This window comes from Cynocephalus volans, chromosome 8 (assembly GCF_027409185.1).
Source record: "Cynocephalus volans isolate mCynVol1 chromosome 8, mCynVol1.pri, whole genome shotgun sequence".
Taxonomy (NCBI): domain Eukaryota; kingdom Metazoa; phylum Chordata; class Mammalia; order Dermoptera; family Cynocephalidae; genus Cynocephalus; species Cynocephalus volans.
Genome location: NC_084467.1, coordinates 99,393,756 through 99,628,141, shown reverse-complemented (window position 1 = coordinate 99,628,141; position 234,386 = coordinate 99,393,756). Strand labels below are relative to the sequence as shown.

General features: G+C 41.1%; 7 protein-coding genes across 8 annotated transcripts; 3 read left to right on the top strand and 4 right to left on the bottom strand.

The window, feature by feature from the left end:
* Nucleotides 1-30,213: 30,213 nt before the first annotated feature.
* TAFA3 (TAFA chemokine like family member 3) lies at nucleotides 30,214-32,146 on the bottom strand. The gene is made up of 3 exons (XM_063105812.1): nucleotides 32,032-32,146; nucleotides 31,249-31,398; nucleotides 30,214-30,416 (listed from the first exon to the last, which is right to left on the bottom strand). The coding sequence occupies exons 1-3, from the start codon at nucleotides 32,144-32,146 to the stop codon at nucleotides 30,214-30,216; spliced, it is 468 nt and encodes a 155-aa protein (XP_062961882.1).
* A 5,446-nt stretch (nucleotides 32,147-37,592) lies between these two features.
* On the top strand, nucleotides 37,593-42,850 carry PPM1J (protein phosphatase, Mg2+/Mn2+ dependent 1J). The gene is made up of 10 exons (XM_063106720.1): nucleotides 37,593-37,918; nucleotides 39,254-39,368; nucleotides 39,869-40,156; nucleotides 40,447-40,559; nucleotides 40,840-40,924; nucleotides 41,518-41,636; nucleotides 41,841-41,904; nucleotides 42,059-42,166; nucleotides 42,307-42,458; nucleotides 42,607-42,850. Exons 1-10 carry the CDS (start codon nucleotides 37,593-37,595, stop codon nucleotides 42,752-42,754), a joined length of 1,518 nt encoding a protein of 505 aa, XP_062962790.1. The 3' UTR covers nucleotides 42,755-42,850.
* A 2,301-nt stretch (nucleotides 42,851-45,151) lies between these two features.
* On the top strand, nucleotides 45,152-51,704 carry RHOC (ras homolog family member C). The gene is made up of 5 exons (XM_063105009.1): nucleotides 45,152-45,453; nucleotides 49,003-49,160; nucleotides 49,702-49,822; nucleotides 50,132-50,262; nucleotides 51,081-51,704. Exons 2-5 carry the CDS (start codon nucleotides 49,005-49,007, stop codon nucleotides 51,252-51,254), a joined length of 582 nt encoding a protein of 193 aa, XP_062961079.1. The 5' UTR covers nucleotides 45,152-45,453; nucleotides 49,003-49,004; the 3' UTR covers nucleotides 51,255-51,704.
* Nucleotides 51,705-52,183: 479 nt separating this feature from the next.
* MOV10 (Mov10 RNA helicase) lies at nucleotides 52,184-73,406 on the bottom strand. Its single transcript, XM_063107142.1, has 20 exons — nucleotides 73,270-73,406; nucleotides 62,013-62,216; nucleotides 61,454-61,689; nucleotides 60,996-61,254; nucleotides 59,814-59,948; nucleotides 58,978-59,146; nucleotides 58,032-58,186; nucleotides 57,618-57,794; nucleotides 57,354-57,501; nucleotides 56,643-56,801; nucleotides 56,272-56,375; nucleotides 55,997-56,094; nucleotides 55,683-55,899; nucleotides 54,775-54,892; nucleotides 54,367-54,558; nucleotides 54,034-54,108; nucleotides 53,016-53,141; nucleotides 52,846-52,934; nucleotides 52,487-52,608; nucleotides 52,184-52,401 (listed from the first exon to the last, which is right to left on the bottom strand). The coding sequence occupies exons 1-20, from the start codon at nucleotides 73,404-73,406 to the stop codon at nucleotides 52,310-52,312; spliced, it is 3,012 nt and encodes a 1,003-aa protein (XP_062963212.1). The 3' UTR covers nucleotides 52,184-52,309.
* Nucleotides 73,407-77,568: 4,162 nt separating this feature from the next.
* Nucleotides 77,569-115,232, bottom strand: CAPZA1 (capping actin protein of muscle Z-line subunit alpha 1). Its single transcript, XM_063104814.1, has 10 exons — nucleotides 115,172-115,232; nucleotides 98,324-98,387; nucleotides 95,856-95,907; nucleotides 92,593-92,656; nucleotides 91,538-91,744; nucleotides 87,801-87,880; nucleotides 87,144-87,222; nucleotides 81,615-81,686; nucleotides 79,596-79,658; nucleotides 77,569-79,204 (listed from the first exon to the last, which is right to left on the bottom strand). Exons 1-10 carry the CDS (start codon nucleotides 115,208-115,210, stop codon nucleotides 79,064-79,066), a joined length of 861 nt encoding a protein of 286 aa, XP_062960884.1. The 5' UTR covers nucleotides 115,211-115,232; the 3' UTR covers nucleotides 77,569-79,063.
* Nucleotides 115,233-115,755: 523 nt separating this feature from the next.
* Nucleotides 115,756-181,158, top strand: ST7L (suppression of tumorigenicity 7 like). 2 transcript variants are annotated; one of them, XM_063104345.1, is made up of 14 exons: nucleotides 115,920-116,127; nucleotides 117,992-118,074; nucleotides 123,283-123,445; nucleotides 130,220-130,274; nucleotides 132,897-133,012; nucleotides 138,655-138,733; nucleotides 146,656-146,810; nucleotides 148,338-148,435; nucleotides 148,702-148,816; nucleotides 150,797-150,869; nucleotides 151,742-151,844; nucleotides 171,005-171,155; nucleotides 174,652-174,744; nucleotides 180,807-181,158. In XM_063104345.1, the coding sequence occupies exons 1-14, from the start codon at nucleotides 115,920-115,922 to the stop codon at nucleotides 180,983-180,985; spliced, it is 1,671 nt and encodes a 556-aa protein (XP_062960415.1). In that variant the 3' UTR covers nucleotides 180,986-181,158. The 2 variants fall into 2 exon arrangements, with proteins under 2 accessions (XP_062960417.1, XP_062960415.1); XM_063104347.1 differs by lacking the exons at nucleotides 115,920-116,127; nucleotides 117,992-118,074 and adding an exon at nucleotides 115,756-115,836.
* Nucleotides 181,159-199,646: 18,488 nt separating this feature from the next.
* WNT2B (Wnt family member 2B) lies at nucleotides 199,647-211,578 on the bottom strand. The gene is made up of 5 exons (XM_063106848.1): nucleotides 211,391-211,578; nucleotides 205,230-205,450; nucleotides 203,898-204,175; nucleotides 202,891-203,155; nucleotides 199,647-199,876 (listed from the first exon to the last, which is right to left on the bottom strand). The coding sequence occupies exons 1-5, from the start codon at nucleotides 211,576-211,578 to the stop codon at nucleotides 199,647-199,649; spliced, it is 1,182 nt and encodes a 393-aa protein (XP_062962918.1).
* Between the last annotated feature and the right edge of the window lie 22,808 nt (nucleotides 211,579-234,386).

The window sequence follows — 234,386 nt, the reverse complement described above, 5'->3', positions numbered from 1 at the left end:
AAAAACCAAATAACCCAAACATTTCTCAAAAGAAGACATATAAATAGCCAACCAGCATATGAACAAATGCTCAACATCATTAATCATCATGGAAATGAAAATCAAAACAACAATGAGATGCCGCCTCACTCTAGTTAGAATGGTTGTTATCAAAAAGGCAAAGGAAAACAAGTGTTGGCAAGGATGTGGAGAAAAGGGAACACTTGCACACTGTTGCTGGGAGTGTAAACTAATACAGCCATTATGGACAACAGTATGGAGGTTCTTCAAAAAATTAAACATAGAATTACCATATGATCCAGTAATCCCACTACTGGGTGTATACCCAAAGGAAATGGAGTCTGCATGTCGAAGAGATGTCTGCACCCTCATGTTTATTGCAGCAAAATTTAAAACAACCAAGATATGGAATCAACCTAAGTGTTCAACAACTGAAGAATGGATTAGAAACAATGTAGTATATATTCACAGTGGAATATTATTCAGCTATAAAAAAAATTAAATCCTGTCATTTGATGCAACATGGATGGACTTGGAAGACATTATGTTAAGTGAAGTAAGACAGGCACAGAAAGACAAATACCACATAATCTCACTCATGCAGAATCTAAAAAAAAAAAAAGTTGATATTATAGATGCAGAGAGTAGAACAGTGGTTACCAGAGTCTGGGGAAGGGATGGGGGAAGAGAAAATATGGAGAGGTTGGCCAACAGCTACAAAATTCAATTAGATAAAAGGAATAAGTTCTGGTGTTCTATTGCACAGTAGTGTGGCTTTTGTTAACAGTTAAGTTTTGTATATTACATAAGAGTTAAGAGGAGAGGCTTTCAAATATTTTCACCACAAAGAAAAGATAAATGCATGAGGTTATGGATACATTAACTACCCTGACTCAATCATTATACAACATACATTGTATCAAAATATCAGATTGTACCCCATAAGTATGTATAATTACAATGTGTCAATTAAAATAAGTAAGACTTTTAAAAAATTAATACTTACATCTGAATATAATATACCTCAATAGAATACAAATCCTTCAAAATATGCTTGCAGATGCCAGGAGGAGGGGAGAAGGAAAGTGTGAGGAAGTATTTAAGTGGACTAACATTACCATCTAATAAACCATAGGTACACAATAAATAGTAGCCATTATTTTACTTTCAGGAGTTCAAAGGGACCTGAGAAGTCATCCAAGTAGGCTCGGAAGAATTGCCCAACTGATCCACAGAATTGTGAGCAATCATAAATGTCTGTGTTAAGCCAATAAGCTTGGGGATGATTTGTCACACAGTAAAATGTAATACAAAATGTAGGGAACATCGTTCACTCTTGCCTCCTTAGCATCCATTTTTCTTTTATGCTTACAGCACCCAGTTTTCCTCCACCATTTTCAGTCGATGTGATTGTGGGAAAGTAGAGTCCACCCCATGTCCAGAGGAGAGCACTTGAACCAGGCCTGGCCAATCAGAGCCACACATCTGTGGCACACATCACTGATAAGCTAACCCAACTCCCATTCCCAACCCCCTTCTCCCTAACCCACTTCAGTGAGAGACTCAGGAAGAGCAAAATGTTTTTCCCAGTCCCCTTCAAGGGTAGGAGTGGCTTTGTGACCCAATATGGCCAGTAGGTTATAAACAGAAGTCTGTCAAGTACCTCTGGGAAAATTTTTTCTTTTCTTAGAAAGGAACAGCTGTTGCTAGTGCCATCCCTTCTCTTCTTACTGCCTAGAACCTGGCTGTGATTTTTAGAGCTGCAGCAGCTATTTTGTAACCATGAGGCAAAGACCAAAAACATTTTCAAGATGTTGATCCATTCCTGAACCACTAAATCATCAGCAGCAAATGCCTACCTATGGGCTTCCTGTTATGCAAGCTGTATTACATATATAAATATAAATATAAATATACTGTGTGTGTGTGTGTGTGTGTGTGTGTGTGTGTGTGTGTGTGTGTGTGTGTGTGTGTGTGTGTGTGTGTGTGTGTGTGGCTGGTCGCTGACCTTGGTGTTATAACACTGTACTCTAACCAACTAAGCTAACCAGCCAGGCTTAAATCTATATTTTTAAAACACTTCTTATTTTTGCGTTGGCAATCAAGTTGTTTGTTTCCTACCACAGAAAGCACTCTTAACAGAACATCTCGCTAGCTATAATAATTATCAAAACAGTAAAGAAAATATAAAGAAGAAAATAGAGTTCACTACAGATTACAAATGACTTTTATATTCTTCTTTGTAACTTTTACTATTTTTCAAGTGCCTTTTAGTAAGCATGCAATTACTTGGTAATCAGGTGAAAAAATGAAGATTGAAACAATGTGGTAGTGACAAACCAAACTTTCAAGACTCAAAGGATAGAAGCAGGCTTATCCACTATCAAGAGACAGACCCACATGTGACCTTTCGATGTTCAATTTCCTTATCTATAAAGTGGAGATAATATTTCTTAAGAATCTACTTCCTTATGGATAGTGTTAGAATTAAGATAGTATTTATAAATGTACCTAGTGCTAACTATTCATTTTTTGTGCTTCCTAATAAAGCAGGAGTTCAGATATAAGTGGCTAGGGTTTAGTGGGTTCAGGGAAGAAACACTAGGGTGAGAGCCTGCCCAGCTACCCTCAGGTTCCACCCCACACTGCCAGTGCTGAATGCATTCCATCTTGTGTGTTCTCTGTTGTCCTTGTTGGCAGGGGGAGGGTGGGGGTGGGGGGACAGCCCAGCCCAGCCCACTTTGCTGGTGTCTTTGAAAAGGGAAATCCCCATGCCAGCTCCACCTCTCGTCCTACTTTTCTCTAGGATCAGATTCCTTTGTTGTTGATCCTTAGTCTTTTTGACCTTCATGAGGCACATGTATCCTTGAGGTTATTTTACATAATTAGAGTAATTTCATTTTCTCCCACTATCCCTGAAGCATTTTTCCAATCCTCTGTAGCTCTCTGTCTGTCCATGTCTCTCTTCTATTCTCTCCTCTCTCCCTCTCTAGAGGCTAATTAGCATTCACACGCATGTTCTTCAGGTCATGTCTTTTAAGATTTAAAAATGTGAATGGCAAGTGAGGTTTCTGGTCTGAAGTTTCTTCTTTGAAGTCTTTTAACAAGTCACCAGGGATTAATGAAGGCATAGTGATGGGCCGAGAGCTGCTGCTGCTGCTGCTGCTGCTGCGAGGGAAGGGGTGCGGCACCCCCACATTCCCAGACAACCCTTGAGGAATTCCCTCTGAGATTTCCTCCCGTGCTTGTCTGGAGATTCTACAAGAAGGCAGGAGAATGCAGACTTCTTAACCCACAGAGAGACCAGGGCCCCACAGGCTCTGAAAGCTTCATTACACACAGCCACACTGCCCGTGCTCACCTCCCACACCGGGCACTTACCCTCCCCTCAAACACATACATGTCCTGTTCACACACTCACATAGAGGCCTGTGCTCACACTCAGCCCACGAACCAGAGAAACATGACAACAATAGCTATTTACTGTGTGCCTACTACATACGAAGATGTTACATGCATTGTTCTCAAATCACTAATTCTGTATTGCAGGAGTTATTAACTTCCTTTTCATGGATAAACTGGATCATAGATGTAAAGTCACTTGTCTATAGTCACAGAGTTGATAAGTGGCAGAACCAGATTTTAATCCCAAGTGAGTGTGGTCTTTCTGCGGTACCAAGCCGACTTCCGGTATACCAGGAAGCTGGGCCCTAAAACGATTAGTTAGTGTAAAGGACAATCCCAACCTGATGGATCTCGAGGGAAGAAGCTGTTTTCCTCTGTCAGACAATTTGATTTTCTGTAGAAAGGAAGTGTGGTACTTAAAAGAGCTTGATCAATGTTTTACTTCTTCTTCTTCCTCCCTTTCCTACTTGCAGGAATTGAGTTTTGATTGAAAAATAAGCTTTAACCACTCACTTCATTAGTCACTGGAAATTGTTTCAGTCAAATGGCAGAGAAAACATCCGAAGAGAAACAGGGAGCTGAGCCTCTTCCTCCAGCCTCTGCAGGCACTCCCTCCCATACCTGTGAGTGACCGTGGGGAGGGAAGAAAGAAGGCTGTTCTTCCTCCCAGGACTGTCACGTTCTGAGCAGGGGATGAACCCACACCTCCAAGAACACACCTAATGACCCAGAGAACACACAGGAACATGTACAGTAGCTATCAGGGCAGTCTGTGTTGGGCAGCATCAACCCAGGACATCAGCCTGAAGGGGGTGTGAGGGGAAGCGGGGGGGGGGGGGCAGGAGAAAGAGATGGGGCTGCTACAGAGGAGCCAGGGGAGGAAGGAGTGTTGGGCAGGTTGAGCCCTGCTGCATCTACATCTCTCCTAGTGAAATATTTGCCAGAGACTAATTTCTCCTCAAAGGAAACTCGGTTATCATACCCTCCATCTGTGTATTAATTTCAGAGCAATTTAGTTTTCCCTGTTCTGGGAAAGGAGGAAACACTGCAGAACAGCAATCCAAAGGTGGTATTTATTCTTTGGTGGGACAGCACGCTTCCTCCAGCCCACATCACCAACCCTACCCTCTCCCATTCCAGGAGATAAGAGCAGCAAATATTTATTTTATGTGCTCTACACAGACTCATGTATTTCTGGTAACATTACTACAATATACTATTATCCCCTTCTTCACCAATAAGGAAACTGAGACACAGTGAGGTTAAATAACTTGCCTAAAGACACTCAGCAGATAAGTAGTGGGACCTGGTTCTTTTGGAGGAGCCTCGGATATGCTTCCTCTCCATAGAAAAGTCACAGCAAAGCCCTCTCTGGAAGACCAAAGCATTAGCAGTTCCAGAAGCCCTTGGCAATGGCTGGGAAAGGCCTGGACTCAGGTTTGAGGTACACTGAGTAACAAGTGCAAGAGTAGACCTAGAGTCACCAACAGCTGTAAGGCACCAACCATGGGGCATCAGCCTAGAGGAGCCACAGGAACTATCCCCTAAGTGACTCACTTCTCAGACAAGAACTCCTAGTCCAAAACAGAAGTGACCTGCCTGAGGCTGCCTGACGTAGGGACAAGGCATGACTCCAGGTATCATGGCTATCAAGAGAGCCTGCTAGGGTCCTCACTGACTCTTGGTCTCTTTAACACTGCTCTCTGCTCCCTTCACTGTGCTTCTGCTAGGGAGTAGCTCTGCCAACGTGGGACAGCTGACCTTTCTACCCTCCAGTCTCCACTCTGGGGCACTTTGACTGCCCAGGAGGAGGAGGCCAGCTTGAGTCTGAGATATCAGGCAGGGAAGGATGTTGAGGGGGAGACAAACTATTGCCCAAGCTGAGCTGCTGAAAGACTTAGCCCAGAATGCCCTGGAAATCGGCAATCAGAGAGAAAGTCACATGCTGAGTAGGATGTCTTGGGTTCTTTGGTCCATGGAGACTCAATGTCCAGGTCTGTGGTTTTTACAAGGCTTAAGTCTGCAGCAATGCCCAAGGCCCTGTTGGCTGAGCACCAGGGTCTGGGTCCAGCCACTCAATAGCTATGCAGCTTGTGAGCAAGCTCTGTATCAATATTAGTCCATTTGTGTGTTGCTATAACAGAATACCTGAGACTGGGTAATTTATAAAGAACAGAGGTTTACTCGGCTTATGATTCTGGGACAGCTGCATCTGGTTCGGATCTCAGGCTGCTTCTACTCATGGTGGAAAGTGGCAGGCAGCCAACAGGTACAAGACCACATGGCAAGAGGAAGCAAGAGAGAGAAAGAGGGAGAAAAAGAGAGGAGGTGCCAGGGTCCTTTTATACAACCAGCTCTTGTGGGAACTAATAGAGTGAGAACTCAGTCACTACTTACTTCCCCTGCCCCTCCCCCAGGAGAGTATTAATCTATTTATGAGGGATCCACCCCTTATGACCCAAACAGCACCCAACACTGCCAAACTGGGGATCAGATTTCCACATGAGCTTTAGGGGGACAACATATCCAAACTCTATCAGTATCTTTATCTAAAAAATAGGATTATAATAACACTTTCCTCAAAGAAAATTATGTGGTGACATTCACACTTTGGCAAATCACGAGTTTTGCCAATCTTCTCCATCCCTTCTCCCATGTTGGTCCCCTCTCCCTTTCCCCATTTCTACTGGCCTGTCAACTAAGAGTCAGTCAAGTTGTGATCCTTAATTTACTTCAGTACTAAGGAGTTCCACCACCTTCTGCCCATCCTTCCTCCCGTTTATTTTTATAGAGCTTGAAAGAGACAGTGGACAAATACTTTGCAAACGTTAAACACATAACCAGACCTGTGCAAAGCCTTTACTACAAGGAGTGTCAGGAAATAGAAGAGTCCTCAAGTCTTTGCCTTCCCCACCAGAGGGCCTACTTGATCTGGGCTGCTGGTCTGCCTGGCACTTACTGCAGGCTCTCCAAGTCAACCATCCAAAATAAGGTATTCCCCAGTTCACCTGGCCTAGATGAGAACATCGTTGCAAACCCAGTTTTTAAATGAAGCACAGAGACTTCTGCTTCCTCCATGAAGGATTAATTGCTATGCCAACTTCCCTCATGACAAAGATAACTAGAAAAACAGGGAAAATATATGAAGTAGCTATTTTTAGACACTGGGTAACAGTCAGTGCAAGACAATTGCAAAAAGAATTTGACTCTATTTTTTGATGTTTGACTGCTGACAATTTTCAAGCCCCATCCCTTTCCTGTCTCCTTTTTTGGCCACATGCTTCCTCCCTTGGTGCCAGCAGGAGAAGTTTAAAACTTGGCCTACATTCAAGAACCCTCACCCTGGCCCCAGGCACTTTTAAAACCAAGGCCACTTCCTATGGTTTGAATGTGTCCCCCAAAGTTTATGAGTTGGAAATTTAATCCCCAATGTGTTGAGAGGTGGGAGAATGGATTAATGTCATTATTGAGAAAGTGGACTAGTTATTGTGAGAGTGGATTTGTTACAAAAGCTAGTTCAACCCCCTCTTGCTCACTCTTGCTGTCTCTTGCCCTTCCGCCTTACACCATGAGATGTCACAGCATGAAAGGCCTCAGTAGAGGCCAGCGCCATGGTCTTGAACTTCCCAGCCTCCATAACTGTGAGACAAATACATTTCTGTTCATTATGTATTACCTAGTCTGTAGTATTCTGTTACAGCAGCATAAAACAAACTAAGACACCATTCGCCCCTCCCTTTGTTCAAGTCATTCTACATGAATTTGGTGTGCTCTGCTCTCCCCAGAAAGTCCTGTTATGTGAACAACAAATGTTTTTATACTCTCTTGGTGCATGTGTAACATTATCAGTCTCAGCATCCAAACCAATCTTGTGTGGGGAATTGATCTGCCCCTATGGGGCAACCACAAAACAATAATGATCTTTGAAAGAAAGGAAACAAATGAGGTGAGACCTATGATTGCTCCAACTTACTGCCTGGACAGAATTTTCAGGCCACAGTGCAGGAGGAGAAACCCAAACAGAGCTCAGCAGTCCCACAAAATTAGAGATTAGAGTTTGGAGATGCTAAGGAAGCTAGAAATTGTAGAAGAAACACCAGAGTCAAAGGGCCCTGCACAGAAATTGAGCTCCAGAAATCTGCAATGGAGTCCCCTCAAGTGCTTGGCTAAATACCAATCTGTATATACGTGGGGTGAAACCCACTGAGGCTTAGCCTCCAGGAATTAAACTAACCTGCAAATACCTTACCAACCTGCCAGTAAAAGCCTAACAAATTTTAAAGGAGTAAAACAAAATACAGCAAGCTAGAAAAGTTCAACAAAATGCAGACACTCAACAACATAAAATTCGCAATGTCCAGCATCCAATCGGAATTTACTAGGTATACCAAGAAGCAGAAACACATGACTCATATCTGGAAGATAAAATCAGTCCATAAAAACAGACCCCAAAATGAAAGAAATGATGAATTTAGTGGACACAAGTGTTAAAATAGCTATTATAAGCATGTTTCTTATGCTCAATTAGGCCAGGAAGAACATGAAAAAGAGAGAAATGGAAAAATATAAAAAGTATTCAAATGAAATTTCTACATAGGAAAAATACAACAGCTGAGTTGAAAAAACACACTAGATGGGATTAACAGCAGATTTGACAGTACAAAAGAAAAAAATAAGAATAGGAACTATAAAAAATGAAGCAAAGAGAAAAAGAAAGACTGAAAAAAGATATTGTTCCTCAGTGACTTGTGGAACAATATCAAATTATCTTTTTTTTTTTTTTTTTTTTACCTATAATTTGACATGTACAACATGTATAGGATTCCCAGAAGAAAAAAAAAAAAGAGGAGGCAGAAAAAAATAATGGCTGATAATTTCTCAAATTTGACTAAAACTATAATCCTAATGATCCAAGAAGCTCAACAAACCCTAAGCAGAATAAACATAAAAAAGAAACAAACAAGAACCCACACCAAGACAAATAATAATCAAATGCTGAAAATTAGTGATAAAGAGAAAAATCTGAAAAGCAGCCACAGGTGAAAAAGACACTTTCCACACAGAAGAGCTAAGATAACAAAGACAAGAATAACAGCAGATTTCTCACTAAAAACTATGCAAGCCAGAAGGCTATATTATAACATCTATAAAGTACCAAAATAAGTAAAACAAAAAACACACAAGAATTCTACACCCAAGAAAAATGTTTCAAAAAGGAAGATAAAATAAAGACTTTTTCAGACAAAAAAAGTTGAGAGAACTCATTTTGAGAACTACACTAAAAAAACATTAAAAGAAACATTTCAGGCAGAAGAGATATAATGCCCAGGGAAATCTGGACGTGCACAAAGAAATAAAGAGCCCCAGAAATGGTTAACATGTTTTTAAATCAATTTAAAGGAAAGTTGACTGTTTAAGGCAAAAACTAATAACAATGTATTGTGGGTTTACAGTATATGTGTATGTAAATTATATGACAGCAATAACACAAAGAATGGGAAGGAAGAAATTGGACTATATTGTAGTAAGGATATTACACTGTACATAAAGTGGTATACTATCATGTAAAGGTAAATTACAATTAGTTAAAGATGTATATGGTAAATCTTAGATCAACTGCTTAAAAATAAAATTAAAAGGTATAGCTGTTAAGCTAGTTGTGGAAACAAAATGTAATCATACAAATAATTCATCACAAAGAAGGCAGGAAAGGGGAAAGAATAATAAACAGATAAGGCAAATAGAACACAAATAGTGAGATGTTAGACTTAAACTTAGCCATACCAATAATTATCTTAAATGTAAATACTCTAAACATTCCAATTAAAAGGAAGAAATTGTCGTACTAAATTTAAAAAAGCAAGATCCAACTATATGTTCTCTACAAAAATATCTTCTTCAAATATGAAGACTCAGTTAAGTTAAAAGTAAAAGGATGAGAAAAGATGTGTCATGCAAATGCTAACTGAAGGAAGCTGGAGTAGCTAAGTTAATGTCAGACAACGTGGATTTAAAACACAAATATTATGAGAAATAAAGAAAATTTCATAGTGAAAAAGGGGTCCATTTATTAAGAAAATATAGTAGTCTTAAAAGTATAATCAGGCTGGCTAGTTAGCTTACTTGGTTAGAGTGTAGTGCTGATAATACCAGGGTCAAAGGTCCAGATCCCTGTATTGGCCAGCCACAAAAATAAACAAACAAAAAAAGACTATATTCAACTAATAACAGAACTTCAAAATATACAAAGCAAAACCTGACAGAATAAAAAGGAGAAATAGACAAACCACCAGTACAAGCAGAGATGTCAACACTCCTTTCCCAGGAATTATAGTAAAAATAAATAAGCAGTCAAAATATAAAAGACTTGAGCAATGCTGCCAATGAACCTGATCTAACTAAATGTATAAAACACTCCACCCAACAACAGTAGAATACACATTTTTTCAAATGAATACTAAATATTTACCAAGATAGACCATATCCTGGGCCAAAAAATAAGTCACAATGTATTTGGAAGGATTAAAACCATACAGAGCATATTTTCTTGGCTACAATGTAATTAAACTCAGTAGCAGAAAGATATGTGGAAATCCCCAAACATTTGAAAATTAAGTAACACATTTTTTAATAACCTCTGGGTAAAAGAATAACTCAAGGGAAATTAAAAAATATTTTGAATTGGATGACAATAAAAACACAATGTATCAAAATCTGTGGGAAGCAGTTGAGATTCAAAGTAAATTAGGAGCATCGACTGCTTATAGTAAAAAAGAAAAAAGATCTCAAATCAGTGATCTAAGCTTCCGTCTTAAAAAACTAGAAAAAGAACTGCAAATTAAACCCAAAGTAAGAAATGGAAGAAAAAATAAAGATGAGCAAAATAAATTAATTTAAAAAGACAGTTGAGAAATCAATTACACAAAAGCTGATTCTTTGAGAAGATAAAATTGAAAAATTTCTTTCCAGACTGAATAGTAAAAGAGAAAAGACACATTTACCAACATTAAGAATGAAAGAGAGGACATCACTACAGATGACACAGATCTTAAAAGGATAATAAGAAAATATTCTGATCAAGTTTATACCAAAGAACTTGGATGAAATGGAAAAATTATTTTCAGAAGGGCAGGCCCGTGGCTCACTTGGGAGAGTGTGGTGCTGATGACACCAAGGCCACAGATTTGGATCCCAATATAGGGATGGCCGGTTGGCTCACTTGGAAGAGCGTGGTGCTGACAACACCAAGTCAAGGGTTAAGATCCCCTTACTGGTCATCTTTTTGAAAAAAAAAAAAAAAAAGAAAAATTCCTTTGAGAGACTGAAGCTCACTCAAGAAGAAATTTCCTGAATATTCATTATAATTATTAAAGAATTTGAATGTGTGGTTACAAACCTTCCCACAAAGAAAACTCCAAACCAGATGGCTTCACTAGTGAATTCTACCAATCACTGAAGAAAGAAATAATACAAATTCTACTTAAACTCTTCCAGAAAATAGAAGAGTGAGTACTCTCCAACTCATTCTATTAGGCCAGCATTACCTTGGTTTCAAAACAAAGACAAAAATATAAGAAAAGAAAATTTCAGATCAATATCCCTCATGAATATAGATGAAACAAATCCTTAGCAATTAGCAAGTCAACTCCAGCAATATAATAAGAAAATAATAAGGAAAATACATCATGCTCAAATGAGGCTTATCCAAGGAATGATGCAAGATTGGTTTAATATTCAAACATCAACATTCTTAACTTATCACATTGTTCAACTGAAAAAAGAAAACCATATGATCATCTCGATAGACTTAGAAAAAGCATTTGACAAAATTCAACATCCATTTATGATAAAATTTCTCAGCAAACTAGGAACAGAAGTGAACTTCCTCAATCTGATAAAGAATACTTATAAAAACCCTATAATTAATATCATATTTAATGGTAAAGACTATTTCCTCCTAAGATCAGGAACAAGAGCATCATCGACAGCTCTCACTACGTCTATTCAATATTCTACGAGAGGTCCCACTCAGTGAAATAAGGCAAGAAAAAGAATAAAAGGCTTCTAAACTGGAAAGGAAGAAGTAAAATTACCTTTATTCACAGACAACATGATCATTTCTGTAGAAAACCCAAATGAATCTTAGAAAAAGCTACTAGAACCAAGAAAGGTGTTCAGGAAGGTTAAGAGGTCAATATACACATACCAGTTGTATGTCTACATACCAGCGGCAACCGACTAGAAATAGAAATTTAAAATATAGTACCATTTATTATATTATCAAAAACATTGGGCCGGCCCATGGCTCACTTGGGAGAGTGCGGTGCTGATAACACAAAGGTCAAGGGTTCGGATCCCTATATAGGGATGGCCTGTTCGCTCACTTGGGAGAGCGTGGTGCTGACAACACCAAGTCAAGGGTTAAGATCCCCTTACCGGTCATCTTTAAAAACAAAACAGAACAAAACATGAAATGCTGAGGAATAAATTCAACAAAATATCTGCAAGACTTAAACCCAAATACTCAAAACTACAAAATATTACTTAGAAAATTTTGAGAAAACCTACATAAATATAGATATAGTCCATGTTCGTAAGTCAGAAGATGCAATATTGTTTAGGTCTTAGTTTCCCCCAATTAAAACTATAGATTTGATGCAAGCCCAGTCAAAACTCCAGCAACAGTTTTGTAGAAATTGATGAGCTCACTGTAAAACCGATGTAAAAAGACAAAGAACCTAGAATAATAAAAATGATTTTTAAAGAAAGCAAGATTAGAGAGCTTTAAGACTTACTACAAAGCTACAGTTATCAAGACAGTGTGGTATTGGGCCGAGCCCGTGGCGCACTCAGGAGAGTGCGGCGCTGGGAGCGCAGCGACGCTCCCGCCGCGGGTTCGGATCCTATATGGGACTGGCCGCTGCACTCACTGGCTGAGTGCCGGTCACGAAAAAGACAAAAAAAAAAAAGACAGTGTGGTATTGGTGTAAGGCTAAACATATAAGTCCATGGGATAGAATTAAGAGTCAGGAATTCAGAAACAGTTTACATGTGTGGTTCTAGTTCAGGCATTCTCATGAGATTGCAGTCAAGATGTTGGCTGGGGTCATCTGAATGCTTTACTAGGGCTGGAAGATCTACTCCCAAACTATCTTACTTACGTCTCTGGCAGGTAGATGTTGGCTGTTGATAGGAGGCTTCAGTTCCTCACCACATAAAACTCTCCATATAGTGGCCTGACTACCAGCTGGCTCCCTCCAGGTTGAGTGATCCAAGGAAGCAAGATGGAAGCCAGTGTTTTCATAACCTAGCATGGTCATATATACTCCCTGACTTCTGCAAAATTGTATTGATTGTACATGTCAACCAATGCAACCAATTTCATGGAAGGGGACTACACAGGGGCCTAAATACAGAAGGTATTCATTAGGTAGCATCATAAAGTCTAGCTACTGCAGGTAATTTAATGGGAAAATGGAAGTCTATGCAACAAATTGTGCTGGAACAATGGGATATATGTATGCAGAAAATAAATAAATAAATAAATAAATAAATAAATAAATAAATAAATAAATAAATAAATAAATAAATTTAAAAAAAGACCAAACAAACCCCTAACCTCACCTTACATCATATATAGAATTTAATTTGAAATAATTCATAGACCTAAACATATGAGCTCAAACTGTAAAACTTGTAAGGAGAAAATCTGTGCAAACTTGCTTAAGGCAAAAGATTTCTTAGGACCCAGAAATCACGAACTGTAAAAGAAAATAATCATTGGACTTCATCAAAACTAGAACTTTGCTCCTTAAAACACCCATGTTAAGAAAATGAATAAGGGTTGGCCAGTTATTCAGTTCATTAGAGTGCAGTGTTATAACACCAAGATGAAGGGCTCAGATCCACCTACCCGTAAGCCAACAACAACAACAAAAAACATGAATAAGATAAAGGACTTATATTCTAAATATTTAAAGAACCTTTACAGCTCAGTAATATAAAGCAAATAATCTGACAAAAGTGAATGAAATATTTGCACAGACATTGCACTAAAGAAGGAGCAGTACATGAATTTTAAAAATGAGCACGTGCTGGGGCCGGCCTGTGCTCACTTGGGAGAGCGCAGTGCTGATAACACCAAGGCCACGGGTTTGGATCCTATATAGGGATGGCCGGTTAGCTCACTTGGGAGAGCGTGGTGCTGACAACACCAAGTCAAGGGTTAAGATCCCCTTACCGGTCATCTTTATGAAAAAAGAAAGAAAGAAAGAAAGAAAAAATAAATAAAAAATAAATAAATAATAAATAAATAAATAAAATGAGCACGTGAAAAGGTGCTCAACATAGTGATTAGAGAAATGAAATTTTAAAATAATAAGATATCACTGGATACTCGCCAGAATAAAATTTAAAAGACTGACAATAGCAAATGTTGATAAATATGTGGAAATGACTGGAGCTTTCATATACCGCTGGTGGGAATGTAAAATGCTTCAATCACTTTACAAAACAGTTTGAAAGTTTCTTATAAAATTAAAAATACACTTTCTGATATGACCCAGCCACTCCATTTCTAGATATGTACCCAAGAGAAATAAAACAATATGTTCACACAGTCTTGTAGAAATATTCATAACAGTTTATCTCAAAATAGCCAAAACTGGGGGGGTGGGGGTGGGGGCCAAAACTGGGAAATAGTTTGTCTGTGGAGAAGAAAAAGGATGAACAAATTGCAATATCACTCAGCAATAAAAAGGAGTAAACTACGGATCCTTCCAACAATACAGATGATCCTCAACAACATTATGCCAAGTGAAATAAGTCAGACACAGAGTTCACAGTGTGCCATTCTATTTATATGAAATTCTAGAAAATACAACTATATACTCTATAGTGGCAGAAAGCGGTGCAGTGTTTGCCTGGAGCCCAGGTGTGTGGGGCGGGGCGGGGACTGAGAGTAGTCTGCGACCCGCACATAACTTTTGAGGAGACAGAAATGTTCTGTGTATTGACCATGGTAGTGGTGTATAAACGAGTCAAAACTCATCTAAATATCCACTTAAAATGGGTGCATTTTATTGCATGTAAACTATACTGCATAAAACAAACAAAAAAACACAGCCTTACCATTGAGCTTCAATTTAAACAATGTCTGCCCCTTTTCTACCTCTCCATTTTCACCCACAGGGTCCTGGACCTCCTGCTTGGAGACTTTCCCGGGTGCCCCCAGCATTTCCCCCGGGGGCCCTGCATTGAGAGGAATCCAAGGTTAACGCCTTTAGCCTGGGTGGACTCCAGGCCGCGGAGGCAGCGGAGGTGGCGGGGTTCGGTTATATCCGCAGGCCAGAGGAGGGGACGGGGATGGGGTGCGGACCTCGGCGGTCGCCCCTCGCGGGGTTTGGGGGTGGGGCACGAAGGGGTGCTCCGCGTCCAGTGGCCTGAGGTCCAGACCATCGAACGCAAAGGCGTCCCCCGTCCCCCAAGCTGCTCCAGCGCCCGCGCACGGCCGCGGAATGCGCCCGGAGGACCCGGAGCGCCGCGCGCACTCGGTGGGGACCCGGCCCTTCGGTCCTCCAGGCCACCGCCCTGCACCCGCGCCTGCACCGAGCGCAGGAACCGCCGCATCCCAGCCTGGATTAACCTGACGGGACGGGCGCGGTGACGTCGTGCACCGCGGGCCACCGGGCACGGGGAGAGGGCACGAGCCCGGCGGGCGAGAGCAGCCCACGGGGAGGGCCAGCGGTCGCCCCGGCCCGGGCTGGAAAGGAGAAGCCTCCGCCAGGCAATGGGGAGTTGGGGTCGGAGCGCGCACCCCACCCCTTACCCCGGGCCGCCTGGGGACGCGTCGAGTCCGGCTCACGGGCGTGGGGGCTCAGCCCTCAGCCCTCCGCGCTCCGCGGTGGAGTCGCCCAGGGAGCAGAAGCCCGAGCAGGAGCCGCGGGCTCTTCAGGGCCACCTCCCAGGGCCGGCCCCTCACTCGGGGCCCACGAGCCTCCCGGGAACCGCCGCGCCCCACTGTCGCCCACTGGGGAGCATGCTATGGACACTGGCCGCGACAGAGGACTCGCTCTCTCGGGGACATTGCCCACCCCCAAATCTCCTGCGGGCTCCGCGGCTCCCCAGGGGGCAAGAAGCGACCCTCCCCATCCCGCCGCCGGTCCCTGATGGTCCTCGGTAGATGCCGCTCGACTGATCAGAGGGAAGGAGAAGAGGGAAGTTTGCACCTGCCCGCTTCAAAGTAAAGCAGAGGGAGAAGAATCCCTGGAGTCACTGTGCGGGGTGGGGGTGGGGTGCGAGTGAGTGGGGGCAGTCCGGTGCAGGACCTGGCCTGGGAGAGCTGCCGCCTGCACTGCCCACCCCAGAGACAAACGTCCGTCCCCAAATCTTGCACACGTCCTTCAATCTCCCGATTCCACACACACCCCTGTACCCCTCCCCACCCTGGCCCCCACTCCACCTCCCTCTCTCACATCTTCTAACTGACTAATGTCTACAATTGTAACCAATTGTTTCTATGTAAACTTAATTAAAAGATTTTTCTGGAAAGATTATTGACGTTCAATAGGCTTACTAGCAGTTTACTTAATCTTAACTATCAACACCGAAAAGCAAACAGCGTTTGCACGCCTAGTACACTGGTAGCGGACTATCCAGCCAGCGCGTGTGCCGGGCCTAAGAGGGCCAGGAGAGACCTCCCAAGCTGGGAGCGACAGAGCGAGCCTCGACCCTCCAGCCTTGAAGACCGTCCCCCGACTCTCTCCCAAGGAGAAAAATTGCGCTCGGGCTTGGCTCTGTCATTGGCGAACGCTTAAGTATGCGGTGGCACGCGGGAGCCGCTCACGGTTGCTCCTGCTTTTTTGGCCAGTCAGCTCCGGGAGCTCTGAGGGTCCCAGAGCTGCCCCGACGAGCCCCGAGTCTTCCCGAGCCACATTTTCAGCGTCCGCTTCTTGAGATGCTCCATCACGTGCCCTCTCCTGGTTTGCCCAGGATCTACGTGGAGGATCTACCAATCTGCGTCTGGGAATCCATGTGCATAAAGAGAAGTTGAGAAACTTGATCCTGCCTCAGAGCGAAAGGAAAATTCCTGGGGGCCAAAGGGCGGGAATTATTTATGAACGGAAACTCCTTGCCTATCCCAGCAGTCTGTCCTTCCTGGGCAGTGTGGCCTCTATTTCCCGGAGTTCCTGAGCATCTGGTCCTCCAGAACTGCGACAGTCCATCTCCAAACCCCTCTTCCAGCCTTTCCTCACAGTTGGCTAAGATTTGAATGGTGGACCCTAAAAACGTCATTAACCAAAAGCATCACCAAGTGCTCAGTGTTTGCTTTTGTATGAACACAGCCATAAAAGGGACTCCAGTGGAGGGGTTACAGGCCCTGCAGAAGGCAGCCTGTTAGGTTACTGGGTCTCCCGTGTCCTTCAAACAGCCCATGGGCAGTCATCTGCCAAGTACGTGGGGTCAGCGCTGCCACTCGTGGCTAGGAGAGAAAAAAGCAAGCATCGATCAGGGAATGGAGAGAGAGCCCAGAGCTGGAAAACATCCTCACCTTCCTCCTATCCCTCCCTGCACCCCCTGGCAACCAATGCTTTTGGTTCAAGGGCTTATTTACCTGGAATATTGTCAAAACTTCTAACTGATTTCCCTGTCTGCAGTTTCACCCAGTCATCTGGCCTTTCAGCCCTGTCTGTAAGGTGGCAATCTACCCCTGCCCTTGCCCATAAGCCCTTGCAAGTTTCTCCAAGATAAAAATCTTCAGGATAAAAATCAAATTGCATGGCACCCAGCTTTTTTCTGAGCTCATCCTCAGCCAACCTTCAACCTCATCTCTCACCATCTCTCCTTACCCCTTATCTTCCAGCCATACATAGCTAAATACCTACTTGAATTCATCTGGAGTTTTCTTTGCAAATGCTTTCCCCTCAGCCTTTGCTCTCCTTTCCTCCAATACCCCTGACACCTATCACCTTCCCTAAGCATTAATTGTGAGGCGTTTAGACTCTGGCAGTTCTGTCCCCAAGGAGATTACCAGAACGCAGTCCATGTGTGATAAAACAACATGGGCTTTAGAGCTGAGCAGGCCTGGACTCAAACCCTGGTTCTTCTGCTTGTTGACTTTGTGATCTTTGGCAAATTATTTAACTCCCGAGTCTTAGATTCTTAGTCTGTAAAATGAGAATAGTAATATTTACCTTATGGAATTAGTGTGAGGATTTAATGAGACAATTCACATAAAAACTGTCTGCCCCTCAATCCTCACTTACCACATGTTTTTTCCTGGTCCTGGACTTCCAGCCAAGGGACAGCTATTGAAGGCCCTCAGACATTTTTTTCTCCCTGAGCATCTGCATCTGTAAACTTTTGCTAATAACACTTACCTCGCAGATTCTTGTGGGGATTAAATGATTCAAGGTATGTGTGACCATTTTATTGAATTACGATGACTCCGAAGGGCTCAACAGGAAATACTTTTATTCTTTATCACACCTTCACCTTTAACCCCAAAACATGGGCTCATTTTTGTGTTTCTCGATGAAATTTTGGGCAGTTTCTGTATATTTTTCAGTTGCTTTCAGATAATAAATAATCCTGATCACTTTCATGAATGGAAAGAGGGAAGAAAATAATTTGTTAATATTTACATTAATATGTTCATTAATGTAAGGAAAATACTTTTAACGACTACAGTTCTCATTTCTATAATTGGTCATGTGATCATAGCTGGTATTTTTAACTTCATTCTCTGCTATTCAGTCCATACTTCTTTTGCTTTCAGCAAACACCTCACCTAATATAGTCACTGAAAAATATCCATACTGTACTATGTTTTTTCCTATACATACCTATGATAAAGTTTAACTTCTAAATTAGACACAGTAAAAGATTAGCAACAATATCTAAAAATAAAATAGAACAATTATAACAATATACTGTAATAAAATTTATATAACTGTGGTTTCTCTCACTCTCAAAATACTGTAGTATTTTCAGACTGTGGTTAACCATGCAGAAGGGGGGCTACTGTATTACATATTTTACTTATGTATAATTAACCTAGGCAGATAAACTCTCTTCTAAACCAAAAAGGCCCAAAGCTATGGAACTACAAAGCAAAAACTTTCTTTAGTGGGTCACTAAGAGTAACAATGTGAGGAGCCAATCCCACTTCAACTCCTTGATTTTCAGACTCTTGAATCCTGACTGTGGGAAAAACAGCATTGCATATGACTCAGGGCATGTACAGCATCCTGTAGGATATTGTCCCAGCCCTGCCCAGTGTTAGCAGTCAGCTGGCATTGTGACTGAATCTACAAAAGATCATTCCACTGTTCTATTAGACCATTTACTCCAGGGTGATCAGGTACATTGTAAGACCTGTGAATTCTATGATCATGAGCCGACTGCCAAATTTTATTTGCTGTAAAATGAGTTCCTTGGTGAGAAGCTATGCTTAGTGGAATATTATAACAATGAACAAAATATTCTGTAAGTTGCTGGTTTTAGCAACAGCACATGGACAGGGAAGGAAAATCCATATCCAGAGTAAGAAGTGAGAAGCATTATGTTTTCCATGAAGTAAGTGTTCCAGTGTAATCAACCTGCCACCAAGTGGCTGGCTGTTCACCCCTGGGAATAGTGCCATATTGAGGGTTCAGTGTTGGTCTCTGCTGTTGGCAGATTGGGTACTCAGCAGTGGCTCTAGCCAGATCAGACATGATGAATGGAAGCCCATGTTACTGAGCCATACATAACTTCTATTCTTGCCACGATGTATATTTTGATCATGAGCCATTGGATAGAAAAAAGAGTAGCTAGAAAAAACAATTCGAGAAAGAATGTGGCATCTTGGTGTCCTGGTTATTAAGATCCTCTTCCACTGTGATTGCACTTTGGTGAGCATTCGCATAAGACATGAATATTTTCACACTTTGTGTCAGTTCATAATGGTTCATTGACACCTCTTCCCCAGACTCCCCATCACCATTTTTCCAAACATGTTTCTTCCAATACCCTGAATACCAAGTCAAACCTTTAGTCACAACACACACACACACACACACACACACACACACACACACACACACACACACACACCTTTTTTTTTTTTAAATAAAGATGATTTGTAAGGGGATCTTAACCCTTGACTTGGTGTTGTCAGCACCACTCTCTCCCAAGTGAGCAAACTGGCTATGCCTACATAGGGATCTGAACCCATGGCCTTGCTGTTATTAGCACCACACTCTCCTGAGTGAGCCACAGTCTGGCCCTACACACACACTTTTTTTTTAGTGTACATCTGTACCTCTGGTTATCTGTACTTCCAGGCAAAATGAGCCATCATGTGTACTGCTCAAAGTTCTGCATACTGGGGCGATTTTCCTCTACCACTATCTTTTAGGGTCCCCTCTGAATGAGGCAGTAGTGTGTCCTTCAGGTTGTACCTGAAATAATTCAAATCATGCAGAACTAACTCATAACATGCGGAACCATCCATAAACTAGGTTCAGACTTCTTTTATTACTCGGTCAACTGTGAGGCCATAGGTGTGGGTTGGATGGAGGAGGCAGTTTAGCAGGAAAAGAAGCCATGGGAATCTGAGGCACTTGTTCATGCAACTTGTTTTTGCCTCTAGAACCTGCTAAAGTCTAACCACGTATATGTACCACTTCCACCTGATGGTAGAATACTGCTGTAACCCAGCTATCCCACTGCTGGGAATATACCCGGAGGAATGGAAATCATCAAATCGAAGGTATACCTGTTCCCCAATGTTCATCGCAGCACTCTTTACAATAGCCAAGAGTTGGAACCAGCCCAAATGTCCATCATCAGATGAGTGGATACGGAAAATGTGGTACATCTACACAATGGAATAGTACTCAGCTATAAAAACGAATGAAATACTGCCATTTGCAACAACATGGATGGACCTTGAGAGAATTATATTAAGTGAAACAAGTCAGGCACAGAAAGAGAAATACCACATGCTCTCACTTATTGGTGGGAGCTAAAAATTAATATATAAATTCACACACACACACACACACAAAAAAACCCCGGGGGGGGGGGAGAAGATATAACAACCACAATTACTTGAAGTTGATATGACAAGCAAACAGAGGGGACATTGGTGGGGGGGAGGGGGGGAGGGAGGAGGGAGGGAGGTTTTGGTGATGGGGAGCAATAATCAGACACAATGTATATCGACAAAATAAAATTTAAAAAAAGAGAGAGACAAGATATATATATATATATATATATATATATATACACACACATATACCAAATAAATAAATAAATAAATAAAATTCTTATCTGTCAATAAATAAATAAATAAATAAATAAATAAATAAATATGGTTCCACAAAAAAAAAAAAAAAAAAAAAAAAGATTACTGCTGTAAAAGTCCATCTTTATGGCTTTGTTGCCAAATAATCCTGTTTGTGATGGGAAGCTCAAGTCATAGCTCGCTTGATCCATGGTCAAACATTCAGTCTATAGTAGGGATACCCCCAAAGCTAGAAGTTATTTCGCAAAAAGAAGTTATCTCTCAAAAGTTATCTGAAGAAAATGGCATAGTTTGATTCAAAATCCTAATGGATTGCTTTGTGATTCATCTTTAGAGGCTGCCAAAGGTTCTGTATACTGTCTGTGGCTCCACACAGTGCCAGACACTTCAAGCACCTTTGGATCTGACAGTTTGTGTGGTCCAAGGGGCAGATAAGTTTGCACAGCAACCTATACCTACTGCAGAGACTTTTCTCAAAACTGGCAGACATTTGAGTTATCTGATAAATTAATCAAAGCAGCATGTCCAAATGAAGTATATGTTACTTTCAAAATCCAAAGAGGCTCACCAAGCATTGCACTGTTTTCTTAGTGATAGGAGAAGCCAGAGATAGCAACTTGTTTTTCACCTTGGAAGTGATATTTTAACATGTCTCAGACTACTGGGCCCCAAGAAATTTTACCAGGATGGCAATCTCCTAAATTTCTTAGGGATTTATTTTCCGTAATCTGTCATGCATGTTTCTTACCAAAGTGCCTAGGGTACTTGCTACATCCTACTCACCAGGTCCATTTAGCACGATATTATCCATGCAGTCAATAAAGCCCTGAGAAAGGAGAATGAAAGCGTATTGCTGGCTCTACTAGTTGAAAGAAAACTGCTCCTGTGATCTTTCCTAACCGGTATAAGGAATTTTCCAGGTCAATAGCTGCATACCAGGTGCCAGGGGATGCCTTTGCTCTAGTAAAGAAACCACATGTGGAATAGAAGCTGAAATTGGAGTCATCTTGATTAAGTTTATGGTAATCCAACATCATTCTCCAAGATCCATTTGTATTTTGCAAGTTGAAATAAGCATATTTAAAGTGGATATGATAGGAATCGCCACTACTACATCCTTCAAGTTCTTATGGTGACACTAATCTCTGCAATCTCTCTAGAAATGAAATTTCTTTGGGCTCACTATTTTGGTAGGTACAGGCCCATTCTAGAGACTTCCACATGTCATTTATAATAGCCCTCACTGCATGGGTCAGTGAACCAATATGAGGTGGTTATGGGAGTGACTCTCCTCACTGTTATCTCTAATGATTCACTAGCAAAATGTACTTCCTGTTCCCAAAGCTTGGACTCTGATGGTTTAGAGGTATTGGGTTCTAAGAGAAGAATGTCTCCACCATGGGACACAACAATGTTTCTATTAAATTGGAAATAGAGACTGGATACTTCTGTTTTCAGAAATTTTGCCCATGAAGGTACAAGGAAATAAGGGTCTCTTTCAAGGAATCATAGAAACATATTGCTTCCATAGTCACATATTGAACTAGGAATTTAGTCTCAAGCTCATCATTTTCTTTCTCCAAGTTCTTGAGTACACTTAGAAGCAACCAACTAACACTTCTATACTCCTTATTTCCATTAAAATGTTCAGGGGCAGCAACTACATGGTCACCCAAAGCTTTGGCTCCTATAGGCATTTTTTATTACAGGTGACTACAGGTAATAATTAATGTATCTCTCTTGCCACTACATGCCATGGTTTACCAGTGTTACCTCCACCAGTGACAACAGGGTCATTAATGCCTTTAAAGCTAATCAGATCAGTTCAAGATTCCTATCCTTAAGGTTCTATTTCTCTGGAACCATTTCTAGTACCTGTTTGATGTTTGATATTGATACTAATGGTATTGGGCAGGGTTCCGTCAGGGAAGGAAAAACACTAGGAGTATTGCGTAATAAAAGATTTATTATAGGAATATGGCCTTACACAAGTTTTGGAAAAACTGGGGGAATAAGGGTCTGAATGGAGGAGTTGGAGGATTGAAGAAAAGCCACTGATCACACTTTTTTGAACTCAAGCATGTTGTCTGTTAGAGCAGAATCCTAGAGAGGAGAAGTTTATGAAAGTCTGTTGCCTCTGCATCTGGGGATTGGCCTAGAGTTTCTATTGGTCAGCAGGGCTGGGAGTTGCTAAGTAAAGGTGGATGTGAAGTGCGGGAGAATAAGCACAACCTGGAACGTGCCGATACTTCTACCCATGACAACCTTCAGAACATAATTCCTGCTGCTGCTGCTGCTGCTGCTGCACTTCTCTGCCTTCTGAATCACTCACAAGTTAATCTTTGGCCAACTCTAATCCAGAATCATGTAGGGAAGAGGATTCTGGAAAATGTAGTGCCAGCTCACTTAAATTAACACAGTACAAAACCACCACACGCCATTTATTAGCTTCTTGATATTGAGCAAATTATTTAAGCCTCTTTCCCTTTCAGAGTTTGGACATTGTCTTGAGGGACATTTTCTTGGGTTTCTGAAAGATGCCCTATTGCTGAGGATCTCCTACTTACAGGTCCCTCGATATGGGTGATGCCTTCTGCCACTGGCCACTTATGACTCCCTCTCAGCCTCATGGCTTCTGCTAGCCTTTTCCTAGCTGGAGTCACCTCTCTCTCCCAGCAGCCTTTTTGGGCAATCCACATCGGCACCGTGGAAACATGCAAACAGCCATGCTCTGGGGGTGTAACTAGCGCTCAAGGCAGTCCTCTGTACTCAATATTCAGGGCTGCAAGCCAGCCACAGCCTCTCGTCTTCAGATTATTTTTAGGCCTGAATCCCTCTGTCCTCCATAATCCAATTGATTCAAGTCAAGTTCTTGGAGTTCTCTGGAATCCCCTTCATAAGTGGGTTACAAATATGAAAGAATCAGCACCCTTGGCTTGGGGAGGAAGAAATGACAACTCTTTCCAGATAGATCATCATTACTGCCTGCCTTTCAACCTCAACTCTTTCTCATAGTCTGGAAGTGGGTAACAAGCTACTGCCCACCCTTTTTACAAGTCTGTAGATATATTTTAGTATCTTGATTTAAAATGTGGGGGTAGCTGAGAAGAGTTGACATCTATCTTTCTTTTCCTGATCTTTAGGCCTCTGTCCAAATTTTGAGATAGAGTCCTGTTTAATATACTGTTACCTAGTATGGTGCTTGGCACATGGTAGACATTCACTAATAGAAGAGATGGTGTTTGGACATTAACCAAGACCGTAGATCAATACAGCCTTTGAAAATGGTTGAAATCCTATTCCTCTAGGGCAGACTAAAGGAAAGTTTGTACCCTCGTGTGTGGATTGAAAGGCAGTTGCCCGAGTCTACATGTCTATTCCACATACAATGTTTACAGCCATCTGAGTCCTGTAGCTGCTGTGCCCATACACACACTTAGACCTAACTCAGTGACAAATCATACATTTAAGGAAACCAGAAACCAGCTTAGCTGCTCACTCTGGGGGAAGAGAGAAATGAGCCCTCCCCTGTTCTGGAGTCCCTTATCAGCAGTGGAGTGGGAATATGCAGTCGTGTGCTGGCCTATGTGCAGCTAATGTGCCCTGCTCTGGCATACAGGCTGGCATCTATCTTTATTAGTCAGTCTCTATATTGAACTGGCTTTTATGTATTTTGAGTGTTATGCTTTCGTGTGAGAATAGATGTACTCAAATCCACAGACACACAGAAAAACCAGCAGCACATATGCATGCACAATTAAATTTTTTTGGGGGGGACAGCTGGCTAGTACAGGGATCCAAACCCCTGACCTCGGTGTTATCAGCACTGCACTCTAACCAAGTGAGCTAACTGACCAGCCCCTACAATTACATCTTTACCCACGGGTGCACATGCAGTTATTCTCCTTAAGTTTAAAAGTAGAAGTTACATGAACTTGGAAAGTATGAATTGAACTGATCTGGAGTGTAACAGCATATTAGGGATCAGCCATTTGTTCCAAGTCTTTCTCTTGGTCTCTTAGTTTTGATTTATTTATTTTAAATGTCTTCATTTCTTTGGTTGTTAGATATCACAAATAGCACTTCTGGAAGGGATTAAAGGGGACACAGGCACAGTCGGAAAAAAAAAAAATCCTCGAACACAGGAATACAACGCAGACTCATCATTTTCCAGATTGTAAGGTTGTATTGAGAAAGTTTCAATAAAAACACTAGGGTAGGGGTTGGCGAAATTATTCTATAAAGGATCAGATAAATATTTTAGGCTTTGTGAACATTTGGTCTTTTTACAATGATTCAACTCTGCTGTTGTAGCACAAAAATAGCCATAGATAATAATACACAAATAAGCTTGGTTATGCTCCAATAAAACTTTATTTTTTAAACAAAGGTGGCAGGTCACATTTAGCCCATGAGTTTTAGTTTGCAGACCCCTGCGGTAGGGTGTAAAGAACCCAGAAGCCATCAAGGCTGACTTAAGATCTTCCAAAGATTGATAGGGGCTCCATTCAGTCTCCTCCAGAAAGAACAAAAATCGATTGCTTTGGATGTGGCATCTGTTCTAATTATTTTGTGCTGTGCTTCGGTGTTTTGATGTTCTTTTGAACGAGTGATATTAATCCCTCCTTTTTGCACCTACTTGCCTCTTTCTGTATAGATATCTCTAAATGCTTCCCGTCCTTCTTCATTCTGTCTCCTTGCACTCACAGGTTGGATGACTTTAGAACGTGACTCCTTCACATTCATTCTTGCTAAAATCCTGGCTTCTTTTCAGGCTCTTTATCTGTACTGGAATAAGATATCATGTGCAGCAGTAGAATGTAACACTTGTCTGGATGACTGGACAGGACATGCCACCAGCTTGCTGTGTGATTTTGGGCAAGTCACCTAACCTCTCTAAGCCTCCATTTCCTCATCTGTCAAATGAGGGAGTTGGCTAATTGGCCTCAAAAATCTCTTCTAGCTGTAAGCCTATGATTTTAAGAAGCTGCTGCCTCAAATCTAGGCAACTGTCTGGGGACATTAATTAGGATGTCACTCACAGACCTTAATGAAGCTGCCAGGAGGCCAACAGAAATTAGTCACGTGACCTCCTGTAGTTGGCAACCTTCCTAAGTCCTTCATGGCTTAGGAGGGCAGGGATACCAACTACTTCAGAGAATCCAAATCCCCATCCCAGTAAGAGTAGAAGGGAAAGACAAATGACTCCAGGAACCCTATACTTCAGGAAAGTTCACATTTCTAAACTGTCATTGTAATAGCTACGAAATGCTCACAAATATTGACTTAGTTGGAAACAGAACCCTAGGGAGCTACTGCTGGGAGGTGAGACACTTTCTCTTCTCCATCAGACCCTCCTATGTGGGGCTCTTCTAGCCGTATAAAGGATACCCCTCAAAGCCCACTGAATAAATATATAAATAGGTCAGGAGGAAATGGAGGCCCTGAGGAGTTAAGAAAATGAATCAGCAAAGTCCAGCAAGGTCAAAGGAAAGACATTTTCTCTATAAGCAGGGATGAGAGAGGTCAGGAAAGGTCAGGGCAGCTGGACTTTGGCTGAGGCAGGGGCTGACAGTAGTTGGCAGCTCAGGGGAGAGTTTGTACAGCATCATCCCCACTCTCTCAGGCTCAATCCCCAGCTCACAGCCCAGTGGCTCATGGATGCAACAGATGACTGGGGGTCTGGAGTCCTGTGCATCCATCCTGGACAGCCTTGAGGGTGGGGAGGGAGTGGAGAAGCCCACATTCTGGCCTCCAGGACAGCAGGCTCTTATGGTCTGTTTCTGCTAAAGTTGTCCCATTTGTGGCCTAAATAATTCACTCACCAATCTCTCAAGGAGCATTAGGAAAAAACCAAAACCTGACCCAGCCCTCATGCTCAGGTTCCCACTGCACAGAAGGCAGCCAGGAGGCTGGGAGGCAGGCCCAAGCTGCAGAGACAGCCTGCCTTCAAAGCTTCACTGGGGTCAGCAGCCTTCTGGAAAAGGCCCAGAGTTTGTTTTTGTACAGCCCTCAAGCAAAAAATGGTTTTAACATTTTTAAAAGGTTTTTAAGACAAAATGAAACAAAACCAACAAACCTCAACAATGAAACAAAGAAGAACACCCAACAGAGATTGTATGTGGTCTACAAAGCCTAAAATATTTCCTATCTGGCCCTTTTTAGAAAGTTTGCCAACCCCTGAATCCACCCCCGAGCCTCTATCTCCAGCCTTGAAGAAGGCAATGACAACTTTTGACCAACTTCTTGACTACCCCCCACCCCTGACTCCACTATATGCAAAGATTCAAAGTGGTCAGGGTTCCGATATCTATAGTCTAGTGAGAAGCTGGCATCATTGTTAGCCCAATGACCCCAAACAAAACAAAACAAAAAGAAAATAATAACCTGCAGTGGGATGAGGAAGGAGGGTCTCAAACAGTCTCTGTTCTAATGCAGGGGGAGGTTGGGAAGGAGGAAGGAACTGAGACTCATCCCCAAATCATCAATCATCTGATTTGCCTTCTCTGGGGGTCAGAATTCGGCACTGTCCAGTTTGGTCTCTACGGACATTCCTCTTCCTAAGGCCCTGGAGATCTGATCCCAGTAGTCATGGAGGATGCAATTTTCTTACTGATGAGATATCCAATAGCCCATGCCTCTGGGTCCGTGAAGACTGTGTGTCATCTCCAGGCCATCCAGGGTGCCAGCCTGACTGTGCTGACCCTCAATCTTGGACAGACGCTCCAGCCTGCCACTCCTCCTGCCCAGCAGGGACCTTGGAACAGAGAGGACTCTGACCGGCCCCAAATCCCACTAAGACTCTCTCCTGGAGCCTGAACCTCTGAGAGTTACAGCCTGAAGACTTCAGAAGAGATGGGTCAGAGCGGGCAATAGGGATGCCAGCTCAGAGCGCCGCAGCTGTAACTGGCTGAATGACCTTTGGGCTGTCATGGGGCCTCTTTGGAATTTTGGGGGGTAAAGGCAGAGTGGAGACCAAGTTGCCACATCCTGGCATGTGAGTAATCTGGATTATTTCAGATAGGAGAGCAGTGACCTTGGTAAAAGTCCTGCTCCAGCATTTCCTGAGAAAAATGTTGCTGCTATCCAGCCAGCTCTTTGCAGGTTTCAGTACTTGAGATAATATCAACATGGAAAGCCCAGGTTGAAATCCCAACATCCTGCCTTGTGGAAGGTGAGTAGTCTTAGAGATTTGGGAGCCCGAGCTGTAAATCAAGTCACCACACCTCTCTGGGACTCAGTTTCCTTATCTGTTAAAAGCAAACAATCAAAAACCTGAGGTGATAGAATGGGGGTGATTTTAAGGTCCTGTCCATCCCATACCCAATGAATGGTCCAAACCAGGCCATGCCTCTGCAGAAGCTTTGCTGAAAACTTGTTTGACCTCATCTTTGCTTTCCTTCCCCAAGTTAATTCGATCCCATCCAAAGGAGATTCCGGTGTCATAAAGGGAGAGTGTTTTTCTTCAAAATGTCAGCAGCTTGCCAGGGATTCAGGACTGATGTAAAGGAGGAAGGTGATGGGTCATGAATATGACCTCTCATCTTTGTGCCCCGTGGCCAGGGGGTGGCTGAAGAGCTGTGGGAGTCTCATTCCCAAACCCCCACCATGTCCACAGCATGTAGCCCAGAAGCCACAGTCTGGTACCACACACTTTAATCTAAATTATCTAAGTTGTCATCAATTCCCCAACTCAATTAGACATTTCCTAAGGGCAGGAATTGTGTCTTGACCTTCTTTTGTGTCCACAAGAGAGCCCAGCTCAACACTAGGTATGTGCTCGGACATCCATTCATATCTGCTGAGCAGTTTAATGGAAATGCCCCTGGAAAGCCTGATGTTGCATATGGCATGGAGTGTGGGTCCGGATAAGTGGATCTCCATATTTGCTGGCTGGCTGATGACTGGATAGCATTCTTCAGTCCATAGCTCAGTCGAGCTTGTCCTGTCTGGGCCATGACCCCAAGAGCTATCGTGTGACCTAGAAAGCAAGTCATGGGAGAGGTTAGAGAAGGGAATGCCTATCCCATTCCAGCATGCCAGAGACTCCCCAGGATATGCTGGTCACTTAGAGGTCATTGCTGCTGATCTCCTCCCCCTAAAGCAGTCCAGACTGGGGAAGTGAGGACCATGCAAACATAAATCAGGCAAGCCTCACCACTGTTTACTTCAGAGTAGCACCCAAATTGGAAGCACAGTGATCAGCCTTACAGGCTACACACACAAACCTACAACATGGTGACAAATGTAACAAGCTCTGTGGTAGGTCTCACTTTCTTCCAGTCTTAAATATACCCAGAACAGCTGTCTCCCTTCCATACCTACAGGTAGGATGCTCTACTTTATATCTGGCCAAACTTTTCCTTGCGGTAGCTCTTTTTGGTCTGTGCTCTATGAAAATGGTTGCCCTCTTTGAAACTTGAGGGCTGCCTTTCCTTCTCTAATTTTTCATTTGCTTATTTGCTGTGTGTGGTGGCAAGGAGGGAAGGCAGAAGGCAGAACTCTGGCTTGCCCCAAAGTGTCACTCATCTGTGCAGATGGTGATGACAGAGTGATGTGACTGGTTAACCATGACACATGTGGAACCACTAATGAGTTTGATAAAATTTTAATTACTCCTTGCTCTGTGGGGCAGGCAGCAAACCATGAAAATAATAATCCTCTTGGTTGCTGTCACTGAAGACAGAGTAATTTGACTAAAGCAAGGTAGGTATGAAGTGTAGGGGATTAATAATAGTGGGAGTGGGGCAGGGGTGGGGGCATGGTCCATGGCACAGGTGGGTAGGCAGAGTGGCTTCTGTACCTGGAATTCAGGTAGAAGCAGAAATTCCTCCCTGAATTATCTAGATAATTTCCTCAATTGTCCACTTTATCTTTATAGACCTGATGTTGTCTGGAGGCAAAGAGGAGGGAACCAAGGCACATGAAACATCAAGAATTTGAGCAAAGGATACACTGGATTTCAAATTCCTAACTCCAATCCTCAGGGTGAGGACAATCCTGCGACGATTGTCTGGGGATGCATTCTCCTGGCTCACAGATCTCACCTTGGGACACATTGGACTATGTCCCCTCCAAACTCCCTGAAGCTTGAGTTGTGTCTCCCAAGTTTTATGTATTAGAAACTTAGCCCCCACTGTGACTGTTAGCAGGGTGGGAAATCCTATTAAGGTAATTGAAAGATGGGGCCTTAAAGAGGTGATTAGTTTGTAGGGCCATGCCATAGTGAATGGACTAATAATGGTGGTCAGGGGTGTGGTTCTGAGGGCTTTAAAAGGACAGTGCATGAGGAACTATCTCTCTCTGCTCTCTCTACTCCACCATTTTTCCAATGTGATACCTTGCTGTCACTGTTGCCACCACCAAAGCCTTCACCAGCTGTGTTCCCTGGACTTTGGATTTCCCAGCCTCAGAAACTGTAAGCAATAAATTTTGTTTTCTTATAAATCACCCAGTTCCATAGTATTTTGTTATAAGCAACAGAAATGGACTAATACAGACACTGACATCCTAGACCCCTAGAGTTCCTGTGCCCCCTTTTCTATCCCAGGTGAACGCAGAAGAGGAGGGGTGAAATGAGGTGTCCACCTGGATACCTTGGTGGTTTTGACTTTGTGTCCACTGCTGCAGCTCCATCCTGACAGATCCGGGAGCACCTTACACTCCTCCCCCGGCAGGCAGGGCTCCATCTGACACCACCACCTCTGCAGGACGATGGAGGCTGTGGGAACAGGAGGCAGAAGCATAGCTCTAAGCTCTCTACGAGCTTAGCAGGCAGCCAAGAGAAGGTCTGCAAATAAGGTGCATATTTCCACACCCCTGGCTTTGAGCCCTGCATTTCTCTTGTCTTTGCCCCACTCCAGGCTGCCCAGAGAAGTAGTACTCAGGCTGAAGCCCGGGGACAAAACCCTATCAACTTTAAACCCACTGATCCTTGCATCTCACCAGATAGTGAGAAATGAAGGCAGGTGAAGTGGTCCCTAAGGCAGGCATGTCACTAGCAGAGAGGCACAATCTTCATCACATTCCCTTAGTGTGTGTGAGTGAGTGTGTGAGCTGCTTGGAGGGGTCTACAGACTGGGAGTGCACAGCTGGCATCTGTGTGAGCACAGTGGGCATGTTGATAGGGGTGCCATGTGAGCATGAGAACACCAGCGTGGGTCGGGGACAGGGAGTGGTGTGAAGCAATTCACATGTCCCCGTGAGGCGAGGGTAAAGGCAGGGCTGAGAATGACAGGAGGCATGTGGAAGATGCCGGGAAAGGAGCAGTAGGTGCAAGAGCCATGTCTGGAGGAGCAAGTGAGGGAATGCAGGTGCCAGGCAGTGGGTGCGGGTGTGGGAGGGGCTGCACATAACGAGAGCTTACCTTATCTATCACTTGGGGATGGTCACATCTGCCCTCCGCCCCCAAGCGTGCCCCACCATTTAAGACTCAGATCACGAAAGCCCTGAGATGGGTATGAAATTGTATCCCCAGCATATGGTGAGACCTGGACAGACCACCTTATGGCTCTGCTCAGGGCCTCCCCGCCGGGTCCTGGCCCCTCACTCACCGTCCACGCAGGAGGGCTTGGCCCGCGTGGTGCCAGCCACCTGGCCAGAAAAGCAGGAGCATTTGACAGTCTGAGAACGCTCCTCAATGCGGTTCCGGTTGCAGCAGCGGTGAGCAGCAATCACCTCGCAAGTGCCCTGCTTCATGAGGACTGGAAGGGCCAGCACAAGATCAGGCCCCCTCTCAGGCCCCCACCCTGCACGTTCCTACCCACCCTGGTTGTCCTGGAACCCCTCCTCTCTGCTTGGGGGAGGGCCATTCAAGTGATTTCCAATGGCAGGGGAGGAGGGAGTGGATGAAATCTTCCTGTTCTGCCTTCCTCCCCAGTGAGGCCACAGTCATCACCCTTTGGCAGAGCCGGCCCTTGCACAGAAGAAAGATGGAGTCCCACACCAGCCCCCACCTCCCCAGCTTCCTCAGGGTGAGGGCAAGGGCCCCAGGGCTTACAATGCGTGGGGAGGATCATCCGCTTACACGGGCTTTAGCCATCCCAGAAGGAAAACCACAGAATTAGGCCAGGAGGCTAGACTTAAGCTCCGGCCTGAGGGCCTCTCTTCCTGCAGAACACCTTCCAGCCAGGAAGGGAGGTGAGCAATGGGTCTGCCCAGGCCTTCTCGTCTCTGGGACAGTAGAGGTGGGCAGAGTTTCCTGGGTGAACAACATAGGAGGAGCCAAAAACCCTGGAATCTGTGGATTTTACTCCACCTAGGAGATCTGCCTGCTGTGTAACAGGGTAGGGTGTCCTGGGAAACCCCCTCCTCAGGCCCTGCCAACTCCCCCAAACCTGTCGTAGTAGGAGGCTGCAAGGAAGCTGAGGCCAAGAGGGTCCACAACCAGGCCAGGCACAGTACCAACAGCCAGCCACCTGTGCTCCGGTTCTGCGCAGCCCTCTCACTCATCCTGTGGACAGAAGCGCACACCCAGATTGGCTCCAGGCAGGAGCTCACCTGGTGCCCAGCCCCAGCACCTTCTCTGTGCCACACACTCTGGGAGGTACAAGGATGGTGGGATGTGTACCCAGGGAGCTTTCAGCCTGGCACAAAACCACCATAGGAAGTGATGAGTGCTACAGTGGCCTGAGCAGGAAGGGAGAGCCTGTGGAGGAGATGGCACTTAAGAGGGGGCCTTGGAGGATGAATTGGATATGGTCCCATGGAGTGCTGTGACATAGGAGTAACAATAATTCTGTCTCCTACTTTTTGAGCACTTGACCAAGCTCTTCACATGGATACTCTTGAATCCTTCACGAGTGTCCTACAAAGCAGGATTATGATTACGGATGAGCAAACCAAAGCTCAAAAAGCCTGGACACAGCCTAAACAACCATCAGTAAAGAACTGGCTAAATATGTTGTAGAGAACATGTACAAATGCAGTCCCATTCAGACAGCTGTAAAAAAAACAACGGGGAAATGCTTTGTGTACTGATGCATGCAATCATCTCCAATGATAAAAAACCGTAAAGGAGAAAAAAGCTAAGTGTAGGGTGGTGTGTACAAAATGTGTAAAAGGGAGGGATTATCTCTGTTGCTCAAATATGCATAAACTAGCACTGGAAAATGTACCACAAAACCCCTAATAACATTGTTTGCCACCAAGAAGGGAAATTGGTTGGCTGGGAGATGAAGGTAGAAGGAAGACTTATTTTTCTCCTGATTTCTTTTTTACTTTTTCAGTTTCAAACCATGGAAATACAGCAGCAATTCAACTTAAACAAAATTTAAATTTAAAAAGGAAAAAATGAAATGGAGGCTAATAGAAGTCAAACGACTTGCCCAAGGCCTGGCAGTATATGGAAGAGTCCAGAGCCCAGAGGCCTGCACTATGCCTGATGCATTGCCTGCTGCACCGCCTTGCTTCTCCTCTCTTCCCCTTTCCTTCTCCTCCTCCATCCTTGATGGTTTGGGCCTCCCAAATCTATCCCAGAAGGTGGGCTAGAAATGGTGGGAATCACAGGGAAGCAGAGGCACAGAACAGCTGAGAGCTGCCCCACGGGGCCACAGGGCTGCTAGCTCAGGGGTGGGCCTGGACCACTGCCTCTGCTGCTCTGCTAGCCCCTTGGTCACAGCCGGGCTCCCTCAGTGCCAGCACAGTTCTGGGAATACCACCCACACCAAATGCCAGGACCCAGCTGCTCCCTGGGATATGGTGCTTGAGCTCTGTCCACCCTCCTCTCCATCTTCAACTGTCTCCTCACTCACCTTTTTTAGACCTTTCAACTTCTGTCTGTTCATCTAGTGGCCTCAGACTCACTCCACCTAAACAAGTAGGGAAGATTCTTGGAGGGCTGCAAAGAACAGAGGGAGCTCTTGGCCCCGCAGGGGTGAAGGGGGACCTGGGAGAGGACATGGGGGTAGACTGGGCACTGAAATAGAGCCCAATTCCAAAGCTGTTCCCAGGTGCCAGGGCAGGCGACAGAGTCTCTCCCTCTGCACTGGGAATTTGCTGGGGCCCCGCAGACTCTGAGAACATGTAGGGTGGTGAGCCTGAGAAGAGTGGCCTGAGGGAGTTTCTGTGTCCCAGGAACGAAGCAGGGGTGGTGGTAGGGAGGTGTCTAAGAATCAGTACTGTCACCTCCCTGGTGAGGGTCAGGGAAGGAGCAGAACCTGACAGATCCCTTGCTGGAAGAGGCATCCAGGGCCCTGACTCCTCCTTGTCTCCACCTCCTGCCTCCATGGCACTGGCTTCCTGAACTCCCATGGAATGGGCTCAACTCCGCCACCCTCACCCCCATTCCCACTCCAGAGGGCCAGAATGGGCTTCTACAGGTCACTGAGCCTCAGAGGCCACAGCCCGCAACAGCTTTTCCATTTCTCCTTAAGGACCTCTCCTCCCTCAGCCTCAAGGGGGGGTGGAACTGAAACACAGGATGGTGGGGCCCACCCAGGAAGGCCAGAGCACCCTGTGTCCTAGCTCCCGGGATCGAGAGAAAGCCAAGAGGGGCTGTGTGGGCAGGTGGAGAAAGTGGCGCTGATACCCGAGGGATGGGTGTGCTCCCTGGGCAAAGAGCTTCCCACTCTTCCTGATGCCCCTCTTTTCTGAGAAGGTATCTCCTCTCCCTGCTCCCACTGGGAACCCTCATTTTCAACATTACAACCGCATTAAACTGTCTTCTCTCGGGTGATCCTATTTCTCTCTGAGTGCCACACCCTCTAATGAACTCACCCATCTCACCCATGAACCCCAAGGCCCCCAAAACGGAGGTGTTGGGGGTGGGGAAGGATTTGGGCCAGGATCTCTGGCATTCTGTTCCCTCCCTCAGAGAGAGCTGGAGAAAGAAGCATCTTGGATTTCTTCTTCAGCTTTCACGTTCCTGCCTCAGCTTTCTAGCCTGTTTTCCCCAAACCCCAGTCCAAGCTATGTTGAGGCTGAGTGGGTGGCCCGCACACCAGCAAGGGGCTGAGGATGTGAACCGCGAGAACCTTCAAGCTTCCCCCACCTCCTCCATCCCCCTTCCCCCAGCACCCACTCTGTCTTCCAAATTCTGAGCCCCCACACCTAGGACCTACCTGCCCCACGGCAGTGCCCACTGGTTCGACCTGCTACCCTGAGGTCCTCTGAGCCTCTGAGCCTGAGACCAAGACCCCGAAAGGTAGACTCCAGGCGGGAGCTGCCAGCTCGGGTGCTGTCTTGTCCGGAGCCCTGTCCCCCTCACCAAGTTGCTGCGCCCCCGGGACGGCGGGGCTCCACCGGCAATGGCGGGCCCGCTTCTGGGCACGGGGGAGCTCAGGGCCCGACCCCGCCAGCTCTTGCAGAGCTCAGGCGGGTTTCTTCCAAGGCTTCCGCCGGCAGCCGGGGAATGCGCCACCGCCGCCGCCTCCTGCTCGCCCGGGGCTGCCCCTGCTTCTCCAGCCCCGCGCGGGCGCTGCCGCCTCCTTCGGGACAGCGCGGGGCGCTCGGCCCGGCACGCCCAGGACGCAGCGGCCCCTGGTGGCTGAGGGCAAGAGGAGGGAAGGGAGGACATCCTCCTCCGCAGGTTCCGTCCGCCTGGTCATCTCCCTGGTGCAGGCCAGAGTACCTCCGAGGAAATCCTTCAAACCCCTGAAGGTCTGGTGGCACCTAGTACTGTGGCTCGTGGGAGGTGGGAGACCGGGGGAGGTGGCTGGCCTGGGAGTGAAGAGCGATTGCCCAGACCCTCATGGTTTTTTGAACTTTGAAGATTCTAGAACGGCACTGTCCAATACAGTAGCCACTAGCTGCATGTTGTTATTTAAGTTAAACCTAAATTAATTACATGAAATTTAAAATTCAGTTCCTCATTATCACTTACCATATGCTAAGGGCTCAATAGCCACATGAAGCTCACGACTAACTAACTGGACAGAGCAGATACAGAACATTCCCATTGCACAAAGTTCTGTTGCACAACACTCTTCTAGATTATTATTCAGGAGGCTATAGTAAATATCTCTACCCCAGGAGTGGTGCCCTCAGGGAAAGGGAGTAGGAGGGGTGAGGGGCCCCAGGCAGGAGGGCTAAAACAGGCTGGCTAATGGTCCCTGTGTGAATACCAACTTGGAAAACAAACTCTGAGATCCAAATTCTTCATCAGAAAAATTGTAATATAATTGCAATTGTATAATTCTTTACAGGGTTATATTGTGGATGTGAAACTATTAGGTAAATGGGAGGGAGAGGTGTTCTATGAATTTGTGTCTTAATGAAAGGGACACTCCTTTTTATTTAAGGGGGCTTTGGGGTTGGCATAATGTAGAGACAAGAGGCAAGAAACCTAGTACTAGGCCCTGAGCCACTGCATGTGGCCTGGGATAAAGGAGCGTGTCTTGAGGCTGTCCAGTCCCCCTCGCTGATTCAGGCCTCACGTTCTCCCAAGTTTGCTTCTTTCCACTCCACCCCCCTTTCCCTCTCACTTTCTGCTGCCTCAGGGATGAGTAGAAGTGATAACTTTCTCACCAGGGTTGGGCAGTCTGAAGACACAGGAGGTTTGATGGCACCAGGAATAGGAGGTGAGAGGTTCAGAGAGAGTAGTCCTTAGGATTTGGGTATGGCTGGGAGGCTGTTCTGGAGCCTAAGGGAGCCGTGGACTTCCCTGCTAAACAGCTGGTGCTAGAGCTGGGGGGAGGTCTCTGGGCCCTGGCTCTGTGGCCCACTTGCAGCCACACCATGGTGGATGCTGTGAAGAGAGGGAATAGGAGCTGTGTGACACCGAGAAGAGGTAAATAAACTGTCCCCAAAACACTGAATAATAAAAATAACCAGGAATTATATTTTTTCCCTCTGTTTTTGGCTTGCTACTGCTGTTATGCCTTTTATCTGATAGTTGGTTCCAGTTTTCTCAGACAGGAGGGAAACACTCATATGTAACCTGTTCTTTGTCCCTGCCTGCCTTTGCTGCTCTATGTGCCTTTGAGTCTGATTTTTTGTTGTTGTTGTTTTCTCATGTGACTTCTTTTTCTCTGGCTCTCTCTGCCCAAAGCTCAGGCATAATATTAGCAAGTCTACAAACCTGAATGACCATTGTGGGATTTTTACTTGGAAGCTGCCAGGAAAGCCACCCCTCCTTGGGACACAGTTTAGCCTGGGGAACAGGAGGGGACATGGTCAGGAAGTACCCTCTGACAGAGACCAGAGGTGGAGTCCCAACCACGAACTGGGTGCCAGTGGTACCTGAAAGCTCTCATTAGGACCAACTAGCACTAGGGCCACAAGGCCCTTGCACCCATTTGTACCGTGGGTGGGTTGGTGGTGTCCTGGAGATCTAGTGATCAACCCTCTGATACCAGCTTTAGGGACAGAGCTCAGGTCAATACCACCCTCTCCAAGAGGGGAGAAGGCAGAAAGAAGAGGCAACCCACCAGGGGCTGGGCCCCGTCCTAGTCTTCCATCGAACAGACTTTTCCTCCTCTTGGGCAAACATTTAGCCTGGCCTCTGTCTCCCCCTGGAGGGAGCCACAGAGCTTACTCAGCATCCCCGGACTGCTCACAGCCTCTGCCCCAGGAGGAGGAGGGTGGGAGGGGAGGAGCTCCCACTCCTCTCTCTGCCATTCATCTCCTTCTTAACCCTTCCTCCCTGATGTGGAGAAATCAGCTTCTTAAGACAGAAGCGGGCTTGGTCGTCAAGAGGTTGACATGGGTGTGAATTTCTCACTGCCTGTGTGACCTCTTGGAGCAACCCGTGTAAATGACAGGAACGTCCAGTCCTGTCTCATCCGTAAAATGAGTAGCATAAAATCCACCCTGAGGGGTTGGTGTGAGGTATAGATGTCCTAACGTATGGAACGTGCTGTGTAGAGGGCAGGCAGCAGCGAGCACCGCCCACCCCGGGCCGAGGGGCGGAGCCAGCTCGGGGGCGGGGCCACGGCCGAGGGCGGGGCAGGGAGGCAGCATGTTAAGCCGGGTGCGCTCGGCAGTGGCGCACCTGGTGAGCTCCGGGGGCGCACCGACCCCGCGCCCCAAATCCCCGGACCTATCCAACGCGACATCGGCGCCGCCCGCCGCCGCTCCAGAAACGCCCAGGAGCCCTCCGACGAAGGCTGGGAGCGGGAGCGGGACGCTCGCGAAGACTGTAGAGGCTCGGGCGAGCTTCTCTAGACCGACCTTTCTGCAGCTGAGCCCCGGGGGGCTGCGACGCGCGGACGACCACTCGGGACGGGCTGTGCAAAGCCCGCCGGACACGGGCCGCCGCCTGCCCTGGAGCACGGGCTACGCCGAGTGAGCGTCCCCGGGGCACCCAAACCAGGATGGGACTCCCACCCGCTCCCCAGCTCGGCATCCTAGTCGCTGGGATGCGTCCCCCACGCCGCGCTCGGTGCCAAGAGCTCCCTTTCCGCAGGACCTTTGCTATCCTCTGGGCTTCGGGCCGCACCCCCTCCCAGCCCTCTCTCCAGTCGGGTGCAGCCCGAATCACCTTTTCCAGGACCTTTCAGCTCATTGACGACCCTCACCCACGCCGCCTCAGGACCCCGGTCCCTCCCAGAGCCCGGAGGGCCCCGCGGGGGATGAGTTGGCCAGTGCTCTCAGTCGCGGCCCGGCAGTTTAAGGCTAAGGGAGGAGGGGTTTCAAGAAGAAGCGGGGTTCATTCCAGTAGGGGGGACGGCGGTTGGGAAGACTCACTCGCCGGCTTCCCGGCCCCGGCGCCCCCGTTCCCTGTCCCTCTTACCGTTCCCTTCCCCCTCCACACCCAGAAATAGCCGGCGACACCAGGAGGCCTCCGGCTTCTCCAGGGGAGGGGGAGGGGGCCTCCTGAGGCAGCAGGAGGGTCCCTTTTGGACTCCCCGCGGCCGGCCGACTCGCGCTGGCCGGGCAAGGAAGCGGGCCCCTCAGCCGGAGCGGCCGGAGCAGCTGGCTTGCTTCCAGGCTGAGTGTATTTTTAATGCATTTGCCGGGAAAGCGGAGCATCAAGGGAGATGGGGGTGCTTGGGTTGTTGAGGGAGGTGGCGGGGGGACCCGTGCCCCCCCCCGCCCGCCACCTCCTTTCGCTTCCTATGTGGGAGGAGTTTGTGGTCATATGGCTTCTGTCCAGTCCAGGTGGGCCTCCACTCCTGCTCTATTTCAATTCCTCTTTCCTGATCTGGGCGGGAGCGCTTCCTTACTGCCAAAGCAGCAGAAACTTTCTTTCGCTGAATGGTTTTTACAGATAAGAGTGGGTTTTCCCATGGGGGTGGGGTGCTGGGGATAAGGCACTGGGAGAGTTGATGGGTTGGGGGTAGGATGCAGGATCTTGGCTAGTCAGGAAGTAAAACTTCCTGCCGGCATCTAACGCCTACCTCAGCAGCACCACTAGGGATGCCACCTTTGCCAGGGATAGGGGAACTGAGGCAGGCAGGTGCTGCAGCCGGCTTTCCTATGAGGTGGTAGGGCCTGCTGCCCAGACAGTACTCCTTGCACCTTGCCCGCCCTCCCTTCTCCTCCCTCTGGCCTGAATCCCAGGCGGCTGTGACCTTTCTTAGCTTGGCCAGCAGGCAGGAGAGGGTGTATGTCTAAGGTGGGGGTTATTCCAGGTCCTGGTCTGGTAGCCAACCTGATGTGATCACTCTGGCCTGGCAGGGTCATCAATGCCGGTAAGAGCCGACACAATGAGGACCAAGCTTGCTGTGAAGTGGTGTATGTGGAAGGTCGGAGAAGTGTTACAGGGGCACCTAGGGAGCCTAGCCGAGGCCAGGTAAGCCCCCAGCCCCTTTCCTAGCCTCCAGAGACAGAGTGACACTTCTCCCCAGGGATTCCAGGCATCTGGTTTTAAATCTGAGACATGTGAAAGACCTGCCTCCTAACTCACTGGCTTTCTGCCTTCTGACACAGAACCCTTACCTGGCACTGCTCAGTTAGATTCTACCGTGTCAGTATGAATGTTTACTTTTCCACTTAAAGTATAGATACCCACGTATTTATGGATGATTTGGTTAATTACCAGTGCTGATTTTTTGTATCTTTTATTCTCTGAGTTTGGCTTTTTTGAGGCTTTCTCTTGACACACATCGAAGGTCCTACGTCAATAAGTGAATAAATCTCAGTTCCTTTTAATACCAAGCTGATTTCTCTCTGATGTTTATATGGATGCCCAGAGTCTTGTTAGTCTCCCTGCTTAAGACACACACACACACACACACACACACACACTCACACACACTCACACACACTCACCTCCAACTTTTCCTCCCCCAGGGACTCTGCTTCTACTACTGGGGCCTATTTGATGGGCATGCAGGGGGCGGAGCTGCTGAAATGGCCTCACGGCTCCTCCATCGCCACATTCGTGAGCAGCTAAAGGACCTGGTAGAGATACTTCAGGACCCCTCACCACCTCCCCTCTGCCTCCCGTCCACCCCTGGGAGCCCAAGTGCCTCCGATCCTTCTCACTTGGTTTGTCCTCAGTCTTGCTGGTCTTCGCAGAAGGAAGTGACCCATGAGAGCCTGGTAGTGGGGGCCATTGAGAATGCCTTCCAGGTCATGGTGAGTGGGTAGCCTGGGCCAGGTGCCTTCTAGACAAACACTCTGATTAACTCTGTGTGGGAGTCAGGTGGCCTGAGGAGGTGACCCTGACAACCCACAACACCTTTGAGAGCCTGAGCAGAGCTTGGTTCAGAGGGGAGGGAGAAGGAGCAGTTCCACCCATGTCTTTCCTCCTCTCCAGTGTGGCCTAGCTGGGCCAGTTGATATCTGCAAGTGGAAGTGGGAGGGTGGCTAGGTGCCTGAAACCTCTTCTTCTTCCACTCCGCCTTTACCCCTTCCCTATGAGGCAGGATGAGCAGATGGCTCGGGAGCGGCGTGGCCACCAAGTGGAGGGGGGCTGCTGTGCACTGGTTGTGGTCTACCTGCTAGGCAAGGTGTATGTGGCCAATGCAGGCGACAGCAGGTATGGGGGAGGGGGGATTTGAAAGTGGCCTGTGGGGGCCACACTGTCTGGGATGGATGAACAGAAGAGAATGAGGCAGTGGGGGCTAAAAATCAGACTGGAGGGGGGTCAGAAGGAATCATAAACATAAGGAAAGGCCTGAAATATCCATGAGGGGAAGAAAGATGGGGGTCTGGGTGAGGCATCCTAAGGGTCATTATGGGAAGGGCCTGGCCTTTCTGGAATTCTCCATGAGGGGGCTGAGGAAAGCCAGACTCAAATCATTTCTTTTTCTGGGCAGGGCCATCATTGTCCGGAATGGTGAAATCATTCCAATGTCCCGGGAGTTTACCCCAGAGACCGAGCGCCAGCGTCTTCAGCTGCTTGTAAGTGGGAACCAAACTGCCTACTTCCATAATTTGTTGGGTCTTGTGCCTCTACACCGTATCTGCTTGAGAACTCTCACACCCTCACTCCCCCACCACACACACAGAAATCTTACTGGCTTACTGGGAGCTTATGGGAAAGCAGCTGTGTGGACTATGGAGTGCAGGGCTGGGCTGGTGGGAAGATGCAGCAGGAAGGAGCCTGGGCTGGTCCTGTACTCCCACTCCTCCCCCCCACCAAGGAAGTAGAGTCAGAGGTGGGAAAGGGAACAATAAAGGTCCCTGAAAGGCAGTATGCTTAGTGGTTTACCACATGGGCTCTGGAGTTGGGCTGCCTGGGGTTAATTTGCGTACTTTGCTAATTGCATGATCTTTGACAATTCCCTTAACCTCTCTGCACATCAGTAGTTCCTGCCTTAGGGAAGGTTGTTGTGAGGAGTAAGTGAGTTACTATATGTTAACATTTAGAAAGTGTGGCACATGGTAAACTCTATGTAAGAGTCTGCTACAATTAACATAGTCTGTATACCAGGGTGTGCTGTGAACATAATGCACCCTGGCCCTCTGCTCTGTCTGGCCATTCCCAACCCCAGGGCTTCCTGAAACCAGAGCTGCTGGGCAGTGAATTCACCCACCTTGAGTTCCCCCGCAGAGTTCTGCCCAAGGAGCTGGGGCAGAGGATGCTGTACCGGGACCAGAACATGACTGGCTGGTAACTCTTCCCTCCGAGCTGGGGCCTGTTCCCATGGCAACGCAACCAGTCCCTTGCCAGCAGCAGGGTGGAAGCTGGAGGCTGGGCCAGGCTGGTAGTTGGGGGGATGTGGCCCTTCTAAGGGGTTTGTGTAAAGGTGTGTGGCTCCTAGGGGAGAGGGGCTCTGATGCCTGGGTGATGCCTCCTCTACTCCCCCTTCTTCAGGGCCTACAAAAAGATCGAGCTGGAGGATCTCAGGTTTCCTCTGGTCTGTGGGGAGGGCAAAAAGGTAAACTCCATGGTAGAGGTGAGAGAGGGCAGGAGGACCCACCACAACTTGTCTAGGGAGGTGGAGGTTCTCTGAGGGTAGGGGTGGGACAGGGGACTACGGTTTCAGAGTCTGGGAGAAGACTATGGCAGTACCCCCTCCTCATTTCTTTCAGGCTCGGGTGATGGCCACCATTGGGGTGACCCGGGGCTTGGGAGACCACAGCCTTAAAGTCTGCAGTTCCACGCTGCCCATCAAGCCCTTCCTCTCCTGCTTCCCTGAGGTGAGCCATATGGGGTTTTCCTTAACCACACCTTACCTCCTCTGGAGGTCTCAGGCTGGCTTTCATCCAGAGTCCCTTTACACCCCGATTCCTGTGTACCAACTCCACACCTCAGACCTCTCCACCCTCTTTCCCGCCAGGTACGAGTATATGACCTGACACAGTATGAGCACTGCCCGGATGATGTACTAGTCCTGGGAACAGATGGCCTGTGGGATGTCACCAATGACTGTGAGGTAGCTGCCACTGTGGACAGGGTGCTGTCGGCCTATGAGCCCAATGACCCTAGCAGGTAGGGGTTGCATGGCATGGTTGTGAGGGGAAGGCACTGGTGAAGGAAGGGCAAAGGGAAGCAGTGCTTGGGGACACACATGTGGACCTTTGTATCTATCTTACCATGTACATGTTGCTACATGAATATGCATGTGTGCTTCTGGCAGGTATACAGCTCTGGCCCAAGCCCTGGTCCTGGGGGCCCGGGGCACCCCCCGGGACCGTGGCTGGCGTCTCCCCAACAACAAGCTGGGTTCCGGGGATGACATCTCGGTCTTCGTCATCCCTCTGGGAGGGCCAGGCAGTTACTCCTGAGGGGCTCAGCCCCATCCCTCCTACCACCATCTCAGCCTCTCCATACTTATCTCTCGCCCAGCCCAAATTCTGAAGTTGTCTCCCTGACCCTTCTTTAGTGACAGTTTAACTGAAAAAGGGATGTCAGCTAGATCCAGAATTATAGCTATTGGCAAATAAACCAGGTGGATAAAGATGTGTGTCTTTATTTGCTTTGACTAGAAACTGGGAGGTAAAGAAAAGCTCTGTGGGGTGGTGGAAAAAAACCCAGGACAGTCGTAAAACTAATATTCCCCAGGTTCTTTCTCCCACCCTCCACTCTTCCCACACACTCATCATGAAAGTTCTTATCCACTTCTGTGGCTTCATCCATCTGCTGATACCTTCCAGGTCAGTGTTCCCAGCCCAGACCTTTCCTGAGCTTTAGATCCACACATCCCAGTTTTCTCCTGGGCATCTCCTAGATAGCCTACTGGCACTTCAGCTCAGCATACCTCAAATGGAATTCACCATTTCCCCCCATAAACATGTTGCTTCTCCTGATTCATCCTTCCAATGGTCACCAGCTCAGATTCTCAAGTTAGAGATCCTGGAGTCGATCATCCTTGGTTATCATTTCTTCCTCATCAAGCTAATCAATCACTATGTATTGTTGATTATATATTTTTTTAAAAGTTTCATATTTGTCCATTTATCACCACTGTCACTACCTTAGTTCTTTGCTACATTGGCCTCGTAACTCCTCTCCTAAATGATCGCAACTCATCTTCTAACTATGTTTCCAGGCCACTCCCCTGCTTCCCGCTAATGTACTAGGACAGAGTAGCCAAGGTGACCTTTCCACGATGTGAATTCTAGTTGGTTATTCCTAGAGAGAACACTTCAAGGGCTCCTTGCTGCACCTAGAACAAAATTGACATTCAACTTCAGAGCGTGGCATAGGACGACCTTCATGATCTGCCTGCGGCTTTCTCTAGCCTCATCTTCCACCCCCTTCCTCCCTACCCACAAGGTGCCCATAACTCTGTGGGCCTGTAGTAGCCCCAATTTAATAATTAAAATCTACACATCACCTTATCTTGAACTCTCCACCTGTTCTTCAGGGTGGGGTATCCCACAGCCCATGTATGCCCCCATGACAGCAATTCCTCCTATATCATACCTTGTTTATATCAGGAGTCAGTAGGGAGCAGTATTTAAGAGCAGGGGCTCTAGAATCCAGCTGTTTGGGTTCCAGTGCCAGACCCAACACTAGCTCTAACCTCTCTCTGAGCCTCAATTTGGTTCTCAGTGAAATAGAGATAATAACAGTACTACCTCATAAGGATGTTGTAAGGACTAAAGTAGTTAACGTATATGGCCAGGTCCATGTAATAAGGGTTCAATAAATGTTAGCTATCTTGAAGTTGTCTGTATTCCTCATTTAGAGTGTAAGTTGTTGGAAGGCAGAAATTGATCTCCAGCACATAGTCTGTTCATTGAGTGAATTAAGAGACCTGGGGATCAAGCGACCCTGGATCTCACTTTGCTCATTTATCAAGTATGTAGGTTGAACTTCAGATCTTCAAAATCTGTATGACTTCTAACATTCATTCATTCAGCAAGTATTTGTTGAAAACCTATTCGTGCCACACAGTGCTAGACAGTGGGGAAAGGAAAAGTTGGAGGAGCATGAGACGCAGTAGGGAGAAGCACCAGCTTTGGATCCACACTGGCCTGTCTGAATTCTTGCTCTGCCACTTAGAAATCACAAACATTTGCGCAAGCCACTTGATTTCTCTGGGCCTCCGGTTCCTTACAGACAAAAGGGGATGGGTATACTTACTCCAGAGATCAGTGATGAGCTATGTAGTGAGAGTGTGCTGAGCACAAGCCAATAAAATGTCGGTAGACTTCCTCATTCTGCATCCATCCATCCACCTTTCCGGCCGCCTTACACATGTAAGTAAAATGCCCTATGCACCAAGCCGGACGAAATGTCCCTAACGGCACAGAAATAATACAATAGGCGTTGGAACTGCATTCCCAGCTGGGGATCCGGCAGCATTTCCGGGAGAGCCCTTTGACGAGTAGGTAGGAATTGGACTCATGGAAATTCCAGGGAGGGAATTGCGAGGTGGAATGGAGGTCTGGGTCTCAAAGGTTCTGAAAGGTTTTAAAGGTTGGGCTCCACTTGCTCCGCAATGATTCTCGGAGCGGAGGGTGGGGTGGGCATCTTCTGCACCCGCCCTGCCCCCTCGGGCGCCCCGGGGGCCGCCCTTTCCCAGTCCCGCCTCCTGCTAGGTCCCAGCCGGGGCAGGAGAGGGTGGCTGGTTGGCCACAGGAGGGCAGCAGCGGCCCTTCCTGACCCCACCCAGAGCGCCTCTCAACTTTCCCGACGCCGGTCCGCCCCTCAGGGCTGGAAGGCGGGGCAGAGGCTGGGTCCTCGAGGGGTCCCGCCTGCTACTCATTCCCCCTCCTCCGCAGTCCAGGCGTCTCCCGGTGACTCTTCCCCACCCTAGGATCCCGCGTCCCCGACCCCCGGCCCGCGGCCGCGACGACCCACAGCGGCCCTGGGTTAGGGACAGGGGCGGGCCGAGCCGAGGGCCGCCCCCGGGCCGACCCATCCTCTGCCGGGCCCGCCCCTCCCGCCGCGGCGCTGGAGGAGGGCGGGGCGGGGCCCCTCGGGTCAGTCTCAGCCTCGGGCACTGTCCGCGCAACTGGAGGCGGCGGAGCGGAAGGTACCTTGGGCCAGGGCTGGGGGCGGCGGGGCATCCGGGGAACTCTTCCTCGGGAGAGCACTTTTCCCCCTCGCTCGGAGCGCGGCCGGGGCAGGAGGCTCTGGCCCAAGCGTGGGCCGCCTTCGCTCCCGGTGATCTGCGTCCCGGCTCTGCGGGGGTCCCGCCGGGTCGGCCCCCTCCAGGGCTGCAGCCAGGGGCCCCAGGAACTGCCGGCCAGGGGCTCTCGCCTTCGGCTTGGACCCTCGTCCCTTCCCCTCCCGGCTGCCTGGAACCTGCCCCGCCGGGCGAGGGGTCAACTTGGATCTCCACGAGGGAGCCCCAACCCAGACGCTCTAGCTCCTAGGCCGGGCGGCCAAATGCGAACCTGGAGTGGGGTGGGGTGGGGTGGAAATTCCCCCAGGCCGGGATGGTGGAATGGCGGGAATAGGGGCGGGGTGTGACCATTGGGGGCTGCCACTGCTCGGTGGAGTCCGGAAGCCGCCCTAGACTGTTCCTGGATCCTGCTTGTGGTCGGGGAAAGGGAGATCGGGAAGGATCCAGCTCGTGTCTGCGTGTGTGTGTGCGCGTGTGCATGTGTGTGCGCGCGTGTGTAAGAATCTCCCCTCTCCTGAACCAGGCTAAAAAATTAGCCCGGGGAGGTTGGGCTGGGGGACTCCAGTCCAGTCTTGTCCTCACTTGATTCTTTTTCTTTTTAATCATTTTTGTTTAAGGATATCTTAGGACTCACTTCTGATTTTAAAGTTGAGGACAAGATGTTTCCTGAATACATATTTCTTCCCTCAACCACCTCAGGGGAGGTGGGCAAGGTACAGCCTGCCTCCATGGGTCATCTGGGAAATCAAAAGAATGATTGAGGAGAGGACTGGTGTGTGTATCCACACTGTTTAGTCTCAGGGAAGGCCCCAGAAGTTTCAGGCTCCATTCCAGCTCTCTGTGGAGTTTGCTTGCCCCTCTTAGGGTCAGTGGGACAGTTCCTCTGGGGCTGCCTCTCACAGGGAACTGTTGTCCATGCCATCTTGGCCTTGGGCCTAGTGTCCCAGCCTGGCCTGGGCTGCCTGCTCTTCTGGCCCAATCAGAGCCTGGAGGAAAAGTCTTCTAATTGAAGTTGGGGCTCCATGTCACTTAAAGTATGTCCCTGATTGGAGTTCTAGCCTCTGCCTCCCACCATCTGGAGCCACCTAAACCGCCCTGCTGGGAAACGGCAGTGGCATACTCATGCCTAAGTGACTGGAATTCACCCCAGTTGTGATTGTCCCATATCAACACTACCCATTGCAGGTTGGGGCCACCCCAGCCTGTCTTTAAACAGCTGGGCCAGTTGAACTAATGGGAATGTATGGGGGCATTGGAAGAAATACTGGTGTCAGTCACCTGGGTTGAATTACCAAGGAACCCTGTTTTTGGAGGATGTTTCCATTTTTGGAAGCCATCTGCTGGCAGGGTAAATGACTTCTTGCCTACCTTTTGGGGTATCAGGGAGAGCCCCTTTTGTGGTGGGGAGAGTGTGGCCATGTACTCTGAACTCCTATAAATTCTCTCTGACTCATGTCCACTTCCCTCACATCCCAGTTTTGTGAATGTGTGTGTGGATGGGAAGGAGGCGCCACCCCGGATCCCGCTGTAAAAGAGAACTAGACTTGCTAGTATTTGCTTCCTAAAAGGCAGACCAAGGCAGGGGTGTGAGGTGGTGATGGTATGTGGGGAGTAGATTTCAGCCCAGTTTGACAGGATGTGGGACTGAGAGAAAAAGCAAGGTTTGGGCAGAGATCATGTTACCATCCCCTTCTTACTTAACTGCTCCCTGCTTGGTTGGTGCTGGGACTGGCTCTCATTTGTCTCGTCTTTTGGGGCTCCTCCCAGCCCAGGCTCTGGCCCCCTCCCCCTTCCCCCAGCCTCAACATCATCTCAGCTCCAGAGCCCGCCCTCTCTTCCTCCCAGGCTGTAGGCCTGGGAACTTGAGCTGCTGGAGGTGCACTCCCCTCCGCAGGGAAAGAGGAAGTGAGGGAAGCTGGGAAGGTGTGATGACCTGGGCAGATGCTGATGTGTTCATGTGTGTTGGGGGTGGGGAACACATGGAAACCCCAGGAAGCTGACTCCTTGTCCTGAGTCACAGGGAGGGGTGGGCAGGGCCTTTTGGTGAGCTGGACAGAGGGAGGAGGAAGGGGCCGTTCTAGAGAGTGGGTGGAGGTGATTCCCTAGTGGATTACTGTCAGTTGTTCTGCTATGGTGAATGTGTGGCTCCCTACAGTGTGGTCATTGTCCCTTGCTGGAGGGTGAGTGACCCAGTGTTGCTGCCAGGCCCAGGAGGAAGGGGGAAAGAAGGCAGACTGCCCGAATGCAAGCTGTGGGCACTGCCGGGACTGAGCCTCCTTTGTGTGACTCGGGGCTTTGGGGGGGCGGGTGGGGCAGGCAGGGCCAGGGAAGCCGGCTGGCTGCTGCCACTGTCTTCTGTCTGGGTTTCCCTGCTCTGTGCTCCTTCCCACCTTTGGGGTGATGTGTAGAAAAGGTACAGCCCTGATCCAAGTGCTGTCCCTGCCATTCACTTGCCACAACTCTGAGTACATGTCTTAACCTCACTGAGGCTTAATTTCCTAGTTTGTCAAAGTGGGAAGTGCACCATCTACCTTCCAGGTGTCTGGGGAGCAAGGGAGATAATTTTGTCAAAATGCCCAACAGAGTGCACACACCTAGAGGCCCTATAAATATTCTTTCCCTTACCCACCAACCACCTGATGATAGCTGGTTCTGCTAGTCTGTGGTCTGGGAGAAGGACTCCTCATTTGTCCTTGGCTGGGCATGACTTGTGCTGAGTGACACTCTGTTCTAGATTGGACCTTAGTGATGGTTAAACTTTATTTACTTGTTTATTAAAAAAATTTTTTTCTTTTTTGGGCGGCTGGCTGGTCAGGGATCTATGCTGTAACCAACTGAGCTAACCAGCCAGCCCTGGTTAAACTTAAACCCTGGTAACAAATGAAGTCTGACCTAAAACCCAGTATGTAAAGTAGATAAAAGCTGGCTTTTCTGGATGCGTCCCTGGTCCTTGAGCACCTCTCTAGGTGGCAAGTGGATGAAATCAAAACTCATGTTTTCTAGCTCCCAAAGGGGTTCTTTTTCGACCTCTCACTGTTTTCTTTTCTTTTTTTTCTAAAAGATGACTCATAAGGGGATCTTAACCCTTGACTTGGTGTTGTCAGCACCACGCTCTCCCAAGTGAGCTAACCGGCCATCCCTATATAGGGATCCGAACCCGTGGCCTTGGTGTTATCAGCACCACACTCTCCTGAGTGAGCCACGGGCCAGCCCTTCACTGTTGTTTTCTAACCCATCTGAGTAGACCTGTCCCTGACCCAGAGATTTGGAATTTCAAGCTGTTACCTTCACGATTAGCTCTTGGCAAGAACATACCTGAGCAAGCCCCCTTTCCTTCTTTCCCTCCCTTTGCTGGATGCCTCAGTTTCCAAGAAGGTTTTGGGGGCCCTAGAGAAGTGTTTTTGGACTTACTGGCTTTTACTCAAATCCCTACTGCCTCCTGCCTGCTGGTCACAGCCATGGCTGCAATCCGAAAGAAGCTGGTGATTGTGGGGGATGGTGCCTGTGGGAAGACCTGCCTCCTCATCGTCTTCAGCAAGGATCAGTTTCCAGAGGTCTACGTCCCTACTGTCTTTGAGAACTATATTGCAGACATTGAGGTGGATGGCAAGCAGGTAAAGGCAAAGAGCCCTTTCCCATCTGGCTTGGAACCCCTCCCTGGTCACTTAGGGACCTAATATGTCCTTCCTTACCACCCACCCACATCCTTGCTTCATTTTCCCTGCTGGAACCAGTAAGTTAGAAAGTGAAACTGCAGTCTTACAAAACCTGGATATACCTTCTGGTGTTTTACCACATAGTGGCCCTATAATGTGGACCAAGTACCTTTACCTCTGGGTTTTACCACCTCCCCTCCTCCCAGCTACAAAATGAGGATGCTAGTAAGACCTCCTCCAAAGGGTTGTTGTGAGAATTAAATAAAATGATGGTGCTCATATTAGCAACTCATATACTACCCAAAGACCAAACACATCTTAGGTTTTTAAAAAAACATTCATGTAACTTATGTTGTGTGACTGATTAATACAATGCCTGGCACATAGCTCGTGTTTAATAGATGTTCAGTGAGCCCAAAGGACTAGTGGTTCCAGAGAGGACCTCTGGGTGGTGGGGTAGGGGCCCTTGGGCTAGCTACTCACTGGCCCTGTGCGTCAGGTGGAGCTGGCTCTGTGGGACACAGCAGGGCAGGAAGACTATGATCGCCTGCGACCTCTCTCCTACCCGGACACTGATGTCATTCTGATGTGCTTCTCCATTGACAGCCCCGACAGCCTGGGTGAGGGCATTGGAGGGAGGGGGATCAAGAACGCCTTGGAATCAGCCAGAGGTAGCTCGTGCCTTGGCCTGTCATCAGCCATCTTCAGAGGCTTTGGGGTGGGAGGGTTGGGGTGGCACACTTGGGCCCTGTTGGTCTCCTTTACTGTAGTAATTCTGACCCTTGGGGAGGCTGTACTGTGAGGAGGGGGTTTGAGCTGTGAAAAGGACTGTTACACGTCTTCAGCTCTGCTGTGGGAAAAGCAGGCCCCTGGGGGGAGTTTCTAGCCTAAGCAGAGGCACTGACACTTGTTGGGACATGTCTGTGCAGAAAACATTCCTGAGAAGTGGACCCCAGAGGTGAAGCACTTCTGCCCCAACGTGCCCATTATCCTAGTGGGGAACAAGAAGGACCTGCGGCAAGATGAACATACCAGGAGAGAGCTGGCCAAGATGAAGCAGGTGGGTGGGGTTGCAGGCTGAGAAAGAAGGGAGCCTTCTCTCCAGCTGATTGTCCTGTGGTAGTGGTGATGGTGGTGTCCACCTCCTACCCCCAAGTTTCCGCACCCTGGTGAGGGAGAACCAGAAGGGGCCCTTGGTATCTGATGAGATTATCAGAGAATGAAGTGATTTGTCTAGGGTCACTTGGCATTTTCATTTATTCCTGTTTATTGTCCATTTTGTGCTTGGAATTGGGGCTATTAAGTTGAATAAGAAAATCCCTGTCTTTAGGGAGATAGCTAATGTTTCAGTTGGGGTCTGAAGGTGGTGCCATCAGAGCCCACCTGGGAAGGTGTGGGCATTGTAAGTGGGAGAAAGGCCCAAAGGGTGAGGGAGCTGGCTTATTCAGAGACCTGGTTAAGTGGCTCTCTAGCCAGTGTACTAGACTTTACTAATACACTACAGCACTAGAGTGTGTTAAAGCTGCCAGGATGTGGACAGATGTCACGTCTGCATGTTAGAAAAATTATTTTGGTAGCTGTAAAGGAAGACTGGAGACAGTGAGTGGAGGCAGGTCAGTTAGGAGGAAGTGGACACTCATTCAGGGAAGAGAAACTGGGGTGTAGGGTTGGATAGGAGAGGAGGGAATAGATTGGAGAGAATTTCGAATGTAAACATAAGTTGTGGTCCCCTGGCCTGAAAGCTGTCCAGGTTAACTGGGGCCTGAGTGCTTTGTGGGGTCAGGACTGAAGGAGGTATTTGTTCTAGTTATTGATGAGGTGGTGAGAGGTACACCTAGCCAGCAGCTTCCTTTGACTCCTCGTCTTCTGTATTCCCAGGAGCCTGTGCGGTCTGAGGAAGGCCGGGACATGGCGAACCGGATCAGTGCCTTTGGTTACCTTGAGTGCTCAGCCAAGACCAAGGAGGGGGTGCGGGAGGTATTTGAGATGGCTACACGGGCTGGCCTCCAGGTCCGTAAGAATAAACGCCGGAGGGGCTGCCCTATTCTCTGAGATCCCCAAGGCCTCCGCTACTTGCCCCCTCCCTTCACAGGGGTGCAGAAATTACCCACCCCCCAACCTCACAGTCTTAGGACTCCACGCTGAAGGCTCCCTTTTTCAGTTCCCTCCTGCCCAGGACTGCATTGTTTCCCCAGCCCCCAGGTGGTGGTGGTAGGCCTGCCCTCCTTTCCAGTCCTCTGGGAACCCAGGCCTATGCCCTGCCCTTCCAGAGCAGAGCCCCTCCCCCTGCTGCCCTGGTCCAGGGGCGGGGACTCTTGCTCTCTTTGGCCTTCCCCAGAGGATGGTCACACACCAGCACTTTATACACTTCTGGCTCACAGAATGACTGGGGTAAGGGACCTAGAGTCCCGGGCCCCTGGGTTTCTGCTTTGGGCTGGGGCCTTGTCTCTGACTGCACTTGGTGGGGGGCATGAATAAAGGCCACAGGTTCCAATGCGTGTATAGTAACTTCCTGTTTTTCTCTCCTGGTCCCCATCTTGGCTGAAAGCTTTAAGACCCATCTCTCCATTTCTAAGTTGCCTGCCAGGCTAGCCCCCGGTCTGTAAAGGCAGGGTGGAGTCTAAAAGATGAGGTCATGCCTGGCTCTGGGCCTAGGAGGCGGGTGAGGGGGAGTGGTCTGCAGCAGGGGCTAAACTTAGAAACCTGTGGGTGGCTTCCCTGCCACCTCCCACTGGGTTTCTGTCCCTGGAGGTGGGGGCTGGGTTCTTCTCAAACTGGGAGGAGATGTGGCCCTAGGTAGGGTGTGACAACCCACGCCTCTGCAGGGTCAGCTTTGGGGCTCAGGAAGCTGGGGCATTGCTAAAGAGAAATGGAGTTCTGCATAGAACGTGGTTTTGTTTTCAGAGTTTTTCTTCCTTCCCCTTCCCCCAATTGTTAGCAGCTTGATGTGTCATTCAGGGGAGGGGGTGGAATGGCTTGGGTTGTAAACTCCCTCCCCCAGCCTTCCTATCCCTTGGAGGGGCAGGCAGGCTGGGTTCTGGTTCAGGGTTGGTGGGCGGGTGGGCAGTTAAGGCTTGGCGGGTGTGAGAAGGCTGGCCGCTGTGTCTTCAGAGCTCATTCCTCCACTCTGGCTCCACTTGCAGAGACAGGCCCTCTTCACACTCCTGCTCCTGGGGGAGGCAGTCGTGATTGTGGGGCTCTAGAAAGAATGAAGGTGCACTTGGTCTTTCTTACCTCCTCCTTCAGCACTGCCCCCTACCTGGCCCATCCCGGCCCAGCCATACCTGAGGTAGAGGGGCTGAGCTTGCTCAGACCTTGGAGTAAGTTCTGTCCCTGCTGCATGTCCAGTTTGGCAGGGAAGGGGCATCCAGTATACCCCCCATTTTCTTTACAAAACTCCAGGAATCTGTGGGATAGAGAGGAGTAGCAGGCTGGAGGCTAACTAAGCTTCCGTCCTGTCACATGCAAGCTACAGTTGCTTAACCTCTGACTGTCAGGTTAACTTATATGTACAATGGGGGTGTTGTGAAGATGAACAGATCCGAGGATTAACTGAGCCACAGGCAGGTGCTTAATAAAGATACACCTGTCCTAGGCTTGGGGTGGTGGCCACCAAGAGGGATTATGGGGTGGGAATGCTCACACTTTCCAGTCAGGATCATGGCCCAGGAGAAGGGGGTTGCCCACTATGATGAGCAAAGCCTTGGCCCGGGTCACAGCCACGTTGAACCTCTGGAAGGAAGAAGTGGTGGGGTTATGGGAGGGAAGGGCCCTAAGGAAGGAAGAATTCCTACCACCCACCAGCCCTCAGACCTTGGGGTTCTTAAGGAAACCCAGGTTAAAGTCCAGATCGAGCTGCACAAAACTCTGGCTGCTCCGCACGGTGGAGATGAGGATGACACTGCGTTCTTGGCCTTGGAATTCTTCCACGGAGCCTACCTGGAGCGGGGAGAAGCAGGGCCTGAGGCCAGGGTGGTGGTGGGGTGTGTGTGTATGACACAGGAGAGCCACAGGGATAAGCCCTGCCCCAGGGAGCTTGAACTCCAAGGAAGGTACAGAGAACTGGGCAACTGCAGGTTAGTGGAGGTAGTGAGTGTTGCTACAGAGGGTCAGGAAAAAAGGACGGGAGTGGAAGCTGAAACCTGAAGGATGAATGTAGTTAAGGGGGTGGGGCCCAGAAAGTGTTCTAAGCAAAGAAAACAGCATTGTAAAGGACCCGGTAACTGAGAGCAGTGTGTCTCAAACTTCCCTGAAGATAATCACTAGATACTTGTCAGGAATATACAACCCTGGGCCCTAACCCAGACTTCCTGATCAGAATTTTCAAGGAGAGGCCTCTTAATCTAAAAGCACTGGTTTTCAACCCTGGCGGCACATTTGAATCACATGAGCAGTTGTAAAAAAATACCAAAGCCCTGGCTTTGCCCCCCAGGTAGCTGTGTTAATTAGTTGGGTGGGGCTCTAGCACTTGGTAGCATTAAAAACGCTTCAGGTGATTTTTATCTGCAGCCTGTGGTGATGACAATATCACATGACAGCCCTGGAGTTTGGACTTTATCCTTAGGGCAGAAGCCTCAACCCTGCCTGATCAAAAGAATGAGCTGGGGTTGCTTGTTAAACATGCAGGCTTCCTGATCCCATCCCAGACCTACAAGTTGGGATCTCCAGGAGTGAGAGACTTGGAGAGCCCAGTTCTCTGTCAAGGCAGCAGGGTGGGACAGGTACATGCACTGGACTGGAGTAGCAGGGCAGGAGCCTGAGGAGGTCTCTAGAAGTGGGGAAGTGAGGGGTACACAGAAAGGCAGGGAACAAAAATGGAACAGTGTGTTACCTTTAAGTCCTTGATGTCATCCAGTCCCCGAAGCTCCCTATCAAGTTTGGTGATGCAATAACGGATTTTTTCCACCTGGAAGGAGGCCACACGTGCCTTTTTCTCATGCCATTACACAATGCAAGAGGGAGCCAAGCAGGAGGCCAGGGAGCCAGGGGCGGGGACGTGGGCAGAGAGGGAGGGGTAGCAGACCTCTGTGCTCTTCTGAGATATGGGGCCCACAGAGGCCTGAGCTCCTGGAACCTCTGCTAAGTGGTCTGGTTATTAAGGAGATACCATGGGGTGTGGGGGGATGGGGAGTTTCCCACCCTTGCTGGGAACTCAGGACCTGACCTGCTTCCGGTATGGGGAGATGACGCCCACGCTTCGGGGGCTCAGGCGGGCTTTGCCCTTCTTGGAGGAGGGGGCCAGGAGCAGCTTCAGGTAGGAAGTCACTGTGGCGGCCTCTTCAGGGTTGAAGAAGGATGGGCTATTGCCCTCACGCTCATCCTTGCCCATTACGCCGTGAAAGATGATGGGAAAGCCCTGGACACAGGGTCGGGGAAACCCTCAGCTGGACCTCCCTGCCTCCCTTCCCTCCCACCCCCAAACCCTTCCAGGGAATAATGAATCCCGGGCCAAGGTGATAAAGGGAGGGGCCCATGGCTTCTACTCAGAGCCTCCTCTTGCCCTGCACCTTCAGTTGGAAGGAAGTTGGGGAACGGGGGTGGAAGCTTGAGCTGCTGCTCTGCTCATCCTCACCGGTCGAGGCAGACCCTCCCAGCGGCAGAAGCGCTCTCGATCCACAACGTCAGCACAGGCGTGCAGCTCCCCTTCATAATATAGACGGTTAGGAATGTCCAGGATGGTGGGATGAGACCTGGGCGGCAGGATGAGGAAGGAAGGAACAAGACCCTGGGCCAGATTGCTCTTGCCCTGCCCTCACGGACCCCGGCTCTACCTGCTCTGGGCCCACACTCATTATCCTGCTTTCCTGCTCCCTGGATAGGACAGGACACAATCATCTATGTTGTCTGCTGCCAAGCACTGTAAACCTCAGAAAGCAAATGTGGTTCTAATACAGGGCTTTCATGGAGCAAATTTTTTTAAAAAACCAAAAAACACGGGAGCCATTCTCAGGCTTCAGTTTTGCCAAGGAAGGATAGTACAAAAACAAATTATCACCATCTACTATCAGTTATTTGATAAGACAACGTGTTAAATTTAAAAATATAAGAAGTAATGACACAATAGCTAACATTTATTGAACTTTTACTGACCGCCTGGAAGTCATCTAAGCATTTTAGATGTCTGAACTCATTTACTAAAAACATATAGCTCTTTAATTTGAATAACAATAGGTTTGTGAAAAATTGTATTCTATTTTTCTCATTTCTCCTTGCATTGCCTGGAGATTTCATCTGGTACCCACACCAGGCACATCCTAATGCCTGGGAACCACTGACCACCCCCTAATAGATAAGTCCAGAGTGAAACCACTTGTAAGTCACACAAACAACAGGTAGCAGTGATGGGGCTAAAAGGAGACCCCTTACCTTCCAGTTTATAGTCTTTCTGCATCACAGTCTCTGAGCAACACAGCCTCAAGGTGGGGTTGCATGGAGGGTGTGAAGGCATGGGATAGCAGAGAGGTGAGGATGCGGGAATACCTGTAGTTTCGTAGCAGCTTGGTAATGAACTGGGGGTCATAGCCATCAGGACCCTTCTTGTACAGGGTGTTGTAGGTGAGCAGCCTCTCCAGCAGTGAGTACCCCAGCCCATGCTTCTGGGTCAGTGGGGAACGTAGCACAGGCCCCAGCTGCCGAGGATCTCCTGCCAGCACTAGCTGTCCTCCTGGATTGCCTGTTTCCTTGACTTCCATCAGGCCTGGGAGGCAGGGGTGGCATAGGGAGAAAGGTAAGCGGTGGCGCCTCGCCGGTCCCACACACGGTAGCACACCTGAAGCCCACCCCAAACCCCTCACCTGCTATGGCCACCAGACTCTCAGGCTCCATGCAGTGGCCAGCCTCATCAATGAAGATGTGTGTGAAGTGATCGATGGGAAACTGGGCCGAGACCAACCTGGGAGGTGTCAGGCCAGGTAGGGGTCACACCCAGGAACCTAACTGTCAAACCTAAATGCTCACCCAAGCTGGACCCTCCCCTCGCCCCCCAGGAACCTTTCTTCCCCATCTCCCCAGCCTGCTACCCCTTTACTTACGCTTACGATTAAGAGACACACACATACACACTCCCCACCTGCTGGCAGTGATGAGGGTGGTAATTAAGACACGATATTCCTGCAGCTTCTTCTTGGCGGGAAACATGTACTCCCCCTTCTTTGCATCCCAGTTACAGCAGGGCTGTGGATTGTGAAGGAACAGGAGCAATCGGCTTGGCTCCATCCATTCTCACCCTCACTCTGGCTCTGGACCCCCCAAACAACTTTATACACTTCTCTCATTTTACAGACAAGGAAACTGAGGACCAGAGAGGGGCCCGTCTTGGTCCACCCAGTGTTACACAGCAAGTATCAGAATCCAGGTCTCCTAGTTTCCCGGCCCCAGTGTCTGCCCTGAGAGCCTCCCTGACGTCTGCCATCCCCTGGCCCTCTGCACTTCCCTAGATACCTTGATGTCCTCAGGCACCATGCGGATATCCCTGCTGGGGGCCAGGAGGCGGTAGATGGAGCTGGGCAGGTGGACCCGGAGCCTCTGACAGAGAAGATCAGCCCCTGAGTTGGATGGAGCGCAGGCCAGGATGTGGGCTTTGGGCAAGTGCTTCACCACCTGAGATGCAGATTAACATATTGTGGCAATCAGCTTCCTGAGACTCGGTGGTGACTCAGGCTGGGGCAAAGTGGCGTTTACCTCCCATAGCTAAGGGATATGTTAGATAGTAACATAAAAGGCAAGTTCTGCTCCCCAGGCTGCTAGTCCAAATAGCACTCTGATGCTGGACAACTGCTGCAGTAAATATACAAGTCTATGACGACTGGAATGTGGATGCTGACTCTGAGCTGTGTGGTGCCCAAACTGCACAACAGCCACACTGACCCTAACTCCCTACCTCCCCTCCACCTTTTGTTTTTTTTTTTTTGTTTTGGCAGCTGGCCGATCCGGGTATCCAAACCCTTGACCTTGGTGTTATAACACTAAGTTATAACCAGCTGAGGTCTAACCAACTGAGCTAACCAACCAGCTGTCCCCTACCTCCTCTTCTGATGGGTGCTCAGAGTAGGAACATTCAGGGAGGTGGAGGGAACAAGAACCTGGGGACAACTGCTTGGTGTCAGGGGAGTCAGAGTGCAGGCCCCAAGTCGGTGTGTGCTCAGGCCCTACCTGCTTAATGGCTTCCACTAATGTGACCGTCTTGCCAGTGCCTGGAGGCCCAAAGATGATGTAGGGGGCTGGACGGGTGGTGCCCATAACAATGTGCTTCATGGCCTGCAGCTGTTCTGGGTTTGACTCCAGACTCCTGTCATACAGCCTGGCAGAGGTCAGGGAACACAAACTTGACATCATCCAGTGTCCCAGAGGCCTCCGACTTCATCCCCTATACCCACATTCCAAGCAACCCTACAGCCCCTCTGCCCATAGTCTCACTTGAGCTGCACATCAGAGGGCAGCAGCGGGACCCCACGGGAGGCCACGGGAAAGAGCATGGGCCACAGAAGCCAGCGCTCCGTCAGCTCCAGGGCACGGTGCTGGACTCGCAGGGGCTGGCGGTTGAAGGTAAAGTTCACTTTGAAGGTCAGCCCATCCACAAAGCGGCTCAAGAGGCTTTGGGCAGCAAGAGAGAGGGGGAAGAGCTCCAGTTAGAGGGGACGGGCGATAAAAAGCCAGGACCTTCTCCACCTACCACTGATCCACGCCCTCTTTCCAAGACCTCCATGCAAGCTGTCTAGGAGAGGAACCCCCAGAAGAAAAGCTGGGGTCCCACTCATCTCAGGGAGAAATAGCCCTCTTCTTCTGGCCTCAGAGACCATTCCAGAAGCTCAGGGTTCCCCCAGCACCCACCTCATGGAAAAGCTCAGCTTGACACGATCTAATTCCACCTTGTGCACAAAGCCCTTGTAGGTGATGGGGTCCTCCTGGTGTGTCTCAGAGGATAAAAGGGCAAACAGGTGGTCACCCCGTAGCACCGAGGGGCGGCTCTCAGTCACTCCGGGAACCTACAGGATGTGAACACAAGTAAGCTTCTATCCCAGGGGTGGTCATCAGAGGGCCCAAACCCCAGGCTCTCCAGACCTACTGGGGATAAAGACTGAGGCTCCAGACTTCAAACCCAAGACTCAGGGAGCTATGCTATCCCTGTACCCCTTTTTCCTCTCCCACCAGACAGGGTGAGTCAGGGGAAGAGGAAGGAGATAAAACTCCCCAAGCTGCACAGAGATGCCAAGCCTAGGAATGTAGAACCTCTAGTGCATGATTCCAGGACTTGGCAGTCAGTTTCCCATCCATCCAGCTGCCCCACTGGCCAGCTCAGTTCCACTCTGCCTTTAAAATCTTGTTCAAAACTTATTTATTGCAGTAATCTTCCCTGATCATCCTCACCCTCTCTCTTCCCATCTGTGCTCTGTGCAGAAAGCCATTCTCGTGTAATTCTGGGCTTCTGTGTACACATTAAAAATCTGAGAGCTAGAAAGGGTTCTAAGAATTACCCAGTCCAGCTCTGTGCTTTTCAGATATAGCAACTAAGCCTCACAGAAAGCAAGGGACTTGCCCAAGGTCACACAGCTGGTGGTACCAAAGTCTGGACTAAAACTCAGATGTTCTCATTGCCCCTATTGACAGCTCTTTTTGGGCACAGGAAGGCCTCCCTGCTCCTTGCTGAGCCATCTGGGGTGGCTCCATTCTTCACCCTTCTCTTGTTTTGCCCTGCTGTCAGTAACAGTGTTCTGCCCACAGTGCATGGATTGGCTGACTTGAGCCCACCCTCCCCACCCTAGACCCGAGCCCTGACCTCCAGTGTGAGCAGCCTGGGGTTCTGATCTACGGGGTCCCAGGTCATGGGCACTGACTCCAGGTCATAGTGCCGGATGTCATGCTCCATCTGTAGCTCTTCCAGGTGCAGCAGCAGCCGGAACTTCACCTCATAGTTCCTCCACTTAAGGGCTGTCTCCAGCTGGGCCCTGGCAGTGATGGTTGGGGGTGGTGGTGGGGAAGGAGCAGGAACAGGATAGGTCAGGTGGATCCTCCTTGCCCAGGAGCATCCACCCTCTCCCATCCGAAGCTCTGGAACTATGAAAGCATCAGGAAAATCAGGGGAGACTAGAAGGGCAGAGAAATGGATGGGGGTCAGAGGTCTCGAAGAAGGAAGCCTGGCTCTTGCTTCCTCGAATGCTCCTGTCCCCCACCTCAAACCAGACTCAGCATTTGCATAGTGGATCTTATGGCCAAAACATTCTCCCTCCAAATCTTCCCATGACTCATACCCTCACCTCATTCAAATGTAATTCTCTGTTCAAATGTCACATCTTCAAAGAGGCCAGGACTAAATGCCCTCTGCAAAATAGCACCAACCCATCCCCTTAATTTTAGTTTAGTGTTAGTTTGATTCTTCACAGCGCTCATCACTACATGAAACTATAAGATGAATGCTCCCTGTCCCCCACTAGAATGGGCAAGGCCCTGCTTTGACTACTTCACCCTGAATGGTGCCTGGCACTCAGCGTGCTCAGGAAAGGGATGAAGGAACAGAGCCTAGAAGGCTGAAGACAGGTATCAGAGCAATGAAGAAAGCAGCAGGGAGGAGACTCAGGGCGAGGAAGAGTGTGAGTGCAAAGGGGCAGTACATACTTGATTTCAGCGACCTCCTTTGGGGCAGTGAAGATACTTGATCCCTGAAGAAGCATGGGGAGCAGCTGCCTGAGGCGGGGGGGTGGGTAGTATGTCCCCAGCGCCATACTGAGCTCCAGGTCATAGCCCTTAGCGCTGTAGGTGTGGGGGAAGAGAAGCGATCACAAACACAGAAACCCCTTACCTTCAAAGACTCTGAGAATGCTCCTCTGTGGAGGGTGCACAAAGCCCTTCCACAACACTATTGCTGAAAGGGGGTCAGCAGCCTCTGCCCGAGGACACGAAGCTCACCAGCTCATGTGGCTGCTTGCTCCAAGGCTGGACCATTCCCATTTCTGCAAAGCAGGATGCTTGAAAATGTTTAAAAAATATTATATAAGTAATACATGTTCATTAGAGAAAAAAATCAGGTAATAGGTAATAAATAAACAAACCATATTCTCACCATCCAGGGACAAGCAACGTTAACTTTTTGATATGTAGCCCTCCAGATGTTTTCTTTGTAAATCTGTTATACATACTGTATATATTGTTAACAAAAACAGCACAATGGTTTAACTGTGAAGGTCCTATTACGTAGTTTGCTTTTATAACTCAATATTTTGTGAACATCTAGCTATGTCAAAGAGATGTCTACGTGTATCATATAATTCCATTCATATGAAGTATATGAAATGTCCAGCACAGGGAAGTCTATTGAGACAGAAAGTGGAGGAGTGGGCTTAGGGCTGAGGGGTGAGGAGGTGGGGCGGATAAGAGGGTGATAGCTAAAGGGTCTCTTTTGGGGATAATAAAATGTTCTAAAACTGATTGTGGTGATGGTTGCATACATCTGTCAATATACTAAAAATCACTGAATTGTACACTTCAAATGGGTGAATTGTAAAGTATGTGAGTATCTCAACAAAGCTATTAAAAAAGAGAGAGATGTCTATAATGGGCTGCCTGATAATTCATCACAGTGAAAACACTTAAAATGTTCTTCCACAGTCCTCATATCTGCTGTTCATCTGCCACTTTCTTCCTAGACAGAGAGGTCTCCAAGACCCAGAGGAATGAAGAACCCACAGTTAGGAAAGGGAGCTCTGGCTCCCAGCTTTGTGTTCTCCCCAAGGGCTAGCACAGTCATGGCTGGAATACACCCCTACTCCCTATCTGAACTAGGTTGGAGGAAAGAGTTACCGATCAGGTCTCTCTCCTTCTTCTATCCGATTGGTTACCACAGGGTTTCCAGTGATCCGGGTCCGCTTGAAGGGAGTTGTGGGCTTCAGCTGAGCAGCCAGGGGGCTATGGGCGACGGCAGCCAAGAAGCGGGCAATGTAGAAAGTGCCAGCTCCTTCTGAACCTGACTCTCCAGGTCCCAGAAGCTCCCAGAGCACTGTGGCTGGGAAGTAGCCCACAAAGCTGGTCTTACAGTGGACATGGAGCTCATAGCATTCACCTGGAAGAGGATGGCCAAGTGAGTGGGGGTGGAGTGGCGACCCTGCCAACAGCATCCTAACCCTGGACACTCCCCCAGACAGCCCTGCCCCAAGGCAGGAGCCCACTGGACAGCAACAGCATGCTTCCCAAAGCACCAGGCCTCCCCATTGCAAGCCCCGGTCCACCAGAGTCTCCTCTTCTTTTGGAAATCCACTCACCGGGGCCCAGTGGGCAGGGCAGCTCCTGGTCTCCATTGTAGAAGGCAAACTGGGGTGTCCGGCAGAGTGGGAAGAGGTGAGTGAGGGTGACAGGCTGGGTTCCTCCATTCCGAAGTCTCAGGGTCAGCACCTCCTTGCGGTTCAAATCCAGGCGGATGAGGAGCTGTCCATCTCGGGCTTCATGGGGCCCCTGAACTTCCACGTCCACCCCATGTTTCCCGTGAAGATACTCAGCCCTGGGGAGTGTGGGAGTCAAAAAGGGGGCTGGGGTGGGAGGGGCCTAGGTTGCCCTGGGGAAAGTTTTAGGCTTGGGAGGCTGGCAAAGTGCCAGCTGTGCTCAGGAAATACACCCCTGCTCTCAGACTAATTCCCTGCCCCTCCCCCATTCCTTGAAGGAGGGGGCCTTACCCCAACCTGAGGCAACATGATGTCTTTCTTCAGCCAGACAGCCCCCTTCCCCATGTCCTGCCCAGCCCCCCTTACACACACACACACACACACACACACACACACACACACACACACACACACACACACACGCACACACACACGCACACACCTGTCATAAAAGATCTTGGCTAGCAGTGACTTGTGGTGTTTGCTGATATCTGACCCCAGCTTCATTCTCCTCTTTTCTGGGAACCGCACGTCGGCCCAGCGGTCGAGTCTGAAGAACCTGACCCGAGTCTTGGTGACGTAGGCCAGATTTGCAATCTTCATTCCATACAGCATGGAGGAGAAGCCGGGGGCGGGGGTCCCAAAGCTGCCAGAAGCAGAGGAGACTGGGAAGTGAGGGGAGGCAGGGCCAGTGGGACGCAGGGCGGCTTGTGGGGGAGGGAGCCTGAGGGTCACTCTGTTCTGGACACATCAGCCCTGCTACAGAGCAAGGACAGGGCCCGGAGACAGAGATTCAGGCTGGGGATCGGAGGAATTTTTCATGTTTGAAGGGAAGGCAATGGGACTTCCCAAGGCAAAGTATGATTGTTTTAAATAGCACATTGGATCGTGCGTTTCTGAGGAGAAAAGCTCAATCATGGACTATTGATTGGAAGGAATGAGGGAAGAGAGAAAAAGAAAGAATTTCTTTTTTGTAAAACTATTTGGGACAGAAAAAAATTACAAACAACCCAGCAGAAAGAGCTAAGACTAAGGGGACGCCAAATAGGTTGATTCAGAGGTGGATGGGGGGTGGGGGGGTCCAGCCTGTTGGTGAGGACCGAGAGAGGGGATCAGAGACAGTACAGATGTCCAGAGTGTGTGGACAAGGTGGCTGATCAGACAGCGGTTTCCACCCGAAGTCAAAGGGTGCAGGAAGGGAAAGGATCCTCTCCAGAGATCAAATAGCCTGGCTTTGTGCCTAGAGAAGGTGAAGACAGGGAAAACTGGTCAGAAGGACAATAACCTCAAGGTTCAGCACCTGGAATTCAGTTTAGTCAATTCAACAAACACTTACAGAGGCCTGTTATGTGCCAGACACTGGGCTAGATGCTGGGGGTTCAAAGACGCAAGATACCCAGGCCCTGCCTCGAGCACACAAATTGAACACATAAATTCCAGCACAGGGCTGGAGTGCAGCCACCAAGGTTCCCAGGGCAGCTCACCTGGCCAAGGAGGGGCACTGAGACCAGCCTGGGGACAGGGCAGTGTCCAGTCCCTGAAGGCTTCCCCAGGTGACAGCGTCAGAATCGAGTCCTGAGGATGAATGGCAGTACCCAGGCACAAGAGGGAGTGCCAGGTGTGAGTGAAAGTGGGGTTATGCAAGAACACATGTAGGTAGAGGGGGCTGCCTGCTAGACCACTTTAGCTGGGTCAGCTTAGGTCACGTCACCTCTCAGAGCCTCGCTTTCCTGCTCTATAAAACGGGTATAGCAAGACTTACCTTGCAGGGTTGCTGTGAGGCTTACACGAAATACTGACACTGCAGTGAACCACTTAGCCCAGTGCTTGGCACATAAGAGACCTCAGTAAGGGTGATCAATGATTAGTATCACATAGTTTGGTTGTGCTAAGTGAAAAGTGCAAGGAAGGGAGTGGCAGGAGGCAGCAGAGGTGGGCAGGGACCAGATCATGCAGTTTTGCATGCCAGGCCAAAGAGCCTAGACTTGACCCTGAACACCAGCAGTCCTTCTTCCCACTTTACTGGTACCCAGGAGTCTGAGGATATTCCCACGTGTGACGTACTTCATAGACACATTCAAGATCTGGACAACTGACACCCTCCCTCAGTATTTTATAGGAAATGAAAGCAAATCTTTGTTCATAAAAACTATGGCAACCCCTATTTAACTCTTAAGGATAAATCAGTATGGTCACTCACTAGGGTCTATGATAAGGTCATTGATGGTTATTGAACATTTTCCTGGTGCCCCCTGCCTGCAACTCTGCCCCTCTTCTTCACCCCAAGCAAACAAGAGCAGTACTGTTCAGAAAATTTTGAATTGGCTATAATTTGTTTTAAAAAGATAATAAATCATTTGAAGGCATAATAGAAAATGCTCAGTGAATGTTAGCTACTATTATTAGTATTTGTATTAGTAGTAACAGTAGTACTAATAGTAGCAGTAGTAGTAGGAGTAGTAACAACTTACTTTCAGCCCATGTCAGAGGCTACACTGTGGTTACAGAACCACCGCAGCTGGTGGGTTTTAAGCAGGGGAGTGGCAAGATCATATTTGCATTTCAGATCACTCTGGCATCGGGATTGGAGGATGGATTTGCTGGAGGCAAGACTGTAGGCAGGGAGACCAGTTAGAAGAAGGCCATTGCAATTATCCAGTTAAAAGATAACAAAGGCCTGAAAAGGCAGTGATAGAGACAGAAAGAAGAGGGGCCAGAGCTGATAATATTTGGAATGTAAAATTAGCAGAATTTGATGATTGACAGGATGGGGAATGGAGGCTGGGAAGATGAAGGAGTCTAGGATACCCAAATCAATGGCTTGGCTTAGGGGACTATCCCTAAGATAGGAGGTAAAGACAGGAGGAGGAGGAGGAGGAGGAGGTTCGAGGGACTGACCATGACATTTGGATTTGGACATACTCAGTTTGAGATTCTTGTGGTCCAGAGGCAGCTGGCTCCATGAGTCAGAAGCTGAGAGCTCAGGCCAGTCCACAGCCTGATATTAGGAAGTCCTCAGGTAGTAGTTACAATCAAGGAAGTGTTTGGAATCTCCCCAGGGAGTGTGAGTAGTCTGAGAACAGCCAAGACTAGGCCAACCCAGGGAGGAAGGGAAAACCCTCAAGAGAGAGAGGAAAATCAAAAGAAGTCTCAACATCAGTTATTACTGCTGAGGAGTCCAGGACTGAAACCAGGAAGTCATCAGCAACTTTTACCAGGGGCCCTTAGTCCCTCAGTCACTAAATCCCATGAATTGGGGCACAAACTCAAATGCCTAAAGAAGCCAGGTTCCACATGTATCTTGATACTTGCAGACCTCTCAGACACCTGTTCAGTCCCATTTTGGGGTCATTAGTGTAAAACTGACTATACATCCCTCACAGCTGTACTATAAGAAAACAGCGCAGGCTCCATGAAAAGTAGCTCTGGGCTCCCAACTCAGTGCTGGGGAGAAAAAGGGGACCAAACAAACTGGCAGGTGCACGCCCTGTTTAAAGGGGGCAACATCCTCATCTCCAGCCAAATATTGCCAACAGCAAATGTAGGTCTACTATGGCCAGATCTTCTGGCTTTTAAGAGAAGACAAAAATCAAAATCTTAATGTCAAACCTCCTATTTTTGGAAACTTTTGCATGGGCACATGGGAAGGCAGAACTCATCTTTGTAAGTTTTGCAATTCTGCTGTGGATATTATCACCTAAATATTTCTCAAATTATTCTCCATGTCTGTTACCACAACCCACGTTCACCTATCCCCGGTCTAAGGTGACAGCCACACAACTTTTTTTCTTTGAAAATCAAAAATTTATTACATTCTTATTGGAAAAAAGCCCCAATCCTTGTATTATACACCTAGTCACCTAGATTTCTAGGGGAAACTTTCTCACCAAAACTGGAAACCTGCAGCTATAAAGGAAAAAAACAAACATTTTTGACTATTAAAAAATACTTTCTACTGCAAAAGGTAATATAAACAAATTCAACAAACAAATACCAGAGAAATACTGGTAATGCAGATGACAAGAAAAGGGTTAATTTTTATAATATACAATTTTTAAAAATAATTGACAAGAGGACCAGCCAGTTAGCTCAGTTGGTTAGAGTGTGGTGTTATATATAACACCAAGGTCAAGGATTTGGATCCCTGTACCGGCCAGCAACCCCCCCCCCCAAAGTAAATATCTACAAGAAAAGGTGAACAATTCAACAGAATAACTGAATATTCAATTTAAAGAGCAAATCTAGATAACCAAGAGTATGAAAAACTACTCCAAATATAGAGAAATGCAAATTAAAGTTAAAATGTTCTCATGTTATTCCCATCAGACTGACAAAAATGAAAAATATTCTAACATGTATTGCTGTTATGGATATGTGGAAAAGTGAACTCTCATATGCTGTTGGTAGAAAAGTGAAGTATTACACCCTTCTTGGAAAACAATCTGGAACATCTACGAACATGTAAAATACAGGTATCCTTTAAAATGCAGAAATCCCATTCCTGGGATTGTATCCCATGGGAAGAAATGTACCAATGTATAGGGGTATCTCAAAAAGTTCATGGAAAAATGTGTTAAAAGACAATACGAATCTTTCCATGAACTTTTTGAAGACCCTTTGTATAAAGACATATGTACAAGGACGCTTACTGCAGAGCCATTCAATGGCCAAGAATTGGAAATAAAACAAATGACTACCTACAGAGTCATGGCTGAATAAATTGAAATACCCATACCATGAAATATTAAAAAGAATGCATCACACACACTCAAATGGCTAAAATTTAAAAGGCTGACAACACCAAACATTGACAAGGATACAGAACAACCAGAACTCTCATTCATTGTTGGTTGGCATGTAAAATGGTACAATCATTTTAAGAAAAGGTCTGATCATTTCTTGTAAAACTGAACATGGCCCAGTAACTCCACTCCTAGGTTATCTCCAAGAGAAATGAAAATATATGTCCACAAAATGACTTGTACAAAATATTTGCAGCAGCTTTATTCAAAATAGCCCCAAACTGAAAACAATGTCCATAAACAGGGGAATGGATACACAAACTGTGTTTTGTATTCATACAACGAAATAGTACTCAAGGAACTACTGATACACACAACTATGAGGATGAATCTCAGAAACATTATGTGAGTGATAGATGCCTTACACGAAAGAGTGCGCACTAATCCATTAGATAAAGTTCTAGAACAGGCACTATCATAAAAAACCAGGTAGCCTCTGGGTGGGTAAGGGTGAGGACTGACTAGGAAAGGGCATGAGGGACCCTTCTGGGTGTGATGTAATGTTCTATATGTCAATAGGGGTTTGCACACAGGTACATGCATTTGTTAACACATAGAATGGTATACTTAAAATTTGTCCACTTCCCTGTATATAAATTTTACTAAGGGCTGGCCCGTGGCTCACTTGGTAGAGCGTGGTGCTGACAACACCAAGTCAAGGGTTAAGATCCCCTTACCGGTCATCCCTTTTGAAAATAAAATAAAATAAATTTTACTAAAAAAAGAAAAATCAAATTTTGAATTCTAGTTAATGATAATCATGCTTAAGTGTTAAAGGTGAAGTGCACTGATGATAATCTGTAACTCACTTTGAAATACCTCAGAAAAATTAACATGGCTTGCTAGATGGATAGAGGGATGGATCAATGGGCAGATATGTGTAAAATGCTAATTAAGAAATCTAGGTAAAAAAAAAAAAGAAATCTAGGTTAGGGTACAGGGGTGTTCATTGTACAATTATTTCAACTTTTACATTTGAAATTTGTCACAGTAAAACGTTGGGGGGGAAAACACCCAACAATGCATTAGAGGTATATACCAGATAATTAGGACTGATTTGATTTCCATGATGTAGTTAAGTAAGAAAATCGGGATGTGGAAAATGTACATAATATGATCCTTTTTTAAAATAAAACAACGACCAAAAAAATACTCTGGTCAATATCATGAGTTACTGCAGAACGTGTAAATGGAGGTGGGGCACCGATATGGAGAGGTGTCCACAGTAGAAAGGATATATGATAATAATCCCAAGTGTGCAAACTTAAACAGGTGTGATGTAAGTATGTTTGAGTAAAGAGATAAATGAAAGGGTGGCCACCGAACATATTAAAAACATTTACACAAGTATCTAACAAAACATTAAAGCTTTACTCCCTCACTCCCAACTACCCGCTTAATTGAGACACGTCAAACCCGCTGTTTGAGGTATATTTCTTCTGACTTTTTTCTTTGCATATATAAACATATATTTTAAGCTCACAAAAAATGAGATTATATATGCTGTGCATACTATTCTGCAGTAGGCTTTTTTCACCACCATGGATGCTGTTCCATGACTATGCTCTATGGAGCAACCTTGCTCTTTTTTTTTTTTTTTCCGTCTTTTTGTGACTGGCCGTACCGCGCTCAGCCAGTGAGTGCACCGGCCATCCTTATATAGGATCCGAACCCGCGGCGGGAGCACTGCTGCGCTCCCAGCGCCGCACTCTCCCGAGTGCGCCACGGGGTCGGCCCAACCTTGCTCTTTTGAATGGCTGCCAGGGATAGCACGGTATGAATGTATCCTGGTGTGTTTATTTCTCCAGTGATACAGTTAAGCTGCTTACAATTTTTGGCTATTTGAAATGTTACAATAACCATCTTTACAGAAAAACCCTTTTAGGCAAGTCCGATGGGAAAAATTCCTTGAAGTAGAACTTCTGGGTCAAAGAGAAGGAACTTCACAACTTTATAAGTTCTGCCAAATTGTCCTCTAAACAAATTTATGCTTTCATTAACAAGAGTTTCAGAATGCCCCTTCCCCAGACTCTAACATCAGAAGTTCTTAATCTTTAAAATTTTTTACAATCTGACAAAGTATCTTATTTAAATTTGTATCTCCCTCATCACTAATATAATCAAGGATCTCTCCTTCTGCTTATTAGTAATTTGTATTTCTTCTGTGAACTGCTTGACATAGTATTTGCTCATTTTTCTTGGCCCAGTTGCCTGTTCTCCCTACCTCTGGCTTCATACCCCTTCCTTGGTCCATCCTAAATTGGCAGGATTACCATCAAATGCAAATCTGATCATGTCCCCCCAGTTTATGACTTCACAGCCTACAAGATTAAGTCTAACTCTTTAATATGGCACACTCAGATCCTGCACAGTAAGAACAATAATGTAAACAAAATAATCGCATTGTCAACAACAGAAAACATTTATTGAGCACTTACTGTGTGCTGTTCTAAATACCTACATGTATCATCTCATTTAACCCTCATAACAACCCTTTGAGGTAGTAAATATTATCATCCCGTTTTAAAGAAGAAACTGAAGTACAGATCTTCACCCACCAATGGGCCTCTAGTCAACCCCTCCTTAATGATACTTCAGCCACTCCCAGCTACTTGTTGTATCACTGTGCTTCTCTGCAGACTTTCCTGCCATTGTGGACATCCCTAGTGCATTGCTCTGCCCTTGGCCCCTATTGTTTGTTTGGTGAATAATGACCAGTCTTTCTAGACCCAGGTCAGAAAAGGCCAAAAGCTAGAGGAATGGTACTTCAGAACATAATATCAGATTTGGAAGTTATCTTTTTTTTTTTAAAAAGATGACCGGTAAGGGGATCTTAACCCTTGACTTGGTGTTGTCAGCACCACGCTCAACCAGTGAGCAAACCGGCCATCCCTATATAGGGATCTGCACCCATGGCCTTGGTGTTATCAGCACCACACTCTCCCGAGTGAGCCAGTTATCTTAAAGTAACATCTGGGCTGGCCACTTAGTTCAGTTGGTTACAGCGTGGTGTTCTAACACCAAAGTCAAGGGTTTGGATTCCCATACCAGCCAGCTGCCAAAAAAAAAAAAAAGGGAATGGCTTAGTTCCATGTTTTACAAACTGTAGGCTGCAACCCTCAATAGTGGGTCAAGATCAGGATTTTTATAAAATAGAATAAAAAATATCAGAGGGGAGGCAGGCTATGTATTGTTTCAAGGAGATGTATTGTTTTGTGAAAGTTGTGTACACTAGGCCCCAAAGTAAAATGTATTTTTTATTGTGGATAGAGGTCCAATCACTAAACCACTGCCATGCCCGAAGCCAGAATGATCTTTCTAAAACTTTATCAGTTTCCTACTTTGAAACCTTCTGTGCTTTCCTATCTCTGTTAAGATTTAAAAGCAAACGAACAAAGAACCTCACAATACCTCTCCATGGTCACAAGATCCTGCCTGATTCACCCTCTGCCTCCCGTTGGCCTCAGGTCACCAGGTTGTCCCGAGGTCACCCCAAGTCTTTGAGGGTGCTGCTCCCTCTGCCTGGCAAGTCCTCCCCTTGCCCCTTACATCTGCTAACTGCCATTAATCCTCCAAGATTCTGCTCAAATTATCTCTTTCTCCCAGGTACTTCTGACTCCTAGACTAGGTTTAGGTCTCTAGATTACACTCAGCGCATAGTGGACATTTTCTTACAAGCACTCGTCACAACAGTCATTAAATCATTATTTGTTTAATTATTGCCTCCTTTCTTAGTCCATTAGGTTCCTTCTGCGTATCTCCAGCAACTCACACTTTTGCTTTGCTCATAGGAGGCACTCGCCAATATTTGTTGAATAAAAGAATGTGTCTTTAGCCCTAAGCAAGAAATCATGCTCACTCAGAAACCTTTCGTGACACCAGTCCTTACTCCATACAACAGACTCCTAATCATAGTTGTAATAACAAGAGCTACCACTTACAAGCCCTGTGCAATATGCTAGCTACACAGTGCAAAGGCTTTGCCTACAATAGCTCATTTTGGCCTCACACAACCTGGAGAGAAAGGCATTGTTTTACATACTCTTACAATTGGAGAAATGGAAAATTTAGACGGTTGTTCAAAGTCAAATGCAACCACTAAGTGGCAGAGCCAGGGTTTGAGCTCCAGCTATCTAAACACCATACTAGCACCTGTAGTACTGTATTGCATTTGTCTATACATTAGCCGCTCCCTGATAGATAACACTCTTTGGAGGCACAGACACATAGTAGAGCCTTATTAAATACAATTTGCTAAATGAATAAAGAGAGATGAGAAAAGGCCAGAGTTGAGAGCACAGCATTTCATAACATCATAAAATAAGCTAGTTGGTAGGGACTTATCTCTCCCAGTGTAGGAATCTCCCTAGAATTCCTGATGTGGGTGACTTGCTACGCCCCTCGCTATAGCCCATTCTCTTGTTGGCCTACTCGCCTTTCTAATTAATTAGATTCTGCAAGCATTTATTGAGCATCTACTACATAGAAAGCTCTATGCTGGGAACTGAGGGCAGATGCAAATATTAAAAGTAGAGGGTTTGAGAGTCTGGTGCAGGAGACAGCCATGTACTACTAGCTCTGAAAAGACAGGCAGAGTGCCATCTGGTTATAACCAGGCTCTACCCAAGGAAGGAAGAATGAGCTTTTAGAGCCCAGAGGAAGAAGCAATTAATTCCTACTGTGAAGATGAGGGTTGATTTCCCAGCATTCCAGCCTGCCTTTAAAGGATGCATAGGAAAGTTCTCTCTAATCTGAATAGAAATCTCAGAATTTCTTGTTGACAGAACCCACTTTTGTGTTCTGGAATGACATGGAAGTATAATCTTCTTTACCATAATAGTCTTTAAAATATTCAAGGATAACTACCTTGTCCCCTCCAATTTTTCTCTTTTCAAAGCAAACATTTCTCAGTTCCTTTGACTGGGTCTCATGATAGACTATGAACCCACGTAGAGGCCTTTCCTCCACCTCCATGTACTAAAATTTTATCTATCCTTCAAGGCCAAGGTCATGCCGCCATCTCCATCACATTCCATAATAATTACAGGGGAGCGGTAACTTATTTGCACAAAAAACAAAGCCATACAGGAAAAATTACTTTGAAAATCCCTAAATTCAACCATAATATATAGTATACATGGTTTTCTAGGCAATCCAACGTAGTTTTCCCCAGTACTGAAACATATTGTATATCTGACTTAGATCTAACAAAAGACTCTCCTTGAACCAAATTTTAGTTAGGTTCCTCTGAGCTCTCTTCTTGACTAGGTCTTAACCTTGGCTCCACACACACCCGTCTTAGGCCTGCCTCACTCAGTTTTAGCAAGAATTATGCTAAGTCCATTTAGTAAGAATCTCCCCACCCTTGGATATATGATCATTCTTGATATCTGATTAACTTTATCTCCCACCTTTGATGTGTAAGTATGCCTTTAACAAGAATCCTGCTAGGTCAGTTTATCAAGAATCCCCCCACTCTTGATGTCTCCTCTCTGTGAATTTTAAACACTGACCCGCTCATTCTGCTCATAAATCCCCAGCTGTCTTTGTTGTATTTAGAGTTGAGTTCAGTCTCTCTCCCTACTGCAATAACCCTGTTACTATAGTCTTGAATAAAGTGTTCTTTACCGGTTTAACGAGTGTCATAATTGCTCTTTACTTTCCTTCAACATTTTTCCTTCTATCTCTACTATAATCCTCCTTTTATTTTACCATGTATTGTACGTAGTATATTGTACAAATGTATGCACACTATGGCCTCTTGCTCCCCTGGGACTGTGTCTTTCTCACCTTTATAGTTCCTATAGTGCCTAGCACAGTGTGGGGGTATGAAATAGGTCCTCATCATTTTTGCCTCTTCTTCAGCTGTTATTCAAGCCTGTCAATGTCTCAAAATGTGATACCCATTACTGAAAACAATATCCCAGCTATGATCTGGTTAATATGGAGTCACTACCTCTTCTCCCGACCCCAAACCACACTTCTAATTAACCCAGTCTAAGACTTCTTTGGCTGTTTTAGCAGCCATATCTCTCCCATACTGGCCTTTTGATCTTTTCCAGGATGTCTGATATGAAGCCCAAATTCTCACTAACACGCATTTATTTGTACAAGTCTTTACATTTTCCCAATTAAATTGTTTCTTGGTTTTCCGCCCAAAGCAGTAGCCTGTTGATAGAGGTGTTTTCGAAGCAAAATTCTGTGGTTTGACAGAAGTCTCTGATTTCACTTGGGTGGTAAAAGGAGACGAAATAGCCTTCAGCCACAGGGTGAAAGGGGGCCTCCAGGAGGCTGTCCCTGGCCGTGGGTCTCCATGGAGAAGCCACAGGTGCTAATGGAGGTTTGGTACGTCCGTAGTTTGTGCCCTTTTCTTCTATCTAGAGCTCCCTGAGATTCTCCCTCCTATGCTGGGCCTCTTCAGCTCTCCTAGACAGTGGACCCCCAAGCCAGGAGTCCCTCAGTAAGGGGGCGGAGGTCCCCGTAAAGCCCGCGCCAGGGCTCGCAGGCCAGCAGGCAGCCTCCCCGTCCTCCCCCGATGCCAGGGCCCCTTCTGGACACTCCCCTCCCCCACCGCGAGCGCTGTCCCCCAGCCCCCGCGAGCAGCGCGTGGGCAAAGGACCCCGCTCCCGGCCGCCGGGGTAGCTGGCAGCCCGGTAGGCTCTCCGCGAGGAATCGGCGCACGGGCCCGGCCCGGACAGAACGGGCGGGATGCGGGCGGCGCCGGCGGGGCGTGGGCACTGCGCGGGAGGGGAGGTCTGCGCCGCCCCAGGACTGGCCTGAGCCGCTGGGGAAGCTGCGTTCCTCTGCGTCCCGGGGCGGGAAGGGTGGCCCCGGCGCAGGGGTCGCGGCGGAGAGCTGGGCCCGCGACTGGCGGGCCGGGAGTGGGCCGGCGCGTACCTGATCTTGAAGTCGCGGTTATAAATGGTCCGCAGCCGCTCGCGATCTGTCTCCATGTCCAGTCCCCGAACGACCAGGAAACTCTCGAAGCATTGGCCCGTCTCCCGGAGCTGCCGGCAGCTGAACTTACTGGGCATCGCGGCGGCGGCTGCGGCCCAGGCAGGAGGGTCCGTGGAAATGAAACTGAAAGTCGCTGCTGCGGCTGTAAGTTGGCGGTCCTGAGATGAGGGTGCAGTACGGGGGAAGCCCCCTAACTCTGACCCCTGATTCTGCAAGATCCCTTCTGCCCACCAGGTTTCCCTCCTCTGGTCTTCTCCTACCTGAGCCTCCCCTTCGGCCTCTTCTTCCTATCCCCTCCCCCTCTTCGCATTAACTCTTTCCTAAGGAGTCTGACCCCTCCCTCAGGGCCCTCCCCTTACCCCAAGCTCCCTCCCCTGGCTTCTAGCCAGTATCAGAACTTGGTTACCGCCTGGGGCCCCCTGAACAGCCCAGGAGGACCTCCGCGCCTCAGTGAGGGCTACTCCTACGCCCACCCTCGAGCCTCGAGACTTATTGAAAAGCGGGAGAGCAAAGGGCAGGGACTGGGATTTGGGTCGGCTGCAGCTGGACTAGGGCTGCTCATCCAGCACCTCCCCCAGACTGCCAGGGACAGAAACCAGTACGGAAGCCGGCGGCACGCCCCCCTCCCCCATTTCCCTTCTCGGGCTTCCAGACGCAGGGAGGAAGGCATAAGAGTCAAAGAAGTTTGGGGGAAAGAACCAAGTGTCTCTGAGATAAAGGTGGTGTACGTGTGGGAGGGAGGGACAAGGGGCTCTGCCAGGACGAACAGTCATTTTCTCTGCCACACAGGCTTCATTATGTGGTGATCCCTGCCCTTGAGCCACAAACTTGGACACTTAATTGCAACTCCAGTCTGTATTGCTCATTAATTTTTCACTAGTATATAAGTAAGGGTGGCCTTAGTCATAAAAATATTAGCTTCTTGAGAGCAAGGGACTGTTATGTTAGGCAGTACATGGTTAATAGCGACAGCATCAGTACCAGGAAGAGAAGTAAAAGACCCAGTGTGCTTCAGAAGAGACTGTTTAGACAAACTAAAAGGAGTTACCTCAGGGCTACCACAAAAACAAATATGAAATAAGCCTTTGCATCCATTTATCCTCCATAATGGAATAACAAAACACACACTAGAATGGGACAAAGATAATAAGTTATATAAAAATTTTTTAAAAATCAAATATAACAGAGTTCCAAATATATCAAAGCTAGTATTGTTCTCGAAAGTAGTTACCCGTAGGAGGCCACACAATCTAAGGAACTGTGGAATATCAAGAACCGGGTCATGGCCAGCTGGCTACCCTTGTACCTTCTCTCAGGCCAACAACCAACTAAAGCCAGGAATAACAGCCTTTAGCAACAGGAAATGCAGCGTCAGTGGGAACCAAAGCTACAGGGATGGGGATAATAGAGCAGGGGAAAACGTTATGTCTTAGAAATAGTTTATGCAAAGTAGAGGAAAAAAACTAGGAAACTAGGCAAACATTTTACCTTTTTTCTTCCCCACTTACCTGATGAGAACTCAGGGGTATAGAAAGGGTGAACTTCTCAAAATTGCTTTGCTACTTACCATCTCAAAAACCTACTATCTGCCATACCCAAACCAAATGTCTGGCTCCTTTCTGACCAGCAAATCTAACTCCAGGTTATTCCTGAACACATAACCTCCCCACTTCTCTGGTCAGGCCTATCTTCTGGACGTCCTCAAACTATATACAAACAGCTGTAGTACAGTAAAATCTTGGGTAAAAATGTTATGCGATGTGGCTTTGGTTAAAATGAAACTTCTCTAAACCAGTTTCATCTGGAATAATCTACTTCACATGGATGGGGTTGTCATTGTTATTTTTACGCATCCTGTTCTAAATGTCTAGAATAGTCTTCCTTCCCCTTTTACATCCAGCTCAGGACTCACTTCCTTGAAGCCTCCTTTAAACCCATCTGCACTTATAAGAACCTGACTTCAAAGTAATAAGGTTGATTTTAGTATGGATCCAAATGGCACTGAAGGTAGTCTGAAAGGTAATAGTGTTGTTGAAATAAACCAATGTAACTAACTACTTAGCCAAGATACTACTTTGTATAACATTAGGTTTGTATTTTATTAACTCTCATTACTCCAGTTACTTGAGTTCTACAATTCAGCATTTAAATGTTCTCTAACATTATGTATTCCACTTATACTCTACTCCCTAAGGCAACTGGAAACAATCCTTAAACTGAAATACTGAAATTGGTCTACCACATACCAAAGGAGATACTGTGGCACTTACAGTTGATACTCATTATTCACAGGTTCTCATTTGCAAATTCACCTACTCCCTAAAATTTATTTGTAACACCCAAATCAATACATGCAGTGCTTTTGTGCTCATTCATGGATATGCAGAGTAGTGAAAAATTTGAGTTGCCCAATGTGCATGTTCCCAGCTGAGGTCAAACACAGCGATGTTCTGCCTTCTTGTTTCAGCCCTCATATTATAAACATGTGTGCTTTGTGTGGTCTATGCCACGTTTTTTGCACGTTTGTGCTTTTTGCTGGTGATTTCACTGCGAACAATGTTCCCCAAATGTAGTGAGGAAGTGCTACCTACCTAAGCACAAGAATGCTTTACATAGAAAATTCATTAGGTGGGCCGGCCTGTGGCTTACTTGGGAGAGTGTGGTGCTGATAACACCAAGGCCACGGGTTCGGATCCCATATAGGGATGGCCGGTTTGCTCACTGGGTGAGCGTGGTGCTGACAACACCAAGTCAAGGGTTAAGATCCCCTTACCGGTCATCTTAAAAAAAAAAGAAGGAATTCGTTAGGTAACCGTCATTCAGGTATGAGTTATAGTATTCAGTGTTCCCAGTGACTTTACAGAATATAAATACTCTGAATAAAGAAAATCAACTGTATGTCCTTATACATGACAGAATGCTTTTTGATACTTTGGATTTGAAAAGGTGTGAGATTAGTTTCTGTCCTCAGAGGGCTTGTATCTATATGTTTATATATACGCTATCCAAAGGAGAATTTAAGTTACGTAAACTTAAACTACAGGACCATCCAGTTTTCTGTATTTACTAACCTTCCTTTCTTTGATTTTTCCACGTCGTTGGTAGCTGAACAACTAGAAGGCAGTCAAGAACATTTGGTTCACGTGGTAGTTCTATATAAAATTGTAAATTCATAAATTGGCATTAAGATATGAATCCATCTTTGAGTTTGGAAAGAATGTGCCAAGGTTTGCCAATTATCTAATGAACCTAGATGGGCATCAAAGTTCTAGATTATAAAACAGAGGTCAGGCACTGGAACTAGGCAACAAACGGAAGGATAACCACTGAGGCTCAGATGAAACAAAGTCTTCAGCAGTCATTTCAAACTCAAATATATGAGTGAGGCCCCACAAAACACTCCTTTCTATCTGACTGGGAAACCTTTGCCCTAATAATTCATAGACTGATTATAGCAGTGTGTGATAAAATTGAATATATTCTGCTGAGGGAGGTTAAAAGTCAGGGGGTCTCTGTAGGACTTGGCAAGGAAAGTTAACTTCCTCCCAACTATGTAAGTAACCAAGGGCTTTAAATAGTCGTGAAAATAAGAGTTTTTAAAAGTCAGCCTGGGCTGATGAAATCAGTGGGATAGCCTGGGGGTTAGGCTGACAGAGTTAATAAGTTAAAGGCAAGAATGTTTGAATTTATTTGCATTACAAGTACGATGGAGTACAGCTAAGTGTCCCTCAAAAAGGTAGGAATTTGAACTGGCCTTGGATAGAGGGTGAAGCGCAAAAAGCCTTTCCCACACATCTGTAGCTAAGCCAGCTAAAGAGAAGAAAAGCAGCCAAGTTAAGCCAATGTAAAATATTACCAAGTTCAAGGTGCAGGATCCTTTCATTTCTACTTCCTGACTAGTGATTACAACCATACTTGGGCCTTGCTTCTGAATTACAGATAGAGAAGATAACTAGATTTTCCTTTCTGACATTAACGGAAATCCCCAGACAAAACCTTTGAATCACTGGTAGCCTTTGCACGAAGAGCATGTATGATCCACACAGACAGTGCTCACATGCACACACAAAAAGCTATACTTCGGAAGTCTTTGGATATTCACAGTCTATAATAGTTGAAGGTAGAAACCAATTTCAGAAACCGTAAACATTCACAATAAATAAGATCAGATTACAGCTGAATACCTTACCTTGAGAACAAAGGCTGAAGAGATGGATCAAAAAGGAGAGACTCAGACAATTTTAGAACAAAACAGGTATATTTCTATTGGACTACCTGGTACAGAAGATAGTGTGGTATGGATGGATAGTATGAATGACAAATAATACAAATATATTTTATTTGAAATAAACAAAAATGCTTACATAGCTCAATGGGTCACTTGAAAACAAACTCTTGCTTGACTGTATTACTGAGCAAAAACAAAGCCGAAGCACAAACACCCTTCTGTTTTTAACATGTATTTGGAGATAGGTAGGAAGACACTACTTGGTTTTTTAAAAAACTGACCTTCCCTTAAGGCCTGGTCATAGAAGTGTAAACAATGTAAATGAATCCACCATTACCAGTTGTCATATCATATCTATGTCACCTGTGGATTCTGAGATCACACATACCTGCCAATATACCTGGGAAGGGTTGCTGTATCACAGTTACATTTGAGTTCTTGGCAGGCAGGACTGAGGAAGAGTAATTTGGAACAAGTTTTACATCCTATTTAGAAGAAATCACTAGTATTCCCTTAAATAACAGGTTACAATAGAAAGATACTGCCTGAAAGTTATCCTTTTCACTTTGGTTCATTTTTAGTTTTTGTTTGTGATTTACGCAGTTATTTGATTCATTTGCTTATAGTACAATCCTGCCATGAAGTATTAAAGCACAAGATACCTATCATTCCTTCAACATCTGCAGTTTTCAAGTTTTATACTCTACTACATCCACAGTATATCAGCAGTTCTTGAATGTGTAAAAAACACATAAATGGGTAAAACTCTTCTAAAAATGCAGATGTCTATAACTACAATGGTACTGGATGAGAAGGAGACAATGAGAGAAGAGAAGAAAAAGCAAGCACGTTCATGTGCAGGGAATATGGTTCAAGTCTTTGGATTTAAAAACAAGTTCCCCCGAGAAGCTGGGTATAATAGAGTTCCCCAGAAAACTTCCTTTGTTCCCGCAAAAGGACCTCAAAAGTCCCAATCCAAATTTTTGAAAACTACAGTTCTGAGAGGCTATAAGTGATGATCAAAGCAGTTGGAGGGAGAAGGATAAATGTGTCTTCCATTTAGCTATAGTTTGTAGCATAGCCTCTCTTTAGCTGTTGATGGATCAGTAAAAACCACTGAAGTACCAGAAGTACTTCTGAAGGATAGGGGTGTAAAAGTACTGAACATATTACCTGTCTAAATCAGTAACAGAGCTTCATTGCTAGGAAAATTTTCTAAACATTAAAATGACTCCAGGATAGCTCTCTCTCTCCAACATTAAATGTAGCGGAATTAAAAAAGAAAATTTACAAGTAGATATGGTGATAACAGAAAATTACAAGGCAGAGAACACAAAAGAATCAAGACAACGCTATAGGTTCAACAGTATTCCATGAGGCTAGAAAACCTTTTAAATTTGAAAGCCCTAGCAAAATATCATTCTTGTTTATAAATCACTTATTTATCATATTATCACACGTTGAATCCTTTTCTTTCCACATACTGAAGAATTCTACATCCAGCCTTTAAGCGTTCTGCATTTCTTTGCCAATCTTGTAGCTCAGTATCTTGTTCCAGTCGATTTTGGTGCGGGTAACTGGAAGCTGCCTGCGCAAGGCCTTGAATGTGGTGTCTGACATTGTTTGATAGTTTTCACTAATTGCTGTCTGCAACAGATAATTGAGGATGAGTTGCTTGAACAGAAATGGGGTTGGTCGTGAACAGGAAAATGACTCTGTAGTCAAAGGGCATGTTTAAAGTCCCCCATGAAGGAGGACAGACAGGTCATACTATTTCTACAGAGCTCTAATTCTCCAATCTCTAAAGTGAGTAAAGAAGCTCACCTGTATTATTTCTAAAACTAGAGCTACAGTCCCTTCCAATCCCAAAACCCTGACTGTAAGCAGAACAACAAGTTGCAAGGTCTGCAAAGTCTCCATGTTTAGTAGTACTAAAGAATATTTTCATGCTAAAGGACACAGAGAGGCCTAACAAAATATGTTAATAGCAAAATAATAAGATAGTAGACCTAGAAAAGTTACTTCCAAATCTTCTTACCTGATACTCATTTTCTGCATTCTCTATGATTTTAATAAACTCCTTGGCAGTTTGGACTTCATTCTAATGGAGGAAGGAAGAGGGGTAAATAAGAATTTTTTAAAAATGTGTAAGCAGTGAATAAAAAGATACTGAAAAGTAAGTTCATCTTAACTAACGTTTGTATAACAATTCCTAGCTTACCAAGTGTTCCCATGCACACTACTTCCTTTGATCCTCATAAAAACTCTGTTAAGTAGATACATTATAATCATCTTCATTTTGCAGATGAGAAAATAGAACCCCTTAAGTGACGACCAAAACTATACAGCTTTTGAATGATAAATATGGGACCCCAATCTAGGTATCAGACAAAAAATCCCATGCTCTTTCCAATTCTACCACAGTAGGCCCCAAACAGCATGTCTTAAAATCTTGATGCTTGAAAATATTTCTGGTTTTAGATGATATGAAAAGAAAAACAACAAAAAGCAAAAAACAACCAAACCCAAGATGAAATGAATAATGCGAATAATAAATACCAGGCATATCAGCCATATTCATAAGCTCATATACTCCTTTATTTGCCACTTACAATGTTAAACCAGCCAATCACATTTTGTATTACATGATTCAGGTACAAAATGAGATGAATCTCTCTTTCTCTCACCATGAAGTACAAGAGAATTATTTCTTAGCAATAAGTCTAGAGACAAAAAAAAAAAAAAAAAAAAAAAAAAAGAGGGAGGGGGGCAGAGGGGAGAAGAAGGAAAGAAAGACAGCATAGAAAATCTGATGACTAAAGACCGGGAACAGGCATTTCACCAAAGAGGAGATACAGGATGGCAACTAAGCACATGAAAAGATGTTAGCCATTTCGCGGTGATGCAAATGAAAATCATAGTGAGATGTCATGACATACTGAAAAAAAAGCACAACAAAGTTAAAGGGAAAACGTTAATTTTAATCCCTAGAGTGCAGTCCCAACACAGACAGTGAAGAACTCAAAACTATCTTCTATTTTCATAATAACACGAAAACAAAGTTATCTGCTATCTTCACTCTCACTCTTATGTGTGTAAAATGCAGTTTCATAGAAGCTACACGACATGCAATGACTTCATTTTGTAGGCTAACGGAATGTATGAAGTGGATATGAGAATCCAGCTGTCTTTTAGTAAGCCACACATTACACAATTAGTGAAGATGTAAATTAATGCCATTCTTCTAAATTTTTTTTGGTGTGGAAAATAGTTATTTTTCAGAAAAACGTTATTTAAATAGTTAACTAATGGCTTTATTATCATTATTTTTAATTAACAAATAAATATTTCTAACAATTAGTTTTAATTTTTAATAAGGTAAACATTGATATAACATATAAACAAAAGCTCTTTGTGGGTATTCAATAACTTCTAAGACTATAAAGAAATAAAGAGACTATGAAAGAAAGAATGCAAGAACAAATTATGTCCCTTCTTTCAAGGTACAGAACATAGTACAGAACACAATACTTTTAATACTTCTAAAAATGTTGTTTCTTTAATGATATGAATTCAGCCCTATAGGATTTAGTTTGGCAAACTTTCCTTGCTTCTGGTATTTATTGATAGAAGGTATTGCTGTCCTTGAACAAATCTCACAATTGAGAAAGAGGAAGAGAGGGAGAAGGGAGGGAGGTTTTGGTGATGGGGAGCAATAATCAGCCACAATGTATATCGACAAAATAAAATAAATAAATAAATAAATAAATAAATAAATAAATAAATAAAATAAAATTAAAAAAAAAAAAAAAGAAAGAAAGAAGAAGAGCAAGAAAAAGGAAGTTTCTCTGAAGCCATAATCACTATTTGTCAAAGACTGTAAACTATTACAGCTGGTTGGTAGGAAGAGATACTAATTGAAAGTAGATGCCAAAATCAAAGCATTGAAAGCAAAAGGAATTTATATTGGCAGAATCAGCATACAGGCTCAAAACTAATTTTTTTTTAAAGAAAAACAAGGCACAAATGAGACAAACATTAAATATTCCATACTCACCGAAACAGTGATTGAATCTTGTACATCTTTATGACTAACCAACTGAACATTGCCATCTTCATAATAATGAACCTGTGGTGAAACAATGTTTGAGCAAGTTTGTGTAACGTTCATATAGAAACCAACTGCTTAGAGCACAATTCCATGCTTCAAGCCATCCTTAAGTTGGTAAGCCATCTTTACCAACTCTGAACAGATAATTGATATAACCAATAGTAATTCACAATTAAAATTCACAGAACACTAAAGCTTAAGAATTCTCTCTTTCCTTAGAAGGGAAAACGGATTATTATTTAAGCTCAGCAAACATTTATTATGTGCTTATTACCTTCCAGGCACTGTGGTAGGCATTATGAATACAAAGATGCATAAGACCCCACTCTTTTTTTTTTTTTTTTTTTTTGGCAGTTGGCCAGTACAGGGATCAGAACCCATGACCTTGGTGTTATAAGGCTGTGCTCTAACCAACTGAGCTAACCATCCAGCCCCAAAACCCCACTCCTGACAGTATTAAAATAATTAAAATAAAATCATTTAAACATTAGTTTTTCACTGTGAAAACCAAGGTTTTTTTTTTTTTTTTTAAAGATGACTGGTAAGGGGATCTTAACCCTTGACTTGGTGTTGTCAGCACTATGCTCACCCAGTGAGCTAACCAGCTATCCCTATATAGGGATCCGAACCCATGGCCTTGGTGTTATCAGCACCACACTTTCCCAAGTGAGCTACGGGCCGGCCCTAAAACCAAGGAGTTTTAATGGATCCTAATACCTGATACCTCTCCATATATATTATCATCAATATTGGTAAGAGATCTGACCAAGTGCAGGAAAAGCTTAATTGAGGGTTAAAAACAGGACTGAAAAGAAATATTTTACTGGTAAATTAGACAACAAAAATAAGTAAGATAAAAGCAGTTCTGAAGAGGTAAGGTAAAGTGAAGTGCTACAATTATGAAAACAGTTAGCAAGAAGGAGGAGTACCCAAGGGACAGACTAAGAAATCAGTGACAATGTGTAAGGCTCAGGAAGTTTTGGTCACTTGCAAGACAGGTTCAGTCACCTTAATTTAACATGCCTACAAACTGGCCACATAGAATAGGATAAGGATATCCTTTTACTAAGTGCATCTGAACAGGGTCTTGAAAACAGTAATTGTCATTTAAGTGGACAAAATAGAGAAGGGTATCTACAAGGGGATAAAAAAAGTATAAGAGAATGGGGTACAACTGGCTTAATTTAGGAAAGAACAAAGAACTTGCATTTGAATATGTGTGAAAGGGAGTGTGGCAGGAGACACTGTAATAAAGTTGAAGACACTGAAGAGCAAAGTACCTTATAAACCACATTAAGAATTCAGACTTTATCCTATTATAGGTGATGGGAACTCAGGGAGAGGAAATGTTTTAGAAAGATTACACTTGTGTTATGAAAAAAATAAAATGGAGAGCTAAAACCGGGGGCATAATGCTAGAACAGTAGCCCAAGTAATGCCATTTCCTTCATCTAGTGCTATGGTCTGAATGCTGGTGTCCTTCCAAAATTCTTATGTTGGAATCTAATACCCAATGTGATAGTATTAAGAGGTGGGGCCGTTGGGAAGTGATTACGTCATGAGAGCACCATTCTCATGAATGGGATTAGTGCCCTTCGGCTCAAGTGAGCACGCTTGGGCCGAGCCCGTGGCGCACTTGGGAGAGTGCGGCGCTGGGAGCGCAGCGACGCTCCCGCCGCGGGTTCGGATCCTATATAGGACTGGCCGGTGCACTCACTGGCTGAGTGCCGGTCACGACAAAGACAAAAAAAAAAAAAAAAAAAAAAGTGAGCACGCTTGCCCTCTTTCCATCATATGAGGCCACAGCGTTCACCCCTTCTGCCATGTGAAGATGCAGCAAGAAGGCACAAGAACAGGCCTTCACCAGACACCAAATCTGCTGGCACCTTGATCTTAGACTTCTTAGCCTCCAGAAGTGTGATCAATAAATTTCTGCTGTTTTTAAATTACCAATCTAAGGTATTTTGTTATAGCAGCCTAAATAGACTAAGACATCTAGTCTATACTACCAGAAGATATTTGAACAGAAAAGAACACTTTTAGAGAAAAAGCAGAAGCGGAGAAGAGAAAAGCAGTAGCTTCGCTACTACAGCTATTATTTATTAAGTTCTTACTGTGCATTATAGGTACTACATAAAACACTTTACTTATTACTTCTACCGCCTCATTTTAACTGTTACAAGAACTCTGTGCAATACGAACTACTATTAACCATATTTTATAGCTGAAGGAACTGAGGCTTGAGGCAGTTTAATCACTTACCCATGTTCACATACCTAGTAAGAGGAGGTTAGGATTTGAATTAGGTTAAATTCTAGAGTTAAAACCTTATCCAACATGCACAATACCTCCCAATGCTATACGCTTTGTCAAAAAATTAAAAATCCATCAATGTGGGGTAGAAATAAAGTGTCTCACTAGGGGCTTACTCTTTTGGGATATCATTAGAAGGGGACAGATAAATAACAGCCAAGCTTCATCTAGTCAGAAATCTTGATCCTATTCGCAATAAAAGAACTTCCCTGGGCAACATGAACCCACTACATATCCTTGTTAAAGGGACAAAAATAGATTTTCTTTTTCATTTTTTTTTTAAAGATGACTGGTAAGGGGATATTAACCCCTGACTTGGTGTTGTCAGCACCACGCTCTCCCAAGTGAGCCACGGGCCGGCCCTAAAAAATAGGTGTCTTTAGTGGGAACAAATGGCTGGCTCTGTCCAGACGGGCAAGAGAAGCGAGAATTTCCATACCCACTCCCAACCCTGAAATTTCACCTTTTGGCTTTCTAAAAAGAGGTTAAAGAGGAAAAGACAATTTAAGAATGCACTGGAAAAGCAAGGAGATGATAAGTGCTTGTAATACTTAAATGTGAAAATCAGAACAGCAAAGATATGGGCAAAAAAGACTGGCCTAGGGCAGGCCAGCTAGCTCAGTTGGTTAGAGCACGGTGTTACAACACCAAAGTCAAGGGTTTGGATTCCCATACCAGCCAGCTGCCAAAAACAAACCTGGCTAAATAATAACATAAAAATGCTAAAATCCCAATAGAGAAGGACACTCAAGGATATTCAAATACAAGCAGATAACACTCTAACAATAATTTTTTTTTTCCTTCGTCTAGCCGCTGGCTGGTACAGAGAACAGAACCCTTGACCTTGGTGTCACAAGGCCATGCTCTAACCAACTGAGCTAACTAGCCGGCCCGCAACACTAGTTTTGTTTGACTGATCATTTTTCAACTAAAAAATTAGAAGTTCAGGGGCCAAAAAGAACACTGGGTAGGGAAATGAGTACAAACGGGATGTAGGATATCAAAAAAAAAAATTGGAGATCTGGCTGGAGAAACAATAAATACGTGTATTTCTCAGAACCCATCTGAAGAAAGGAGTTATGCAGGGTACATTCTTTTTTGTCCAAGAATAAAGACTATGCAATTATTTTGAATTTCCGTCATGTTTCTTAAGAAATAGGAGGATATGAATAAGAATATAGGGTAAGGCCATAAGCCCCACTGTTTGTGAGCTCAATTGAAAATTCTACAAATACAATTTTATTACCTAATAAACTAATGATATCATCATAGAAATTAAGCTTAAACTCTATCCATTCCAAAACAAAACCTTTTCTAGGTCTCATCTGCTAACATGAAAATGGTTCTGTTAACTAATACAAATTTCAACGTGACTGTTATTGACATACATCCTCAGAAATTGTTGCCTTCCCAGAACTATCCTTTTGCCTATAGAACAGCCTAAAAGGCTAAATATCTTACTGATTTTTCCAAATAATTCTCACTCTTTGATTTTTAAAATATATGTAAATGAAGTAAGCCTTCTCCTAAAGTGTGATCAGATAATCTGTGCTTACAAAGGAATAAATGAGCATCTGTGCACTGGTCCCTGTTTTAAAAGTCCTATCAGAATTTATCACCCTTTGTGATGTGTTTTTACTTTATAGGTTTGCACTGGCAAAGCTAAAATACAAATAAATATTTCCATCTAGAATAAAAATAAATTTACTTACAAAAATTTATAGTAAGCTGCCAAGTTAATGCTGATGCTATAGTTATAAGAGGTCTAGAGTACTAGGCTACTAATTGATTTGGTTAACAGACACAGAATAATATGCTGTCTTATGTTGGGCTCTGCCAGAAGCAAACCCAAAGATAAAGATTTGAGAGAAAGTAGCTTTGAGGGAGGTAATCTCAGGAAATCTCAGGAAGTAGGGGACTGAGGAAGTGAGACACAGAAGGGAAGGAAGCTTTTTAAAAATAATTAATTATTAATTAATTAATTTATTTTTGGCAGCTGGCCGGTGAGAAGGAAGCTTTACAGGTATGTTAATGGGAAGGTTACAACTGTGGGCACTGAGCAATGGAAGACCAAACAGAACATGCTTCAGAGTTGTCTCAACTGAAGGGTGAGAATGATGGCATATTCATCTATCAACTCTTACATATCACTGAGGGCTGCTCCCAGAGCTGTGAACTCAACACTTCCAGCCTGTCTCACCTGAGTTGGACATGCTCCTATGGCCAGGAGCTGCTTGTAGCAGGAAGCTGAAGATATATATAAAAAGAGTGGGTGCAGAAAGCATCTCTATATATGCTTTTGATTAAATTATACCATTAAAAAAGACATCTGTTGCTAACTATTAGTAAAGCAAGACTTAATACAATATAGGTACAATTAGGAACTGATCTTCTCACTTATCTGTAACTGTTTAATCTGACCTTAGAGTCAGTCAGGCTTAAATCACCCTGAATTTACAAAGTCAAACCTCTGCTAGAATATTAGAATTCAATCCAGGCAGGCATCAAATGAATTAACAGATACCAGTATTAGAAATCTGCTTTGCTTAGCTATTTATATTCCATAACATGATGACACTAGGCAATTCTATTTCCCTCTGCTTAATTTAGTTTAATTCAATTTAGTTTTATTTATTTTAAAACTTTCTATCAAAAAACCAACAACAAAACCCCTCACTGATATAGCTTTCTTCAGAACTAAGATATATCCTAGATACTATATAGTAACTTTTTTCTTTTTGAATTTGTACACATAAAATGCTGGTTTATTTTTGACAAAAAAATTTTTTTGCACTTTATTTTTTATTGAAACATAATTGATTGTACACATCTGTGGTACTGCAACATCTTAACATTTTTTTATTTTATTCCTTCCTAAAATTGCTGTTTGATAATTCCTGGAAAGATCTTATGTTATCTTCGGAAGAAAAAAAATAAGCAAGCAGTACTCTCCACACGACTATTCTTAATCAACCTAGAATAGTGTTCTCTCTATTTAACTACCTCCCCAGGAAAAAGGCTTCTATTCACTGCCATCAATCTCCCTTTGCATCTACATATAGCTGGTCCTTATTTCTAACACCAGAACAAAATACCAACTTGCATGTTTGTTTTAAAGATGTTAAATTTTAGCCACAGTCTATAAACATGTTGGAATCTCACCTGAATCTTAAGGACTCCAACCACCTGGGCTGTAGGTGGTGTGATGGTGAACTTCCATTCTGATCTCCAACGACCATTCCTATTAAAATACACACAATGCTGCAGAATTAGCAGTAAGCACAAGAAAGAAGTGATGTGCCACTGAGGCAGAAAAATTGAGAAAGAGGGGGAAAAAACCCGTCATTTCCAGTTTGACAAATCCAAGGCTCTGACTTTTCAAATATAATTTTGAATCTAAGTGCCCTGACCATAAAAACCTTTTCTAAGTTATTTTGACTTCCATTTTTCCCTTTGAAGTAGAAAAACATGCCTATTCTGTTCAGGGGAGGCTCTTCCAAAAACAGATAAATAGGCTGCTGAGTCATGCAATTAGCTCAAATATTAGTAATCCTAGCCCAAGTAAAACTCAGACTTTCACCTAGGCATTTTATTAATCACTTGTTCTCATTCAATACAAGAGTATTTTAAAAAAAGATATGATTATAAAATCTTAGAAGAAATTTAAATAATATTTAAATTCCTCATTATAGGTGGCAAACTGAAATCTCTAAATCAAATAATTTATTCCAATATAGTTGGAACAAAAACTAAGTCTGAACAGCTGGTTTCTTTCCTATATAAATTAGATGCAAACAGAAGAGAATATCTGTTTCTTACCAGAAGTTTTTAGGCTGAAACTGGTGGCTTTCAATACATGCAATAATAGTCTGTTGCCCATCTATAGTTTTAGCATAAACCTATTGTTGGAAAAAAAAAAAGTTAGACTCCAAAAACATATTTAATTTAAATGACAACACTGTACAAAAGCAATGTACCAAATCCTTGGGGGAGACAAAGAATCAGACAGAACAAGTTTATGACACAATAGAATTCATGGGCCAGAAACACAAAGCAGAACATGTTAGGTTCTAGCAGGTATAATGAATACAGAGGGAAATACTGTTCTTGTTTTAGAGTACAACACTTAGGCTGGGTCTTACAAGACAGATGAATTCTGATTAGCAGAGACTAAAAATAAAGATAGTAACAGCTCAGGCAGGACTTGTTAAGTGAAATCGAGGACTTGTTCAGTGAATGGCAATTAGTTCTATCAGGTTAGAGAGTGTGTGTAAAGTGTTCTAGTGGGAGACAAAACCAGATAGTAGATTTAGGTCATTTAGTAGCAGACGAAAGGTAAGATGTTTAGACTTTATTCTACAGGCAATGCAGAGACAGCAAAACAACATGACCAGAACTATTATTTTGGGAGAATAATTATTTTTGGTGTACAGGGCAAAATGGAAGAAAAGCTGGAAGTGGGTTAGAAAGCCCCAGTATTAATCTAGGCTATAAACTAGGGTGGTATCAATGGAAATGGAAAAGACGTGTCACATATAAAATGCAGAAGTACAATCAAAAGTCTAGCAATATATTGCAAATGAAAGGCAAAGGAAAGAAGGAGCCAAAGTTCTTGCACATTTGGATGACTAGAAAGATCATTAACAAATTGGGAAATCCAGATGGAAAGATGTCTAGCTATTAGTTAGAAACACCAACTGTTCCTTAGTATGGGAAAGGTGAATGGAAATGTGATCACCAAGAGAAAGCAAAAAAAAAAAAAAAAAAAAACCAAAAAACTTATAGTGTTTTATAGTCCACAAAATGTGTTTTTACATATATTTTCCTTTTGCTCTATTACATCTGCTGAAACACACTGTTATCACCTACAGATGATAAAGCTGAAATTCACAGAGCTTCTTGTCTAAGGTCACTGAGAAAGTAAGTGGTGAAGATACAATTCAAACCCATTGTTTTTGTGATACCAAAGTCTGTGTTACTTTCCGTACATTAGATGAACTATGAACTTTCAAGAGAAATACAGCTTCGGGGAATGCCTACATTTATAAAGGCAGGGGAGAAGAAATGAAATGAGTATAGATGGAGTAAGAATAATTACAAGGTGCTGACATAGGAGCCTAAGCAAAAGATAATTTCTACAAGTAGTTCACTGGCCTCAGTGTGAAATGCCATACAAAAGTCAAGGACCAAGAAAAGGACACTGAATCTGGTAATTCAGAAACCATCAGTAACCTCAGAGAGAAGTTTCTGTAAAATGGGGACTAAAAAAAAATCAAAGAGTTCAGAAGTGGGTGGGTAAATGAGGAAATGTCACTAGTAGGGGAAGAATGCTTGTTGGTTTGGTGGTGAAGCAGAAAGATGAAGGAATGGAGAAAGTGGAGAAGAGGGAGAAAGTGTGAGGTGGAAAGAGGGGATGAAGAAAGAAATAACTTACAGAAATTATTATTACTGAGGGAAAGTTTTTTTCCACTTAAGGACAGGAGAAATAAGACTATTTCTAGAGAAATGTATCAGAAGAGAAAACAAAGTCACAAGACGACATTTTGAAGACATAGACAGTAAGAAATCAAGAATAAGGACCCTTCTTCCTCAGATTCAAGTACAATGGAAGAAAGAGAAGATTTCTGAATGTGGAAAAAAGAGAAGTAAAAAGATTTCATGTCAGCTCAATTCTAATAAAATGTGGGATATTAGATGCCTGTCTGAGGACAACAGGAAATGTTTGGAACACACTGTATAAAAAATGTGATAGGGAATAGTGAGATGAAATTACGGACGACTAAACAGGACAGCTGAGGATATCGGACACTTGTGTACAGTAGACACCATTAGAACAATTCTATGATTTTTTTGTAGCTCATTGATAGTTAAAAGAAATGAAAAAAGGTCATACTAGGGTTATCTGGTGTTGGAGCTCTCCAAATTAAAAATGGGCAGTGACAAACTCTGAATTGGTAACAAATAATAAGTTGAAAGTATATTTAGGACTGAATAGTCAATTTCTAAAAGTGAATGTGTCATGTCTCCCTTGGCAATACTAGGTTCCAAAAAGGAATTCTGTGCTTACCCACCATATTGGGTTTTCTCCATCATTTAAAAAAAATCAAACATATAATAATAATATCTAACATTTATGCAGAGCTTACATTGTGCCAGGCACTGTTCCAAGTACTTTATACATATTATTAACTCATTTAATCCTCAAAATAACTCTATGAGGTAAGAACTATTATTTCCATTTTACAGATGAAGAAATTGAGGCACAGAAATGTGAAGTAATTTACCTAAGGTCACATAACTGGTTAAGTGGCAGGGCTAGGATCCAAACTAGTTAGTAAGGCTTCAATGTAAGTGCTCTTAGCTAATACTCTATATTGCCATTTAACTCATCATCATTACCTATCTAAAATACTCCAGTTAATAACAATGTATTGTATACTTGAAAACCACAAGAGCACATTTTAATTGTTTTCACCACAAAAAAATAACTATGTGAGGTAAAGTATATATTGATTAGCTCAATTTAGCTGTACTACAATATACACATATTTCCAAACATCATAAATATATACAATTTTTGTCAATTTAAAAATGCAACAAAAAGTTTTAAAATATTTTAATCAATATTTTTAATGCCATAATTTTACAAAGGAGAAATCATGATAGAGCCAAATTTATGATTTTTCAGAGCCAAGAGATATCGTAAATGAAAGTCAAATTAGTCTTTTTTTGTTTTTTTAAAGATGACCGGTAAGGGGATCTTAACCCTTGACTTGGTGTTGTCAGCACCACGCTCTCCCAAGTGAGCTAACCGGCCATCCCTATTTAGGGATCTGAACCCATGGCCTTGTTGTTATCAGCACCACACTCTCACAAGTGAGCCACAAGCCGGCCCTAAATTAGTCTTGATTTTTAAAAAATTGTCTAATTCAAATAATTTTGATTATCCAACGAAAACATCTAAACTATGTGGAAGTAGCCTGGTGTAAAAACGCCTATATCCTAAAGTCATAAACATGGGCAATAGCTCTCTCAACAGTCTTAATTTACCATTTTTTCCCATGTCTAAGCTAAAGATCTTTTAAAACTTTTTTCGATGAGTATAAGGCAACTTCTCATGAGTAAATAAGACAAATGTGAAATAGAAGACAATGAGATATAAAACTTTTTTGCACTGGAACTTTAAAAAGGAATTTTCCATATAAAATTTTCCATTTAATTATACCTCTTTCAAAAATGATTTAGGGAAGGGCCGGCCCGTGGCTCACTCGGGAGAGTGCGGTGCTGATAACACCAAGGCCCCGGGTTCGGATCCCATATAGGGATGGCCGGTTAGCTCATTGGGTGAGCATGGTGCTGACACCACCAAGTCAAGGGTTAAGATCCCCTTACTGGTCATCTTTAAAAAAAAAAAAAAAAATGATTTAGGGAATAAAATGCAGAGGAGAGACCATAACTAAGAAAGAAGTGATGTTTGGCAGGTCAAAGCCCCCAAAGGATAAGGTAAATGTAAGAAATAAAACACTCTCTGATAATGAAACAAGCAGATACTTAACAGTACAGAAGCCGTTGGAATAATGATCTTTCACATAGGCTCTTAAAGCACTGTCACAGGATTCTCTCCAAGACTTCAGACCTCCATCTACTTCCTCTGGCTGGGGGTCACTTGCTTCTTTCCGTAAGTGATCAAACTTAAAGGAAATTTTGTTTCTTGGATCTAAAAATCTGCTATTACCCAAGTCACCATGCTCTGTGATTAAGACCTTCCAAAGAATAATTACAAATATGAGTAACTCTGTAAAAAAAGACAGTTCTTGTCACATTTCGCAAAACATGAATAAACATGTACTGGAATTCTACTATGCACTGGAATTTTCATTTACTTAGATTTCTTTCATATTCATTTTTCATCAAAGTACCACCCCCAACACTTTTTTTGTAGCTGGCTGGTATGAGGATCTGAACACCCATTTTTATTCTTAGAAATTTACGGGTGAGTCAACTTTAAACTGCAAAATTTGCCCTATCCTAATAATACCCTTGATTTCATGGTTTCTTAATATGTTATCTAGATATACACAGTACTCTGTACATAGCTGTAATAACAACTTATATGTACATTTTGGTATTCTTTTTTCACATTTTATGAAGCTTTTCAGAATCATTATATTTAACATTTAAAATAGATAATACATTCATATGGTGCAAAAAATAAAAAATACATAAAGTTTTTTCTCACCACTATCTCCCAACCACGAAATTCCTAAAGTAATAAGTGGTCTAAATTAAAGTAGTCTAAATTTCACTAGGAATACCTCTGTTTTCCCATTAAGTATGTCTCCTGTTATTCTTACCAAGGAGGAAAGACAGATGGAAAACCTTTAAGACTTAACTCCTTTTATTTTCACTGTTCTTGTTAGTAGTTCTCCTTTCTTGTCAAAGAAACTACTAGGGTTATCAGAGAGAGTAAAAATTTCCTAATATGCAAAATATTTACAAAAACTATGAAAATAAGACGTGAATTTATTCAGCACCTGGCTCAGATATCTGCTTTGGCTTCTAGGATCTCTACTATGTGCCAGGCATAGCCTATCTAACAGGCGATTATTACCTGATCTTCGTATCCTTCTATCTTCACAGGCGTGAACTGATCCATGTTATACTGGGCAAATGCACTGTTTTTTAAAAAGTAAAAAAAAGCAGGGGAGGAAAGGGAGAGTAAAGAATTATACATAAATAAACACAAAATGTAGTTCATAGAATAGTGAAAGGGAATGTGAAAATACTACCTGGTGCTTTTTCACTTTCTCCCAAGACATTTACTGTTAATATAATGCCTTCCAGCTTTCTGAATGGTCTCATCCCCACAGAGATCTCAGTACGACCTTAAGCTCTGAAATCACCTTTTCCTCTCCACTCCTAAGCTCCAAAAGAGCTTCCACTTACACAATTCCAAAGTTTTAAGCATTCTAAGTTAGTGTGAATTGCCAACAGTTTTAATCATCTAGGCAAAAGCTTTCCTAAATTCAAAAGAATCTTCAACTGACACACTATTTTGGAAATGTCTTTTTTATCTTCGGCTCTCTGAAGAAGGACAGGGTAGGAGAAACCAAAATTAAATGTCAGAAGACATCTGACATGGGAAGAACCTGAGATAAGAGTTGAGCATGAGTCAAGTCTCAGAGTAGAGCCCAAGGGGCAGAGTAGATAGAGGTCATTTACAAAAGAGTTATGCATAAATAATCAAAGTACATGCCTAATATTATTGTTTATTTGTCCAGTACTTGATTAATGGAATTTTGCATTTCCAGTGGCTCCCTACTACATTTTACAAACAAATAAGCTAAAGTAAAAGATAGTATAACAGAAAGGTGGAAGTAAGTTGTAGTACAAGACAGCATAACATACTCATATTCTTGGAATGTATCAGTCTTCCTACAGAATTCCCAATTTTAATCTACTAAAATACCTGCTTGACAACTAGTTTTAAGCAGAACATTAAACTTTTCCTAGGCTTTTCAAGGGAAACCAAAGTAATAAACAAATATTTAAACTTCTTCAAATATTTAAAGCTAATTTTCAATGTTCTCATTTTGCTGAAAAAGTTATTACTGAATAATTTCCTTGAAACACCACATCCCCATGTAGTAAAGTGAGTCCTTGAAACACCACATCTCTATGTAGTAGTTTTTAAATAATAAATTAAATGTTTATGGAAAGTAGATTAAATATTAATTTTTTAAAAAATGTTTCAGCAGTAGGGAGTAAATAAATATTCCCTTCCAGTATATGTCCTAAGACTTTAGATTTCAAACACCAACACCAAAATTTGCCTACATTTAATCTGAAGTAGATGGTATCTCCATTCTATCAGCTGCTCAAGCCAAAAACTTGAGGTCATCCTTGACTCTTCTTTCACACTTCACATCCAATCTATCAGTAAATCTTTTAGGCTCTTCTTAAATGTATATTCATAATCTGACTCCTTCCCACAATCCCAGCTGTTACCACTCTAGTCCGACCATTACCATCTATCTCTGAACTACTCTAATAGTCTTATAAGTACTCATTTTACTTCAGCTTTTGCCCCCCTTACAAAACAGCCAGTGATTATTCTAAAATGTGCTGCATCATGTCATTCTCTGCTCAAAACACTAATAATGTCCTGTCTCTCTCAGAATAAACTTCACTCTTTAACGTGACCTAAAACATCTTCCTTATTCCAGAAATGCTGGGAATCATCAAGGAATGGTTCTGGTGGTCAGAAGCATGGGTGGAAATCCAGGAAAGGGTAAATCCCAGGTCCTTCAGGCCTCCTTAATTTTATACAGAAGGCAATATGATGATGATGATGTTGATTACTGAAACAACATTTACTGAGTGCTTACTAGGAGGACTATGGCGAAAGAACTGAAGTACTTCATTATAGAAATAAAAGTGAACTCCTCATTCCCATGGAAAATCTACCTTATGTAAAGAAGTACAGAGTAGGTTTATTTCGGGTAGCTCTCAAGGATAAAACTAAGACCAATATGGCAGACAAATTGAAGTTGCCTTGTGAGCTATTGAATTCCTTACTATTAGAAGTATTTAGTTTGGATAACCATCTGTTGAGAGATGTAGATGAGATTCTTTCAATGAAAGTGTAGAGGGTGGAGAGGGGTTAAACTAGTAAATCATGAATGTCCTTTTCTATGGCAGACTCTATGAATCTAAGAGAAACCAGCATTAGAGCATGTCTTTAATGCATGCCTAGTTTTCCTGAATCAATGTATAATTACAGTATCACTCATGATGACAATTACAGTGATGCAATGCCAATTCCAGGTTTGCAGAATCTAGTCCCCAAATGAGTTCCAAAACAGCAGCATGAACAGTGCAGAAGATGATTGTTTCCCCCACAGTAGCTCTTAAAATAGTTTTCTATAGCTAAAATTCAAACCAATTTTCTATCATACCAAATGACTTTATAATAATTATTTGCTGTTCTGCATCAAAATGTCCTTGTCTTGTCTCCTGACCTCACCCCTTCCCAGCCATTATCCAATTCTGGTTTCCTCTATACAAAGGAACTCTGTGTCAGTTGGGTACATAGAAACTGAAATCAAGAACTTTGTGTTGAAGAGTAGAGGAGGGTAGCTATAAAGCCAGATAACAGGGGACCTTGAAACCTAGACAGCATTTAGATTTGATTCTAGAAGACAAACAAAAAACCCCAACACCATTATAATGTTTTTGAGGGCAAGGACAAAATGAAAACAGTATTTTAGAAAGATTAATCAGCCTCACAGTGATAAGGAGTTGATGACTAGGTAGAATAATAAAGCTTTCATCCTACGGTTAATTCTGGCTATTAAGGTGTTTTATGGATATCTGCTATTCTTTGGTAATTTGAGAAACATTATCATTCCTCAATAGCAGCTTAATCTTTCTATAACTAGCAGTTTAAAAAAATTCAACATGAACTAGAAGAACTATATAAAAAAAAAACAAAAAAACAACACACCTAAAAGCTAACATTAAACTCTGCTTTAATGGGGAAATCTGGGCAAAAACAGAAATAAATAAATTCATATAGTATAATAAGCTTTGAGGAAGTAAACATTTTGGGGAAACTTTTTTTTTCTGGCGGCTGGCAGGTATAGGGAGAGAACATGTTTTCTCCAAGAAGAAAACTATGAAACTGCTAAAATCAACTGTTTTATCTTGAAGTACTTTAAAAACTAGTATTATTAGTAACTAATACTAAAATTATTTAATTTTAGAAACTAATACTAAAACTAAGTATTAGTTTTCAGGGTACTAGTTTACTAGCACAGCATAGATTATCCTATGTTAGAATGACATTGTAAGTGAATTTTAAAAGATACTTACTGTGCTGCACCTTCCCTGAGGAGATTGTCATTATTAAGTAGTAGCCGGACATCTGAGGAGGAAAAAATGTTAAAATGTTCAGTAGAGGACAAATTTAAGAAATTGTAGCAGTTTTCTAGATTAGATTTTTAAAATTCAGGCTTTGTAGGGCTGGCCCGTGGCTCACTTGGGAGACTGTGGTGCTGATAACATCAAGGCCACGGGTTCGGATCCCTATATAGGGATGGCTGGTTAGCTCACTTGGGAGAGCGTGGTGCTGACAACACCAAGTCAAGGGTTAAGATCTCCTTACCGGTCATCTTTGAAAAAAAAAAAATTCAGGCTTTGCAAGATTAATCTTCAGGTGTACTATATGTGAAGAAATTCTAAAAATGCAAATAAACAGATACTTATGATCATGGATAATTTATTGTTGAATGATAGCATACACAACTGAATGAATGCTATCATTCAACAATAAATTCTCAAGGAATTTCACAGCAAATGAAAAACATGGTTTACAGAAGGCTAGAGTTAAGACTATTAATTTTGTATCTAAATAAATCCTTTAAAATGAGCTTAGATTAGGAAAGTTCTTCTACAACATCAGATCAAGAAAGCTGAGCACAACTTCAGGCAGTGGTAGTGAAATTCCTAAACACATTTTTCTTTGGAGAATCTAATGTGGGGGGTCCACAATTTTTTTAAAAAGCTGTGTGTCAAACAGTCTAGTCACTTTTCTTTTTTGGAGAGGGTGGGCTTTTTTTTTTTTTTTTTTTTTTTTTAAAGATGACCGGTAAGGGGATCTTAACCCTTGACTTGGTGTTGTCAGCACCACGTTCTCCCAAGTGAGCTAACTGGCCATCCCTGTATAGGGATCCGAACCCGTGGCCTTGGTGTCATCAACACCACACTCTCCCAGGTGAGCTACGGGCCGGTCCTAGGGTGGCCTTTGTTACTAAAAAACTACCAAACATAAACTTCAAGAGGGGAGGCTAATTACAAGCCAAAGGCCATTGACTCGGGCCGGCCCGTGGCTCACTCGGTAGAGTGCGGTGCTGATAACACCAAGGCCACGGGTTCGGATCCTATATAGGGATGGCCGGTTTGCTCACTGGCTGAGCGTGGTGCTGACAACACCAAGTCAAGGGTTGAGATCCCCTTACCGGTCATCTTTAAAAAAAAAAAACAAAAAACAAAGGCCATTGACTCTCAGAGCTTCTGAAAGAAAGGCCTATTGGTAGCTAATGTGGGCTAACAAAAACAGGCCCGCATGCCCAGAGGAGCCTGCCGATTCCTAATCTAATGATTTGGTATCAACTATTCTCATGATAATGCTACAAAATACATTCAGTTGTCAGAAATAAAACAAGGGACTTCTAACTACAAAGGACAGTAATTTTGTTAAGTCAAGAACTAATGTGAGCGAAAGTTCAAGTTTAAGAAGAATTTTCTAAAAGCTCAGAAGTTATTGAAAATTTGTATTTGGTGAGCATGGAAGAAAGACTAGAGAAAGAAAGGCTGCATTTGTTTCCCTTGTGTCAGTGCTCAAAATCCACAAATAATTTTATAAAAAATACCTTGTTTTACTTCTATTGTCTATCCTTGTAGTAAATGTTTTTATGTTTCTCCTGGTTACTTTTTCTCTGCATCATTAATTTTACCAATGGAGATTATTGATTGTTCTATCATGTACGGGGTTCTGAGCCAGATACAGATGAATATCACACAGTTCCTCTGAAATACCTAACCTTCTAATGTAAAACTAGAATTTCAAAATAAATGTTTGCTAAACTGACCCAAGATGCACAAAGATTATAATTTTACTTAAGGAATCTTTAAAATGAGTTAATTTAGGAACTTAAAATGGGATTGTAATGATTGACTTCATCATGAAGTTCAAAATGCCCCATCTACATTTTTCAGCTTTTAAGTTGTATTAAGGCAGCAAACAAATAGTATGGAAGGTTATAAATGTATTTGAATAGTGGTTCCCAAACTGGCTGTGATTCAGAATCACCTGGTAAAGACCTTGATAAAACACAGATTACTTGATTCCACCCCAGATCAAATGAATGAGAATCTTAAGGGGATGATAAAGCTGAATCTGTATATTAACAAGCTTCTCAGATAGTCAGTTCAGCCCCACTGGCCTTAGAAAAGTGTCTGAGACTATGGGACCTCCTGAGTGAAAGCACTGAAGAAATTTAAGCTATAATTTATAATAATGAACTACCTTAAATCTTTCTTACATAAGACAGGCATACTAATTTATGAGTTAGGAGTTTGCTTTTGACTTAGACCTGGGTTTGAACTCTTGCTTTGACACTGACTAGCCAGGTGACCTTGGACAAGTTATTTTAAGCATTTTAAATTTTGATTTCCTTAGCTATAGCTATAACAAATTATAAGATTAAAAGAGACAGCAAGCTACTCAATAAATGACAGTAATTAAGAAGGGCTTAAAATAAATACTAATCTCTACTCACCATTGAATACTTCATTAAATTCCCCTGGGGGTGCATGAGTGATGAATTTAGCAGCTATGTGTACCTAAAGAAAAACAAAATTGACAGTAAAAGAACTATGAAGAGTAACATATGAGAGAAGAAGGAATTAACAGATTACAATATTTTTATCACCTCTTAAAATACAATTTCCTGTTTATTTTTTATTTATTTTTTTGCTAGCTGGTACAGGGACCAAACCCTGGACCTTGGTGTTGTCAACACCATGTTCTAACAAACTAATCTAACTGGCCAGCTCAAAAGTTTCCTGTTTAAACCTTTACTGTTTAAAAGCCTTCGGATTTTTTTTTCCCCATAAAACACCCTGAAGCTGTCACTATCAATACAAGTATATTCTGATTTTAGAATATATGTGCTATTTTGATCATTTTGAATTTTTCCCTAAAAAGATGAATAATCAGTTTTTGTTCAAAATGTACTACATTCACAAAAAGAAAGCTATGATCCTACCTTACTGAAGAACATTTAAGCAAAACTGAATAAAAAATTGGCAAATTAAGTAGTATACTAATATCAAATAGTGTTTATTACAATGAAAGGATGATTTGATGCTAACAAATTAATGTAATTTACAAATTAAAGAGCAAAATTATGTGATCATCTCAACTAACGCTGGAAAAAATGAAAAAATTAATCACTTATTTCAATATCATAAAACAACAAAACTACTAGTTTTTGGTAGGAATAGAATAAACTTCTTTAACTTGATAAAGGGTTATGTACCAAAATTCTACGGCAACCTCAATAATGAAACAGAAGCAGTGTCACTAATTTTAAAAGCAAAACAAAGATGACTCCTACTACCTCTACATACTATTCAACACTGTACTAGAGGTCTTAAGAAATGCTATGGAAAATATTTCTTCAGTTATCCATCCAACCTCCTTCTTCTGCCCCCTACTGCCATTCTCCCTTTCTGAATCTCCCATTGCTAAAATGTTAGCATCCATTAGATACAACCTGCATATCTCATTTTTTTCCTCCCATATTTTATCTTTTTTGTCATTTCATGCTTTGGGGAGAATTTCTCAGCTCTATTTTCCAGTTCACTCATGTGCTCTTCAGCTGTGCCCATTTTACTGTTTATTTATTTATTTTTTAAAGATGACCAGTAAGGGGATCTTAACCCTTGACTTGGTGTTGTCAGCACCATGCTCTCCCAATTGAGCTAACCGGCCATCCCTATATAGGGATCCAAACCCATGGCCTTGGTGTTATCAGCACCACACTCTCCCAGTGAGCCATGGGCTGGCCCTTTTAGTTTAATTTTCAAGATATTTTTGTAATTCCTTTTTTGTGTGCCCTATAATCTCTATAGAACATTAACCATACTTATTTTAAAGTCTTGTTCTATTGACTGTTACCTAAGAATTTAGATCTGTTGTTTTTTTGAAATTGGTTCTTCTCTTCCACGGTATTGGTTTTCCACAAATGTTTGGCACTCCTCTTTGAATTTAATTTAGCTTGTCTGTTCTGTTTACCTGTATGTAGCTTGTCTCTAGTGATTGTAGGGGAAGGGAAGAATAGACTTCTTGCTGCTGATCACAGTGTGTGAGGAGTTTATTTTCTGAGTGAATCTAAGGGCATAAGCTACCTGGGGTACTACCCTGCCTCTCTGGTCCCAATGTTCACTCCCAGTGCTATATTCTAAGGACAAATGCTGTTTCCGTCTGAAGCTCAGCCCAAATAAGTGTGAAGTGAGGAGCCAAGTGGTCCAGCTAGCTAGAAACTACTCCAAGATTGTTCTGGGTCCTTTCTTTCCTGCTCCTTTAATTGATGTGAGCTCCTCCAGAATGGCTCCTACCTAACTGGCTTTTGGCAATACCTATATATAGGTATTTGGCAATATCTATACATAATAATGATATAGTAATGATAAAAAATAGGATTGACCTCAAATGGGTCTCTAAGTATAGTTCTAACATACTATGAGAGAAAGGATAGTGAAAATTCCCTAATATGTGATGTGATAATGAATATGAAAATGATTCAACTCACTGAAGTGGGGCAAAGAGGAACATGATATATATTGATGACTCCATCAAATTCAATCCATTCATAAACGGCAAAAAAAGACTCTGAAGTTTTCAAAATAAAGCTGGGACTGAGAAGAGAATTAGAAAAGACAGAAATACTTTACAACTTTAGTATCCTTGGGTTTATATGAATGATCTTACTAAGTTTGCTCTTAGTAAAGAATAGAAGAAAAGCTGCTCCATGGTCAAACTTTTCAGTTAAGAAAGGCCTACTGATTGATGGAGCAAAGTAGAATGGAAATCTTGAGTTCTAATAATTGTTTCTGTTGGTCCATTCTGGAATCATTATTAACCTTTTTTGGCTCTGAGTTTCCTCACTATAACACAACTCCCAAGAGAGTTAGATTAGAAGATGTACAAAATTTCTTTTAGCTATAAATCCTACATGATTTTTTTAAGACTTGGAAGACAAAATATGGTATGTGGACTACCAGGAAACAGGCATCAGGAATATACAACACAAACACACACCTTAGAATATTCTTATGTATATAAAGTTTGAGAACCTTGCCATGACAGGGTAATTACAGATACTGTATTATTTTTCTGGAATGAAAACTGGTGGAGATGAAGAGGAAACCCTCCCTAAGACTCATGTTGACTAAGCAAAAAAATAAAGAGGGATTCTAATCAGGTGGTAAGAAATGCTGCTCAACTCATGAAAATTGTACTACATAGGACTTAATAGTTACAATATGGATTTCCAACTGTGTATATTTTCCTTGCACGTACTCTTGATCATATTTCTGTATTTGTCAACTGTTGTTGTCAATCACTTATTTAAGAAATCAGAAAAGCTATCTGAATAACAAACTTATTCTTTTAGTCTACTTGTGGCAAATCTGTGGCTATCCCACTTTCTGCCAAGGTGCATTTCCCACAATTCTCACATAATTGTGAAACTCCCCTTGGTCATTTCAAAGCATGTGTAGTCCAAAAATAAATATATACATATTTATACACTACCAAAAAAGCAGCTTCCCTAAAAGGAATAAAGCCACAGCCATATTTTACATACATATAATGTTTGAATATATAATTGTAAAAGTTACAAAATCTGATGGAATTGGTATAATTCAAAGAACAGCAGGTATTAAATGCAGAGAGGGGCACAGAGGAAGATGCAACTCTATATAGGTACATAAGGAAGGAAGGTAGTCTTCAAAGGCAGTGATGTTTGAGCTGGGTTGGAGGATGAATAGATAAGACAGGAAGGCATTCTAGGTAGAGGAAACAATATGTTCAAATTAAGACAACAGGTCATAACAAACTGAATGCAGACATTAAAAACATTTGCACAGTGTAAAAAATGAAGGCTACTTTTCACCCAAATTCTTTGTTTAGGGAAATAAAGTTTTTTTTTAAAAGAGCAAAATACTAATTTATGTTAACACATTTAACGTAACACATATATTTACACATATGTATACCTACTAAATTTTAACAAGACTATATCCTTTATTCCTTAAATTAATTTTTAAAAGATGAAAGGGGACATATAGATAAAGGCTACTGAGTAACTTCAAAATTGAAAGAACCAGGTCAAGGAAGCTAAAGGACTAAGTGCCGTTAGGTTGTCACAATGCTAAAGGCAATAAGGAAGGCTTTTTAAAGTTACTCCCTGACCAGCAGCTCTGCCTTACTCACTTCACATTTGCACAGTGCCTTATGCTTGAAAATATAGGTTGATTAATTGGTTAAATGAGGGGATTATTTTTATTTTTATTTTTTTTAAAAGATGACCGGTAAGGGGATCTTAACCCTTGACTTGGTGTTGTCAGCACCACGCTCACCCAGTGAGCTAACCGGCCATCCATATATGGGATCCGAACCCGCGGCCTTGGTGTTATCAGCACCACACTCTCCCGAGTGAGCCACAGGCCGGCCCTAAATGAGGGGATTATATTGAAAGAGAAAAGCAAATGAAAAGCTCACTTCCATTTTCTAAAGAAAAATCCCCAAAGTGCACAAAAGTCAGTGAAGAAGGAACATCAAGCAGTATTCACGTTTAAATGCTGAAAAAACTTAAGTGATCTCAGTGCATCTGAGAATATCAAGAAGAGGAAAAATGTCTATTAGAGAAACCAAAACAGCTCCCAGTTTTTAAATGAAAGTGGGAGATTTGAAGATATATGCAATGGCAAAGGTGAAATATTCAATGAGTGGTTAAAAAGAATGTAGTCATTATTAGATGCCAACATGGGATCCCAAAACACATTGTCATGGCAAGGAATCCCATGTTATTTCTTAAGAACTACTAAAATGGTGGCTTACTTGGTATTAGATAAACATGTGACAGTCTTTGAAGTGTTCAGTTGATTTATCCCTATTTGAACACAATACCATAAAAACACCTTAAGGTAGTAGTAGACATAAAATGATAAACATATATTTATTATAAAATCTACAATCTGCTTCATGGCCAACAAGACCCCTCACAATTTGGCTCCCCTTCCCTAATACTCCATCTCCCACCACTTAGAGGTCCTAGCCCTACAGGTATCCTCCCACCTCAGGGCTACTGCATTTTTTATTCTGCTGCCAGAATTGCTCCTCTATCAGATGGTTCACTCCCATCTTCATTCAGGTCTAGTACCGTTCCCTGACTCCCATATATAAATCATTGGTCTAAATTAGCTGCTGCACTCTCCCCACCCTTCAAAATTCCAGCTCCATTACCTGCTTTATTTTTCTTCAGGAAATTTGCCACCACTAAACATATACTTATGTGTTTACTGTACAACACCCCTAAAAGAATTCTAAGAGCATAGAACAGGAGTTGGTAAACTGCTAATGTAAAGAGCAGATAGTAAATATTTCAGGGCTTTGTGGGCCATGTGGTTTCTGTCCCAATTGTAATCAAATGAGCAAGACTGTGTTCCAAGAAAAATTTATTTTGGACACTGAAATTTGTATTTCATTTTCACAATTCATGAAATATTATTCTTTTTATTTTGTTTTCAACCATTCAAAAAACGTTAGCTTGTAGACTCTATAAAGACAGGCAGTGTACTGTATTTGGCCCATGGGTCACAGTTTGCCAACCTCTAGCACAGAATTAAAAACTTGTTATGTTCACTCACTGCTGTAGGAATGTAAATGAATACGATTTTATTATTTATAAAACTCTTTCATAACCCTTTTCTCTTTTGATCCTTAAAATAGCTTGTTAAAGTAACCAGGGACAATTATCCCCATTTATAAATGGAGAAATAGGTTCAGGGAGTATAAGTATTGTCTTGTACAAGTTCACATGTTAATAAAGATGTGGGGCTGGAATTAGAATATAGACATTCAACTACACCACACAGTATTAGTAGGAAATAAAATTCTGGAGGATTATCTTTGGTATGTCACATGGATTTGGCTTTGTCTTTTTAGAATTTTTTTCTTAAAGTAGGAATTGAGTCAAAGCTTTGCTTGTGAAAGCTGCAGTTGTCACAAAGATGGGAGAGACAGATAAAATAATAAGTTTAAAAGTCAAAACTTAATCATCCAGCTTCAAAATTGGGTTGAAACTAAGATGAGATTTAGTAGAATAAAAAGGGAAAGAGAAATGGCTAAGCAGTTAGTGATTGCAAAAATATTTTTTGCTGCAATACAAATGAGGGTTGACTTTTTTTTTCTTTTTGGTGGCTGGCCAGTACAGTGATCCAAACCTGTGACTTTCGTGTTATAAGGCTGACACTTTCAACAACTGTGATTTAATCAATCATTCTCAAGGTTAGGGTGGGGAAATAAAGGAGAAAGCAGGTATCTCCCAACACTGATGTGGATGTGTTAGTTGAACAAAAATTGAACTGCTGCTTTAAAAGAAAAAAAAAGGCTTTAAAAATTGTCCCTATTTCATAAAGTAATAGTTTCACTATATATGGCATTCATGAGATGGTATCTGCAGTAAAGGGTATAACTCCATGAATATTTTAAAGAAAGAGTAATTCAAGTTTTAACACAATTCCACTCCTTCATATATTTATTTGTTATTTAGTTTTTTTCTTTTGTTTTGGCAGCTGGACAGCACAGGGTTCAAATTCTGGATCTTGATGTCATCTGCACCACATCAGATATTTAAATATTCCAATAATTCTAATATCATGAAATATGTTCTATTTTGTTTCTAACCTAAAAAGGGGGGGGGACTTAAAAATCTATAAATATAATCAATGAAAGACTGTCTGACACTTGGACTTTACTTTCCCTGAAAACTGCCCCTCTCCCCCATCTTTGCCTGTCTAAATCTTTTAAGGTTCCCATCTTTCAAGGTTTGGTTCTTCTGTTTCTAAGGAGAAGTCCCTAGTACTTCTAGTCTCAAGAATCCTCTGTACTCCTACCATACTTAATGTGAATATTTATCATAGCATCAAAAATATAACTGCTGGTAATAATTAGTTTTATAGATACCATTCTGCCCCCCCAAGACTCAAGTTTTTTGGGGGGCAAACTGCCTTGCTTTCTTTTTCTATACTATACAGGTCTAGCAAATTAAACGGCACATAGTAGGCAATTAGTAAATGTTTACAAAACCCCTTTTGAATAAAATGACACAGAGGAAGTGGTGTTTTTAAGATTATTATGAAGTACTATGGCAAAATAGAAAGATACATACTCTGGAGCTGATCAGACCGGTTCTGAATTTCAATCTTTTAAAATCTGTTTGAATCACATCCTCTTTCTAAGGCAGGATAGTACCTATTCCTTAAGAACTGCTGTGAAGAGTAAATGAGATTATATACGTCAAGTCTTTAGCAGAATACTTATAATAGGAGAGACTTAATGAAATGTCAGCTATTGTTTTCTTAACCGGCCACAGCAAGATAACTGGTGCTTTAAATTATTAAACTGAGCAAACCCTTCAGATTACTGAGAAAATAATTCCTCTTTTCCAGAAATTCTTTGGGTCCTAATCATCTTATATTCTCCATCATTACCACCATTATAATCTTCACTGATAACTATTAACAATGGCAGATTTTTAAGGACCAAAAAAGCTTTTCCAAATATCTTTGTTCCAACTTCCCCTTAAAATAATAAAAAGCAATTATCCTCTAGAGTTGGTAGATTTTTTTCATTTTAAAAAAATTTCTGGTCGCTGGCTAGTATGGGGATCTGAACCCTTGACACTGGTGTTATAACACTGTACTCTAACCAATTGAACAAGCCACCCAAAGTTGGTAGAATTTTTAAAAACAAAATTGCTCTACTTTGAACAAAACAAACTTGCCTGTTTTCCCTACCTACTTGTCTATACCTGACAAAACTTATAATTGTTACTAACAGAGAAAATGATTTCTAATAACTAATTAAAATGGATTTTGAAAGAGTAAATGTAAAGCAAATTATTTGGTAGTCTTACCATCTATTTTTTATAATGTTGATCCTAATTTAAGACATATCTTTATGCTTCTTAAGCCTTAGGTTGTACTTGTAATGATAAATCAAAATAAATGATGTATGAGGGTACTTCAAAAAGTTCATGGAAAAATAGAATGAAAAGATAATATCAATCTTTCCTTGAACTTTCTGAAGTATTCTCATATATCTAAAATTTTATTTCTATGTGCATTCTGAGGCTTTATAGTGTCTTAAACACTTGAAGATTTACTGAAGTAATTACATAACACACATGTGGAGTGGCAAAGGCTCTCTCCTTGATGAAATTTTAGTCAGGCTTCTCTAAGCTCTCTTCTTGACTAGGCCTTGACCTTTCCCTGTACCCCCGATCTTTGGCCTCCCTATCCCAATTTAGCAAGAATCACCCACCGTGATATCTGATCACCTCCAATATCTGATCATCTTCGATATCTGATCAAGTTCTTCATAGTCTTGAATAGTCTTCCTTGCCATCTTAACAAGTATCAGAATAATTTTTTCTTTAACAGGGGTCTTCACTGTATTTTATACCATTTAGTATAGTAGCATATAAAAATGACATAATTAAGTGTAAAATTTACCACACACAAGAATGAACCAAATAACAGCTCCTGACTATTTTCTAGTTCTTTCTCCCAACCATTACCTTTTCAGCTCCGCACTCTAACCAACTGAGCTAATAGGCCAGCCTCCAAGCATTCCCTTTTATTTTTTAAAAATGTGTTTATTTATTATTATTATTATTATTATTTTTTTTTACATCCTAAGATGTTACAGAGCAGTTGTGGGGGAACAGCAAGGGGAAGAGAGACGGAAACAGAATGGGAGGAGTAAGGAGAGGGGTCTTTGTTGAGGCCCCTGGTACTCCCCCTCATTCTGGCAGGGAGACCAGGGGGGCTTCCAGCAGCAGCTCGGTGGTTGTCACTGGGCTGGGTGTGGTCATGGGGGGACGTGGCTGAGGCCCCGGCCCTCCCCACTCCTTGGCTTGGGAGCCCAAGGGGCTTCTGGTCCTTCCAAGGTTTTATAGGTATTCTTTGGTGGAGTTCAACTTTTACTAGTTAATGTCAAACTTTGTGTCTGATCTGTGGGTATTTTGTTTTTTCTTTCAGTTCTGCGTTGGATTATTTGCTGTTCCCACTATTTAAACTCTGCACTGGAACTAATTTGTTGTCATTTGGTTACTTCCAAAATCTCCTGTGGGGACCAGTACTTGAGCCCTATAGTCAAGCTAAACTGCCGCTTTGCTGCTGATTCCCTGGGGAAGGCTTTTTGTGCAGCTCAGGTTTTTTTTTCAGTTGACTTTGTAAGCACTTCCAGGTCCTGTGAAGTCTGGTACCCTGCGTTGTGTAGAAACTCTGTTCTGGGCCTGAGTCTTTTCAGCAAACTGGCTGCAGTTCTATATTCCTGACCAGTCTCCTTTGAGTGGGCCTGTGCTGGCTGGAGGACAGATCAGCTGTCCCTGCTGTGCCCCAATGTTCCCCCGCTGGTCCTGCCTCCCTCACCGCTCATACTCCAAACACTTCTCATGGGATGGGCCATGTGCCAGTCCCTTGCAATGACTCACCAGCCTCTGAGTAGCTCCCTTTTTCAGTTGTCTGTGGCCCCTAGCTCCTATGTGGGTCTGTGGGAACCCTGTTAGTGGTCTTGCTGGCCTGGGGGCCGCCCAGGCCATCTTCTCCCCTGCCGCCTCCAAGCAACTTCATAGGTAGGGCACAGCTGCAGCTTTTGCCAGCTCTTGCTCCATGTGCTCACCAGCTCCACAGCCTTGAAGCAGCCAGGACTTGAGATGGTGGGAGCGATCCTTTCTTTCTCTCATCATGGCTTCTCCTCCCTTCGTGCGCTCTGTAGGTCTCTCCTCCTCTTCCCCTGAGCTCTAGCAGCCCCAGCTTGGCTGTTGTTGCTTTTTAATAGTTGTAAATTGGTTGATTTGTGGGAGAGTGACACTAGGGACCATCTATTCCACCATCTTAACCAGAATCTTTTTCTTCTACCCCACTCCCTTTTAATTTACAACTTCTCTATGCACCAAGTTAGAAGGAAATCATTAGTTCTTATTCTGGATTCTCTTAATATAAAAGATCCAGAATGTTGATAAAAAAGATTACCAAGTATTCATCTTAAGTGTTCATTTAGAAGTTCAAAGTAAGTGGTAAGCTTTAGTCATCAACTATTAGAAAAAATTTTTTTAAAGTATTGGCTCAATCTCAGTGAAGATTAAAAAAAAAAGTTAAGTCTTACCCTAAATGCAAAATAGCATTGATATGTATATGGAAGGAGGGAATGGACCCTATTTGGTTTAATTAGCAGATCTGGCTAAATAAATAGATCAAGAGCTAGGGAAGTAAAACAAACAAACAAACAAACAAAAAAACTAGGGAAGTAAAAAAAATAAAATGCTCCAATGAGTAAGAAAAAAAGGTGAAAATGAATGAAAAGATCACATAAGCAACTTGTTGCTTAGGAGCTTAAATGTGTTAAAATACCCACTACCATATACAATGAGTATGGTTTTGGAAACTGTCAGAACTAGGTTAAGAAATTAGGGAAAATTCCACATCAAACACCTTGAGGTTCAGGTGCCAGTCTAGTGAGCCATGATGCAGATGCAAAGTTCAAAAGGGTAGAGTTCTATAGTGAGAGCCAATGCTGGATGGAAACAGAAGCAGTGGGAAACAAGAAGGATTTGCCTTTAAGATCTGTGCATATCTCAAATGTTATGGCATTCTATCTTAAAGGTATATCTTTTTACCAATTTTATGTTTCTTCAAAATCACTGAGAGGCAGACCTGGTTTCACAAGCCAGCTTTATTACTTAATTGCTTGGGTCTTAATTTATTCATATGTGATTATAATACCTGCTCATATCTAGACTGTTTTAAGATTCCAGTGAGGTAACCAACATGAGATGGACGTAGACACAGCAGATACTTAATTTTTTTCCTAAGCAAAAGCCTAGGTGTTATTAAATTTTGAGTAAAGTATCTTCTTTAAAAGTTCAGATCTTTGTGTTCTTTCACTCTAAACAAAATAAAAAACAATTCATTTGGTCCCAGACACTGAGGTGGGTACTAAAGATAAGGACAAAAAGAATAGCGAAAGAAGCCAACAAATTTCCTTTTGCCTTAAACCTGTGGTTATGAACCTTGGCTATATATTAGAGTTATCTGGGGAGATTTAAATATACTGATGCCTGGGTTCTACCTGCAGAGATTCTGATGTAATAATCTGGGGTTGGGTTTGGGAATGAGGATTTTAAAAAGCTTCTTCAAGTGATTCTAATGTGCTGCCAAGGTTGACAGCCACTACCTTAAGCTAAGATAAAGTGCAAATCATCATAGTGGATATAAATAACATAGGACAAACATACAATAAGCACCTTCGCTTTCCAATCTTTGTATACTTTCACTGTTAGCAAAACGATTTATACAAATAATAGCCCCCAGTAAGAATGTGTTAACCATTTAAAAATAACTACAATTCAAAGCAGCAAAACTACCAAATCAGTAGTACAGATAGTATGTGGCATAGAACTTAGGAAGAAGAAGGATATGGATTGGGTTGGTGAAAGACAACTACAAGGAAAAGAAAGATAGGATCAAGCTGTGCTCTGCAAAACACTATAGGTACTGCAGGGGGATGGGGACAGATGGACAGCATTACAAGTGAAGGAATAGAAAGAACAAAAAAGGTGGGGGGAAAACATCCTCTTGTAAGCAGATCAGGTTGATACAAAGAGGATTTATTTGGAGCTAAAAGAGAAGGGTAGAGGAAAATAAATTGAATCAGATGACAATAGTTAGGCTAATATCTACTCTGGTTTTATTCTGTAGGGTGTAGGTAACATAGACTTGCTGAAGCTTTCTAAGAAGAAAGCTCCATTAATAAAAATTAATCTGTCAGTAATATAGAAGTACTGGTGTCCTCAATACAGTTTCACAAAACCTGAAAATCAGACTGCCCTATGAGAGGTAACCAGGAAATCAAGACAGATGCTATCAAGGCCAGATTCATTCATTCACTCATTCAACAAATATCTGAAGGCCCACTATGTTTTAGACAATGGTGATTCACTAGTGCACTGTTCTCATGGAACTTACATTCCAATGGGTAGAGAGAGAATAGATAAGATTAAACAACTGAAATACAGGGTATACTAGCTAGTGATAAATGCTGAGGAGTAAAAATAAGGCAAGGTAAGGGGATAAAATATGTTAGGATTTGGAACTGGATAGGGTAACCAAAGAAGGCTTCACTGAGGAGATGATTTCTGGTTAAATATCTGAAGTGAGGGATATAGAAGGAAGAGAACTCCAGGGAAAAGAGCAAATGCAAAGACCCTTAGGTGAGAATGTGTGTCTGGAACCGAGAGAAGCAGGAAAAAGACAGACAGGAAATGAAGTCACAAGTAAATGGTAAAGAGGTAAAATCCCAGAACATGTAGGGACTTGTCAGAGTAAGAAATTTTATTCTGAAGATGGGAAGCCACTGGAGGGTTTTGAACAGAGGAGTGACATGTTCTGACCTACATTTTAATCAGATCACTGTGGGTGCTTTGTTGAAGACTGCTGTGGGGAGGGCTGGGAAGGAGTAAAGCAAAAGCAGGGAGACAAGAGAGAAGGCTGTCGTAATTATCTACGTGAGAGATCATAGTGACATCTTCCAGAGTGGTTGGAATAAGTGTGTAGTAAGAAATAATCAAATTCTGGGTTTATTTTAAAGACCATTTTTAAGACCATAAAGGATTTGCTAATGAACTATATGTGGACTGCAAGAAAAAAAGGAGTCAAAGATAACACTAAAGTTTTTGGCTGAGTGACTAAAGAAGGGAAGAGATATTAACTAAGGGGAAAGACTGCAGAAGAAGCTGCAATATGCAAATTTTTGATACATAAGGGCTTCCTTCCAGCCCTGCAAAACTCCCCTGCTAGTACTAACCTGGAAAAAATGTCCACTGCTGTTACCCAAATATCAGACTTGGTCTTGATGTTGGGTATATATACCTATTATGAAGGTAAATACCACTCAAATTTTAGACTATATAATTAATTTCTCTTGTTCTAATTCCATGTTCAAACTGTTAAAAAATTATAATTTGATTCTCATGTACCTGACCTATCTGAAACAGAATCTAGTCCATTCTGTATTTATTAAATTAGTTGTTATTCCACTTTTATACATTAGTTTCATTGGCCTAGCTAAAATGAGTTTGTCCCCAAAAGACATCATGTGTATGTATATGCACAGAACGAAAAGATACAAAAGGAATTGGTAACATTGGCTGCCTCTCAGAAGAACTGGGTGGCTGGAGGGCAGGTGTGGGAGGGGACTTTTTACTCATGCCCTTCCCTACCATTTTAATTTTAAGCATATGATCATGGTTCCTATATACCTAAAATAATTTTTATTTTTAAATTAATGGAAATGGAGGAACAGAATCTAATGATAGGAAAGAAGAATTTACAGAACTTGAATACTGAATGAACATGAGAGGAGAGGCTGAGGGTAAAAAAGATGATGCCAATGTTCTGGGCCTGTGCAGTTAAGTGAATAATGGTGGGATGAACAAAAATGCAGAGGTTGGCAGGAGGTTCTGATGATGGGAGAAGGGAAAATAACAGTAAACGAATACTGAAATCATTATCTAGTTCAAAAAACACGAAGTAGTCATTTGTCATTAGTATCATGACTAATTTACCCCATCCAGGGTTTTTATTTTCATGAGCTGATCCATATAAGGACTTTATTTTTTGGCAAGGAGATGACAGAAGTTTGTGCACTGGAGACAGAAAAGAGCAAATGATACCTGGGTTTTGTAGTGCTTTCCTGACCTCTAAAGGAGATTTACAGCAAATTGAGAAAATACTTTCATTAGGGGTTTTGTAAAGCTCGAAGTACACATGGTCATTTTGGCATCCATAAGTCTGAAGCTTTATGGGATCTATTAGGAAAACACTCCCATGGGGTCGAATGTTCCCAGCAATGGCATGCCAGAGCACCAGTGATGGCAGCAACTGCTCAGACACAATGAATGCACAAAGTGGCATCCAAAGAGGCACGTTCCTGAACACTAGAAATACCTAAAGATTACCAGAAATAACTGGGAGGGGGTGTTTTACAGGCGATGAAGGATTGTGGACTGGAGAAATATAAGAATTAATGAAGCTGTGAACTCTTTCATACTACAGGCTGTGCTTATACTGTGTGCCTGGTGCTATGCCAGGCACTAGATAAAAAGACATGGTTTTGGTTACCAAGGAACTCACAGTCTTGTTACCAGGGCAAATGTAGAAAAGCAGATAATGATAGCACCTCCTAGAACATTTTAACGTTTCAATTTTTAAAATTGAAATTTTTTTTATCAGAGTTTGAAAAATTTCATTAAATGTTGTTGGGTTGGTTAGATCCAATTCCCTTCCCTCCCTATTTTAGAAAGAAACTGAATGAAGCCCATCCACAGAGGTTATGTTTCCAAAATCACACAGGTGGTTAGAATCTGTCCTAATAAAATAGCTAAATGTTCTGCAAGAAATTATAATAAACCTATACTCTTAACAAAAGACTGGGCATCTAAGTTTGCACCTGCTTAGGCTTTATGCTCCTGTCCCAGACTTTTATAACAGATTATATGAATACCAGTTAGCAAAATTAACTGAAAAGAAGTGAAGATAAAAGAATGGTAATATTAATACTACTTGGTGACTTGTTAGAAAACAGCCCTGGCAAATAAGCTTTAGGGCTTACTTTATTCTGGGATAATAACTTATTAAGGAGGTAATACATAATCAAGGAAATCCAGTTTAAAAGTATAAATATTTTTCATGAGCTCTAACAGAGCCTTCAAATTCCTGCATCATTCAATCCCTGCACCAGCCAGCTGCAAAAAACAAAAAGACCCCTGTATCTATTTACATTTTCTATATCTCTGCTAAATAATTTTGATAAACCTGTTTTGCAAAAAATGCCTTAAAACCGATATACCATTGTCTAAACCGAAAACACACAGATCCTCTTCTCAGTTATAGTATTTTTGAACTTGTACATAAATATTCTACTAGTTAGGCTGAAGGGAAAAAATACGCTAATAACACTTTTTTTCAACCCTAAAATTCTCTTTGCATTTGTTTTTAAAATGCTGAATCATGAAATAAAGGACAATGCAAAGAACCAAACAAGTAGTTAATCTCATATTTCAAACTTCCTAATTATGGTATCTTGGTCTTGCTAAGGATTTAAAACTAAGTAACTGAAGAGTCTAAGTAACTAGAAGAGTAGAGCTCATTCTCAAACTGTGAACTCCAGGATAAGACTAAAAGCATTCATTTCTACAAGTTATTAAACTTTTGACTTCCTATTTTATTTAGACAGCTCATCATGACCATTTCAGGTAATGATGCAGAAGTTAAAAAGCTCAACTTCCTCCTTATAAAGTGATAAAAACTTCAGCAGTCAGTTATGAGAATGGATGATTTTACCAGCTTTTATAGAAATACTTGTAAGGAAATCAGAGACTATTATCATGAAATTTACCTTAGGGTTTATTACTTTTAGAAAACCTAACAAAGATAAAAAGCAATATTAAAATATTTTTGGCAACAAAAGTATGCTAGAAGAGGAAACTGGTCACAGATCTGCTGTTACAAAACCAAGACTATTAATGTCATTAATTAAAACACTGTTAATATATAAAGAAATCTTAATTGGCACTCTGAAATCTATATACATATTTTCCCAAATTTAATTAAAAAGGCATTTTAACCTCGTGTCAAAAACAAAAATCCAACAACACTGGTAAACGTGTATCACTTGGGCACCATAAACTTCAAAGCTTATTATCATCCCAATTCTTTGTGAAATTCTGTTGTAACAATATTTTTGCTTAAAATAAATGGACCAGTCAGACTAACAAATGTTTTATTATCCCAGGATTTGCACTGTCCTGTAATCTAATTTCATCTGAATCATAACTATTTGCCTTAGAAAAAACATTTTATTATAGTTTTCTTTCCAGCATAAGTTCATATACAAGATGTCTTCGTTTTTCTCTAAGTCTTAAACATTTATGAGAATCAATTTCCAAATAAGAGAAAATATAATGTTAAAGTGTTGTTCAATGGCTTGTAAGTGTTGAGCACATTCTTCGGCATTTCAAAATGGCATGCCATATGTAGGTATGATATATCAAATTATTCTACAAAAGACCCTGGATCATAAACAGTCCCCTTCCCCACCCCAATATCTTTTATTAAGAAAGAAAAAGCCCAGATTTACAGGGCACTCAAGAGTGCATATTTTGTAATAACCACAGTGAGAAACAAAAGACATTAATTCCTTTCATTTAACAAGTTATCTAGTGAGGTCATTCTAAATTCTACAGTCCCTAAAAGTCACATAATTTACGAAAAGCCTGAAAACCTATTAAGAAAGGTGTGCAGTTGTCAGAAAAAAAGCTATTCCACGCAATTTAGAATACGCTCTTGTATTTAGGACACTTTTCTAGAAATAAGTTTACAAATTGTACCCTGAGAAATCCAACTACAATCAGACACCACAGTGAAGCATCACACAAGGCAAGATGCTTGGTCCACAACAGAATTTGTTAACATGAGGTTTATGTGCTACATAAAATCTTTCTGAAGTTTAAAAAAATCTACTGGTTATTCTTGATTTGTTAACAAGAAACCGAAAACTATTTTTCAAGAAATCACGGTTTAGAGGTTGTAAGACCGCGGGGGCCGTATGTACTACAATCAAGGGACTGTGTACAGGGAAGAGCGGTGTTCGAATAATGAAGCAAATGCCCTGAGTCTTACAGATTTATCATAGCGAATTTGTTCAGCCGATCGTACGTGAGAAAAGAAGTGGATGTTTAGTGGGGTGGACACCACTTGGGGAACCTCCCTATCGAGGAGTCGTGACAGCAAAATCACTTCCTGAGGAAGGAGGAGCAAGAGGGAAGTTAAGAGGCTACCCTGAGCAGGAAGTGGCTCGCCCTAACCTAGCCCTAATCATATCTAAAACGGGGGAGGGGGTGGGGTGAGCCCCAACAGCTAAAAGCGGTCAAGTAGATGCTTCTTGATACGTAGCGACATCACTATTGCCCCCTCTCATAATTACAGAAAAGAGTCCAGTCAGGATTCATTAAAGTCTCTTCTGCAGGAAGGCCACTGGGCTGTGTCTACAGCCCGGGAGGAAAAGAAGAGAGTTGAGGAATGGGGAACTGGGGCCACCGTGAGGCAGAGGAAAGCCCACTAAGAGGGAAGCGTCCGGACTGTGGAGAGAGAATGCCACCGAGAGCCAACAAGCTTCTTTTTCCTAGGGACACTGCCACGCTTCCTACCGCAGCCAGGTCGGGCCCCTGTTCCCTATCGACGGAGAAGGTCAGAGAGAGAGGCGGACCCCTTACCTTCTCCTCATCCGACACACGATCCTCGAAGTCGGCCATCTTGGGCTGCTCTGGCCTAGCCCGGCCGCGGGCGCGAGGCAGGCCGGGAAGGAAGCCGAGTGATGGAATCACCGTGGGGGCCGTCGGAATGACCCGCCCGGAAACGCCGGCAGAGGGGGCGCCATTTCAGTTACGCGCGAGGGTGACGGCGCCCGCAGCCAGCGCACCCGGAAGTTGGCTTTGCCTTCAGTGATTTGAAGTCTAGTATCTTTCTCTCTGAGTTACATTCATTTCCTCTTTCATCTGTTGGACGCTGCCAGCGTGTTTCGACTGCTCTTGGCGCCAAGGCTCCATCCTACAAAATAGCAGTTGCTACTCCTATAAGTTTTCATGGTACCAGTGATCTCCATGGCAGCCGAGTCCAAAGCGCTCAGAGCAGCTCGGCCCCTGGAAGGACCGGTGGCTTTTCCAACCCCGGGAATGAAGTGAAAGGTGACCCTCATCTCGTATGGAAGCAAAAACACTTCATTCCGAGGTCACATCTCAGTCCAGTTCCTCCAGAATAGGTGCCGCTATCCGCTCTCTTCCCCGCCACCCTAAGGATTGGTAGCTCCAATCTTGGGACACACTCAACCTTCCAAATCTCCCGTTCCCCAGGACTCAGTCTTCACAGGGGACAACTCCAGGTCCGCTACTATCCCAGGATTCCCGAGTCCCGGTTTCCTGCCTTTCTCCCCTCCCAGCTCCTGGCGCCTGTGAGAGCGGCAAGATGGCGGACTGCGGCGGCTTAGGTGGAGCCGAGACTGCTGCGGCTTCTCCTCCTGCACCCGCTCCCGAACTGAGCCCTCCGCTGGGCTGGAGGGAGCGGCTCCGGGCCGGGCTGGCGGGGACTGGGGCTTCGTTGTGGTTCGTGGCGGGGATGGGGCTGCTTTACGCTCTGAGGGTCCCGCTAAGGCTGTGTGAGAACTTGGCAGCGGGTGAGAGCCCCAGATCTCCCGGTGACGGGCGGGGGACCAGGATAGGTGCTGGGGGCAAGGGGGGACAGGGCAGAGATTCTTAGTAGTTCTAAAGGTCTTGGGAGAAGGAGTCGGTGCTGCGCGACCAAGTGTATTCTTTCTCTCTTGGGCCGCAACTCCGCAGCTGATTGTCAAACCCGAGGTGCAGCTACTGTTTCCTCCTTAAGCTCTTAAGATCCGCCCTCTCACTTGTGTCCTTGTTTAGCCGAGGAGAAGCCACCTGACAGGCTGTAAGCTTCAGGTGGTAGGACTGAAGAGAGCATTCTGAGACTGAATGTAGCACTTATATACACCCCCATCATTAGTATTATCCGTTGAGAATCATTCCTTTTGAGTCTCCTGCCGCCCCGGCTGAGAGAACCCACACCGAGACAACAAAGATGTGCATATCTGTAATTCAAAGATCTCAAAGAAACAAAATGCCATGATCTTAGTCGACCATTCTCGTGTTTTAAAATAGGTCTGTTAAACAGTTTTGTGATATTTTTGTCTGTTCCCTTAGACTTTATCTTTAGTAATAGAACAATACAGGAAGTAAAGGGAGAGAGAGTGCGCCCCAAAGAGCAGGGGGTTTGTTCGTTAGTTCTTTCAACATTTGTAGAGCGCTTGCTATGTAGTCTGGGCTGAAGATACAAAGACGTGTAAGAAGTGATGATCCCCATGGATTTTGCAAATACTATTCTTTAGCTGTAGACAGGACGAAGTGGATGGGGCCCAGGGCCACTTACCATGTCACTGTAATAATTTACTCAAGCAGCAACCTCAGGACAAGATGGAAGTATTTCTGTGTGATGACTTTGACAATCAGGACCGTGGTTTAATTTTTCTGTAGCAAAAGAACACAAATGTCCCCTTTTTTGTCCCATAAGATGACGTGAAAGACTGTGAAATAATGTCCTGAAATATTTTGGATTTTTTAGGCGATAGGTACGATGTAAATTCAAATATAACTAACACACTAAAATAAGCCAGACTGAAGATCTAATTTGGCTTTTATAACAGGTGAATGAAGTGCTTAATGGTTTGTCTGATCAGTGAAATGTTATTCATTGATTTATTCTTTATTTTTCTACATGTTAACTAGATACACCATTTAGATGAGAGTAATTGACTATTACAGATTTTTATTTCTTTCTAAAATCCAAAGTATTTATGAGACAATTATTTGAAGTGAAGAATCTGATCCCAGGATTTCAGTAAGTCAGGTGCATAGAGTTCGGTTTGTTGCTTTTCTCTTTGAGCTTATTTTTGCCTCTCTGGCCACATACCCAAAACATACACTATGTTTCCTTCCCTCTAATTGGAAACACTGATTTGTGTTTAACCAAAATAATTAGGGAATGGTTTTAAACGTCTCTTGTTTTTTGTTTGTTTGCTGGCCAGTACAGAGAAGAACACCTGACAGCCCTTGGTGTTATCACCATGGTCTAACCAACTGAGTTAACCAGCCTTAACCTCCTTTGTAAAAGAATGTTTGTTCAGCTTCTTATCCTTATAGATTTGTAAAAGTTCTTGTCTAAATTGACTTATAAGTGCTTTAGTTTTATTCTCAAAAGCAAACTAAATGATCTCATTTTGATTTGCTGCTTAACGAATCAACAGTGTAAAATCCTACCTTGACATGTGTGAATGCATTTTTAAGACATGAAACAATAGGAATTTAAAGTAGCTTTTTAAAAATTACAACTTTCTCAAATGAATTTTATACTGGATTTTAATACTACTTATATCCCTGCACTTGTAAACATACATGCATATTTGCAATTTAAGTGCTTTAAATTTGCATTTTTTTAAACTTTGATTTTTTTTTTTTTTATTTTGACAGTGACAGTATTTTTAAATTCTTTGACTCCGAAATTCTATGTGGCACTTACAGGGACATCTTCTTTGATATCAGGACTAATATTTGTAAGTAGTTGCCATTTTCACTCATGTTTTGGTATTTATCTAAAGATCCTTTATATGGTGACAGTAAATATACTTAAAGACCAGCATTTCCAAAATGTGTTCAGTATTTGAAAAAAGAGTTACCTATTTAAACAAGTTTGGGGAACATTGCATCTCCCTCTCCACTTGTAGAGATTATCAGTATTTATTTGCATATTAAAGGATTATTGTATATTGTAATGGGGGATGTAGTGGGGGCCGGGGGTTGGTTGGAAATTAAATGCCTGTAGGGCCCAGGTTAGTAACAAAAATGAGTGAAATGGGCAGAATGTAAGTATTAAGTTTCTTATTTACTTTGGGAACTGGGTAATCTGGTCAGTGCATGCCCCTTCTAAAAGGGGCTAAAGCTAATTGTTAACATGTAGGCTTGCTGCTTGTATTACCAGATCTTCTAATTTTTCAGATGATTTCAAGAGAAACTGGATATGCATGCAGATTTTATATAAAATCTCCCAATATTTTAATGTTGGCAACATTGGGCAGAGTAAAATTTATGTGTCTTGAATTCAGCCTATAGTTTTTCCCAGCCCTCATTTCTTCATCTGTAAACTGGGGATAATAATCGGGTCCACTTCGTGAAATTATGAGAACTAATAATGAGTATAAAAGCTTGTAACATGGTAGCTGGCTCAAAGTGAGGAAAGGCATTGGTTTAACTTTCGTTTTTAATTTAACTTTTCCTTGAACAAGATATCATTTTATATTAAAACTTTTTTTTACAAATTTTATTACCTCATTAACATCCTTAGTATCTACTGTTTCCTAGTGTATGAGTAAATAAGGAATTTAATTCTTGCACACTGTGCATTTCACTCGTTTTTGTTACCAACCTGAGCCGTGCAGACGTTTAATTTAGTATTTCCTCCAACACTTTGGAAAATACTACTGCAGATGAAAATCTTAATAAGTATTATGTTATGCGTGGCCAATGGATTTTTCTGTTCTTTTTCTCATCTCTAGGTGGTGCTCTCCAGCTATAATAGAAATAATAGCATTTGTATTGACTTTTTTTAAAAAATAGGGAATAACACTGCCCATTTTGTTAAAGTGAAATGTAGGGCAAGAAGGGAATTTTTCTCGATTTAAAAAAACTATGGAGGAATTCAGGATTAAAAATATGTTATAAGCCTCACAATTTATTGAGTTATAAAGCCCACTCATAGTTAAGCATATTTTAGTGTTAGTCCATTAGTCAATAGCATACAAAAGTCTAAATAAAGACAATAAATTATCTTTAAACAGCTGATTTAGTTAGTAGGAAAAGCATTGGTTTTGGAACCAGTAGATATGATTTTGAGTCTGAACTCTGCTACTTACTAGCTGATGTCTTTGGACAAGTCACATAAACTGTCTAAATCATAATTTCCTCATTTATATCATCTATAATTCCTTCTTATATCATCTATATGATATACATATTGCACACACATGCACACATATGTGTGTGTGTATATATATATATATATATATATATATGTGATGTCTAAAAGCACTTTATATTATTTTATTTTTGGGGGGCAGCTGGTACTGAGATCTGAACTCTTGACCTTGGTGTTATAACACTGCACTCTAACCAACTAAGCTAACCGGCCAGCCCTAAAACCATTTTATAAATTTGTTATTCTTTTTAAAACAGGCTTTTAAATATACAAAAAATAGGAAATTCAAGTAACATTTTATTTTATTTTTTATTTTTTATTTTTTATTTTTTAATTTTATTTTGTCGATATACATTGTAGCTGATTAATGCTCCCCATCACCAAAACCTCCCTCCCTTCTCCCTCCCCCCCCTCCCCCCAACAATGTCCTTTCTGTTTGCTTGTTGTATCAACTTCAAATAATTGTGGTTGTTATATCTTCTTCCCTCCCCCCCCCGATTTGTGTGTGTGTGTGTGTGAATTTATATATTAATGTTTAGCTCCCTCCAATAAGTGAGAACATGTGGTATTTCTCTTTCTGTGCCTGACTTGTTTCACTTAATATAATTCTCTCAAGGTCCATCCATGTTGTTGCAAATGGCAGTATTTCATTCGTTTTTATAGCTGAGTAGTATTCCATTGTGTAGATGTACCACATTTTCCGTATCCACTCATCTGATGATGGGCATTTGGGCTGGTTCCAACTCTTGGCTATTGTAAAGAGTGCTGCGATGAACATTGGGGAACAGGTATACCTTCGACTTGATGATTTCCATTCCTCTGGGTATATTCCCAACAGTGGGATGGCTGGGTCGTATGGTAGATCTATTTGCAATTGTTTAAGGAACCTCCATACCATTTTCCATAGAGGCTGCACCATTTTGCAGTCCCACCAACAATGTATGAGAGTCAAGTAACATTTTAAAGGTTAAACTTTGTCTTTACCTTTAAAGTGTTGATAGGTTTTTATTAGCAAAGGTTGTTGTGTTTATAAAATTTCTTTTACCACCTGGATTTATTGAACTTGTACACACATATACATACACTCACATATACATTGGGGTATATTTGGGAAACAGTCTAGTGTAATGGTTAGAAGTTCTGAAGTCAGTCAAACCTGAATAAGAATTCCAGCTCTGCCACTTACCAGTGGTATGAATTAGAGCAAGTGATTTAAACTTGGAATGTATGTCCTCATCTCTAAAATCAGTTGTGGTGAAGATTAAATGACATAGTGCATAGAAACGACTTGTACAATGTTTGGCTTATAGAAAGCTTTTGATAAGTATTAGCAATTATTATCATTGTTCATTTGTGTTAAAAGTTGACTTAAAAGTTGAAAAAGGCTGTAACTTCATATTCATTCATAAAAAACCACCTATACTTCATACAGTGAAGGGCAGTTTGTTATTGGTGCCTTTGTGATAACTGTGTCCTTGACAATACTTATCCAATTTTTTAATCTAAGATTTATCCAATATAAATTTTGTTTTTTCTGTCACATGAACAATTTTTGCTTGTGTAATTTCTTCTGGTTGTTTTAAAGAAGTTTCATTTGATTTCTTAGTAAAATATATGGTAGAAGCCAAACTGTAGCCACATTTGGTGGTGATTAACTACTTGCTAACTCAATAAGAGTGAGGAGAAAGAGAATCTGTTTTAGACTGAGCATGAAACATTTGTGGCATGATAGAAGAAAATGCTGTTCCTTGATTTTGTAGCACTTTCCTATAAATGTGGTAGCATTTAGTCAATGGGCCACAATCTAGTGCAAAATGACTATATAATGACCTATGTAGCATATTTGTTCTATTATTTACTGAAGCAAAAAATAACATTCCTAGAGGTTTGAAAACTCTGATTTTTTGTGCGTCATTTGCTCTGTTGTACTAAAATAGTTTTAACAAATATTATAATCTCTTAGGTAGTTGTAGATATATTTGTTTATTCTTTAAGTAATACATTTGTCTACTACATTTGGCAGAAGACTAGTCTGTCAGTTGACTTTTTTTTGTTTTTTGCTTTTTTTGGCGGCTGGCCGTTACGGGGAACCTTGACCTTGGTCTTACGAGGCCAGGCCATACTCTAACCAACTGAGCTAACCTGGCCAGCCTTTGTCAGTGGACTTTTTAAGGGAAATGATCTATAAACAAGAGGAGGAAGATAATAAAGTAATTTTACAGTCAAAACAGAAAACTACTTAAAATTGTTCAAATGAACAATTTTAAAATGAAAGTCTCTGATTTATTCATTCAACAAATATTTATAGAGAGCGTTTTATGTGTCAGATATTGTTCTAGATGTTTAGGATACATGGTAAGCAGACAAACACAGATTGTGGCCTCTGAGAATTTAGCATAGAAGGTGATTATGGGCATTAATTCATTCATTTGACAATTTTTTATTGAGTGTTTACTGGGTGTCATACTCTTTCTAGGTACTGGGCTTATAGCAGTGAACAAAACAAAACAAAACAAAAATCCCTGTCCTTATGGAGTTTACATTATAGTAGGGGGATAGATAAAATAATAAAAGATAAATAAGTAAAACAAATTGTGTGTTCTTATTGTTAGTGATAAGTGCTAAGGAAAGAAAATGAAGAAGGGCAGAGAAGGGCATGTAAAGTGTCAGAGTAAAAGGTTGAAATTTTAGCCAGGGTGGCAAGGGAGGGTCAAACTGAAATGGTGATTCTTTTAGTAAGACCTGAAGGAAATGAGGAAACTAGCTGTGCTGCAAGTGTGCTTGGGGGTGTGAGGAATAGCAATAGTTATTACAAGTGAAAAGATGACTCTGAAAGGTAAACACAAGATCCAATGGAAATGCATAATGCAGCTACCCAGTTCTGTTCTGTGGAATCAGGAAAAGTTGCCTGAGGAAATGTCATTTAAGCTGAAACAGAAAGGAACCAGGCAAAGGGAATTGGGAAGGTTGGAGTGTCCAAATACGAAAATTTCTGCTAATTCAGAAGCTCCAGTGGCGCAATCGGTTAGCGCGCGGTACTTATATGAAAATTTCTGCTAATTCAGCACAGAGAGCTTCTTTTGGTTCCACTTTTTGTAACAGTGATAAACCATGGAAACAGAAGGATGTGAATACCCTGATTTTTAACTGGTTTAATATGGGAATCAACCTCACTCTTCTTTTTTTTTTTTTTCCAACCTGACTCTTAACCTACATTAATAATATTGCCAAATATTGGAGTAGTACTTTTTGGTTCAGAAAGCCCTTTCTTATAATTCTTGTTAACTACACTTAATAGATGAAGACACTGAGGGCTTGAGATATTAGAGATTAAGTGACTTGCCCAAAGCACACATTTAATAAACTTGTTTATCTGAGAGTCAAACATGGGCACTTTGATCCTAGTCTAGTGCTTAATCCACTATGCTCATTGTTTTAAAACTGTTTTTAATTATGCTAAGATAGAATAAAATGATGATGTAACATAACAGCGTTAAATTATTTACAGATTAAACACTTACTGTTTTTTAGTGCTTTATTACAAATGCATAGTTTTGTCTAAGCTTGTCTAGATTTCATGACAGAACTATAAAAAAGGTATTTCACCTTTACGTGGCATCTGTTAATGGGGAATCTTGTGTTTGGGTGGTGTTTTTTTTGGAGGGGGGGAGGAAGGGGCATTTAAAATGCTGAATTGAAAAGGAATATCTTGAGAAAATGTTTTAATTTGAGCTCTTATATCTGCTGATTAATTCTATTTTAAGTGAAGGATGTTTTCTGTTTGTCATAGATTTTTGAATGGTGGTACTTCCATAAGCACGGCACATCTTTTATTGAGCAAGTATCTGTAAACCATTTGCGACCATTGATGGGAGGAACAGAGAGCAGCATTTCAGAGCCAGGTTCTCCTTCCAGCAACAGAGAAAGTGAAACCAGCAGACAGAATTTGTCAGGTGACTTCTTTTCTTAATGTGTTTTCAGAGCTGTGTAGTTAAGTTTGAGTTTGGCTGTGTAAGATAGAAAACTTGAAACAACAGAGCACTGTGGTTTAAATGTTTGTGTGTCCCACCTCCGCCAAATTCATATGTTGAAATCTAATTACTAATATGATGGTTTTAGGAAGTGGGGCCTTCGGGAGCTAATTAGGTTATGAGGGCAGACCCCTCATGAATGGGATTAGCGCCTTTATAAAAGAGACTCCAGAGAGCTGCTTGCCCCTTCTACCATGTGAGAAAACAGCAAGAAGGCGTCATCTATACACCATAAAGCAGGCCCTTATCAGACACTGAATCTGCCTGCACCTTGATCATGGTCTTCCTAGCCTACAGTGCTATGAGAAATAAACTTCTATTGTTATGTAAACTGTCCAGTTTATGGTATTTTGTTATAGCAGTGCAAATGGACTAAGACACAGAGAAAAGTTTGTCTTTCACGTAAATATAGGTAATCCATGGCTGGTATAGAGAATAATGATCATCAGAGACCCAGACCCATTCTATTTTGTTAGCCTGCCATCTCTAAATGCAGTGTTTACCTTTGTAGTCCAAGACAGTTGCCCTGGCTTCAGCCATCATATCCATATTCCAATGAGCAGGAAGGAGAAAAAGCCAGGAAGACATTCCTTCCCCCTTACCCCACCCCACAGCAGCCAAGGACACTTCCCAGAAGTGTTGCATACTTTTTCAACTCACTTCCCACTGGTCAGACCTTTGCCAAATGGCCACTACTAGCCATAAGGGAAGCTAAAAATTGTAATCATTTTCTCATTGTGTGTGTGCGTGCATGTTATAGCCAGTAAACTAGGGGATCTTATAATATATCTCATAAATATATATGATATGATATTTATGGCTAGTAAATAATCAGGGGATCTTATTACTTATAAAGGAGAGATCAGAGATAACTAGCCATCTCTGCCAACAGAGCAAAATAGAAAAAAATACCTTTTCTTTTCAAAATACTTACAAAAGCATCAAAATCTCAATTCTTTATCTATGGATATTCCATTGTCATACTTTACTTGAAGACTCTTCCTCTATATGTATCTAGTAATAGAAAGTAAATATTAATAATGATATGTAATTAGGAAAGCAAAATTTTCAAAGCCAAATATTAATGATATTTTGGATTATTGTTCCTTTCATTTGGTATAGGTAATAATCATGCAATAATAATACAAATGAGTTAATTCCATAAGATTCCCATAATGTCTCATTTGTTCAATAAACCTAACCACTAGAGTTATGTTAGGTTAGTAGAAAAATATGACCTGAATGCAATTGCTGGCACTTTTTAGATATGACCAGGCAAAGTCCCTGAGGAAGTACTATTTAAGTGGAATCCTGAAGAATGACCAGGAATAGTAGGGATGGGGTTGGCAGTCATTCAAGAGTACAGGAAGGAATAATGGTAATTTTCTTCCTCCTTCTTTTTCCCCTTTCATAATATAATTAAAAAACTCCTAAGAACAAGACATACTATGATAAATATGACACAGGTCTGTCCTCAAGAAGCTCAGAGTTCAGTATACAAATAATTATAACAATAATGCATTGCATGATTTTACTTCCTATTGTAAGACGGAATATACCATTCATATGAGAGTGAAGATTACCTTATGAATATTCCAGCTTGAGGCTGGGTGTTTAGCTCACTTAGTTAGAGTGTGGTGCTATGCTGATAACACCAAGGTCAAGGGTTCTATTCCTATACTGGCCAGCCAACAAAAAAACAAAAAAACAAAAACATTCCAGCTTGGTAGAGGATGTAGACATGTAAGTAAGTTGACAGCAAAATGGTTTGCTACTGTGTAAGATATTGTGGTGACAGAAAAGAAAGAGTGGAAAGTTATTCTTGGAAGGAGGGCCATAAGATGTTTCACAGAGGAGATGCTTGATTTGAACCTCAAAAGTGAGTCATAGTCTACTTTTGTTCAACTTTTTTCCCTGAATAACTTGATCTCATTCTATAATATTACCACTCATAAACATATACGATTTTTTCATTCCCCCTCAAAAATTATATTGACTCCATCCTACCTTCTTTTATTTCATCATTTATTGCCCCATATCTAGGCCCTTAACATCTCTTTCCTAGACTAATGCAGTGATATCCTAACTGGTTTCCCTTCCTCTGCTACTTTTCCTTCTATTACATTCTTTCTCCTTATGTAAAAAAAGTGGTTCTCAAAAATTTTTTTCTTTTTCTTTTTTTTTTGCAGCTGGCTGGTATGGGGATATGAACTCTTGACCTTGGTGTTGTAATGGTCCTCAAACTTTTTGAACTCAGGAATACTTTACATTCTTAAAAATTATTGAGGACCTCAAAGACCCTTTGTTTATGTATGGATTACATTCATCAATATTTATCATCTTAGAAGTTAAAGAGAAAAAAATGTAAAATATTTATTATTTTTAAAATAGTAATAAACCCATTACATTTAAACATATTGCTATAGACAAAATTGTGTCTCCTAGAATCCATATGTTGAAACTCTAACCTCCAATGTAACTGGAGATAGGACTTTTAGGAGTTAATTAAGTTTAAATGATGTCATAAGGGTAAGTCCTAATTTGAAAGGATTGGTGGCTTTATAAGAAGAGGAAGAGAGAGATCACTGTCTCTCTTTGTCATGCGAGGACACAGCAATAAGGCTGCCATCTGCAAGCCAGGAAGAGAACCCTCACCAGAATCCAACCATGCTAGTACTTTGATCTTGGACTTCTAAGCTCAAGACTGTGAGAAAGTAAATTTCTGTTGTTTAAATCACCCAGTGTATGATATTTTGTGCTGCTGTAACAAATATCAAAATATGTGGAGAAGTGGCTTTTAATGGGTAGAGGCTGGAAGAGTTTTTAAGTGCATGTTAGAAATGTGGACATTAAGGGCAACTTTGGTGAGGTCTGAAATGGAAATGAGAAACATGTTATTGGAAAGTGGAAGAAAGGCAATCCTTATTATGAAGTGGAAAAGAACTTGGCTGAACTGTGTTGTAACATTTTTGGAAGGTTGAACTTGACAGCACTGAAATTTATCAGGAGATTTCTTTTTTAAAATCAATCTATCTATCTATCATCTATCTATCTATCTATCTATCTATCTATCTATCTATTCTATCTATCTATCTATTATCTATCTATCTATCTATCTATTATCTATCTATCTATCTATCTATCTATCTATCTATCTATCTATCTATCTATCTATCTATCTATCTATCTATCTGAGGAGATTTCTAAGCAAAGTGTTGAAGGAGCAACTTGGTTCCTCCTGACTGCTTATAGTGAAATGTGAAAGGAGAGAAATGAATCAAAGGAGAAACTGATAAGCAAAAAGGAACTAGAATCTGAAAATTTGGAAAATTCTCAGCCTATTCATGTTGTAAAAAATGAGAAAACTTATTCTGAAGAGAACACTAAGGGTGTGGCCAAACAACTGTTGGAGATCATGTGTGCAACTCATGTACTTAATCAGCCATATAAGCAGAAGCCAGGAGAAGACATGGGTTTCTGCCAACAAAGACACTGCCAGTTTGAACTAAAAGGGATAGAGAAAGAAGAAAAGAATGAAGGAAGACTGTCGGACTTCTTGGATTATACAGGACCAAACCATAGAACTATTCAGCTGCAAATGTGTACTGATCTCAAATAAAGGGAAGAATGAGTGACCAGAGGCCTGCCACTCTCAGCATAGACCCAGGAGGCAAGGCTGTTTTCTCTTTGGTTTCAAAGGGTGGGGCTACCTTTGTAATATCTGGGGCTTAGGATGACTGCCCAGTGCCTCATAAGCTGAGCCATCCTCACAAAGAGCCACATGGCAGAGTATGAGAAATATTCTCAAGTTTAAGATCTAATGGAATTTGCCTTGCTGGGTTTTGGTCTTGCTTGGGACCATCACCCCTTCCTTCTTTCTGATTTCTCCCTTTTGGCATGGAAATGTCTATCCTATGCCTGTTCACTATTTGTGTACTGGAAGCACATAATTTGTGTGTTTTCATATGTTCACATCTGGAGAGGAATTTAGTCTAAAGATGAATTGCACCTTGAGTCTCACCCATGTTTGATTCCAATAATATTTAGATGATACTTTGGACTTTAGGTTTTAGAGTTGATGATGAAATGAGTTCAGACTTTTTGGGGCTGTTGGTATAGAATTAATGTAGTTGGTATAAAAGAAGGACATTTGAATGCTATGGACTGAATTATATCCCCCAAATTCACATTTTGAATCCCTAATTTCCCATGTGACTGTATTGGAGATATGGCCTTCAAGGAGGTGATTAAAGTTGAATAAGAGTGGAACCCTTATCTGATAGAATAGATACCCTTATAAGAAGAGGAAGAACCACCAGAGCTCTCTTCCTGCCGTGTGAGAACACAGTGAGAAGACAGCCATTTGCTAGCCAGAACTCAATCATGCTGGCACCCTGATCTCAGACTTCTAGCTTCCAGAACTGTGAGAAAATATATTCTGTTTTTTATGCCATGCAGTCTATGGTATTTTGTTATAGCAGTCCAAGCTAACTAATATATGTATTATGAAAAATAATTTTATTTCCCAAAATTAGAAAAAGTTTAGTCAGAAGACTGGCATTATTTTACATTTGTTTAAATCTCTTTAATGCCTAGCATTTTTAATAGAAGACAGCTTATTCTCCTGTCTGCTTCTGCATTGTTTGTTGTGATAAGTTTTTTTGTTTGTTTGTTTCTTAAAAGATGACTGGTAAGAGAATCTTAACCCTTGACTTGGTGTTGTCAGCACCATGCTCTTCCAAGTGAGCTAACCGGCCATCCCTATATAGGGATCCGAACCCTTGGCCTTGGTTTTATCAGCACCACGCTCTCCCAAGTGAGCCACGTGATAAGTTGTTTTGATTGAAGTATGACGGTACTTCAAAAGGTTCATGGAAAGATTCGTATTTTCTTTTAATTTTATTTTTCTACAAACATTGAAATAATCTCATTTATGAAAAAAATCTGGTTTACACAGGTATGTACTTGGAAAAGGGAGGAGTATTTTAATAGCATTCTTAGAAAATTGTGGATATTTTTTCGATACTACACCAAAACTTTCTGGAAGTTTCGTTGCAGTTTGGAATCTGAACTTGGCACATTCTGTTGTGTTAAAATCCATTGGTGTATCTTGCGTTTTGAATGGGTTTTTTACTTATGCCTAATTTTACAACATCATGCATTGGTAATTTGGAAAATACTTGTTCACTGAGTTATGCATATCTTAAATGTTGATACATTTTATTGCATAATATTTAAAAAATCACATTTGTTAATATCACCACCAATCTCATGGATGGTGAGCCAGGCTCACAGTAGCAGATACAGATTTTTCAAAATTCTTAAAATTCTGTACACTTGAAAGCTCACATTTTATCATTGGCAGTAAGTACTGTTAGTTTTCTTCCTTAAAGTTGACAAACTCACTTTGTTCATTTTTAAGAAAATGTCTGATAGATACCTCTCGGACTAATAAGTTTGTCTGTCTGTGGCTCTTTCAAGTAAAAGCACTGTTCCACGACAAAAGTGGCCAGTTCAGCTCACAAAACAACTGCTTTTACTGAAGACAATCATTAAACCTGGTATAACGTTTAAAAGGAATTTGCCTCATTTTTACTGCAAGGATATGGGGGTGAAGAATCCAATGACTGCTAGCACAATTTAGTGTCACTGCCTTGAGTCACAGTAAAGTATTAGCAGTTTTACCCACCATCGATATTTCATCACCAGTTCAACTTTGTAAGACTAGGGTAAACAAATGAGGAGTCTGGGCCACAAAATTTAAGAAAGCCCTCACTCTCGGGGTCATGCAACTGAGTTCAAGGCAACACAGTTAAAAAGGCAAATAATGTCTTAGAATTTATTATGCAAAGAGTTGTTACTTTGCAGTTCCATGAATCATATTTTGAGAATTGCAGATCTAAACACAGATCTGCTATCTGTTATTTTTCTGCTTATAAAACTTTGATGGCTTCTGATTGAGTAAGGATAATATCTAAACTCCTTAATATGGTATATAAGCTCCTTCACCAATTTCCCCCAGTCTATTTTCTGTCCTCGTTTACAGCTCTCCCTCTCACCCCTACTCTGTACTGTAGCCTAACCATGCTGTGTGGTTTTGATACTTCCTCTGCTTGGAGTATTCCTCATCTGGCAACTTTCTACTCATCTTTTACAGTGATTCAATATCAGTTTGAATGTCATCTCCTTTCTGAAGCCTTCCCTGGTTTCCCCAGAGCAAAATTAATCACGTCCTTTTTTTCGCTTGGAACAAAACATACTGCTACTATAGCACTTATCACACAGTTTAGGCCATTGTTTACATGACTAATTCTAATGCTATATTTAATCCAGTTAAACAAGTCAGTTCCAGATGCTGTGTTCGTTTTGTATTCCAGGAATATAAAAATGAACAAAGTTTTAAGAGATCATATTTTAAAGGGGAAACTGAAAACCAGACACATAATCACATTTTACTGTGGGGAGAGCTATAATTGTATTATGAACCAAACTCTATGGAGAAAGAAATAAGGGAATGACGAGATTTAATTCTGTGCTTCTTAAGAGCAATGGTGATCCACACTTTATCTTTGTACCATCTGTGGCTAGCACTGTGCTTAGCATACAGTGGGCAGATAACAAATATTGGTTAAATGAACATTTAACTGCATTTGATTAAACTGTCTCATTATTCCCCTTTTCCCCCTTGTTCTTCAGAATGCAAGGTATGGAGAAATCCTCTAAGCCTTTTCAGAGGAGCAGAATACAGGAGGTATTCCATTTTTCTTTCAGTATAAGTATGGCATTGATCTTAGAGTGAAAGTATTATGGCAACATTTGTTTTTATAAATATATCACAGCTCTTCTAATTGGAGATACTGATATATAATAAGTTAGAATGATTAGCCCAATGTTTAGTTGAAAACATCTTGACTATGTTTACTTTTATAATGATGAGAAGCATTGCTTCAAACCATATGTTTGTGATACATAATAAGTACATATTAGGCTCCGGTTTATGGCAGAAAGCCTTTTGCAAAGAATTCGTGAGATTAAGAAAAAAATTATACGTGTCAGCATATTCCTTTGCATGTGTGCTCAATTTCAAAATTTATTTGAGGACTCACTGGAAAATATCAATCTGAACAAGAATGTGCTCTTCATTTGTGCAAGAGTACAGGGTACAGTATTTTCATACTGATTTTATATTGCCATTTCCTATCTACACTATTGTGTCCATCTCTCTTCCAGTTTTTACCATAAATGAGAAAACATCTTTTGAAACTTACAACCAAAGATACTTTGCTTTTATTTTGAGGACAACTGTGTTTTACCTGGAGGTAGACAGGAACATGTTATTTAATTTATTGAACGAGAAACATTTTGTATTTACTGTGTATGGGCACTATGCAAATGATGGAGATAGAAAAATGACTAAGCAATAATCCCTGTGCTTAAGCACTTGATAATGTAGGATAATGACATCCTGGGAAGTGAAAGCTAGGCTCTTATGAGAGATACTATTAGACTGTATTAAGGGATTCTTCAAGAAACAGGTCATTAAACCTCTTACTGTGTTTATTAAAAAGTTACTGAAACTATTCCTTTTTATATTATATAGTGTCTACTTCATGAAAATCTTAAAATTTCTTAGTGTCAGGAATACTGATACTTCTCTTGAATGATTAGTTTGTCTTAATGTAAAAGTCTTTAATTGATAACCATTGTGTGGTTCTAGAAAGCTTACGGCCACATTGTAGCCAACCTATAGCAAGTGTATAGAACTCTCTGGTATACATTCCATATGTTAGCTTCATTCTAGGCTCCATTTTGTGTCCCAATCCTTATTTTCCTTTTATTGAATCTTTTGTTTTACTTCTAATTTATATTATTGATATTGTACATTATATTTTTAACTCTTTTAAGTCATTTTTGGAATAATGTGGATTGTTAACTTTTTTAATTTTTAGAATGCATAGCAAAACTTTGATAAGTGAACAAGATTTTCATTTTTCTTCATGATAATTTCTTACAAAGCAGCTAAAAACCTTAGCAAGGCAATTTATACTATTAAATAACTAAAAATAACACTTACAATGTGTTTTTAAAATGCTTATTTTTTTCTGATTGTAAAAATTTGCATATTCATTGTAGAAAATTGAAAAATACAGAGATAAAAAATCACCTTTTCTTACCACTAAGTATTTTAGAGTATTTGCATCCATTTTCTCTTCTCTGTACATATGTAGAAACAAAACTCAAACATCATAATGTATATACAGTTTTACATCCTACTTTTTTCTAACATAATGTTATGTGAATTTTCCACAAAATTTCTTGAAAACATAAATTTCTTCAAAAATGATTTTTTAATGGTTGTACTATATTCTGTTATATGGAGATACCATACCTTACCTATATCCCCTTTATCTGGGTCACTAAGATTATTATTTTAGTGTTAACATTTATACTAGAGGGATAAATATTTAGCCACATCTATTGTTATTTCCTTATGGTTGATTTGTAGCAGTGGGAATACTGAACCAAAGGGTATGAACAATTTTTTTCCTTCCCTTTAATCTTTTTTTTAGTTATTACTATGGAAATTTCCAAAAATAAACAAAAGTAGAAAGAATCGTATAATGGAACTACATGTACCCATGCCCCAGCTAGGTGTGACTGTTTTTAAAACTCTTGATAGATATTACCTGATTGATTTCTGGAAAGAGAAATGCAAATACCAATTCACATTTATACCAGCAATATATGTGTGAATATCCCACTTCACCCTTAGTAATAAGTCTTTGTCAATTTGATAGGTGAAAAGTAAAACTTAGTTATTTTAATTTGTTATTTGTTAATTTCTAATGAGATTTGATGTTTAAAAATGTATTTATCAGCTAGTTTGTTAGCTTACTATTAATTTGTTGTGGGTTTGGGGGTGGTTTGAAAGTTTAATCTGGAAAAAGTTTCTATTTGTTTTTATGCTTTGAAAGCCCTTTACCATCTTGACATCTAGTAAACATTCACCTGTGTTTTCTTCTAGTTTCTTCTAGTTTTACTTTTAATATTTAATTCTAACTAACTGAGAAATTATTTAAGTATATATAATAAGATATATCTAACTCAAATTGTTTTATTCCTTCAAATCTAATTGTCAAAGCACTGTTTATTGAATAATCTATTATTTTTCTGTTTGGCTTTTGATATTTTATTATCATACTCTAAGTAGTTTATGTAGATTATCTCATGTGTTTTACTGACTATAATAAGCTTTAAAAACATTCCTAAATAGAATTTGTAGCAGTTTATTTTTGGAAATAAATAGTGTCTGTTGTAGCAGACAGATGCTCTCTCACTTCCAATTTAAATATTTTCTTCTGTTTTGGTAAAGATACACTTGGGTGACTGGTAAAGAGCCACTTACATACTATGACATGAACTTGTCAGCTCAGGACCATCAAACCTTTTTCACCTGTGACACAGACTTTTTACGTCCTTCAGACACAGGTACGTGTCATATCTGTTCATGGTGTAAACAGTGATCATGAAAATTATTTTAAAAGTTTTTTAGAGTTATTATAATATACAGTTATTTGCATTGTTGATAAGAAACTCATATTAGGTTGGCCAGTTGCTTGTTGGTTAGAACGTGGTGCTGATAACACAAGATACAGGGTTTGTTCCCTGTACCGGCCAGCTGTCAAAAAAAAAGGAAACTCAGATTAAATTAAAACAAATTATGATTATAAACTAGGTTGATATACTTGCTTTCCTTCTTATAAAGAATTTGAAATATTTTATGCTTCTTTTATTACTTATAAAACAATTCAGATACAGCTTATGCAGAAAATAGCGTACCCTCTTGTGATCTAGGAGATGAATACCTGTGTTTTCTTTTCATGTAGATAAAAAGGATAAGACAATGCGTAAATACTGGGGACTGGTATGTAGAGAAAATGGGGTATATTTTGTTCTATATATAATAAGTTAGAGATGCATACAAAATAGTAGATCATAGTTTAGTTCTCTGTAAGCTCTTCTCTATAGAAGAGAATATTAAGACTCATAAGTGTATGGCATAAGGACAGGAATATTTATCACAACTTTTCTTCGACTTTGAATGCCCTCATCCTCCTTATCTATCTGATGAATTACTTTTTATCCTTCAATATCCAAATTAAAAGTCACATTCTCTAGGACACCTTCTCTGGGATCTCCTGTCGAAACTAAACATTTTCTACTCTGCAGTTTTACAGGACTTAGTCCAAACTTCTATAAAGTAATGTTTGTTAATTTATTCAACCCCAAACACTTATTTGTTAATGTTATCACATTGTTTATATTTGTCTTCTCTAACAGAGTATGAAACTTTGGAGAGCAGGGTCTATTTTCTCTTCATCTTCAAATCCTATCATCTAGCACATTGCCTGACATACTGTAAATAATATTTATTCTTTGATGAAAGTATGAATGAATGAATGACCAAGATGTTACAGATGTCTTAAGTAGTTTTACTTACTTAAAATAACAGCGAACATATGTGTAGCACTTACTACGTGCCAGAAACTGTACTAAACAATTTATAGAAATGTACTAATTTAACCTTCCCAATCACTTTATGAGGTAGATACTATTATCAGCCCCATTTTAAAAATAAAGGAACCAAGGCAAGGGATGATCAAGTAACATTCCCTAAGTCACAAGCTAACGAATGATAAAGCTGGGTTTCAAACTCAAGCCAGGCTGTTAACCACTACACTATCACAGCTTCTTCTTACCACTTGATAGACAGAAGAAAATGACCAATAAGGGTCTTAAAAATAGACAGTTTCCTGGCATTGAAATGAATTCATTGTGATATATCTTTGCTTGATAAATAGGTTAAGGGTGGATGGTAGCAGGAAACTCAATGATCTTTGGTATGTTTACATCAAATGGTTTAATTGCAAATAAAGGAGAAAAAAATTGCTTTATGGCAAAAGTGTAGGTGTTGGGGAAATAACAGCAGTAGAATATCAGTATTGTATATTAACTTAAGGATTGAGGTGACTCTGGAAATTAGGCCTCACTTCCCTCTCCCAGACATAATTGCAAACATTGGCAGGGTTTACAAATAGCAGCCATGGCTATCCACTAAAGCTGTGGTCTTAAAACATTTTTTTCAGATATCTCCTAACAGAATTTTGAAAAACTGTGTGTCCCTGTGCACGTTTTTACATTGACATCATAAGGTTAAATAATCATTAAGAATGTAATTTTTGACATATTATAAAACATACACATTTAAAAATGAATATAAAGTGTAGTGTACCTTATATTTAAAATAGTGTAATGTAATCAAATGATTTGATACTCACATTATCCATTGAAAAACACATGAACAATGGCTGGTTGGTTAGCTCATCTGGGTGAGCATGGTGCTGACAACACCAAAGTCAAGGGTTTGGATCCCCATATCAGCCAGCCACCAGAAAAAAAAAAAGGAAAATACATGAACAATTGCTCTTTAACAGTAGTCACTTTAGGTAAGTCTTTTCTTCTTGAACACATATCTATTCTACACCCCTATATAATTTTATTGTAAGGTAATAATTTTATGCTAGTCTTATCACATTTGCATATTTGCCCACAATAAAAAATTTTTATATCAGTTTTTTTAATTTAAATTTTATTTGACCATAGGTTCTAAATGTTATTATGTGCTTTAATTATATATTTGTCAAATCCTTAGAGCTACATATTTATTTCTTTAAACTTTGGAAAATGTCCTCTATATAACTTAAGTGACTGTGTGAATCCTCATCATTAATTCTTTCAACCGAATCAGACTTACTTTCTGACCGAGAAGTCTGACTTCATTTTTTAGTTCAAGTGAATGTGCTAACATATATCCCCATGAGAATCATCTCTCTTCTGAATTCAGATTCTGAGATAGAAAGATGAATACATCTTGGAGCTTTGCCTAGACCATATTACTTGGCCAAAATAAGGCTCCACTTCCTTACAAATGCCCCTTTTGCCCTTTGTTGTGAGGGGACCTTCCCTTAAGAGCAATGTATTCTTTGATAGTAAGTGGGAAGGGGTGTGAATGAAACTGATAAAAATTATCACTCCTTCCACACTCTATACTTGAATTCAGAAATCCAGAACCAGAACATTCTATTTCTAATGCCAACCTCCACTATTAAAAGAAATAAGGACAGGTTTTCCTATTATAGGGTACCTTGATTAAAAATGGCTGCCCCAAACCCAAACTTTGAATGGTCTCTTTGGCAGGTGTAGATTTTTATAGTCTATGGCAATGCACCTTGGAAAGATTCAAGATGGGGAAGAAGTAAGTGTTTCTTCTGTAAAATAGGAGAAGGAACTATATCTTTGGGGGTAGGGGGTGGGTGATTGTATTTAGGTAGGAAGGAAAATCAGTGTGATGCATAGACCAATCAGAGTAATATTCTTTAAGTAGACCAGTTATAGGAAAGAGTTATATAAAGTTGAAGCTTTAGGCTTATATTCTCTTAAAACCATGCATCCAATTTTGGTCCTTGCAAAGTTTCACGTACTTCTATAGGTACACATAACTCCAGCTAAAGACTGAATTCAAGGACAGCCTCTATCTGTGAATGATAATTCAGAAATGGACTTTTGGTTCCATATTGATCTTTTTCAGACACTCAAATAAAGTAATGATTTACATAAGTAGTTTTATATTCAGAAAAAACAAGTGTGTATGTATGTATGATATGGCAAATTTCTCTTATTGTCATCAGTAATAACTAAATTAGATTTTGCTGTCATCCTATTGATTTGTTTATCTAAGGCAGATAAATATATCTATCCTCAAGGGCCAGCCAATAGTGTTTTTTGGATTTCTGTATTTATTTTCATTTTCAACATTTATTTTACATTAAAATCCAGGGTTACGCTTTTTGAAAGTTGGAAAATATGGCAAAATTGGATCTGTATTTTTACTTGGCGGTAATAAGCTAGAGTTGAGTTGTGGCTCTCTCCTTTAGACAGTGCATGTGCTTTTAGTTTACTCATTTATGTTTCCTTCCTGGCCCTTGTAGGCGTTTCTGTTTGTGACTCCTGACCTTAGGATTACTCCTGGTCTCTCTTTTGCTTGTTAGCATATTAGAATATTATTTAACTTGGAAAATATATAAATTTAAGTGAATTGCTAACTGCTTCTGTTAACTCTTTTTTAAGCCTATCAAGAACTCTTAAAGAAAACAATTGGATACTAAATCAGCATTTTGTTTTAAATTTTTCTTAATCCTTATTTTAGGAAAAAAATACACATTTTTCTTCCTCTACTTTATTACCCCTTTGCCCTTAGGCTTAGGACTGCTGTGGTTGTGAAGACTAATCTTGAAAGGCTGGAAAGAACATTTGAAAATGCAAGAACTGGAAAAAATGCTTAAAGGTGGATTAGATGAGCTCACTAGAAATAAAAAAAATACAAATGAAAATTAGATAGTTTTCATGTATTAAATTAGTAAAGATTGATAATGCTATGTTGGTAAGGAAATAGGGAAATAGCCACTCTCCTACTGCCTGAAGTTGTAAATTAATACAGTCTTATTGAGAGGAGTTTGGAAATATATGTGCAAAATCTTTTAAAAGATGCATACATTTTAACCAACTGTTTTACTTCTAGAAAGGAAATATTTGGTCAAATATGCAAAGATAACTACTGAAAGATTGTTATGACAATGTTTTTATATTAGCAGAAAATTGGGCGTAACTTTATTATCCATCAAAAGGGAATTGGTTAAATTAATTATGATATGTTCTTAATATACTAGAATACTGGGCCAGCCTGTGGCACTGGTCATCTTTAAAACACACACACACACACACACACACACACACACACACACACACACACACACACACACACACACACACACACACACACACACACACACACACACACACACACACACACACACACACACACACACACACACACACACACACACACACACACACACACACACACACACACACACACACGAATACCAAATAACCATTTAAAATTTTTATAAAGATTCAGCATCAAAATTTGACCTGTAAATATCATATAACTTATAAGGAGAGCCCCATCACCAAAAATCACAAGTCTAATACTGTACTTTATTTTTATATAATATTTGACTATTTCAGCAGAATGATGTTCTTAACCTGGTTTGTATCAGATGGATGCTGACTTGTATAATTTTGTCAAGTTCAGGAAGCATTAGCTGTCAGCTAGTTGGTGACATGTTTGATATGAGAAATGTATTTTTTTACACTAGTGGAATATATTGTCTCCTTTTCTAAGCCAAGACTAATATTTTGTTTCCAAAGGAAAACTCAAACATTTTCCACATTATTCTTTCTGAACAGTTGTGGGTTTAGTTCCAAAAGCAACACTCATACGTTCTCTGTTTTTCTTATCAAACTTGAAATAGGCCAGATAGTTTCATAATTCTACTTTGTTTGTTTGTTTAATTTTAAAGAAACAGTGTGAAATCTTTATTTTGGTACAGTAATGGTAGCAAAACTGATATTGTTATTCCAGAGAAATCCTAACTCAGGCTTTTGTTGAATCCTGGTAGAGGCTTACATTTTCCGGAGTTGTACTATATTCTAAATTAATTCCTTTTTTTTCCATTTTTTGCCCTTTTTATACAATGCAAATCTAGACTTTCTTCCTAGAGTGAATCATTGGTTCAAGACTTTGTTTTTAAGTTTTTGTATATTTTTAGCAGTTGTATAGACCTTTTTCAGAATGATAAATGTAGAACTGGAATATTTCATATTGATTGTAATTTGATGCCATTCAAACTCAATTTTAACATGCATTTAGATATATAAATGTTCATGTATAATAATGATGTAATTAACTTGGTTAAGAACCTTATGTGTTGTTATTCAAAGAAATCACTGAAATAATATATTTATTTTAAAATAAATATATGAAACTTCCAAATTTATTGTAAATTTCTCCTAAGGTTAATATGAACTAGTAACCCAAATTCTTGTTTCATATGTTTAAGAACATGTTATTTAAAGCTTTGTTTACTCCCCTAGTTCATTCTTCATCCATTTTGCGTAAGATTATATGTTTACCATCTCATCTACTTTTTGAAATATTTTTCCTACAGTTATGCAGAAGGCATGGAGGGAAAGAAATCCTCCAGCTCGAATCAAAGCAGCCTATCAAGCTTTAGAGTTAAACAATGAGTAAGTTTGAAATATGTGGAAAATAAGTTTGTTTTGAAGGAAACCCAGGCAAATGATTTCATCTTTCCTTTTGTCTGTTTCTAAGACACATGGTGTCATTAGCGGTCCCCTTTCCCTTTTTGCATACTAGAAATAAAATTTGCAGTGTTCACCAACAACTGTATTTTGTTTCTGAAATTGTAAACTTATGTATGCTTTTGAATAGAAATTATGCCAGAACTACTTTTTAAAATGGAGAATGCAAGTGGAGAATGGTGATAATATTTAATAGTTAAAAGGGTACGAAAATACTTATGCCACCTGTTTTAATTTTTTTTACTTAAATCATTTATTTAGTCCTGAAAATTTTAGTTGCTAATGGGCTTGGAAGCATGAGAAAGGGATTCAAAATAAGTAAAACATAGCTCTGCCAACCTTATTTTTTTTCATGTTAACAGCATTTTTTTTAATAGTTCTTTATTTTTTTTTTATTTTTTATTTTTTTTAAAAGATGACCGGTAAGGGGATCTTAACCCTTGACTTGGTGTTGTGAGCACCACGCTCAGCCAGTGAGCGAACCGGCCATCCGTATATGGGATCCGAACCCGGGGCCTTGGTGTTATCAGCACCGCACTCTCCCGAGTGAGCCACGGGCCGGCCCCAATAGTTCTTTATATCACCTTTATCTGAAGATAATTTGTAAAATCATGTCAACGTAATATTTAATATTAAAGTCTTTGTATATTAAGTCTAAAGTTTAGGTTTCCTCAACTGCAGTTTCTATTAATATCTTTTCTTTCTTTAGAAGAGATTAATAAATATTAATCTTGTACAGATTAAATAAATACTAAGACTAAATATATAGTCCCAGTCAGTGTTAATAAAGGAATGCTTCTGGATAATGTGAATTTAGAGTTGTTCCCTGAAATCTCCCCAGTAGATATATTACCCTTATCAAGAAGACCTTCTCATGCTGGGACAAAAATGGCAGAGTAGGAAACTCCAAAAGCAGCAAATAGACTGGCAAAACTGTCAGAATCAACTTTATTGAAACCTTGGGATTAAAAGTTTAAAGTAACTTGGTGAATGCTTAATCAGGGAAACACCACCTGACTTTCTATAAGAGAACTTTATAGTGTTTTAACTTACCTGACCTCATCCCCCACTCCCTAGCTCAATGGTAGTCTAGAAGACAACAGTGCACATGCCAGGTATAGGTTTCTAGTACCTGAGGAAGCAGAATGTACCTTATTCTCAAAGAACTGTGGTTGTTTATTTTGATCCATCTGCTGGCTCTCTGAAGGAGCAGATCAAAGAGCTTGCCTCTATTTTAGCTAGCAGAAAACTCTCCCAGGACTGACATAACTACACTGGGGGACATTTACTGAAAACATTTAAAGGCAAATGCATTAGCTGATGTTGCCTGGGGCAGGTGACAACAGGTGGGACAAACAATAGACAAACCAGAAAGCCTATGAGTAAAGGCTGGGGAATGAGACGGTTTGGGGAATATAAGCTTTGAAAAGTTCCCACATATTCCTGGGAATCTCAAAGGCCCCACACCAGAGCTGGGCACATGCTCAGAAAAGACTTGAGATGGCTCTCACATCTGACTAACCTTCATGTTCTGCGCAAGTGGGAACTGAAGGCTAAGGCAGAATTGTAAATGGGTTGGCTGAATGTTGAAGGTGTGCTGCAGCACACATACAGAGCCCATCTGCAAAGACTTTTGTTTTTGTGTTTGTTTGTTTTTGGTTCCAAGTGCTTAAGGATCACTAAGCTAAAAGAGCACAAACTTCACTGATCGTATATGACAAAAAGTACAGATTTTATAAAATTGGTTTAGAAAAGTCATGAGATAGACAATTACAATAAGCAGCAACAACAAATCTTAAGGAGTAGAGAAAATCTGATTTCTACAGGGGCCAGAATATAATATTCAGAATTTCCCGTTTTCAACAAAAAAATAACAAGCCATACAAAGAAACAAAGAAATATGGCCCAAACACAAGAAAAAAAAAGAGAATAAATAAATAGAAACTGCCCCTAAGGAAACCTAGACTTTGGACTTAATAGACAAAGACTTTGTCAAGTATTTTAAATATGCTCAAAGAGATAAAGGAAACCATGAGAATGATATCTCTCTACAAGAGAATATCAATAAAGAGAAAGAAATAAAAAAAAGGAACTAAATGGAAATTCTAGAATTGAAAAGTATAACTGAAATGAAGAATTTACTATAGGGGTTTAGCAGCAGATTTGAAAAGGCAGAAGAAAGAATCAGTGAACTTGATTTAGATTAATTGAGATTACCCAGTCTGAGGAGCAGGATAAAATAAAGGAATGAAGAAAAAGGAACGTGTTCTAAGAGAACTGTGGGACACTATTCAGCATACCAACCTATGTACAATGGGAGTCACAGAGAAGAGAGAGAGAGGCGGGCAGAGAGAATATTTGAAGAGGGCCAAAACAAAATAAAAGCAAACTGAATCCAGCAGCATATTAAAAGTATTATATACTCTGACCAAGTGGGATTTATTCCTGGAATGCAAGAATGGTTCAACAGATGAAAACTGATCAGTGCAATGCACTGCATTAACAGAATGAAGGAAAGATACCACGTGATCATCTCAATATATGCTGAAAAAGCATTTGACAAAATTCAGTACCCTTTTATGATAAAAGTATATGAAAATCATTTAATGTAATATACCACATCAACAGAACAAAGGATAAGAACCACATGATCATCTCAGTTGATGCAGAAAAAGTATTTGACAAAATTCAATATCATCTTGTGATGAAAACACTAAAAAAATTGGGAATGAAACATCCTCATCCTGATAAAAAGCATCCATGAAAAACCCATAGTTAATTACATATTTAATGATAAGAGGCTGAAATCTTTCCCTCTAAGATCAAGAATGAGGCAGGAATATGTGTTCACCACTTCAATTTACGTATTCTGGAGCCAGTGCAGTTAGGCAAGAAAAAGAAAAAAAATGGCATCCAACTAGGAAAGGAAGAAAAACTATCTCTATTCATAGATGTCATTATCTTATATGTAGAGAATCTTAACAAATCGACAAAAACACTCTGAGAGCTAATAAAAGAGTTCAATAAAGTTGTAAGAGACAAAATCAACATATAAAAATCAGTTGTATTTCTATACACTAACAATGAACAATCTGAAAAGGAAATTAAGAAAACAATTCCACTTATAATAACATCAGGAAGATTTAAATACTTAGGAATAAATTTAAACAAGGAGATAGATGGAAGACTTGTGGACTGAAAACCACAAAGCATTGTTGCAATAAGTTAGAGAAGTAAATAAATGGAAGGACATCTTGTGTTCATGGATTGGAAGACTTAATATTGTTAGGATGTCAATACTCCCTGAGGTAATCTACAGATTCAATGCAATCCCTATAAAAATTCCAATTACCATTTCTGTAGAAATGGACAAGGTGATCCTAAAATTTATATGAAATTACAGGAGGCTGTAAATAGCCAAAATAATCTTGAAATAGAAGAATAAAGTTGAAATACTCATACTTTTCAATTTTAAAACTTACTATGAAGCTACAGTAATTAAATCATAAGATCAATGAATTTGTATTGAGAATCCAGAAATAAACCCATACATATATGGTCAATTGATTTTTGACAAGAGTGCCAAGACAGTTAAATGGAGGAAAGAACAGTTTTTTCAACAAATGATGCTGGAACAACTCGATAGCCACATATGAAAGTTTGAGGACTGGCCTGATAGCTCACTTCAGTAGAGCATGGTGCTAACACCATGCTCAAGGGTTTGGATCCCTGTAACGACCAGCTGCCCCCCCCCCCCCAAAAAAGCATGAAGTTGGATCCTTACTTTATACCATACATACCATTTAATTCAAAATTAATCAAGGACCTAAATGTAAGAGCTAAACTATAAAACTCTTAGAAGAAAACATAGGGACAAATCTTTATGACCTTGGATTTTGCAGTGGTTTCTTAAGTTTGACACCACAAGCAACGAAAGAAAAATTAAATAAGTTAGACTTCATCAAAATTAAAATATTTTTTTCATCAAAGGATGCTGTCAAGAGACAAAAAATAGATTTGTGATTGCCGTGGATTAGGGAGGCAAAGGAGATGATGTGGAGTGACTACTTAGGGGTGTGAGGTTTCTTTTTGGGATGATGAAAATGTTCTGGAATTACATAGTGATGGTGGTTGTACAACCGTGCAAATATATTAAGTCTCTGAATTATACACTTTAAAATGTTTTAAACTGAATTTCGATATATGGATTTTACCACGATTTTAAAAAAAATTTCCCAAAGTAAGAGTCATTAGGTAATTATGTAATTAATTTCTTGTATTAACATCTCCCTATAAAATACTTTTGGACAATTGCAGGAAAGCTTTAAGGGGGAAAAAACCTCTTATCAGATGCCTATACTGTAATTTAAAATTATGTTTATATTTTGACTCTACTATGTCAGTTTATACTCATCTAGATCTTTTTTAAAGAATTTTTATTATGGTTATTTAAAAGCATTTGAACTGATTTTTGGAATGGCAGTCAGGAGCTTAGATAGTGTTTAAAGCAGCAGTATATCTAATGCTTCAGAGAGATCCAGTGTAATGTAATAGAGAAATCTTTGTTGATTAGTGAAATTATTATATACTTTAATTTTGGGTATTATTCGAAGGATGCTGAAATGGTATGATTTGCATTTTCCGTATCTGAAAGACACTTTTTGTCCAATTGATATGAGCTATCTTGCCATCACTAATGTTTCATGCCTGGCCTTGTACTTTCACCAATAATCTCTCTCTACTTGCTTAGATAAGCACTAGTCAATAGAAATATAATGTGAACCATATATGTAACTTTAAATTTTCTAGTAGCTATGTGTAAAAGGTAAAAAGAAATGGGTGAAACGAATGTGAATAATATGTTTTATTTAGCTATATTCAAAACATTAAAATATTATTTTAACATGTAATTAAAATAAAAACTCTTAATGAGGTATTTTACATTCTTCTAAGTCTTCAAAATCCAGTGGGTATTTTACACTTACATCACTTCTCAATCTGAACTAGCCATATCTCAAGTGCTCAATAACCATATGTGGCTAGTGACTAGAATTCTGGACAGTGCAGGCTTAATCAGAACTTGGACATTGTCTCCAGGAGAGATGGACTTGTTATACTGGGAATGGAAGGGAAACTTTTTGTTTCTCTTTTTTGCCCCAAAACAGGAATTAGTTTATCTTATTAGCCAGTTGTTGACTTAAAAGATACAAAGAAAGATCACTATGTTTTAGTAGGATGAAGAAAAGACAACTTGGAGTAAGTATGGGTGTGAGAAATGAAAGTAGGAGTGTAGGAGGAAGGACTGGAATTCAGACCAAGGGAAGTTATCCTGCACATTATTGTGGACAAGTCCAAGGGAGGAGGGGCAGCATACAAAGGGAATACTCAGGTTTGGGAAAAACATCTAGTCCTGGAGTGTAATAACACCACAGTCAAGGGTTTGGATCCCTGTACCAGCTAGCTGCAAAAAAGAAAAACAAAAAAATCTAGTCCTAGAGTATGTTTCTGAGTTAGATGTCAAGGGTGCCTTGTTGGCTGACGGACTCTTCCCAATCTTCATTCTCTCCAATACCTGCTTCCATGAGATATTACAAAGTATATAGTGAATAAGAACAGGTATGAGCATTACAGTATATAATCCCCTGAACTAATTTTCAGATAGTTCTGTATATGTCTTCTTTTTAAAAATTTTTTATTTTTTATTGAATCATAATTGATTATACATATTTTGGGGGTTCAACGTTGACATATGTTGATCAAATCAATATTATTAGCATATATATTATTACAAATCGTACTTATTCTTTATGCCCCTTATCCAGTCTCTCCCCATCTCCCCCCCACAATAACCCTAGATTTCTTCTCTCCTTCTGAAAGAGTAACATTTACTCTGTTGATTTATTGCCCCGATGATCTATCCAGTGCTGAGAGAGGTGTGTTCCGATCCCCCACTATTATTGTAGAGAGATGTTTCTTCTGTCACTCTGGAATGAGCTTTGTGGAGAGAGACATCCTCTTCTTTGGTCTCTGCTGGTGACTCTCCTTGTGTCAATGCACTTGAGTGGCTGGCAGGACATCTGCACAGTGGTTGTGGTGTCTAGCAGCTCTGGCTATTGTGGTGGCTGCAGTCACATGGAAGTGGTGTTTTTGGCATGCTCCCTGCCTGGTTGTGGGAGGATGGGTTGGTGCTCTGCTCCACCTGTTTTTACATTATAGGATGTTGTTGCGGAGCAGTTGGGTGGGAGAAGGAGAGGTGAAGGGCGAAAGAAATAGAGTAGGAGAAGGAGGAAGGAGGGGGGTCATGGTTGAGGCCCATGGCACCCCCCTCATTCCTGCAGGGGAGACCAGGGGGCTTCCTGTGGTGGTTTGGTCATTGCTGGGCTGAATGCAGATGTCAGGGGGTGTGTGGCCGAGGTCCGAGGCCCCCCACTCCCCAGCTTGGGAGCCCAGGGCACTTCCTGCAGCGGCTCAGGGGTTGTCACTGGGCTCGTTGTGGGTGTTGGGCGGCATGGCTGAGGCCCCCGGGCCTCCCCACTCCCTGGTTTGGGGTCCCAGGGGACTTCCAGTCCTTGTAGGTTTTATAGGTGTTCTTTGGTGAAGTGAGACCTTTACTAGTTAATATCAAACTTTGTTCTGTGGGTATTTTGTTTTCTCTTTCAATTCTGCATTGGATTATTTGCTGTTTCCACTACTTGAACTCTGCATTGGAACTAATTTGTTATCCTTTGCTTACTTCTAAAATGGGGGAAATTCCTGTGGGGACCAGCACTTGAAATTCCTGTGGGGACCTCACCCTGTGGCTGAGCTAAATTCTGCTCTGTTGCTGATTTTCTGGGGAAGGCTTTCGTGCAGCTCAGGTTTTAATGGTTGACTCTGTAGGTACTTTCAGATCTCACTTGTGTTATGTGGAAACTCTGGTCTGGGCCTGAGTCTTTTCAGCAAAGTGTACTCCCTGCAGTTATATATTCCTGACAAGTGTCCACTGAGTGGTCCTGCACGGATGGGGGGGTAGATCAGCTGTCCATGCTGTGCCCCAGTGTTACCGCTGTAGGCCCATCTCCCCAGGCGCCTGCACTCCAAACACTTCCCATGGGATGGGCAGCGTGCCAGTCCCTTGAGATGACTCACTGGCCTCTGAGTGGCTCCTTTTTTCAGTTGTTGTGGCTCCTCACTCCTATGCGGGTTCACGGGAACCCTGTTAGTGGTCTTGCTGGCTTGGGGGCCACCAAGGACCTCTTCTCCCTTGTCCTTCCAAGTAACTTCATAGGAAGGGCACAGCTGTGCCTTTTGCCAGCTCTTGCTCTATATGCTCGCCAGCTCCAGCCTTGAAGAGGCTGGGACTAGAGATGGTGGGAGTGATCCTTTCTTTCTCTCATTGTGGCTTATCCTGCCTTAGTGCACTCCGTAGGCCTTTCCTCCTCTTCCCCTGAGCTCTAGCTGACCTAGCTTGGCTCTCCTTGCTTTTTAATAATTGTAAATTGGTTGATTTGTGGGAGAAAGTGATGCTGGGGACTGTCTATTGTGCCATCTGTATATTTCTTCTTTTCTTCCCCCTTCCACAAAAAGAAAACAAAGGACAAAGGGTCAGAGAATGGAGATAGAAATAAAAATGATAGAAAATAAAGAATTGAGGAGAAAACATGAGAGTGGAAAAATTGTGGAATCAGACATAAAGAATATACCAAAATGCCCTAATAAGTTAAAGTATTGAAGTGTTCTTTCTTTCTTTAATAGATGGAAAGTTAAGTAAGGTCAGGGAAACACGATGTAGAGCAAAGGGACATACCCGTGAGAAAATACTAGCTTTACCATTTTATGTAAAATTGCCTTGCTTGCTTTCTTCATAGCTGTGCCACTGCATATGTTCTACTGGCTGAGGAAGAAGCAACAACTATTATAGATGCTGAAAGGTTATTTAAACAGGCACTCAAGGCAGGAGAAACAATTTATAGGCGGTCACAGCAGTGCCAGCACCAAAGTCCTCAGCATGAAGCTCAACTGAGTAAGTGAATTTGAACTGATTTTTACTGTCTTTTAGCTCCTGTAATTCACTCTTTTATGTTTAAAACTCAAAACAACAATAATAAAAAGACTTTATACTTAGGGATTAGCTAATTTCATAAGAAATAACTAATCTATTCCTAATACCTACAAGCCAGCAAGACAGGAATATGTATTAGCTCGAGAATGATTGTGCAAGGAAGGAGATCTGCTCTGGCTATTGAGAGGAGAGGTGGTGTGCAGCTCTGAGATTTACCAGTAATTTATTTCATGCAAGAATTGGGCTGGTCTTTGGAGAAACATAACTCAAAAATATTCAAGATTCAGGAGAGCATTCTGGTGATAAGTGGCTATCACCTTTACCTTTATCCTAATTCTTACTCCACACAACAGAATTACATCATTTAGTTTTTGCTCTTCAGACTACGTATCTGCTACTTGTATAGTGCTAGGGAGTGGCCCCTTTCATATTATCTGATTCTTAACACAAAATCCAACCTCATACTTGGCATTGATTTTTTTTTTTGGTTGACTTTTCTCCATGATGTGTTTGGGATCAGATGGGCCATAGCATCTAAGGTCCTTCCTTTCCATACTTAGGGATACTCTCCCAGTAATGATTGAGACACTTTTACCAAAGATGTTAGAATCAGCGATGCTGCTGCTTCCTGCTATTTTTGTGACCAGAGGGTTTTAGTTTCATGATTTTGGCAGTTAGTGGACCATAAATTGCAATATGTTTATATAATGCGTTATCTGCTAGCAGTTAACTTCTAAATCTTTTGTTTGTAGAAATTAAAATTTGGATAATGTTCTCTGTCTAAGCTAAATACTGATGTATACAGTATATTTCATTAATGCGTATTTTTATAACACAACTGTGGGAATATATAATTTTGCAATCTGGAACTAACGCAATTATATCTGTAAAAAAATAATGATGCCATTTGTCCTTGTGTAATCTCAAATATGGTTATGAGATAGTTTGTTAGCACTTTCTAGAAGTAGTTTTATAGTTTGTTAATTACTAGCTGTTAAGAAAAGTTTACATTAGCTATGGTAATTTTGTTTTGGACTTTTTTTGTTTGAGTTAGAACAATAGAGAATATTAAAATAACATATTGTCTATGCAGAAACTTAAAATAATAGTAGGTTAATGTTATGTCTTCCTATAAATCTACAAGCATGTGTTTCTTTTCTGTCAATATTAAAATGAATTTTTCAATCATATATGAATTGCTTTATATATACTGTACTCAGATTACTTACTATTGGAGGCAAAAGTAATTCGGTATGTATTTCAAGCTTTTGATACAGAAAACTTAAAATATACACAAATATAGAGAGAACTCTCATTTAATAATTATCACCCAGATTCAATAATCTTTAATATTATTCTATTCTGATACAATTTAATTTTAATTGAATCTTCTGGCATAAGCAAATAAAATTAATGAATAATAAGTTAATGAAATAGCAGGCCATAATACAAAAATGATAGAGTGTCACTTTTTGTTTTTCTAAATAGGGAGAGATACCAACGTTCTGGTATATATTAAAAGAAGATTGGCAATGTGTGCAAGAAAATTAGGAAGAATAAGAGAAGCAGTGAAAATAATGAGAGATGTAAGTAAATTTGATAATTGGACTGTTATATTTATTTCTCCAAAAACTAAAAATGTAGGTTAAGATGCCAGTTATTTTAATGCAGAATTACTGTTCTTTAACTGGAGTTTTTATAACAATATATTCATTTAATATACATACATTTCTTAAGAGTTAGGTCTCCACAGGTTTGTTAAGAAACAAAAGAATGTCTACTTTAATGAATTTGATTTAGTTCTATTGAGTTTCTGTTATGATTTTAATCTTTTTCTCCTTTTAATATGCAGTTGATGAAAGAATTTCCTCCTCTTACCATGTTGAACATCCATGAAAATCTCTTAGAATCACTTTTAGAATTACAGGCCTATGCAGATGTTCAGGCAGTCCTAGCAAAATATGATGGTGAGTTTTATTTGTCTTAGTTGATAGCATAGCTATTTTTTTTTCAATTATATAATCATAAATATGGTTCTATTCTAGTATTTCTCTAATTTCCTCTTTCCATTCTTACCAGTAAGTATTTAGTATGCATAGGGTACAAGTTGTTATTAAGTATCTTCTTTATCAGGACTTTTGGTAGATTTATTAATTTCTTTATTGAGTTTCTAATACGAGTGACGTGATCAAAATACAATGGTGAACAAGAAGTCATGGACTTAGCCCTCATAGGATATACAGTTTAGTGAAACATACAGACAAATGAACAGCTGTTATATTGAAGACAGCCTATTAGGTGAGATCATTGGAAAAACAAGTGCTGTACATGTAGGAGGGTACCTCATTTGTTTTGGAATATCAAAGAAAGCTAACAGAAATTGCTCAGCAGTATGTATAAGAGTAATTCAGAATAACATTTTTGCAATGCTCTTTAGTTACAAAGCATAATTTATTATCTCATCTGATCCTTATAATAATCTTGTGAGGTGGTAGGACAAGTGTTTTTACTATTTCTAGTTACTAAATAAGGAAACCAGAGTTCAAGAAAGCTTAAGTATTAGGTAAAGTCTCCCAGCCAGTAGGTAGCAAGGCTGAACTTAAATTCAGGTATTAGTATTCCATTCCTTGTTCACTAGTCTTCCCACAGTAACAATTCAATATATTTTGGCTATTTTTATTATTATACTATTAACAATGCCAGTTTACCACAAATGGAGTTGGGAGAATTTTAAAGATCCATGGCTTTTCTCTCGATTCTGAGTGAGGCATCAGCTTTTAATGCCAAGCTTCCTAATAAGAATAATGTTTCTGGTCGTATCTTTCACTATAACAGAACACATATAAGTCACTCATTCATACTTGTCCTCTTGTAGGTTTCTACCCATTAGCTTGGGAGTCCACATGACTTGGAAAGTTTGAAATGTGTTATCCTTGGAAAGAGTTATTTTTTTTTAAACATCAGGAATTTTTATGAAGTGCTTCAGAATCGTGTAGGCTCTTGGAGAAATTTGTGAGAAATTCTTTCTATATGTAACTTAACAAATGTATGGCCTATTTGTGATGCTTAAGTTGAACAAGCTTAGGGACTGAGTATAAAAAATCAGAATAGGACCTGATTCATTAAAAATAAGACAAAACTAACTAAAACTAATAAAGCATATCTAAGTTGATATACTTCTGCGTTTTCAGTTATTTTCATGAGTGCCAAGTTTTTACCATTCTAGAATCCTGAGGAAGTTGAAAGCAAATTTACTTTGTTAGTTCTTCATTTGCTAGTAAGACTCTAGAATTGAGAACATCAAGAGAATTCTTCATCCTTACTCTTCTGATAGTATTATTTTGGGCATTCTTTTAAATAGGATTTATATAATTAATTTACTCATAGTTCCAGGTTAATTTTTTTGTACTTTACAAAAAAAAATCATTTAAGACAAGGTAGAAAATCAAAAACTTAGAAAGAAGAAAAAATAAAAATCATCCTTGCTCATATCAACCTGAATTTAACTACTGTTAAACATTTTAATTTTTTTCTAATCATAGTTTTTCTCTATGAATAGGTGGAGTTTGTACATATTTCCCATTATACTGTGCCTTTTTCCCTGAATACTATTATTTTAAGCAGATTATTATAAATATTTGTTGATCATTTTTCACCATTATACAGAGGGCTTTTGTGGACATAATTTAATTTATGCTGGAAAAGTGCCATTCTCTATTTTGAGAATAGAAAACAAAGATTAAAGAAGTTACTACTAAGTCAAGGATGCATAGCTAGGAAATAGCAGAATCAAGATTCAAACTCCGGTCTTCAAATTACATGTCCAGGTGTTTTTACCACTATTTTACATCTGTTGAATTTGCACTATGAACTAATTACTCTTATTAAAAATTCTGTCGTGATATGTTTTTTGTAATTCTTCCCTAAATTTAAAATTATCATTGCAGATATAAGCCTTCCAAAGTCAGCAGCAATTTGTTATACAGCGGCACTGTTGAAGACAAGGACTGTTTCAGATAAGTAAGTAGAAATGAAAACTACAATAATTTGGAAAGACTGCTAAACTCAATGTTATGTTTTTCCTCTACTGACTTTAAACAGTGCTCTTTTTCCTTCCTACTTTCTTCTGAATAACTGTTGATCTTCTGGGGCTTTGAGGCTTTTTACCATGTGTAGTGGAAAGAGCAAGATTTTTAGAGCTGAGTAAACCTGGACTCAAATTCAAACTTTGCCACATTCTAGCTGTAGGACTTAGGGCAAGTTAATAATTTTGAGTCTCTTCCTCATCTGTAAAATGAGAATAATAACACCAGAGAGTGGTTGTGTGAGGATTATGTGTAAATGCCTAAAGCAATGTCTAGAAAGAAAGTACACACAGTAAATAGAACTATGATGATTATGATAAGGCATATAGGGAAATAGGTTTCATATTATCTTTTCTTAGATTATAATTCTGAATTATTCTGCTTTCCTCATATTTTTGGCTGCCTTTAATGAATTCTCTTTGTTCTGCAGATAAGATATTCAGAAACCAACCAAATGGTGAACATTTTCTTTCACCTTAGATTAATATGCCTTGATACTTCTATTTCATGGGATTCTCTGGATGTGCCTGTGTAGCATGTATTACTTTATTACCTTTCCCAAAGTGTGCCTTCCAATGGACTTCTCCTGTAGGCTTTCTTTACCTAAGTTTGAAGATTTCCATTCCGTATGCTGCCTTTTTTATATGTTGAACCAGAAGGCTTTATTCATTTTTAGTAGTCATCTGGTTTTGTCTTTGGCCATCAATAGAAACCTCTTTGATTTGGGGAGCTGTATTATGATCTAAATACATATATTTTTTTCTTTTTTTGGTAAATTCATTTCTTCATTTTGTGGTTTTCTTATAGATTCTCTCCAGAAACAGCCTCCAGAAGAGGGTTAAGCACAGCAGAAATTAATGCTGTGGAAGCAATTCATAGAGCTGTGGAATTTAATCCTCATGTTCCAAAAGTGAGAAATTTTATGATGAAAGACTGCTTTTATTTAAGTTTGTCAATTGATGACAGTGTATAGACAAAGTTTGGGTTGCCATAATTTGGGTCAGAATTGTTTTAGTCTGCTATAGTTTGATGTTTATTATTCATCTTAAAGGGGATATTAAAAGGCATTTAGAAAGGTGGGTAGGAGCAATAATAGTTCACTATAGGCTTTGTAATTACTGTCACAATAAAATTTGAACTGTGTTCATTTAGCTATTCCTTTGCTATAGTTATAAAGAAGAAATAATCAAATGGCTTGGTTTAATAAAAGGTCATTCATATTTAAGATCGCTATATCAAATTTCCTGTTACTGTAAAAGCTTTTTCTAAACAGATGCTTGGGTTTTTAAGTGGGGCTGGGTAGACAAAAACTGAAGACAAATAGATTAAAATAATCAGTGGTAGGAAACAGATGTGGAAGTTCCCAGAAAAACTGCTGACTTGATGTTTATTTAGTCCCAGATGAAACTATATACATGTTTTGTTTGTCTTTATATTGTACACCTTGCAGTCATACAAATTATTCGTTAATCTATGTGTGTTATCACCCAAGTTAAATTTTGGGTTTTACAAACAATAATTTATGTTAGGAAGTACAGAATATTCAAGAATAGATGTCATTACTACAAAATGTAATTGTAACTATTGATTCCAGTATAGTATGTGTTAATGGAACTTGGAAGCTAGTAGACAGTAAAGAGATTAATCTCTAAAAGATAACCTCCAAGAAGAGGAAGCTGTGAGCCTGTTAGAGTAAATAAAAATATGGTTAAGAAAATTACTGAAGTCCAAGAATGAGAGTTGACAAATATTTATATTATTCTCTCATTAAGTGATACTGGTCCCACAAATTTAAATGTAGTAGTCCCTCCCTTATCTGTGATTTTGCTTTCCATGCTTTTAGTTACCCAAGGTCAACCATGGTATGAAAATATTAAATGGAAAATTCCAGAAATAAACAATTCATAAGCTGAACAGCCTGATGAAATCTTGTGCTGTCCTGCCCCATTCCTCCCAGAATATGAATTATCTCTTTGTCCAGTGTATCCATGCTGTATATGCTATCTGCCCATTAGTCTCTTAGTAGCCATCTCAGTTGTCAGATCTACTGTTGCAGTATTGCAGTGCTTATATCCAAGTAACCCTTCTTTTACTTAGTAATAGCCCTAAAGTGAAATAGTAGAGATGCTAACATATCATTATAATTGTTCTATTTTATTATTAGTTATTGTTGTTAATTTCTTACTGTGCCTAATTTATAAATTGAACTTTGTCATAGGTATATATGAATAGGAAAAAACATAGTATATACTAGGATACTTCCAAAAGTTCATGGAAAAATAGAATTAAAAAGTAATATGATTCTTTTCATAAACTTTTTGAAGTATGCTCATATAGGGTTTGGTCAGGCCTCCAGTGGGTGTTTTGGAACATATCCCCTGCCGATAAGGTGGGACTACTGTAAAATTTTTATTATGAATTATAATACACATGCAGCAAAGCGTACAAAAGAGAAATGTGCATCTTAATGATTTTTCATAAAGCAAATGCTTAAAACCTACCACTGAGGTCAAGAAACAACATCGTAAACCTCCAGAAGCCCACCTGACTGCCCTTTCCCAATTATAGCCTCTTCCCTCCTACCTAAAGGTAACCACTGTTCTGACATTAATTATATTCACTTTTCCTTCTTTTCTTTATGGTCTATATTTTTCCTTTATTGTTGGCTCTATAAATGTGTTGAAGAGTGGTCCTTTCTTTTTTATTTTCTGGAATAATTTGTATAAATTTAGAATTATTTCTGCCTTAAATCATTAGTAGAATTTGCTGGTAAAGCCATCTGATTTTGGAGTTTTCTTTGTGAGGAGGATTTGAGCAACAAATTTTATTTCTTTAGTTTAATGGTTTAATTAAAAATTCAATTTTTAAAAACTATCACATAACTATTAACATATTTTGTTTTTTCTTGCGTTGGTTTGTGGTAAGTTGTATTTTTCTAAGAATTTATTTCATCAAAATTTTCAAATTTATTGGCATGAAATTTTCATAAAACCCTTTTATTACCTTGTTAATATTTTCAGTGTCAGTTGCAATATCCATTTTTTAATTCCTAACATTAGCTACCTTTTTTTTTTTAGATTCCTAAGGTATCTATCAATATTATTAGTCTTTGCAAACAACCAAACTCTGGCTTTGTCGACCTTTTCTACTATTTGTTTTCTGGTTCATTTATTTCTGCTCTTTATTGCCTTCCTTCAACTTCCTTTTTTTTTTACTATATTTTATTTCCTGTATCTTCTCACATAGGTAATTAACATCTTAATTTTTAGCCTTCCTTCTTTCTAATATATCCAGTTATGTCTAGAAATTTCTCTCTAAGCATAATTTTAACTACATACTATAGCAATATTTTCTGTATAATTTAGTTCAAAATATTTTCTAATTTTCATTATGGTTTTCTCTTTGATTTAGAGTTATATTTATTCCATCTGAAGGTATATTTTTTAATTTCAAATCCATGAAGATTATCTTTTTATTGATGATTTCTAACATAGTTGCACAGTGGTCAGATAATGTACCTCTATATGGTTTTACTTGAAACATTTTTCAATTCTTGAATTTCTATTTATCTTTCACATCTCTTGTGTTTTCTGTTGTTTCTAATTCTCTGCCAAAATTATAAATGTAGTTTTTGATCTCTTCGGAAATAGTTAAATCTTAGAGTCTTTCTCTAATAACTCTAATATCTGGAACTTCTGTGTATCTTTTTCTGTTATCTGTTTTTTCTGTTGTACCATGTTCATGTTGTCTTGTTTTCTCTTGTACCTGATTTTCTTTAACTATGTCCCAGATATTTTGTTTGAGAAATTGTAAAGATGGCGGATAATATTTTCTTCCTCCAAATGGGGTTTTTTTGCTCTTAGATGCTTGGAAGAAGTACTAGCAGGCCAAGATCACCTTAATCCAGTCTCAGGGATTAATATTCTTTGGATTATTCAGATGACTTGAAACTGGGCTATAGTTCATGAAAGTTTTGGTTTATTTCTGGTTTACTCTTATTCCTAGGACGTAGCCTTTCAGGGTCCCCATTCAATCCTGGGGGTTTTTACAAGGGTTCTTTCACTCTTGCCTTGGACTCCCAACTTTTGTTTCCCTGGCTTTATAAAACTGGCAGAAAGGCTGAACAGCCTCTTAGCTATCTCATCCAGAATTGACAAATCCCCCTGCAGTAAGAGAACCCCCAAATGTGGCTTTATTTTCTGGATTTCTGTCTTTGGACTATGGCCTAATAATTCTTTAAGCTTTGTTAATTCTTTGATGTATTCAGTTAGATTTTAAACAATATTTTGCCCAGCTGTTTTAGTTTGTAGGAGGGTTGATCAGAATTCCCAGGCTCCCGTTACTGGAAGCACTGTAAGTACTTTTAAATGAAATCCACTGCTCTCTCATTCTGCAGAGTGGTTAAGAGAATGGATTCTGCAACCAAACTGCCAGGGTCTGAATTCTGGCTCCACTATTTCCTAGCTATATGACTTCAGTCAATTTACTTAACTTATTTGGACTTGAGTTGCCTCATGTCTAAAATGAAGATAATATTCCCTACTTCATAGAATTGTTATGAAGATTAAAAGAGTTCATATCTTTGAAGTACTTGAAAGAATACCTGACACATAGTAAGCATTACAGAGTGATTGTTATTACCATTAATATCCAGGATAGGAGGGTAATCAGTTCCTTACGTGAGTAGATAAGCAGCAGTTATTGATCAGAACTATTCAAACTAAATATACAATTAAGATGGCTAAAATTTTTTTATTTAATTCCCACCCAAAATAGCAAAATATAGGCTATCTGTTCCCTATGGTTGTATACTTATTTTTGCTTTGAAAACTATCTCATTCAAAACATTTTCTCAGTTGTAACAATTTTGATGATGTGTATTGGTTTTCAAAACTACTGTTGGGGGCACAGGGGTACAGGCAATTCTAGGCATTATCCTAATTATAAAATTAAATTGTTGGATAGGTAATATATCCAGATTGAATCCGCTCTAGAAAATCTGTAATGCTTTTAGGGATACTTTTTTCCAGTTTAAAAACACACACACTGAAACACTGAAAAAGCAATTCTGAGAGGCATTAAAGAAAACCTGAACAAATAGAGATATATACGATGTTTATGGATTGGAAAACTCGGTGTTGTTAAGATCACAATTCTCTCCAAATCAATCTATAGATTCAATGTAATTCCTATCAAAATTCCAGCAGGCTTGTTTGTTGAAACTGACAAGCTCATCCTAAAATTTATGTGGAAATGGTTTAGTTGGTTAGAGCACAGTGTTACAACACCAAAGTCAAGGGTTCCAATCCCTGTACAGACCAGTCCCAGAAAAAAAAAATTATGTGGAAATGCAAAGGACCTAGAATAGCCAAAACAATTTTGAGAAAGAAGAACAAACTTGGAAGTCTTACCCTACCCAATTTCAATACATTTAAACCTACAATAATTAAGATATATTATTGGCATAAAGAAAGGTAGAAATATAGATCAATGGATAAATTAACTCACATAACTATGAGCAGTTGATTTTCAAGAAGGGTTCTAAGGGAATTCAATAGGGATAGGATAGTCTTTTCAACAAATGGTGCTGGAACACTTGGGTATCTATGAGAATACTTCAAAAAGTTTGTGGAAAAATGGAATTAAAAGATAATACAAATCTTCCCATGAACTTTTTAAAAAAACCCTTGTAAATCCCTACCCCCCCAAAAGAATGTAGACCCTTTCCTCATGGTATATCCAAAACTGAACTCAAAATAGATCAGAGACCTGAGAGGTAAAGTTATAAAACTTTTAGAAGGAAACATAGAAGGAAATCTTTGTGACCTTGGGTTATGTAAAGATTTCTTCAAAAGCATGATCTATAAAAGAAAAATTTGATAAATTGGACTTCTTCAAAATTAAAAACTTTTGCACTCCAAAAGACATCATTAAGCAAATGAGAAGACAAAGCCATAGGCTGGGAGAAAATATCTGCAAACCATATATTTGTTAAAGGACTTGTATCCAGAATATATAAATAACTTATAGTAAGAGGATAAACAACTCAGTTAAAACATGGGCAAAAGATTTGAACAGTCATTTCACCAAAGAAGACATACAAATAGCTAATAAACACATGAAAAGATGCTCAGCAACATTAGTCATTAGGGAAATACAAATTTAAACCACAGTATGATACTACTTCATACCCACTAGAATGGCTATACTCACAAAGACTGATGCTATCAAGTGTTGGCAAGGGTATGAAGAAACTACATACATTGCTGCTGGGCATGTAAAATAGTATAGCTACTTAACTTTGGGAAACAAGTTTGCAGTTAAACGTATACTTACCATATAGTTAATCAATTCCATTCCTAGGTGGCTACCCAAGAGCAATGAAAACATATGTCCAAAAATTTTGTGTACAGGTGTTCATAGCAGTATTTACTCACAGTAGCCAAAAACTTGAAACAAATCAGAAAGGTGAATAAATAAGTAAATTGTGGTGTATCTATACGATGGGACACTACTTAGCAATAAAAAAGAACAAACTATTAGTACATGCAGCAACATGGATGAACCTCAAATACTTTATGCCGAGTGAAAGAAAACAGTCACAAAAGATAACATATTATGATTCCATTTATGAAATTTCTAGAAAAGGTAAACCTATGACATAGAAGGCAGATCAGTCGTTCCCTGGGGCTAGTGGGTAGGAGTGGGGATTAACTACAAACAGGCATGAAGGAACTTTTTAAAATCATTTTTATTTATAGGTGGAAATTTACATATTTACATATTTTCCCTTCAACTAAATATCAAAGCAGTTGACAATTCAGTTCTACCAATATATCCAACTAAACAGACAAGTGCTATACACTTAGGTTATTGTTTGTAGGCAGACACTTTAAGCTGAGTGTTACCAAACAGGACAATTATTAAGGTTTCTTTGGAGAAATTTTAAGCTCCAACAAACTGAATAACATCCCACTTAACATTAACGTTATATGAACTGGGAGAGCTCTGGAATTTGTGCTGTCTGTTTTTGCTAGTTTACAAATGAAGAAGTATGTACAGATCTCGCTTTCTCTCTCTCCTGTTATGGTCTCTATTCCTGACTCAGCTGGAGGGAAGCAAACATAAAGGGCTTTAGGGGTTTTCTTCCTCAGACGTCAACTGTGGGTTGTGATAACTTTTTTAACCTAATGAGTAGTTTAAATATATACATATTTTAAATATTCTTTTACTCTTACAAATTTATTATGCAAATTCGGTAAGTGGTTGTATGAATCTTTTCAGTAAAATGACAAAGGATAAAACTGTTTTAGCAGGAAATATTTTTTGGCAACTTTCCACATAACTACAACAGAAATGGCTGTAGGTCTAGAGCTATGTAATTTGTTGAAGCTGGAAATGATTAGAAGTACAATAAAGATTGTATAAATCTCTTCAGGCTATGAATTTGCTTTTAGGTATTTCATTAATATTAATTGTTTGGACAGATTTTTTTCTACTGAATGAATTTCAGTGTATAGTAACTGTGATAGTACTACAGTAAAAAAAAATTAGCACAACATGTTTTCATGGTTTTTGATTTATTCTTCATTACCAAGCTATGTCTTTGGTTCAAAAAACTTTTCTTTTTAATCACTAAACAAGATAAAGATTGTGCATCATTCAGCAACCATAAGAATTTTCAGTTTTTAAGTTTTTGGTAGAAAATGTATCCTATATTCTAAATGTTCCACAGCATACTGTTTTATTTATTCTAGTGTCTCTTGTTTATTATCCAACCATCGAGTAGTTTTATAGAAGATACTCTTTTTTTAAAAAAATTTTATTTTGTCGATATACATTGTGGTTGATTATTGTTGCCCCTTACCAAAACCTCCCTCCCTGCTCCCACTCCTCCCTCCCCCCCAACAATGTCCTTTCTGTTTGCTTGTCGTATCAACTTCAAGTAATTGCAGTTGTTATATCTTCTTCCCCCCCCGTTTTTTTTTTTTTTTGTGTGTGTGTGTGTGAATTTATATATTAATTTTTAGCTCCCACCAATAAGTGAGAACATGTGGTATTTAAGATACTCTTTTTTTTTTTTAACTGAGATGATTCACATGCCATAAAATTCACCCTTTTAAAGTACACAATTCAGTAGTTTTTAATATACTCCCATGGTTGTAACATCATTAGCACTATCTGATTCTAGAACATTTTCATTACCGCAGAAAGATGTTGTGTACTTATTAGCAGTCACTCCCCGTTCCTCCTTCCTCCAGTCCCTGGCAACCACTAATCTACTTTCTGTCTCTATGCATTTGCCTTTTTTGAACTCTTCGTGTAAATGAAGTCATACAAGAGGTGGCCTTTTCTTTCTGACTTCTTTGACTTAGCATAATGTAGCATGTATCGTTACTTCATTCCTTTTTATGGCTGAATACTATTCCATTGTATGGATATACTACATTTTATTCATCCATTCATCAGTTGATGGGCATTTGGGTTTGTTCCACTTTTTGACTAGTATGAATAATGTTGCTATGAACATTCATGTACAAGTTTTTGTGTGATTCTATGTTTTCACTTCTCTTGGGTATATACCTAGTAGAAGTGGAATTGATAGATCATATGGTAATTCTGTGTTTAATTTTTTGAGAGACCACCAAACTATTTTCTAAGGTGGCTGCACTATTTGTGTGAGGGTTCCAATTTCTCTACATTTGTGCCAACATTTGTTATTGTCTGTCTTTTTTTATGGTAGTTATCCTAGTGGGTATAAAGTGGTCTCTCATTTTGAGTTTGATTTGCATTTCCCTAATTCTTATATTCTTTTAATGTGCTTATTAGCCGTTTATATATCTTTGGAGAAATGTCTATTCAAGTTTTGGCACATTTAAAATTTTTTTTATTATAGAAGGTATTCTATTTGTCTTTTTATTATAGAAGTTATTTCTTAACATTATTATTACAGTAGGCCATTGATATTCTTGATTAATATGATCCAAATCTATTGTGACTCTCCATATTTGAAGATACCACTATCATATGTAATTTCATCCATCAAATGTAAACATAAGAATGGGTCATGAACCTTGCTGAGATATGGATGCTGAAGAGTCTGCTAGGCTTATTTATTAGGTAAGTTACTCATGTGTGCACAGGCCTCAGAGTACATGATTCAAATTTGTGCCTTAGCAAAATGATGGTTGGTATAAATCATGGCTATTTAGAGTTCCCACAGATAATTGAAACTGTAAATATTAAATCCCTGAACATCAGTGATCTTCTGTAGATGTAATTCTTCTTAGTATGATACTTTACACATGAGTTAGAATAATATTGTTCAACTTTAATTTAGGGTCTAGCGATAACTTGCTGTAGTATTCCACTGGAGATTTTTTATAAGCATACTGTTGCCAAATTCTTCTAAATTTTATTATTTTATGTTTAAATTTGAAATAACTATTTTAAAAAACAAAAATCACAGAATAGAAAGTTCAGAAACATATCTACATACATAATGTCAATTGATTTTTGACAAAAACACCAATGTAATTCAATGAGGGAAAAGAACCTCTTCACCAAATGGTGTCCAAATGGGATGAGAGGGAGATCATGAATTTTTCTCATAGTATACACAAAAATTAATTTGAAATGGATCATTGATCTAAATATAAAATGTAAAACTATGAACTATCTAGAAGAAAACACTCAAGAATATTATTGAAACCTTGGGGTAGGCAAAGAGTTCCTAGGACACAAAAGGCACTTAACTATAAGAGAAAAACACTTTAAATTGGACTTTTATAGAACTCTGCTCATCTAAGAAAGTGTTAAGAAAACTAAAAGGCAAGACAGATGTTAAAAAAAGGAAAAAAATTATATGTCTGGCATATTATATATGTACAGAATATATAAACCACTATCTAATTCTAGAACATTTTCATTACCCCAGAAAGAAACCAGGTACCTATTAGCAGTCACTCCTCAATATCTTCATCAAAAGCCTTGAAAAGCTATTTCACAAAAGGATATTGGAGTGTCCAATAAGCACATTAAAAGGTGCTCAACATCATAGTTATCAGAGAAATGCAATGTAAAATCACAGTGAGGTACTGCTTCACACCTACCAGAATGGCTAAAATTAAAAAGACTGAAAAAATGTTGGTAAGAATGGGGAAGTGAGAACTTTCGTATATTGTTGCTAAGGCTATAAAATGGTACAACCACCTTGAAAAACTGGCAATTTTTGTGGGGTTTTTTTCATTTAGAAATTTATTGTTTAATCCACAAGCTTTATATAGCTTTAGGTAGAAAACAAAAACAAAAACAAGTGAAACCAAGATACTATTTCAAATTCTGCACCCTTCCAGCCTTCCAAATACAAGAGCTCTGAAAGTTGTATATACCAATTAGAAGAACAAGACAAAATATGAATGAAGCCATGACATTTCATTAAACAAAATTTTATGTAACTGAAGTCACCAAGAGACGTTCACCTTCATTATCCTCAAAGCATAGGAAAGGGTCTTCCCCAAGCCGCTCTACTTGGGAGGTCCAGTCACCACAACCAAACAAACGGCATTCACCCTCACCACGGCCTCGAGCTCCTCAGACTTCCTCAAGTCTTCCACCTGTTCAAAGAGGAGCTTCTTCATCACCCCAAAGAAGGCAGTCCCCATCTCCAAGTACTAGGTCCATTAGGAGAGTCTCTAGGACTCCGGAACCTAAAAAGACACGAAGCCCACCGTCTGTAAGGAGGGTCTCATCCTCCTGGTCTATCTCTGGATCTCCTGAGCCAGCAGCTAAAACGCCCCCAGCACCTCTATCCCCTGTCCAGTCCCAGTCTCCCTCTACAAACTGGTCACCAGCGGTACCAGTCAGAAAGGCTAAAAGCCCAACACCAAGCCCATCACTGGCAAGGAATTCAGATCAAGAAGGAGGAGGAAAGAAGAAGAAGAAGAAAAAGAAGGACAAGAAACACGAAAAGGATAAAAAACAGAAGAAGCACAAAAAACACAAGAAGGAAAAGGCTGCGGCTGCAGCTGCTGCAGCTACCATGACCCCTGCAGCCATTGCTGCTGTTAGGCAATTTTTGATGACGTTAAACTTATGCCTTAATCTGTGACCCAGCAATTCTATTCCAGGGTGTGTACCAAAGAGAAATAAGCATACATCCATAAAAATACTCAGACATGAATGTTCATAGCAGTTTTATTCATAATAGCCACACACTGGAACAATTTGAATGTCCATCAACAGGTGAATGGATGAACAAATTGTAATATATTTATTCAGTGATGTACTATTCAGCAATAAAAAGAAAGACCTACTGATACAATCAAAAGATGGATGAAACTTAAAAATACAATGTATAAATGAATACATACTGAATGTATGTGTTTGTGTGAAGTTTAAGAAAAGGCAAAAAGTGATCTATGGTGGTAGAAATTAGAACAGTGGTGGCCTTAGGTGGTCAGGGTGGGGAGTTAACTGGAAAGGAGAACTTTCTGGGGTGATGGAAAATACTCTATGTCTTTGGGTGTTACTTGTCTACTTTTGCCAAAACTCAAACTGCATATTTAAAATCTGTGCATTTTAAGTTACATGTCAATAAAGAGAAAAGAATTTGACTCAGCACAGGAAGCACTGTATTATGCTTTTTGATTAAATGAGATAATATGAGGGTACTTAAGGTTCATGAAAAGATTTGTTTATTATATTTCTTTTTTTTTTTTCTTGGCAAATGGAGTAGTTTTATTAATATGGTTTCTTTATTCTTCCCTCAGCCTTCTCCAACCTCTTGCCTTAGAAAATTGTAATTTGGGTTATATATTACAAGTAATCAAGGTTTTGCAGTTTTGACACAGACTAGGAATTTTCCATCCAAGCAGGCAAAGGAAAAGAGCCATTCCAGTATTTGTTTATTTGATCATTCTTTTCAACATGCTGAGGACAAAGGAAACTGTAATCTCTACAGTTTTACTATATGAATTGGATTTCCTTCATTACTTTAAGTACAGAAAAATCTAAATATAAGATTAGATTAACAAATTTAAATTGTGTTATGTATTATTCTTACTCTTTACTTATTTCCTCTCTGTTTTAGAATCTTTATAAAAATTAGTTTCATTTCTCAATGTAATTATTTTAAAAACAAATGAAAACTCATTCTTGAGTTTTAAAAAAAATATATATATATAATTAAAATGTTTAGAGCAAGAATATCTGCAGGTATATAAAAACTTTTAAAATTCAAGAAAAACAAAACTCAGCATAGTCATGAAGTGCATTTGCATGATCAAGGATACATGCTTCTATGATAACATTTGAGTCTATTCTGCAGTCTCAAGAAATATGCTCCTAATTAATGAGGCATTGAACAAAATAAAAAGGATTTACTTAGGGTCTGTATCTGAACTTGCCAAGCAATAAAACTTCATATTCTACATACAGGAAGAGAAACAATTTTGTTTATTATATTTCTTTTACCATTCTATCTAACTGTTTGAGCTGTTCCAGTATGTACTCTTTATAATATGGCAGTGACCATCATGATAATCAATACTGTTGTCTGACACTCAGACACTGTTAAGCAGTTTACATATATGAGAGTACTTCAAAAATTTCATGGAAAGTAGAATTAAAAGATAATGCAAATCTTTTCATGAACTTTTTGAAGTACCCTCATGTTATTTTAGTGTTTATAGCCTTAAAATGTGTAAAGTTTGGGGATTCCTTTGTTGAGATGAGGTGTAAAGGTAAAGATATTGAGATAGTTAGGAATCAGCTAATTTGAATTAGTTAATACCCTGAGGACAATTTATTTGTGTCTTACAGAAGAAGCCTTTAAGGCAAAAGTAAAGTAGAACGTTAAAATACAAACAATAACAAAAACTTGTTTAGTAAATGTCTATGACTTGAGTACGTATTCTGGAATATATTATCTGTAGCTTTTAAAAGTTATTATTTCTTATTTTATAATAAAGCTGTTCTTAATGTTGTGCTGCCAAGAAAGCAGACCATACCTGGAAACTTTTATGTATGCAAAAGGAGTTTTAAAAATAAATTGATCCAGAGAAGGTAAAATTTGTTCTGTTTGATCAGAAATTGATGCCTGTGGGATGAGCCCTATCCACTACAGAAGATAGTAGCTCTTTAGCAGCAAGTCTGCTTTTTATTGACCTTGACCAAACTGCCTATATTATAGCATCATATACAAAAGATAAGAGGGAAACAGGCACTCAATTGAGATTCTCAGTGGCATAGCTGGAGTAAAGGGAGAAAAGGGAAAGTGGTGTGGAAGTCTGTGACCCAAAAAGCACACCGAGACCCTTTGTCTTTCCATTATGCTGTACTGTAGCCAGAAGAGTTGATATGTGAAATGCTTCTCGCCTGAGATACAGCTCTGTAGGATGATGTGGAAAGGAGCTTTCCTGTAATAAATGCCCTCCCTAGCCTCCCTCCCTTCTCCCTTCAGTATAAGTTCACTTCCTTTTGTTCCTGAGGCTGTTAGGTGGTAGTATTTTTTCTTTTAGTTTATTCATATAGCAGTTCTATTTGTTTTCTATCTGGGAACTGTCTTTAGTCTCCCACTAATACATATCCATGTGGACTCTGCATTCGGCCTGCCTGTCCAATCTCATAGAATGTGCACTGAGAAAACTAATTGCAGAGATAAATTGGTTCTTTGTGTGCATGACTGATCAAGGGCAAATACCTTAATTTCAGATGCCTTCAGAGAGATTTTTCTTTAACCTTTGCTTTTAAGAGGAAGATTATAAAGCATTATCATTACTTCAGGTCAGAATTATATTGCTTTTAGTCAAAAGCTGTTGTAAGATTTACAAAGTAATAGGAAAAAAGTAATCTAAAGATAAATTATAAAGATCAAAGCAGTTCAAAATTAAAGTGTATTTGAGTGTAAGCATAGGTATGGTTTTAGAGTCATAAAAGAAACCATTAGACCATACATCATTATGTCTTTTTAACTATGTCTTCCAAAGTAGCTTTAATTTTTATATTTTTAGTGAAAAGCAAAAAACTAGTTATTCAAGTATGTTGTCCATAGTTGAATAGTAGTTAAAATTGTACCAAGCAATTTCTGATTTATTACAGATACAACAATAGGGTGATTTGGAGGTAATATGGAAGGTCCTGCAGCACATACGATGTATTAGCTTTGGTTTATGTCTTCATATTTTATTTGCTTATGATTTCCAAATCTGTGTCTTTCAACTCTGGTTTCCTTCCTTGTTTACAGACTTGTGTTTCCATCTAGTTGTGGAAATTTTTAAGTCTTTTCTCCAAAATGCCTCTCCTTCCTTGTCTCTATATTTTGATTTATGGCTTCATTATCTTCTTCTCTTCATTAACCTTTACCTCTGCCCTTTCCAAATTACTAGCTGATATTATGATCTTTGAATTGTCTTTCAGATCCAGCCATCTTCTTCATCTCCACTGTCACTTACCATTGTGCACCTCTTTCCTACACTTTAAAGAACAATATTATTATTTATAATAAAAATAATGGGTGCTTTTTAAAAAACATTTAGACCCTTCAGAAGTTTACAAAGTAAAAAATTCACTGTTCTCTCCCTCCCAATTCTACTTCTCTGCAGTAACCACTTTTTCTGTTTGGTGTATATATTGGCAGACATTTTCTATGCATTTCTAAACATATAGATATAGATATAGAAATAATCTCAAATACTTTACCATCTCTTACATGGACTATTTTTCTGTTTTTTAAATAGCAAACCTTACCCTATTTAAAGACCTCTGCTTATTCAGTATTGCCTATAGGATAAGGACCAAGCCCTAAGTATTACACATTTAGAAGCCCTTCACAGTCTGGGACCACTTCTGCCTCCGTCCTTACTCCTTGCCACTTCTTCCTTGCTCCTTATCTCCAGCATCACTGTTCCCTGGATTGGCCATGTCTCATCATATTTTACTACCATTGTACATAAGCTCAATCTCGTCTCCACCTGGCGAGTTCCAACTCATTTTCCAAGACCCTGCTCATCTGTTGTCTCCTTTATAAAGGAGTCTTTCCCAATTTTTCCAAGCAGAGATAATATCCCTCTTTTCTGTTTTCTTCAGTACCTCAATCGTATCTTTTTTTTTTTGATCTGATTGTATGTCTCTACTAAGTTCCCCATGAACAAGAGCAGGGCTCTGGTCTTAGTCATAATTTTATGTCCAATACTTTATTTAGCACAAAACAGGTACTCAGTAAACATTGGTAAATAGACCTGTACTAGTTTAGAACTATGCTGCTTTAAAAGTCTGTCTAGGTTAAAGAAAGTGAAATTTTAGACCCATCATTTCTTGAAATTTTTAAGCTATTTTACTTAACTATTTTTTCAACTTCTGCTTAATGATATCATTTTTTAACTTTTAAGAATGGTAGTGCAATTCCAGCATGACCTTATTTCTTAAATTATGAAATAACTCAGCTTTTAATGGAATACTACACAATTAAAAATGTTAGATCTATGTAAAGACAGGAAGAGATGTACAAGATATATTATGAGGTAGAAAGTGAGTTGCGTAATTGTTTGATCCTATTTTTGAGAAAAATAGTCAGTATATTATGCATAAAAAAGAAGTCCAGACAAATATAAATCAGATTATCTTTATTTTCTTTATTCTTTTATTCTCCAAACATGTAATATATTGTTTTCAACTGTATAGCTCTGTTATATTTGCATTTCCATACATTGAGCATGTACTTTTCTAAGAAGAAAATAAAAGATCAAAACAAATCACCCTCCAGTTTTTAACCTTTTATATTCTTCTTAGAAAAGCTAAATCTGAGTAGCAGGGTTTTTTGCTTTTGTTTTTATTTGGTTTTAGTTTGCCCAGAGAGTTAGAAAATATCTTTAAGTAAAAATTGAAATATAGGTATGAGTTTGAAGATATTTTAGCTATATATATCAGATCAACTCAGTTATTAAGTATTTTAGTGTCTGCTTTGGGAAGTGTAATGTGCTAGTACTGTGGTAGAAAATGAAGGATATAGTTTCTGTTGTGTGGTAACTTAAATCAGTGCTGGGTATTAGAAATTCCTGAGTAGCAGTTTGTGAAGGAGATAAAATAAGTAATAATCCTGTAACTTTTATTTTAAGTATATTTTTCTTAAGCTGAAAATTTATCTTATATTTTGGGGGTCAGATTTTATCTTAGTGTCTAATTACTAACTGAAAATTTGCTTTGCTTTAAAGTCATGCTGGGAGGGACATTTGCTGGTAGGCAGGACATGATAAAAAACAAGGTAGTATAAGGAAGTTTTCTAAAAATGATTAAATAGCAAAGATTTTAAATATAAAATCCTAAAGTATTATTTTCCTAATATGTGTTTATTTGCTACCTGAATTGTCACTTAGATTACTAAACAGTGAAAATTGAGGCATATAGTTGCCATTCAAAATAGCATTTTTTTCCCCGTGCCAGCGCCTCAGGGCCCTCCCCGAGACCCAGGGTATGGGGAAGGGGACCAGACTCCCCTCCCACAACCAGGCTCACAGCGCCAGCACCTCGGAGCCTGCCTGGGGACCTGGGGTTTGGAGAAGGGGACTGGACCCCCCTCCCACAACCAGACACCCCACACCAGTACCTTGGGGCCTGCCCAGGGACCCGTGGTATGGAGCACGGGACCAGTCCCCCCTCCCACAACCAGGCACACTATGCCAGCTCCTCGGGACCCACCCAGGGACCTGGGTTATGGAGCTGGGGATCGGACACGCTCCACAACCAGGCACACTGCCAGCACCAAGGAGCATGCCAAAAACATCTCCTCCATGTGGGTGGCCCACCACAGCCACACGATAGCCATGGCTGCTGCAAAGGCAGCTAGACACCACAACAACCATGCAGATGGTCTGCCAGTCACTGGAGTGCGTTAACACAAAAAGAGTCACCAGCAGAGATAAAGAAAGGAGGAGGATGTGTCCTTCCACAGAGCCCATTTCAGAGTGATGAAAGAGGCATCTGCTCTATGATAGTATTGGGGGGCCTGATCACACCTCTCAGTATTGGACAGATCATTTGGGCAGCAAATCAACAGAGTAACCATTATTCTTTCAGAGAGTGAAAAGAAATCTAGGGTAATTAGAGGGAGGATGGGGGAGAAAAAGGGGGATCGGGAGGGATTGGACAAGGTGCATAAATAATAATTACAATTTATAATAATATATATAATAGTAATATTGATTTGATCAACATATCTCAATGTTGAACCCCCAAAATTTGTATAATCAATTTTAATTCAATAAAAAATTTTTTAAAATAGCATTTTCTTGACATATCAAATTGATATTTTCTATAAGTTTTACTAAATAATTGTTAACTGAATATTTTTGTTTACATTTGCTAAGTGGTTACTAATATACCAAATACCATGTTGGGGTTTAGTTTAAAGCTTCTGGGTTCCAAAACTCATTGAAAATGATTAGGGTTATTTTGTCTCTTCTATTTGTAAAAGGAAACAATTTTAATAGAAAGGACCTGGTTTAAGAATTAAACAGTTTTCTTTGGAAAACTAGATACTCTGTTTATGATGGAAGTTCTATTGAGTTTGCCACATTTTCTTTGCTTCCTACTGAAGAAGCTCTTAGTGCACTTGCAAAGAGCATAAGGAGTCATGTCAGAGGTCAGCTATTTGAGTCCATTTTCCCACAGCTGCCTGGTGCGAGTGATCTTTTACTGTGTTTTAAAAAAATGGGCAAGGATTAGAGAGGATTAGAAAGAATATTACCCTCCTGAATATAGGCCCAAGGCACTAAGGGGAGAAAACCCAACCAGGCAGCAAATGGGCTTTGCTTGACCAGGACACAACCTCTCCTGCATTCCTTTATGAAACTGAATGGGAAATGTTAAGTCCCCAAACTGGATTAGTAAATAATCTCATAGTTTGTGACATCTGCTAAAATAAATCGATGAGCAGACTGCATTCTTACACTTTGAAGACAGAGCCAGTGACATTAAGAGTAAGAGTAATTAAAGATGGGCATTAATCTCAGTAATTGTTTGAAAGGCACATTTCATAAACAAAGAAAAAATTATTTTAGATGTATTAATATGATGAATATATACATATTGATTAATAATCTAAGGCTTAAATTTTGAAACCACTACAACTTTTTGTTTTTTAAGATTCTTCGTGGAGTTTTATTGCTTGTAACAGTTTTACAAAGTGTTTCACAAATTTAACTTTTATTTATGTTATCTCATTAGTTTATATAACAGCCTGGGGAACCAGAATTTGAAATGTGAGAATATATATGTTGAGACACCTCTGCACTGTTTCTCTTTTTGTATCTTATAACAGAAGTTAATGTGGTTTGGACGTTATGACTTACAATTTGGTATTAAGTTATTTAGAACCAAAGAAGTTATTTCAGACCAATTTTAGAAGGGAAAGCACATTCTGACCTCGGTCTTCGGAGGAAGTATGAGCATTTAAATATTTCTTTAAAGGTTTTGTTTTAAGTTGATCGCTTTTATGTAATTAGTACATTGGATTAGTGCAATAAATGTGATTATACAGCTTTTGTTATGTATTAAATATGAGGACAAGTATTTTCTTCAAGACTTTAAGACAGAATTTAGTTTCATACGTGAAGAAGAATTGATAGACTATAACTTTTTTAACAGGCACATTCACTGATCTCTCAAATGCACCTTGCACTGTGCTCCCTCGGTTCAGTGTCTCTTTGTTCAAGATGGCTCTGTGCTTTGGATATGTCCTCCCATTTTTCTCCCCACCCCACCCCCAGTCTGCTCATTCACATTCTATCCACCTTTAAATATCAGCTCATCCCATCAAATGGTTTATTTCTTCCCCCTAAATCATAATACCTCCTAAACATAGAGTTAACATAAGACCCAGCAATTCTACTCCAAGTTGTTTACCCAAGAGAAATGAAAATGTACGTTCACACCAAAACTTGTAAGTGAATGTTTACAACAGCATTACTCATGATAGCCAAAAGGTGAAAACAACCAAATGTCTGTCAAATGATGAATGGATAAGCAAAATGTGGTATATCTATACAATGAAATATTATTTGGCCACATAAAGGAATGAGGTACCAATATATGCTACAATCTGGATGAACCTTGCAAACATCATGCTAAAGAACCCCGTCACAAAAGACCACAGATTCTTATTATATGATTCTGTTAGTATGAAATGTCCAGAATAGACATGTATAAAGACAGAAAATAAGTTAGTGGTTGCTTAGGGGGAATGGGAGAATTGGGGAGTAGAGGGTGATAATTAAAAGGGACAGGATTTCCTTTTGAGGTGATGTAAATGTTCTAAAATTGACTGTTGTGATGGTCCACGAATATACTAAAAATCAATGAATTGAACACTTTAAATGGGTGAATTCTGGGGGATGTGAATTATGTCTCAAAGCTGTTATTAAAAAAACTTAAAAAATTAATACCTTCTATCCATATTTCTTTATACATTGTTTATTATTAGAGTGCTCTAATAAAGCACTCACTGCAGTCTGGTTATAATTATTTACATAAGAAATCTGCCTTTCCCATTTTTATGAAGCTCCAGAGAACAGGTAAGGTGTTTTTTGATATTCCCCAACAACCGTAGTGCTTTGCACCCAGTAAATATTTGTTTAATTGAACTTTCCACAATTAAGTTTTTTCACCTGTAAAATGGAATTAAGAGAAAAAGAATTGAATGTTGCCACAAAGAGTTCTTCTGAAATTGTGTTTTATAGTTTTTACATTTAATTCCTTTTTGGAAAAATAGATGTTTGCTCTCATTATTTCCCCAGCTTGAGTTTCTAATTTGTATTTAGCAAGGTCACACATAAGCCATTTATCACCTTATTTTTACCTATAGGAGTATTCTGATTTTTGGAATTTGCATATATAACTATTTTGTACGCATGTTATCTGTAGGACTTTCATGTCATTTCAACTAGTTTAATTTTTTTATAAGTCAATTTGACCTTATAATTTGTTGAATCTACATTTTTGTGGGTGTTTGAATTCAACATGATTTAATTTTTCTTTTTTGTGTTCTGTGTGTATGTGTGTGTATTATTCTTCCAGTATTTACTAGAGATGAAAAGTTTAATTTTACCTCCAGAGCACATTCTGAAACGGGGTGATAGTGAAGCAATTGCCTATGCTTTCTTTCATCTTCAGCACTGGAAGCGAATAGAAGGTGCTCTTAATCTGTTACAGTGTACATGGGAAGGAAGTAAGTACTCTTTTCCAGATATAACACTAATCTCTCTGACTATTCATTGCATTCATGGGCAGTCTTTTTTAATGAGATTGTCTGAATTGCTGTAAGAATTTTTTGTTCAGATTGGTTTCAAGTGAATTCAGTGGCATTATATTTGGTTTATTGGTATAAGAAATGCTTACTGTATCTATATCGATACCACATTTAGGAAAAGCAAAACGAGAAACTTTTATGGTATTCTGCCATATGTTCATTTAAGTTACATATTTGTAAGAAAAGAAAATGAAAACTTATACCCTTTGGCTTATAGGCTTTTTAATGTTGTAGAACTATTCTAATATTTTAAAAACTGGTCTGGTTTTGTTTTGTTTTCAGATGTATATAACAAGAAATTATTTTTCTCATAACTAATACCAACTCTATTCTTTCTTTTATTGTGGTAAAGGATACATAACGTAAAATTTACCATTTTAAACATTTTAAAGTATACAGTTCAGTGGCATTGTATACATTCACAATGTTTTGCAACCATCATCACCATCCATCTCCAGAACTTTTTCATCATCCCAAACTGAAAATCTGTACTCATTAAATAATAACTCCCCATTCTTACCTTCCTCTAGCCCTTGGTAGCCACCATTCTGCTTTTTGTCTCTATGAGTTTGACTACTGTAGATACCTCATACAATATTTGTCCTTTTGTGTCTGGCTTATTTTATTTAGCATAATATCTTTAAGGTTCATCCATGCTGTAGCATGTGTCAGAACTTCCTTCCTTTTCAAGGCTGAATAACATTCCATTTTAAGTATATCCCACCTTTTGTAATCCATTCATCTAGTGATGGACACTTGGGTTGTTTCCACCTTTTGGCTATTATAAATAATGCTGCTATGGACATTGGTGTACAAATATTTGAGTTTCTGCTTTCAGTTCTTTTGGATATATAACCAGAAGTGGAATTCTGGATGATAAACTTCTATGTTTAATTTTTTGAGGAACCATAATATTGTTTTCCATAGCAGTTGCACTGTTTTACATTCCCATCCGCAATGCAATTAGAATTTCTCCACATCCTCGCCAACACTTGTTATTTATTTATTTTTTTCCTGATAATAGCTGTCCTAATTAATAGGTATGAAATGGAATCTCATTGTGGTTTTGATTTGCATTTCTCTAATGATTAGTGATGTTGAGCATCTTTTCATGTGTTTATTGGCCATTTGTATATCTTTTTTGGAGAATAAATAAAATGGTCCTGTTTTTAACTAATTACCAGATTTCTTATTAGTAACTTCTTATAACCAGCAGGAAAGTGAAGAGGCCTAATCAAAATATTCTATCAGTTGGATTTGTATAACAATTCTTTTGCAAAGTACACCAAAACTATCAATAAACATTCAAAAATAAATTCAATACTCCTTCACTAAAATTTGTTAATCCACTCAGTTCCCAGACTTTGCACTGAGGCACTTTGAGATGTTGCAGCAATTCACAAGAGTGCTGTGGAATATTTTAAGTTTTCTTTTTTTCTATTTTTTATTTCATGAATGGGCTTTACTGAAAATAATAAATTATATGAAATTAACATTGCCCTAAGAAAACTAGTTACCTGTATGTTGTCTGTTTCTGTAGCAACACATAATTCTCCACTATTATTAATTTCTATGTGCTGAGATGATTCAATGCTTCTAAACATCACAAAGGAAGAACTTTATGAAATTTCTTTAAAATATAAAACACACACAATTTAAATCCAAAACTACTGTTCTTCTATTTGTTCTAATACCTTAAATTTTCAATGGAAACACAACAGTGCTCAACATCTGTCTGATACCACTCCATTAGCTCCATATAGTTCACAGTTTCAACATTAGGTTGCTCTCTATTCCTTTTGATGTTATCATATCTTCACAAAACTGGGTTTTTGTTAGTTGCTGTGATTAAAAGGAGTACCATACAAAAATCACGGTGGAACAGAAAATGAGGATGGTGGTGTCCAATCTGATTTCAGGGTTTGAGAAGTTGTGTGTCCAACAGGCTCGTATATACATCCCATTAGTAAGAAATGATGGTTATTTTTAAATGAAATAAGAAAATTATTTTTTCTTTCAATTTATGTGTGTTTTTTTTCAAATTGCTACTAAGTTGTTAGAACATAAACTTGTAAAGTTGTTTGGACCCATTACTTAAGTGAAATTGTTAGATATTTCTTTCAGCCTAGGGCACCATAAAAATTACCGGGACATGAAGTGCAGCATGTGTCTTTGAACCAAGAAAATTTGGGAGCCTCTGCCTTAACCATTTGCTTTGGATCAGACACTGTGCTTGACACTGACAATCTAAGATTAATAAAACTGGGATTATGTACTTGAGGAGCTGAATGTCTTTGAGTAATTAGATTTTCACTTTTTCTTCAGTAGTCTATAATATACTCAAAACCAGGCACTCTATCTCATTCCTCTTATATGCGTCTTTACTGACTGGCATTCTGCTGGGCACATAGGAGGTTTTCAATTTGTGTATGATTTATAGTGTATATCATGAATCTTAGTGAATGATTTCCTAGAGTTATTACTGATTTGCTGTATTCTATTAGTTTGGACAAATAACTACTTTTTATTGTGGCAAAATAAAATCTCTGTTATGACAAAAGTTTATCAAGTGGTTAGAGCCACTTTTCCTTTAAGGATAAACAAAAACCTTATTACAGTTTTGATGAGTACTTAGCTAGTGAAGTAGATCAATAAGGATTTTTAAAAAATAAATATGCAAGACTTAGTGATAATCTAGATCAGGGGTGGGCAAACGTTTTCTGTAAAGGGCCAGATACGAAATATTTTAGGCTTTGCAGGCAATACGGTCTTTGTCACAACTACTCAATTCTTGTAGCACGAAAGCAGCCTTAGACAATATGTAAATGAATGGCATAGCTGTGTTCCAATAAAATTTTCTCTACAAAAACAAATAGTGGGCCAGATTTGGCCAAAGGGCCATACTTTGGTGATCCCTGATCTAAATTAAACTCTGCTCATAGAAAACTTTGGTGAACCTCACATGTGAACTCTAGGATCCATGGAGAACTCTTAGGCTGCCAACAGGCTGTGTAACACTTTTGGGTTACATCCCATTCTTGGGATGTAGTTATGGCCACAACAATTATACAACATTGCAGTTTTATTCCTGCAAGAAACAGAATTCATACTTGTGGAGTCAAGTCAGTTGTGTTTGTCATGGGGAGACTGAGGCAAAGAAGGACCCAGTCAGTCTTTATCATCCACCACTTCCTTTAGTTTTCTTCCAGCCAGACTAGACCATTCTTTAAATAAATCTTATTCTTCCCCTTATTCATTTTTTTGTTTATTTTGTTTCTTCCACATTAAAGTTCTCTCAAAAAAAGAAAATACTGTGTGAAAATTTTGTAAAAATGTCTCCAAAATAGCTTTGATTTGTAGTATAGAAAGGTAAGTGAGACAGAATTGAATGTCAACATATGTATTTTTTTCTCAGCTTTTAGAATGATTCCATATCCATTAGAGAAAGGACATCTATTTTACCCTTATCCCAGCTGCACAGAGACTGCTGATAGAGAGCTATTACCTAGTAAGTAAATATTTCAGTTTTTCTAAACATAAAAGTAATTGTTAGATTGCTTTTCATAGTATTCTCCATTTTAAAAGTATCTTTGGTTGAAATTCAGGAAATAGTTTAAATACTTTTTTAGCCATTTCTAGTATTTATTTGCATACTTGTAATTCAATTTATTTTCAAATATTTATTGGAGCAATACCCTATCCTAGATGCAATGAAGGACACCAAGATTAAAGGTAATAAAAGAACCGTCATCTTAAAAACATTTAAAAGAGAATACCAATCCTTGGCACTCTTTCAGATAGTAGAGGAAGAGGAACTACTCCCCAACTCATTTAGTGAGACCAATATTATTACCCTGATTCCAAAACCAAAGAAATTACAGGAGAAGAAAACTATAGAACAGTGGGCCTCATGAGTATAGACACATACATTTTCAGTGAAATATTAGCAAACTGAATCCAGCAACATATAAAAAGGATTATATACCATACATACCATGACCAAGTGGGATTTACCTCACAAATGCAAGGTTGATTTAACATCCAGAAATGTAATGTACCATGTTAATGGAATAAAGGACAATAAATGCAGAAAAAGCATTGACAAAATCCAACACCTATACATTACAAAAACTCTCAACAAACTACAAATAGAAGAGAACGTCCTCAGCCTGATACAGAACATCTACTAAAAACTCACAGTTAACATTGTACTTAATGGTGAAAGACTGAATGCTTTCCCCCTAAGATCAGGAATAAGGCAAGGATGTTTGTTCTCACCACTTCTATTTAACATTGTACTAGATTGTACCAGCCAGCTGCCAAAAACAAACAAACAAACATTGTATTAGAGGTTTTAGCCAGGGTAGTCAGGCAAGAAAAATGAATGAAAAACATTTATATTGGAAAGGAAGAAGTCAAACTGTCTTTATTCATAAATGACATGCTCCTCTATGTAGAAAATCCTAAGAAATCCATAAAAATACTATTAGAACTAATAAACAAGTTCAGCAAGGTTGTAGGATATAAGATCAATGTACAAAGTATCTCTATATACCCTGCAATGAACAATACACAACTGAAATTTACAAAACAATTCTAATCACAGTAGCACGAAAAAGAAGAAACTACTTAGGGATTATTTTAACAAAACAAGTGCAAGACTTGTACACTAAACACTATAAAATACTGCTGAGAGAAATTACAAAATATCTAAGTAAATGGAGAGACATTCCATGTTGATGAATTGGAAGACCCAATATTATTTGGTTAGCAATTCTCCCCAAATTGATCTGTAGATTCAATACAATCTCAATCAAAATCCCATGAGCGATTTTACAAAAAATGACAAGCTGCTCCTAAAATTTATGTGGAAAGGTAAAGGACCCAGAACAGTCAAAACAATCTTTGCAAAGAAGAACAAAGTTGGAGGGGATACACTTCCTGATTTGAAAAAGAGCAAAGAATTTGGAGGAGAACCACAAATACGTAGGATTATGATTACTGAGAGTGTTTCAGTCAGTCCCTCCCTTCAGGAAGCAAAACTTCTCAAAAGAATAGTCTACACTTTGTGTCTCAGCTGCTTTATTTTCCACTCTTTTTCTCTGTGAACTGGTGTATTTCTGTTTTTTTCTTTTTATGACTTAACTGATAAGTAAGCATGCTGAAGGGGTAGAAACACTAGCACCATGTTTCCTTATATGATGTAAACCTGTGCCACAGTTTTCACAATACGACCCATTAGAACTGAAGTCTAGGAAAGAAAGTTGCAGTTTTACAACCATAAAACTTAAATAAACTGAAAAGTTCAAACAGATAGATGAAAATTGAGGAGGAAGAGATTATGTCAAGTTGAATATGCTGGTATTTTTCTCCCAGGGTTTTTTGTTTTCCTCCATCCACTGAGATAAGTAATCTCTTCTTTGAATTTAGAGGGCTCTACGTCCTTCTTGATCTCTCCTTTTAGGTTGTAAACTCTTTGAAGGCCAGGATTCTCTTTTGTCCCTGTATCTCTATAATGTTTGCCATAAAAATTGATATTCAATAAATATTATTTGAATTAGTCAAATTCATTAATTTATTCTTATAAACGTACCTGGCACATTTTAGATAACTCAACAAAATGTTAAAGATTAGTACCTTTTCCTCCTTACCCTATTCTGAACTCCTAGGCTGCTCACAGGTTAATAGAAAGACTGATAGACAATTTGTTAAGTGCTATACATATGGAATGGATTATAAGGAAGCTCGAGGAGGTAGGGTCAATCTCTCCAGGAGGTTAAGGATGATTCTCAATTTTCTTACTTGAGTGACTTGGACAATAGTAAATCTATCATACAGCAGGAAGAGCAGGTTTGGGAATAGGGGTGGGGGAAGTAAATAAGTTCAGGCTTTGACTGTGTTGCTTGTGTAACATCCATATATACACACATACATGTATATATGTGTGTGTGTATATATATATAAATCTTTTTTACGTATACGTGTGTGTGTATGTGTGTGTGTGTGTGTGTGTATATATATATATACAAAATCTTTTTGGGGGGCTTGAATACCCATTTATGATCTCTCTGTTTCCATAGGTCAAAAATCTGGGCATAGCTGAACTGGTTTCTCTGATTGAGGTCTCAAGGTTATTGGCCTGTGTTATTATATAATCTATTTCACACGTATACAGAAAAGTCTTTATATTTTGCATCTTTAAATAATATAATAAATAGCAAATGTTGTAGGCATACTTTGGGTATAAGTAATAGAGAGCTACTTCAGAATAGCTTAAACATAAATGGGAATTTGTTGGAAGAACACTGTGTTATCAAAGAACCCAAAAGCAACAATTACAATTGGACCTCTTAAGGAAATAGAATCAGAAACTAGAATTAGGATTTTGAGGAGTCAGTTATCTGTATATCTGCCTCTGGCTGCCTTTTTAAGTCTCTTCTGTTCTCACTTTCTTTTTCTCCTTCCCCAGCCCTCTCATTTCTTTGTATGATCTCATTTCTGCTTCTCTCTGTGTATCTGTTTCATTCTTACACCCTTTTCTTTGCAGTTTGGCTTTCCCTTCATAGACACTCATGTGGCCTAAGTTGATGCTTCTCCTGTTCTGTGTTTACCTGTCATCAGTTCAGGCAAACCATACAGAATGAATAATATTTCAATCCCAATTCTGAAACTTCCGGGAGAGAGAATCAGATTTATCCAGGTGTTCATTCCTGATCCAGTTAGCTGTGGCCTAAGGACATGATCAAGTTATGTAAACAAAATTGACTGGAGTCCTGATATCTCTCTCTCTCTCTCTCTCCATCTCACAAGTCAGACTTGGGGTAGCAAAGGAAGTCGTAGGCATGAATGAGATCACTAAGGGAAACTGTGTAGAGTAAGAAGTGAACTAAGGATGGAACCATGGGGCCACAAAAATGTCTAAGGAACAAGTGGCAGGAAAAATGTTGAATATTCAGTGAAGAAGTGGTTAGAGAGTATAAGAACCAGAACTAAATATCCTAGAAGCTAAATGGAAGAATAAATTTCCAAGTGACGGGGAGTATCTGTGATATTAGGTAAGGTAATTACTGAGAAGAATCCTTTGACTTTGGCAATTAGGAGATCATTAATGGAAGAAATTTTATTTTTCTTCCTAGGGTGGTGGTGGTAGTTTTTCTTGTTGTTTTTCCATGTTAACAGGAACAAGGATATTTAAGGCAAAGGAATGGATCTTTAATTATGGAACATTGATATGCCTGAGTATATTATATTAGGCTAATATATTTAGCCTAAAACAATGCCCCTCTTTATTAGTCATTACAAAGTTTATCTAATATAAGGCCAATTTTACATAGTAATATGAATAAAATCAGGATTATTATTATTATGTTGTCAGAGCATAGCTACAAGACCAAACAATTTGCTTTTTGGCAAACAATTTGCTTTTTTGCTTTATTAATTCTAACTCTATATAGGGTGAAAACTCGAGGAGAGAGGAAAAGATTGATATGCTGGGCAGGGGAGGTGTTAGTTATATTGTATGTTCTTAGAGTATTTTTTCTGTCTCTGACCATGGTAGAATGAACAATTTTTTTTTAATAATGTGGCGTTCTAATATCCAGGAGTATTTAATGTTTTTTGTTTTTAATTCTCCTTCAACCTTGATATGACTTACAGCATTCTGGAATTTGCTTATGGACCTCATAAGTTCAGACTTGAACTATTCCCTTAGTTCACATAGCTATTTAGTTGTCTTTTATGCCTCCTGATAAATTTTTCTCTACAAGCCAGTGATGAAATTTGAACTTCTGTTCCAAGGGAGTGTTTCTGTACTAGTCAGTCATACATTATATTGATGTATTAGCCAAACATCGACTGACAAATGAAACTACAGAAAGTAATCCAAAATGAAATAATTAGGTCTCTCCTACAGTATAAAAATCTTATATTTTAGGAAATTTTCTTACTAAATCTATGCAATTTCTACCTTATAAAGTGGGAATAATACTATGTATCTCTTAAGGTTATTGAAAAAAATCAAATGAGCTAATATACATTAAAGCACTTTATAAACCATAAAATGCTATACAGTTTAGCTAATATTATTAATTTTGCTGTCTTATATGTATTCCCTGTCTTCTCAAATACCAGGATTTGTTTCTCCTGGTTTGAAGTCGGGAAGAAGTAGTTGGCTTCTCATGGCTGAGGGACAGGGTAAAAGGGACTGCTGGATTTTGGAGTGCTGAAAGCACAGTGTTCTCTATAGTTTCTAATATTTCTAACTTTTAAAAAATTTAGTTCTGGTGTGCTTTTACTTTATTTTTATTTTTATTTTTATTTATTTTTGCAGCTGGCCGGTATGGGGATCCAAACCCTTGACCTTGGTGTTATAGCACTGTGCTCTAACCAACTGAGCTTTTATTTTAAACATGGCTCAAGGCTCTAGAAATTTTCTAGATTTTTAATGAGTTTGGTTTTTGGTACATACTTTTTGAATATAGTATAAGACATAAAATATCATAGCTATTGAATGAAACCTAGGTATAATCTTTTCTGTGAATCACTGTTTAAAAAAGTGAAATTTATAGCTGGCCTTGGTTTATCACTAAGTTAGTCATCCCTTACCAGTGCAGGATATTACATCAGGAATTCCTGGTTTAGTGTTCAGCCCTGAGCAGTCAAGTTCCTGGACTAATGAAGTCCCAGAATAGCACATTTATTGAGCATCTGTGTACTGCCTGTCAGGCATGGTAATAGGCTCATCTCAGTATTGTTATTCAAGTATTTTCAAATTTCAAATAAAATATAAATACTTGAATACAATTGATAATAATATAACTCAATCACTAGAAAAATAATAACTGAGTAAATGTGTAAATATGGTAAAGTAATACAAAGGACTTCATTTATGACCAGAAACCTAGGGTTTTGGTTTTCTAGTTCAATTTTTATAGTGCTCAATGAAATGCCACATATAGAACACATTAATAATTGGGTAAAATTATTTACTGATGGTTCTGGGAAATCTCTAATAACATGTCTGTCTCCTTATACTAGTCTCAGATCTCCCAAAGTACAAGAATTAACAACAACTCACATTTATTAAGCACTTACAATGTTCATCATAACAACTCCATAGCAACTTTTGTAGGGTTTAGCAACTTACTCAAGATCACATAGCTATTAAGGGACAAAGCTCTTTTTCAAAATCACCTCAGCATGAATTTATAGTCAGTGTTCTCTCCCATAGTGCCATCCTATTTTCAGACCCTAGCACAATCATCTGAGTGTGTAGATAGGTTGTTGATGCTGGAGTAAATAATGGATAAGTTTCTTCTACCTTGCTTGGCCAGAGGCTTTTTATTCTTTTTTTAAAAAAATATTTTACTTTTTAGTTTTTTTTTTTTTTTTTCTGTCCAGTACAGGGATTGAACCCTGGGCCTTCATGTTATCAACACCACATTCTTAACCAACTGAGCTAACTGGCCAGCTTCTTTTTAGTTTATAAAAATAGATTTCATTTGAAAATATTAAGATTGGTTTACACTGTATTCTGAAATAAAATTCATTTCTACTTTCTGTCCCTTGCAGCCTTTCATCATGTTTCTGTTTACCCAAAGAAGGAGCTTCCTTTTTTCATTCATTTCACAGCAGGACTGTGTTCTTCTACAGCAATGATAGCCCTTCTCACACACCAGTTTCCTGAAATCATGGGTGTTTTTGCTAAAGCTGTAAGTGTGATCTCAAGGACTTGTGTAGAGTATTTGTAAAACACACAAGAAACTCTCTCTGATCTGTTTGTATTAACCCAGTTGAGCTGTGGGAGATATTTGTTACAGTAAATTGCAGGAATTGATTTGTAAAGTTGCTGTCATAAATATGTCAAACCCAAGTCTTTGGCAATTTGAGCTATACTTCTGTTGCTTAAAAGTTTAAAGAATACAATGCCATAACATTATAAAGTTGTTCCTTGTAGATCACTTTTGGTGATAAACATAGCTCTTGTTACTAGCTAAAGAATAATCCAGCTATTTTTTATCATTAATGCATTTTCTTTGGCATTTAAAAAAATTCCCCATTTTGTAAACAAGACTTTTGATTTTATTTAAATGAAATCATTAGTTCTAACAATTTACTGAATTTTAAATTCAAGAATGCAACTAAGATGGAGAATAAGTAGGTAAGATAGGACAGATGGGACATTTGCCCTGGGTACAGAATGTGCCTCTGTACTCAAAGGTTCTCCCAATTGTGTCTGCATATTCTTATTGACCTTTCCCAATCTTTGGTATAAAACCATGTATAGACCTTTATTTTCTATTTTACCCTTTAGTTTTGAACTGCTTCCCCATTTCCTGATCTAGGAAGTACTTGAGGACTGACATTAGAGAAGGTATCCCATGACTATTTACTCTTCTATGTAAACTTATTAATTAATGTTACTGGCTGAAAGTAAAATTACCAAAGATAATTCCCTTTGTTTCCAAGCATTTAAAAAAATGCACCTCTCTTGTACATCTTTGCATTTTTACCAGATAATAAGAGTTAAAACCCCAAAAGAAAATGCTGATTTATTATATTCCCAAATATAAAAGTCCTGAGAACCATAGAAAAAGTAGTCCTTACTTGGTAATGTATTTTCTGTATTTTTCTCTATATGCCTCCATTTTAGCTCCATATTTCCTCACAATTTCTTTTCCTGCCTTAACAATAGTTTATTTGGTGCCTTAAAGATTAGTTGGCTTTCTTCTGGCATCAGTGGTAAGAGCACTGGTTTCCCTTCTTCCCTGAAAAGTCAACTGTATAATGTGCTAAGTTGCAACTGTCTGAAGGCCTAGGAGTGAGTCTGTGCTTGATTCTGGGTTAAGCTTCAAGAAGAATGACTTTCCACTGTTGTTCAGGAAGTATAGATATTTGGGTTGGAAACAGACTATTCTTTTTTTTTTAGTGTAAAAAGGAAGCTTAGTGATCATACCATAACTATTGTTTGCAATGGTGCTGATAGGTGAATGAGTGCATCTTAAACTGAAATGATCTTGCTTTGTAATCTTGCATGGAAAAAAAAACTTGGACTAGAAAGGGAAACCCATCCGTTTTACGGCTGGGGGAAAAGAGTGCAACTGTGTATTTGAGATCACAGGCAAGCAATGAGAGACATGATTTTGGGGTTTTTTTTCAGGGCAGTAGGGTGGGAAGGAGGTGAAGTAGAGCAAGGAGGAAAATCTAGAATCTGGCGTAGATGTGTAACAACTGTTAGTAGTATGTTTCCATGAGGTACTGGCTAAAATTAATGTAGAGTGTTCTCACTGTATGCTCTATCCATCAATGTTAGTATATTGTGTCTGCCTTTACCCATGAGATCAGTAATGGCACCAGAAGAGCCTTTAAGATTACATAGCATTAGTTCCTCAGCACTCTTCTAGCAGACTCTGAGAATGAATAATTACTTATTTTTAAGTGGAAGTGTCTTTTTAGACCAAAAGTTATTGGTATATTGTATTTCTAGCTGATGAACAATAAACAAGCTTTTATTCGCTACCTTTTGGTATTTGTATAGTTGGTGGTATATAGTGTCAAAAATGTGCCTGACAGTGAACTTTTATAGCCACGTTTTATCCTTGTGACCTTTACATGTACAATTTAAACTTCTAGAAGCTAAGTATTTGGTGTGAGAAGTTCCAAAGGTAGGTTCCATTAAGAGTTAATGAAAAATGATTACAGTATGGGCAGTCTCTAGCTTATAAACACAGCGTATAATGCCTCGACAAGCAGACAAACAGAAAAGGCACTAGAGGCTCAAATTCTACTTGTTCACCACTTCATAAAGTGTGATCTATGATTCAGGAGCACCATAGTCACCCAGGAGCTTGTTGAAAACGTAGAACCTCAGGCATCACTCCAGACCTCCTGAATCAGAATCTGCATTTTAACAAGGTCCCCAGGTGATCCTATATGCACATTTAAAGCTTGAGAAGCTCTGCTGTTCCCCCAATATGAGGAATTTAGAACACCTGAATAGTACCACCTTATTAAGGTGGAGAAGAGACAGCATTGCAATGCTATGAGCATAGACTTTGGAGGCAGACTGCTTAGCTTTGAATCCAAGCCCGGACAGTTATTGGCTGTGCAATCTCAGGTAAGTTATTTAACCTTTTCTACCCTTAATTGTAGAATGAGAATAGAACTACCTCATATGTTTTGATGAGGGTTAAGTGAGTTTAAAATATATCAAGTGTGTAGAACTGTATCTGCCCACAGTAAAAACTAGGTGAATATTAGCTATTATTGCTGCTGTCATTGTCATCATCATCACCAAAGTACGGCTATAGTGGGAAACTCTACCCCCTTCACATTTGGAGGAGAGATGTCTTAACAGGAGGCTCAGAATGCATTTTCCCATAGAAATTGTAGTATAAATGGTGGTTGGGTGTCATTTAAACAATACTATTAGTACTATACTTCTGGTACATTGTGCATATGTGAACCACAGAAGGTGGAGAAATGTTTCAAGTTCCAGGCACTGGCAAACTGCTTTAAAGAACAGAGCTGTTGATAAGTTGCAAACTGCCTATATTAGGATTTTCGATTAAGTCAGATATTTGATGGCTAAATAAGGTAGAAATTGATGAGGAATCTTTGAAACATACTTGCTCTTCTATTTAGTAAGGCAAAGCAATTTAAGAAAATTTCCTCATTGTTATCATTGTCTCTTCCTCATCTCATATCTTTTTGTATTAGCTCACATGCTACAGCAAACTCAATTTGAATTTTAAAAATGTGTTTGTTACAAAAATCACTTTTTTGTGAAGCCAGGCACTGGCTTAATAGGGATTAATGATTTTTAATAATTTTCACTGTACATCAGATTTTGGTTAATGGAAGGGAATGGGCTAGAATAATTTAGTGGTTTTAGTGCCTCTTCTTCTGCATGGTATGAGGCTATATGGAATAAGATTTCATTTTCAGCAAGTTAGAAATTTTTTCCCTCTCATTTTTCTCCAGCTGAGATGAAAACCTAGTCTGACATTAGACATAGAGCAATGAAAAAAAGTTGCATAAATCCCTGGAGATGTGGAATGTGCTGATATCAGAGCTGATATTCTCCAAGGCCAGAATTCCTGAAAAAGGAAAAATTGCTTTTAAGTGGTAGGTCATTTTCTCACCTGCTTTGAAGCCTGCTGGGTTAAATATGAGAGTTCAAAGTAAGGGTAGCCAGCAAACCAACTGAACTGGAATCTGATTCTGCTTATCTGAAAGGAGCGTCTTTATTTAAGATCAGCACTGCCTTCTCTGTAGAGAAACAATCTTCATCTACTCTGGCCCCTTTCCTTTCTCTCTTGCAAGAAAACTTTCTTCTTAGTAAGGTTTGGGAGAGTGTTATCACAACAGTGAAAAGACTTAAAGATGGTCTTTGGGGATTTCACTAACTTACTGATGAATTAAGGCTTGTGGCATGTGGCTTTAGTGCTCTGAATTCAGAAGTGTGTTTGAATATAAAAGTTCCTAGTTGGGTTTTAATAGGTAGGGCAGTCTTTGCAGTGTTGGCAGAAGAAGGTGTTATGGGTAAAGATAGGGATAAAAAAGATTGCCAAATAAATTGTTTGTTTTACTAAGGGAAAACTTTGTTGAAATTTGTTTCACTAAACACATATTGTAGCTATGCCAGGATGGGAATGAGCCCTGTTTCCACATATTTCTACTAATCTTTATGTGGGAAAATGTGGTTGGACATGCCAATGATGAATTTCTGAGCAACTCATAATTGGCTGGCTCCACTGTAACCAAGGCCTTACAATCTGCTTGATTAATTCTTTAAGGACTGCATTAGCCAAGTTGCATGATTTCTAAAGTTATAGAAGGTCAGATGTTACACTAACAAAGGACCTCTCTACAGAATGTCTCACTGGGGTTTCTTCAGCCCCTTCCCAAAAATAATTAAAATCTTTCTCCCCAAATTACATTTTTAAAAATAATAAGCAGATATAAATGCCAAGTGTTTTTTACTGAATACTGAGCAAAACCTTTGCACTATTCTCATTATTTTTTCTAGGGCAGAGATCATCTTCAGAACTAGCAGAGTTGATAGATAATTATAACTATATATGATATATACCAGTAGAAAAATACATGATTGCTTTTAAAGGTTCTTATGTTTCCATTGTCATAACCAGTGACATGAAAACTGTTCATAGGTGAAAGATCTTTAACATTCTCCATCTGATTTCATTCATTAATGCTAAAAGCCTGTGATAGTTGTATACCTCTTTATTAAATACATAGGGCCACATTCAAAAAATTAAACTGATCTACAAAATAAAATTTAAAAAATAATAATAAAGTTTCTTCACTTTGAAAATAGATTAGTTTTCAAAGCTATGACTTCTTTAGTTCATAAGAACTGATATAATTTTTAAAACACTTTGAATTGTAATTAAGCTTATTTTCTCCTAAAATATTGTCCTGTAAACATGCTATTTCCACAGTAAAACAACTGAGCTGTTTCTCAGAGACTACACAGATAATAAAATGAGCGTATTGTGTAACAGGTCAAAATTTTTAAATGTGTTCATTTTTGTTCCATTGTTAGTGCCTCTAAAATCTTTATTTGAATAGTCTGGCATATCCAATGTTGATTTTCTTTATTAACTGGGATATTTGTAGCAAGAGAAAAGATGTTTTCTATAAAGGTATTTATATTTCTATAAAGGTATTTCCTATAAAGGTATTTCTCATGCTTCATCCTTATTGTTATCCAAAAAACAGACTGAGAAAATTATAAAATTGCAAATTTTATTTCTTATACAAATTTTCTAAGTACTGAACTTTTCTTTTTAAAAAAAAAAAAAAAAGAATAAAAGTTAGGACAATGTACTTTTTAATGCATGTCTATATCCTTTCCCCAGGACTTAATTCAGTTTTGAACTTTGTGGAGAGTACCCTTTTCCTATTAACATATACCTATCAAGTATGAACTTCAAAAGTTCTCTCTGAATTTATTTGGTAATATATCTAATCATCTTTTCCCACTCAGAAAAGTCTCTTTCCCCACTACTGTGAAAAGTCTCAGTGCTACAGTTTAGGACATCGTGTTACTAACTGCTACTAACATATTTATTGCTTAATCATTAGCACTTGGGATACATGGATTGCTTAGCAGTTTTTAGAAGAGCTGTGCTTAGATGTTGATGTAACTTTCTCATTTCAAATTATACTAGTTATTATACTAGTGATATTAAAATTCACATTAGGAAACCTACTGATCTTTGTCTTAGAAAACATCTTTGTCTTTTGCAGAGCCAGCAGGTCCTCCAGATGGAGAGAATAATGGGATGCAGAAGGAAATTATAATCTTGAGGAATAGCTTTTAGCTTTTTTCTTGAGTGGAGTTTTGCTCCTGTCCCCTACCAATCAAATTTCTAAATCTCAAAAGAACTAAATTAGTAAGACTGCTTAATAAATTACAATTCTAAACCAAGAGTAACTTGGACTTCCGTTAGTTCTTTTTTTAAGAGTTGATACTTATATTCCCATTTATTCTTAACTGGAGCCACTGGACGACAGATTGTAATCTTCCAGTGTTTATAGATGGGAAGTTTGAATCATCAAAGTTAAGTATTATGCCTAAAATTACATAGTAAATAAGGTAGCCTATTACTTTTAGTCATAATATATATTTTGGTTTCAATAATATATCACTTCAAACTTATACCAAAACAAGTACAAACAAGTAAATTTCAAACCAGATACAGTAATGCTGAGGGGACACAGAATGATGGAGTAGTGATAGTCAAGTGGCTTTGCTAGAGAAGTCTTCCTATAAGAGTTGAGTTTGGAGAAGAGTTCTAAATGAAGAGGCTGATGTAAATTGTCAGAAAAATAGAAAGTGCACTTAGCTTGGAGAAGTGCTTACTGTAAAGGCAAAGACACCAGGAGACAAATAAGCTGCATGCTCTTCACACTGTAAGCCTATTTGATGACTCTGATGCTTTAAAATAAAGAATATACCTTTGCTTTTCTGTCTTTCAAACCGGTTCACTCCAGTTTTATTCTCTTCTTGCTAGTTAGCCACTTAAAGAACTGCTGTTTGGTCATTTACATCACATACATAACTGAAGTCTTTTATAGACTTCAGCCTCTCTAACTGCCTAAAAGGTACAGTAATATTAAAGAAACAGTAGGCCCTGGTTTGTAATGATACAGAGGGAATTTAATTGACTCTAAAATTGTGTAAAAAAAAAAGTTTTAATATAAAGCATAAATGTATGTTTGCAGAGGATTAAAGAGGAAAGTTTAACTGAAAAGAATAAATGTTTCATCTAAAATACCATAACTTGTGGGATTTTTGTGGTTTTTTTTTCTAAAGTGGGAACTTTAGGTAGTGGATGTACTTCTAGTAGTTTTATCAATAGGTAGGAAACTTGGGTGTGTTCCTTAATGCTGATGAGGCCTCAATAAAAGATTGGGTTTTAATTGTATTCTATCTGAATTTGAGGAAAAAATAAAATTGTATTCATTCTGTAAAAAAATTAATATTGTCTTAGGCTCATCTTGACAGTAGCTGGCTTCAAGAAAAGAAGTTATTTGGGTTTCGTTTGATGCTCAACAAAATTACGATAACTGATACTCAGAAAATTCTGACTTCACCCTGTAATTTCAAGCTTTCTAGAAATAAAACTTGTGTGTACTGTTCAAAGTACAGAAAAGAGCTATTTCTTCTATTCAGGGCTTCAATTTTTAAAAAAGGGAGGAAGGGAGGAGGGAAAGAAGGAAGAAAAGGGCTGTATTTCCATTAAGCATCCTTGCATATGACCAATATGACACACAAAGAAAGAAGCAGTTTGAGGCAGAATTTAAGGAGGGAGCATATTCTCACATTCTTTGTTAGGAACATGCCAGCTCTTGTTCTCATCTATTGAATGTGCCAGAGTCCCAATTTCTTTCTGAAGCCAGAGTTCAAACTTTTACTCCCAGGTAGCAGCAGCTTTACAATTAAGTTTTAATCCCTCAGTGCTGTTAGACTCCTATCTAGAGTACAGCCACAGCTGTTCTTGGCAGGCAAATACATTGCTGTTTTTCCTTCTGTTACAGTGAGATAGAAAAATGTTCTCTGGCTGGGGTGTGGATGAAGGCACTTTACTAATCTTATACATAATTCATCTCTGGTTGCTGGGGTACTCAAAGTTGAAACTTTGCCCTCTGATAAAATTCAGCTGGATTTTTTATTTACTTGACTCTGATCCCTTTGAGGGTTTAGCCCTTATTGGGAGTCCAGGGATTCTAATTTAACTAAGCCCTGGCTGTGACAACTTTTCTTACTAATTTGCTCTTGGTGTATTTTAGCTATTGTAATACCACCTTTGAAAAACAAAACAAAACACTAGACAAAACAAAAACACAAAAAACTGCACTAGAACATGTAGTTCAGAGAGTCCTGGACACCCTGAAAAGAGTTTTCTTTCAGTATTGGCTTATTGAATGGAAGGACTGTAGTAGGGCTTATCTTGTTTTCAAAGTTTAGGTTTTAAAGAGCCTCAGCATTTAAAAATATTGTAACTATTGTTCTATAACATGCTATAATATGGTAATGAGTGTTCTATAACATACGATATAGGTCTTTGAGTTTTGAATTCATTGTATTAAGGCATTAATACTAATGGATTTATTTGTTAATTAATTCATTCAAAGAACAAATATTTATTGGGTACCTTTATGAAGTATAAAATACAGTCCCTGTTTACAAGTAGTTCATAGTCTTGTGGTAGGGAGATGAGATGGGTATGAAGTTGTATTAGTATAAGGTAGAGGCTACTACCACAACAGATTAGTTCATCTTCACACATTCATTCATTTGACTGGAAGTGACTGATGAGTTATTTTCAAGTGCCTCCCATAAAAATAGTGACCTAAAAAGTCAGTCTGGAATCAGAGAATCCCTCTTTTCAGAAGGATTTATTTGGTTAGGATTCCTTTAAGTCGAACAAGAAAATATAGAAAGAGGTGTCTTAATTTTATTCTTTTTCAAATATGCAACATGGAGGACTTTCATCTGCTGAAGTTCATGTTCTTATGAATAGTGGTATTCATTATAACGTCCATATGAATAGTTTAGAATTTATCAAAAAATGAAGAGCTGTGCAATTATAAATTTAAGTAATAAATGTCTCACCTCAGGTTCACATAGTAACTGCCATAAGACAAAAGCCTCCATACTCATACATTTCATCTTCCTCTTTTATATCCTCTCATTCCTAGTAAGGACTAAGGGCTATCCTGGTTTTGAAAATGAAATAGGATGATGTCATTGTGAAGTAGAATGGATACTAAGGGTTAGGATCAACATTACTTGACTCTGGACGTGTGAGATAGAACAGGAAAGAGCCATCCAGAATTTCCCAGAGCTCACTTGTTAATGTCAAAGCTGCATCCTATAGTCACTGGTTCTGAAAATAGGCACTTATCATGTAAAACTTAAAACTAAATAAAAGGATGTTGGGCTAAGGTACTAAAATAAGGTTCCTTTGCTCTCTCTTCCAAACTGAATTTTGCTGATCAGTTCTGAATCCTTGACAATTCTACCTCTTTACAGGGTGAACCACCAAGATTACTTTCTCTCTAGGTAACTGAAAAATATTTCCTATCTTTGTTGGGCTGTCTCAGTCAGGTAATATGTACTAACTGAATCACTGGGGATTGACCTTGGAATACATATGTTAGAATAGGCACAGACCTGTCCTTGAGGAGGTTATACAAATTAGGCATGTAATCAATAAATATGATAAAATGATGAAAGTATATGGAGTAGAAGAGTAGGACCAGGGTTGTACTAGAAGGTTGAAGAATATACTGATTTAATTCAGTGTTGCAGCAGAAGAAAGGAAGTAAGACAATTTGAACAATGATGTGGAGGCAGAAGACAAAGGATTAGGCTTTGGAATTTACTGGTGGCTGTTATTTCTTCTAGCAATCCATTTGAGTTTGCCACACCTACTGGAATAAGCAGAAATTATTTTTCTTTGAGTAGGTTAACAGAATATACATCTCCAGATATTGAATTAGGTGCATAATGGAATCTCCTAATTCAGAAGTCTAATTTGTAGCATGTTGGTAAGGAGGCACATTCATATTTCTGGGTGGTAGGGAGCCCACTCTCATCCATTCACCTGTGTTCCTGCTTATACTAGCAACTGTGTCTTCTAACATTAGGTCTCCAGAGAAAGACTTAAGCAAACTCCAGCCGTGCTAGCGTTGCTGCAAAGCTCCTACGTACTCCCATAGGACTTGGATGAAGATAATGAACACAGTTGCTTAACTTTTTTTTTTTTTTTTGACTTTTATCTTTCAGATGGCATTTAGAGTAACTTGTATCTTTTGTTTGGCCTCAAGCTCCATATTAAATTTTTTAAATTGCTTTTTGAGCAATAACTTTTCCCTCGTTGCTTAACTAGGCATACAAGTTGAGACCTCTGTCTCTATGCCTATTTTATAATAGCTGCTCTGGGAGAACAGTTGAAAAATAATAAGTCAGTTAGATATTTTATGAGTATTGAAATCCCTTCTATTCAGAAATGTAAATAAAATAACCAGCATGAGCAATCAGCTTATGTCAGATTCCATGGGTTTATGTTACATAGGGAAATTATAGTGCAACCTGAAACATGCTTCTTAATGAATTCATAGTGGTGTCACAGTTGAATGTAAACCCTTGAGCTTTTCTTTTGTGAAAGGTTTCAAAAATCACCTTTTATAAACTGCCCTGTCGGGTGAGGGGGGAGATCCTAAGAAGATACCAACAAACGCTATCACGGTTAAGTGGCTACCTCCCTTCCAGCACCAAATTGTATTAGTTAAGTAAAGCAGAAACCTAGGATACTGCTCACCTTTTGGCTTATTTAGTGTACAAAAATGTATATACTCAGTACCACACCGATCAGACCCACAATCCAACATTGTTCCTGAAAGTAGCACCAGAAAACTGCTGTGGAAGAACAGGGTTGCCCTTGTGATTTTTGTCCTCAGAAATTAGGGAAGTTTGGTTAAGAAATATGATAGAAAATATAGTAAATAGCCATTTTTTACCTTCAGCAAATGCAAGAAACCAGACACCTAAGTGGCAATCATGAAATCAAAATTTATCTCCTGTCTTTAGCTGCTGCTCTAGCATCCTGTAGTTCTCCTCCTATTCACTGTGGTCTCAGATATGATGAATCTGCTAGCCACCAAAGTCCAATATACCAAATAGAATATCGGGGACCAGTCAAGTTTTAAGGTTGGGAGTGAGAGAAAGAAGCATGTATTTTCTATTTTAAATTATTCCTTTTCACATTCTAATTTCTTAAGGATTTGGCTTGATTTATGCTGGGTTCTGGACCTGTAAGCCTACATTAATGCATCACAGTTCTGGATAGGCTATTTTATATCTCTTAGCTCAGAGTCTCAAATGATAAGGAGCTATAGTTAATTATACTTAGCATTTGGGGGGGCTTTACAGTGTAGATCTCTTTTAGTCCCTGAATCCATAACAAATGGACTCATACTTGTACTTTTCCCCATAGGTGCCCTGGTGTTTACTGACATACATCAAGATGCTATGTGGTTATATAGGGGACTCTGAACCATTTGACAGTCTAGGTACATACAGTCACCTCACGTTTTTTTAAGCCCTGACCTCAGCATTCTAATTTCTCTATATTCTCAGTGTATATAATGTGTACTTGCTTGAAATTCCTTATATTGCATATTCTTGCTTCTGAGTTTCAGCACATACCAGTTCCTTCTATTTAGAATGCCTTCCCAACTGCCCTCAACCAGTTCATGCTTTATCTTTTAAAAATCCAACTCAAAAGTCACCTCCTATAGAAAGCTATCTCTGATTAATCTCATTTACCTGATTCCTTTATTCTGAAACTTGTTTTCCAGTCCAGTCCATTACACCGTTTTGTTACTTTTTAATTGTTGCTTCTGTACAATGTTATCTAACAAGCATAATGATCCTGGGAATGGTGATGTTCCTCCATCCCTTGTCTTTGCTTATTATACACAAACATTTTGAAAGCCTGCTGATGACCTTTTCAGTTTTCCAGAGTTCTAGTCCACCTTCCATACCATTTCCTTTTACCTCGTAGTTACATTCCTAGAGAAACAGGGCATGCGTTCAGGCTTGGCCTCCCCATCAACATGTATGTGGCAGCCTGCTAAAAAGGTCCCTGCAATTGGTAAGGATTTAACCCTCTAGTTGGACAATCTCTGCATTCTACTCAGACACCTTTAAGAAGTAGACCTGAGACCTGGAGATGGGAGTAGGGAAATTTCCACTAAAAGTCAAGTTAGCTTTTTCCTTCCTTTTTACACAAGACCTATGAAGCTGCTGTCGTCAGCAGCTCACCCGACACTCTCCTGCTCTGCCTCTTTTCCAGGAGTCAGGGTTAGTTTAAGAAAAAGCCTCTTGCTAGAAGCCATGACCTCGTACTTTTATCCCCTCCATCTGGTGTGTGGCCTCATGGGGCTGTGCTGCTATGCAGGAGGTGAGCAATGGAATTCTTTAGATGATGACTTCTGAGCCCACATGCGGAGGCAGTGGGGGTGGGAAGCTGGGAGAGCAGTGAGAGCCAAGATCGATGGACCAAAAAGTAAGGTTTGCTGTGGGAGAAATTCTGACTGTAGGTAGACTGTTTTCATAAGGTGTTCGTCCCCTAGCTCAAGCAGGGGCCCAGGTCAGGGAGCTGTAGCTTCCCAGGGCTATGATTGATGAACATTGTGTTCCTGCAGTTTTCCCTTCTGCCTTCACAGTTGGGGTGCAGGAGTGGGATGGGTAGGATATGCAAGGGCTTATGCATCTGTAACGTAATGCATTCCAGGACTGAACAGTGAAGGGCTACCCTTGTATACATCGTCTCTTCGAACTGCTTTTTCTCACTGTCTTGCACCTAAACAGAGGTCCAGATTTTGAATGAGGGTGGGAGAAGGGCTTGAGAGCAGAAACTGTTTTTGTTTCTCGATCATGTGAGAATCTGTTGTCTGTCTCATCTCACAAGGGTTTCTTTGCAGGTTAGATACCCACTGCCTTCATGTAGTTGAATTGCTTGTCACTTCTACTTAAAGGTCCTGGCACCTTTACTAGTACACGAATAGGCATCTGGCTTAGGATAGAACAGTTTCTTACCATTCTTATTCCCTGTTCTTAGTTTCCTAACCCAGGAGTTGACAGCATTTTTAAAAAGAGTGAAGTCTCAAAGCAAATTCTAATAAATAGTTTAAAAGTCCAAAGCCTTAATAATTTCCCCTTATGTCTTCTCATGACTACTTCTAATCTGTCTATGTATTTCACATCATTTTAAAAGAACTAGATGAAATTAAAGCAAAAGTTTTAAATGTTAATGTGAAGGGGAAAAAAGAAATAGAAAGAACTAGGAGCCAGATTGTTTGGATGTGGAATACTTTTTATAGTGACCACTTGGTGGTGGTGGTGATAGTGTCAGAAATGGCAAAAAGGGGATTTGTTAATGAGGTTTGTGAAGGCCTAGGCTGTTCTTCTGCTCAGATATACTCTCTTGGCAGTCTTAGGACTCCTGTTGGGCTTGAATATTTTGTGTCAATTTCTGTTCTGAAGGTGCTGGGAGTTGGCATCCCCAACCTTGATCATCCTGAGGCTTTGAGGCAAGTACACAGGATTTGAAGTCAGAAGACCTAGGTTTGAGTTCTGGCTGAGCCACTCACCTTGTGTGAGTGTCTTTTTCTTTTTCCAACTGGTAAGGGGAACGCAACCCTCGGCTTGGTGTTGTACGCACCACGCTCAGCCAGGGAGTGTACCGGCCATCCCTATATAGGATCCGAACCTGCGGCGCTACCAGCGCCACACCCTCCTGAGTGAGCCACGGGGCCGGCCCGTGTGAGTGTCTTTTGACCTTTGATAAATCACTGAATTTCTCTGTATTGCATCTGTAAGATGAGAGTAACCCCTACTTCACAGGGTTATTATGAGGATTATATATATGTTAAAGCGTTTTATAAATAAAAAAGGTCCTATGAACATTATTGTTATTCTTGGGGAAGCCCACCTTGGAAGTTGCTGAATAGGACAGCTGTGGATAAAACTGTCTTCCTTTTTTCTTCACTCAGCTTAGCCTTTCCATTTGGTCAGGGCTGCTTATAGGGGATGGTAGTGTTGAAGTCACCAGGTTTTGGCTCCTTTAGTCAAAAAAAGAGAATTCCCATGTCCAGCTGCTCTATCCATAGACTCATAGGCAGAATGGAAGTGAGCAAAGGCAATTTTTAAGCCAGGGTAGTTTAGTTTGGGGGATAAGGGAAGAATGCTGACCTTGCATTCTCAAATCCAGGATGACTAAAACATCTTAAGTAAATGAGGAATAGCCACAAAGATACTCAAAGATAATTTAAGCCATGAATTGGAAGTAGGAAAATGAGCTTACAAACCCTTTCTGTTCTATCCCTTTTACCATCAGGGACAGGCATGTTACTGACATCTCACTGGCTATTGCCTGAAACCTGCCAATCACCCAAAGAGAATAAAAGCTTCTGGGAAATCTCAGTTCAGTGCAGCAACTATGACATATTTACCCTCGTAAAACCACTGCTTGGTCTCTTCCAGTGCCTCAGTCTTATGGAGATCATTCCTGGAATCCAAAGCTATCATGGTTTCTAACCCAGTAAGAGTTAAAACCAATAACAGGTAGGGCCGGCCTGTGGCTCACTTGGGAGAGTGTGGTACTGATAACACCAAGTCAAGGGTTAAGATCCCCTTACCAGTCATCTTTAAAAAAACAAACAAACAAACAAACAAAAAACAGGTCATGAGAAGCATGCTCGGCAATTATACTTCATGCAGCTCTAGGAGACTGCTCTATCATTCACAGCACATAGGGTATGCATCTCACTATTTCCAGCATGAACCAACCCTGAGAAGCTGTATGGTCTCAGCCACTCTTCTTGGGTGGTAATTCTCCACTGCTGATCTTTTCTCTCCATTTCCTTTCTCCATCCTTCCCCTGCCATCTTCTAGGGAAGTACCAGTACCTAAACCAAAAAGTTGCCTGCATGTTGATAACGGAACTTTATAATATTCCTTAGTTATAGCTGGACCCTGTTGGTATGATTTTTGAAGGATTTGATCGAAATCTAGTTGCTTTTTATTGTTGGGGAGAGGGAGACGTCTAGGGCTTCTGTGCAGCCTGAGAGAAGCTATGTGTGTGTCTATATATGCACATATTCTGTGTATATGTATCCTCATGGTGTCTCAGGGCCGACAGAAGGGTAAAGAGTGAAAAGGAAGCATCTCTTTTTTGTTTTCCAACATTGCTTCAAATATGCCCAACCCCCGTAGTAGCAGTCAGTTCCCAAGTGGAGGGTGGGGGCAGAGGCCTCCACCAAGGCCATCAATAACCAGGTGTGAGCTACAGGTCTCTGTGTAATGTGAAGCTCTCCCGTATTTCATTTCTGCACCCAGGGAGCGGCTCTGCAGGATTGCTTACGGAGAGCTCTGTGTCTGGCACCTCTCTCCACAAGGCCCAGGCGCCCAGGGTCCCACCGACCTGCCCAGGAATGCATCACATTGTTCTCTGGTGCTGTAATTTGGCTGCAGGAGCTAGGCTGAATACCTCCCAAGGATGAGAAACATACTCTTCCTGGTGTCCTCCCTTCTCCTCAGCTAGCTTGGGCTTCTGCCCTTTGACCACTGAGAGCATTTAAATAAAAACCTCAGAAAGGCTGAGGAAGAAATCCTGCTTATCTCTCTTCTATTAAGCCATGTAGAAACTCATGTCCTAAGTGGGTCTGAGAATTTGGCATAGGACTTAGTGGTTGATATTCTTGATAAAGGAAGTGAGAGAAAGGAGAAGAAATTACTCTCTGCAACAAGAAAGAATAGAAGTGAGGCAATGAGTCTTCATAAGTTAGATCTACAAATCTTTTTTTGGCAAACAGAGCTCCAGAGCCAGGCAATGTTAGATTCTTTTTTTTTTTTTTTTTTTTTGTCTTTTTTCGTGACCGGCACTCAGCTAGTGAGCGCACCGGCCATTCCTATATAGGATCCGAACCCGCGGCGGGAGCGTCGCCGCGCTCCCAGCGCGGCACTCTCCCGAGTGCGCCACGGGCTCGGCCCTAGATTCTTTTAATTAATCTGAAGTGCCTGATTTCATCTTTCCAGCATCACTCTAAGGAAGAGTGAGGATTAGTGCCATTATTCAGGGCTAGTAATCATAAAAGTTGGCTCTTATCTGCAAGGATAGGTTAAGTCTGGCATTCTCTTTTTTTTTGGCAGCTGGCCAGTTCAGGGATCCGAACTCTTGACCTTGGTGTTATAACACTGTGCTTTAATCAACTGAGCTAACTGGCCAGCCCTAAGGCTGGCATTCTTACTTTTACGTAAGAGAAACTGGTTATAGGCTGTGCAGCTGAGGTACTTCAGTCATGTGTGTTCTCTAAAAGATTCTAAGATCCTTAAAGGATCGAAATATGTTTTAAGTTAACTTCAAATAGCACTTACTGTGATGCACTATACCTAAATATTTAGTAAAAGTTAAAAGAAATGAGAACAGGAAGGAGTGGAAGAGAGGAGAGAGGCTAAGACACTGCTGATTTTAGGAAGAGACCTCTAACTAATTGAGGAGAAATGGAAAGGGGGTGATTAAAGGCAGAGTGAGGGAGTAGCAGCAGAACTAAATGGAGCTCTGACTGCACCAAATAAAGTTCTCATTTTGCTGCTTGTTCCAAATAAATTAGTTTCTGTTTGTATAGTACAGAATGGATGCCAGTTCTCTAAAGCCAATCGGAATGCTGAGGGAAGCTGAGGACTGAGAGGAAAACTTAATTGCTTGACCGTCATTCCTTCTTGGGGCCACACAGCCTCTGTAGTGGGGCTCAAATGGACATGTTTTCTCTATTATCCACCACACTTTTCAAACTTCTCATTCTCTGGACAGCTTGCTCTTCTCTTAACCATTTAGAGGAAACTCCAAAACTTGCATTTTTATGAGCTAGAATTTGGAGCCCAGGGAAAAGCAAATAATAGCATGAGATGCCAGAAGAGGCCCACTTACTTCCACAGCATGAGAACCAAAAACCAAAGAATAATAGAGCACAGGTAAATTCAACTCAGGTTGACTTCCATGGAAAGCCAGTGCCATCCTTTTTGTGGTAACCTGGATGTTCTTGTGAAAAAGGTGCTGGCTGGAACCTGAGGCTCCTCCCAGCAGCTTGGTATATAGGCAGCACACTTTTGTAAATTAATTCAACCCTATTCTTGAGTTCAGACTGACCATGACCTCCTTACCTGGCCACTACCCCAAAGCTCTCCTCCTTTTAATCCCAGCTCAAGATGTCAGAAGCTCTTCTCTTCCCCTCCCCTTACCCCCCTCCCTAATCCCACCATTGGCTCATCAGTTATCCAGTTGACTCCACTCTGCAAGGAAGACATTCCCCCAGCCTGACTCACTCAGTCCCATTTCTCCACAGGCATCCCCTCACCACAGACCACAAGGGCCCTGACTAACTCATGTTTTGTGTTAATGGATGTGAAACCGGAGCAAATCCTCTTACAATAAGAAAAACCATCCTAAACTCTCCCACACAGGTCTCAGCAGGTTACACAAATATTAGTACTATCATCCAAATAAATCTGCCCCCATGGCCCAGAGCTATGGCTCCCTCAACCTCCTACTGCCTGTGTAGAGTGAAGCTGCTCCACAAATACATGAGGACCCCAAGGGATGCTGAAGAGGAACTTGGGAAAGGAAAGAGGGCCTATATACAGAATTCCTTGTGTAGGCCCCTTAATCTACAGCCTGTTGTCAATACTTTAAAGTCCTAAATTGAAGGTCCTAGAAAAATCATGACGGGCTAGACCAATCAGGGGGCTTTGGTGAAGAGTATCTGCTGGCTAGAGTTTAGGCCATAAGTAAAATTCAATATTTGAGATAGGTATGAGAAAATAGAGGTTTGCAGAATTTAGGTATCTTGCTCAAAATATCAAAAACAGTAAGTGGCACAGCTGTGATTTTTAACCTAGGTCTGTCATAACTGCAAATTTCTACACCACTCTGCTGCTTTAAAATATCAGTAGGTAAGAGATAACCACTGTCCAAGTCACATAAAAGTAGGACATCAAGGTTTTTGGGACTCCATGTCCTACCCTCTAGCTTATTAAGCCTACTATCTCTGGTGACTCCACTACAAACCTATTTAGGCAACTAGTAGTAGCATAGAAGGAACCCTCCCCTATTTAAGCCAAACATGGAGTGAACAATAATAATCACCAGGACTTGGAGAGTCACTAAATAAAGACTTGTTGAATAAATGGGGGAAGGCTGCCTTCTAGGCTGTTTACCACTTTGGCCCCAAGCCACAGCTCTCTTTCTGTATGTAGCCACTGGCTTCTGCCCCCCAGCTTCAAAGGCTAGAATCTTCTAATCTTCTCCTTAAGAATTACCAAAGCCAGAGATCCTACCTATCAGGCATACATTGGTGCCTCACGTATGTCCTTCAGATCAGGTCTGCTTACCCTCCTCCACCCTCTATGAGTTGCCTACTTTTTACTTAGCATTTCCTAAATCTGGCTAACCTCCAGAATAATGCAAAGAAAAAAATAAATCCTAAGGCCTAGCCAGACTTAGTAGTAAATTACTCTCTCCCAGGAGTGTTCCAGGGTGTTGTAATGATCAGGCATGGGAACCACTGCATGCCACCTCAGTTTGAACAGTCAGCAAGTGAAGAAGAGAGGCAGTGCTGTCTTATATAGGTTGAAAAGGGGAGAGGGAGGGGGGACGGAGGAGAGAGGAGAGAGAGGAGAGAGAGAATATGTTTGTATAGTTATATGATTTTTTTTTCCTACAAAACACAGCAGTTTATAAACATGACCATGTGAATGGGAACCTGGTCCACGGTGGCTCTTATCTAGCAATGTCAGGCTGTTGATAATAGAAGAATGTTGTAGCCTAAGAGTTTCTTTTGGAGTACAAGGCAGTCTGCCCACATTCTCTCTAGGGAAGGGACATGCAGTTTCATCTCTGTCCCATCTACCTTCAGCCAGGTAGGAACAAAAAGAAGCTCTCTCCAGGAACCCTTCCTCTTGCACAACCATGAAGTGTCAGGAAGCCAGTGCAAGGGAAAGGAAATAGGAGCCTCAACCAGGTACTTTAGTGCAACTCATATCACTCTGAAGACCCCCTACCTCTTCTACTTCCCCTTCAAACCTCCAGCGGGGAAAATCAGGAAATCACTCAGTTTCTTATATCCCCTCAACTCCTTCCCAGGGCTAAGGAACCAGCCAGGACACCAAGGTCCCTCTGGATTACTCTCCAAGTCCTTAAATAGAAGCCATAGCAGCCCAAGGTGGAGGGTGGAGGAAGGTGTGCATGCAAAGATCTTGTGCTTTTGAGTTGGTAGGCTTGAAGTGGAGGGATGAGTGAGGTATCTTTGTGTTCAGGTCTGGTCCAGCCACTCTGCCTTCTTTGGAGCCTTGCAAGTATGGACGTCTACAGTGTTTCTGCACTCCTTGCACCGCACAGCACAGCACCAGTGAAATTTGCATTCACACTGGGTGACACGGGTGACTCGAGTTGTGTCATACCCTCGGCCACAGCACATGATTTCACAACCATCTGTTCCTTTAGATGTCTTGCTGCAGACACGACCTGCAGTGCCTAGAGAACCTGGGTTGGGGAAGAGAGGGAGTGAGAACCAAATTACCTCTATCTTCAGCTGCTCTAGGCACCCTTACCCACATTCTCAGGAAGAAGCCATAAAGAATCCTTTTTCTGAAAATATACCTACTAGCCAAAATGATCATCTTCTCACTGCCTTCTGCACCAGGCTTATTTCTTCCCACCATTAAGGCTCCCCAAAGGCCACTGACTTCACCTGCAATATCTCTCTCTGCCAATACACATCTCCATATTCTCTTCAAAATCTAACCTTAAAATGTTCATAATGGTTAAGGCAGGGTGAGGGTTCTCTACTTTATGTTTGAAATTTTCCACAATAAAAAGTAAAAGAAAAAAACTTAGCATATAACTTATCTCTTCTAAGAAGTCTGCCACAACTCTGATCCCGCTATCATTTGTTAGTACTTTGGTCCTTAGTTTATATTTTATTAAGTTGTACTATACAGGGAAGTAATATAGAAGTGTGGGCCCTGGTGTCAGATTGTCTGGGTTCAAATCCCAGTTCTGCCACTTCTTAGCTGTGTGATTTAGGTTAACGTCTCTGGGCTGTAGTTTTCCTAAATGAAAAAATTGGACATAATAATAGCATCTAACTTAGTGGGTTGTTACGTTATATCTATAATCTCAGTTCAACTGAGGAGGTGAGCTGATTAGCATGACTCGTTGGAGGCATGTCCCTAAGGAACTCCTTGCAGTGGAGTATCCCCTTACAGTGGGGACTCTTGAAGGGTAGGGATGATGTTTTCCCCCTGCATAGGGAATGCTTGGGACTTCATTCTGACTTATTTCAGCAAAAGAGATCCTGCCAACAGATCATAAAGTCATAGAATTTTGGAATGGTTGGACCCTAGAGAGGACCTACTTCAACACTTTCCCTTATTAGTATGGACCCGGAGATGGGAAAGTGACTAGCCTGGGGTTCAAGAAGGAGAATAGATTAACTGATTTCTACAGCAGTAGTCTCCACATTCCACTGGGATATGGGAAGAAAATGTTAGAACTTCCACATTTTTTAATCTAATAAATTTAAAATATCTATTTTGGGCATATGTTTTATAAAATACATATTAGTATTGTGGAACATATATATAACCTATATGTAAATATATATATAATGAAGGTACATGTTCAAATTTTTTTAAATGATAGGCGTATATAATCCAAAATGTTAGGAGACCACTGCTCCAGAGTGGTCTGACTTAAGTCTACTATATATGTTACTCTCCTAACTCTAAGCTCTGGGTCTCAAGTCCTTCTCTTGTGCACTAAAAACCTCTTCTACACTCTGGAGTTATACCATTCAGTGTAGTAGCCACATGTAGTCTTTTATATTTAAATTAATTAAAACTAAATAAACTAAAAAAATTTAGTTCCTCAGTCACATCAGCTATATTTCAATAATCACATGTGGCTAGTTGCTATCATAGTGGACAACACAGAAATAAGAACATTTCTATGATAACAGAAACTCAAATTGGACATTACTTCTTTGGAGAGAATTCCTGGCTCCATACTTCCTTCTGGGAGGACTTATAACCTTTGAATTCCAGGCCCCACGTTGGGTTTTATGAGACCTAATTTTATGCCTCTGAGAAAAACCAACACACATATGACTCATCCTCCCTCCTAACTCTGAAGACCCTTCCCCAAATGTGCATTTTAGGTATGGTAGTATAGGCTTACACCTTAGATGTTGTGGAATTATTTCCAGGCAACCAGAGGGTAACCCTCTGAATTAAACCATGTGGGAGGAAAACATACCTAGTGGCAGGAAATCGCTAGAAGAGTCAGAAGGGCTCTCCCAACCTTTTTTCTTCTCGCACCCTACCAAGTATACAAACTACTTTCTCTGTTGCTTGGGGAAAGCCTCACCCTATTTCTGTGCCCAGTTTTGCTCTGAGCCACTTGACTCTCCAGGAATGACAGTGATGGGTGGGAACAGTACCAAGGACAGCTGAGGTTTTTGGCTCCACCTTACCCAAGTCCTGATTGTTGAATCTGCAGAAAAGAGCCTAGGAGCTCCATGACAGAAACCAGGGGAGGAGCAGTTCTGTTGCACTGCATATTGTTCCTAGTTCAACCTATCTGAACCTGAAATATGAGCCAGGATGGTAACTTCCACTCCCTTGGGGAAATACCGTATCACCTTCCAGCATCCCTGAGAATTCCACCACAAATATCTAGAACAGATCAAAAAACAACCATTTGCTCCTTGCTGCCAACTATTTGCTGCCAACCATTTTCTGCTTTACCTGCCTTTGGTAGGAATCTCTTCTTGCTCCATTTTAGAATCTTCAACGACAGCACACCATATAAAGCCCTTCTAAGTCATTCATATTCTGGTCCCAGCCTATCTTTCTAGCTTTAATCTCCCTTACTGGAAACATTTACTCAGTCAAATTGATCTGCTCTCTGTCCCTGGAACAGGTCATGTGCTTTCCCACCTACCACTCTGCTCATGTGCAGAGTATCTGCCTGTTCTCTCTAGCTATCCAGATAATCCCCATACTTCAAGGAGCAGCTTAAATTCCACATTTTCAAATAAACTTTTCTTGATTTCTCCAGTCATCTCCCTTTGCAGTTGCATTTGTCTACCCATTACATCTCATTTCTTTAGCTAGACTGTAAAGAGCCAAAGGCTTAGGGCTGCATCGTACACTTTTGTGTAGCCCACATTGCTCAGAACTGAAAACAGGTGACTCATTTAAACATTCACTGAGTAGTGCCCACTGTATCCAAGATGCTGCAGATACAAAGCAGCGATATATGACCTTGGGCCTCGAGGAGCTGAGTGATGACCTCTCCATTTGGGCAGCACTGGGCCTGGTGGACTGAGGCAAAAGTCAACAGTCTCATGACCTGGTTCTCATTTGTGGGGAGGAGACTGACTATTCCCATAACATCCCCTTCCCTAACTCTTGAGACTGAACAGACTATGACTAGCCAAGGATGCATGCACTAAGAACTGGGGCTCCTTGTCCCTGCCTGCTTTCCTTACTCACCTGCAGCCTTGTCCAAGACACAGTAGTCTGGGGAGTTGTCAAAGTAGACAAGATCAGTCCGGGTAGCACGGCGATAGCCTTGGCGGGCTGCTGTGAAGTTGGCACCATCCTGGGTGGCTGTCACCTGCACAGCCCCATCATAGCGCCGCCGTAGGTAATCACCTGTACGGCGGAAGTCTGAGAGTGCACGCCAGCAGGTGCGCAGTGTACAGGAGCCACTCACACCATGGCACTTACACTCCAGCTTCAGAAACCGCCGCACAGCCTGGGGGAGAGGGGAGGCAGGTTAAGGGAGAGGTGTAGTCAGGGTACTTTTTAGTCATCTTTAGGGCCAAAAGCACTCTGAGATCTGCTGGACCTGGCCCTGGCTGGCTAGTTGAGCCCTTGGTTGTTCTTTCCCACATCAAATCCCAGCTATTCTTCCCGATCAAATTCAAGAACCTCTTCTTCTAGGAAATCTTCCTGGACTGACAGTGCTTTCCTGTTCATGATAGCCTGTTGGACTTCAGAGCCACAGGATTCTGTTCATGATTACCAGGTAACACACCTTCAACTTCTGTAGTGTGCCATTTTCCAGCACAGTACTAGCCATACAGGAGGGGCTCAAATGCCAGTGAATTGACTAGAACAAGCTCTTGTTCTCTCAATATTTATGAAAGCAGTTCTTTTCCTTCTCAAAAAGTTACTTCCTTTTTTTTTCTCCACCTTTTCCTACTTTTTACCTATGTGAAGACTCTTTATGCACCTGGTTGAATCTAGGGATTTACAAATTCTCTTGCATTTAGTGCTCCTGTCTAGGATGTTGGGGCTTTTGGAAGTGATCCAGAAGCCTTCAGCTCTTCTACCTTCACATTTAGTCCATGGTCACACATACAAGGGTACTTCAGTAAGTTCATGGAAAAATGGAATTAAAAGACAATACAAATCTTTCTGTGAACTTTTTGAAGTACCCTCATACTAGTCACCCCAGCAAATATGAATGTACATACACAGACATGATTACTGACCGTGCGACCACAGCGGTTGTTATGTAAGTTCATGAGGGCCCGGGCATCTTTAAGCCTCTTCTCCTTGGCATCCACGAAGGCCTTGGCAAAGCGGATGCCATAGTGGATGTTGTCACTGCAGCCACCCCAGTCAAAGTCCCCACGTTGGTCATGGTGTCGGCCACGGGTGTAAGGGTCACAGCTACACACACTCAGTTCACCCTGGCTACAGGCACGAGTGATAGCGTGGACCACCCCTGCTGATGAGATGGCATATACAAATGCTGCCTCTCGGCTACCTAAAGAGAGAAAGGTAAAGGTGTGTTTCAGGAAAGAGGCCCATGTCTGTCCCCTTCTTCAGCCCACACAATCTCCAATTTTGAAACCTCCTCTTCTCTCCTCTTCTTTCTTATTCTTTCCCCGAGCCACCCCCCTACACTCCCTTTATTCAAAATGCCCTTCCCTTCCAAGAGCATTTCCCAGAGTATCTGACCTCTGCCCTCAGCCCTCACTACTCTCTATCCACTTCTTTGTACATCTGACCTCTTGGGCTGACCTGTGTTCTTGTTTCCTTCTAAATTCCCTGTGGCCATCCATTGAAAAGTCTCATGGTGAATCATCCCCTGCCACTGAGTACCAGCACTAGCTCAGCTAAGCCTACCTTAGTCCACATTCCACGCCTTTTCAGTCTCACTCTGCTGGACAGTTCCCCTACAATGGTGACCCCAGCTCAGGAGTCAGCCTGGCTTGTTTGGAGAGACATGCTAACTTTCCCTACCTGCTTTCCTTCCCTTCCTGCTTTCTGGGACTAATGAATCATCACCTCTGTACTCCTGGCACCTCTAGATTCCCATCTCATTCCCTTTCTACTAGTTTATGGTCTAGCTCTGCTTAGCTTTTTGCTGAGCTGAGGCCAAGCCACTGACTCTCCAAATATTTATTTATGTCACCTTTTTGTTTATCTTTTGTTTCCATTAATGTAGTATTAGGAGTGGTGGGGTGACAGTAGTGATGGTATTGGTAAGAATAGTGGATCTATTCCTAGTCCTCAGCCTTACAATACATGTTGGGGGTTGGGGAAAGCAGGGACATTGAGGGAGAAAGATAGAGATGCTAGGGAGTGCTTTACCTTTGTCCCATCACCCCAGCGCAGTAGGATTTAGAGGAGCCCCTGCCTACAAATCTAAGATACTGAAGGTTTGTTCCCAACTGTATTCTGGGCTTCCCCATAGTTTTTCTCTGATTATGACGTAATGTGTGGGAGAGGAGAAGGGGGATCATGCCTACCCTTCACACTCACCACCCCAAACATAGTAAGAAAAGGAGCTGGGGCAGGGTGAATGAGACCCCTACTTCTGAGCATGACACGGCCAAAGACAGTGTGGTCCCGGTCCAGTGTGGTGCAGTTCCAGCGGTGGTGGCGGAACTGGTGCTGACACTCTCGGATCCATTCTCGAGCACCCTCGCCCACCGAACGCATGATGTCTGGGTAACGCTGGCACAGCTGCCGCTGCCGGCTCACCAAACCAGGAATATTGTCACAGATCACTCGGGCCCCCAGTGCTCCGATGTACCTGCAAGGTGGAGATGGCCCTGTCAGAGCACCCCAGACCTTTTTCTGCATCAGGAGGGGAAAAAGGGGTGGGGGGAACAGGGGGAGTTTGGCATCCAGACCTTAGAGAGATTCCTTCCCCTCCCCCCAGCCTACATTCTCTGAGGCTGATGGGTAGAACTGTTCCCCACAAGCTCAGGAGAAATAATTATGCAGTTGCAGAGGGAGCAATTGAGTGGTCTCCCACCATCTCCATTTCCCCAAGCCAAAAGCCAAAGTGAGATACACTCCCAGAACACAGGCCAGGAATGTGTCACATACACAGAAGCTGTGGGCATGTTGCACAAACCCATTGCTTGTTTATTTACTAAACATTAAAAGCTTCATGGAAAAATAAACTAATGAAACAAGGGTCTGAGACAACACTCTTACACTCACAAGAGGCATGTCCTGTGTGTCTGGTCCATGAAGACATGGTTTGGTGGCAGGGGGATGGAGACAGGGAGAGGCCACTGGGAAGAGATGTAGTGGCCAATTTTCAGTAGTGTTTACACCTCTAGTCCGACCCACGTAGCTAAAAAGTCCTCAGTCTCAATCCTGAGGTATGGGAAGGAAGACCCCACTCCCAACTCTCCTTCCTATACACGTTATTTTCAGTCCTCAGGGCCTTTCTTAACTAATGAACCTTTTAAAGTCATCTTCCCCACCTTATAAGGCAGTGTCCTGGAGATGGACCTGCATGGGCCGAGGGCTGTCTGCAGTGGGAAGCCAAAGGCCAAGGTAAAGTAACAGGCAACTCCCCATACTCCAGTCCCCAGTATGAACAATTGCAAGATCAACTGAGAGGGTCTACTAAAGGATAGGTGGGTTGCTAGCATCATTCTCATGGCAATATTTTCTCTTCACACACTCTTAGCCGTGGACACCACCCCCTCATAGAGAAAACAGGTGTGCATTACCTTTTCTCCCCAAGAGGCCACCAAAAGAGATCTGACCCATTCACCCACTTCCTCCAGCTCAACAGCCCAGCTTTACTTCTCCCTTTCTTTTTTTTTTTCTTTTTTGTGACCGGTAAGGGGATCACAACCCTTGGCTTGGTGTCGTCTGCACCGCACTGCGCTCAGCCAGTGAGCGCACCGGCCATCCCTATATAGGATCTGAACCCGCGGCTGGAGCACTGTTGCACTCCCAGCGCCTCACTCTCCCGAGTGAGCCACGGGGTCAGCCCTACTGCTCCCTTTCTATTGCTCCAACCGCATAGCACCTTCCTTGATTTGCTGGGAATTCTCTATTCTCATGTCCAAAACACATCAAAGGGATGCCTTCTCTCCCCTTTTTTGAACAGGTGGGGGCCATGGAGAGAAGTTGCTGCTGCAGACAGAAAAGATTTGGTCTGAGTTATGAATGAGCCTGTGGTTTGGGAACAGCCCCAAAATGAGCCTAGAAGTGGGTGAGGAGAAGGGAGGGCAGCTGGTGGGAGAAGGGGGAAAGCTAGACTACCCTGGGCTCTGTGCCCCCCCCCCCCCGCATTCCCACAACCAGCCTTCACCCACAGACTGGATCACCACTGGTGACACCAACTCAAACAAACACAAGGAGGGCTGATGCTTGCCTCTTTGGGAACTCAGCAGGGCTGATGGGGCCCATCTGTCCCAGGGGAGGGGTGAGAGGGCTGGCCCTCCCCTAACAAATCCCATGGAATCAGTGTCCCCAGCACTGTCCATCAGGGCAACAGCTTCCAGGAACAAACAAAATAAACACCCCAGACCGGGCCAGGCCGGAAAGGGCTGCCTGACGCACAGCCTGGAGTTACACCCACTGCCGTGGTGCTTTGTTTGGAGAATCAAGACCGTTGGAGTTGGAGCTTGTCCCTGTCTCACCACCGTTCTGCTTCCTCAGTTCAGCCCCAGAGTACTACTCTAGGCAATGGGTGTTTGTTTTTTTACTGGGGCTTGGGAGGAGGGGGGTTGGATGGGAATGGGAGACCAATAATCCAGCTCTCATGAGACAGTCTGCAGTGGGGCAGGCCAAACTCTGGCAAAAAGTCCTTCCTGTGGTCTGACTTAAATCCATTCTGCTGCAGCCCACATTGATCTTTCTTCTTACATCCTCACTGAGCGTGGGAACATCTGTTCAGAATCTAAGATGGGAAGATAATCAAGTTTCTCTACTGTCACCTTACCCCACTAAACTGCTTCAAGACTGTAGAACACAGCAGTGGCCTGCTGTCCAATAGTCAGCCCCTTGTAGCCAGTGTGGAGGCCTCCAATAAAGCTGAGCCTGAAGCTGAGCCCATCTGCCTCCCAGTTCAACACATGCCTGCAAAATGCCTACCATGTGCCAAACACTGAGCTCAGCTATTAGGGGCACAAAGATGTTTAAGGAGCTCAGCTATTAGGGGCACAAAGATGTTTAAGGCATCCCCCAAGTTCATGGTCTGGTAGAGGGTGCCAGATGCCCCTGACTCTCTAGCTTTATTTTCCTTTCCAGGAGTTCTTCACTTCCCTCCCATCTTCCCAGAATGCCATCTTTTCATTTGCTTTTGACCAATTCACATCCCTTCCTTTGACAAATGACTTGTGCCCACTCTAGCCCCCCCCCACTCTAGTCCCCAAAACAGCAGTATCTGCATCACCTAGGGATTTGTTAGAAATGCAAAACCTCAGGCCCCACCCCAACCCTCCTGAATCAGAATCTGCATTTCATCAAGATCCCCATGTGATTTAGATGCACTGCTCTATGAAAGCAGGGATTTTTGTCTATTTTGCTCACTTCAATATCCCCAGTACTGAGAATAGTATCTGGCACATAGTAGGTACTCAATAACTCCTTGAAGAATAAACACCTAACTTCTCTGATTTACCCCCAACTCCCTTCTCCCCCCAGCCAGCCACAACTTCATTTCAATTACAGCTTTACTCCATGTTGACATTGCCAGCCTATTTGTAGACATTTTATTGTGTCCTCTTAACGAGGCCAGGGATCCTCTTTTTTCTCACCTCCTTCTAGTGTACAACCCCTAGTATACACAGTTCAGCCCAGAACATAGGGACTTTGAACACAGAGATAAAACTATAAGCCTCCCTGAATCTGCTCTTAATACAAAAGCATTTGTATAGTACTTTACAGTTCACAAAAAAAAATTTTTTTTCTGCACATAAATCCCATGAGACAGAGATGTCCATAAAAAAGTGAAGAAACTGAGGTTCAGGGAGATGAAGTGATAGTAACCAGCTCTGTCCATCAGGGCTAGCTGGAGGAGAATCAGGATGAACCAAGGTCATCTGACTCCAAAGTCCCAAGCTCATTTTCATTCCAGGGACAATAGAGGCACACAGTTCTTAACTAGGAGTAGACCAATCTGGCCCCCAAATTAGTGTGAAATTGAACAAGTTTCTTACCACTCCTATCTCTCACTTTCATTTGTGAAATGGGGATAATAATAGTAACTACCTCACTGGATTATTTTGGGGATTGAAGAAGATGAGCTTATAAGGTGCTCAGCTATAGTGCCTAGAGTTCGGTAAGGGCTCATTAAATAGCAACTGTTGTTAGTAACAGTAATGCTAACATGATACCACTGTTTCTCTCCATTTATGAGCCCATGAATACAGTCCTGCTCTTCTGATTCCTTACATACAAACCCCTGCAGAATGGAAAATAGAACAGGGAAGCAGATGATAGGAGCCCCCTATTTCATGTGCAGTTTGTCATAGACTAAGAAGAGACCATCCATTTCTTCCTCCAGCTAAGAGAGAGGAAGGGAGTGGTTGGAGAGTAAGAGGAAGAATCTCAGGCTATGAAGATCAGACTGTTAGCTGGTGATAATGATGGCCTTCTACTCCAGAACGGAACACGGACACACAGTCAACAGGCATCTCTTCCAAGGGTTGTATAGAATATCAATCTTGCTGGGTTTTTTCCTAAGGAAAAGAGAGATAATCACCTTGGGAGCCTGACCTGCCTTCAGAAGACAGCTTTTCACCTTATCCCAGGGGTGGTGACCACTGAGGCAGGCATCTGGGCCTACAACTATGACAGGTGTGGGGGCAAGGAAACTGAAACAACCTCTGCACCCGCTCCCCATCCTGGCCCTGTTGCTGCCTTCCTCCATTTCTCAGGGGCTGCTAAGTCCCTGTGTGTGTCACCCACCTCCATTCCAAGCTCTTCCACCCAAAATCTTTAATACTAACCATGTGGGGGGAAGGTAGTAGAGGGAGAAAGGAAAAGGGAGAGGAAGTAGTCAAGGGTACAAAATGGGGACTAGGAAAAACTCCACTTGGGTCTTTAGGAATCACTACCAGGATGCTGAAATTACCAGTGACATCTCCTCACCCAAACACCAATTGGTCCCTAAGACTGTCTCCCAATCTGGTAAGAAGCAATCAGGAATCCTTAAAAGCAAATTACCATCTGGGCTGGATAAAGATGGTCAGCAGTTAATTCATGCTCTCTCAACAGGGACCCTGAAGATGCAAGTCCCCAAACAGAGCCCATGAAGGTAAAGGGTGGCTTTGATCTCACTCTGAACTTTGAAAGGGTTTTCTCTTTATCCCCCTTCTTCCCTTTCTAAAGGAATGTTTCAAGCCAGATGTAAGATATAGGCCTCCCTGCTTCCCCATCCAGAACCCCCCTCCTTGCCTTCCCCAACACTGCAGAGATAAAAAAAAAAAAAGATCCAAAAGAGATTTTTCTGAAACAGGAAAATGGGGGTGGGGTATTGGGGTTTGGTGGGTGGGGATGGAGAGAGAAGCATCTTGAAATGATAGGAATCTGCAGCCCAAGCTGGCTGGCCCATCACCCTTCCAGCCAAGATTCCAGGTCAAGAGGAGAAAAGCCACTGGGTGCAAGGTGAGAAGAGACCACACTTTGGGGGTGGAGGGTTGCACAGGAGGAGGAGCAGAGTAAGGAAAGGGGGGCACTGCATGGTTGAGAGGGGCAGTAGCCCAGTCCAAGAGGCCAGTTTGATTGGGTGATTGGGAGGTGAAGAGGAAGCACGAGAAGACTGAGTCTTTTCTCAGTCCAATTCTTGCCCCTTGCCCGTCCCTTCCCCAGATGGGGGAGGAGAGAGAGCAGCTCTTTCTCCTTAGAAAGGGGAAGAGTGCCATCCAGGGCTGGTGGGGGGATTCTGAAGAGAACAGGCAATAGACATCCAGTGGATTTTTAATTCCTTTTGCCTCGTCTGTCCTCTTGTGAAGTATGTGGAGCCTAAGGCCTGCAAGAAATCTGAGGAGAAGGTCTCTTAGTTCTTTGGGACTCCACGAGTCTGGAGAAGAGAGATGGGGTCATCTGGGGAAGAAAAGGAAGGAAGAAGGGAGGGAGACGTCAAGATTCCAAGAGAATCCTCAAAGCAGAGGCTGAAGACAAATGCCTAAATTATACAAACCCAAGTGTTTTGTTTGTTGTAATTGTGGGAGTTAATTGGGTAGTTTGCCTCCACTCCGTTTCTAAAGCTCACACTGGGTGCTGCTGCCTCACCAATGCCTGCCCACGTTATCCGGTGGGGTAGACTGGCAAGAGACTCGTCCGCCCTTGCCAGCTGCCCTTTTCTCCACTCCCCCCACTCCCCGGGGCGACCTTAGGCGATTGGGGGCCCTGTCGAAGGGACTTGCAGGCCCCGGAAGGGTGACTGATTCCTTGAACCCACCCTGAGAAAAACTCGGAAGGTAGTTTCTGCCCTAAGGGGCTAGAACTAAAATAGAGGGGGCACAGCATATGGGGGACTAGGGAGCTTCGACCACTGGGCGTCCTCGCTCCAAATGCCCAGCGTCCTCCTTAAACGCGGCTCCTCACTGCCCCGCCGCCCTCACCCACCACTCCGCGACTTCAGAGACGGTGCTGCCCGGATCGTCGCTGTCGAAGCGACGGCCTAGTCTCCTGAGCAGCCCACGCCATGAGCCTCCAGGAGCCTCCGACCTCTACGACCCAGCGCCTCACCCGTCCAACCGAGAACCACACTCACCACCAGGACGTGTCTACGCGGGCCGGCAGCGTCAGCAGCAGCAGCAACAGCAGGCAGGCAAGACCTAGGCGGGCCGAAGCCCGGGAGCCGTCGGGGGCCGCGGGTCTGGTCGCGGGCGCGGGGTCAGGGGCGCGGGTGCGCCGAGAGGGGAGCTGCGCAGCTTCCTGCACACCGCCCGGCCTCAGCATAGCTTCCCGAGCACTCCCGCCGCGCAGCCCGGGGGCAGGGACGGGGCACCGTCTGGGGGTACTCAGGCTGCTCCTATCTCACCCCCCTGGGGGGCCATGGTGCTCGCCGGCGGCTGGGGACCTAGGGTCACCTAGAGTCCAGGAGCCAGGGCGCAGAATCCCGGAGAGGGGTTCAAGTTGAGGTGTCCGGAAGCCGACGGCGGCGTGCCGAGCCCGGGGTCTGCGGCGCGCTGCCCGAGCACTGGGTGCGGTGTCAGGGGGTCTGCGGCGCCGAACAGAGCTGCGGGCCAAGTGTGCGGACGGCCCCTCTGGTCGCAGGCTCTCATTGGACGGGGCGGGGCGGGGCCGCGGCCGGGGACACGCGCGGCCCTCAGGGCGGCTCCGCCCGCGCCAGCCCCGGGCGCTCCGCGGCGCCCTAGGTGTGGCGGCAGCTTCCGCCCCTCGGCACCCCAGCGCGCCGCCGCTCCGCGCCCCCACCTGCTCGGGCGACGGGCGACGGGGCGCAGCAGCGCCCTTCAGCGCCCCGAACGCCCGGTCCCTGCCGACGCCGCGCCACCGGGTCCTAGCGCCCTGCTTTCAGCAACCCCAACTTCTGTGGATGACGGCCAAGCGCGCGGAGTGGAGGGGGCTGTAGACACTTTCCCCTGCCCCTAACCTATAGTGACACTGAAGATGAGCACGGAGGACGCACGCATTTCCTCGGACACTCTCTTTTCCGTTCTTGCCCTTCTGTGAAATGGGTAGCATCCCTGTCACCGGGAGTTGCGGGAGAGTTAACTCTTTTCAAGACTGCCTAGAGGGGCACGGTGAGGAGCACGCTTCAGGTAGGGGATTGTCTCATCTAGGGCCCCTCCTTCTTTTGACCCGCTGTACAGTTCCCCCTCCCCTGTCTCCCTGGCCTCCGCCCCACAACGTTTAGACATGGTTCCTGCCCGCCTGCCTGGCTCTGGTGCTGTCCCCGGCCTAAGGACCCGGAATCGATGGACACGGAGGGGGCACACCTGCGGACCGGACGCAGACCCCCCCCCCGCCCCTTACTCAACAGAGCTCAGTCTCCCCGCCCCCCACCCCGTCGGGCGGGGCTGCGAGTATGAAAGAATCAGAAACAGCTGGGCGGTTTTCCCACACCAGAGGCCAGAGTGGGGGTCCTGCTGAGAAAGTGGAAGCCCTGGAACCTGTTCTCGCCTCTGCCTTTCCACCCTTCCTCGTCCCCACTGCTCCCTCGTCCTCCCTCCGCCCCGCACACCGCCTAGGGACGTGGTAAGTCGGGAAGCGGTACGGAGGTGCTGTCTGCTCAGTGACTCTCCTCTCTTCCCTCCTGCCCTGGCCGCCCCCCCCCCTCCCCCGCACGCTTTCCTGCCTCGCAGGTAGAGTCCTGGGGACAGATTGGCCAATGTTGAGATGTAAAAATTCTCTTTAAAACCCTAGGCCTTCCAGCTTCGAGAATTTGAGAGTTCGCCAGGGGTCTGACCCCACCCCTTCTTCAGCCTCAGTTTCTCCCAGCTAGCCCCTCATTCCCAGGTGTCTTTTGTGCCTCTCCCCATGACTTATCTAAACTGCAAAGTCCTGGTGTAAACAATTCGCTTGTAACTGCCCACCCTCTTCAACCCCAAACTCACTGTCAGTCCATGGTTGGGGGTTGGGGACGGTGGTGTTAGAGACGCCAGAGTGTGAGTGGATGGGGCACAGCTGGCTTTAGTGAGGCTGCAGACTCACAGAGGCAGAAATAGGGGAGAAGGGCTTAGAACCATTATCCCCTCTCCCCACCTCTCACTTCTTTACCCCACTTTCTGTGGTAACGGGGCTGAGTAAATCCATTAATTCAACAAATATTATGTGCTAGGATCATGCTTGGCACTACGGACACATCCTCAAACAAAGCAAAACAAAACAATTTCTGCCCTCATGGAGTTTAGGTTCTTTTGGAGGAAGATAGACAATAGACAGTAAACATCGGACACAAATATATAATATGCTAGAAAGTAGTAAGTGCAGTGGGAAAAAATAGAGCAGGGTAAAGAGGATGTGTCACAACTGTAACTAGGATGATCAGGGTAGGCACAAGCAAAGACTTGAGGGAGCTGAGGAAACCAGCCAGGCAGATTCTTGGGGAAGAACATTTCCCACAGAGGAAGAGCCAGTACAGAGACCTAGAGCAGGAGTGAGCGAGTGGGCAGGGGACAGCAAGGGGGCCAGGCAGTTGGATAGTGAGCTACAGAGGAAGGGATAGGTAAGGTTTGAGAAGTGGTCCAAGTTGTGCAAGGTAGAGGGTGCCTACCATTCTGGGAATGGGGGTGTGGAAAGTGGGAGCTGGGGTGGAGTTGGATGGGAGTGGGAGAGCGTTGAAATACAGAGACCATGCAGGGCCAGCATTCTGGTCACAGGAACCAGAACCATATCCCTTTCTACCAGCCAGCAGACTCTTTTCCCTCCCCTTCTCTCTCTTTCTGTTGGGTAGGCTCCAATTGGCCCTGCAATTTCTTTAGAAAGGCACAGGCTCTATGCTGAATTTCCCTGAGAGGGGCAGGTGGGAGAGGAGTGAGCCTAGGCTCACTCCTGGCCAGGCCCCTTTCCTTGGACCACTCTTTCACCTCCTCCCAGCCCAGTCCCACCCTATAAGCAGGGCAGCTCCAGCAGCCTCTCCCAGACTCCCCTGTGTGTTTAGACCTGGGTGTGACTCTGGCCGTGTGTTTATTTCTACATATGGGTTTGGGTTGTGGGGTGGGGAGATGGAGATGATCACATCAGTCCTAACCTTGAGTGGACTCGCCCACATGGGCCCCAAACTCACTTCTGCGGCCCCTTCTTTGGCTTCAGCTGTCTTCATAGTCAAGCGGGACCTTGTCTTGGCACAACATAGATGCTCAACTATTAAAGCATGTTTCTGAGCTGAGGAGGCCTCCAGAAACATCAGCAGCTCTGAGAGGGAGGGAAGTGGGTGAGGGGACAAGACTTCTCTCCACAGCTTACAGGCCACCTCTGCCCTACAGGGGACAACCCAGGATGGGTCTTTGCTCCTCCTTTTTCTTTCCTCCCCTCTGAGTCCCCAGCTCCCCAGGAGGAACTCCAGGCTGTAGGAGCCAGCTGACTGCAAGAGCTACACTCAACCACTTAACTAGAGAACAAATTCGGAGCCAGAGAAGAGGTTTTCTGGGATCTGCCACTTTGGAGCTTCAAATCTCAAAATAAACTTCCAGTCTCAAGGTCCTAGACACTACTGAAGAGCTCAGCTCCTCACGCAAGGGCCTGTTGTGGGGCTTCCAAGCAAAGGGTCAAGGCCAGAGCTCAGGCCAGTTTCTGACCCACCCCCACTCTGACTTATGGGAGCCAGGTCTTATCCCCCACCCCCACTCTGAGTTATGGGAACCAGGAGGAGGAATCAAGTTCTGGTCTGGAGGGCCGGGCATGGAGTCAAGTCAGCACTTACTGAGCACCTGCTGTGTGCCAAACACTGGCCAGGGCATTCTAAATGACACAGAAGGTGCAAAAGGGTCTCCCAAGGCATTTTCATGCAAATACAGTAAATCTGCTTGAGGATGGTACACTAGGCTCTGTTGAGGTTCAAGACTGCATGCTGCAGGCATAGTGAGCAGTGTCAATAGAGACCTGAGGAAGAAACTCAGGGTCTCCAAGACTGCCACATTCCCTGGGGCCTCCAGCAGGACAGCTTTCAGCCAGCCAGCAGAGCCAGGTCTTCTCTCTTCCCCATACTGGCACCACAGCCTCCAGCCCTCTTAAAAGTGGGTGCCCAAAGAAGGGTCTCCTCTCACCCTTGACATCTCACCTTTTGCTCTACTCCTCATTGGAGCCACTTAGAGTTAGGGTTTATTTTTCGCTCTATTCTCAGCTATGTGTGGCTGAATGATGTTGAATTTTTACTGGCCCTTGAATGGGAGTGGAGATGAGCTAAGGGGAGCTCAAGTGTGGGTAAACAGCTCTTCCTCTGCCCTAGTCTATCCCCCAGAAGGCCCCCCTTCCCGGGGCCCCTTTGGCGATGACCTTCTCTTTTTCCCAGTGGGTGGGAGGTGGTGTGGATGGTAATGAGCAGAGAGAAAGGCCAAGAAGGGGCTGGGGGGAGGTTTGGATGGGAGTCAAGGAATTCCTGAGCCTGCTGCTTGCACAAGGGGCCCTGAGACACTTTTCCTGAGATTTCTTTGCAAACCGAGGCAGGGCGTATTTGAAATGAGGCCAGGTTCACAGAGGCCCCTAGTGCCCCACCTCCTGCCCTGCTGCCCCATGCAGGTGTCTGGGGGCAAGAAGTGAGATTGGGAAGAACTCAGTGGCTTTTAAGGGGGAAGGGTGAGGATCCATGCTTTGAACACAGCCTGGCTGGCCTCTCCTTGGTATTTATGAGCTCCCAGGCGAGGTGTAGAACGTGTCTCAAAAAGGCCAGGCCAAGCTGGCTTTGGAGGGAAGGAGCATCCAGCCCCAAAATCAGGGAAAGGGGCTTGGTGTGGCAGGACCCCTTTCCTCCCAGCTAGTGGCTGAAGGGAAAGGGGAGGCAGCAAACTGCTCCCCAGGGGACCAGGAAAAAAGGAAGAGAGGGAGGTAAGAGAGAAGGGAAAGGAGGAGAGGAGGTTTGGAAAGGCGGGACCATGGGGGCAGAGCAAGGGGGTGGGGGGTCTGGAGCCTTTTAGCACTTTGGCTGTAATCAGACTGGAGCCAGGCGGTGGGCGGGCTGACGGCCATCCTGGGCGGGTGGCCCAGGTTCTGTGTGAGGCCAGTGGATATGCTGCTGAGATCCTGGGTGGTCACTGAGCAGACTCTTTCCAAGGAAGGGTTCCCACTTTGCCCTCAGCCCCCCTTTCCCAATCGGCCTATATCAAATAGGCTAAGCATTGTGCTCTCTTTCTCTCCCTGCCACCTGTTCTGGGCCCCAGAATGATCTGGAAGAGCAATTTGCTTCCAAAGAACAAAACTCTGCAGAACCCACTCTCTGCCTCCCTTCTGCTCTGCTTCCTCCACTCTGCCTCTTGTTCTCATGTTCTCCATGTCTCTCTGTCTCCATCTGTCTGGCTTGCTCACTCGCTCACTTGCTTGCTCACTCGCTTGCTCTCTCAAGTTTCTGTCATCTTGTGTCTATTCCTCTCTTTGTGTTTGTCTCCCTGTCTTCATTTGTCTATCTGTGTGTCTAAGTCTGTCTGACCTTCCTCCCATCTGAATGTCCGTCCGTTCCCCTCTTTCTGAGTCTCTGTCTCTTGTCTCTCTCCCTGTCAGTGTCACTCCCTGTCTCTCAGTCTGTATCTGTCTCTCTGACATTCTCCATCTCTCTCTGTGAATCACCTGTCTTGCTCTTCTTTCACCCTCTCCATCTCTCACTGCACGTCTTTTCTGACCTTCTGTGGTTTTCTCATTCTGTGTGTGTGTGTGCACGCGCATATGCGTGCACATGCCTCTCTAGATTTTCCTTGGTGTGTATCTTTGTTTCTCTTTGTCTTTGTCTCTCTCTTTCTTTTGCCCTCTGTCTCACATCTCCCCCTTGCAGCTCTTGCAACAGTACAAAGTGCACTGGGCCAGAAAAAGTCAGAAAACCTGCTTTATTTCCCCCCCAACTCAGCCATGCACTGTTTTGCATGACTCCGTAAGTCACTTAAGTCACTTTTCCACTTGAAGCCTCAGTTTCCAGGCTGGTGAAACAAGTAAGGTGGAGATTTAGCTCCCTCTGTGCAAGCTCTTTCTATCTTTATCTCTCTCCTTTCTTTTAGCCCCGCCCACCCTGTTGTTCCCAAACGCCCTGCTTCTCTGCTCCCTAAATTTGACCCAAAGTCAAGACTCCAGCATTCTAGGGACTTCAGTGGGGAGGGGTCTCTGATACTGTCAGCCAGAAGGTCCCCAAAGGAGGAGGACTCACTCCTTCACCCCCTTAAACATCAGAGTAGACAAGGTCCCTTTCTGGGGCCATGTCTGGGATACAAACCAGATTAGCTCATCTCTCTAATCCTCTTTGTGCTGGGGCCTCTGCCAGGCAGGGACACCCACAGCGCAGAGCGAGGGTGTGTGTTTGAGTTTGTGTGTGCAGATTCTCGGAGAAGGCAGGACACTCAAGGTTCTCCTCCCTCTGTTACCCCCTCCTGCCTGAAAGGCCCAAATCAGCAGCTTCCCTGTGTAACGACATCATCCGGCTTGAGCCAAGTCAGGTTTTCTGTGATTCCAGGCTGCTCTCCCCACGTCCCTCGCATTTCCTTCTCTACAGCCTTTCTAGCACGAGACTGATCATTCCAGCCGTCCCCTGTTCCTGAACAGCACAGAGTCCACCCCTCCTCCACAAGGAGCCCATGGCCTATGTGTATGTGCTCTTCTCCAGTCACCATAGGAGAAGGGTCTTTCCATCCCTTCTTGAAAAGCCTGTAGTGTCAAGCTGGGCACAGGGGACACCGGGGAAGGAGAGTGGGGGGAATGGAGAGAGTAGGCTGTCCCTGGGCTTCACACTACAAGTTGGAGAACTCCAGCCCTTCTCCGAAGTTTCGAAGTTTCGTTTGGAGAGGTCTCTCTTGGCTGATAAGATCAAAGCATTCCGTCTGCCAAATCATTACCTTATTTTTGAAGCAATTACAGAACTTATTGTATCGATTAGCCCGGTCTCCCGCTGCAGCCATTTATCGCTGTCTGTGTACGTTTGCAGAGTAAAGGGTCTGCCTGGCCCAGCCAGCCAGACCTGAGAGCGGAGCGCAGCGTGCAGGGCTAGGCTCCGGCGGGGCCCGGGGAGCTGTCCGGCTGCTTTCAGCAGGGACGGGCAGTGGAGGGCACCGGGGTGGCACGCTTCCGAACAGAGGAGAACTGGCGTCCCGCTACTGCCGCAGGATCGCTCTTGCCCGCGGGCGCCACACCTGCGGGCCTCCTGCGGCCCAGGAGAAGGAACCCACAGAGGCTGCAGTGAGGACGAGACTGCTCAAGCCAGGCCAGGGCCCCGGGCTCTGCGGAGGAAAATGCTGGAGCCGAGCCAAGACGCCGGCCCCTTCCCGACCCGCTGGTGGGTGACTCACTCTGTGGGCCGAGCGCCCCGCCGTGGCGTTTGCAGGAAAGGCATGGCAGCGTGAGCTTCGTCTTGGGGACCCCTGCGTTTCACACACGGAGGGAACTTTAGGAGGGGCGTGGCACGAGGACGTGGGCGTTCCCAAGCGTGCGGGAGTATGATCTCGCGTGCCTCTGCCCACTCCAACCCCCTCCAGGTTGGGGTCAGGTGGGGGGTTCCCCAAGAGCAGCGGGTCCAAACGTTTTGGTCTCAGGACCCCTTTAAACTCTTAAAAATTATCGAAGACCCCAAAGAGGTTTTGTTTATGTGGGTTATAGCTATCCATATTTAAAATTAACATAAACACAGGAACCAACTGAAAAAGCTCCCAATGGCCAAAGCTGGACAATTTGAACAACAAAATGAAAGTTTTGAATTGTAAGCCAGAGTATAAAATAAATATCCACACTGATGTAAACAAATGATTGAATTAAATAAATAAGTGGGTGAGAAGAGACAACTCTCCCATGTAGAAGAATTCCAAATAATCTATGTAGACGCTCTCCCCTCAAGGAGTGAAGTCTAACTCCCTACTCCCTACGTGTGGGTTCTGCACTGACTTTACAGTACAGAAAGGGAATGTGGAGGGGAAGAGCAACGTTACGGTGGGGAAACCTGACAAATGCTATCTCAGCCAGGTGGTCAACATCACCAGTGTCAGGTTGATAGTATGTACCTTTGGTATGATCTGATGAGAATAGCACTTGATCTCTGTGGTTGTCCTCTCCATAACCCCAGTCTAATCATGAGAAAAACATCAGACAAGTTCCATCAGAGGGATCTTCTACAAAATACCTGACCAGTACTCAAAACTGTCAAGATCACCAAAAACAAGGAAAAGCCTAAGAAACTATCACAGCCACGAGACACTTGAGGAGACATGACAAATAAATGTAATATTGTATCCTGGAAGGGATCCTGGAAAAGGAAAAGGACATTAGGGAAAAACTGAGGAGATCTGAATAAAGTATGGACTTTAGTTAATAATAATGTCTTAATATTGGTTTAGTAATTGTGACAAATGTACCGTACATTTCTAATGTAAGTAAGATGTTAATAACAGAAAACTGAGTGTGTGATATATGGGCACTATGTACTATCTTTGCAGTCTTTCTGTAAATTTAAAACTGTTCTAAAAAAATAAAATTTGTTTTAAAAAATTAAAATGAAGATATTTAAAAATACTTTATTTAAATTAGCAACAATAAACCCAATTTTGTTTATATATATATATATATTTTTTTTTTACTTCTCAAAATACAGTGTACTTGATTTTCATACCCCTTTACCTGTTCCTCTCCACCCCCTCCTCCCCCCCAATCTTGTTAATATTAATACTATGTTTTTATGAAAAATAACTAATTTCCAAAACAAAAATAGTGAGAAGAGTGGCATTATTTAACATTTTAGCAACCATCTTTAAGATCTGGCTTTATCGCAGGATTGTTATATATGCTTCTATATTCAGTTTGTTGTGATACTACTTGTCATGTAGCCTCTGAAAAAACTCCACTGTGCATTCATGAGAGAATGAGGGTAAAAAAGGCAAGTAACATTTTAGTATTACTGTAAACCTCTTTGAGAACTGCCGCCTTACCAATCTCATCTGTTTCTGTGATTCTAGATCCGCAATTCAAAGTTCCTAATTTTGACATCTCTTCTGGGTTCTCTGATCATGTCTGTCATCACACCCCCACATTTCCCCAATCAACTACCCTTTCAAGACTTCCTAGTTCGTGTCAACATGGCCATAATGCCTCTAGTCATAGCAGCTTTGTGGAATTACTGGGCAAGACACTGTGCTCCCCCCCGCGGGCAAAAGTATTTAGCTGTGGGACAGTTGCCCCTCTCATTTTTCCTAAATATGCTGAGAAATGTCACAACCCCTAGAATAGTGAATGCGTGATAAATGATTGTTGGATGACTAGAGACAATTCTGAAGTCAGAGCTCTCTCTTTCGGATGAAATTTCCTTCTCACCCCTGCATGGTTGCTTGAGTTTCCACTATGCAATAATAACGCTCTGTGGTTTATTAAGTTTCACATTTGCTTTCCTTTAGCAAAGATTAGTTTCTCTCATTGCTACAGTCAGGTAAACCCGATTTGACCAAGAGATACATCTTTAGGGCACTTTCCTGACTTCAGAAATGAGGTATGCGGGTATTCAATTTCAGTAGAGATGTTCCTGTCCACAGAATGCTATTCACAAACCACAGAGACTGCTGTCCTGTCAACCAAATAACCAATTTTGTCGGTCAACCATGTGTAAGTAGCTTTTCGAGCTTCAGTCTCTCAAAGGATCCAGGTGACACTCATTTTTTCTGCATCATCTTGGATGCCTTTGTGCCTCATCTTTAATTATAATCACATCTTGTCAATTCTTTTTTTAATGTCTCTCCTATCTGCTTTTCCATTGCTATGGCCACTACACTCATCTAGTCCTTAAACCCTGTGCCTGAGCTACCAAAGATACTCCCACTGGATCTGCCAACCTGCAGCCAGACTCTATTCCCTACATGTCTGCCTTTATCACACTGCTCCCCCAGTAAAAACCTTCACTGGTTTCCCACTGCTTAACTGATGAAGTAGCCACTCCTCATCCTGTTATCAAAGACCTGAGATAATCCGTCTTCACTTAACTGCTACTGCCCCCATCTGTAAACCTTCTGCTTCAGCCAGAAAGGGATTCATTCTGTCCTCTGAATATGCTCTATGCTTCCTCAACTCCTGGAAGATTTTATTTTAATTGAATTATTCTCTCCCTTTTATTGTTTTTCAATTATAAAAGTAATGTTTTCATGTAGGAAAAAAAAAAATCAAACATATCCATATAGTAAAAAGTAAAAATCCTTCTTCACACCCTATCTCTCATTCCATACCCCTTCTTAGAGTTCAGAAAAATTAATTGTTTCTTTTCAAATAATGCTATGCCTCTATTTACAATAGCCAAGAGTTGGAACCAACCTAAATGTCCATTGTCAGATGACTGCATAAAGAAAGTGTGGTATATATACACGATGGAATACTACTCTGCCAAAAAAAAGAATAAAATACTGTCATTCACAGAAACATGGGTGAACTTAGAGAAAATCATGTTAAATGATTTACATCACAGAAAGGGAAATATTACACGTCTTCACTCATAAGCGGGAACTAAAAAATAAACAAGTAAATAAAAAAAGATATAACAGTCACAATAATATGCTGAATTTTCAAAAGGAGAGAGCAGAAACAAGGCCACCAGAGGTGGGAAAGGGGAACGGAAGGGGGGGGGGGAAGGGAGGAATAGGTAAAGGGCCATGAAAAACAATTACATTGTATAATGTTGGATATACTAATTATCCTGATTTGAGCATCCATCACATATTGCACACAGGTAATGATATTCAACTCTGTACCCCACAGATATGTATAATCAACTATGTTACAATAAAAAATAAAATAAAACAAATATTGCTATGCACTTTCTGGCACAAATTATATGTAGTTCTCCTAATAGAACTGGGATTAAACTATTCATATTATTCTGTGACTTGCATTTGTCCCTCAACAAGACACCTAGGTTATCTATGCTATTTTTTTTGTAGTTGCCATGTAATATCCCAAGCTGTGCATTTATCGTAGTTTACTTAACTCTACTACTATTGATGAATACCTAGGTTATGTCCAGATTCATGTATTACAATCAATATTGCATATATATCTTGGGGGCAATATGTAAGTATTTTTCTAGAACAGAAACTGCTAGGTCACAGGGCATGCACGTTCTAAATTTTGATAAATATTATCAAAATGTCCTTTGAAAAGATTGTACCAATTTACACATTTAACAGTATATTATTCCTCATTCTCCTCATTTCCTATACCCTCACCAAATTTAGACATGAGTCTTATAACTCGTTGTCCAATTTGATGGGCAAATAAGTGATACCTCATTGTTTTTATCTGTATTTCCCTGATTACCAATACTTGATGGACATTTGTAGTTCTGAGAATTGTCTATTTCCTGTGTCCATTTTGAGTGTCTTTTTTTTTTTTTTTTTTTAAATAGACTTTATTTTTTAGAGCAGTTTTAGGTTGATGGAGTTTGGTTGTGTTGTCCCCTCCATTGTGAGTGTCTTTTTTTAAAAAATTTTTTAAATAGACTTTATTTTTTAGAGCAGTTTTAGGTTGATGGAGTTTGGTTGTGTTGTCCCCTCCAAAACTCATGTGGAAATTTGATCTCAATGTGGCAGTGTTGGAAACTGACTGAGTCATGGGGGCGGATCCTTCATGAATGGATTAATGAGTGAGTTCTCGCTCTATTAGTTCCCACGAGAGCTCGTTGCTTTAAAAAACCCTGGCACCTTCTCTCTCTTTCTCTCTCTCTTGCTTCCTCTCGCCAGGTGATCTGCACGTACTCACCGGCTGCCTGCCAGTTTCCGCCATGAGTAGAAGCAACCTGAGGCCCATGCCAGATGCAGCTGTCTCAGAATCGTAAGCCAAATAAATCTTTTGTTTATAAATTACCCAGTCTCAGGTATTTCTGTTATAGCAGCACAAAACAGACTAAAACAGGTTCACAGCAAAATTGAGTGAAAAGTACAGAGTTCTCATATACCCCTCTCCCCACACATGCACAGCATCCCCCACTATTAACAGCCTGCATCAGAGTGGTACATGTGTTACAATTGATGAACCTACACTGACACATCATTATCACTCAAAGTTCATAATTTATATTAGGGTTCACTCTCAGTGTTGTATATTCTATGGGTTTTGACAAATGTATAATGTGTATCCACCATGATAGTATCACACAGAGCAATTTCACTGCCCTGAAAATCCTCTGTGCTCTGCCTGTTCATCCCTCTGTTCTCCCTAACTCCTAGCAACCACTGATCCTTTTACTGCTTTTCATAGTTTTACCTTTTCCATAATTTCATATAATTGGAATCACACAGTGTGAGCCTCGTATATAGTCTTTTCTGATTGATTTATTTTATTTAGTAATATGCATTTAAAGTTCCTCCATGTCTTTTCATATTGATAGTTCATTTATTTTTAGCACTGAATAATGTTCCAATCTCTGGATGTACCACAACTACTGAATGTATTCAACTGGATGTATTCAACTACTGAAGGACATCTTAGTTGCTTCCAGACTTTGGCAATGATGAATAGAGCTGCCATAAACATTTGTGTGTAAGTTTTTGTATGAACATAAGTTTTCAACTTCTTTGGGTAAATACCAAGGAGTGTGGTTACTGGATCATATGGTAAGAATATGTTTAGTTTTCTAAGAAACTGCCAAACTGTCTTCCATAGTGACTGTGCCATTTTGCACTCCCACCAGCAATGAATGAGAGTTCCTGTTGCTGCACATCCTCTTTAGCATTCGGTGTTGTCAGTGTTTTGGATTTCAGCCATTCTGATATGTGTGTACTAGCATCTTGTTATTTGAATTTGAATTTCCTTAGTGACATAAGATGTGAAGAATTTTTTTCATATGCTTATTTGCCATCTGTACATCTTTGACGAGGTGCCTATTCAGGTCTTTTGCCCAATTCTTAATTGAGTTGTTTTCTAATTGTTGAGTTTTAAGAGCTCTTTGTTTATTGTAGATAACAACTTCATCAGATATGACTTGTGTGAATAGTTTCTCCCAGTCTGTGCCTTGTGTGCTTAAAATGTCGTATCTAAAAAATCATCACCATACCAAGGGAAACTAGATTTTCTACTATGTTATCTTATAGAAGTTTTATAGTTTTGCATTTTACATTTAGGTCTATGATCCATTTTGAGTTAATTTTTGTGAAGGGTGTCAGGTCAGTGTCTAGATTCATTTTATTGCATGTAGATGTCCAGTTGTTCAACACCATTTGTTGAAAAGACTATCTTTGCTTCATTGTACTGCCTTTATCAGCTTTCATCTCATGTTTTGATGCTCTGTTGTTAGGACCATATACCTTAAGTATTGTTATGTCTTCCTTGAGACTTGACCCCTTTATTATTATGTAATCGCCTGTTTATCCCTGATAACTTTCCTTGTTCTTAAGTCCTCTCTGTCTGAAATTAATAATAGGTACTCTCACTTTCTTTTGATTAGGGCTATCTTGTTATATCTTTTCTTATCCATTTACTTAAAAAAATTTTTTTTCATTGTACATATTTCTGGGGTATAGTTTGTTGTTTCAATACATGCATATATTGTATAATGATCCAATTAGAATAGTTACCATACCCATCACCTAAACATTTATCATTTCTTTGTGGTTATAAAATTCAAGATCCTCTTTTCTGGCCATCTTGAAATATACAATACACTACTATTAGCAATTGGCACCCTTGAGCAACAGAACTTATTCTTCCTATCTAACTGTAACTTTGTAGCTTTGTACCAGTCTACCAACCTTTCCCTGTCTCCTGCCCTTTCCATATTTCTGGTAAACATGATTCTATTCCCTATTTCTTTCTTTCTTTACTTTTCTTTTTCTTTTTTTGCAGCTGGCTGGTATAGTGATCCAAAACCTTGACCTTGGTGTTATCAGCACCACACTCTAACCAAGTGAGCTAAACAGCTTACCTTATTTTTTCTTCTTAATTTTTTTCTTAATTGACCCATGATAACTGTATATATATGGAGAGCGATATGGTGTTTGGGTACATTCATATGTGTGCAATGATTATGTCAGGACACCTAATATATCTGTCACCTCAAATATTTGCCACCTCTTTAATGTTGGTAACATTCCAACATCCTCTTGACTAGCTATACAGTAAAGTTACACAGTAATTGCTGCTGACTGTAGTGTCCCTGTATTGCTATAAAACACTAGATTTTATTCCTATCTCTCTTCAATTTTGTATCCACTGGCAACCCTTTCCCCATCCCTCCTCCCCCTTCCCCTCACTAGTCTCTAGTAACCATTATTCTAGTCTCTACTTCTATGAGATCAACTTTTTTAGCTTCCACATATGAGTGAGAACATATGGTATTTCTCTTTCTGTGCCTGGCTTATTTCATTTAACATAATTTTCTCCAAGCTCATTCATGTTGCTGCAAATGGTAGAATTTCACTCTTTTTTTATGGCTGAGTAGTATCTCATTGCACATATATACCATATCTTCTTTATCCAATCATCTGTTGAAGGAGATTTAGGTTGGTTCCAACTCTTGGCTATTGTGAATAGAGCCACAACAAACATGGGATTACAGGTATCACTTTGACTTGTTGTTTTCCATTCCTTTGGATATATACCCAGTAGTGGGATTGCTGGATAATATGGTAAGTCTTTCTTTTTTTTTTTTAAGAAATCTCCATACTGTTTTCCATAATGGCTGTACTAATTAACATTCCTAGCAACAATGTATAAGAGTTCTCCTTTCTCTGCATCCTTACCAGCATTCATTGTTTTCTGTCTTTTTGATAATAACCACTCTAACTGGGATCAGATGATATCTCATTGTGGTTTTGATTTGCATTTCTTGGATGATTAGTGATGTTGAGCATTTTTTCATATACCTGCCTTCTTTTGAAAAATGTCTATTCAGCTCCTTTGTCAATTTTTAATTGGATTATTTATTTTTTTACTATTGAGTTGTTTGAGTTCTTTGTGTATTCTGGACATTAATCCCTTGTCAGATGCATAGTTTGCAAATACTTTCTCCTATTTCGCAGGTTGTCTTTTCACTCTGTTGTTTTCTTTGATGTGCAGAAGCTTTCTAGTTTGATAAAATCCCATTTGTTTATTTTTGCTTTTTGCTGCCTGTGCTTCAGAAATATTATTCATGAAATCTTTGCCCAGTCTTGTGTCCTGAAGTGTTTCTCCTTCTTCTAGAAGTTTTATAGTTTTGGGTCTTACATTTAAGTCTTTAATCAATTTTGAGTTGATTTTGATATATGGTGAGAGATAGGGGTCTAGTTTTATTCTTCTGCATGTAGTATTCTAATTTTCCCAGCACCATTTATTGAAGAGATTATCCTTTCTCCAATGTATGTACTTGGATCCTTTGTCAAAAATCAATTTTCTGTAGGTATGTGGATTTATTCCTGAATTCTCTATTCTGTTCCATTGGTCTATGTGTCTGTATTTGTGCCAGTACCATGCTGTTTTGATTACTATAACTTTGTAGTATATTTTGAAGTCAGGGAGTGTGATACCACCCACTTTGTTACTTCTGCTCAGGATTGCTTTGGCTACTCAGGGTCTCCTATTGTTTCATATACATTTTTGAATTGTTTTTTCTATTTATGTGAAGTATGTCATTGGTAGTTTGATGGGGATTGCATTGAATCTGTAGATCACTTTGAGTATAGTCATTTTGATAATATTGATTCTTCCAATCCATGAGCATAGGATGTCTTTCCATTTTTTTGTTTTTGTTTTTGTTCTGTGTGTGTGTGTGTGTGGGGGGTGTCTTTTAATTTCTTTGATCAGTGTTTCATAGTTTTCATTGTAGAGATCTTTCAAGTTGTATTAGTCCATTTCTGTTTCTCATAACAAAATACCTGGAACTGGATAATTTGTAAAGAAACAATATTTATTGCTTATAATTTCAAAGACCAGGAAGTCCAAAGTCCAGATTTACTTTTAATCTGGTAAGGGCCTTTCTTGGTGGTAGCTTTATAGCAATGCAGGGTGTCACATGGTGAGAATGGTGGAGCAAAGAGAGAGCTAACTCCTCACGCCTTCTCTTTTTAAAGCCCTCAGAACCACACCTATGCCCACCATTAAACCATCAAACCTGAGCTGAGGGTGTATTCATTAGGGTAGAAACCCATGAGCTGTTTTTCCAGGTTGGATGTTCAGGTACACACAACTCAGTCAGCTGCTGGGGGTGAGGGTTGGGGTGGGGAGGAAGGGGAGGGGTGGTCTGTCTGAGGCAAGTCTGCCTGTCTGATCTCTGGCTAGGGTCATAAGGGTACATCAGTTCTGCAGGTCTAACTTTGGCTTCCTAGACTGCAGAACTAGAGCCATAGCTGCTGTGAGCTCAAGCTTCAAGCTGCTAGCTTCAGGGTATTGTGGCTTCTCAAGTGAGTCACTGGGATGAAGGTGGAGTCTTAAGGCTGGGAAGTACCTTGGCTACTGGCCCCAAGGCAGGGTACACTACCTCAGTGGTTCTGGTTTCAAGATGGTACTGTATAGCATGGGCTTGGGTCACGAGGGCGAGGGGTGGGGATATGTGCTCCTGTTCTAGAGGAATGCATTGCATGTGTTCTAGGCAGTTCTCCATACTTGGCCTCAGGCTTGTCCTCAAAAGGCTCTGTAGGCCTCTGTGATGAGGATGGGGGTTGGTGTGCATTCTCTGCCTACCTTTTTGCTGCAAGGGAAAATTCCTCCTGTGCTGGTCTTATTGGAAGAGACATGGCAGCTGAGGCCATGTGCCTCTTTCTCCTCTCTGTGCTGCCATCCTGGGCTTTCATTCTCCATAGGGATCTCAACAGTCTCCTGGTACATTCCTACACTCTCCCATAGATGCTCCCATCAATATTTAGCTGTGTGTTATCTGTCCTGGTCCCATTCTGTGGGAGTGACACATCCCAGGCACCTTTCATCCATTTACTTTTAATCTATATGTGTCTTTGCTATGGCTTGAATGTGTCCCCTCCAAAATCCCTTTTTTTTTTTTTTTTTTGGCAGCTAGCTGATACAAGGATTGAACCCTGGACCTTAGTGTCATCAGCACCACACTCTAACCAACTGAGCTAACCAGCCAGCCTCCCCTCCAAAATTCTTGTTGAATCTTAATGGGCAATGTGACCGTACTGAGAGGTGGGGCCTTCAGGAGGCAATTAAGTCATGAGGGTGGAGCCCTCATGAATGGGATTAGGTGCCCTTTATGGAAGGGCTTAACAAGAGAGTTCATCCTTTTTGCCCTTCCACCTTCTGCTTTCTGAGGACACCATGTTTCTCCTCTCCAGAGAATGCAGTGTTCAAGGCGCCATCTTGGAAGCAGAGACTGGACCCTCACCAGACCATGAACCTGACAACATCTTGTTCTTGGATTTCTCAGCCTGCAGAACTGTAGGAAATAAATTTCTGTTCTTTATAAATTACCCAGTCTGTAGTATTTTATTATAGCAGCACAAACGGATTAAGACAATCTTTATATTTAAATTTAGCTTCTTATAAACAACATATATAGTTGGGTCTTGTGTTTTTAATCCATTCTGACAATCTCTGTCTTTAATTGGTGTATTTAGACTATAAACATTGAAAGTGATTATTGATAAAGTTGAATTAATATCTACCATATTTTTTATTGTTTTCTGTCATTGCTCTTGTTCTTTGTTTCTATTTTTGTCTTCCACTTTATTTCTGTCTTTTCTGGTTTTAACTCAGCATTTTATATGATTCAATTTTCTCTCCTTTCTTAGCATATTAGCTATATGTTTTTAACTTTTCTTAGTGATTGCAATACTCATTTCTAACTAATCCAAGTCCACTTTCAAATAACACTACACTCCTTTTTGGTAATGTGAGTACCTTATAATAACAAAATAATCTTAATTTCTCCCTCTGGTCCCTTGTATCATTGCTGTTATTCATTTCACTTATACATAAGCATATGAATATACATAAGCATGCATAATCAAATACATTGTTGCTATTATTTTGGATAATTGTCTGTTAGATTAATTAAGAAAAAGAAAAATAAAAGTTTTTCTTTTACCTTTACTTATTCCTTTTTTTAAAAATTCAATTTTATTTATTTTTGTGGGGTACAGTGTGTTGTTTCAATACATGCATATCTTACACAGTGATTCACTTAGGATAGATAGCATAGTTTTGTCCCCAGTAGTTCACCCCTAATCTTCCCCCCACCTCCACCCCTCCTAGCCTCTGGCGACCATTATTCTAATCTATACTTTTTTTTTTTTTAAACACACAAAGATTAACATCCTTACTGTGAAAGGAACTCTTAAAAATGAATTAGAAAAATCTAAGCAGAAATTTGGTGATTGACGTGAGTAGATAAATCACACACCCCAAAGAAACAGCTGGTGGTTAATAAGCACATTCTAGGGTCTGGTTGCAAGGGGGAGCTGGGCTGGCCCAGCCCCCATCTCAGGATCCTGAGCATCTCTTGTTCCGTTGCTGACCTGGATGTGTGGTTGGGGCGGGGCTAAGGCCCTGTATTAGTCCGTTTTGTGTTGCTATAGCAGAACTACCTGAGACCGGGTAATTTATAAAGAGGAGAGATTTCTTTGGCTTACTATTCTGGGACAGCTACATCTGGCACAGGCCTCAGGTTGCTTCTACTCATGGTGGAAAGCAGCAGGTACAAGCAAATCACATGGCAAGAGGAAGAGAGAGAGAGCGCGCAAGAGCCAGGGTCCATTAAACAACCAGCTCTTGCGGGAACTAATAGAGTGAGAACTCACTCATTATTCTCCCCTCCCCCAGAGAGAGCATTAATTCTTTCATGAGGGATCCGACCCCATGACTCAATCAGTTTCCAACACTGCCACATTGGGGATGAAATTTCCACATGAGTTTTGGAGGGGACAACACATCCAAACTCCATCAGGCCCACTGCCTGTCTCCCAGGACCCCTGGGCTCCACAGCTGGTGTGGATGTCCACATTCCTTTTCTGATTCACTTCCTTTGTTTATGTATATCCAAGTTTCTAACCTGTATCATTTTGCTTCTCTATAAAGAACTTCTTTTAACATTTCTGGCATGGCAGGTCTAATGGCAACAAATTCCCTCAATTTTTGTTTATCTGAGACGATCTTTATTTCTCCTTCATTTGTTAAGGGTAATTTCACAGGGTACAGAATTCTAGGTTGGTGTTTTTATATCTCAACAGTTTAAATATTTCATTTCATTCTTGCTTGCATGGTTTCTGAGAAGTTAGATGTGATTCTTATCTTTGCTCCTCCATAATTAAGTATTTTTTCTCTCTGGCTTCTTTCAAGATTTTCTTCTGCAGTTTGAATATGACATACCTAGGTATAGTGCTTTTTTGGTTTTTTTGTTTGTTTTGTTTTTTGGCATTTATCCACTTGGTGTTCACTGAGCTTCCTGGACTTGTGTGTCTGCCATTAATTTGAGGAAAATTCTCAGTCATTATTGCTTCAAATATTTTTTCTGTTCCTTCTCTATTTCTTTTCCTTCTTGTATTCTCATTACCTCTGTGTTACACCTTTTATAGTTGTCCCACAGTTCTTAGATATTCTTTTCTGTTGTTGTTGTTTTCAGTCTTTTTTCTCTTAGCTTTGTAGTTTTGAAAGTTTCTATGGAGATAAGCTTAAGCTCAGAGTTTCTTTCATCAGCGATGCCCAGTCTAGTGATAAATCCATCAAGGGCATTTTAAGTTTCTGTTACAATGTGACAGTGTTGCTCACTAGCCCTTATGTCAATTCTCTTAGAATTTCCATCTCTCTGCTTATGTTACCCATCTGTTTTTGCATGCTGTGTACTTCATCCATTAGATCCCTTAGCATATTAATCATAGTTGTTTCAAATGTTCAGTCTGATAATTCCAGCATCCCTGCCATATCTGAGTCTGTTTCTGGTGCTTGCTTTGGCTCTTCACACTGTTCCTTGCCTTTTAGTATGCCTCCTGATTTTTTCTTGATAGCTGGGCACGATGTACTGGATAAAAAGAAATACTGTAAATAGGCCTTTAGTAATGTGGTCAGGTGTTGGAGGGGGAGAGGAAGCATTCTACAGTCTTATGATTAGGTCTCAGTCTTTTAGTGAGCCTGTGACTCTGGTCTGTACACTTCACAAATACTTCTCAATCCTTCCATTCCTTAGGTGGGACAGGATGGTTAGAGTGGATTAGAATTGAGTATTTCCCAATGTGAGAGGCTAGGAGGGGTGGGAGTTGGGTATTTTTCTTTCCTCAGTTAGTTAGGCTCTGAAAAAACTCTAACAGTTTAGGCTCTGGTAAAATAGTTTCTCTTGTTTGTTTGTTTGTTTATTTATTTATTTATTTGTTTTAAAATTTTTAAAATTAATATTATTATTTTTTACATTCTATGATGTTGCTGAGCAGCTGGGAGGGAGGGGAAGAGGGGAAGGGGAAGGAAATGGGATGGAGGAAGGAGGAAGGAGGAGGGGTGGGATTGAGGCCTGTGGCACCACCCTCATTCCCACAGGGGAGACCAGGTGGCTTCCAGCGATGGCTTGGTCATTGCTGGGCTGGGTGCAGATTCCGGGGGTTGTGGCAAAAGCCCTTGCCCTCAACCACCCCAGCTCAGGAGCCCGGGGCTGTTCTTGCTGCAGCTTGGTGGTTGTCACTGGGCTCGTTGTGGGTGTCAGAGGTATGTGGCCAAGGCCCTTTGTCCCACACCATCCTGGCTTGGGAGAGCCTGGGGTGCTTCATGCAGTGGCTCGGTGGTCATCACTGGGCTAGTTGTGTGTGTTGGGGGTGTGTGGCTGAGGCCCTTGGCCCCCACCTTCAGAACTGGTTGCAGGTGTCAGGGAGCATTGCTGAGGGCCCCGGCCCTCACCACTTCCTGGCTTGGTAGCCCAGGGGACTTCCATGTTCTTTGGTGTCACAGGTGTTCTTTGGTGAAATGAGACCTTTTCTAGTTAACATCAAACTTTGTCTTTGATCGTGGGTATTTTGTTATTTCTTTCAGTTCTGTGTTGGATTATTTACTGTTCCCACCATTTAAACTCTGTGCTGGAACTAGTTTGTTGTCCTTTGCTTACTTCTAAAATGGGGGAACATCCTGTGAGGACCAGCACTTGAACTGTGTGGTTGAGCTGAATTGCTGCTTTGATACTGCTTCCCTAGGGAAGGATTTTTGTGCAGCTCAGATTTTAATGGTTGACTGTAAAGGTACTTCTGGGTATAATGAGATATGGTGTACCTGGGTTGTGTATAAACTCTGGTCTGGGCCTGAGTGTTTTCATCAAACTGCACCCCATGCAATTCTATATTCCTGACCAGTCTCTTCTGAGTGGTCCTACACTGATTGGGGGGCAGATCAGCTGTCCTTGCTGTGCTCCAGTGTTCTTCTCCTGGTGGGCCCGTCTTCCCCACTGCTGTGCTCCGAACACTTCCCACGGGACTGGCCATGTGCTGGTCGCTTGTGATGACTCACTGGCCTCTGAGTGGCTCCTTTTTTTCAGTTGTTGTGGCTCCTCCCTCCTGTGTGGGTCCACAGGAACACTATTAGTGGTCTTGCTGGCCTGGGGGCCACCAAAGCCTTCTTCTCCCCTGCCACCTCCAAGTAACTTCATCCAAAGGGCACAGCTGTGGCGTTTGCCAGCTCCTGCTCCATGTGCTCACCATCTCCAGCCTGGAAGCGGCCAGGGCTCAAAACAGTCAGAACGATCCCTTCTTTCTCTCATTGTGGCTTCTCCCACCTTCATGCACTCTGTAGGTCTCTCCTCCTCTTCCCCTGAGCTCTAGCAGCCCCATCTTGGCTGTTGTTGCTTTTTTATAGTTATAAATTGGTTGACTTGTGGGAGAAAGTGACGCTGGGGACTGTCTATTCCGCCATCTTGACTGGAAGTCTCAATCTGGTAAAATAAGTTTTTCTTGAGGGCAGGACTTGTTAAGAAGAACAGAATGCTGTAGTATATTTAAAAATGATTATTTTTCCCCTCCCACTGCCAGAAGCATGGGGTTTTTTTTCTTTCTCTGATATTCATGGTGAGAACTTAGATGAGCTCTTGGAGGTAAAACTCACAAAGTGTCCCCCCGACCCATTTACTGGGTCTTCTGAGACTATAGCAATTCATCAATTTCAATTTAAGTTTTCCTGCTCTGGCACTGGTTCCTGTTCATGGGTTTCTGCTCTGGTAAGTTGTGATTCTCTGTATTCACCTGTCTCTCCAATTTTGGAGGTGGCAGTTTGTCCTGTGACCTCACTTCTCTGACGGACCTAAGAAGTGTTGATTTTTTAGTTCAGCTTTTTATTTGTTAGGATGGAGTCACAACTTTTAAGCATCTTACATACTGTACCAGAAGTTGGAAGTCTTGAGTGTCTTTTTGATATTGACTTCCTTCTTCATAAAGTTTCTTTACATATTATGGGACAGTAAGGCTTGCTGCATATGTGGCAAATATTTTATTCCTATTCTTTAACTTTTTCTCTAATTTTGTAAAAAATTTCATAACATATATATTTATGGTTTCTGGGTTCCTTAGGAAGTTGTTTCCAACCTCCATGATTATGAAATTAGTCTCCTAAAATTTTCCTAATACTTTTATGTTCTCTTATTTGAATCTTTAATATTCTGGAATTTATTTTTTGGGCTGTGGTATGAGGCAAGGGTCTAATTTAATTTTCTTCCCTAAATCTTCCTAGCTCATCATCTTTGCTCACACTTCTTCCCTTAGCCCAAAAATCTTTTTTCTGTTTCTATCTAATTAGCTGAATTCTACACATCTTTCAAGGTCCTGCTCCATGTAGTCTTTACTGACTAGCTCAGAATGATTTGGGCCTCTTCTGAAATTCTGTCTGATTTGTTATTTGACTCATTAATTTAGTCCTCATAATCTGTTGTGTAACACTTTAACTATAATTTGTATTTATTCTACAAATATTTATTGAATATCTATTGTGTGTAAGGCATTTTGCCTGCTAAGTACTACTGCCCTCAAAGATCCTTCAGCCTGCGGGGAGGGAAAAACACAGCATAGACACATGTAGTAAATACTATGGATGTCGAGTAGAAGGAATAATGATTTCTAGGTTTATTTAGGGGAGCAGTGTTGGGGATCAGAAGGTAATCATTCTAGAAGAGGTAGATTTTGACCTAGACCTTGAGAGAGGAATAGAATTTGAAATACAAAATGGGGGAATGGACATTTCAGGCATAGGGAATGTCAATATTGTCATTT

What these genes read in the sequence shown, in the direction of transcription:
- MOV10 (XM_063107142.1), bottom strand. Translation starts at nt 73,406, where the DNA reads ATGCCCAGTAAGTTCAGCTGCCGGCAGCTCCGGGAGACGGGCCAATGC. An exon ending in TAGTGGAAGCCATTAAGCAG is followed by an intron (nt 56,802 to 57,353) that starts GTAGGGCCTGAG and finishes TCTGCATCTCAG; the next exon opens with GTGGTGAAGCACTTGCCCAA. An exon ending in AAGCTGCTACGAAACTACAG is followed by an intron (nt 54,893 to 55,682) that starts GTATTCCCGCAT and finishes CCTGCCGCCCAG; the next exon opens with GTCTCATCCCACCATCCTGG.
- TAFA3 (XM_063105812.1), bottom strand. Translation starts at nt 32,146, where the DNA reads ATGAGTGAGAGGGCTGCGCAGAACCGGAGCACAGGTGGCTGGCTGTTG. An exon ending in GCAGCCTCCTACTACGACAG is followed by an intron (nt 31,399 to 32,031) that starts GTTTGGGGGAGT and finishes TGGCCCTTCCAG; the next exon opens with TCCTCATGAAGCAGGGCACT. An exon ending in CAAGCCCTCCTGCGTGGACG is followed by an intron (nt 30,417 to 31,248) that starts GTGAGTGAGGGG and finishes CTGTTCCCACAG; the next exon opens with CCTCCATCGTCCTGCAGAGG.
- PPM1J (XM_063106720.1), top strand. Translation starts at nt 37,593, where the DNA reads ATGTTAAGCCGGGTGCGCTCGGCAGTGGCGCACCTGGTGAGCTCCGGG. An exon ending in GGGAGCCTAGCCGAGGCCAG is followed by an intron (nt 39,369 to 39,868) that starts GTAAGCCCCCAG and finishes TTCCTCCCCCAG; the next exon opens with GGACTCTGCTTCTACTACTG. An exon ending in TCTGTGGGGAGGGCAAAAAG is followed by an intron (nt 41,905 to 42,058) that starts GTAAACTCCATG and finishes CATTTCTTTCAG; the next exon opens with GCTCGGGTGATGGCCACCAT.
- ST7L (XM_063104345.1), top strand. Translation starts at nt 115,920, where the DNA reads ATGGCGGACTGCGGCGGCTTAGGTGGAGCCGAGACTGCTGCGGCTTCT. An exon ending in CAGCAGACAGAATTTGTCAG is followed by an intron (nt 123,446 to 130,219) that starts GTGACTTCTTTT and finishes CTTGTTCTTCAG; the next exon opens with AATGCAAGGTATGGAGAAAT. An exon ending in CAGTGAAAATAATGAGAGAT is followed by an intron (nt 148,436 to 148,701) that starts GTAAGTAAATTT and finishes TTTAATATGCAG; the next exon opens with TTGATGAAAGAATTTCCTCC.
- WNT2B (XM_063106848.1), bottom strand. Translation starts at nt 211,578, where the DNA reads ATGCTGAGGCCGGGCGGTGTGCAGGAAGCTGCGCAGCTCCCCTCTCGG. An exon ending in CGCGTAGACACGTCCTGGTG is followed by an intron (nt 205,451 to 211,390) that starts GTGAGTGTGGTT and finishes TCCACCTTGCAG; the next exon opens with GTACATCGGAGCACTGGGGG. An exon ending in TGTCTTGGACAAGGCTGCAG is followed by an intron (nt 199,877 to 202,890) that starts GTGAGTAAGGAA and finishes TCCCCAACCCAG; the next exon opens with GTTCTCTAGGCACTGCAGGT.
- CAPZA1 (XM_063104814.1), bottom strand. Translation starts at nt 115,210, where the DNA reads ATGGCCGACTTCGAGGATCGTGTGTCGGATGAGGAGAAG. An exon ending in GTGTGTCGGATGAGGAGAAG is followed by an intron (nt 98,388 to 115,171) that starts GTAAGGGGTCCG and finishes GTTTTTCTTTAG; the next exon opens with GTACACATAGCTGCTAAATT. An exon ending in ATGCAGAAAATGAGTATCAG is followed by an intron (nt 79,205 to 79,595) that starts GTAAGAAGATTT and finishes TATCTGTTGCAG; the next exon opens with ACAGCAATTAGTGAAAACTA.
- RHOC (XM_063105009.1), top strand. Translation starts at nt 49,005, where the DNA reads ATGGCTGCAATCCGAAAGAAGCTGGTGATTGTGGGGGATGGTGCCTGT. An exon ending in TGACAGCCCCGACAGCCTGG is followed by an intron (nt 49,823 to 50,131) that starts GTGAGGGCATTG and finishes ATGTCTGTGCAG; the next exon opens with AAAACATTCCTGAGAAGTGG. An exon ending in AGCTGGCCAAGATGAAGCAG is followed by an intron (nt 50,263 to 51,080) that starts GTGGGTGGGGTT and finishes CTGTATTCCCAG; the next exon opens with GAGCCTGTGCGGTCTGAGGA.